General features: G+C 49.9%; 6 protein-coding genes and 1 non-coding gene across 14 annotated transcripts; 4 read left to right on the top strand and 3 right to left on the bottom strand.

Moving 5' to 3' along the window:
- Positions 1 to 18,822: 18,822 nt before the first annotated feature.
- LOC144944121 (uncharacterized) lies at positions 18,823 to 28,534 on the bottom strand. 2 transcript variants are annotated; one of them, XM_078872198.1, is made up of 3 exons: positions 27,784 to 28,534; positions 24,097 to 25,769; positions 18,823 to 22,107 (listed from the first exon to the last, which is right to left on the bottom strand). In XM_078872198.1, the coding sequence occupies exons 2-3, from the start codon at positions 25,693 to 25,695 to the stop codon at positions 21,010 to 21,012; spliced, it is 2,697 nt and encodes an 898-aa protein (XP_078728324.1). In that variant the 5' UTR covers positions 25,696 to 25,769; positions 27,784 to 28,534; the 3' UTR covers positions 18,823 to 21,009. The 2 variants fall into 2 exon arrangements, with proteins under 2 accessions (XP_078728324.1, XP_078728325.1); XM_078872199.1 differs by having other exon boundaries at positions 27,796 to 28,534.
- Positions 28,535 to 34,170: 5,636 nt separating this feature from the next.
- Positions 34,171 to 34,273, bottom strand: LOC144944151 (U6 spliceosomal RNA). Its single transcript, XR_013639567.1, has one exon. It is a non-coding gene; the product is annotated as a U6 spliceosomal RNA (small nuclear RNA).
- Positions 34,274 to 35,435: 1,162 nt separating this feature from the next.
- On the top strand, positions 35,436 to 42,056 carry ACYP2 (acylphosphatase 2). The gene is made up of 4 exons (XM_078872197.1): positions 35,436 to 35,927; positions 39,302 to 39,318; positions 40,199 to 40,308; positions 40,936 to 42,056. Exons 1-4 carry the CDS (start codon positions 35,876 to 35,878, stop codon positions 41,048 to 41,050), a joined length of 294 nt encoding a protein of 97 aa, XP_078728323.1. The 5' UTR covers positions 35,436 to 35,875; the 3' UTR covers positions 41,051 to 42,056.
- Positions 42,057 to 42,375: 319 nt separating this feature from the next.
- Positions 42,376 to 48,165, bottom strand: EIF3K (eukaryotic translation initiation factor 3 subunit K). Of its 2 annotated transcripts, XM_078871865.1 has the most exons (9): positions 48,071 to 48,165; positions 46,709 to 46,807; positions 46,065 to 46,185; positions 45,320 to 45,397; positions 44,648 to 44,708; positions 43,990 to 44,067; positions 43,467 to 43,592; positions 42,778 to 42,805; positions 42,376 to 42,556 (listed from the first exon to the last, which is right to left on the bottom strand). In XM_078871865.1, the coding sequence occupies exons 1-9, from the start codon at positions 48,130 to 48,132 to the stop codon at positions 42,520 to 42,522; spliced, it is 690 nt and encodes a 229-aa protein (XP_078727991.1). In that variant the 5' UTR covers positions 48,133 to 48,165; the 3' UTR covers positions 42,376 to 42,519. The 2 variants fall into 2 exon arrangements, with proteins under 2 accessions (XP_078727991.1, XP_078727992.1); XM_078871866.1 differs by lacking the exon at positions 42,376 to 42,556 and having other exon boundaries at positions 42,774 to 42,805.
- A 2,400-nt stretch (positions 48,166 to 50,565) lies between these two features.
- PNPT1 (polyribonucleotide nucleotidyltransferase 1) lies at positions 50,566 to 72,242 on the top strand. Its single transcript, XM_078871863.1, has 28 exons — positions 50,566 to 50,842; positions 51,489 to 51,549; positions 51,698 to 51,772; positions 52,407 to 52,512; positions 53,078 to 53,127; positions 53,604 to 53,667; positions 54,520 to 54,567; positions 55,232 to 55,345; positions 55,839 to 56,025; positions 56,211 to 56,262; positions 56,849 to 56,906; positions 57,488 to 57,584; positions 58,633 to 58,735; positions 60,801 to 60,871; positions 61,325 to 61,361; positions 62,239 to 62,305; positions 63,122 to 63,211; positions 63,721 to 63,774; positions 64,393 to 64,502; positions 64,960 to 65,031; positions 65,288 to 65,351; positions 65,868 to 65,951; positions 66,560 to 66,643; positions 67,462 to 67,568; positions 68,738 to 68,793; positions 69,508 to 69,586; positions 70,028 to 70,075; positions 70,714 to 72,242. Exons 1-28 carry the CDS (start codon positions 50,604 to 50,606, stop codon positions 70,870 to 70,872), a joined length of 2,436 nt encoding a protein of 811 aa, XP_078727989.1. The 5' UTR covers positions 50,566 to 50,603; the 3' UTR covers positions 70,873 to 72,242.
- Positions 72,243 to 75,285: 3,043 nt separating this feature from the next.
- On the top strand, positions 75,286 to 96,031 carry LOC144943953 (serine/threonine-protein phosphatase 4 regulatory subunit 3-like). 3 transcript variants are annotated; one of them, XM_078871862.1, is made up of 17 exons: positions 75,286 to 75,590; positions 76,262 to 76,317; positions 78,151 to 78,249; positions 78,896 to 79,111; positions 80,953 to 81,201; positions 82,420 to 82,590; positions 84,629 to 84,706; positions 84,845 to 84,961; positions 85,711 to 85,827; positions 86,919 to 87,050; positions 88,143 to 88,242; positions 89,077 to 89,235; positions 90,181 to 90,350; positions 90,978 to 91,123; positions 91,574 to 91,761; positions 92,715 to 93,115; positions 93,677 to 96,031. In XM_078871862.1, the coding sequence occupies exons 1-17, from the start codon at positions 75,452 to 75,454 to the stop codon at positions 93,794 to 93,796; spliced, it is 2,658 nt and encodes an 885-aa protein (XP_078727988.1). In that variant the 5' UTR covers positions 75,286 to 75,451; the 3' UTR covers positions 93,797 to 96,031. The 3 variants fall into 3 exon arrangements, with proteins under 3 accessions (XP_078727988.1, XP_078727987.1, XP_078727986.1); XM_078871861.1 differs by having other exon boundaries at positions 88,140 to 88,242; positions 92,718 to 93,115; XM_078871860.1 differs by having other exon boundaries at positions 88,140 to 88,242.
- A 6,534-nt stretch (positions 96,032 to 102,565) lies between these two features.
- LOC144943952 (girdin-like) lies at positions 102,566 to 176,782 on the top strand. Of its 4 annotated transcripts, none has more exons than XM_078871857.1 (34): positions 102,566 to 103,139; positions 106,238 to 106,338; positions 125,949 to 126,057; positions 137,722 to 137,791; positions 142,998 to 143,056; positions 143,243 to 143,326; positions 145,008 to 145,148; positions 146,082 to 146,284; positions 147,253 to 147,334; positions 148,624 to 148,782; positions 150,227 to 150,373; positions 150,502 to 150,646; positions 151,053 to 151,357; positions 151,793 to 151,930; positions 152,534 to 152,839; positions 153,336 to 153,656; positions 154,854 to 155,219; positions 155,839 to 155,966; positions 157,116 to 157,257; positions 157,850 to 158,035; positions 158,487 to 158,648; positions 159,140 to 159,417; positions 160,085 to 160,228; positions 160,592 to 160,778; positions 162,139 to 162,251; positions 162,861 to 162,953; positions 163,439 to 163,695; positions 164,947 to 165,024; positions 167,224 to 167,628; positions 167,813 to 167,890; positions 170,760 to 170,840; positions 171,197 to 171,408; positions 171,909 to 173,188; positions 176,134 to 176,782. In XM_078871857.1, the coding sequence occupies exons 1-34, from the start codon at positions 103,077 to 103,079 to the stop codon at positions 176,216 to 176,218; spliced, it is 6,708 nt and encodes a 2,235-aa protein (XP_078727983.1). In that variant the 5' UTR covers positions 102,566 to 103,076; the 3' UTR covers positions 176,219 to 176,782. The 4 variants fall into 4 exon arrangements, with proteins under 4 accessions (XP_078727983.1, XP_078727985.1, XP_078727982.1 ...); XM_078871859.1 differs by lacking the exon at positions 170,760 to 170,840 and adding an exon at positions 168,467 to 168,541; XM_078871856.1 differs by having other exon boundaries at positions 152,534 to 152,845.
- Positions 176,783 to 208,237: the final 31,455 nt, after the last annotated feature.

The following is a 208,237-nucleotide window of genomic DNA, read 5'->3' as shown; positions in this document are numbered from 1 at the left end:
CGGGGGTAGAGAGGGGGGGGGGCTGTTCATTAGTGAGGGGCACCCTCCTCGGATCGGTGGTGCCCTGCGGGCCGGGCAAACCCACGCGACCCCGGGGAGCAGATGGCTCCGTGTGTTCCCGGGAGGCGAGATCGCTCAGCGCCGGCGTACAGCCGCGTGACTGACGACTGGTGGATGCTGGATAGAGGCGCCGAGCGAGACACGTGGAGGGACAATGGACGGGGGAAGGGGAGAGGTGGTGGACAGTTTTCCGGGGGTGGAGAGAGAGAGAGAAAACCAATGCGGAGAGACACGGAGAGATCGAGGCATGACGATGATGTCTGTACGTAGCCAACCGTGCTAATGGGAGGTGTGTTGGATATATGCCCCCCTTTTTAATTTTAAAATTATTTTTTTTTTAAGAATTATTCTGCCAACATAGATAATATCGTTTTTTTAATAGACACGGGGCAACGTGAGAACGGACACGCCCCCACACTCCCACAGAGGCCCCCACACACTAACACAGATGTGCGCACACCTCATTTCAAAGGAAAGAGGGCATGAAAGAAGGGTAATCAAGATCATAAAAAAACTCCCCGAATTTCACACAAGAGGAACAAGGGAGGGGGGAATGGTAGCCGGGGGGGTTCTGGAAGAAACATCCGTTCGTAAAGGAAAAAAAACCCTTTTATAAGTACAAAACCAGGCCACGAAATATATAATTATATTCTTAACAAAGGAACAACATTAACAAAAAACACAAACGGGTTTTGAACCATGTTAGACAAACTAGTACAACTTAGCCATGAAGTAAGCAAACAGTATCCATCCTCACTACAATTGAAAATCAGACTACAGTCTGCACCAGAATCGCGACCCATCATTGTTAATTAAATACTGACATTATTTACCTTTATAGAATTTCTACACGGCCGGGCCGAAGCATCGAAGAACAATTATGGCATATATTTCGCTCCAAAACAAAATTCTTAGCCGGGATAGCAGATTAAATAATCACAAGAAGTCAAATAATAAGTACGGAATTAAAGTGAATATCCTAGGAGCTAACGGTGAATAAGGCTCTCAAAATTAACCAAACACAACAACCCCCTGAAAACAACAGCAGCAACACGACCGTCTTTGTCTTTCCGAGAGGATCTCCACACGCAGGCACCAAGCCGGGAAATGACACCAATAAAACTCCCGGGCAATGGCTCAAAGGAAATTAACACGCTCTCAGAAATAAATAAATAAGCGCATGCGCCGGGCGCTTCCACCGTGGAAACAACCGTCTTTGTCTTCCCACAACACGGACAGCAAAAATTGCACACGCAAGGAATAACATCTCCATGAGAGATCGGGTCACGATGAAACATCGGGAACACGGTTTCGGCTTAACTGGGGCATAATGGAATAAGTCGCATTTCAACTTCCAAACCAAAACAACTTAAGCTGTGTGAGACAAAAGATATGATCCCCGAGCGAGGGCGGAAATAATTAAGCTCGCTTAACGCGTAGGTTGTCGCGACAAATATTATTCAGTAACAAAAACATGGATTCGAATATCTCTTTTATATATATAACTCGACGCGAATCATCGGTCTGGCTAATGTATAACTTCGTTGGCGCCGTCACGAGCCCCCCCCCCTTCCAGAACGACAACAGCTGTGTCTTCAGAGCTAATAAACACGGACAAACACGCAAGCGAAACACACGGACGAACACACACACACAGGAAGGTTTTATGACAGACTTTGAACAACTCGGGAAACGGAGGGCATTTTCTCAACATAAGCCGGGGAAAAATCCATTCAACTCACTTCGTCAGGGGCCTGGCCCCCCACCACACATCGCCAGGGCTTCGACTCCACCACAGATCGTCAAGAAGCTTTCGTCATCCAGCATGACGAGAATCGCGAGGTAGCGACGTGCTGCTACAAGCCGAGGTCTGCACCACCTAAGAAGAATTACTACACTGAGCCGCCGAGCTGCGAGTGAAACGGACGGAGATTCCAGCTATCACTCTCGAGCCAACAACTTCAACCCAACGTCAATACCAGCAACGAGCGAAAGCATCGTTCATCGCCAGAGCGACAACCAACGAGAACCGACTCGTCATCCAGCAGTGGAGAGAAAGAGCGAGCCACCGCGCCGTCAGCTACAAGAGCGCGCCACCGCGCCGTCAGCTACGAGAGCGCGCCACCGCGCCGTCAGCTACGAGAGCGCGCCACCGCGCCGTCAGCTACGAGAGCGCGCCACCGCGCCGTCAGCTACGAGAGCGCGCCACCGCGCCGTCAGCTACGAGAGCGCGCCGTCAGCTACGAGAGCGCGCCACCGCGCCGTCAGCTACGAGAGCGCGCCACCGCGCCGTCAGCTACGAGAGCGCGCCACCGCGCCGTCAGCTACGAGAGCGCGCCACCGCGCCGTCAGCTACGAGAGCGCGCCACCGCGCCGTCAGCTACAAGAGCGCGCCACCGCGCCGTCAGCTACGAGAGCGCGCCACCGCGCCGTCAGCTGCGAGAGCGCGCCACCGCGCCGTCAGCTACGAGAGCGCGCCACCGCGCCGTCAGCTACGAGAGCGCGCCACCGCGCCGTCAGCTACGGGAGCGCGCCACCGCGCCGTCAGCTACGGGAGCGCGCCACCGCGCCGTCAGCTACGAGAGCGCGCCACCGCGCCGTCAGCTACGAGAGCGCGCCACCGCGCCGTCAGCTACAAGAGCGCGCCACCGCGCCGTCAGCTACCGAGAGCGCGACACCGCGCCGTCAGCTACAAAGAACGCGCCACCGCGCCGTCAGCTACCGAGGGCCGCCAAGCGCCGCCAAGCGCCGCCGCTCACCTCATCGCGGAGAAAGTGTCAGCTGCCGCTCGCACAGACAACACAGAGGTCGTATCGCTTCCCACATATAGACTCAAGGAAACACAGAGGAAATCTTGTCAAACCGGTTTCTTTGTCAGAGCCTCGCCGAAGAATTAATTAAAACAGAGCCAGATTAGCTCTCCCGCAACACGCCTCACCCACCATTGACTCCAACATTCCGTTAAAAGAATATTATACTTACCGATGAATCTATTGACATATACTTTCGCCTCGGGGATACAATAAGTGCTTTTATTACCGCAAAACGAAATGTGTCATGCTTGTTTCAAACTCGGCCAGTCGCCGATTGTGACCGATACCAAAACAAACTAATGAGATGCCTGGTTGTTAGGAGGGTTTTAGTTATTCAATTTAGTAAATGCATAAGTGTTTATTCATTAATTTTAGTCAATGCCCAATCTCGTAATTGCATAAGAATTTTAGTTATCCATATTAGTCGAATGCACAATATCGAAAATGCATAAGAGTTTTGAGTTATTCAATTTAGTAAATGCATAAGTGTTTATTCATTCATTTTAGTCAATGCTTAATCTCGTAATTGCATAAGAATTTTAGTTATTCATATTAATCGAATGCACGATATCGCAAATGCATAAGTGTTTGGTTATTCATGAATTATTGACGCATGTTTGACCTGCATGATAGAATGTCACGTGCTTGTTAGAATAAAATTGCTTAACACCAACTGTTCGAGTGCTTCTTTCCAAGTCCATGCAAAACCATCTTATTTTTGATAACTGTATCCTGTGATGAGATATGAAAATGGAGACCTAAATATCATAACACACACTAGGATAATCGGTAAACGTTTAATCATTGATCATCGTGTTATCCTGGTTGACATAACTCTGGATAAACGAAGCTGAGCCTAATTACCACAACTGCTCACATTAACATCATCGCAAGCATCCGCATAACTTACTACGATTATCTCAGCGATCATCATAATTTATGCATATAATTACTCACACCATCATAATATATGCATATAATCACATGCACTATCATAATTTATGCATATCATTACTCACACCATCATAAGTTATGCATGTATAATTACACACATTAACATAATTAATGCGATTTGCGCATTTTTCGGAAAATTATTAATTTTTATTATTTTCATCAAAATTTCATAACTCCGACACATACAACATAATGGGGTGGCTCGTCCGGGATCTCTCACAGACAGTGTTTTGCATGGATGAAGGAATGAATCACTTCGTGTTAACCAGAATATCGTGACCAAACATTGCATTGTGATTGTAAACGGGCGTAAAACAAAAAAAACGCCCTCTAAGGTTAAAACCCAGAATAGCAGGTTGAAACAGAGACAGTGGAATTAAGATAATATCGTATCAAACCGATTGCATCCTGTGATAAATGGTGTTAGAGGTACGCACTCTGAATCGGAAAATAACAATAGCTCGAGTCAAACTGACTACACTCTGTGAGATAATTGTTTTATATGCACTCTAAAAGGAATTGTCAAAGTAACTCTTGCCATACCTAAGATGCTAGGATTAGGAATAATTTTTGAATGGGTTACGGGGTACGGGGAACTCGTATTAAAACGTACCGACCAATCTGTTACAAAGCAGTACAGTCAGAGAGACATATGGGAAGGGAGCTGTATCGATAACACGAACACACCTCGGGGGAAACTAATTGACTGGATAAAATGTAAGGAAGGCGAACACGATGCAAAAGCTGCAGAGAAGGCAGGACAGGACTCATGCCTTTTCACACAGGCATACAGACAGGGATGGTGGAATGAAGGAAAATTCGGAATGGAAACAGGAGAGAAATCGTCTCTAATAAACGAGGAAAAATGTCCTCACACCATCGTAAGGGAGGAGAAATCAGGGCTCGCGACACCAGCGAAACTCACAGACGTGGATCCACAGAATAAATATGGAAGTAACATTAAATCACACTCTTGGGTACGTGGACAGAGTCCAGGGACTAATCGCAAAAAAATTATGGATATCGAACAAAAAATCCTTGACAAACAGAAACCTTCACAATTCGAGAGAAGGGATGGAGAGATACATATGCAAACAAAAACATGTGAGATTGACAACTTCACAGATAGAGGGAAGCAAAATGTTAAAGTAAAGTCGACAGGACGTGCTCCACTAAGGGCAGAGGCAAAAACTGAAGGGAAATGGCAACACGAGCGACACGGCACTGGGCGCGCACACAGAAAATGCACACCGCTTAATCACGCCCCACACAGAACAGATAAAAGTGACAGATTGCCTGATGATAACTTGTTTGATGATGACGCTGTCGGCAATCAACTTTCGGAATACCTATTCACCAGGAAAACCCTTAAATTGATGGACAAGGCTCTAATCAGAATTCCCGATTTTGACCCCCACAATAAGACTATGGATATCCACACACATATCGCAACAATAGAAGAGGAGGCAATGATTAGAGGGCTGATGAGACGGGATGAAAAAGCGAGTTTGTTGAAACGGACCTTACATAAAGATTCTATCCCATGGGTAAAGTCACTACCACACAAGGTTAGAAATGATTTTAAACAACTGAGCCTGGCAGTGATTCGGAAGTTTGGAGAATATTCGACACTCACTGAAGGGTTTTATGCTGTAAAATCGATGACCCAGGGCATGGACCAAGATCCACGTGACTACCTCGTACAATTTAAAAGAGCGTATTACGCAGGCGATGTGAATCAATACCACGAAGGAGATAAAATGTTCAAAATTATGTTTTTTGAATCCTTGAGCCCAGAGATTACAGAAAGGGTGAGAATGGTTTTGAATCCAGAAACCGCATCCTTACGCCGCATAGAGAGCAAGGCGTACATGGCATGGTTGTACAGAGCTAAGAATCAGAATTCGGATCCAGAACACAGGGAGAGGGATAAGGAACCCAGCCTCTCAGAGAGGAATAAAAATCACCGAACAGTCCCACAATGCCTAGAAGAGCAAACACACACGCACCTGTGGCAAAATAAACCAGAGAGAGGTTGGCACGAGAATGAGAGCGGCACAAAGCCGAACATTGAGAGGAATCGCAGGAGGGGGAGGTTCAGAACAGAACCATACCAACACCCCATGCCACGACACACACGAGGCCAAAGTTGCACACTAAGATGGCGAGATAACCACCTAGCGGGAAGGTGTTACACAGACCGCGGAGGTATGGATGCGAACATTCAGAGGAATCGCAGGATGGGAGGTCAAACACAATCGATCCAATTCCGACCAATTCCTCCACCGGCTATACCAGGAGGGAATAGAGGAATAACACAGAATGCGGTACAAATACATGATGAACCACCCGCCGAGGTTTTGTTAAACCCCGAGCTCAATGGGAAATACAAGCAGGCTGCAGGTGACAGGGCGGGCAAAAACACGGGCGGTGCTCTTGTGAAAGGCGCGCGGATCGGGTGCGGGGTTGCATTGAGGCGTGATCGGACAGTAGATAACAGACAGCAGAGACAAAGAGAGCACACAGAGACACGCCCTGAGGAGCGCAGGCGTGAGCCTTTGAATGAAAAATATCCAAGGGAAACCAAAATGTACGTGGATCGGAGTGCTAAAATGGAGACAAATGTTCATGACATATCGGGAATGGTGTTAAAATCTAACACACTCGTAAAAACAAAGAGGGCAACATTACGAGGGACAGAATTAAATCGACACACAAACTCGGCAAATGTGCATGTAATCGCAGAGAGAGCGAATGCCACGAACCAAGTGTCAAAGTGGGTTGTGTGCGCGAATTCTGATTATGTACAGCACAATTTTTCACCACACACTCCCACGACGCGAGAGAGTGAGAGAGAAAATTACAAAAACGAACCCGAAAACCGTGATCGAATTATCAAAGTGATAAGTGGTAAACCAGGCAACATGAGGAAGGTAACGCATAAATGCGTTCGAAACCGCTACCTAGCGTTTCCCAGGATTTAACAAAAACAAAGATGAAATTCGTCGGAATTATGATGTATGAGAACCATGTAACTGATGATATCGATGTTTTAACGTGTTGTTAATTTCCTTGCTTAATTCAAATGTAACCATGGTAAGCAAAAACAAAAATGAATATTCGTCGGAATTATGATGTACGAGAACCAATGTAACGCAATATCGATGTTAACGGTTGTTATTTCCTTTGCTAATTCAGATGTAACCAGATTAAGATTGTAATACGTGCACGCGCGTTGTAAGAAATAACCGCCGAGAGTAAGGGCGGCTGATGGGATGCATGACATAAAAAGGGGGCATTACTTTGTTTGAAAATTCGCCAGTGGCCAAATCGACCCCTGATAATTTTCAAAAGGGCGGACTGTTGGATATATGCCCCCCTTTTTAATTTTAAAATTATTTTTTTTTTAAGAATTATTCTGCCAACATAGATAATATCGTTTTTTTAATAGACACGGGGCAACGTGAGAACGGACACGCCCCCACACTCCCACAGAGGCCCCCACACACTAACACAGATGTGCGCACACCTCATTTCAAAGGAAAGAGGGCATGAAAGAAGGGTAATCAAGATCATAAAAAAACTCCCCGAATTTCACACAAGAGGAACAAGGGAGGGGGGAATGGTAGCCGGGGGGGTTCTGGAAGAAACATCCGTTCGTAAAGGAAAAAAAACCCTTTTATAAGTACAAAACCAGGCCACGAAATATATAATTATATTCTTAACAAAGGAACAACATTAACAAAAAACACAAACGGGTTTTGAACCATGTTAGACAAACTAGTACAACTTAGCCATGAAGTAAGCAAACAGTATCCATCCTCACTACAATTGAAAATCAGACTACAGTCTGCACCAGAATCGCGACCCATCATTGTTAATTAAATACTGACATTATTTACCTTTATAGAATTTCTACACGGCCGGGCCGAAGCATCGAAGAACAATTATGGCATATATTTCGCTCCAAAACAAAATTCTTAGCCGGGATAGCAGATTAAATAATCACAAGAAGTCAAATAATAAGTACGGAATTAAAGTGAATATCCTAGGAGCTAACGGTGAATAAGGCTCTCAAAATTAACCAAACACAACAACCCCCTGAAAACAACAGCAGCAACACGACCGTCTTTGTCTTTCCGAGAGGATCTCCACACGCAGGCACCAAGCCGGGAAATGACACCAATAAAACTCCCGGGCAATGGCTCAAAGGAAATTAACACGCTCTCAGAAATAAATAAATAAGCGCATGCGCCGGGCGCTTCCACCGTGGAAACAACCGTCTTTGTCTTCCCACAACACGGACAGCAAAAATTGCACACGCAAGGAATAACATCTCCATGAGAGATCGGGTCACGATGAAACATCGGGAACACGGTTTCGGCTTAACTGGGGCATAATGGAATAAGTCGCATTTCAACTTCCAAACCAAAACAACTTAAGCTGTGTGAGACAAAAGATATGATCCCCGAGCGAGGGCGGAAATAATTAAGCTCGCTTAACGCGTAGGTTGTCGCGACAAATATTATTCAGTAACAAAAACATGGATTCGAATATCTCTTTTATATATATAACTCGACGCGAATCATCGGTCTGGCTAATGTATAACTTCGTTGGCGCCGTCACGAGCCCCCCCCCCTTCCAGAACGACAACAGCTGTGTCTTCAGAGCTAATAAACACGGACAAACACGCAAGCGAAACACACGGACGAACACACACACACAGGAAGGTTTTATGACAGACTTTGAACAACTCGGGAAACGGAGGGCATTTTCTCAACATAAGCCGGGGAAAAATCCATTCAACTCACTTCGTCAGGGGCCTGGCCCCCCACCACACATCGCCAGGGCTTCGACTCCACCACAGATCGTCAAGAAGCTTTCGTCATCCAGCATGACGAGAATCGCGAGGTAGCGACGTGCTGCTACAAGCCGAGGTCTGCACCACCTAAGAAGAATTACTACACTGAGCCGCCGAGCTGCGAGTGAAACGGACGGAGATTCCAGCTATCACTCTCGAGCCAACAACTTCAACCCAACGTCAATACCAGCAACGAGCGAAAGCATCGTTCATCGCCAGAGCGACAACCAACGAGAACCGACTCGTCATCCAGCAGTGGAGAGAAAGAGCGAGCCACCGCGCCGTCAGCTACAAGAGCGCGCCACCGCGCCGTCAGCTACGAGAGCGCGCCACCGCGCCGTCAGCTACGAGAGCGCGCCACCGCGCCGTCAGCTACGAGAGCGCGCCACCGCGCCGTCAGCTACGAGAGCGCGCCACCGCGCCGTCAGCTACGAGAGCGCGCCGTCAGCTACGAGAGCGCGCCACCGCGCCGTCAGCTACGAGAGCGCGCCACCGCGCCGTCAGCTACGAGAGCGCGCCACCGCGCCGTCAGCTACGAGAGCGCGCCACCGCGCCGTCAGCTACGAGAGCGCGCCACCGCGCCGTCAGCTACAAGAGCGCGCCACCGCGCCGTCAGCTACGAGAGCGCGCCACCGCGCCGTCAGCTGCGAGAGCGCGCCACCGCGCCGTCAGCTACGAGAGCGCGCCACCGCGCCGTCAGCTACGAGAGCGCGCCACCGCGCCGTCAGCTACGGGAGCGCGCCACCGCGCCGTCAGCTACGGGAGCGCGCCACCGCGCCGTCAGCTACGAGAGCGCGCCACCGCGCCGTCAGCTACGAGAGCGCGCCACCGCGCCGTCAGCTACAAGAGCGCGCCACCGCGCCGTCAGCTACCGAGAGCGCGACACCGCGCCGTCAGCTACAAAGAACGCGCCACCGCGCCGTCAGCTACCGAGGGCCGCCAAGCGCCGCCAAGCGCCGCCGCTCACCTCATCGCGGAGAAAGTGTCAGCTGCCGCTCGCACAGACAACACAGAGGTCGTATCGCTTCCCACATATAGACTCAAGGAAACACAGAGGAAATCTTGTCAAACCGGTTTCTTTGTCAGAGCCTCGCCGAAGAATTAATTAAAACAGAGCCAGATTAGCTCTCCCGCAACACGCCTCACCCACCATTGACTCCAACATTCCGTTAAAAGAATATTATACTTACCGATGAATCTATTGACATATACTTTCGCCTCGGGGATACAATAAGTGCTTTTATTACCGCAAAACGAAATGTGTCATGCTTGTTTCAAACTCGGCCAGTCGCCGATTGTGACCGATACCAAAACAAACTAATGAGATGCCTGGTTGTTAGGAGGGTTTTAGTTATTCAATTTAGTAAATGCATAAGTGTTTATTCATTAATTTTAGTCAATGCCCAATCTCGTAATTGCATAAGAATTTTAGTTATCCATATTAGTCGAATGCACAATATCGAAAATGCATAAGAGTTTTGAGTTATTCAATTTAGTAAATGCATAAGTGTTTATTCATTCATTTTAGTCAATGCTTAATCTCGTAATTGCATAAGAATTTTAGTTATTCATATTAATCGAATGCACGATATCGCAAATGCATAAGTGTTTGGTTATTCATGAATTATTGACGCATGTTTGACCTGCATGATAGAATGTCACGTGCTTGTTAGAATAAAATTGCTTAACACCAACTGTTCGAGTGCTTCTTTCCAAGTCCATGCAAAACCATCTTATTTTTGATAACTGTATCCTGTGATGAGATATGAAAATGGAGACCTAAATATCATAACACACACTAGGATAATCGGTAAACGTTTAATCATTGATCATCGTGTTATCCTGGTTGACATAACTCTGGATAAACGAAGCTGAGCCTAATTACCACAACTGCTCACATTAACATCATCGCAAGCATCCGCATAACTTACTACGATTATCTCAGCGATCATCATAATTTATGCATATAATTACTCACACCATCATAATATATGCATATAATCACATGCACTATCATAATTTATGCATATCATTACTCACACCATCATAAGTTATGCATGTATAATTACACACATTAACATAATTAATGCGATTTGCGCATTTTTCGGAAAATTATTAATTTTTATTATTTTCATCAAAATTTCATAACTCCGACACATACAACAGGTGCGGGGGAAGGACAACAAACTAATCACAAAAAAGCAGTTCTATATAAATGTGTTTTAAATTTTTGTTTAAATGTAAATAGCTTCCTAATATCGGAAGGAAGAGCGTTCCAGACGACCGCAGAAGCGCGTCTGAAAGCGCGCGATGCAGTGACCGTCTTTGATGATGATGCTGAACGAAAGACGGAGAGAGCCGACTACACCGAGCATCTTCTTGTTTCCACTGATCGTAAAAAAAAAGACGCATATGGGGAGAGGGAGTGTGTTGTGGGGGAGGGATATGTTGGAAAGACGTGATGGGCTGAGGACAGCGGGAAGACAAAAGGAGAGAGGTTGTGTGGAGAGATGAAGAGATGGAGAAGCGAAGGGAGGAGCGGTTGGAGCGAGTGGTGATTGACGCACCGCGTTGAATTGAAGAGGTGCTGGAGAAATGGGTGCTGGAGAGAAGAGGTGAAGTGGGGAGTTTTTTTTTTCATAAACAGCGCCCTATAGACGCCGGGGCGTCTCAGAGCTCTTTGCATCACATCTCATCCCACATATTTTAAAGGGTAACCCACCCCCCTGCGACCAGCGTACAGCTGTCTTTGTGCGCAATTATTAGTTTGCCAGTAAGCGGGCAACGGATTCAGAATCCGAAAATTTGATTCCAGAATATTTACTTATACTGGAGGAACCCGATAAGCTATAAAAGCTCTTTTCCGCAAATTGAACAATTTGCGGGTAATTTTTTTGTTCATTTGGAGTCAGATAGGGAGGAGAGATGGCTGTGATAGAGACGTCATTCACATAGACAGACGAGCAGACGGGGATGTGAGCAGGACAGCCCTAGAGAACTGGACAGAGACGGAGGCGAAAACAGTGAAAGGCAATAAGAGTCGAGCGACAGCAAGTTTAGAGCGTGGGAGAACAAACACATGATGTGCAGTGAGAGTGTGAGGCCTAGAAGCGATACAGAGAGACACACACAGAGACCCAGAGAGAGAAACACACACACGTAGATAGTCATCGGGAGACACAGAGACAAGGGCAGTTACACAGAGACAGAGAGAGAGACACAGAGCGACGAAGATCGATAGATTGATCCGCGGGGACACACATAGCAACACAGGGAGACACACAGTGACACATACAGCGAAAGAGACACACAAACAGACACGGATAGTAGTGACACAGAGAGACATAGAGAGAGACACACAGAGGCGCACATGGCGACACGCAGAGAGACAGAATAAGACAAAAAGGGACACGCGCACAAGAGAGAACGAGAGAGAGACTAACACAGACAGAGAGAAATGATGCCCAAAGCGATCAGCTGCAATCTCAGCGCGTCCAGCAAAGCCGCCAATAAAATCGATGGATCGGTCCCTGGCCTCTACGCGCGAGCAGGAGATCGGAAACACGAGGGGGGCCAGGGGAGAGCAGGGAGAGAGAGAGGGGGAAGGGGTAAGAAGGAGGAGAGCAGAGCGTGACATCGTTTGTGAAGTCTTTCATTTAAACAGGGGGAGGGGGAAGCAAAGCATTGAAAAAAAAAACCGAAATGATGAACGAAGCAAAGTGCCGACTACACCGAGCATCTTCTTGTTTCCTCTGATCGTAAAAAAAAGAGAGGCAGGGGGCCGGGGGAGGTGGGGGCGGAGTTGGGGGGGGGTTGGGGGCTCGGCCACCCAACCCGTGGAGTGCGAGACACGGGGCGCTGTTGCAAACAGGTCAACCCCCACGTTACCATCGATTTATTAAATCATGTTATTTGCTCTCGTATATTCTCCCAATTACGCGGTGACTGTGCCATCGGTGTTCTGTCCCTGAGATGTTGACGACGTTGCCATGGGGGGAACTGTTGCGACTAGCAGTGCACCACCCCGTGGCTCGCGACTGTAATTACACTCTATGAGAATATTCTAGATTTGACGCTTTCGTGACTGCAAGGATTCATATTCTTAGGTTTTTTTCGGTAAAGTCACGTAGGTAAAAAATTAAAATTAATAAAAGTAAAATAGAAATAAAATAAAAATCACGACTTTACTGAAGCAACACAAGCTTCCGTCTTCGGGTGGAACAGTCACAGCACGATAGCTGTATCAAGTGATAGCTGTATCAAGTGATACACTTGATATCAAGTGATACAGCTATCGTGCTGTGACTGTTCCACCTGAAGACGGAAGCTTGTGTTGCTTCCGAAACGTCGTGATTTTTATTTTACTTTTATTAATTTTATTTTTTTACCTACGTGACTTTACCGAAAAAACCTAAGTCTATGAGAATAGGGTTTCCCCCTTTTTTCTGGCAACAAAACAGGTTACATTTCGATTTAAAGCTTTCGTGACTGCAGGGATTCATCTTCTTGGTTCTTTCGGTAAAGTCACGTAGAAGGGAAGTAATAAATTAATAAAAATAAAACATAATAAAATAAAATAATTCTCACTGAGAATTATAAAATAAAACATAATAAAATAAAATAATTCTCACTGAGAATTATTTTATTTTATTATGTTTTATTTTTATTATTTTATTACTTCCCTTCTACGTGACTTTACCGAAAGAACCAAGAAGATAAAACAGGTTACATTTCGATTTAAAGCTTTCGTGACTGCAGGGATTCATATTATTGGTTATTTCGGTAAAGTCACGTAGAAGGGAAATACAAAAATAATACAAATAAAACATTATAAAAATTCTCACGACGTTTCGGCCACAACGCAAGCAGCCGTCTTCAGGTGAAGAACAGAGCTGTCAGAAAGACAGCGTCCTATTTTTATTATTTTATTATTTCCCTTCTACGTGACTTTACCGAAAGAACCAAGAATAACAAAACCGGTGTTAAGATGTTAAAACACCAAACTGAACCCTTTTACAAGGAATCATGTCTACATTAACCACACTACTTGTGATCAGAATACAAACAAAACACATACTCTGTCCACAACACCTGTTTTGTTGCCAGAAAAAATGGGAAAACCTATTTCATATTTTGGTACTGGCAAAGGAGGTCCCATGGTGATGGGACCTCCTTTGCCAGTGTTATTTTTTTTATTGCTTATGCCTAAAAAGTATAGAAAATGGCTATTATTTCCAACAAACTTTGCTTTTGTTTTCATCCGTAGGGGGGGTGGAGGATACAGTGTTGCCCCCTTACGCGCGTGGGTTTTTTTCTGGGTGCTCCGGTTTCCTCCGAACTTGCATACACAATCATGCATTTGTTCAAAAGATATTAACAATATCGAGGACTGCAGAGCTCCGGGCAATTATTGGTAACGTCGGCTCACCGCCTGGTTGCCTTCCAGCTCGTGTCTGTAGTTCCTGCTCAGCTGTTGTGAGATAGAATTGGCACGAACGACGACGTCATATAAAAAAAAAAGCGAAACGTTATATATTGTCGTTATCAGCCATGGCCAATCTACTGCTGGATGAAGGCACCGCGATGTCTCACGAGCCTGTGATATAATTACTATTATAATCTACCCGGAACCAGCACACGTACTGATTCCCTTAGACATCCCTTCGGACGCGTTTCACCAGTCCTTGGCTGCCGTTCCGTCGTTGAACTCTGTTACACTTTGTTACACGGTGCAGAGATGTTAACTAACTAAGCCACGACCTCCTGTATACCTCGCCTGGTATACAGGAGGTCGTGGCTTCGATCCCGACCCCGATGCATGTATACTTGGAGTTCGCGTGTTCTCCCCGTGGTCGCGTGGATTTTCCCTCCGGTTTTGCCCTCCACTTTTATAAACACGCGTCTCGTATAATTTGGCTGCTGCTGTATCCCCACGTATGATGATGTAAGCCAATACGATGAGCTCTCGTGTGTGGCCAGGTCGCCTCTGAAAAAGAGCTAAGAGCTCAGTGGGCTTTTACTTGGCCAAATAAAATAGTTTCGTTCATAGTTTTTGCCGCTGATGATGATAATGCACCTGACCCTGCTGAGAATGTTGATGATATTGACGCCGCTGATGTTCACGCTCCTAACAATGATTATACTGCTGACGCTGCTGCTGCTGCTGATGATGCTGATAATGAACCTGGCCCTGCTGAGAATGTTGATGATACTGACGCCGCTGATGTTTACGCTCCTTACAATGATTATACTGCTGACGCTGCTGCTGCTGATGATAATGCTGATAATGAACCTGGCCCTGCTGAGAATGTTGATGATACTGACGCTGCTGATGTTTAGGCTCCTGACAACAATTATACTGCTGACGCTGCTGCTGCTGATGATAATGCTGATGATGTTGTTTGTGCTGCAATAGGGGATGCGGAGAGGGAGCGTCCCGTGGTCCCGCTGCCATTAAGTCCCCGCCAGGCGAGGCGACGTGTGCGTCACTGGAGCCTGGAGACTCGATAGACATCCGTGGCAGTGGCCGCAGTGGCAAGGGCAGCGAAACCCATTGCTGTACTGTGCTTTATACAGCACTGACCAGCGTGGCGAAGTATGGTCAAACAAACTCCGTAGCAGCGTGGGGAAGCCCTTATTCAGCAGTGGAATAACAAGCCTCGATTTGGGCTGGTGATGACGCCGATATTGTGAATAGCGATTTATATTTCCACCATTGTTATCATGGACAATGAATCCATTGCCATCTGTCACGTCGGTTCTGTATGTAGGGCATGTTGAACTTCTTTCGCACCGTACGTAGCCAACCCTGCTAATCGGAAGTGCAGGACAAAAAAAAATCATAAATAAGTTTTTAATCTAGATGATGATTTAAAAGTGGATAGTTCCAGTGGCTTCCTAATATCGGAAGGAAGAGCGTTCCAGACGGCCGCAGATGCGCATCTGAAAGCGCGCGATGCGGTGACCGCCTTTGTTCGACGGTCAGTCAGAAGAGGCAACAATCCATCCAGCCTGCACCTGCACACGAGCTGGTTTCATCGCTCCATCTCCCGCGGTGGACGTCCTCTCTCTCGGGCGGGCTTCCCTCCTTTAGCTGCCACTCCGTCGTTCGTCTCGACCGCCCGCCATCATCATCAACGTGATGCTTCTGCGGCTACTAACTACGTGGATGAAATTGATGATGATTTTGATGATTTTTCTTGTACGTAAATGTATAATTCAGTGGCAATGCTACTCGCTGCTGATGCTGCTGCTGCTGCAGATGTTGATGTCGTAAAAATGCATCATTCTGCACGCAACGATTAATCGATGAACTCACAATCTCCAGTGACATTTTGATTTAAAGCTTTCGTGACTGCAGGGATTCATCTTCTTGGTTCTTTTGGTAAAGTCATGTAGAAGGGAAAAAACTAAAATTGTTATAAAAAAATAATAAAAATTTTATTTTTATTATTTTATGATTTCCCTTCTACGTGACTTTACCGAAAGAACCAAGAAGATCCAGTGACATTCATACATTTTCCGGTCAATTTATGGACGGAACTTCCGAGAATGTCTAGCGGCTTACGGGAGTCACGTGGGAAAGGTCGGCTCTGAGTGACGTCATAGCCCAATAATCCCAGACTACCTGCCGTGTGCGTTTTAGGCCCACAGGTGAGAGAGCCGCGGGTACAGAGATATGCCCTATTACGTAAGCACGCTTCATTTCACACGTAGGGCTTTCACAACCGAGATTACCATTTCACAATTTCGTTTATTCGGGTGTCAGATCGTTCCAATGTCAATTACTGCAATAACCCTCCACCACCCGACACAGCCTAACGAATCAGTCGTCACGTTCGCAAATATGCCGGTTGATTTAGTTTTTTGTTGTTGTAGCAAACCGGCTTTTTTTGTTATACGAGTGACATTTTAACGATCTGGTACAAAGTTGCAGACTGAACCGGGGGGGGTGGCGGGGTAAATGAAGGTTATGAAAAAAATACCGGTGTGGTTAGATGTCCATACACCAAATGGACAACTGCCACGATCATGATGTGTGGTCAATGCAGACTTGGCGCCTCGCGATAAAGGTGTCAGTTTGGTGTTTGGACATCTTCAACACCTCCCATATTCTTTCCGGAAAGGGGAATAACGCATCTTCTCTTTTCATCATCTTGATATCGGGGTGGGGGGTGGGGGAGAGTCCCATGGATAAATCAGGGTTGCTGAGCCACAGGGCCATTGAACGCCAAACGGCCAGCAATCAACAGCACCTGGGTGAATAACGGAGACGTTTAGGGGCTCTACCGATTGGACAAACGTGGCAGCAGGGGCGTGTCCATGAATTCACAGCACACCTCGTAAAAAGCACCAAAAAGCCGTTTTAGTGATGATAAAATACACTTTCCATAATAGAGGTTTTTTTGGGTTATATCGCGTAAATATAAATGTGTCGTTGAACCCGCCCACCACCCGACACAGCCAATTATTGAGGTTTGTCACGTAAAACAAAGCATGCCAATTCGTTACCAGTACAGCACACCGGTGTGTTGGAGAGTAAATCCACAACATAAAAAATCCGAGTACGACGTTTCGCCAGTAATTACAACCAGCATCATCAGGCGACGGCCAGATTTATGGAAAAATAACACGCGCGTTGTCGACTCGTGAATGCAGTGTGCGGCATGACTTAACCGGTCACGGTTTAACAAATTCCCCACGAGACCCACGTCTAACAAAAGTCGTCTCCGCCTAAACTAACGTTTCAATAAACCTTTCTACTTAAACGCTGCACGCACCGGATGGTTTGGTATAAACACATCCCACATGGCGTGGAGAGCATTCGAATCAGACATGCGCATCTCTATGCAACGTGGAAACCGCGTGAACGAAGACAAAGATCCCCCGTATAGCCTGACCAGGCTGTTGGGGCGAGTGCTGTTAGCGAGCGGCACCTATGAAGGTCGGCACACGAACACGCGTGCGTGCATAAACAAACGAACGAAATGCGACTTAAATAAATGAGTTGGTGATGCTACTGCGTTGGCAGTGCCGTATAAGCACAATTCACAATACAAGAAAACTCAACACATTCGTCAATAACACCGTGACCTTAATGGGAAAAATATATAATAGGCCGGAGGGCGCCTATAATATTTTTACCCCCTTTAAGGCCACGGTGTTATTATCAAATGTGTAGAGTTTTTTGTCTTAAATAGAGAGTCAGCAGCGCTCTTCACGTCAAGCCACGTGTAGTTCACCAATCATCCAGCTCGTACGACGCGTGACGACTTAGATTTGCATTTTGACGGTGAAGAGTTGGTCACTGTGGGGACACGCTTGTCTACACGCACGCGACTTCTATCTTAAATAGAATCCGCTCGCTGTAACATCACATGAGAAGTGTTTACCAACCATCGGGTGCATGCAGCGCGTAATTACTTAACGGAAATGGTCATTGTTGAGACCCACACTGTACGCTAACCCACACGGCTTCTTATTTGGCGATTGTACAGCGCTGGCATTGTGCTATGAAGAAGGACCACTGCACGAAACGTCACTTATTAAATAATGTGCTTTCCCTTTTAAGACGGCAGCGTTGTTGTTCGTTAATTGTGCCTGTGCGCATCTGCCAACGCAGAAGCAGCGGCATAACCGAATAACGAGTTTAGTGGTTTCGTAAAATCGGAGCGAGGACGCGTTTACCAATCATCGGGCCCGTGCGGTGCGTACCGTGAACTCGTTCGTATTCGAAGTCAGAACACTGGGAGGGGGTGGCGAGTCGGATGGCCGTCGTGGTGCGTGGGGGTGGGGTCACACGGGAGGCGAAGTTCGGAATGCGTCGCGCGCTCAGCGAACAGCTCGGATAGAGAAAACAACGGAGGTTACCACCGCGACAAAAATGCACTTGGCGTCGTAACAAATTAACCCGTAAAAACAAAGTTTTTCACTATAAATCCTTTATATGCGTGGCGGCTAGAGTCCTCTCGTCCTCTGGCTTGAGATGGCTGCCACCTATGGGTCAGATGATTGCCTGCCACCATTAAGCAATTGGTAATTAAATATAATGTATTTTTTCCTAAAAAGTGTAAAATTTTGGGAAAAATGTTTCACGAAAATAAATTGTCACGCACAACGAGTCTGTGTGCAAAATGTCAGCTCGATTGGATCACGGGAAGTGGGTTAAAAAACGACCGAAAAATTTGCACGGTCGTAAGCGTGCAAGCAAGCAAGCAAGTGAACTTAATATAAAGGATTTAAAAAGAAAAAGAGACTCGCCGTCTAAATTAATTCCGAAACGTCGTTGCCGACTTACTGCCAATGCAATTGCGATCGGCGACCGCGGGCCGCGCTGTCCAGAGTGAAAGGGGCCGCCCAGCGGCTACTGGGGCAGGCCCCCGTGGCTCCTTCCCGTTGTGGAGGTGGAGGGGGCGGGGGGGGGGGCTCTTTTAAAGCGACGCTGCCCCGGGCTCTAAATTGGGACCTTTGGCACCTATCACCGCAAACCACTCTGGGGGTCCCCCCGTCGCATGGAGTTCGTCGACAGTCGCGCTCAACGTACGCTACAGCCTACGATATGTAAGAGAGGTGGTGTTGTTTTTTGGGTTAGATCACGACAACCAGAACTGTGGCTGTTGCCTGACGAGGTCACTTGTAATTACCAACGAAACGTCACAATTATTGAATTGTAAATGTTTCAGGTTTACTCTCCAACACTCAAACGGTGTGCCGAACTAGTAACTAATTGGCACGTTCTGTTTACGTGGAAAACTTTGCTAATTAGCTGTGTCGGGTGTTGGGCGGGTTTAACGACACGTTTATATTCTGCGCGATCTAACCCAAAAAAATATCCTCTATTATGGATAATATTGGGTCGCCAAAACCTACGACGTGTTAAAGCCTACCATACGTAACATGCAGACAGCTATTAGCTCAGTTCCTTGAGGTGACCAGTTCAATTCCTGGCCGATGTCCACTCGTCATTGTCATCGTAATCATCATCATTATCACTCAGGTCAAGTGGCCTTAAATATGGAGTGTGCAGGCGGTGCAGCTGCACTGAGGCCGGAGGGGGCTCCAGGTAGCATCGTGTTCGGAAGAGGCGGGGAAAATTGGACAGTGGCGAGTCCCATCACAATTTATTTCACCAGGGCCCATGCTCACCACGCGACACCACTGAAACCGAGGGTCGGAAAAATGTGCTACACTGCGCTGCTCAGTCCAAGGAAGTTAGACTGCAGTCCATTTAGCGTGAGCTGTGTGTGTGTTTAGACTGGTCCAGGCGTGGTTGCAGGCCACCCACCCCTCGTGTGCCATGCCGGCCTTCATAAGTGCTCGCTTACAGCACTTGCCCCTATGCTATACGGGGGATCTGAGTTGTGTGTGCGTGTTTAGACTGGTCCAGGCGTGGTTGCTGGCCACCCACCCTGTCGCGTGCCGTGCCGGCCTTCATAGGTGCTCGCCTACAGCACTTGCCCCTATGCTATACGAGGGATCTTTGTCTTTGTTCAATTTCCATCAATGGCCAGTAACGTAGACGCGTGTACATTTTGAGTTGGGTAAGCCGTGTGGCTCTGTAAGTGGGATGCATTCACTCAAATCTCGGTGGATGGTCGAATCAGTCAAATCATCGCCCATCATCATCTCAGGTAGATAAAATAAGTACCAATTTGTGTAAAGTCAGCCAGTGCGGTCATCCTATGCCTCCTGCTATGGCGATGTGGATGTTGCCACGATTGGATCAGAGTTGGCAACAGAATGTTGATGGCGAATGTTTGAATCACGCATCGTTAGTGAGCGTTCCTCCTTTTTGGTCTCATGCTGGAGAATGCTCTATCCCCACCAATGAGCGATATGGCAAACCGACGAAAGAAGGTGCTTTTCCGTTGTGCCGTCAAGGTATGAATCTCCTCAGATCTTAAGCTAAGCGGGGTTCAGCCTGGTTAGTACTCGGATGGGAGACTGCATGGGTGGGTGCTTTCTGGGGCTGTGGAGTGGCCAAGGAGATGGTAGCACAGCGATGGATGATTGAATCCATCCGTGCAGAGCCATCACTGTTTCCCGTGATGTACGTGTGGTGGGTTTTCTCTGCTATACTCCTGCCACGATGCCAAACACTCACTCGTGGAAATCGGCCAAACATCACAACCCTGCAGGAGCCTCCTGAAAACGAGTCTTGAGACTTGGCGAGACTCAGCGAGGCTCTGCCAGGTAAATGTAGGGGCAATGTTACGACTGACACGTTATGGGAGAGAGAGGCTCTCATCCAGCAGTGGGTTGACAACAAAGGGGCTATAAATCACCATTGTGAGTTCTTATCGCAAACATTGCCCCAACGCTTCAAACAGAAGGTACGGGGATCTGCCCCGCTTCTCCGGCCAACCCTTCTGCCACAAAGTCCGACAGCTTCGCCACGTTCTGCTGCTGATGATGATTCTGCTGCTGCTCCTGATACTGCTGGTACCGATGCCGCTGCTGCTCCTGCTGCTGACGTTGCGAATTGGCTGAAAATGTGGACAGCGCCCCGAGTCGGGAACGCGTCCGGCTGGAACGGAAGAGGCTGCCTCCGTTGCAGTCATCGTCGTCGTCTTCGTCGTCGTCTCTGTAGGGGAGGTGGACGAAGCCGCCGTCGCTGCTGGCCTCCTGCTGCGAAGGGCTGCTGCTGCCGCCGCCGCCGCTGCCGCCGTAGGGCTCGACGCGCGTGTTTAGCGAGCTGCTGGTGACGCCGCCGGTGCCACTGCCGCCGCTGCGGTGCACGTACGGGTGGCAGCCGGACACAAGCACGCCGCACGGGCCCGGCTCCGCCGTCGCCGTGTCCGTGTCCGTGGCGCGGCCGCCGCCCCGTCCGCCGCCCATGACGACGTCGTTGCTGGGAAACGTCCTCTCTCCCCTGCAGGAGGAGCTGGGGCCGCACGCCTGGTCCACCAGCTGGCGGCGCGGAGCCCTCGGCGAGAGGATGTATGCCGAGTTGGTGTCACGGTGCGACGACCTCCGCACGCCGATTCTGCCGCCTCCGCCGGCGCCGCCGCGGCCACGGCCACCGCCGCCGACCGCGACTCCAACGGCGTGGCCCTGCAGCCGGGCCTTGGGGCGGCAGCAGCAGCAGAGGCAGCCGAGGGCCACGACGAGACGCAGGCAGCAGGAGACCCTCCTGCGCAGGCCGGGCCCGCTGCGCGAGTACAGGAAGGGGTTGAGCGCCGACTTGAAGAGGGCGAGGGCGGCGCTGCACAACTCGAGGCGGCGGCGCCGCGAGCTCTGCGGCACGGCCGCCTCCTCCTCCCCGAGCGCGAGCGTCGCGCTCAGCGGGGCGCAGCAAACCAGCGCCGAGATGACGATGAGCACGCACGTGACGAGGGCGCGCGAGTCCTTGGAGGAGGAGAGGTTGAGGTGCGCGGTGGCGGCGGCGGGGGGCCTGGCGTGGCGAGCGTGGGTCGCGACCTGGAGCCGAATGAACGCGCAAGTTGAATAGGGAGCGGGAACATCCGGCATTCGCCTTGCCACCCAAGTACTCACATTCACGCAAAATGTGAGTTGCTTGCGAGCGCCCCAATGTGTTGTTTCTCTTCACATTTACCGATTTTATCATCATCATCATCATCATTATCCATTGTTACCGGAGTGTAAAATTGGAGCCTTCACCCGGCCCACTCTGATCAGTGAGAAATTGCGACGAATGCCGTCGTCGATCCGGCGACCGATGCGTCGAAACGCTTTGCGCTGTGGTGAGCAGCAGCTCGAGTGCGAGCATTAGAAAATGCTCGCATTGTAAAATTCTCGCTCACCAGGTGAGAGAGAGCCTGCAACTGAGATTAACCGCTCGCTCTCAGATAAAAAGCGTCTGGCAGGCGACCAGCACCAGTTTGATAAGTACTGGGGAAGGGTGGGAGGGGTGCATTATGGGTTTGGCAGCAAGGTTACTGAGCCGAACTCCCCCCCTCCCCAACACTCCTCACCACCATCCTACTGCCCCGCATTTCCCAGTGAGATTACCTTTAAAAACACATTCTGTGTCCTAATTTACTTTGAAAGGCATATTTAATTCGGAAATCCAAATGATGATGACGACGGTCGCTGAGTTTAACTCACGAGGGATGCGCGTTCCAATCCCCGGTTCGTCTTTAGCCGGCTCTCGCTCACTCTTTCTCGCTTTAGCCGATCCTCTTTGGCTACGGCGTCTCTCTCCAGCGAGCGACGCATTGCTCACCATTCCCGGCAGTAAGCGTCTATTGTACTCGGTGCCGAGTCCGTTATCGTCAGGACGGAGCACGCGGTGACAAAAGTTGACCAAATGTTTGAGCGCACGCTCTTGCCCAGTTGCCCGCTGTGAATTGGCAGTGGAACTTAAGGGGGTCACGTAACACGCATGTTCAGAAAAGTAGATCGCCGTGCGTGGGTTTCACTGCCCAACAAACTAATATTTCGTAGCCGACCAATAGACTGCCATTATCCCAATAAACCACCATTATCCCAATAGGCCACCATTTTCCCAATAGATCGGCATTGTCCCAATAGACCGGCATTGCCCCAATAGACCATCATTGTCTCAATAGACCATCATTGTCCCAATAGACCACCATTTTCCCAATAGACCAGCATTGTCCCAATAGACCACCATTGTCCCAATAGACCATCATTGTCCCAATAGACCACCATTGTCCCAATAGACCATCATTGTCCCAATAGACTAGAATTGTCCCAATAGACCAGCATTATTCCAATAGACCAGCATTGTCCCAATAGACCATCATTGTCCCAATAGACCAGCATTGACCCAATAGACCACCATTGTCCCAATAGACCAGCATTGTCTCAATAGACCATCATTGTCCCAATAGACCACCATTGTCCCAATAGACTATCATTGTCCCAATAGACCGGCATTGTCCCAATAGACCGGCATTGTCCCAATAGGTCGGCATTGTCCCAGTAGGCCGGCATTGTCTCAATAAACCAGCATTGTCCCAATAGACCATCATTGTCCCAATAGACCATCATTGTCCCAATAGACCATCACTGTCCCAATAGACCAGCATTGTCTTAATAGACCATCATTGTCCCAATAGACCATCATTGTCCCAATAGACCAGCACTGTCCCAATAGACCATCATTGACCCAATAGACCATCATTGTCCCAATAGACCAGCATTGTCCCAATAGACCATCATTCTCCCAATAGACCAGCATTGTCTTAATAGACCATCATTGTCCCAATAGGCCATCATTGTCCCAATAGACCGGCATTGTCTCAATAGACCATCATTGTCCCAATAGACCATAATTGTCCCAATAGACCAGCATTGTCTCAATAGACCATCATTGTCCCAATAGGCCATCATTGTCCCAATAGACCGGCATTGTCTCAATAAACCAGCATTGTCCCAATAGGCCAGCATTGCCCCCCAGCTGATGGTGCTGCAGCACTTCACCTGGTTGTTGCTTATGACAAGAGCGTGGGCCTGTGGCTGATGCTGAGAGTGCTGCTGTGGATGTTGAGGCTCCTGCTGCTGATGATGACTCTGTTGCTGCTGCTGCTGATGTTGAGACTGATGCTCCGACCGCTGCTGCTGTTGATTCCGCTGCTGGTGCCGTTGGGACTGCTGCTGATGATTTTGAGACTGATGCTCCGACCGCTGTGGCTGCTGCTGTTGATTCTGATGCTGGTGCTGTTGGGACTGCTGCTGTTGCTGCTCCTGTTGAGATTGCTGCTGCTGCTCAGACTGATGACGTTGAATCACTTGCTGACGGTGGTCATTCTGAAGCTCCTGCTGGTGTTCAAGTTGAGACTGCTGCTGCTGGTGAATCTGAAGCTGCTGCTGCTGGTGGTGACCAGATGGCGCCAGCCCCCGTGGCTGCACGCGTTGCCTGGGCACGTCCACCGTGATGATGGCGCATCGTCGAATTTTGGCCTTGCGCCGCAGCGCGTGTGCAATGAGGCTGTAGGACGCGACCACCAGGGCCAAACAGCCCCCGAACCCCACCGCGTACACCTGCGGCGCCACCTGCGTCCACGCGGCCGACACTGACGCCGTCTCCGCCGCCATCCAGTAGTGGCCCGGGATCGGTTTCGGGGTCGCGGCAGGGGCAGCCGGGCTCGCGCTCGGGTTGACGGTTGGCGTCGAGGCGGCCGCCAACGAGGAGGAGGCGCACAGGCGGACGCGCACGGCTGGTGAGCCGGCCAGGGTGGAGAGCGCGGCCACCGTCAGCGCCAGCGTCCACAGGCCCAGCGAGAGGCAGAGGGCGGTGGGGAGGGACGTCGAGGAGCGGCCCGGCTGGAGGCGGCCCAGTACCAGCCGCAGCCTCTGCACGGCTATGATGGCCACCGTCTGCAGGCTGAGCAGGGGGAGCGCCGAGCCCACGACCGCGAAGGCCAAGCAAAGGGCCGCGGGGTCCTGGACGGCAGCGCCCGCGGCGGCGGTGGCGGCGGCGATGGTGGTCGCCACGGCGGCGGCGGCGACAGCGGCGGCGTCTTTGTTGTTCACGTTCACGATGATGTTGATGTCCTCGTCGTCGCTGCTCTTGTCACGACCGCCGCTGCTGTTGCCGCCGCTGTGGAGGCCGCTGCCGTTGCTGCCACCGCCACTGCCGTCGCCGTGGTTGTAGTTGTTGTAGCCGTTTGTTGTGGTGGTGGCCGCGGTGGCGGCGGTGGCCGTGGCGACGGAGGAGGATTCGTGCTCCTGCAGGAAAAGCACGAAAGCGAAGGTGGGCGCCAGCGCGCACGACACGAGCAGGTCGCAGAGCGCCAGGTTCACCAGCATCAGGTCCAGGCTAGAGCGCGCCTTGCGCAAGGCCGGGTCCAGGAAGGAAGCCAGCACAGCCACGTTGCCGTAGGTGCCCGCGCAGAACAGCAGCGCCAGCAGCACGGAGCACACGCACAGTGTGGCCAGGCACTCCACCTCCACGGCTGTCAGTGGCTCGGCCACGGATGGCCTGGCGCCGGCAGTGGCGGTGGTGGTGTTGTCGCGCATGGTGCTACTGCTGGTGGTGGTGTTGGACCAGGCCGTGGTGGTGGTGCTGTCTTCGTCCATTTATGTAGAGGGGAAGATGGGCCTTGGTGTCGAGTGAAAGGTGGTTGGCGGTGGTGCTGGTAAAACGACGGAGCCTGAGTGGAAATCATAACAATAACATTGGGTAAATATTTCGCCATGAAATGAACTAACTACTACGAGTTCAGCAATTTTTATTTGACCAGGTAAGGCCCACTGAGCGCTATAACTCTTTTTCAGAAGTGACCTGGCTATCACAAATGGTAGCTCAACGAAGTGGCTTATCGCATGGAAATTTACAGCCGCCAAATACTCCAACGTATGTTGATTCTGAAAAACCGGAGCAACCGGAGAAAAATCCACACGATCACCATGGCGAGAACAAGAAAATTCCAAATATACAGGCGTCAGGGTCGGGTTTGAACCCATGACCTCCTGTATACCAGGTGAGGTAAATAACATCTTGCCACCAAGAACCGTCTTCCTCAAGCCACTGCTAGCGGAAGGGCTTCCACGAGAGAGAGAGATACAGCCCCACACTGGCCAAAAGAAGAAAACAATTGGAAGAGACGGGAATACCCACACTCAACCACATGCGACCTTGCCTGCCGATCGACCACCTGTGGTTGTAGACATTTAGAAATGTGCAGCATTGTTTCAACTGCCGCGCCGGGAGACCAAACATGGTAACCTCTGGATTTAAAGTCCAGTGTTACTGACCATTACACCAAGACAGCATCCCCATTAAAATTATCATGATAATAACAATACTATTGTTTTTTGTAAAGCGCGGAAATACTAAAAAAAACACGGTAAGATGCATCACCTGCCCACTTACACCTACACCCAATGATGATTCGATAAATTATCACAATCCAGGGGTCGCCTTTCGATTAAATAAATAATCGATTTTTGGGGGGGGGGGTAAGGGGGGGGGCTCGAATTTGCCAGCCTACTGCTTTGTCTTACTGTGTAACGTATCGGGCACTGGTGTGTTAGCCGCGCCCGGGAATCGAACTTAGGTGGTCGGGTTCATAGCACAGTGCGTGAACCCACCTTTGTTAAGTAAATGCACGGGTGTGTACGATGCTAGCGGTGATTGCGAAGCGGTTGTAAAGATTTGACTACAATAGAGGTGGTGTGAATTCCGGGAAAGGATAGCGAAATTATGTTAATTATCATCATCACCAACATCGAAATCAAAATCATCATCAGCACTCAGTCATTGGTTATACACTGCCAGAAGGCCTCCCCACGGCTTTGCTATTAATCAACGAAATCATCACTATAATCATCTTCAAGAACACCATCAGCAACAGCAGCGGCCACTGCCTCTCCACTGCTGGGTGAATACCTTCACAGGCCGTTGCCACCACCTCCGCCTCCAACACACAGGACCCGTTCAGATATGTATCGCTACTGATGTTAGCCGTGCCAAGGAATCGAACTCGTAGTCACCGGGTTCGTAGCGCAATACGCTAACCACTGCACCACCGCTCCCCACTTTTGTTCTGTTCGCGAGCACACACGAAGCCCGGTAGGTCACACGACGGGGTTCGTGGTGAACGCTACCCCCGGCCGCCTTTGTCTCCCCACTGCTGATGTTTACACACCACATAATATAAGCTCTAGCGGACCTCAGTCGTTAGCGGTTATCGAACTCGGGCCGACGGGTTCGTAGTGCAGTGCCCTAACCACTACACTACCGCTCCCCTTACATATCGGGACACGTACCCACCCACGTACACACACGTATCCGCGCAAAGAGGCATGGGGAGATACACGCTGGGACAGCATTGACAGACGGAGCAGCACATGGATTAGAGGACATACGCCGGGCTAAAGACATCATTCAGACTGTCGCTAGAAGGGATGGTGGGTGGCTTGATGGTCAAGAACGATGACGGAGGAGCAGCCAATGGCTGGAACGCGACGGAGAGGATGTCCGACGAAGCGAGGATGGAGCCAGCAAAGCGGCGCGTCATGCCGACGCTGGGTGCATTTCTACATCGCGGGGGGAGATGGTGGCGGCTTGGGAGAGGGGGGGGGGGGGGTCTACATCCAGCAGTGGATCGACCGTGGCTGATGATAAAGACGACGACGACGACACAGACACACAGAAGCACGTACACGCATACGTACGGCGGCCGTTCCCTCCGATTGTGCTCCTCATTCCCCCAGGGTCGATCGGTTTGGTGGAGAGCCGAGAGCCGAGAGGCTGTGAGCTGCTGGGATGCCAGGGACTGGAAGCTGGCACCCACGAGCAAGGGGAGTTGACAGCGTGGCCCTGCAAGCTGGGAGACGGAGCTGAGATCTGGACGGGGGCGATGGGGAGACCCTGGCCCCAGCCGCTGGACGTATCCTCTGCGCTGCGTTTGCCGTCTCCGCATCCGCTCCCGGTGTCTTCTTCACCCGTGCGTCGCGACGTCTCCCTCCGGATGCGCGTGCATTGACGCCATAGTGATGTATGCGCGTGCGTGCGCGCGCGCACGCGTCTGTGTAGGGGGGGGGTGTATGAGTGTCTGCGCGTGCGTGTAGGTGTTTGTAAGGACGACTCAGCCTCAAATGAGTACCTGGCTCGGTGCGTAAAAACATCGCCACTAGGGAGACAAAGGCGGCTGGGCGTGGTGCTGGCCACCCACCCTCTCGTGTGCCGTTCTGGCCTTCATAGGTGCTCGCTAACAGCACTTGCCCCAACAGTCTGTTCAGGCTATACGGGGGATTTTTGTCTTTGTGTGGGTGTTTGTGGGGGAACAGCAGCGCAGCGGTTAGCGCTACGAACCCGGCAAACACGAGTTCGATTCCGGCTCACGGCCAACACCGGTGACGATTATCTGAACCTGTCCATGGCCTCCCCTAGGTCGACTCAGCCTCAAATGAGTACCTGGTGCGGGGTGTAAACATCGCCACTGGGGAGACAAAGGCGGCCAGGCGTGGTGTTGGCCACCCACCCCCTCGTGTGCCTTGCTGGCCTTCATAGGTGCTCGCTAAGTGCTCTTGCCGCAACATCTTACAGAGGCTACGTGGGGGATCACCTCCTGTCTTCCCTATCACGATAACAACAACATTATTTACAAAATAATGATCACTACATCTTGTATAAAAATCATTGCCATCCTTAAACCGCTCTACCATACTCTCTGACTCACACCTCCTGAGCACTCCTTCAAAACTCTCTCCATCACCACCGCAACCATCACCATCGTACCACACAATCACTAACATCACCACCATCATCATCACCTTCACACCCACCATCACACCATCATTACCATCACATCCATCACCATTATCACGCCGTTGTACCACCATTACCCATCACTACCACACCATCATAGAAGACAAAGATGTCTTCTATAGCCTACAGAGGCTGTTGGGGCAACTGCTATGAGCGAGCACCTATGAAGGCCGGTACGGCGCACGAGGGGGTGGGTGGCCAACACCACGCCTGGCCGCCTTTGTCTCCCCAGTGGCGATGTTTACACACCGCACCAGGTGTTCATTTGAAGCTGAGTCGACCTAGGGGTGGTCCAAGACCGGTTCAGATAATCGTCACAGCATCACCACCACCATCACACCCGTTACCACCACCATCTCACCAATCCACCACCACCATTACCATAACACAATCACGACCATCACCGCCACCATCATCACCATCACCACAACCATCACTACCGTTACCACCATTACCATCATACCATCACCATTACCATCACCACCATCACCGCCACCATCATCACCATCACCACAACCATCACACTCGTTACCACCACCATTACACACATCCACCACCATCATTATCATCACACCATCGTCACCATGACCATCACATCCGTTACCATCCCCATTACCATCACAACCACCATCACACCATCATCACCACAACCATCACACCCGTTACCACCACCATCTCACCAATCCACCACCACCATTACCATAACACAATCACGACCATCACCGCCACCATCATCACCATCACCACAAACATCACACCCGTTACCATCACCATTACACCCATCTACCACCACCATTACCATCACACCATCACCATTATCACCAACACCATTCCCACCATCACACCATCATCACCACAACCATCACACCCGTTACCACCACCATTACCATCACACCACCATCACACCATCATCACCACAACCATCACACCCGTTACCACCACCATTACACCCATCCATCACCACCATCACCACCATCACCGCCACCATCCTCACCATCACCACCATCACACCATCATCACCATGACCATCACACCCGTTATCACCACCATTACATCCATCCACCACCACCATTACCATCCTCACAATCACCGCCACCATCCTCACCACCATCATCACCATGACCATCACACCCATTAGCACCACCATTACATCCATCCACCAACACCATCACCACCATCACCACCATCCTCATCATCACCATCCTCACCATAACCATCATCACCACAACATCACACCCATTAGCACCACCCCTCCACGCGCACAACCTCACCCTGGCCGTTGCCAAGGCGACCGTTGCCATGGACACGCAGGTTGCGTCACCCATCAGAGAGCAGCGGTGGTGATGAGATTGTGGCAAGAATGCACGCTATTTCGTAATGGCAATTATATCATTGTAAATAATAACGCTCATTATTTTATGCGACGGAAACATGAATCCTGTAATTATCACTTTAGTGTGGTGGGGAAAAGGCTGGGCCGAATATTTATCTGCGATCCTAGCGAGGATTGGTGAGAAGCGGTGTGCGGACTGGGGATGCTTTCATCCAGCAGTGGATTGGCCATGGCTGTTGATGATATTCCTGTCGCGCCAACCGGTTGTGTATACTCTTTGGTTTTTTCGTTGAAGTCACGTCGGAAAAAATAAAATAAATGAAAGCAATTAAATTGTTGTTTTCGTTTTTTTATTTTTTTATTTAAAAATAAATGAAAACAAGTAAATTGTTGTTTTCATTTATTTTATTTTTTACCTAGATTAGGAATCCTAGCAGTCACGAAAGCTTCAAATCTGGTTGTGTATACTGTTTGTGTGTGCGTAGTGTAGTGGTTAGCGCGCTTCGCTACGAACCTTGAGTTCCATTCCCGCTCATGGCCAACACCCAGTGACGATTATCTGAACCTGTCCTGGACATCCCCTAGGTCGACTCAGCCTCAAATGAGTAGCTGGTGCGGTGCGTAAACATCGCCACAGGGGAGACAAAGGCGGCCGGACGTGGTGTTGGTCACTCACCCCCTCGTGTGCCGTTCCGGTCTTCATAGGTGCTCGCTAACAGCACTTGCCCCAACAGACTGTTCAGGCTATACGGGGATCTTTGTCTTTTGTTTGTATGCATGTGGGGAGCGGTGGCGCCGTCGTTAGCGCTGCGCAGCGCTACGAACCCGGAGTCCCACGGGTTTGATTCCCGCTCACGACCAATAACGGTGACAAATATTTGAACCGGTTCTGGGCCTCTCCTAGGTCGACTCAGCCTCATATGGGTACCTGGTGCGGAGTGTAAACATCAGCACTGGCCCGGACGTGGAGTTGGCCACCCACCCCTTCTTGAGCCGTTCCGGCCTTAATAGGTGCTCGCTAACAGCACTGAAGACTGCATAGGAGAGACGTCTATTGTATTTTACCTCCGTATGTATTTACAGTACGTCTATTGTTAATGAGCAGAGGTGGGAGCCAAGAAGAACCACAGCCAGAAACGTTGGCCTATCCGACATTGGTATGTCTTAAGGCGGTCTTAGTAACCGATGCGGGGAGGTTATAATTGTTTTATGTTTTAAATATTTATTCTTGTGAATAACTTACGGTTCCTAATTTCAGTGTAGAGTACTGTAATTATATCCTCAATGCGTTTGTGTCCATGAATGAGTTATGTGCACTCGATGCTGTACGTGTATGCACATATAACTAACGGGCACTGAGTCAATAACATTCCACTGTTGGACGAAAGCCGTCCGACGTTGTGTCAATTTGTATGGGGGGGGGGGGGGTGTGTTTGACCATACTTCACCACGCCGGTCAGTGCGGCCTGGTAAAGGGAAAGCGGAGGATACGGGGGGACAGGACTGCTTCAGATGGTGCTAACCCTAGCGCCACCGCTCCGCCTACTGCAAGTGTGCAGTATACAAACCATAATTGCCGTCAATGCAATCCACCAACACGGGACGAGAGTGGCCCGTGTACATTACACTCAGGCAGATGTGGGAGGACGGGATGAGATACAGCGATGGATATTATCAGGTCGCACTCATTTCCACGCCAAGTGCTTGGCCACAAATGAACCACAATTCAGCGCCGATCTCGTCAAGGGGTGGGGGGGCATAAGCCATCGCAGCAGCGACGTTTGGCTCGCCATCTAACGAAGATAGCGGTCACCGCATCGCGCGCTTTCCGATGCACTTGCACGCAGGTACCGCACCGTACGTGGGCAACCGTGCTAACCGGAGGTACGGCCGTCTGGAACGCTCTTGCAATATTAGGAAGCCACCGGGGCCCGTGCACTTTTAAATCTTGATTGAAAACTAATTTCTTAAGAACTGCTTTTTTTGTGTTTGGTTTGCTGCCCTTCGCCCGCACCTCCGATTCGCACGGGTGTCTACGTAGGGTGCGAAAGAGGCTCAACATCATACATACAACGTGAGTTTGACACCTGCGTCTGGGTATCTCTCTCTCTCTCTCAAAATACACGAGCAATTCCAGTCAGTCTCGATTCAGAAAATCATGAAGGCCTCCCCATAGCAAGCCTTTCGTGGTGTTTTTGACCATACTTCACCACGCTGATCCGGGGGAACAATGGCAGGTCCGGCTCTGGCATCACTCACCACTGATGTTCACCGTGCCTGGGAAACACACCTGGATCACCGGGTTTATAGCGCAGTGCGCTAACCGCTGTGCCACCGCTCCACCCTCTTTGATTGGGCTCATAATTAATAAGGCGTGTCAAAGTCGCTGAACCAGCACCGCCGATAGCCTGGGTTTGAGTCTGGGACTTGGCGCGGGATGATACGTCCCAGGGAGGGCAGGAGTGGAGGAGGCGAGTCGTTGAGTCTGCAGCGAGGGAGGAGGGGGGCTCATATTGTCTCAGTTTCATTTATTAGGTATTACCCTGTGAACCATGCGGCTCTTGACTCGGGTGCAACCGCAACAAAACAAAAACATGAACAAGAAACATCTTAAAGTGACTACACGCAAACAGAAAAATCCTGGAAAAAACAGCAAAGTCTTCCAGAAAAAACACCGCATTTCAACACTGTGTGAAAAAATCCCAGTGAGATGCAAGTCAAACAATAACAGCCATAAGACAATGTAGATTAAATTTATCAGGCCAACTCTCTACTACAACAAACAAACATGGCCAGACCAAATCGTCCTCAAAATCACCAAAATAAAGCCACAACAACAATGTAACAGTGATCATAGGAACTGTGATTCAAATCCAACAATAAACGATATACATAACATGTACCACCAAAATATTGGTCAAAAAAATATTGTGCAAAGAGACTGTGCTCGCCTATCTCGGCGGGCACGTGGACACGTGGCGTCGCCATGGAGACTGTTACCATCGACGCATCATCTTGGTACTGAGGGGGGGGGGGGGGCGTCCATTTAATGATGGGCGTTGGCATGGAGATGGCGAGAGAGGCTGAGGAAATCGTGAGGGGGGCTGAGGAGATGGTGAGGGAGGCTGATGAGATGGTGAGGGAGGTGAGGAGATAGTGAGGAAGGTGAGGAGGTGGTGAGGGAGGTGAGGAGATGGTGAGGGAGGTGAGATGGTGAGGGAGGTGAGGAGATGGTGAGGGAGATGAGGAGATGGTGAGGGAGGTGAGGAGATGGTGAGGGAGGTGAGGAGGTGGTGAGGGAGGTGAGGAGGTGGTGAGGGAGGTGTGGAGATGGTGAGGGAGGTGAGGAGGTGGTGAGGGAGGTGAGGAGGTGGTGAGGGAGGTGAGGAGATGGTGAGGGAGGTGAGGAGATGGTGAGGGAGGCTGAGGAGATGGTGAGGGGGGTTGAGAAGATGGTGAGGGAGGTGAGGGGATGGTGAGGGGATGGTGAGGGAAGTGATGAGATGGTGATGGAGGTGAGGAGATGGTGAGGGAGGCTGAGGAGACGGTGAGGGAGGTGAGGAGATCTTGAGAAAGGTCCTGTATAGAGGGAGGCAATAAAACTAGCATCTACCCTAAAGATGCATCATCATCATCACCACCCATATCGTCACCACCTTCTCTTAGGCGTGAGCTCTGCGCCTTGTGCGTAATGCGACCTCTGCTGCTTCTAGAACTCCGGGGTGGGTGCCCATCGCAGAGAGTGAACGTTGTTGCATTTACAAACACTGACTCGACGTACACCAGCGCCTCGTAGCCGAGCTATAAATACTGCAACGCGTAACGTGGCGGAGAGGGAGTGGAGAGGGAGAGGAGGGGAGAGGAGGGGAGACCAGAGATGGATTTGAGAGTGGGAGGGAAGAGAGTGAGAAGAGATGAGTGAGGTTGGAAGAGAAAGAGTGGGCTAGGTGAGAGAGAACACTTCACGAATTTGCGTGTCATTCTTGCGCAGGGGCCATGCTAATCTTCTCTGTATCGTTTCAATTTTAGTATATGTACTGCCGGTGTAGGTGAGAGAGAGAGGGGGGGGGGCAGTGATGGATGAGAGACGGGAGAGGAAGACGCGTGAGAGAGAGTAGAGAGGATGGAGAGATAATATTGTAGGAGAGCGTGGGAAAATAGCAGGGAGAGCGGAGAAGTCAGAACGAGAAATCCGAGAGGGGAGTGGGAGAGGCCAGAGGGGGAGATGTGCAGTGGAGGGGTGAGGCAACAGAGGGAGAGAGATAAAAGGAGATATACGGGAGAGAGAGAGAAGAGAGGGGGAGAGGGAGGTATGAAGACGAGGGCGATGGAGGGAAGAGACAGGGAGTGAGGAGGAGACGAAAAGAGGGAGGGAAAAAATTATAGTAATATTACAAATATTACATAGAAAACATAGGGGGAACATAGGCATGGAGTAGGGAGAGAGGGGGGTTAAAGAGAGAGGGAAGAGGTAAGAAGGAGCAGAGCGTGACATCTTTTGTGAAACATTTCATTTAAAAAGGGGGAGGGGGGCACATAAAGCAAAGCATTGAAAAAGAAACGAAATGATGAACGAAGCAAAGCGTCGACTACACCGAGCATCTTCTTGTTTCCTCTGATCGTAAAAAAAATTGAGAGGGAGGGAGGCGAGAAAGAGAGGGTGGACAGAAAGGGAGGGAAGTAGGCAGAGAGATAGAGGGGGGAGCGTGGAGACGCAAGGAGAGGAGAGGCAACGCGATGAGACGGAGTGGAGAGGAGTGGAGAGACGGGCTGCGTGCAGAACGAGAGAGAGAGAGAGTGAGCGGGAGCGGGGTTACATAAAGCAAAGATTTAAAAAAATACGAAATGATGAACGAAGCAAAGTGCCGACTACACCGAGCATCTTCTTGTTTCCACTGATCGTAAAAAAAGAGACGGAGTGGGAGAGGGAGGGTGGGGAGCGTGGAGACGCAGGGAGAGTCAGAGGCAAAGCGATGGGACGGAGTGGAGAGGAGTGGAGAGACGGAGTGGGAGAGGGAGGGGCGGGAGCGTGGAGACGGAGGGAGAGGAGAGGCAAAGCGATGGGACGGAGTGGAGAGGAGTGGAGAGACGGAGTGGGAGAGGGAGGGGGGAGCGTGGAGACGGAGGGAGAGGAGAGGCAAAGCGATGGGACGGAGTGGAGAGGAGTGGAGAGACGGAGTGGGAGAGGGAGGGGGGAGCGTGGAGACGGAGGGAGAGGAGAGGCAAAGCGATGGGACGGAGTGGAGAGGAGTGGAGAGACGGAGTGGGAGAGGGAGGGGGAGCGTGGAGACGGAGGGAGAGGAGAGGCAAAGCGATGGGACGGAGTGGAGAGGAGTGGAGAGACGGAGTGGGAGAGGGGGGGAAGCGTGGAGACGCAGGAAGAGGAGAGGCAAAGCGATGAGACGGAGTGGAGAGAGAGAGGGAGGGAGAGGGCGCTGCTGGCGCGGGGTGCGTCAACCGTGGCTGGAGACAGAGCGAGAGGGAGAAAACGAGGAGTGCCGCCACTCATCATCATCACCACCATCATCACCCTCCTCTTGTGCCCCTCGTCATCTCCCACATCATCATCAGCTGCTGCTGCTTCGTCGTCGTCGTCATCGTCGTTAGCTCCCCGCTCCTCCCATCGCGCGTCCACACCCACCAGCGCGGATATGAGCAAGCGATTGGTGTCCGTGGATTATGAAGTATTCGGACGGGTTCAAGGTAAAACTGATTATTATTTCGTTGTTGTTGTTGTTGCCACTTGTGCCGAAGAGTTGTGATCGCGTCGATATGATGGCATCGATTAATTTTCCGGGGAATTCTCCCGTGGGATTTCCCTCCTTGCGACAGCCGCCCGTCGGCGGGGGACATCGACCCAGACGCGGACGCGCCTCGAGGGACGAAGCCGTTCGATCCCGGTGTGCACTTTTGCACAGCCACGAGTTTGAGGTTAAATGATAACTTCAATCATTATGATCACGATAATCATCATCATTGTCGTCGTCATTAAAATGAGCTTCAGCAGCATCATCGTCATCGTGAAAAATACAAACCAAGTCATCATCATCATCAAGAACATGATCAGCACACAATTCAGAAACAAACGGTAATTAATTACACCGTGTGGCCTTAAAAGAATAAAACATATATAACAGACGACGTGTCGGGCAATGGCCCTTCATTGCACAAGAGGGCCATTGCCCGAAACGTCTCCAGCTACATATGTTTTTCCTTTTAAGGCCACAGTGTTGTCATTGACGAATGTGTTGAGGTTTTTTTTGTATTAATTCTGCTCGTGCACCGCTGCCCACTCAGCAGTACTGTCGCCGCATCATTGCACGGACATTAACGATCAGCATTTAAAACGCAATCAACCCCAGCAGCAGTGGCATTAAAGCACGCATCTTCTTGGTTCTTTCGGTAAAGTCACGTAGAAGGGAAGTAATACAATAATAAAAATAAAATATTTTATTTTATTATGTTTTATTTTTTATTATTAAAGAACCAAGAAGATGAATCCCTGCAGTCACGAAAGCTTTAAATCGAAATTTAAAGCACGCATGTTTAGCCATGCTAGACCCTGATTAGCTCTCGTCAGATCTCGGAGGCTAAGCTGCATTTCAACCTGGTTAATGCAGTACTGGGATGGGGCAGTGCATGGGAATAATCGCTGTGGTAAGCTTTAGGCTGGTAGGTGTCCTCAAAGGATGGAACCAAGGTAATGTATTTAAATACATCTGTGAGGAGCTTTGGCTGTCACGCCGTCGTGTGCATGGTGGGTCCTCTGGTTTTCGCTCACACGAAGCCAAAACACTCGAAATGAAGATCAATTGTCCAAACATCCCAATGTGGCACGACCCTCTTAATAACGTATCTTGAGACTCGGGTGAAGCCTTCCTGGGTTATTATTCGTTACAGTATGAATCATCATCAACAACAACAGCAGCAGCATGATCGGCATCATCCACAGCGTTGTCATCGTTACCAACATCGCACCTTCAATCGTTCGGGAAAGCCTCACGGTGTCTCAAGACAAATTTTAGGCGGGTCCTTGGTCATCGAGCTCCGCAAGGCCAACATAATTATTTTAAAAAATGAAAACCCATATTTTTATTGTCATACTCTTTGGTTCTTTCGGTAAACCCACGTAGTTATAAAATAAAATAAATCACGACGTTTTGGGCGCAACACAAGCATCCGTCATCAGGTGGGAAAGCATGGTCTGCTGCTGATGCAGATGGGTGTAGCCCAAGGGTCATAAAGAAGTGGCCGGGGCTAGTGATGTTAATGTGGGAAATTAGCATGTTAATGCAAGATAGAAAAGCGGCCTCCTCGACGAGGGCACGGAAGTGGTTATGTTAATGTGAGAGATTAGCATGATGTTAATGTGAGAGATTAGAGGGCACGGAAGTGGCTATGTTAATTTCAGAGATTAGCATGGCGTTAATGTGAGAGATTAGAGGGCACGGAAGTGGCTATGTTAATGTGAGAGATTAGCATGATGTTAATGTGAGAGATTAGAGGGCACGGAAGTGGCTATGTTAATGTGAGAGATTAGCATGATGTTAATGTGAGAGATTAGAGGGCACGGAAGTGGCTATGTTAATGTGAGAGATTAGCATGGCGTTAATGTGAGAAATTAGAGGGCACGGAAGTGGCTATGTTAATGTGAGAGATTAGCATGGCGTTAATGTGAGAAATTATTGTCAAATTTCGTGCCGGAGGGACACGCAATTATCCGGAGAAAAATCCACTCAAAACGAGGGGCCACCACCCCCACCACCACCCCCACCGTCTGCATGGTGACACACGTCTGGGTGCTCATGAACAAGGGAAGAGGGGGGTAGTCGGGGTGGTGGTGGTGGGGGAGTCGAGCTATTTCGGGTTGGTTGGACCTGCCATGGCCCTTAGCCGCGGGGTTTTCTATTTATAAACGGGCCAGTGGCGGTAGTGCTGTTGGTCCAGATCTGTCCAAGCGAGTAGGCGCCTCGTGCAGGGCGTCCATACGAACGTGGAATGTCCACCTCTGGATATGGAGGAAGTGACACGCGGCGTAAGCGAATGATGTGGTGATGCTGCTGCTGCTGTGTTGGCAAGTGATGCGCAGGCAACAAAATCAACACATTTGTCAATAATACTGTGGCCTTAAACGGGAAAACATATATACACCGTAAGCGACGTTTTGGGCAATGGTCCTTCTTAATGGCATATTCAAAATAACCATTATCCGAAGAAAGGCCATTGCACCGCTGGATGAGGGCCTACCCACGCCATACGGGTTGTGGGGGAGAGGGGGGGGTTATTTGCCCATACTTCACCGCGCTGGCCAGTGCGGGTTTTGTAAAGGGCGGGAAGCAATAATATACTGTAGGTGGTAGCACAGAAAGTACGATACAACAATGGATTTTTGTCTCGATGCTCTCTGATTCCCACCACGTAGCCTCCCCCTCCCCCCGCATCAGCCTGGCGCAGTGCACCAGTGGTAGTTTTGTATCTTGTGACTTCTTTCGCACCGTACGTAGCCAATGGCGCGAATCAGAGGTGCGGCATTAGACTCGCACTGTGATTAGGGGCCGTCCATAAATGACGTCACGCGATTTTGGACGATTTTTGGCACCCTCCCCCCTCGTCACACGGCGTCACAAAATTCAGACCCCCCCTCAAATATGACGTCACAAAGCTCTGCCCCCCCCCTCCCCAAAAAAAACATGCTTCAAATCGCTTTAAACTATTGTAATTGTAGTGCGTATTTAATGTGGCGCTGCACTCTGATGTTGTAGGAGAAAACATTTATTATGAAGTATATTTAATTAAGTAGAACGTGTTGTCCATACTTATTTAAAGTTGCGCATTTTGATGTGACGTCACATTTCTCAAACTCCCCCCCCCCTCGTCACACATCGTCACAAATGTCTGACAACCCCCCCCCCCCTATTGGTGCGTGACGTCATTTATGGACGGCCCCTTATATAAGAATCACCGATGATGCTGTCGCGCAGACGTAGCTTGACCTCAGCGAAGATGCGGATTGAACTTCCGCCGCGTGCGTCGATGGGTGCTTGCTGACGTCATTGTGTCTTTGTCTTCCCCGACAGGAGTGTGCTTCAGATCGGTGAGTTGGGTGTTCATCTCTTACTGAGGCCGTAATTATAATATGCTCAAAATGTCCTCCCCCCAATATATTGCTATAATTTTTTTTGCTATGCTTTGTAAAAAAAACAACAATTTGCTAAACCTTGGCCATAATATCTGGACTTGTCTTCATGTAAATTAATGCATAGATTTATGTTTATATGATTGTGGTTATGGTTGTACTTTATTAATCCCTAATCTCTGCCATTACATACAATGAAACAAGAAATGGTAAAAAAAAGTAAAAACAGAGCAATGTAATACAATACACTATTAGACATTATTGTAAAAAATTAATAAAATGTCCATCCCACGTGTTAAGTGATTTTTAAAAATATATTTTATACAGGAAATGAGTTTTCAAATTTAGATATTTTTCTGGGTTGGGACCCCCAGGCACCCTGGAAGATTTGGTCCCCCCCAATGTTGACTCCATGGCTACGGCCTTGTCTCTTACACTCTCACGCGCGTGTGCGGGGGTACGGGGAGCGGTGGCGCGGCGGTTAGCGCTGCGCTACAAACCCGGCGACCCGAGCTCGATTCCTGTTCACGGCTAACACCGGTGGCGAATATCTGAACCGGCGCTGAGCCACATCCTAGGTCAAACATTAAAATGTGTACCTGGTGTAATGGGGTAAACGTCGTCACGAGGGAGACAAAGGCGGCCAGGCGCGGTGCTGGCCACCCCACCCCTTTGCGTACCATGGTCAGCCTTCATAGGTGCTCGCTCACAGCACCTGCCCCAACAGCCTCTATACGGGAGGGGGGATCTTTGTCTGTACAACACGTGTGGTCTCCGCGTCTCCACGTGGCCGGTGTCTCGCCGCACACCCCCCCCCCCCTCCGATGTGCCCGCGCAGTACACGGAGGAGCAGGCGAGGAAGCTTGGCTTGGTGGGGTGGGTGAAGAACACCCCGGCGGGCACCGTGGTGGGACAGGTGCAGGGCCCCGAAGACAAGCTGCAGGCCATGTGAGTTTCGCACCCCCCCCCCCATCGCGAGTGGTTGCAGCCCGTTTGCTGGTAATAATTTGTCGACGAGTATTTATATATTTAAAAATATATTTCTTCGGGAGTACTGGAGGAGAGCGAGAGAGGCGTGGGCTAAGTAGTCACGACCACAACGAGAGAGGTGGTTGTTGTTACTCGATGTGTGAATCAGTGAATGACACCTAGGGCAAACACTCGTTTTTATTGGTGGCCCAGCCGATTATGTTGAACTTCTTTAGCACCGTATGTGGCCCACCGTGCTTATCGGAGGTGCGAGGAAGGCCATTCTAAACACAAAAAAGTAGTTTTAAAGAAATTAGTTTTAAATATAGATTTAAAAGCGTGGTGCGATTATGATTACGGTAATGTTGTCGCGATAATCGTGTTGGTGCTACGTGGTGGTCAGCAGAGGGCAGTGCAGAAAAAATCCATTGTACTGCAGTTCTATGTTCCCGCGTCTACGCTCCCAAGCCTTAACAAACCTGCACTGCCCAGTTGTAGTGAAGAATGGTCTTAATTGCCCTCACGATCAGCAATGACCGTGGATTTGCGTAGAGACTGCGAATTATTTAAAACGACAAAACGTAACGGTGACATGTATCTGTGCAGGAAGAGCTGGCTCAGCAACGTGGGCAGCCCCAGCTGTCACATCAAGCGCGCGGACTTCAGCAACGAGGGGGAAATCACAGCGCAGGACTTCAAGACCTTCACTACGCGCTACTAGACGCCGGCCAGCGAGGAGGGGGGCGTTTGGCGGGGCCGGTGGAAGAGACGTGGAGGGAGAGACGTCTGCAAAGGGGAAGCTGGAGGGCATAGAGGTGGCGAGTTCGGCAAGGGTGAAAGGCCACACGTGGTGTAAACTAAATCGAGGTGTGCAGGGGTGTTGGGCAGACATCTTTCGTGGAAAATAATGACTTGTTGAAATTCTCACGCGGGAAATTCAGTGCAGCCACCCAAGTAGCGAAATTATTAAGAATGCGGGGTATGGAGAGGATTTAAGAAACTTGGACCGTTTCAACTGCCCAGTCGGATGTGGAACGGCAAACTTTTGACTCCAAGTTCAATGTGCCAATTATGACCACCACAGCGATAGTCTTTAAGATTGTCCTCAATGGAAATAAGACATCGCACTCACTCTCTTACGTACGTTCAGTGTTACAACCCATCAACAGGGGTCGTAGTGCTACAATGTCCGTGTACCAGTGGTGTCCTCCAGCCAGGCGGTTGCATTCGTATACAGTCGTTTGGAGCACTCCTTCTGATATTAGGAAGCCACTGGCGCTATGCACTTTAAAAAATAGATTGAAAACACACTTTTCAACTTGTGTATAGTTTGTCCTTCCCACCGCACCTCCGATTAGCACGGTTGGGTATGTACGGTGCGTCCCCCTATGCAACGGTTGGATGTGCGGCAGAATAGCGAATGGTTTTGCTTTCTTTCAGTCTCAATTTACAAACGGCATTGCCCATGTGATGGAAGCGTATGCATGCTTACGTTTGGTAAAAACAAATGTGAAGAGATCGAATTCCAATTTTAACCCCAGGTCTACCTTGTATAATAAAGAGACAGCGTCGTCTCAAAAGGGCTCTCGCCTGGTTAAATGGTTCGAGTGAATGATAATTATTAAGTGCAGCTGCATTCGATGCAGGCAGCTGAGATGCTTAATTATTTATCTCTTTGCGACAGAAACGATGCCAAGCTTGCTTGTTAATAAAAGTGGCTTACACAATGGTGTCAGGTTTCAGGATTGTTGATTTATATAAAAGTTTTCCATTTCAGAATGCAGCATGCGTGAACAATGAGTTATTTTGTCAATTTACTGCTGGATGAAGGCCTCCTACATGTCGTTTCACAGGGTTTGTTTGACCATACTTTTGCCAAGCTGGTCAGCGCGAGTTTGTTGATGGCAGCTGTAGCCAGAAATCCAAACCCAGTTTGGCAGATTCACAGCGCAGTGCGCTAACCCGCGACTAAGCCACCCCATGGATAATTAACCTTCACTAAATCTATCGGCAATTGTAGCTAAAATAAAAACATGTTCAAAAAGCAGCAGAAGACGGTCAAGTTTATTTGTATGAAATGAACACGAAGCTTTTAGCCATCTGAGTGTACAATGCATTGTTTTGTACAAAGTTCTTGCTGATGTGTTTTGGTAGAGCTAAGAATGAACTCTTGAGACGATGGGGATGAGATTACGCTTGAATTCCAACATCATCTGTGATCTCCGATCTATATAAATAACGGCAATTGCATACAACGTTAATTCACTCAAGCAACAGCCATTTGAACAAGCACAAAGTTGGTCCATCGGATAGATGAACGGTAACCACGTTTCAGATGTCGAGATTTAACAAGCTGGGAAAGCAGTTGTGATGTTTTGTTTTATCGGAATGCTTAAATTCCACAGAACTGGGCTTTGAGTCTACATCTGCAGATGTGGTGAGTCTCACTTTATCGAGGCCATGATGCTTGCAACACCTGAAACAAATAAAAAACACACACGCATGCAGTGGCATCATTGCAACGCAGCTTTAGACGTAAAAAGTCTTAACATGTTATGCTTAACCAATGGGATTAGATCCAGTTGTGTGGATATGATCATTAGATGTTAGTGCTGTATATATTTTTTTCCCTTCCAATTTTATGTTCGCTGTGCTATCGGCATGTCATATTTTTTTTATAATAAACTTTAGAGAACAGTCCTGCAAGAAGTCACAGGACTACTTTTTAAGACGCCCCATGATACGTATTTACACGAGAGGTAAACGTTGTATATGCCCTGCAAAGAGCATGTCGCTTTTCATTTTAAAGTTATTTTAGTCAGCCATTCCAAATTGACTGAAAATCAAATATAATGCGAGTTCATTTATTGTGCTGTCATTGGTGACTTGCTGAGACCATCAATACACGACACTTGGGAACCCAGTTTAATCACCATCGACTCAACCCCTGATTTAAATTCCAGACCTCAGCGGTGCTGCCTCAGCATATTTCAGAGTATAAGCCCCCAGAAGCCACCTCCAATTATGTTAGCGTCAACAGGGTCGTGCCTTTATCAGCTAGCCGGATTTCTCTGCCAAACAAGAATCTCTTCTGTGGCTACAGCTGCCGACGTTCAGACATCGCCGTATGAACTCACTCTCAAAGTCGATCTTCTCCACGATGTTCTTGGGCTTCACCGTCTCCTCCTGGTTCGCGATGTAGATGGTCCCTGGCTCTCCCTCGTTCCAGCCATACTTGCTCATCCACACATTGAGTTGGCCGTCTGTGCGAGAGTGTGAGAGTGCACGAGTGTATGTGTGCGCGTGTGGTGGAGCGAGGAGGAGGTGGCGGAGAGAGTCGGCGAGTATGTGAAGTGTGACACGCCCAGATGTGGGTGTACTCTAGCACTCTATTAGCGAGGCTAAGATGCTCGCGGTAGCAGTAGTGGAATGAATATCGTTTGCCGGCCATTTTAAAGCGGCAAGCCTCACGTGGCCGCGGGCCGTATGAAATAAAGTCACGGGCTGCATGCGGCCCATGGTGCCATAGGTTCCATCCACCCCTGCGTTAATTTCTGTCATGAAACATTAAAGAGAATCTCCGCCCATACGGTTCACCACCTGGGTCGACGTGAACAATGAGTCTGAGTAGGGAGACCTCGTGAAAACCTAACCCCGTACCTGTGAGTCCGCCGAGCATGTCCGAGAGCAATCGCTTGCCGATGCGCTGGTACGTGATCCCGACCACATGGCAGATGACTGCAGGACACGCGCAGCGAGACAACAGAGTTCACAAGGACCAGCCGCTGCATGCACCAGCATATCCTGGCTATACGTACCAGAGTTCCAGCGCTTTGGAGGCAAGGGTTGGTGGATCACGCAGATAATCATGAAACCCCTACCCCTACTGGGCCTTGCCATTTCCAGAAGGCATTACAGCGAGCAGATTTTTTTACCCATCTGTGTGGACCTTGATTGTTCCTGTGTGAGACTTCAATGGACACTCTGGTTTCCTCCCACATACCAAACGTGCCCTTCAAAAGGAATTGGCCGAACATCTCAATGCAGGATCCTGTTTAAAGTCTTCAAACTGAACGAGGCTTGGGATTAACAAATGGTGTTATTTATACAATACATATTTCCCTAAGTTACTTACAATGTGTCATCAAGTCACTCCAGACCACATTTCAGTTTATGCTGAAGGCTCTGAGAGCCAAACTGGAGCAACGCAACGACGTTCCTAAGAGTTGCAGGAGAAACATCACAAACCATCCTGAATAGCTGCCTTGTTTAAGTCATCACACAAAGCAGGTGTGTGTCAATGTGTTTTAATACGCACATTTTCTAATGGAGTCTTCAAATCCGGTTATTCCATCAACCAGTGTTTCGTCCAGTTCCGTCTTCGGGGGAACAAGAAGGAAGGCATTTGCGGCACAAATCATGACACACAAACGCAACGTGCAGTATTAATGAGACTGAGAACACGATAGCATCCAATTGCTGGAGAGATAAGTAACTACAGGTGTACCGATGTATCGATTAATATCGACGATTAAACTCAAGAGCCATGAATCTTGCACGTTTTTTTAAAGTTTTTGTTGCAATGTATTCACATGGCAGCTACGTTCAATGCAATGTTAATTATTCTGAATGACAACAAAACATAGGCAGTAAATTGTTCCAATACTCTCATCAGCCATGATCTATGCTCTGCTGGATAAAGGCTGTGACCGCCTCTCAGTCTTGTGATGCAACAATCCATCTCGCGCAGAGGTCGGCAACCAAAATAGCGAGACATTTTTTTTTCGAATTCGGGATAAAATCTGAACATTTCAAGAGCCGCAATGTACGTGAACACAAGACGGTGCTCCTTATCAAATAACGTCCATAAAGAGCCGCATGCGGCCTCTGAAGACAGGTTGCCGACCCCTGAACGAGCGCCTACACGCGAGCCGATTTCATTGCTCACACTGTGTGACACACCCTTGGAGAGCGGTCCACCTCAACTCACCCAGAAGTTCTGAAAGCGGCAGGTCTCCAGGAGCTCTCCAAGAAGCAGGATCCTTCCCAGCTGCTTGTCTTCCAACTGCTTCACCTCGGTCAAGGCTCAATCGTAGCAGCAACGTTTCCATTCATAAGTTGTCCCCAGCTTTATCCCAACTGTCCTAACAGTGTCATGTTATGAGACGAACTCACAGAGAGCTGCACCCTTCGAGTTAGAGAACTGACCATCGAAGCGGATATTCCTGGGTTACCTCAGAGATTGCTTCAAGGTGACCTCTGTTCCACAAAGTAAGAGGCAGGACTTTGACACGCCACCATCGATGTTCGTCGCATGACAGTAAAACAGATATTTTTAATTCTTAGAAATGGAATTTTGTCAAATTAAGTTAAAATGTTTTTTGTGGTTATTGTTAACTGGGTTGAGACCTTCGACCTAACTATCCTTGAGAATCTACTTTATTCACAGGAGGCTGAAACTAGGATTCAAACACAGAACCTCAGCGGTGTTGGCTCAGTGTTTCTGACAAGGTATTAGTACCCCCAGCCACCTGGCCCTCACTGTTAGTACAATTACTATGATATCCAGTATTTTTCAGCTGCCAGTGATAAAAATGTATTCTCACTTGAAGCGAGTCAATGGTCTTAGCCCGGTCACCCAATGTGACGTGCGTCTCTACCGCTTCCATCTCAAACGCGAGCACTGCTCTCCCGTGACGTCAATCCACCCGACACATCCACCTCGACAAGGATACATGGACCTGGTCGATGAGGCACTTGCAGAGCGTAAAGTCGGTGTGCGGAAGGTTGGTGAGTGCCTTCAGCAGGATCTGCGCTGTCACGGACGTCTGGAAGTAGGCCGGGTTGAACTGGTACCTGCAGCGCAAGCGGGCACGCGTGGCGTTGTCACGTTAACCGTACGCACGGTAAATTGGCGGAGCCAAGACGGAGGCTGCCCTCTCTACGCAAGGCTGCCCATTAGTCCAGTTACAGTGATCCATTTCACAGGGGTGAGAAACTTGTTAATTAACATTTGGCACACCATAGAATGAGTGTTTATTTCAGGCATCAAGTGATGAACAGATTCAAGTTAAATTGATTACGCTCATGATGCATGCATCGCATTGTGCAAGAGAATAAATTATTTATAAAGTATGTATGTTATTATATTTTATTAGATTTAAGCAAACTTGGAGTTTTCATGTATTCAAATGAAACATACATTTTAAACAAAACAAACAGGCTTCGAACCCTAACTGCAACCCGTCCCTAGCCCGGCCACTAATCCAAATTATCTAACAAACTCCTAACAGCTCTCCTCCTAGTCCTGACACGAACCCAAACCCTGGGTTACATATATCACACGTCTGTTCACAGTGCAGTGCGAGGAGCTACTCACAGTTTCAGAACCGCCAAGTTAGCCTCCAGGTCGTAGGCGTTCTCCTGCGCCTGTGTCTCCACGTAGCGCTCCAGCGTTCCCAGGTTCTCTGGGTTGTACCTGCCCCAGGAGACACCACACACACACACAAAGATTCACCGTGATGTTTTTTTTGTGGAGTGTTGGGGCAAGTGTTATCAGCGGGCACCTATTAAGAGAACACGGCATGCACAGGCACACCAACCAACGTCATGCACACGAACATGCAAGGTAATTTTGATCAATCCACTGCGGGTTGAGGGCCTCAACACCGTCGTTGTGGTTGAGTAATTGACCAAACGTCATCACGCAGGTCATTGCGGGTTGGTTTAGGCGGGGAGCACAGACGTTGGAATGCGGTACTGTACAACACGTGTCCACGTGAAGAGTGATAATACTTATGGTTTTACTTATCCCAAGGGAATATGGAATTTCCAACGCCGGATCAGGGCTGTAAAATGTAAACGAGTGCCCCCTTGTGTCTAAGTGGAACATAACGGGTGTTAATTTAAGTAATGAATACGTGTACACAGTGTAGCTTTATGCGCATAATCACGTGTGCGCTTGTGATGGTCTCTAACCCAATGCTCGGTATACGTGGTGCTGTGACGTGTGGACATTCCATATAACTATGGCGGGTACCATTCCCTACATAATTACAGTACCACCGCCGATTTCCCAACACGAAAGTGGTGCAACCTCTTCGGACGGCGCCAATTTCACCTACACTCTGATGATCACAGCAATCACCATCGGCCGTTATCAATCCACTGCTGGATGAAGGCCTTCCCAAAGCAGCCATATAACTGCGACGCTCCGTGGAGAAGCTCGCAGCCAAGCACATGCCGAGAAAACGCCGGGCGCGTCATGCCCGACGACACGAAAGCCGAAATCACATCGCGGAGAGATTTGGTTCGGGCGGTGGTTGTACAGGCGGTGGCGTGATAATGGAAACAAAGATGCACCAGTTCACGATCTTCATTGACCCACTGGCGAAGGCCTCGCAGCCACACAACGCGAACACCCCACACGTGTCGCTGCAAAAACGTGCAGAACACCACGCGCAAGAAGCCCGCGCTCCTTTAACGGAGTCCGAATAGCAAACACCAACCCCACACGAACGCGCTCCTGGTGCTCTCTCGTCGCGGCGAGCGCCGCAAGAGGTATGGCTCGCCTGAAACCACGCTGCCGCCATGATAAGGCCACGAGAAGAAGGCCGAATCAAAACCTCGGGGCTCCCACTTCACTCGCAACCCTACGGCGCCGCCGGTCTCTCCACAGCCCCAGCGACTAGGCCCAGCTCTCCCCGTGCGCGTGTCCCCATGGCGGGGACGGCTTACGGACCGGTCGATGCCCCTCAGCAGCACCGTCACGTTGGCACGCATCTGCTCGAAGGCCGCCGCCATGATTGCCCCCCTCCGTCTTCTTCCCCCGCCCCCTCTTCCGGCCCCCGCCCCCCCAAAAGGGGGAGGGGGCTTCCTCCTCTCCCGCTTCCTCTTTCGGCCCCCCCCCCTCTACCCACAGGTTCCAGATTCCCCAACGCGGATAGGCGCGCCCGGCGCCATTCCCCCACCCCCCCGCTGCTCCCTGATTGGCCGACGGCGAGGCGCGCGCGCGAGCGCGATTGATGCCGATGGAGGGAGACGGCCGAAGCCACCAATCGTGCGCCTCGAATGTAACCACCATGGGGGGTGGGGGGGAATGGGTGGGGGAATGATGGGGGGGAATGGGTGGGGGGGAAAGGGTGGGGGGGAATGGGTGGGGGAATGATGGGGGGGAATGGGTGGGGGGGAAAGGGTGGGGGGGAATGGGTGGGGGGAATGGGTGGGGGGAATGGGTGGGGGGCCCACGTGTCTTCTCCAACGCCTATTAACTGTGTATCTCTCTGGCCTCAATGCATTCCTAATCGAATGAGCCAATAATGTGTCCCGCGCGTGACGTCACTCCACACGAGCCCCCTCCGCTCATTAATAATCATGAGCGGGTGACGTCACGCCACATGCCGCATCCCTCCCCAATAATCATGAGGTGGTGACGTCTCTCCATATGCCGCATCCCTCCCCAATAACTATGAGGGGGTGACGTCACTCCACATGCCGCACCCCTCCCCAATAACCATTAGCGGGTGACGTCAATCCACATGAGGCAACAGCGCCCCCTCATTAATAATCACGAGCTGAACAATTTTTCTATTGAATGTTTCAGATTTACTGCAATATACTCCCGTCCTTGGACGGGCACACAAACTAGTTTCCTATAAAAAGCCATTGCCAGGAAAATTTACTTATTTATTTTTCTAAAGCAGCCTTTGTGACAAATGCGTTCAGTTTGTTTCTGTATCTCAGGGAGAGGTCCTCTATAGCATTGGCTCAAGGAAACCGACCTCTGCTGATGAGAAACCACATATCAAAACCGATCCTGAATGTCCTCGCTGTAAAACCATGACTAGGAATCTTGGTTCTGCCGATGAGACGCTCACCGAATGTTGAAACCGGTCCAGAGTTTGCTTGTGTTGAAGCGGTGCTGATGAAATTGTCCATTCCCAGACGGACGTCTGGCTGATGGGATGTGTAATTGCTGATGCGGGGATTCACATATGGGAAGGTTATGCTTTATTTTGATATCTTCATCAAAATACATCACATGGAAAATACCGTAGGAATGGAACATCGCGTTTGCGATCGTGTGCAGAGGTAATTCAAATACTGGTCAGAAAAGTCGATATTCTTGGCTGACGGTCTAAAACATTAATTTGTATGTGGATACCGTAGTGGAGTTCTGCATACATTTTCTTGCACCCACAATGTTCCACAATGCATGTTTTACGTGTATTTTCTTCCATTCAACAGGGCACCATAGTTTATGTGGATTTATCTTGGCAGTAACATCTGGTGATACAACAGCATTTGTTCATACTTGATTTGGAGCTTTCGTGACCGCAGGAATTATTTTTTGTTCCTTTCGGTAAAGTCACGTAGAAAGAAAATAAACGAAACGTCATATTCTATTATTTAATTTAATTTCTTTATACGTGACTTTACCGAAAGAACCAAAAAGCATTTCTATTATTGGTTCTTTCGGTAAAGTCACGTAGAAGGGAAATAATAAAATAATATTAATATAAAACAAAAAAATTCTCACGACGTTTCGACTGCTACACAAGCAATCATCATCAGGTGTGAAATCCACAGCAAGAAAATAAATCATCATCAGGTATGAAATCACACAGCTGATGATGATTGCTTGTGTTGCAGTCGAAACGTCATGAGAATTTTAATTATTTTATATATATTATTTTATTATTTCCCTTCTTCGTGACTTTACCGAAAGAACCAAGAATATGAATCCCTGCAGTCACGAAAGCTTTAAATAAAAATTCTAAAAGTATGTGTTCAACAATCCTGACTCTAAACCCGTGTCGAGCTCGCTCGCTCAAACGAATTCTGTTTGGCGATATTGGTCTGCAAAGTCAATAAATCAGCTGACGGGCTAAAATAAATCCAAGTATAAACACATTTAGAGCGGCGCTATTGACGATATTGAAGAGTGTGGAGTTTCACCCCACGCCTTGGTAGAGCGATACGCTGCCTCTCAATGAGTCAATAGGAAAACCAATTTACTTTGCTGCCCGCTGATTCGAAACACCACCAACTAAACTACCACCCATGACTTCTGAAAATTAGAGCATCAATCGACAACACCAACAACAATAATACATAATTACAAAATCGATCAATAACGCGTTAGTTGCCCCCCAAAAATATTCAAGCATGCTGTTAGAAATTAAAAAAAACGTATTAAGACTCCGAATCAGGTGTGCGGGTGAATAAAAGCCCAGTCCCACGTGGCCCCGCCGGTCCCCCCTTGCCAACCAGCAATGGCCGCGCCCTGTACCCGCCATGCCGCCGCTCTCGCGTTGGGCCTCAGGTCGCTGCTTCTCTGCGCTCGTCGCTACCCCCGCGGGCCCCGTCTCGGCTGGGGCGGCGTGCGGGGCGGCATGGGCCTCGGCGTAGGCCTCAGCTCGGCTCCCGGGTGCAGCCGGCGACGCTGGGCGCACACCAGCGCGTGGAGTGCAAGCGGCGTCAGGGGCCAGGCCGAGGTGGCGCTTGGAACTCGGTTCGTGCTGCTGCTGCTGTGGTCACCGGCTGCTGTCACCGGCTGCTGTCATACCTGCTGCTACTGCTGCTGCTCGTGTTGCTGTTGCTGCTACCCACTGGTGCTGTCGCTGTTTTTGTTGTTACTTCTGCTGCTTGTACTACTACTACCGCTGCTACTACTGCTTCTACCTACCGCTGTTTTCGCATCTCTTGCTCTGTTGATGCTTCTGTTGCTGCTATCTGCTGTTACCTGCATATGCTGCTGCGTGGCTTTCTTGTACTGCTTCTACTCTCGCCGCTTGTGCAGTGGTTCCTGCTATTCTTGCTGCTCCTTGATGGTCCTGTTTTTGTATCTCTCGTTGTACTGCTATTGCTGTAGACATCCCTGTCAAAGCGACCGCTGCTTCTACTATTGATACTGCTTTTCTGTTGCTGCTTCTGTTGGTGCTGTCGTCCCCACTTCTCATTATCCTCACTTCTCATTATCCTTCCCTGTCCTACCATCCTCATTCCTCACTGCACCGCGGCAGTCGAAAATGTGATGTCTCAGATGGAGACCTTTCTGTTGCTGACCAGCAAGCTTCTGTTTGTGATCGGCAGTCGTGCCTTTTGTGTTTTTAATTCAGTCCTATATCAGCGATTTTGTGTGTCATTTCTGGTCACAGGAAGCTTAAGATCTCTACGGGGAAGTTGGCGAGGTTCGCAGATGGATGCGCTATCGTTCAGGTAAAATCTCAGTGTCGCCTCTGACGCCACGAAGAACCGGGCGCGCACAAGAAAATGGCACGGAATGAACTGCGTGCCCAGTAAAGTGACAGTTCTTCTGTTCTCCGCGTGTTGAACGTTGCGTTTCTGTGTTCCCTCTTGCGTGTAGCTCGGGGAAACGGCGGTGATGGTGACGGCTGTCAGCAAGGCCAAGGCGGCCACAGTGCAGTTCATGCCGCTGGTGGTGAGTGTCGTATTCGAATAAATGTACATACTTGTATATAGCCAAATGTGTCAATCCACTACTGGATTGTCATGCGGTTCATGGGGATTATTTGACCATGCTTCACAATGTTGGTCAGGCGCATAGCGTAGGTATTGGAAGCGGAGAAGTATGAAAAATATATATTTGCAGTGCCTTCTGCTGCTTACAATGTAGTAACTGGATTGATAATCTGTTTGCATATACTGTAGTGGTCACCTATCCTATCACAATTCATGCTCAACTCATTAGCTTCTAAGATCTGACAAGATCGAGCACATTGGAGATGGTTTGGCAATCGGCACGCCTCTTCATTATTTGTTCATTATCGACTTGTTTAAAACTCTTGACACAGCAATTGCTTTTAATAATTCCAGTTGAATTCATTTTACAAGCCGAAGCATCGCTTGGCTTTCAAGACTCCATTTCGGAAGGTTCTTGATTGATGATACATTTTTCCGCATTGTGGAGATAGGTATTAGTGTAACAGTGCATTGCTTCAATTATTAAAATCGATCCTTACGCTTGTGACACATGCGTAGAATCATTGATTTACATTCCCCTACCAATGTATAATCTGATTTCATGAACATGAATCTGTTCTTCTGTGGTGCAGGTCGACTACAAGCAGAAGGCCGCGGCTGCTGGGAGAATACCCACAAACCACCTCCGGCGAGAGCTCGGGACCACCGACTTGGAGATCCTGACGAGCCGAGTCATCGGTATGACAGCCAGGCCCAGCACCTTGCTGTGCCAGTCCTCGGTGACCACTGACAGTGGCGACAAGTCATATTGTATATACAGAAACCCTTTTATCTGTTGCTAAACTAGCGGTGATTCCTGTTATTCGTGACACCTATTATCTGCGGGCCCTTATCCTTTCTTCGACTTTTCCCACAAGTCTTAGTGGAACGTCATTCTATTATCCGCGCTTTTAAGAGCGGTAGCGTGAGTGCTCACGTCTACACCTTCCCATAACTGAGGCGAATCGGGGTGACTGCCGCGGGGGGGGGGGGGGGGGGCCGTGCTTCGACGTCGCGGTGTCCGATGTAATACTTGCGGTTTATTTTTAAGGCGTCCGGGGGGGGGGGGGGGGGGGGGACCCACAGAGTGTTGTTATTTTTTTTCCCCCGGGCATATAGTTTGGATACTTTACGGGCCTTTGTCAATCCACTGCTGGATGAAGGCCTCCCCTAAAATAAACAAATCAAACTGGAACGTTATAAGCAAGACCAGTTTGTTACTGTTTTTATTCCTAATTGTGTGTTTGTTATCGCTGTGTTACAGATCGGTCCATCAGGCCTCTCTTCCCGGCTGGATATTTTTACGACACGCAGGTGTGTGCGGAATCGTGGCAGAAAATCTGTCACGTGCACCTTGTGTGCATTCATAGGTGTGACTTCAGTTGTAATTCTGTGACGTCATCTTCAGGGGCTGTTCTTTGACATAGGGTGATGCACTTCTCGCTGCAAGGGTTCCAAGTGGACATGTATTCCTCTTGACTTAAAGCTTTCGTGACTGCAGAAATACATATTCTATGGGTCTTTCGGTAAAGCCACGTAGATAGAAAAATAAAAAAATATCACGACGTTTCGATTGCAACACAAGCAATCATCTTCCGGTGAAAAAATACAGCTGTATTTGTAAAAATCATTTTTCTATCTACGTGGCTTTACCAAAAGACCCATAGAATATGTATTCCTCTCACAACGTGACACCGACGGCACGATTTGAATATAATTGGGAAAAAATTAAGATAGGATATTTTTGGGAACTGTTCCTGCATCGTGCGTCTCCGTTTCCTTCACTTCAGGTTATTTGCAACCTCCTGTCGGTGGACGGGGTTAATGACCCCGAAGTTCTCGCCATCAATGGAGGTAAATCCATCCTCTTGAGATTTACGCTCAAGCCATCCCTTGATTATTCCACAAAGACTATCATTTTTACGAGACGAGAAGGGGTCAAGGTGCTTGTGGCGGAAGGGCCTTTATGAGAGGGAGCCCTTGATAGCCTCTCTAGAATGTATCTTGGCCTACTCTTCAACGCTGGCCAGTCCACTAACTGGAGAGTAAACAATGCTACATTTTACCCAGAAAAAAAAACTCGCCGAGTGCCAAACTCTTGCAAGTGGATTCCGCGTTGACATATCAGGCCAATTTAATTTTGTGAGTGTTTGGCTTCATGTGAGAGGAAACTGGAGTACCTGGAGAAAATATAATCCTGCATAAGAGGAGATGTCATTCAAAGCTGTGCATAGCTCGCTTAAATCCATTGCTCTGCTGTGATTCCATGGCCACCTATTATCATTTGTGTGTTTGTTGATTTAAAAAAATATATTTCTACTCCTTTCAAGTTTTGTTGAAAGTGTTAATGCATTAGCTCGGTCCGTTCGTCAACATCTCTGTAATGGGGGGGGGGGGGGGTGGGCGCCACAACTCGTGTAAATATGATCCAATAATATGATCCAAATGTGACCAAAACTTGTGTATTATTAGAGACTCTTCCTATAGAAAACCACGATCCAGTTGAAGCGTTATCCGAGCTCTGTTGACTTTATGCAGCCTACGAACGTCCTTTTTTCTGCACGCCTGGCGCTACCATTATTAACGCTAATTAAACACTCCCAAGGACAGACGCATGTTGTCATGCTTTAAAGTGTGTGTGCATATGCATGATTTTTCTTCCTCGTTTAACTTATTTACAATCGCTTTTGTCGCTTGGTGTTGCAGCGTCAGCAGCGTTGGCACTCTCTGACATCCCGTGGGACGGACCCGTGGGTAAGTAAACTGGGATCGGTTCAGATCCGTAAAACACTGGGAAGTGGGATTTTTGTGAAAGGCAATGAGTCGCTTGGGTAAAGTTATGGCAGTCGTTACCAGCGGCACAATTACTGCGAGCAGCTTATGGCAATATTTTAGAGCGTTTGCGTAGAGTGGTGGCGTTCTGTCTATCTGCTAAAAACAGAATTGTTTAAAATTTGTTTGAATACCAGTTTAATCCTTTCAAGAAATCCATGTGGACAATAGTCATCATTGTCTGCTGCTGCCTTGTGCCAACTCCGGTATTTCCGTAAGATGTTTGGCCTCTGACCAAATTACCCAGAATGCACCCGATTTCATCAGATCTCAAACGCCCAGGTGGCTTTAACTTGGCTAGTGCTTGGATGGGCAACAACCGTGAACATCGCCTATTAATGTCTGTTGGGGAGGTTACGTTATGGTCATCAGAGGGCAGCGCAGGATTATAAATTGTTGTACTGTACTTCTATGCCCCCACATCTATGCTCCCCGCCTTCAACTCGCCCTGACCAGCGTGGGTGAAGTACGGTCAAATAATCTCCATGACCGGCATAGCATAGCGGGCAGTAGATTGACAACAGAGCACCGCGTGTATAGAGTGAGGCATCTCTACACGTGCTCCCCCATTGCCCCTCCCCCCCAGGTGCGGTGCGCGTGGGCATCGTGAACGGAGACGTGGTCATCAACCCAACGCGGCGTGAGCTGACCCAGAGTTCGCTCAACATGATCGTCACGGGTGGGGTCAGCAGCTCTGTGGGTGAGTCCCTTGCGGCTCGTTGCGTTAGACACCAGCTCAGCGTGGCTCCCTCTGACTCTGCTTAACACTATGTGGCTCAGTGGGATTGGAGTATTTGGCTGCTGCTATACATTTCCACAAGATAAGACACTTTGTTGAGCTGTCATTTGTCGCCAGGTCGCTTCTGAAAAAGAGCTATATAGCTCAGTGGGCCTTACCTGCCGAAATAAAACATCGTTTAGTTTTAGTTTATTGAGCACGTAGGTTTTCATGGCCACCACAACCGCGGTCTTCGGTGCTAGTCCACGTGTTGAGCATTTCTTCTCGCAAGATATTGCCAGGCGCCACAGCTGGGCACCTTCAACTCCCGAAGTTGCCCGTTGTGGGGCATTGGCGAAGAGCACATTTGGATCACCCTGATTGGCTGTGGCTTAGCGTGGCTTCCCGTGGCTCGGCTCAACTCTCGGCTCAACTCTCGGCAACCTCGGGGGTGACTGCGCGTTTCTCGGTGCAGTGATGCTGGAGGCCGCGGCCGAGGACGTCCTGCAGCAAGACCTGTGCCACGCCATCAAGGTCGGCGTGAAGCACACCACGCAGGTGGTGCTCGCCATCCAGCAACTGGCACGACAGCACGGGCGCGCCAAGCGCACGCCGCAGAAGCTGTGGGTCCCCCGCGCCGACATGGTGGAGAGGGCCAGGCAGTGAGTGACGCCTCCATCGTCGCCACTGCTGCCACCACTGCCTCTTTCTCTCTGGCACCATCCGGCTCATTGGCACCGTGGTCGCGATTGCTCATGCTGGGTTTGGCTGCCGGCGCTTCATAATTGCTCGTGCCAGCGTGGCTGTGTTGAGTGCGTTGTTTAATTTAGGTTTTTCCGGATCGCAGGTTGGCATCAAAGGAGGTTTACGCGATATTTACAGACTACACCCACGACAAGGTGAGCGCTATCGTTGTCATGTTATTGATAATACGATATTGATTTTTTTTATTAAGTATCAAAAAAATCATTGTATTGTGTTCAATAATTCTAAAAAGTTATGTGACCGTTAAATATTTTTATTTAATTTTATTAGATTATGACATTAAAGAGTGAGCTAAAGCAAGGTTAAATAACTACCATGGCCCGCAAGGTGTGGGCAGACCCTTAATCAGCAGTGGATTGACAAAAGGGCTTTGCATGGACATGTTATAAAATTAAAATAAAACAATGCATTTCTTTTTTATGTAAACAAAGCATGAACATTAAACATACGTTCCATTTTTAAAAAAGGGCAAAGATTATGCCAAATTATCCAGAACCTCACTACTGGGTTAGATGCATTACATTGATTCAATTAATTAACCCTATATACATGGAAACATTTGCAAACACCCTAAAAGCTGAGTGTAAAATCATCAACCACACCCAACAAGAACTACAACTGACACAGGCAGCCTGAAAACCTGGATCCGGATCCACTCCGCTGGACCGGATTTGGCCGCCGTTTGACGTCGTGACGTGTGCGCGCGCCGGGTTTGTTCAGATCTCGAGAGACGAGGCCGTCAACAAACTCCGCCTGGAGACCGAGGAGCAGCTGCGTGGTGAGAAAACAGTGACGGGAGTCGACGTCACGGTCGCCGTGACGACTGCCGCGCCGACGAAGATGGTTACACCAGCTAACACGGCGGAGGGGGTACCCCCACGGGCCCGCTAGCCAGACGCAGCCTGCAGCTTCGTTTCATGCGGCCCGTGGGACACGCAGACGCATCCTGCTTCGAAACGGCCCAGAGTCGATAATTATCGACTTTTATAATTATAATTATCGAACAATGCAGGCATCTAAGGCGGCACTAATTGGGTGCTAGAAGTGGGAATATTTTCGAGCCGTCCCCCACGCGTGCTTCTAATTTTACCGCACTCACGTTTCTTTCTTAGGGCCGCTGGAAGTATTCATGTGTTCATGTGTAGTCCGGCTCAAGCACATGGTGGGTTACGTTGATTCATTAACTGAGAAACAAGGACAGAGTATCGACCGAGCTGGGTACGTAGCTCGATTGGTGTTGCAATAAGTAAAAACATTTCTCGGTCACTTGAATTATTCCAGCTACAGATGCGTGCTCGCCCAAGGGGCTTTCACCTCCCCGTGTGTTACGTAAGCGTTTTCATTATTTTTTTTTTACAGCGTCGTTCACGGATGCTGAGCATTATGACATCATCGAGGCCTTCAACGTGATCACCAAGGAGGTTTTCCGAGGACTTATTCTCAACGAATACAAGAGGTGACTTGCTGGACTATGGAGTTTTGTTTTTGCATAAAAATCTCATTCATTCATCTGTCCGTTCTGACACCCATTCATGAACCGTCATTAATTCGTCCGTTCTTTCTGTCATTCCTTGCGTGTAATTGTTGTCATTGTAACCGTCACCGTTCGCTCTTGCTCTGCCACCTTCACTTTTACAGATGCACGTGTACTAAACAACAGAAACTTGCCGTGCGAGACGGAAACACGCGTTGAATATAAACCACTCGAAGTACATTCCGTAAAACTAGTTTAACGCAAAAATTAGTCGGAGTATTATCATATGCAATGTGTATTCAAGTAAAATATGGAAAAGCCATATCTATGAAATAACGGAACCGACAATAGATATTTCCTCAGGAGTTTGCCTTGAACCTTCACGAATAAACTGGTTTCCAGCTTAGTTTCAAAGGGATTAAGGGGGGGGGGAGCGGTGATGCAGTAGTTAGCGCACCGATTTGCAAACCCAGCAGCCAGGGTTTGTTTGATTTGAGACCGTGGCTATCGTCAGTGGTGAGTGATATTGTAACTGGTCCTGACCCATACTTTTCCAGCATGGGGAAGTATGGTCAACAGAGGGCTATACAGCTACATACAAGGTTGTACTGCACTTTTTGTACTCCCGTTATCTATCCCTTCCCGCGCTTTCATCAACCCACACGAACCAGCGTGGTGAAGTATGGTCAAATAAACCCCCGTTACCCTCACGGTGTGTTGACGCCTTCATCCAGCAGTGGATTCACACAATGGGCCGTACGTATAGGTTTGCAATACCAACAAAACAATCGGCAGTAAGCGTAGTTTTCCATTTTGAGTCTTGAGACTCGGTCACGACCGTGCAGAAATCATCATTATCATCAACCTCGGTCAGCCCACTGCTGGAGAGAAGGCCTCTCCCAATCCTAATAACTATCATCGAGAGCGGTGGAGTAAGGGTGCACAACGGGCCCGACTGCGTTGCGTTCGGAATGTTTTTTTGTGGCCGGCGCGGGGGCCCCTGACTGACGACGGGTGCCGGGCGGCGCAGGTGCGACGGCCGGGAGCTGTCGGCCCTGCGCGACATCGCGTGCGAGGTCGACCTCTACCGGCCCCTGCACGGCTCGGCGCTGTTCCAGCGTGGCCAGACGCAGGTGCGCGCGCGCGCGCACGCACGCGCCCACGCACACTCTGAATCGGATCAGAATCTTTATTTGTACTGGAGGAATCCGATGAGCTGTAAAGCTCTGTTTTTATGGATGTCCAGTAGGGGGCGAGTCAGAAAGTTGCAACAACAAACAGTACGAACACACGATAGGCGTGCAAAGTATAGGAAACGTAGGCAAATCACACAAACAAAAAACGTTTCATTTTACCAGGTAAGGCTCGCTGAGCTGTTAACTTTTTTTTTCAGAAGCGACCTGGCCACAAATGCTAGCCTAGCTAAATGGATTATTGCGTGGAAATGAATAGTAGCCAAATAATCTAAACACTCGCGTGTCTGTTCCACATACAGACTCAAACAAATATAAAGTTCCCCCCCATAACCTCAACAGACTGCTGCGGAAAGTACTGTTAGCAAGCTCGTAGAAAAAGGGCACGGCGCACGAGGGGGTGGCGTGGGTAACACTACGCCCGGCCGCCATCATCTCCCCAGTGGTGCTGTTTACGCACAGCACCAGGTCCTCATTTAAGGCTGAGTCAACCTAGTTGAGGCCCCAGGACTTGTTCAGATATTCGTCACTGATGTTGGCCTTGAGAGGGAATCTAACTCGGGCCGCCGTGTTCGTAGCTTGGTGCTCTAACCACTACACTATTGCTCCCCACATGGGACACATACAGGGGCGCACTCTTGCAGACAAGCATATGCACTTGTGCACATGTACTCACACACTCGCACAATGCAGACTCCCGCACACACATGCACACTCGCACATAATGCGGCCACGCGTGCACATGAACACACACACGCAGATATCCCCACACGATGCAGATGTACGTACACAAGCACACGTGCACACATTGGAGACTCACGTGTACGTACGCGCACACACACACACGTGCACATATGCCTGTGTGTGCAAAGATACACTTGATATCCTCTCCAGCCCACATTGTTTTATTTGTTCAGTCTGGTTAAATTATTCTGTTTTTTTTATTATGTAACCTGGCAGTGGCAGGTTACATAATAGTCCCGCACATTTTTTAAAGGTCATGAGTTAAAATTCTGGAATGGTGGTTATTGGCTTGGGGCCCCATCACTCCTTTTGGGGGCCCAATCCGTTTGTTGAGTGGCTATGATTTTTTGCCGCCAGTTCAGGGCCGCCGCCACCGCCCCCCCCCCCCCCCCGTGGAGGCGAGCACGGCCCAAATGTTCGTTCGGGCCAGAGGAGGGGGTGGTATGGACGCATTTGGAGTAGAATTCCCACGTCTAATGGGCCATTAACTTTTGTGCAGCAAATTGCTGAGGGTAATTAGCCAGAGTCGCATTTTGTGAATCGGCTGAAACGTTTCTCTGCTGGCAATCCACGTGATTGCTGGTGGTTAATGACGACGCATTGGCCAGTGTGTGAATCGGGCCTGGTGGAGGGGGGGTGGTGGTGGGGGAGGCGTTTCGGTCGTTGTGTGAAGACATGAATCTGATCACCAGAGAGGGGGTTTTAAACAAAAATCATCGTTGTGTTGTCTTGTTGAACTTGTGTATTTTTTTTGTCTTTTTCTTAAACTTATTTTTTATTGCAATTGTGCTGTCCGCCATTCTGTCACGGAGACGAGAAAGCGTCCATTCAGAAGTGTTGCTGAGTGGCATGTCACCTCGTGAATTGGCCCGCGCAAGGAAATATCATAGAGTGACTTCTGGGAGGCCCCTTCAAGTGACTCTTTGTTACCCACAACACTGAGGGGTCGCTGCGATTATCCGCAAGCCCTGCTACGGATAAATGTGCATCGCACGACAGTCAAACGGACACTTAAAAATAATCTGGCATCTTGAATTTAGCCAAAAAAATTGTGAAAAAGTTAATTTCATGTGTGTTTATTTTTACGCAGTAATGTGTGACTGAGCTGAGACCACAAACTCACTACTCTTGACAATATGGTTTAATCACGGGTGGCAGAAGCCAGGATGCTGAACCCAGACTGTCGGTGTTGCCGGCTCGATGTTCTCTCCGCGGAGCCACCTCTCACCCTTCCGTGTGTCGTCGTGCCGACCGCGCGCAGGTCCTGTGCTCGGTGACATTCGACTCCATGGAGTCGGCGCTCAAAACCGACCGCATCGCTGCGCTTGGCAGGTGGGAGATATCGCTGCGAGGTTTGATTCGAGACGGAGACAAAGATCCTCCGTAATAGCCTTAATAAACTGCTGGCAAGTGCTGTTAGCGAGTAGCACCTATGAAGGCCAGAACGGCACACGAGGGGGTGGGTGTCCAGCACCACACCTTTATCTCCCTAGTGGTGATGTTTAAACACTGCACCAGCTAATCATTTGAGGCTGAGTGGACCTGTCACTCGGAGTTCAATTCCTGGCCACGGCTAACATCGGTGGCAAGCAATCTGAACCCGTCCTGGTCCCTGTTACGCTAACCCGCACTGACCAGAGATGGTGAAGTATAGTCGAAAAAACCCCATGGCGGACACAGCGTGGGGGAGGTCTTCATCCAGCCGTGGATTGACAGAGCTGTACATTATTGTTTTTATTCTTATCATCGTTCAATTAAGATGTTGATTTGTCTTTTGTGTTCCAGCGGGGTGAAGGATAGAAACTTCATGCTTCATTACGAGGTGCGTATTCATTTAATTTATACAAAACTGACTGCAATCACTTAACTTGTACAGTTGACCAGACACTTATCTGACGCATGTTCGTACAACTAACCCTACACAACAACAAATCCTGTGGCATTTAAATGCGACTGCATCTCAAGACATGCAGATCCATCCCTTTTGTCAATGGGATCAAAGCAGAATGAGAACAAATCGTCTGGTCTCCCCTGGAGGCACGGATCACCTAAGAAATAGTCAACTTTAAACTAATGGTCAATACGTCTGCCATCATAAACCTGGTGGCATGCAGCCCTGCCACAGTGCTGAGATATTAACTACCTCACCTGGTATCCAGGAAGTCGCGGGTCAATCCCGACCCTGACGACTGCTGTATATTTGGAGTTTGCGTGTTTTCCCCATGGTTGCGTGAATTTTTCTCCGGGTCCTTCAGTCTTTGCCTCCACATTTAGAAACATGCGTTTAAGATTATTTGGCTGCTATAAATTTCCACATTATAAGCCACTTCGTTGAGCTATCATTTGTGGCCAGGTCACTTCTAAAAAAGAGCGAAATTGCTCAGTGGGCCTTACGTGGTAAAATAAAAAATTGTTTAGTTTAGTTTAACATGACCTCAGTCTGTCTGCGTCAATCACTGGGAACATTTTTCAGTACTCGGCACACCGCGTCCAGTGTGCCTCTCGCTATGGCTACGGCTGGTAGACGTGTGTGCCTATTCGGTCTACCAGCCAGCCGGATAATTGTCAGTGGGATAGTAAGCCCTGCTGATATCAATACAAACATTAAGTAGCTCGCTTTAAACGGTTGGCAACGATCGCCACCTTCTGGAGAGAGCTACGTGGCATTTGTTTACGCTTAACCGTGTCTCTCCCGGCAGTTCCCTCCATACGCCACCAACGAGATCGGCCGAGTGAGCGGACTGAACCGGAGAGAGCTGGGCCACGGTGCGCCAACACGGCAGCCACAGTCATACCCGTAGCAGTAACAACTACAACAACAATAGTTAGCAGCCTTAGTAGTATTCATAGCAGCAGTAACAGCAACAGGAGCAACAACAACAGCAGGAGTAACACCAACGTAATAGTAATACCAGCAGTAGTAACAACAGTAGTTGTAGCAATATCGGTAGCAGTATTGTCAAAAGCAATAACAGCAGTTGAAGCAGCAGGAACAGAAGCAAAAGCAGCAGCAGCAGCATTAACAACAGCCATGACAGCAGTAGCAGCAGGAGTAGCAGTTTGCAGCAGTATGGGTGGCAGTAGCAGTAACAACAGCAGTAGTAGGAGCAGTAGCAGTGATGTATGTATCTTGAACCTCTTTCGCACCATACGTAGCCAACCATGCTAATCGGAGGTGCGGGGGAAGGACAACAACACAAAAAGCAGTTCTTAAGAAATTAGTTTTCAAAAAAATAGCAGCAGGAGTATCAGCAGCAGCAGGGGCAGCATTAACAGCAGCAGGGGCAGCATTAACAGTAGCAGTAATAGCAGGAGCAGTAATAGCAATAGTCACAACATCAACCATAACAATGGCAGCAAGTCGTAGCAGTCACAGCAGCAGGAACAGTTGCATCAATGATAGCAACTTCAGCAGTGGGAGCATTAGTAGATGCAACAGCAGCAATAGTAGCAGTCCAGTCATACAGCCACGCCCAGATCTACCACCAGATAAATGCGCACGCACAGAGAGTGCCTTGTGAAATGGCATCGCCATGTGGTGAGGGGGTTGCCCTTTGACCCCGTGCGGCTCGTTGGTTCCAGGCGCGCTGGCGGAGAAGGGCCTGCGGCCCGTCATCCCCAAGGACTTCCCCTTCACCATCCGTGTCACGTCCGACGTGTTGGAATCCAACGGTGAGGGGAGGGCCGCGTGACACGGGCAACCTCCCCACCCCTCCTTCCACCCTGGTGGTCCCTGCCCTAGCGAGAACATGAATGGCCACTTTTTCTCCACTGTCGTTTGTTTCAAAATTAGATTCTAATTTTTTTACCCACGTAAAGGTCTGAGCACGTTTTTATGTCGATAAAAAGCCTTCTACCACCCCACACACGGCCAAGCAAATTGGTTTTGTGAGAGTTTGGTTGCGTATCTAAATCTGCCAACTTTCGTTGTGAGAATTGTTCTTCATGTTACCGGTGTGCACAACCAATAACCATTGGCACGTTGAATGCTTGCAGACGTGGTGATTTAATATTGTTCGGCTATGTCGGGTGGTGGAGGGTCCTATGACTCAAATTTGATCAGATCGTTCGACCTCTGAGCCACCGTCACGCCTCCGTTGTGTCCATTTGTCGACGTTTGTCGACGTTTATTTCTAACGTTCCTCGACGCCCGTTGCTCCTCCTCTGCTTGTCCCGTCCAGGCTCGTCCTCCATGGCGTCCGTGTGCGGAGGAAGTCTCGCTCTGATGGACGCAGGTGAGCTTTGGGATAGGAGAGTTGCCCATCGTCCCCCCTGGTCATTGATGAAACCAGTACCACTTTGTTGGAAGTCGGCAGCGGTCATCCTCCTATGGACACTTGTGCTTGCCTTTAAAAAAATTTAATTTTCACCACTGGCTCAGGAACCGCCAAAGGAGATGAGCGCCACCACTCCTCACTATTTTGAGTTGGCACTGTCAGACTTAACAGTGACCAGTAGATATTTTATTTCGTGTGTAACCATTCACCCCTTGCCTGGCGATTTTTCCCATTTCCATGATTCACGGCTATGATTCGATTCCAGGCAGCATAATTTTTGGCCCATTTTTCAAAAATCTCATTGGCGTCGTCTCTTCACTCAAATGTATCATAACCATATCTTTTCTATATACCATTTGCATAAATTATTGGTAATGGCTTCCCACACCTTACGATTGGGTGGCGTGTAAATCATGAGCATAAGGATCGATAGGTCGCTGCTTGCCGAGTTATTGATTTCCCATATTTTATTTCTTTTTCATTTCGTTTCCCCCATATCGGCATCGCTGTTCCTTGGCCACGTTTTCCCTCGCTTTGGCGCCGTACCGTACCGTGCCTCTTGTCTTGCCACGCCAGGCGTGCCGATCTCTAGCGCTGTGGCGGGCGTGGCCGTGGGTCTGGTGGCGAAGATGGACCCAGAGAATCCGCGGGACATCTCGGACTACCGCCTCCTCACCGACATCCTGGTGAGCCCTGCGCGCTCCCCCCACTGCCCCCCGCCCCGCCCTACCCAACCCTGTGCCCCCTGTCCTCGTGACTCTGTGCCACCCTGTGCCCTCCCGACCCCATCCTTTCAACCTCTTCGGGCCTCCAGATGACGGTGCTTTGTCGCACCTGGTCGCAATTTTCCCGTCAACTCCTGTATGTATGTTGAACTTTTTTTTTTTGTACTTCGCCAGCAACGCTAATCGGAGGTGCGGGGGAAGGTCGACAAACTAAACACAAAAAGCACTTCTAAAGAAATTAGTTTTCAATCTAGATGATTTAAAAGTGCACAGCTGCCCAGTGGCTTCCTAATATTGGAAGGAAGAACATTCCAGATAGTCTCCCGATCAGCTAATTCATCCCTTTCCTTGCCGAATGCTTTCTACACCCATTGATTGCAATGTGGCTGTGTGTGTTGATGGGCGCTGTCACTCGCAGGGCATTGAGGACTACTTTGGGGACATGGACTTCAAGCTCGCGGGAACCAAGAAGGGAATCACGGCCCTGCAGGTGAGACCAGCGCACCTGCTCGACCGCCTGCCCGCACACCTTTACACTCGCCATGCACACTCATTTACCCATACACACACACACACACGATCACCCGAACACACATCCACAAGCATGCACATTTGCCCTATATGTAATATTTGCCCTAAATGTAATCATTGCATATGATTTACAACACGACGTGAGGCCTGAATTTCACTGCATTGTTACATGGCTGCTGTGCATGCCCCCTCTGCTTGTCTATCGCTGTGTTCAGGCTGACATTAAGCTGCCAGGAATACCCTTGAAGGTGGTGATGGAAGCCATCCAGCAAGCCACGGGTGAGGGGGCTAGCCATCCTGTTCGCATGGCAGTTACACCGCCGGCACTCCCACTAGCCTGTCGCCACCCTTCCGGGTTGTGATCGTGATTCATTGCTAACACTGTACTCTCGCATGCGTTTGGTGATGAAAGTATTGCGGTACTGATTTTTCAATCAACCATTTTGTTGTATGTGCACGGCACTTTATCGATGCCTCTTAATCCGCTGTTAGATGGGACTTTCCCATGCTGTGGGGGATATATTGGACCATGTTGGGCAGTGGGGGGTTGGTCAAGGCAGGGAGCATAGAAGTGTAGTGCAACAAAGCCTATAAAAGCTGTACTACATTGTGGTTGCCCATCCAAATACTATCTATGCTCCATCCTGCTAAGCTTCAGAGAATTGTTAAGATCGGGTGCATTCTGGAAGATTTCATCAAAGGCCAATTCCCCTTTATTAAGTTACAAATAAAGCTCGTATCTGTGTGTGTGTGCGTTTTCCCTATGTATTATATATGTACCCATTTGTGGGGCAGTGGCGAAGTCGGAGATTCTGCAAATCATGAACAACACCATCGCCAAGCCCAGGCCCAACCGCAAAGAGAGTGGCCCTGTTGTCGGTAAGGTCCCAGCGTCGGCTGTCAACGTCGCTTAGTGCCACGCAAACCTTTATGTAAATCCGGATTTCAGCCAATTGATTTGCTTCAATAGTCACACGTGTGTGATACGTCACATGATGCGAGCGCGCACGTGGGACTAATGTCCCTGCTGTTAGGGACGGCGCACTGTTTCATGCTCGATAAGTGTTCACTGCTTTGGGATGACGGTAAATGCCTCGGATTGGAATGACCGAGACAGACTGAACATTATCAGGCCATCACGTTGTGCGTCTCCTCCATGCGTCTTCAATCGCCACAGTTAAAAGGTGCCCCTTGTATATTAATTAATGAGTGCCGCAACCTTATGGACCGTTAAAAATAAATGATAATTGTAATAAGTCATTACCCATTATCAGTCAAAGGCTGAATGAGAAGGCCACCCCATACTGTGTCAGTTAGGGAGATTTGACCATACTTCGAGGGGTCAATGTAAGTTGGTCAGGACCGGTTTGCATATTCGCCACAGATATTAATATCGTGCCTGGGAATCAAACTCAGGTTGCTGGGTTCATAGTAAAGTACGCCAACTACTGCACCACTCAAATATTTTACATTAATCTTTGTTTCAGACACAATCCAGGTCCCCTTGTCCAAGAGGTCGAGGTTCGTGGGACCCGGTGGGTACAACCTAAACAGACTGCAGGCCGAGACGGGTGAGTTGCCCCATCTTTAGGGTGGCGCAGTGGCGACACTTGCGCCTCACAGCATGAATAGTCTGGGTTTGATTTCCCACTCAGTTTAGAGGGCACCTCTCTGTATGGAGCTTGTCTCTTCTCCCCCTGTTCACATCCGTTTTCTCTGGGTTTTGTGGTTTCCTCACGTAGCTAAAAAAAAAACTTTGTAAATGCTATTATTGGCCAAACATCCCAGTTCTGAAGAGTTACCGACAAATTACTCAATTTGCATTACACATAGTAACATTGCCTCCTTCTGAAAATAAGTCTTGAGATTCAGATTTTCCTGGGTGAATAAGTGTAATGGTAATCATTTTAAATTACAGATGTTTGTTCAGCCACTGCTGGATAGGGCCCCGCCCACACCGTGTGGGTCGCGGGCAATGTTTGACCTTCCTTCACCACGCTGGCCGATGGGCATTGGTGAAGGTGGGAGGATAGAAGTTCAGTTCATCAATGGATTTTTCTGCATTGGCCTTCGTTGCCCACCATGAGCCTTCACATTTATGTATGTAGAACTTCTTTCTCACCGTACGTAGCCAACCGTGCTAATTGGAGGTGCGGGGGAAGGAACCTTAGTTGCCTACCATGTAAGGCACCCAAGGCTCTTTAACAACCTGCTTGTGCATGGTGGACACCCATCTAAACATGACCCGGGCTAATTCCTGCTTGGCTTCAGAGATCTGACGAACTCGGCGATTCTTTATATCTCCCACATTTTAATGGGAGCTTGGTGAACGAGGCTAAAGCGAGCGGCTGGGGGGTCTCCGTGTCTTGCGCGCGACTGCGTCGAGCAGGCGTCACCATCAGCCAGCTGGACGAGGAGTCGTACTCCGTGTTCGCGCCCACGCCCGACGCCATGAACGAAGCGCGCGAGTTCATCGACAACATCTGCAAGGACGACGTGAGCTCTCGCCGCGTTGGGAACGACGGAATTCTTTGCGGTCGTAAATTTACGGACTTGCCTTGCCATTGGTGCATAACATTGACTTGCCCCCCCCCCCACCCCTGTTGCAATCTTTCAATGGATTGTTGCGATTCGACATTTGGATAATTTCAGAACTTTGTTGTCTTTGGTGTACTATAGCCATGTGACATTTTGTCCCCAATCGCAATTTGATTGTGGCGATTTGACATCAATCGCAATGGTAAATTAAGAACATGCGTTTGCATCGATGTGTAATAGTTGTGACATTTTCCCCTCTCCGTTTTTCGATAAATTGACACAGGCCGCTTATATATATTTCTTTAATTACTGCGATGTTTCTATTTCAGAGCTTGTGGAATCTATTGGCTGCAGGGTTTACAGGACCCAATCGTATATAACCTATACAAATTGCTAAGTAATTGATTCCCGCAATACGGTTCAATGGATCGTGAGTGTCCAGGAAATTGAACTCTAGTGTCGCCGGGTTCATGGCGCAACGTGCCACCCAGTAAACTGTATCGCATTGCATGTAACTCATATCCGGAGGAGTGCTGGTTCGACCAAGGGGTCGGCAATATCTCAAAGAAGAGGAGCCATTTTTTTGTCTTTGCCAAAATAGTTCGAGAGCCGCATCACACGCAGAGCTACTTGTACACAAACACAGCAGCATGTATACAGCATATGACAAACAAATTCTGGCTTAAACAGAATAGGTGATGGAATAAACTGTCTTTCGCTTTTGACCCCCTTAGTTATTCTTTCTCAAAAATGTACATTTTGTCGTCACGAAGACATTCCATCGTGACCCATTCCCTGTCATATTTAATAAATTGCTAATTATCTTTGCATTAAATTATGTTTAAGAATAAAAAAAAACGACTGCCTGCAAGGGTCAGCCAAAGAGCCGCAAGGGGGGGGAGCCATAGAGCCACAGGGAGGCAGCCAATGAGCTGCAAGGGGGGCAGCCAGAGCCGCCGCAGGTTGCCGACCCCTGGCTTATACCGTGGCACAGAAATTGCTTAATGATCGATAACGGTCTCCAGAAACAGACGATGAGCCGTTTGCGACGGTGGAGCGAGGTGCTTGTTTTGTCGCTGCTCGCAGGTCTCGATCTCGTGGCTCACGGTTTGCGATTCCTCCCGCAGCAGGAGCAGCGGCTCGAGTTTGGTGCCGTCTACACGGCAACCATCGCGGAGATCAGGTGCGTTGCTCCCGTGGCCGTGGTCTATGTGGTGTACAGAATCGGCGCTGAATTGAGCGCTAGTTGAACTCTGACTGGATAAAATTAGTTTATTTTGAACGCTCAATTGCTGATCTGCACATTAATAAACAGTTTTGAGTTGGATACATTTTATAGTCAGGTGAGCTCATAACTTTCAAAGAACATTTGGGTCAAACATAGAATTCTCGTAATTGTCTGTTGAAAGGTCAACGATAGCCTTTTACAAAGCCTTAATACATTAATTATTCGCGATAATACTAGTTAAGCATACACATTCAACTTAGTGTTGTGGGAATTTTTTTTAAATTAAGTGTTAAGGTATAGGTGAACGCTATTTAAATTCATAGCAAACAACATACAATGTAATTTGTGTTGGCCAAACATCCCAATGTAGCAGGAACCCTCCTTAAAACGAGTCTTCGGATGGGGTAAATAAGCAAGTTACTATAGTGACCAATTAACAAATGTAATTTTATGTTTAAATTCTGACGTAGAAGGAATAGTTATGAAAATATAAAAGAGTTGGAATATTATTCTATTTTTGAGGTGCATCATGGCAGAAAGAACACTTCCCAAATGTTGTATTTACTCTTGGAACATGACTAAACATCCAGTACGAACATTCGTGCTCGTTTGGCACTGTTTTTCCAATCGTAGCCTGACCATCGCTCTCTTCCACTCTCATCGCCACAGGGATTCCGGTGTGATGGTGAAACTGTACCCCAACATGACTCCCGTGCTTCTGCACAACTCCCAGCTTGACCAGAGACGGGTGCGTTCAGCGATCTTTGCGTACAAATGTATTATTTTTACACCGTTAATATATTTTTTGCATTTTACCAAATGACAAATGGGCGCATTGGGCCAGGTCGATGCGGGGATGGGTGAGTGACGATCAGGGCTTACCAGCTGTGTGGGGATTGCGAGGTGGTCAGAAATTGGCAGTGTCGCGTGTCACTCGCTTGCGTGCATGGATTGTCTTCGCGCACTCCGGTTTCCTCCCACGCAATTCCAATCAACATCACAATGGAGGGCAGGACCAGCCAGAATTAAATAATCGCGAGACCCAGTGAATCTTTGCAGAGCAAATGCAGGTCATTATTATTTACTATTACGAACGTCTTGGACCGTGGCGGGAAGTGAATTGCGGTGCTCGACTTTGTCGGTGAAAGTTGGTGTTATTATTGTGCACTGCGCGTGTGTGTGTGTGCAGATACAGCATCCCAGTGCGCTCAACCTTGAGGTGGGACAGCAGATTCAGGTGAGCCCTGTTCTCCTCTTGTCTTGGCACTCTGGTTTCCTCTGACGTGAAGCCAAACGCTCTTTAATAATTAATTGACCAAACTTCCAGGTGCAGGACCTTCCTGAATAATTTTTTTGAGATTAAGCGAGGATTTAAGGAGACATAAAGGCTCCCACTGTTCTCACCCAGCAGTGTTAATGGGTTCACCACAGTCGATCGGCAGTGTGATGGGGTAAATTGTGGGTACTCCTATTTCTTCAAAGCCCTCAGGCCAGCGTGGAAGAGTCAGCCAAAATACCCTCCAGAGGGATCATCTAGAGCTCCCTATAGACAGGGCCCTTCTGCCATCAATGGCATTTTTTATTTTTTTTATTTCATTTTTTACCTACGTGACTTTACCGAAAGAACTAAGAGTATGAATCCTTGCAGTCACGAAAGCTTCAAATCTAGAAAAATCTAGAATTAAAGACATTGCAGATTTGCACATTTTTATGTTTTAATGAAGCTTCAAACTCATGATGGAGAGCCCTCGACACACAGCCTCGGTGTGTATCTACAAAAGCCGTTGGATTTTTGGGGTTGCGTCTTCTAGTGAGTGCGGCCCTTCCGATGGTCATGCCACCGTAGAACCCTGACCTTGTCTCACATTCCGGCAGGTGAAGTATTTTGGGAGGGACCCAACGGACGGCCGCATGCGTCTCTCACGCAAGGTGCTCATGGCGATGGGCTCCCAAACTCCCGCGAAGACGCTCGGAGACCGCCAGTCCATCTCCATGACCGGAGACAGGCCCCTGGCCATGCAGGCTGACAAGTAGCGCTGCCGAGCCCCTCCCCCCGCACTGCGGTGTTACATCATGGGACTGGTGGCCAAATGTGGTCACAGCAGAATAATTGAAACCTCATGTTGCTCTTCCTTGTCAAACTCATTCGCCTGGAGTCCACTCTTCTCTTGCCGCTGGATATGTGGGCATCAACCTTCGTCCTCGACCGTCTCTGTCAAAAAAATATTCTGCATGAATATCTGATTTCTACAGCAGATTCAGCCTGGAGTAAAAATATTGCTTTTTTCATCGCGCACTTAATGGACTGTTATCCCCAGTCAAGAATGTTGGGACTGCCGGGGTCAGAATGATTGTTTCCTGCCAAGTTGTGATTTATTGGTTGGTTGTGGACTTGCGAAGGTGATTGTAAAACCTGTTGTGGCCTCTGGAATGGTTTTTGAGCTCTGAGGGTGTCCGTTCCTGCACATCAGAATCTTTATTGAGACTGGAGCAATCTGATGAGCTATGAAGCTCTTTTTCACATGTCCAGTATGTCCACATACTTTATTTGGTCAAGAAAATAATATGGGTTAACGTTCTTGTTGCCGGTGGTCGTGTTAGCTTGTCGCTCAGTATTTTAATAAAGAATATACTCTGTACATATATCAACTGAAATTACAAAGGAATGTGAATGAAATTGTTATATATCAACAGCTTGCGGGGTTTGTGTGTATGTGTGTTTATTAAAGATATTGGTTATTTCACGACTTGGATTTGAGGCTGAAAGCTTGTATGTGGTAGTTATGTTTGCGATTCAACTACGTGAGATTTGTGTAGCAGTGTACATTTAATGCTTCCGGTTGAAGCGTTATTGAGTGAACCGCACATTGTTTTATAGTTACTTTGTGCATTTGGATAAATGGTCTTGGTTGCCTCATAAATGGTTTATGTGGCAGTCTTCACTTGTTTGTTGCTGTACGGGAAGAACCAATAAATTAATGTCGCACTTGTTCCCATCTGAACTATAAAATCCGTGAATTTATTTGCACGGTAAGAGATACTCTAATATGTTATAAACTGCACATGGATTTATTAGTTACATAATGTGTACTGATTCGTAATTGTTCATGTACCAAACGTGTCTTTTTAAATGTCACGGTTCAAATCTTTATTGTTAAATTACCACATTGCTAATGTTGCAAATGTTTGTCACGTTTCTGCTGTCAAGGCACATTGGTCTGAAATGTTAACTTGTTTTGGAGATTTCAGTTGTGAAACGGTGTTAGAAATTAGATTAAATCAGGGTGTACCATGGAGCACTGTGGGGGGAGAATTTTGTGTACACTGCTGTTGTGGATGAGGTGTTGTGACATATTTTTTTCAAAAGTGGTCAACACTTGAATAAAACAATTATTCATAATGTTTGCGACATGTTCAGTACAATTGTTGCTATTCTTATCAGTGCTGTATTTTACACATGATGGACCGATTCATCGGGGCATGTCTACTTTAACTGGAAAAATTATGATTTTATCTTGTGTTCAAGCCATCCCAGCTATAATCTGGTTCAAAGTGAGCTCATTGAATGAAAAAAAACCACACTGACCACACAAATAAACCCCAATCACTCAGACCAAGAGGAACACCCAAAACCCATTTCACCCAATATCCCTCGGTCACCGCAAGGGCCACGCTGATGACCAACCTAAACCTCTCCACCCAAATCACACTGACAACCTCAATAATGTTAAGCCACACGGACCACACTGGTCACAGAGAATACCCCAGCCACTCGGTACATCAACCAGCCACAGGAGCTTATAAGCCTGGAACTGGCTAATCCACGAGACTGGCTATATCAAGGGATGTGAGAGATGGAATTCAATATGTTTGATATTTACTACCAGTTTTTTACTTGCTGAAAACGTAGAATCGGCATTATTGCCATGAGAACGTGAGAAACACGCTGAATGAGTGAGGCCCAGATGCATGACTTGTGAACTTTGCCCTGTAATTACACCAGCCAGTCAAGGCCACACTGGTCACCCCAGCCACTTAATGTTTGTCCCATAGAACATCACATGTCTCTCGTCTTCTCTTTCACATCTTTTTTTTTGCAGAAGGGCCGCATTTCCGGACCCTATGAGACGCATTCCAAAATGTACTCGTGGCCACAACGCATGGTGGTAACGCGGTCACTTCGCTCGTGGCTGACTGTGCTGTGGTGTGTGGAGTGTTGAATTTAGAAACGTGGGTGTGTGTGACCGCTCCAGGAGGACCCGTGTCTGCCTCTGCTGCCAGGGAGCAAGTGCAGATATATATTTTTAAATCCTTTATATTAAGTTCACTTGCTTGCGCGCTTACGACCGTGCAAATCTTTCGGTCGTTTTTTAACCCACTTCCCGTGATCCAATCGAGCTGACATTTTGCACACAGACTCGTTGTGCGTGACAATTTCTTTTCGTGAAAAAAATTTCCAAAATTTTCCACTTTATAGGAAAATTTTTTTTTCATATTTAATTTAAAATACCAATGTGATAAAAATGAAACTCTTACTCAAGAAAAACAGAAATGAATAATAAAATAAAACCGATGCCACGCATATAAAGGATTTATAGTGAAAAACTTTGTTTTTACGGGTTAATTTTTGCTGTCTCAAATACAAAAGTTATAAAATCCACTTCTTATTTATCGTGCTTTGTGACATGTTGATTGCGGGCCTGCAGTTTGGCCTCCACGGTTTTCTTGTCTTCGATGATGAATTAAGAAACATTTCCAGGAAGGTGTTTATTTTTGCAACCAGCCTAAGGGATGACATCAGACACTCCAGTCATCTGTGCATCCCATTTAGTTCAGTCACCCAAAGTCACTAAGCCCACACCGTATCCCTCATTCACCCCCAGCCATTTTTGACAACTGCTGAAGGCTTTAAAGTTGTCAAACGAACCTCAAAACGTGGCTAGATGTTGCTTGTTACACCTGAAGTCAACAACACTTGTCAACACAGTATGAAACATAGTAACCTCATACAGAATCCTAAATGCATAGCCATACACACGACGAAATGTGCACGACCTCAGTTTTAGAAATGTGCGGTACCGTATTTGTCACCACGAGTTTGAAAACAAACTTCGTCGTGAGACAAACCCATAAATCTCGCCAAAAAACTCCCTCCCTTCCGTGACCTTTTTAAAATTCCTTCCTTAACATTGTGGTTAACCAACTCCTCTCGAGTTATATATTTCTGTGTTGCCTGCCGGTGTTACTTGAATTGTGCGTGGTTTGAGTGTTGCTCTCCTCCGATGCGTTTGCAATTCAGCGTTTGTAGTGTTTAAGGGTTATTGGCCGTCACTTTGTTTTACACGTACGGTGTGAAAGAAGTGCAACATATAGTGCACACATACACCAAGGTCCTCCCGCGGCTCACCCTTATACAGCAGCTTAAGGTCTGAACATTTCTCACCCACGCGAAAACAAACAAATCACACAGCGACAAAATCTTGAAGTTGGCAATATTGAGGCCCCAATCATTCCCAGTGCAGGGGGGCTCCATTTGCCTACCCCAAACCCCATTTCCCCCCGTTAACCATCCAGTTGTGCCCCCCTTAGCCACCCCATTGTGCCCATCACTGACCACCCCGCCGTGCCCCCCGTTAGCAACCCCGTCGTGCCCCCCCCCCCCCCCGTTGACCAACCCCGTCGTGCACCCCCCCTCCCCCCCGTTGACCAACCCCCCCAACCCCCCCCCCCCCCGTTGACCAACCCCGTCTTGTCCCCCCCCTCCCCCCGTTGACCAACCCCGTCGTGCACCCCCCCTCCCCCCCGTTGACCAACCCCCCCAACCCCGTCGTGCCCCCCCCCCCCCCCGTTGACCAATCCCGTCGTGCCCCCCCCCCCCATTGACCAACCCCGTCGTGCACCTCCCCCCCCCCCCGTTGACCAACCCCGTCGTGCCCACCCCCCCCCCCCCCGTTGACCAACCCCGTCGTGCACCCCCCCATTGACCAACCCCGTCGTGCACCTCCCCCCCCCCCCGTTGACCAACCCCGTCGTGCCCACCCCCCCCCCCCCGTTGACCAACCCCGTCGTGCACCCCCCCATTGACCAACCCCGTCGTGCACCTCCCCCCCCCCCCGTTGACCAACCCCGTCGTGCCCACCCCCCCCCCCCCCGTTGACCAACCCCGTCGTGCACCCCCCCGTTGATCAACCCCGTCGTGCCCCCCCCCCGTTGACCAACCCCATCGTGCCCCCCCCCCGTTGACCAACCCCGTCGTGCCCCCCCTCCCCGTTGACCAACCCCCCCAACCCCGTCGTGCCCCCCCCCCCCCCCCGTTGACCAATCCCGTCGTGCCCCCTACGTCATTGGCCACCAGCGGGCCGGCAGTTTGAATGTCCCGCCAATTCGCCCCTGCCGCCGGGGCCGGGAAACCCCGCGGGGTGGGGGTGGGGGGGGCCGTGATGAAGCGGCCGAGGCCGAGGCGCCAAGATGGCGGCGCGACCGTGGTGAGCGGCCCGGGGTCGTCTTCGTCGTTTTGGCCCTCACGTCTGAGCGCGAACGACGCCGCGAACGATAAGCGGACCGACGACAGCGGTTGCCGTCGCGACGAGCGACGAGACGAGAAGGCGACGCCATGGACACGAGGAGGCGTGTGAAGCTGTACACGCTGAACGAGGACCGGCAGTGGGACGACCGGGGCACGGGCCACGTCTCCTCGAGTTACGTGGAGCGGCTCAAGGGGATGTCCCTGCTCGTTCGCGCTGAATCGGACGGTATTTGTTGTTTTCATTAAAGATTGATTCGTTTTGCGCAGAGTGTTGCTGCTCGCGGGCGAAACATTGTCATTATTTTTTTAAATATCCGAGGTCTTTTGTTAGAATGCGAGAGCCCCCCTCTGCTCTCCTGACGCGGCCGCCGGGAACCCGAGTGAGGGCCTCCCGCGGTGCCGCTAGCCGAGGGTCGGTGTGTGCGTGATAGCGGTAGGCCGCGGGCGGTTTTGTGGAAATATTTTTTATTATTTTCCGTGTTTATCGCGGCGGTGTTGAACAATGTGTAACGTTGCTATGAAAGCCGAGGCTGTGGTGTCTTTGCGGTTTTTGATAATGTCGCAGGAGTTGTAAGCCGTGTGGTGATCGGTCCGTGATTATATTAAGAGTATTGATAACCATTCGTGCTGTATTGTTTCAAAATGCATTGCTGCAAAAGTGTTTACTCATATGGTTGATTGCATAAACCACCTAAATGTTATCGTAGTTTGCCATGTTAATTAGTGTAAGTTGAGAAGGGTTAGGTCACTTAAGGTACCTTATGCAACCGTCCACTGGTCCCCTGGCGTTTGGTGAAATTGTGTAGTCATTTGTGCCGTGTACTACTTACTGCCTTGTTAACTTATTACCATCATTATTGTCCTAATCAACGATCGCCTCATGTTAAATATTTTCAGGTTCCGTGCTTCTAGAGTCCAAGATTCAGCAGGATACGGCTTACCAAAAACAACAGGTGGGAATATGCTGTGTTTTTTGTGTAAAAACCAAAATCAGAGGTAGATGAACGGGTAGGGAGCCCGGTACGTTTCAGTTTATGAGCTGAGTCATTGGCTGTAATAAGTACCTTTTCATCCGTGTACCATCCGATCAAGTATACACGTTTTGTCAAGGCTTACTTTAAATTTCGGGACAATTGTGTTCGCTTGACTGAATTTAGCTGTACCACGAAATTGAGTACATAATGTGCATTAAAAAAAAAAGAGAAGACAATACGAAATTCTATTTTAAACAGTACAATACATTAGCCACCAACAAGTTTTAGTCGGCCTAGAGCTAAAGCAGAGCTTCTTTACCGGCTGTCACACCGTATAAAGTGTATTGATAATAGTCTGGGAATTATGTTTACAAATTGGATGTACAGTATACAGCGTATAAATGCAAGCACATCTCAAGATGCTGTACACAACAGACCACATCGGTGGGTTTTCTTTGTTTTTGTTGTCAGTACTTTAGGGGGGGGTGGGGTGTTTGACATGCTTGCGACATTACCGTGCCTCTTTGCCACCAAAACGAAAGTCGGACTTTGTGCACGACTGCTAAACCTAGTTAGCCCAGCAAGATGGAACTTGTGTCGAGGGGAGGGAGGGGGAAAGAAGTGTTTTTAACGGCCTGAAAAATACCCTGAACAACAACTATGGCTGATTTCAGGAAACACCTCAAATGACATGTAAGTGTTTAGGCTTAAGCATTATAAATGTAATGTAAATATTTTCATTGAAGAGTTTTTATGCCACTGGCTACGAAGTCACATTTTAACTCCCTAGTCAAGTCACACTGCAATGAAATGCATCATGTAATGCTGCATTTAATACAGGTCACATGTAATCCTGGGTTTTATTGAACATTAAACAATGCTCCGTTTATGCCTCTTGTTTTCAAAGATGGCTTGTAAAGGAACTCCATATCTAACAAAAGAACAGTCTAATTTCTCAATACACTACATTAACACTTTTGGGTTAAAAATAAAGGATCATCATGTTTGGCTGTCATCCACATGAAATCACCTCATTCATGGTGGGCAAGTGGCTTCAAATATTTTTTTGTCACTGCTCAGGTTTGGTGGAAGATTGGTAAAACATTTTTTTTGTTGGCTTCCAAGAAATACCTGCCATTCATTTCAGGTTCCAACTTCTACCCTGTTGGTTTCTCATCAGCATAATGTTTCATTTACTTGACTGTCACTGACCATTTCTACTTTTCAAAAAAAGTATTTAGTATTTGTAAATGTTTTCCTTATAGTTACTTAATACTACCCAACATTTTACTTGGTGTGACATTAACAGTTTTTCAGGGATAGAATGTATTTTTTTACAATCTAGAAAATTTAAAGCAGGACCTCTTTTGGTTGGAGACAACGAGTGGCCAAACGATTATGGCATTGAAAATCTATGACGTTGAGGTCCTTTTTAAGGAAGTCGTGGAATAAGCTGTCACCTGCTTGCACATGTGAAGCAAAGCTTAAAATAACCACAGCTTGGAAAGTTTTTCTCTCAAGACAAAATAGATAATGGAATGTCCAGTATTCAGCATGGCCTGACAGTTTGTGTGCTGTTTCTGTCATCTCCATAAATTGTCATGTGTGCCACAAAACAGATATAGATGATAGCACATTCTATTTTGCTGTTTAGTGTGTCAAAACATTTGTATTTGTTGATTTAAGGAAAATAAGATGGAGTTTAGTGAGTTTTTTTTTGCAACATGTTTCCTTGATCAACATACTTAACCAATTTCCGTTGTCTCATTTCCGGTTATATTCGTGATGTTTCGGCGATCTCTGCCACTGTAGGACACGCTCATAGTTTGGTCGGAGGCGGACAACATCGATTTGGCCCTGAGCTTCCAGGAAAAAGCTGGGTGTGACGAGATTTGGGAGAAAATCTGTGAGGTATGACACTGCAAATTAGTAAATGTGTTAAATGTGATGTCTCGAGTTTTTTTATTTGTTTTTTATGTTAATTGTGTGGTTGTTCGAATGTGGGTTTGCAATATTTTTTTAAACTTGCAAGCAGAATGTCCTGCAAAAAATACAAGTGATGATTATCAGTTGCAAATTTATAACGGTAAACAAAACAGTAGCAATTTATTATAATTTTAAATAGTGTACAATCTGGATATAAGCACACCTTTTGGGAGCAAGTCATTGTATGCTTATATACACAGTAGTGTGCTTGTATTATAAGTTTGCCTTTGCCTTCCCTCCCACCAGTTTAATGTAAGGATGTGTTTCTTACCTCATAACCATGTTCACATTAGGTTTGCTTATATCCAGCTTCTATTGCACGAATAATATTAACGCTCAAATATAATGTTTAATTACTCTCCCTAAGTGCAAGTGACATCCACATGAACAGCAATGGTTCTCAGCAAAACGCAATTAAAGTTTCTCAACGGTGCACTGCATACACAGATGTAATGTCTACACCCGCTTGTATATGGGACCCTCGAGAAGGCCCGTCGGGAAGGTCTACGCAGAAGAACTGCCTGGGAAGGCCGACCCGTGGGTCTTGAGCGCCGCATGTCGGCCACCACAGGTTCAAGGCAAGGACCCGTCGGTGGACATCACGCAGGATGTGGGCGAGGAGGAGTCTGAGGAGGAGCGCCTGGAAGATGTTCCGGAGCCTGCTGTGACGTCGGCGTGCGTGGACCTGCCGCCATGCGAGCTGGGCCGGCTGGGCGAGCTCGCTGCGCTCGTTACCTCCATCCTGCCGTCGCCTATACGGCGCGAGCGGCTCGCTACCGCCATTGAGGTGAGGTTTCTCTCTCTGGCACCCGCCCAGCTGCAGCCCTCTGAGTTCCATAGATTAAGGATTTTCTCTTATTAATCTGTCGGTCATGTTGTGAAACGGACGCACGGGTTCAGTTGGACCCAAGATTACCTGATTTAGGGTTTATGAAGACCCAACCTAAATGATCAGTAGCTCTTGTAGATATGTAATGCACCTAATGTGCATGTGTTCTTGGCTGTCTGACATTTTTAAGCTTTGTTGAGAAAGGAAAATATTAAAACCATGCTCTAGCACTCTGTCGTATTGCACTGCCGGCACGGCTTTGGCATTTTATCGAAATGTGTGTTGAAATGATTTTGCACACATCACTAAAATATTACATACTCTTTGGTTCTTTCGGATTATTATGGATTCCTGCAGTCACGAAAGCTTCAAATCAAGATTAAAATATTACAATGATGCGCTTGACTATTAATGAGGCTACAAACTAGTGTTGGACATACATATCAGGTATTTATCTACATGATAATGGTATATTTTGTTTTGAGTTGTGGCTTCATCTAGCATCAAACAAAGTGAGTCTTGATTCAAATGGGTGTTTGGCAGTGCTTATCTCAATTGGTGGACTTTCGTCTGTGGCGGAAATTCCCCATTTCATGGGTGGTCTGTCTGTCCAAAAGACTAGCACTGTCTTTCTTTATTGCTTGTTTATAATTCTAATAATTGGGTTTAGTTTCCCATGGTGGTATACTACCAGTGCTTTAGAAGCAAGATTTGGTGGATAACATAGATTTTTTTTTTTATCTCAAAGGCAATAGCCAGAATATGGCATGACAACTGTGTTTTGTGAATCCTTAGGCGTTGACCCTTAACTGTTGCATGGTCGTATGCCAGAGATTGCTTGGACATGTCATATTCCTCCCACATGCAATACACTCCTTGAAAAGGAATTGCGGCAACTTCCCAATACAGGACCTTCCCAAAATATATGGTTGAATTTCTATGTGGATTTTATGCAAGCATTATAATGTAAATAAATGGTACCTTTGTAATGTATAAGTTTTTTTCAAATGGTATTTAGTTTAGTTTTGATGTTTCTATGTTCTGGCAACACAGTGACCTTCACCCACACTGATAAAAGAGGGTGCTGCTCGAGAAAGATATTTGCATTTGTGGGCCAGTGAGTGTAGTGTGATGACAGTAGAGAGCCCACTTGCCTCTGGCCACGAGGAATATTTTTTAAAGAGCTACCTCATCCTGTGGATCTGCCTTTCTTGAAGGACCTTCCATAGCACCATAATAAGCTGGCATTGGTTAAACCCCTCATTGGCAGGAGGTCCTCGGTTCATTTTGGTCTGGCAAGCACCGCAGGTTTGAGGCCCAGAGCACTGCAGATTGTGGAGGAGACTTGGAAAGGGCTAGATAGCCCGCTCCTGTTGTCTATTGTGCCTTTTCATGGAGCCCAATAATGGGGTGGTGGTTTGGATAAACTCCTTCCTGTACTCTCGATGTCCGACTGAGGGGGATAGCTTTCACATATTACCCAGGTTTGGAAGAGGTCATTTTGGTTGATTGGATCCTTTACATAATTTGGCAGTACTATTGCCAAATCGTGATTGATTGTGAAATGTATGCATGTTTAACTTCTTTCACATCATAATAGTCTCGTTTTCACCACTTGTTCGGTGATTGTAAACGAGATCTGAGCATTACCCAACCAATTTTCCAGACTTTTGACAGTTTGCAGAAGGGACAGTTATGTTCTCTAAGCCATCATCCTGTGGTTACATACAAGGTGGTGATAAATCGGTTGTTATTCATAGCGCTTTACACGAGTTCCCATGTCCATGTCGCCTCCGTAGAAACAAGGCTACGTGAAGAAGCTGCTGGAGCTGTTCAGCGTGTGCGAGGACCTGGAGAACACTGAGGGTCTGCACCACCTGCACGAGATCGTGCGCGGCCTCTTCCTGCTCAACAAGACGCCGCTCTTCGAGGTGATGTTCTCCGACGACTGCATCATGGACGTAGTCGGCTGCCTGGAGTTCGACCCGTCCCTCTCGCACCCACGGAGGCACCGCGAGTTCCTCACCAAGATCGCAAAGTTCAAGGAGGTGCGTGTCCTTGGATCTGCCAAATCGTCTATCGAGCCCCCCCCCCCCACCCCCGTTCTCCATCATCTCCCTGACGATCGCATCGCAGTATTCCCATCTGATTGTTATGCGATAAACATGAAGCTGATGAGTTGCAATAACATAGGCATTGGTCTTGGAGAGTTACGTAACAATTCTACTGTTGTCCACCATAAATTAGATTAATTGTTATGATGCAGTCATGATTTGATTCAAGAATTGATTGTTTTGTCTCGTTTATAATGTCTAGTTTGTATTTGTTAGATTTTTTTCTGTATTGTTTGTGTTTTTTCATTCTTTGTTTTTTTATAACGGTTCTCATTTGTTTTATCTTGTTTCCACCGTTGGCCTATACGTATCATGCCAATTTTTTATGTTGCAGCTTAGCATAAATACAAAATATACATCAAGCGTATATAATTTTCTTACGCATGCGATTTGATGTATGTATTGTAAGCAAAAGAGTACATTTTATCGCTCAACCGGTAACTTGGTTAATGCCTAGTCTTGAATGTAATCCCACACTTTGAAGGTAAGGCGAATGGATAGATAGATATCATGTTATTAAATACCACATGTACGCGATACTCCAAATCGACAGGTGTAGTATTGCATTTCATGTATATAGTTAGTCTTGTTTATACTTTAGTCCCTGTAATGTATGTTGTGTGGTTTATGTAATATGTATTGCATGCGTGTTACAATTCTTTCTCTGCAGCTTTTCCTCCCTTCTCATGTCTGCCCCTTCTCCTCACATCTCAGTAACGCAGAACCCTCCGAGCTATCATGAGGTTCTAGTTAAATGTGTAGTATGCATGTCACTTCACCTACCCACCTCACGATGTGAGGAATTGTCATGCTTAGGGGGTCACAATTCTGAAAAGCATTCTTCTCTTGTGTACGGTCTCATTTGTATTGACAGTCTTGTTGTCTTGTTCCATGTTGCTTGAAGGTAACATGTAATTGTATTAATATGCATAAATAGTAATAATAGCTGCTGACACACCTGATTTAATGCTTGTAGCTTATTTATCGACGAGTCGATTAATTGCCTAATGAGTTGCTATATTCTTATGAAGTGGGTTCTTACAGCCGTGACATTTTTTTGACGATCGAGACGATCGAATACTCTTGTGAGTTCTAAATATTGAACGCGAGTTAACAACGAAAGCCGTTCGTGCCACGTTGTCGCGTGTGCAGGTGATTCCAATCAGGGATCCCGAGTTGAGGCAGAAGATCCACCAGACGTACCGGGTGCAGTACATTCAGGACGTGGTGCTGCCCACCCCTTCCATCTTTGAGGAGAACATGCTCTCCACGCTGAGCTCCTTCATTTTCTTCAACAAGGTGGAGATCGTCGGCATGCTGCAGGTACAATTCGGCATCCTTGCGTCGTGTATCACAATTGATCGTCTTTATTTGTAACGGCACCTTCCGCGGCGCACGTGTAAAATCGCGATCGTTTCAAATGCAAGTACTGTGAGTGTAAGTCTAAATTTGAAGCAACGCTCAATTCGGGAAGCGCACGTAGATCAGCAAATGGGTAATTTCCCTTGCAGCGTACAGGAACCACCTATACCAGGGGTCTGCAACCTTTAAGACATAAAGAGCCACTTGGACCCGTTTCCGAAGGAAAAAATAAACTGGGAGCCGCAAAACCATTGCAACATTTAAAACAAATATAACACTGCATATATTGTTTCTTACCTTATTGCTATATACAGGATCGTGCAGTCAGCTGCCAATCTGAATAAAAAAAGGACTTTTTCACTTAACAATGTAAAATATATTTTTGCAAATTAATAGCTAAATTACCTGGTTAATGGGATTTTTGCTCCTGAACCTCAGTGCACAGTGTCTGCACATCAGGGCTGTAAGACTTCACCTTCATTTTCACACAGGCTTGCAAGCTGTCATCTGTGAGGCGTGATCGATGTTTGTTTTTAATATAGTTCATGTTGGAGAAGACCTGCTCACATACATATGTGGAGCCGAAGATCGACAGGACTCCAAATGCATACTTTTTCATGTTTATATAAGTGTTGGGGGTGGCATTCCATGTTTCGAATACAAGTTTGTCCTGTTTGGGAAGGTTTTCAATATCACTCCATTTATGATTCTGAGCCAGAATGGCCTTCTGACGGGCAACATCCTCAAGAGTAGCGGTCAAGCATTTGAACTTGGACACCCATATATCTTTGTCGGCTATATCGGCCAGTTCCATCTCAAGATCAGGTTGACTTACACCTGCAAATGCAGTCATATTCAATAGGGATGGATCGATCGCCAGGGGAGTGACAGGGAAGGATAATGTCGTTTTTTCCTCTCTGAACTCACAGAATCGTTTCCCAAACGAACTTTGCATTGTGGTGATTGCAGACTTGAAATATTCCAAATTTATCGTATCATGACTTTGTTTGAACTCTCTCAAAGAGGGAAAGTGAGACAGTGTACCTCTCTGTAAATCTTTGACAAACACTGTCAACTTGCGCTCGAATGCCAAAACCTCCTCCAGCATGTGCAGGGCTGTGCCTCCTTTCCCCTGAAGGGTTGTATTTAGCGTGTTTAGATGTGCTGTCATGTCTACCATAAAATGTAATTTTTCCAGCCACTCTGGCTGTTCCAGCTCAGCAAAGGTGAGCTCTTTGCTGCCCAGGAAGGTTTTTACTTCTTCCAAACATGTGACAAAGCAACGGCAACGTTATTGCCTGTCACCGGGCGGGCAGTGTGGAGCGGAGCGGCGACCTGTCAGCAGCGGCAACGCCAGAGCAGGTGTCACAGTGCGCCTCCTCCCCTCGCTAGCATCCGCCCCGGAGCCGCGGTCAAGGTTCAAAAGAGCCGCATGCGGCTCCGGAGCCGCAGGTTGCCGACCCCTGACCTATACGAATGATTGTTTTTTTTATTGCCGATATAGAGCAGCAATTAGATGTTCAAACTGAGGTTGGTTAGCCATTGAATGGTGTCATCCTGAGCATTGTTTGGAGTCCTGGCTTTCCTCCTTTGGGCTTATGTTCAGGGCAGTGTGGTGTTTTGTGTTCCACTTTGTGGTAAAAATCACTGATGGAGCTTTTTGCGTTTCTCGCTCCTCGATAAGGAACTCGTTGCCAGAATCTGTTCTTTATGTTTTTTCACGATGTCCTAATAAAAAAATAATGCTGAAGAATATTAGTTCAGTATTGCGTTTTGAACGCTAAAACTCTCCTACCACTGCCTTTAGAGATATATTTTGGTTTTGTGTTCTGTGTTGTTAATGATGCTTGGATTTTTTGTTACTCGTGTGCTGTGTCAATGTCCAAACTCTTTTAATGCCTTGAGGCACTATGTAAGTCAATGATGATCATCAAGATGATGATTGTGATGTACGATCAAAGTGACAAATACAAATTGATATTCGCGTCACCGTTCGCAGGAGGATGAGAAGTTCCTAACAGAGCTCTTTGCTCAACTCACCGACACTGAGACGGAGGACGACAAGAGACGGGAGCTGGTGAGTTCACCTTTTAAGAACTAACAACTTATTATTGGTTTCCGATTATGATTATTTGTGGTTGTTGTTGCTGACTGGTCATGGATTCGTTTTATATATATATATAACATTGTACGTTTTGTCCGTTTTTTGTAACAGGTTAATTTCCTGAAGGAGTTCTGTGCCTTCTCGCAAACGCTTCAACCACAGAACAGGGACTCGTTTTTTAAGACGTTGGCAAACCTGGGCGTCCTCTCTGCACTGGAAGTCATCTTGGTAAACACGACCGCATTGCAACAGGAGCGCACGGCTTGTCCAACGCCATGGGAACACGGCACTTTATAATGGATTTAAAGAACCAGTTTTCATTCGCTTTTGTGATGAATAGCCCCAAAGTCGATTGAGTGGTCAGATTGCAGTGCACTGGTTAACATTTTGCATTCCCACAGCTGAGCAGTAATTACCAAGTATGCAGTCTAATCTGTTGTGGACATTAAATAACCACAAGACAACTGTTCACTGGTTTTCTATAAATAAAAAGTAACTCCACTTATTTAAATCAATATTTAGCTTTTTATTTGTACAATTGGAGTAAATTACCATTTTACAAAACATAATTTGACTTCTTTAACAAAGGCGATTGGTACTGGGTACTCTGACTTGCGTTTTGTTTTTGCAGTGGCCTTCTGATTTTAACTGTTCATAACTGGACAGTTTTTTCACATACAGCTAATTTTCAATTGAATCCTGTTACCGCATTCCAAAGTGCAATTATTCAACAAAATAGGAAGTACGTAAAAAAGATTTGTCTTCTCGTTTTGGAAAAAAAAATTTTTATCCCATCGATTTTCCAAACAGCTGGTGTGGTGTTAAGCGGCACTTAATTTGAATAAACACGTAAATTGCAAACGAGGCCATAAAAGCGCATGGGACGTTCCGACGCGCTTGTGAATTCCGCACGTGCCCGAGCGGTACTGACTCGTTTGTGTGCATGCATGCGTTGCGACACGGCCGCCGTGCTGCAGGGCTCGGAGGATCCGGACGTTCGGAACGTGGCGACAGACATCTTCTCGTACATCGTGGAGTACAGCCCGTCCATGGTGCGCGAGTTCGTCATGCAGGAGGCGCAGCAGAATGACGACGTGAGTCCATACACGCCGTGTTTTGATCCGGCGATTTTGGGTTTTTGTTTACACGGCTAGCCGTACGTACATCGAGTCGCGTGTCTGAGGATGGGTTTCTATAGATTTTTATCAATTCACTGTTGGATGATGGCCTCGCCCACGCGGTGATGGTCGTGGGGGTTATTTGACCTACTCTTAGTTCTTTCGGTAAAGTCACGTAGGTAAAAAATTATGCAGCTAATCTGGCTGTGACGGTCCCACCTGATGACGGAGACTTGTGTTGCCTCCGAAACGTCGTGATTTTTATTGTTTTATTTTATTATTTTTTACCTACGTAACTTTACCGAAAGAACTACGAGTAGGAATCCTTGCAGTCACGAAAGCTTCAAATCTAGAAAGGTTATTTGACCGTTTGTCATCATCACTGGTCTGTTGGGGTTAATGAAGAGGAGACACCAGGACAAGTTCTGATATCACTGATGTCAGCCTTGACTGGCAATCGAACTTGGGTCGTTGGGGTTCATAGCACAGTGCGCTAAGCACTATGCCACCACTCCAAAATTTGTATTACTTTCCAATAATATGCATGATTAATAATTTACTTACCCACATAGGTCATACGATTTTTCGCTGAAAAAAGTTTATTTATGAAGGGTAACTGTCTAAATTATAGTAACTCACTGAATTATAGTGGGATGAATCATTACATTCCTAACAGATATTGTGCATGACCTACAGGCATGACACTATATATAATACATTTTTGCAAACTATGTGATAGTGTTACATTTATATTAATGAAACAAGACTATACGATTTAAACAGACAAATAAAGAAACGAAATCTTCATTTGAAGCATTCGTGACTGCAGGGACGACCGCTTGTGTTGCGATCGAAACGTCGTGATATATATATATTTTATTATTCTACCTTCGTGACTTTACCGAAAGAACCAAAGAGTAAAGAAACGAAACTGGAATTGAATCCAAACCTCAAAATAGTGACGGCTTGTTGACTCATGAAGGGGCTGGGGAGGGTGGGACGTGAGTAATTGTATCCTTTGCGAGAATCCCCTGACCTGTTTTGCTTGGTGTGTGTGGGTACTTCAGGATATCCTGCTCATTAACCTGCTGATAGAGCAGATGATCTGCGACTCAGACCCGGAGCTGGGTGGCGCCGTGCAGCTCATGGGGCTCCTGAGGGTGCTCGTTGACCCGGAGAACATGATGGCAACGGCCAACGTGAGGGCAGCAACGCCGGCACGCACGACACACGCCGCACACGCCGCATACGGCAAACGTGAAATACAGCATACGCAACGATTTACACAAAACGCTCCGGACGCGGAGCACACCACCATTCGCACCGTGGGCATCCCCCACGCACTCCGCGGGCACATCATACCGTACACACAATAACGCGAGCGTCTGTCCACACCAAACGCTCCACACACCTTCACCACATGCACCACACGTGGAGATCACCGTGCACACTACACACACCGCATACATGGAATTTGCCGTACACGCCTTATGCACCGCACACAACGCAAACGTGGAATGTATATGACACGCTATGTGTAACACACCCGCAGAGTGCACCACAAACACGGAACACGCCCTGCATACACTAACGCCGACACCTTGTTTTCACCACTCCACAAACGGAACGCAGTGCATCGTACACACATTGTGCACCACACACTTACGGCAACACACCAAACATAGACTACACCATGCACACACTTTCACTGCACGTACTACATGCATAGCATGTTCTGTACACACCGCATGTACCCCACAGATGCATATACATGTCCCAGCATTAATCCTAAACGTTTGCTGCTTAAAAATGTATGTATGTGGAACTTCTTTCGCACCGTACATAGCCAACCGTGCATTATCACTTACGGCTAATTGTGTACACATAATGTATATCCATGTATGTAGTAGCAAGCACCCACAAGCTTATTGGGTGATTGTACACGTATGTACGGTATCTTTTTTCAAATACGTTTCCATTCTTTGCTTTTGTAAAGTGCTCTGAGATGTTGCATTTAAGCTTGAAATAAAGCAAAATCTAAATCCTATTTACTTCCATTATCTACGCCACATGTATTTTCTTTTTATCATTGGGCGCTTTAAGCAAAGCTGGATTAACGTACATTTTGCTGAATATTACTGAATTTATTGCTTGCATTTCACTTACAATAGATAAGTAAACAATTGAACTGGTCTTAATCTCGATGCATCAGCATACAGTGGTAGTCTCTTGTGAATACATGATGGGGGAGTTAATGGAACTGGTGGAAATTGTACGTTTTTCTTTAGAAGACGGAGAAAACGGAATTCCTCAGCTTCTTCTACAGGCGATGCATGCACATCCTTTCAGCACCACTGCTTGCCAACACGACAGAGAACAGTCTTTGCAAAGGTGAATAATCAGGAAATCGCAACGCTCATCCACCATCATCATGAAACATCGATCATCAACTGTCATGTATAAGCAGCTGTGACAACAAATATGTTCAATAGCACGTTTCATGTACATTCATTCGTTTAAAAAAAACATACCAGGAACCGTAACTCATCTGTTGGGTGAATGAGGAGAGGGGTCTGCGCAAAACTCTACTGCCGTTTATATATTTCTGTTACAAGACTGTTAATCACTAACTTCGCGTTTTTTTTATTTGTAATCTGGCAATAATTTGAAATCGGTGACCGTTTTAGCCAGTAACATTCAATATTTTTCTCTATCTTTGAAGAACATGAACTGTCTAATTAACATTTAAAACAATTAGTATTGGTGTTTGGAGCCATTGTATATATTGCGAACCAATGGGCTCAAGTCCTCAGTTTTGTTTTTCAAGGAATAAAAGTAGAGGTGGCCAGATGGCTCAAGACATCAGAGAGCTGAGCTGACAACTCCAATGTTTGGTTTGAATCTAGGAAGTTACCTATGGGTAAACCACTATTCTCTAGTATAGTGAGTTGATGTTCCTTGATCGGTCACCACTGACTAAACAAAAAACTAATCGAATTAAATTAGGTTCCGCATGACCAGAGGTCACTTAAAGGGATCTCAGAAGTAGCTCTGTTATATCCGCTTCCATGGGACATTCCTTGACAAGCTATGCGAGATTCCGAATGGATCCTTCGTGTCATGCCACAACACTGAAAGATAAAATTGAGTAAGGAAATTTTTTTTAATGCATAAAATCAACAGCAAACAAAGTAGCCACCGAATAAACGACCGCCCTTGTTTCAGACGACTTCCAAACGGCGCAGCTCCTGGCGCTCATCCTGGAACTGCTAACGTTCTGCGTGGAGCACCACACCTACCACATCAAGAACTACATCCTCACCAAGGACCTCCTGCGCAAAGTGCTCGTGCTGACCACCTCCCGGCATGCCTTCCTCACCCTCAGTGAGTGACAGGGACCGTCACTGCTCTCGTTTTACGTTTGCATATACAATCTCCCACTTTCTGCTTATCAACTAAATTGCAATGATTTCGCTTGTTGGGGCCCAAGGAGGAATGTGATGAATATTCATAATTAATAAGCTATCATTTTTACACCATCTGGTGTCGCGTAGTTTGAAATTGATGTTCATTTTCCGTGTAGCGTTGGTTTATAATCCTATCCAGACTAAGCTCCTAGGCTTGTGCATGAGAACAGCTATTTTTAGAGCATCATTCTTGGCTATTAAACGAAGATGCATCCCATTTAAAAGACTCTCTTAAATGTACCCAATACATAGTTCCTGGGTTGCCTGCAACAATTTGGAAGCTTTGTTAATCAGGAAAAAAGACGAGTTATGAGCAAGCGCCCCACCAAAGTGCGCTGTGGTGACCTCATTGCATTGACATTCAATTGTGTGGGAGTAACATCACTTGTGTTTAAACTCTAGTAATCTTTAACCTTTTGTAATTGTCGACTGAAGTGCATGTGACTTAATGACCTCGAATATGCTTCAGCTTGTCAGACCTCTGAAGCAAAGTGGGTATGAGCCTGAATAGTACTTGAATGGTTGACCACCATGCATGACAGGTGCTATAGGCTCTAGACTGGGGGACTGCTGAAGGCAGTACAGCAGAATCCATTGTTGTACTGTACTTCTATACTCACATCTTCGTCGCCACCTTCAACCTATACCGACCGTCAAGGTAAAGTATTGTCAAATAATCCCCACCACCCATACAGTGTGGGAAGGCCAGCATCCAGCAGTGTATTGTCAAAAAGGGCTGCGCACGTACAAATTGTAAGGTCTAACAGTCGGGAGAAAAACCATGCCATGATGCTGCTGCAGATTTTGAAAGGTGTCCCATCACCATTGTGAGCATCATCACCTGACAACAATCCCTTCCCAGGTGCACTGCGCTTCATGAGGAGGATCGTGGGCATGAAGGACGAGTTCTACAACCGCTACATCCTTCGGGGAAATCTCTTTGAGCCCGTCATCAAGGTGTTCATGAGCAACGGCCCCCGCTACAACCTGCTCAACTCTGCCATCATCGAGATCTTCGAGTTCATCCGAGTGGTGAGAGAGACACGGGCGAAACTATTGTAATTGTGGTTATCGGCGTTATGCACACCTCGGATGAATTATAATTACAATTACAGCAGCATTATTAACCGAAATTATAATTCCACTGTGAATGCAATCTGTTATAAATGACACAGTTACAATAGTAGTTGTTCCCAAATTTCGCGTCATGTCAGGAGGTGAAGATTCTATTTGGAACTGTACTGCTTGCAGTTCGTCGCCCTGTGTCGGAGAACAGACCCGGAAGATGACATCGCAGAGCCTTTTTTTTCTCAAGTCACTTCATTAGACCTCAAACTAAATTTGGGGCACACCTTTTAACAACCTTCAAAGATTATTCTTCAAATTTTCAATTAAACCAAACGTTTGAGTGAGAGCTGGAATAGACCACATTAAGTGGAAAATCTAATTTAATGTGATGAGTTATTTTTGATGGAGTCGAGGTTGACCAGGCCAAAATCGTCAACTCGCAAAAGTTGACAACCTGCTATAATTGCAACCTACGACTTGAAATCTAAATTCATACCCAGGTTCTTGGCAGTTCCGCATCAGTGCTCTGATCCCTGTGCAGCCCAGCTCTGTGTATTGGCTGGCTCTCTAACCTGAAAATTGTGCTGTTAGGAGAACATCAAGTCTCTTACGGTGCACGTGGTGGAGAACTTCTGCAAGGCGCTGGAAGACGTGGACTACGTGCAGACGTTCCGTGCCCTGAAGCTTTGCTATGAGCAGGAGCGCGGGCGGCATACGAGCCAGAAGCTCTCCGGCAGGTGAGCTCGTCGCGATGCGACTGAATTGATTATACGGGATGATTTGTTTGTTTACGTTGTCTGTTGGCAGATGATTGATTTACTGATCCGGCAGGTGTTCGATTAGTAGGCAATACATGCATCTGGTCATGGGTATAAGAATACATTAATTGTGATTTGTGCATAATTGTATACCATTTTTCCCCCTTTGGGCAAATTGCGTGATTGCTCAAGACAAAAATTAGAGACCTTACATACGAGACGAAATATGAAACATTGCAGGCAGGTCAAATGATATATTACAGTTGAGACGGAGCACAGCATGGATCAGATGAAATGGTGAAAATGTAATGCACCCTGCAGACTAGACGGTGCAAAACAGTATAAATGAGACAAAACATCGTTACACGACTCGTTTCATGGTGTTTGATGCATCTCATTTAATTAATTTCACAATCTCTCAATTCAAAGCATCGGAGCATCGATATTCCGCAACGGCGCCGGGGCACGTGACCCTCGCGCTCTGGACGACTCGGACGAGCTGTGGAACGGCGAGGCAGAGAGCGAGGAGGGGGAAGAGGGTGAGGCGGTCGTCCCCCACTCCAAACAGGCGGGGACAGAGCACGACAAAGAGGAGAGCTTAACCGACACCAAAGAAGGTGCCACCGCTGCGCCCGGCTGCCTTTCCCTGCCACGTGTGGCATGCAAGCCTTTGTCGGCCTGTTGCACAGCTGGCCCATTGTCCACTCCTGCCATTGTAGCGTCATGATTTGCATCCATTTCATTATTACCAAACCACATTCGCCTGCTGTGATGTGGATATTAAAGACCCAGTGGTGTAATTCGCAAGCGTCGGCCATTGTGTTTTTCCTACATTAAATGTCAGCACGCACGTCGTAATCCCTCCCCCCTGGCACTTGTCGCTACATGCAGAGAATCCTAAGCTTTTCCTCGAACTCTGTCGGGGTCCTCAGGCAGCCGGCCAAATGAGTTGAAATGTTACATTGGAAAAAGTTACGCAGCAAGTCGTAGCAACCGTCCCACCGAACTCGAGTTAGCCAAGACTCCCTTTCTCAGGAATTCTTAGTTTGAATGGAATTTCAAGGTGGTTGATGTGTACATGAAATGAAATGACTAATTCAATTAATATGGTTCTGTAGTTATTTTTGGCGGCATTCAAAAGGGGCTTGGTTTTCAACGTAAAAATGTGAATGAATCGGCCGTATGCCAGCAAAATGCATTTTGTTAAAAATAAAGCATTAACTTTTGTTGGTTTGGGTAGGTATGAAAGGCAGTCCATAAAACTATGTATTACAACTCTGAAGTTTCAGTAACAAGATATATTTTTTTAACCCTTAAATAATGTCCGTCTTTGTGGAGTTACTCTGGTGTGCTTATACTATATCTGTTATTGTGGCATCACTACATTGCTGCCGACAGGTTTGCAGGTCTTTTAACAATACTTATGCTTAAAGCTCATCCAACACACCATTACCCGCACAACATAGGTACATATCTCTTCGAGATAATCTCCATAAATGTTACATCTTATCATGAATGCAAATTGCCTTTTTGCTTTGTTAGTTACATTTATGTCTCGATGTCCATCCAGCAGAATGCTTAGAAAAAGATACGCTGTTACCTTGCAAAGAGGACGCCGACAGCCCTGAGCCGGAGAGCAAGTCTCCCAAAGGCCGCAACTCCCCCGAGGAGGAGGATGCCCCCATGCCTGAATGCAGCAGTGCCACCGGTGACGACACCACGGCGCACGCCGCGGTCTACACGGACAGCCCCGGGAGTGGCAGTAACAGCAGCGGCAACAGCAGCAGCAGCAGCAACAGCAGCGGCAACAGCAGCGACGGTGGCGGGAGCCCAGAGTCCCCGCTGTCGTGCGCTCACGCCGCGTCGCCCAACGAATCGCTCTCCCCGGACTCAACCACTGGACCCGACGGCGCGAGCGCGGAGGCGATCGGAGGCAGTGTCGGCGTCGCCATCGCCGCCACCGCCACCAAGGCAAGTCGGCCCGCGCGGCGTGCAGACCAAGACAACCCGAGGGTCTCTCTTCGTAATAAACTTCCAGATTGGTTGCTGGCATACGAAATTAGTTTTATTTTCTTATATATATCTTTTTTCAACCAGTTATTCTTCAGTTTGCTTGCTATATTCCTCGTGTGATGAGATGAAGAAGTGCAAGTTGGTGGTCTCGTAGAGAGCTGTGTAACACAAAAAAAGGCATGCTAATGATTCACACTCCTCCCCTCCCCTTCCCACAGCAGTGTGAATTGTCAAGATTTGGGAGTCATGGTTCAATTCAAGAATAGTTTGTTTCGTCTATTTTTGACCATCTTTTTATTGTTTATTGTTTTTTGTACGGTTTTCATTATATAGCTTGTATACATTCTAAATAGTTAATTTTCAAGTACCTTTCTGTGCATGTATAGTGAGCAAAATACATTTCAATGTACGAATTGACCCTTGAATCACCTGCCGCTGTTCACCATTTCCGTTAACGTTTTGCCTCCTCTCGCCCTGCCTCCCCTCCCCCGTTGGTGTCCGACCGTAATCGTGGCGCAGGGAAGTCTCGGGCTCGTGGACTACCCGGATGATGAGGACGAGGAGGACGAGGAGGAAGACGACAAAGAAGGGGAGGCAATGGAAGAATCGGTGGCAAAACGGCCTCGTTTGGAGCCATAACGGCGGTTGCGGCCTGCCGCAACTTTCCACAACCGACAGGAGGCAGGAACTCCAGGATTTAGTGTGCTCGGCAGCATCCAGTGCAAGTGAGATCGACGTTTTAAAGAAATTACAAAAGAAGAAACGAAGAAATAAAGCAAAACAAAAAAAACCTGTCACCTTCCCTACCAGCATCAGCGGAAAAATACACTTTAAATTAAAGAAAACGGAAGGAGGGGCAGGGTGCGTTTGCAGCACTGCAGTCACTTTTTGCATTGACCAGCAGCTGTTCTGTGTTGCAAGTCAAGTGCCAATTTCTGCTTGAAGCGCTGACAAGACAGATCTTGTGTGCGTTTTTTTTTGTGTGCGATGATCTCCGAACACTATACTCAGGGTGATAAGCACGGTTCCTGTGAAGCATGTTTGATGCCAGTCCCAGCTCTTGGTGCGTAGTAAACTTTCTACTCAAATGAAAACTATTCATCTTGCGGATGCGTCACAAGGGTTGCGTATTTAAACAGTGTCCCTTTTAATGACAAAATTCCAAATTGATTTAATTGAAGGATTTAAATGATGGGTGGGGGGGGGGGGTTAGGTTTGGGTAGGGGCAGCTTTTTTATTCACTCACTTTTATTAAATTTTAATGAATTATCCTTCATTTTAAAATACTGTAAAAGTTTAGCCTAAAAACCACTGCTGGCCCTGGTGTCTTGTGTGTTCGGGACCAATTTTACTATTTGTTGTGCAGATTACATGTTAAAATTAGTGATCAGTAGCAGTTGGTTTACTTGACAGACTTTAAAACTTCCTGCCCATTTCTGCAACAAATTTTGGAAACTGTCTCTATCCATTGCATAATGCATAAATCTTTGTGAACCTCATTTAAGAAAAAATGTCGCCAGTTGTGATCTCTCTGAAAGCCCTACAATCAGTCCCTATAATATGTATTTAAAGGAACATTTGAACACTTTTGATATGCATGCCCTGTTGCGCTTGAAGGTCGGTCACAATGCGACTATCTTTTGCCATTTGTCATCGTTTCACAAAACTGGTCTGTCACGATCCAGTTTTGAGAACCCAATCCATGGGAGCCACCTGTTCCCGACGCAGCTTCAAGTGTTTTACCTTCTTTGTTGGCAGTTGAGCGTAAAGTTTTGCTCGTGATTGCCGATCGATGGAATTGGTGCGACTTAGATTGGGTTAGAATTGCATCACATTACCGGTATTTGTAAAGCAAAATTTGAAATAAAGGCTATTTTCAGAGAGACACCAACTTGCAGTCATTTCATTGAGAGACTGATTTTTATTATCAGCTCAAGAGGTGCTATTGACTTATGTTGAATGCGTGATTGCAGTGAATGTCCTAAGACCGGTGAAATGTCACAAACGAGAAAAGCCCGCTGAGAAACTCCCCCAACTAATTTGTCATCAGAATCTTTTACGAACCTGGTTAGGACAAATACATTTTTCTACACATTTATTTTTTAAACTGAAACTGCTGGCTGCACTTGGTCAACTCAATTTTTTACATCCTTACAGAAACAGTGTTTTTAGTATCGACTGTGTCATATGTAATATACAAACCCTTTATTCACACAGTTAAGGCAATCCTTGCAATCAAATCAAACATGAAATGTACAGATCCACAACACTGCAAGTGTTAGGATTATTAATATTATTTTATAAATGTATGTACATTGTACAAAATTGATTGCCTTCAAGTTCTGTTTAAAATGTTTTTTTTTGTCCAAGTTGTGCGGAAAACTTCACCCCAATTGCTCCAATAACCGTCTGTTTTGAGTTGCAAGTCATTTGAGCCCAGTGGTGCATAATGTTCGCTTTTATTTCCAATGCAGATTTTGCCGTTGAGTTCGTGATCAGTCAATATACATCCCAAAAAAAGAAAAAAAATTAGCGGTTTTTTGATTGGTGTGGCTTTGTGTTTTTAATAATACTTTTTTCTACATGTGTTGAACATGCTTGGGACTGAAAAAAAGTAGCTGATTGTTTTAAATTAATTCTATGTAGTTTGTACCAAGAATAACATGTAAAATAACCAGCATACAGTCATAACAATGTATAGTTTATTTCTGCGAGCGTTTAAAAAAAAATGTAGCAGTGCAGTTATTTGTAGAATGAAGTGTTTTGTGTTCACTGTCGCAGTGAAGAAATTTAAAAGAAAGAATTATACGATCGGCTTTTGTCTTGTTTTAAAAATTTCCATTTGCCCATTGCCACAATAAAACTCAAGTTTCAGTCGGTGTTTGTATGGTTTTCATTGAGTCTTGATGGCTTTCAATAAGCCTTTGATAACTTAATTTTGTCAATGATATACCAAGAACAAAGTCCTCTTGGACTGGTGGTGTGGCCATAATGAGTTTTCGTAAGTTTGCGTATTTTTGGACTTCGCGTAATACCGCTGTGCATTGTCGCGGGCAACAAACAACATTCGGTTGAATTTTGAGGTACCGCTCTTTGGCAATGGTGCACAATCGGAAACCATAAACATCTCACCGTCATCGACAAAGCACTGTCTACTTCCGCATCTGCATCACAAAGCTTCAGTTTAAACTCCATGCGTTACCTCCCAGCCCAAACCTCGCCCCCACACTCACCATGCCCCCCCCTCCTTCCCCCACAGCTATATCATTCCTCGTCACAGCCATCTTTTAGACACACTTAAGCGGTTGTGCTTTCGCTGCGTTGACCCCACCTGAAGACAGACGCTTGTGTTGCGCCCGAAACGTCGTGATTTAATTTAGTTTTCATTTATTAATTTTTACCTACGTGACTTTACCGAAAAAACCAAAGAGTATAAAAGCAAGTGAATGAGCTTACCTTTTGAGCACTGACTTGGTTTCTCATACAAGAGATACCCATTTCCAAAAATGTTATCCTGATCCAGTATGATGTATTTATACAGCACTGTTGATAACGAAGGTAGCGAGAGTTTGTCTGTGCCTGTGCGCCACTGCCAATGTGATCTCGGGTTAATTTAGCAATTTCTCTGCTAAATCGGAGTTCCGTGGTGTTGGTGATTGATAAGGCTCAGGAAAAGTTAACACGAGGCCAGGGTTTGGCTGATTAACCCAATGCTAATGTAATACATTGGTCCAAGAGGGCCATTGCTTTATGGCCTTATTGGCATTAACGTATATTGACAGACATTTCTACGATTACTTAAGTTAAATTTCACGTCGGTATTTTCTATTGTCTAGTGAATTAATTGCATCTTCTATGGTTTGCGTTTTCTAATCATGATTTGGACAAACTTATTTTGTATTCTCACCAAGCTTAAGTTAAAACAAGTCAAAAACGATAAGGAACTTTGATGGCAGTATTCGGGTATTTTAATGTTTTCTCATATATATAGTTATGCACTTCATGAATTTACTTGGTGTGGCTTTTCCGGGTCCTGCTTTGTTTTTTTAAAGGTGTTTTCGGACGATTAATGTATTTATATATATGTGGGAGGAAACCCAAGCATCCGGAGAACCCCCATGCACGTGAGGGGACAACGCTCTATCCCCGTACAGATGGAAACAGATAGCGATTAGTCCACTTGCTGTACTGTCTCCTGGCGACCCAGGGTAAGGCACAATGGCGCCCACGGGAAGGGATTTTCACAGAATTTGTGTTAAAAACGAAATATAAAAATTATTCAAGTTCAGGAGTCAATTCATTATACGTCAACGAGGCCATCATCAGACATCACCAACCAACTGCCAATTACCACATCTAAGCAAGGTTGAGCCTGGATAGTGCTTTGGATGAACGTGTTCTCAGGTGTTGTCTGCTGCTGATAGGCTACCTATGTATGTTGAACTTCTTTCGCACCGAAAGTAGCCAACCGTGCTTAATCGGAGGTGCAAAGGGGGAAAGTCAGCAAAGGGGGAAGTGCAGCAGAACCCATTATTATTCGGCCGTAATTAGATGCTCCCGCCTTCTCCAGCCCTCACTGACCTGCGTGATGAAGTATGGTCAACTAACCCCCACGACCCCGCACGTCGTCGGGTGCCACGGTGGCGAGATGTTAACTACCTCGCCTGGTGTCCATAAGTCGTGAGTTCGATCACGACCTTGACGGCCTGTTGTATATTTGGAGTTTGCTTCTCTCTCCCTGTGGTCGCGTGGATTTTACTCCGGGGGTTTCCATCCACGTTTATAACCAGCACGCGTTCAGAGTATTTGGCTGCTTATTCTTAGGTTTTTTTCGGTAAAGTCACGTAGGTAAAAAAATGTAATTAATAAAATTAAAATTAAAATCACGACGTTTCGGAGGCAACACAAGCTTCCGTCTTCAGGTGGAAGCTTGTGTTGCCTCCGAAACGTCGTGATTTTAATTTTAATTTATTAATTTAGATTTTTTACCTACGTGACTTTACCGAAAAAACCTATGAATATGAATCCTTGCAGTCACGAAAGCTTCAAATCTAGAATTATTTGGCTGCTGTCAATTTCCATGCGATGATAAGCCACTTCGTTGAGCTATCATTTGTGATCGCCAGGTGGCTTCTGAAAAATAGTTATAAAGCTCAGAGGGCCTTACCTGGTAAAATAAAAACATCTTCTTGGTTCTTTCGGTAAAGTCACGTAGAAGGGAAATAATAAAATAATAAAAATACAACATAATAAGTAGTGACTAATCCCATATCTGCATTTCCCATAAATATGCTAAATTACTCTTGATATGCAAATTCCTTTGTCAAGGCGCTCTTCCCCCTCCAACCCAGCTTAAATATACGCTGCCAAGCCTTGTGGTGTTTCATTCAGACGCTGTCTTTCCGACAGACCTGTTCTTCACCTGAGGACGGCTGCTTGCGTTGTGACCGAAACGTCGTGAGAATGATTTTATTATGTTTTATTTTTATTATTTTATTATTTCCCTTCTACGTGACTTTACCGAAAGAACCAAGAAGATGAATCTCTGCAGTCACGAAAGCTTTAAATCGAAACGTTTAGTTTTAGTTTAGTTGTGCAAAGGGAGGCCTCTCGTCCAGCGATAGATGCACTAAAGGGCTGGGGTACAGCTGACGACAATAGGCGTTTCGACAAGCAGTTGTTGATGTGTCCGCCAGTGGGCAATGTTGACCATATAACAACATACTTTTTTAAACGTTAAATTTAATATCGTTACCGGACTGTATATGGCCGAAAGGTTTAGTTCTAGAATGAGATCCAAAATATCGAAATAGAAAATCTTAGATTTATGAAAGTTAGACGATTAATTATTTTGTGAAAATAAATAATTCGGCAGAATTTTTTTTTTATGAACCCAACAGCATTCATCAATCACACAGCCTTAAAAGGAATGCATACACAATACAGTAATACATATTATAGACTGATGGAATAATGCGTTTAAAATAAGCCTAATGGTATGTCTGTAAAAGTATTATGATCTACCTACAATTTACAGACACTTGCAATTGACAATTACATGTCCCACTAAATGTGATATATAGTACTGTACTTAAAGTAAAAGCTAATGAAATTTCCAAAGTATACATTTGGGTTCACTGCATTTAAAATAAAGAAAACGCAAAATCAGAAACATTTTAAATCATCCGATCAGCCGATCACGTGACTATGTAAATGATAATGCACCCAATCATCGTCCACGGGGTTGAACGTCTCCCGCTTTCTTAAATCACTAAATAGATGAAACATTCAGCACCAGCATTACGATTTACGTAACAAAATGTAAAATTTACTTTCACACGCTCACCAAGAAGCTGAAAAAACCCACAAAATTATAACAATTTGAAAAGTATTTTAACAAAAAAGTGTTATTCCATTTAAGAAGCTATAATAAAGACCCCAATTGGAACGCTCATTTTTTCTATTTTAGAGTATTACAATATACAGTATTCATATTCTATTCTTGTGTATGATGGCAGCAATGTGTTCATCATAAGCTCTGCACTCCTATCGTTTTGTTGTTGCATTGTTTCTTGTTGTAACTCTCTGACCCGCCCCTTACTGGACATCTGTGAACAAGAGCTTCAATAGCTCGTCGGATTTCTCCAGGATAAATACAGATTCTGAGCTTAATCATAATAAACGTTTTTGGGTTATATCGCGTTATTTTTAAATGTGTCGTAACCCTCCACCACCCAACACGGCCAATCAGCAAAAACGTGTCACGTTGACAAAAGACAAATAGTTCACTACTTTAGCCCACCGGTGTGAGCTTAATGTCAATATCGAGGTCTGCTGGCCACTACGAATGGACTTAAGGAGTTCGTATAGTTTTGATTTGACTCCTCATCCTCCGTTGAAGGAGCCATAGTGTGGTTCATATTTGTTTTGCTGAGTTGTGCACTATTTTTCGATTTAAAGCTTTCGTGACTGCAGGGATTGTGCAATATTCTTGAATGGAATTATATCCTCGTTCTCTGCAATATTTACTTTTTTTGTTGTCTTTGTTTTGTTGTTGTTATACTCACCGCACCACGGATTCTCCCTTGTAAAAATAACCGGGCAACTGGCTAAACGGGATCATCCGTGTAACAAATAAAATAACACGTAGAGTCAGTGGCCCGAGTAAAGACGTTAGCAGCTCAGGGCGGGGGGGGGGGTCAATCGGTCAAGTGCCCCCCAAAATTTGATTTGTCTCGCACGGTGGCACCTAGAGGCTTTATTACAACATCGTGGACTCCTCTTGGCTAATCACGTCGTTACGCTCACGGTCTCGAACATTGCAAACCGCATTTTAAATCATTGTTGTTGTTCTTTTACGCTGTTGTTGAAAACTAATATCATGGTGGTTGTAAAAGGGGGGCCCCAGCTCGTAGCTTTGGCCACGGAAGGGGAGGGAGGGCAAGGCACCCCCTTGCCTGCCCCACGTTAGTCACGCTACTGAATCCAGTAACAACACCAATACCCGCCATTCGCCACGAAGTCACGGTGACGCCTGTGGTGCCAGGCCATGTGCACTTCGAGGCCACGTGAAGTGTCGAAGTCTCGCTGCAGGCAAGGGGGTCACGGGACGGAGACCCAGCAGGCGCCATGGGTTGACCGATCGAGATGACTGACAGATGCGACCAGCTGTAACCCCTCCTACTGTGCCAACTTTGCTGTATTTTATCCGCCCTGCGCTCCGCTCGTCGTTGTGAGCGTTGTTGTTGTTGGAGGGCGACTGCCTTCCAACTGCCCAGTTGTAGTAGCGTCCTTCACAAGACTCCTCAATATAGAGGCCAATCTTGACACTGCTGTCAACCCCTTATCAGTGCCCTACCTTATTACAAACAAATTCAGACCTTATTGGTCACCCCGTGCCCTTATAAATCTCAATTTGCATCCTACCAAGTCCCCATCACAAGGGAAAAATGAAAACAAATAGACCCATTATTCATGCCCGTATTAAAACGGCTGTAAAAGTAAATTTCTCTACAAGTGTAATGACAGGGTGCCACCTGTCGGTCTGAAGGGGTAATCGCGGTTATGGGTATATGACATAATGCCTAATTATGAGGGGGGCGTACCTGGGGTCAAGGTGAAAGGCGGAGTCAGTCGAAGCTCCGGGAACCTGCTTAAAGGTTCTGGAAGGGGGCGTGGCCGGAGGTGGGGCTTGGCCGCGCTGGGGCAGATATAAGGGGGACCGAACCAGAGAGGTTCGGTGCTGTTGCGGGTCCTGGGTCCTGGCTGCGTCGATGCTAGCCATCATCTCTCTTCGTCGTCCGACCACGTAGCCGATCTTCTGCAAGGCTCTCATTGTCGCCGTCGCTGCGCTAATCGGACAGCTGCGTAGTTGGACGCCGACGATGTGGTTGTGTGATAGGGTCGGCGATATGTAGCTGCGTTACGTAAATGTATGGCCCAGTGTGTTCCTAATAAAACACATTTCTGCAAAGAGAGCTGCTAGTAACGTTGGGTTGCTCGGTCAATGGCCAGGGTCAACGGCGGCGTGGTGTATTCCCGCAAATATGGCCGACTGTGAGGGCGGGCACAAGCCGGCGTGCGTAGGTTAAACGTTGAGTTTTATAAGGGCTCCACGGGGTGACCAGCCCCTCCCCACCCAGCCCCACCCCTTCCACCCCCACCCAGCCCCTCCCCACCCTCCCCTCCCCACCCAGCCCCTCCCACCCTCCCCTCTCCACCCAGCCCCACCCCTCCCATTTTTGGATGCACGACGAACGGACACAATAATCCTCTGTGGGCTGGTGTAACCAGGAGGTTCCTACCAGTATAAGAAGCCTTCTACACGACGTGTCTCGGAAGCCGCTCACTGCACAAGAATACGGGTTAAAAACCGTGTGGGTTGACAGGTTTATGGGTTACCAGTCACCGGCAAGTCTACGATACCGTATATTTAAACACACTTATATGGCCCATATAGTATTCATATTACCATCAGCGAGGTGGGTGGGGGTGGTGGTGGGTGGTGGGTGGGAGATGGGGGGGGGTGGTGGATGGGTGGATGGGTGGGTGGGTGGTGGGTGGGAGGTGGGGGGGCGGGGGGGGATGGTGGTGGGGGGGATGGTGGTGGTGGGTGGGTGGTGGGTGGGAGGTGGGGGGGCAGGGGGGGGATGGTGGTGGGGGGTGGTGGTGGTGGGTAGGGGGTGGTGGTAGGTGGGGGGTGGTGGTGGGGGGCGCGGGGGGGGATGGTGGTGGGGGGGATGGTGATGGGGGGGGGGGGTGATGGGGGGGGGGGTGATGGGGGGGGTGGTGATGGGGGGGGATGGTGGTGGGGGGGGGGATGGTGGTGGGCGGGTCTTATACCAACGGGCCACGTCAATCATCTCCGGCGTCACGCCCCCGGGAGCTTCCCACCCACGGGGTCCCCGCTCCGCCCTCTCCCACACCAGCGGTGCCTCCGCGCCTAAGCAACTCGCCCGCGGGCTGCTGGTGTGGTTTGGTTTTGTTCTTCTTCTTGTCGCCTCTCACCCCCTCCCTCCCACCTAAGTCTCGTCGATAACTTAACCTAAATAAATCGCTCGTTCTCCCGCATTCGGCGGTGGCGGTGACGACCTCGCCCACGAAGGCGGGCAGGCTGGGTAGTCGCGCCGGTGGGTTGGTGGGTGGTGATCCGCGCGTTTTCTCATTCGATTCGATGTTAGCGAGAGCGAGACGAGTGATTCAAATGTGAATTTGAATAGCGAACCGCTCGCCCTGGGCCCTCTCCGCCCCCCATTGTGCACCTAACGGTGCCCTCCGCGCTCGGCTCGTTAACGGCCGCGGTGTCAAGAGCCTCGGTCGGACGGTGGTTTAAGATGTGCTGGTGAAGATGACGTTGGTGGTGATGAGTGATATTTGGTAGTTTGTTGTTGGAAGAGAAGAGGAAGAGAGAGAGGGAGCGATGCAGGCCGAGGGTGGAATCTCTGCAATGGAGGAATTCATGGGCACGCCGCTTGCCACATGGGTGAGTAGTAGTGGTGGTGGTTCGTGGCAGCATTTAACTTCACCATCACACGTTTATAATTGTACCCCATGTATGGTTAAGACGTGGAGCACGTGGGTTTAACGCGGTGATGTTTTCACGATACAATCGTCAATGCTATTGTAGTGCGCGTGTGGAGTAGAGGACTGTGCCGGGCATAGACTTGCCATGGACGCGTGTCCTGCTCTCTCTACACCGTAGAGTCGTGTTAACAATCGAAGTTTTAACAGTCGTGTGTACATATATATTCTTTCTATTTTAATGTTTTATAATGTGCGAAAAATGCATCGTAGAGTGACGATTCGTACGGAGCGCTGCGCTGTCGTGCATCAGTTGCCAGGGACGCGTTGCACCGCGCATTATAAACAATATATTGCGAACAAACCATGGGTTATAACCACCGTGTATGTACACATGGTTGTGTAGTGATGTTTGACAAGGTGGCAGCCGTCAGGCTACGTAAAGTGATGTGCCGTGCATCAGTTGCCATGGATACGCCGTACACCGCATCGACACAGTCGTAGTCGTAATCAATTAATAATAATCACGCGTGGTGGTAATAATAATCATCATCGTGTATGCACCAATGTAATGCACAACATCGTGCGATGTCGTGGTGTTGTGTACGAGCCGTTGCTATGACTACGTCAACTGTACAGTACACATACAGTACACGGTACAGTACATAGCACGTGTACAACGAAACGTCGTGAGAATTTTATTGTTTTATTTTTATTATTTTATTATTTCCCTTCTACGTGATTTTACCGAAAGAACCAAGAAGATGAACTCACACATCTTTTCATGACCATCGTGACGATTCTATATCGCGATTTAAAGTAAATGATCGCACTTTAGATGATTTGACCGCAGTGCACTAAACGCAATGATCATTTGTAAACGTGTCATCATTTATACAACTGTCACCCAAAACCGAATACTGTACCCAGTATGTACAGACTCAAGAGTGGCGATCATCCAGCAGTGGATTGGCTTGTACAGTACGGTGCGCACGTGTCAAACGTGTTGCAGCTGCCATGCAATAACAATAGCCGACGTTTCAGGCAATGCCCCCACACCCTCCCGCTCTTCGTGTGTTCTATAAAGACGAGCGATCGCGTGCGACCACATCGTGGTGGTGTTGACGAACGTGTGGTGGTGGTGGTGGGTCGTGGTTTAGTTTTTCGAGTCTTTATTTAGTGTCAACAGCGTGTGACGATGACACGGGTCTCAGACACGTGGCCCTTCACAAATAAAACCGGAACGGAAGAGAAATCCGCAAAGTAAAGTGTATAATGCACAATACAACAAGACGCTGTTTATTTGTAATTACATTCAACGTGTACAGTACTCTGCAATATACATTTCCCCTATACGCTTTTACATACACACAGTATGCATAAGTACTGCATTTTATAATCTGTGTATGAACCCAATATTTGCACAAATGGCTTGCCCGTATACACTATCACGAAATATACAGTTGAATTCACATTTAAGCACGAAAACAACAATTATTCGGTACAATATATTGTAATTCGAATAATATAAAAAAAAATATATGTATGTCATAAATCTGTCGTACTGTGTTACACACTGTTTCTGGATGATGTACAGGAGCTCTGTGCTTGGATCACGTTGCTATGGACACAAACCTTGCGTGCACACTCAGCTGTACACACACCTTGACACACCCTCTGCCGTATACACAGCGCCCCTAACGTATACATAAAGCGTGGAATAACATTCACGTTCAAGACAATCTACTGCTGGTCGAAGGCATCTTCACACTGTGGCAGTCCATGGGGGGGAGGGGGTTACATGACCATACTTCCCCACGCTTGGCCAGTGCTGTTTATTGATAGTGGCACGGGAGGTTTGGGGGCAAAGATCAGATGAGATTTCGATTTAAAACTTTCGTGACTGCAGGGATTCATCTTCTTGGTTCTTTCGGTAAAGTCACGTAGAAGGGAAATAAGAAAATAAGAAAAATGAAACATAAAATAAAAAATAAAAAATCTCAAAAATAAATATAAATATTTAATGTTTCATTTTTTTTCTTTTATTATTTCCCTTCTACGTGACTTTACCGAAAGAACCAAGAAGACCAGATCAGATATTACTTCTCGCCACTGGTGTTAGCCGTAGCCAGGACTCGAACAGGGGTTGGCTTGGTTCAGAGCACGAATGTGATGCATTGTGCATATGCATGTTGCACTTCTTTCGCACCGTACGTAGCCAACCGTGATAATCGTATATAGTGTATATATTTAATTGAATGCCTTACACTGCACACACGTTTTTTTTCATAATCGATGTATGTGTGTGGAAATAAAATTGAAGGTACAGATCCCTTTGTCAATTCACGATTGGATTGAAGCCCTCCATCCCACTGTATGGGTCGTTGATGTTTGACCAGTTCAGAAATCACTCGCCACTGATGTTGACCGTCGCCGAGAATCAAACCGAGATGACCGCGTGCGGGGCGGTGGAGTGTGTTGACCACTGTGCCTCCCCCACCCCTGCCTATTTATTCCATACAAATGTTGCGTGTGGAAATGTACTTGAATATACATCTCTTAATATACTTGGTACGTAATGTCACGCATTAGTTGCTATATCACACAGCCGTATATCATATCAGTCGCTACGGACGCACACGTTGCGTCTCGTAAAATGCAGGTAAACGCATTTTTAGAGCCCTGTTATATTACACGGAAGTGGGCTTGGCAATGCACGGAGCGATCCATTTACAGATACACCACTCAAATAACACGTGCAAAAATGACAGCGAAAAACATTATATTTCCAAGGGTCTAACACGTCTGTCCACCAATGCACTTATTAAATCTCCTAGCTCCGCTCTCCTCTGCAAGACAGACAGGGAGCTCATCGCTTTCATGGTATTCAATCGAGGCTTGCATAGACACTGGTGCGGTGTACAGATACAATGGATAACCCTGCCCCTATTCGTAAAACCCTACACGCCGGCAACAGCAGCCGCGGTGCGGCACTACGCCTCCTAACGGATCCTTTTTTGTTCTGTCCCTTTCGCCACCACTGTTTTTAATGGGAACCAGGTCAGGACGTTCTCCCCAAAAAACGAGGAGGAGGAGGACACGTTGACGGAGTACACCAAGCTGGTGGATGGCGTGTTCCTCAACGACATCATGCAGCAAATGTGAGTCTCATCCCCCCCCCCCACCGTGCTGGAGGCGAGAGAGGCGGCGGGCAGCCAATTGTGTTGGCAACGGCCGTTGCCGGGGTCAGAGGTCACCACCAAGGGGGCACTGCATGGACCCCTGTGCTGGCGGGAGGGCGGAGGGGTGGGGGTGGTTGGCGAGATGGCCCCGCTGGCCGTAAAGATGTACTTAACAGCTCTTAATGGCCGCACCAGGGCAACTCGTTTTATTAGTCGTCTCCAGACCCCGTTCGGCCAGGAGGGATGGAGCCGCAGCGTAAAAGTGAATCCTGGCAAAATCATTGTCCAGCCAGAATGTTTCCCGACACAGTAGCTGCTCGTATGTTTATATTCTTCGTGTACACTACCGTACACCATCATCGTAAAACGAGAATAGATTTTTTTCAATTGAATCGTGACCCTGAATCACGACGGAGAGAATCGTTGCACCCCTCGTAACATTGCACAATGAATAGCATGTTACGTATACATATATATGTTGAATTTCTTTCGCATCCTACGTAACCAACCATGCTAATCCGAGGTGTGGGGGGAAGGACAACAAACTAAACACAAAAAGTAGTTCTCAAGAAATGAGTTTTCAAACTAGATTTAAAAGTGCATAGCTCCAATGGCTTCCTAATATCGGAAGGAAGAGCATTCCAGACGGCCGCAGAAGCGCATCTGAAAGCGCGCAATGGTTGGCCAAAAGCCACTGAGGATGACCGGAGTTTGCTTGATGGTTTATTCCCCTCGAGATGAAATGAAGAGCAACATTGGATTGGAGCCTTCCCATGCCGTGCGGTTCACAGGAGTTATTTGAGCATATTCCACCACGCTAATCAGCGCAGGGTTGTTGAAGGCGGGGAGCACAGACGATGCCCTAAACCGCTTTCAGTGTTGTGTTATGAGTTTATAATCACTCATGCAAACACGTACAGTGCAGTCACAAAATAAATGTGTATCTTTATGGGTTTCTGTTTGGTTAAATAGAGCTCATTACCGTCATCATAGTCATCGTCTCATTCAAAGACACATGATTGAGGAACAGGCTGGAAGTCGCTGAGTCAATTGCGCTGTACGGTTTGACGTGGCGCTGTGCTCAGTAGTTTATGCAAAGCTCATTTTGGCTGTTGACCGTCCCTCGGGCAGTCTCATGTGATCCGTCCAGCGCATGCCGGCCATGAATCCCTGCGTATGTAATAGTTGTGTAATTGTTTGCTCCCATCACGATTTGATGATAGTGATTATCACAATTCAGGTTGACGATTCAATCCAGAGATCAATTGTGATTATTTTACGTTGTTGTGGCCGCCGTTGCTGCTATTGCCGTGCATGTAGAATCTCTCGTGGCCGCAGGGGTCACGCGACCCCATTGACCTACAATGCGTACGAATTGCAAACGATTGTTCGTCAGGAGCGTGATTGGATGCAAGTGTCGCGAGTGTAGAGGATCGATTCTAAGCGATGAATCAACTAATCGATGCGTGCCTAGAATGTAACCAACAGAAGACGCTCTGCACCCCACGCCCTGTCACAATTTAGAAGTGCACACGTGTAAAGTTAGCAACAACAAAAAACGCCCATTGAGTTGGTTGGCAAGTGTCAACTTCATGGGTGTCTGTCATTATACTGATTAACCCACTGGCAAAAAAAAATGGAACAACTGAAAGTTGTTCAAAACAGCATGGAGAAACGCACGATTGGAATTATATTTAGAAGCAGAAAGAGGAACTCATGGATCAGCAGACTAGACAACTCATTGTGATGACTCTTTTGGAAAATTGGCTCGCATGGAACACATCGCAACAAGGGGGGGGGGGGATGATGGCTGATGGATGAGACCGGTGAAAGAAGGAACACACCTGAGAAGATGGTCACCGTGGAAATGGATCGACAGGGATCATATGAGGTGCAGGAGGAGAGAAATCGATCGTGACGGCGTTGGGGGGAGGCATTCATCCATCAGTGGGTAGACCACGATTTGACGGCGATCGTGAATTATTGTTTCCTTTAAAGAAATACCTTGCATTTGCAAAACACGGGTTTACCATGTTACGTAAATGAAGGCAGTTTTGTTGTTGCAGTGAGATACACAATGCCCTGTCGTAACAGCAGTGAGTGGCTGTGGCTACAGCCGCCGAAAAGGTGCGGCTGCTGCCGCCGACAGCTCGCGGTGATGCCGCTTTTACAGCCAAGCGAGCACATAAAGAGACAAGTGTATATGCCCGTTTTGCCCTCGGTTTCAACTATATTCACGACTTGATGGAGGGATTTATCCGGCAGTGGGTAAAACACGGGTCAACCATCAAACGTAAATGAAGGCGGTGTCGTTACAGTTAGATACACAATGCCCTGCCGTAACAAAACATTTATTGAGCTGCTTCGCTCCTCACCACTGACTCCTGGCCGGTGGAGGAAGTGGCAGCAGTGAGTTGCTCTGCCCACAGCCACCGAAAAGGTGCGGCTGCTGCCGCCGACACCTGGCGGTGATGCCGCTTTTACAGGCAAGGTAGCACGTGAAGAGAAGAGTAAACGCCCGTTTTGCCCTCGGTTTTCAGCTATTTTCACGGCCTTCCTTTCTTGAGAGATGTCACCGGTTTACAGGGACAGAAGGAGGAGGGAGAGAGTGAGGGGGAGAGGTGGAAGGAAGGGAGGATGCGGTGGAAAGAGATGTCAGGATCAGTGGATGCCGACCAGAGTAGAGGCACCCAATGTGAATACTGTACGTGGAGAGAGAACATGTGAGCAGCCGACCCCAGGCAATAATGACACGTTTTGGCTTAGAATAAGAATTTACTGTGTGTAACGCCTCGTGCATTGTTGCACCTCATTCCTGTTTTTTTGTGTGTTTAGTTTGTTGTCGTTCCCCTGCACCCTCCGATTAGCAAGGTTAGCTACGTACGGCAGGAATTAAGTTCAACATACGTACCTCGTGTTTTATACCTTTTCACTTTTGTAGGGGGCTCTCACCTGGTTTTAATCAGGTGAACTAATTGTGTTTGTGCAGAATATGGACGGACTGCCACGTACAGTACAGATAGGTGTTTGCTGTGATGCTCTGAATTGTCACAAATTTGTGGGTGGGGGGGGGGTCGTGATTAGATTTGCAAATAGATTTTTTTTGCCCTTGTAGTTGCATGTATAATCTACTGTGGTATGGAGCCTACAGAATTTACCGTGATACGAACGTCCAGGATTTACAAGTGGTGCGAGTCAAAAAATGCATCTTATCAAATGTAGTGTTATGACTATATACAATCTCTAGTCATGTGTCTCCAGTGTTATGCGTCGATTGAATCTGTGTTCTAAATATATAATAACGATGACTTAAAACCTTTTGTCATTCAAATGCTTAGACGAAAGCCTCCCCATGTTGTGTTTGACTATGGGAGTTGTGTGACCATATTTCACTGCACCGATCGGTGTGGGTTAGTGCCCGTACGGTTCAGATATCGCTCCTAACCGACGTGGTGAGTTGTGGCTGGGAATCGAACTCAAGTTGCCGTGTGCTCAGAGCGCTCACCACTGCATCACCTCCGTCCACTATTACTGATATAAATATTCAGAACGTATTGAGGTATAAAAACTGTGAAGACACAGTACGGGTATATAATTGTTATTTATACATGCGGTGATTCATTGCACGTGTCGTAAATAGTGAGGATAAAATGTGACGGCTAAATCGTGGGGTAGTTACATCCATAAGTACTGCACATAACCGGGTATGCGAGTCAGCATTATCCCCGCGAATGCTGGCCGACCAAAAAACTGAGCAAAATTGCCTTTATTTTCACATCCCATCCTGGAAGCCGCAAGCCGTGTTACTTATCGTAAGTCGTAAACGTGCACCGCTTTGTGTTTTATAGGCACAGCGTTTGTGTGAAGAGTGATGCATGGCCGTCCGTACACGTTTTGAACGTCGTATCAAGACGTGATGCATTAGAAAGGCTCGATAACTCTGCCGGGGTACCGTTTGCAAACCCGCGGGGTGGTGGTGGTGGGGGTTTTTTTATCAGCTGACAGGCAGCACAGGAAAAGCTGACGGATGATAATGGGAGTGAGGTGGGGGCAGGGAGGGGGCGGCCTGCCAGGTGAACGCACTTGGCACGCGGCCGAGGCCGGTCCGCAGTGGCGGAGGTGGGGCGAGAGCCGTTTTTGTGGCAGCAAGCGCTGGCTGTGACATCATCCGGCTTGTGCAGTGCGCACATCCACAAACGGGGTCGCAGGTGTATGGCAGCTAATAGCGCAATGGTGGTGACTCATGCTAGCCACAGCCGTGGTATAGAGCGGTGGGTAAATAATTTATAAATGTGTGTGTGTAGATACAGCTGTTTAGTCAATCCCCTGCTGGTGGTCCACGGGCCCGAGCAGATGCAGTATTTCACTCCTGTCGGTACCGCTTGGGGTGGGTTTTGACAGCCCGCCACGCTCTCCTATCTTGTCTTCTGTCATGTACGGTACGTAGCAAGTACCAGGAAAAACGCCCTCCCCCCCCCCGCGTAACAACCATTGGGTTGTCGCCGTGGCGCACGCCGCAAAGCATGCCGAGTTTGGCGGGCGGGCAGGTGGCGGGGGGAAGAGGTGGTGGAGAGGTTCTGCAAAAATAATTATCAGAGAAAAATCGGGATGTAATCTTCTGCAGCTTTACGTGCATGCCGGCAAGGGGCGGGGGCGGTGGGGGTCTTGTATAAATCGTTTCCGCCGCCCCCCTTATAACATTTTCCGCCGCCGTCTGCAAAAGCGCGGAGTCGGTGCCGTCGGTTTGTTTTCGTTTGGCGAGCGCCCGGGATGTAAGCCAATCCTCGGGCCATACGCGATCAGCAGATGGCTCGGGGAGCTGGGCTCAGTGGGCCTGGTGGTGCCCTTTGTCTTGTGTTTTTGGGCCACGGCAGGGCCGGAGATATCACGTTGCTCGCGGCCTCGTGCACTCTCGCCCGCACGATCGCCCGTTTTACCCGTGACCCGCCGCACGACGATGCCGTGTCGTTAGTCTCGGAGGGTCATTACTGATGAGTTTAACATCGATCGTGTGGTCCATCATAACAACAACTATAATAATAACAATGGAAATTAATTTACAGCCACCGGATGAAGCCATCCCCATGCTGTGTTGGTCGTGAGGGTTGTTTCAACACTGTTTACCCATATTTCACTGCACCGGTCAGAACGAGCCGGTGAAAAATTTAGCGCCATGGACCGGTTCGGATATCACTCACCACTGACGTTCTATAGCTGTGGCCGGGAATCAAACTCAGGTCGTCATGTTCCGAACGCGAGCTCGCTCACGACTGCATCACCGCTTGCCCGGTTCACCTTTGAGAATGCGTTACATAAAAAACATTAGATGTTGTACCGGAGGAGAAAGAAGGTGAAGCCTAATGTGCCCTCTTCTAAAATCACGAAAAGTTGATGAAGCTCATTATCTGGGGATCAACATTTTAATCTGCTCTTGCTTAGGAGAGGTTTGGGGGGGTGGGTGGGCTTGGAGTAAAAGTGCCCTGTGTACACCTTCATAAAATGTCCGTAATGTTTAACAATTCCTTCGGTTGTAAGACGATCAGACCCACTGTAGCAATCTGCATTGAAAACGGCGTGAAAGGAAAAACGGGCGTTAATTAAATTATTCAAGGATGTGAAGTCATCGCCTTACACTCTACGGGACCGAGGTTCTGGAGGCGTCTACAATTTCAGTAGTGGCACTGTTGTATGTTTTTTTAACTGGATAGCACTTAGATCAATGCATGTTTGGTGACTTTGTCACAACAATTATAATACTGCCTCTGTTTAACCAGGAAGGCCTCACTGAGCCTCAAGATACTTACTCAGGAGGGTCCCGCTTTTGGGATGCGTGGCCGATTGCAATTAGAGTATTTTTTATTATACGAAAGGAGAAAATGCTAACTCTGCACGAAGAAGGCATACATTTACCACGTAGGTTTCTGCCGTTGTGCGCTCTGGCTCTCTCACCGCGTGTTGTTTGGAACGACACGTTTCGCTCCGCGTCCTGAGAACTCCTTCGGTAACTGAAATGTGTGGAGCGAAACCGCGGGACACTGTTGCCAAACAACGTGCGGCACAGCCCAAATACACATCGGAGAGTTGTGCAGCAGCTTAAACCTACTTGCTATACTTTCTCCAACGGGCATTCCATTGCTGTGCAAGCCTGCCCCTAGGCCACTGGAATAGACATGCCACTTAGCCATTACTTAATCATATTGGCACAAGGGAGTGGAAACAAATAAGAAAATGTGCAGCGTACACCTACGGGCTATCTGCCCATGGATTGCGATGATGATGACTTATCCATTAACAGGCCAGTTTCCTCCAGTGACTCGGTTGTTACTGGCGGACGTCCCCATCTACTTCTGTTGCACATTAGAGAGAGTTTGAAAACGAAGAACGGTCGTTGGCCCACTGGAATTTTTTTGGTGAAAATGATAAATTACAGCCGTGGCGGCTGCCGAGAATTTGGATGTCGTAACGTTCCAAAGTGTGTGCGCAACTGCCAGTGAATGCATTTTTATCGCCCCTTCTTGTCGGACTTTTCTCCAGGTTCTCCTTCCGATATTAGAAAGTCACTGGACCTATGCACTTTTAAATCTATATTGAAAACTCATTTCTTTGGAACTGCATTTTGTGTTTCGTTTGTTGTCCTTCCCCCCCCCGCACCTCCGATTAGCACCTCCGATTAGCACGGTTGGTTACGTATGGTGCGAAAGAAATGCAACGTATATACGTACACGTCACATGTTATTCATTGTACAATGTTACTAGGGGTGCAACGATTCGCCCCGTCGCGATTCGGGGTCACGATCAAATTTTTCTAAATCTATTCTCGTTTTACGATGATGGTGTACGGTAGAGCCCCTAGTGTACACGCAGAATATAAACATACGAGTCGCTACTGTGTCGGGAAAAATTCTGGCAGGACAATGGTTTTGCCAAGATTCACTTTTACGCTGCGATTTAGCAGTTGGCTACGTACGGTGCGAAATAAGTTCAACATACTTGCATACATACAACACACGTGCAAAACACTCATTAATGGAATAGCCCAAACACGTGGCCATGCAGGACCCTGCTGGAAAAGTCTGGAAATTCGGCGAGGTTTTTGAGCACAAGTAAATGGCATATAGATGTATGTGTATCGACTTAGTGGCTATGAGATTTCAGTACAGCAAGTGGCTTTGTTATAAACCCATCTGTGTGGACTCATGAGTATCATCACCTCACTTGTGTGGATCTTTTTTGGGTTTCTTCAGTTTCCTTGCGCATACAAAACAGAAACCGCTCCTCCCAAAGGAATGAATTGGCCAGATATTTAAATACAGGACCATCTTGAAAGGGCGCCTTGAGACTCGGAGAGCCTTGTCTTGGGAAATACATACCATTGCCATAATATTATTATTATTACTACATCTCAGGATTGCAAGAGATGGCAACAGCTTCGGAGAGGCCTTCGTCCAGAAGTGGATTTACCATGATTTACGGCATACACACCAACGGTGTGCATTTTCAGTCGGGGATTACACAATGTCCTGTACGTGTGGATAATCGTTTGTGCGTTCGCTGTGTTTACTGCAGTGTGGCTGAGCCCCATTGTCTCGAAATTCTTTGGTGTCAAGAGCGGCACGTTTTAAAGTTTTATGAATTCTCAACTTTGGGCACATCCCCTTTCTGGCCGCGTCGTCGCTGAGCGCTAGGAATGCAAATCACATCGGCACGAAACACCCCGTGGCTCAAACCTGGAGCGATTTGCCTTTGGTATTTTGATAGAAGGTTTTTCTCTGGCTTGCTTGATTTTTTTTTGCTTGTTGGCAGAAGTCCTCCGAGAGAGGTCGTTATATCCATGGAAATGTGGAATTTCAAACGCGCGGCCGTTGGGGGGGGGGGGGGTCCTCTGCCAACATGTTCAAGTCGTTTTTTGTTTCTTTTGCGAGACAGAGAGCGGGAAACGTTGGTTAAAGTTTATTAATGGCCACCCGTCTTTTGTTACGGATGCGTCACCAGCAATAATGTAAATCGGTTAACGACGCGATGAAGAAGAGCGTTTGTTTGCACTGATTTACCGCATGCTGCCATTTAAAATCGCGGTGGTGGTGACGGTGGTGGTGACTGCTTTCACAGAGCGAGAGCCATAGATTTTACGTGTGCCCGCCGTTCAGCGAAGGTCCGGTTGCTTTTAACGTCACTGTGAGCCTCTCTCTTGTCCAGGCGCTCAGCTCCCGGCCCGACCCCGGCAGGGCTCCCGTCATGCTTGGGCAGTGACATCACTGCGTGGTGCATAGGTAGTCACGGGGTGGGGGGGGGAACGCGATGCGCGTGGCGAAGTATAATGAGTTTAACAGCCTCGTGACCGCCGGAGAGAACGACCGAATGGCAAGCAACTGCGCTCTCGCTGTCTTTGGCCAAGCGTGCGTGCCAACATGTCCGCGCTTGCTCTTGACACCGCAAACCAACGCTGCGAACGTTTTGCGAGTGTGAGGCTTAGCTGTAATTGACACAAATATGGCATTTGTCCCACTCGTGTGGAGTCTGACTTCCTGGTCCTCTGTCTACACTCAGTTCTGCACACGGCGATCATGTATGTATGTATGTTGAACTTCTTTTGCACTGTACATAGCCAACCGTGCTCATCGGAGGTACGGCGGAAGGACAATAAACTAAACACCAAAAGCAGTTCTTTAGAAATGAGGTTTGAATCATCTCCATGTCCTCTACATCCTGGCTCACCGGAAGGAACCATCCATGTATGTCTAGGCCTGCCTCTTGGTCTCCACTCATGTACTTCCATGTTCATCAACTTTCTTGATTCGATGTGGCTTTCCTCTTATTACCACATGTCCTAGCCATCTGAATGGAGAGGGGGATGGTTGTCATCTGGTAGGCAGCCAGCGATAAAACTACCATTATACTATGATTACTGATTCAATCATGTATAGTGTGATACAGTGCGATCTGGATTGATATGGCATCGCATCTAAAAGCAAACACATCTCAATGCGTTGTGTAGAATTGAAGGGGGCATGCATGTCGTGGGGAAAGGAGGAATGTTTATTTGATAGAGAGACAGTCATAGGCAGAGGTTAATCGGAAAGTGTTGTGTCTTGACTTCAGAATCGGAGTATTTCTTTATAGTGGAGGAATCCGAAGAGCTATGAAGCCCCTTTTCACAGATGTCACAAGGAGTCCACGGCATGGACGGGTCCGTGGGAGTGAATCGCGGGGGAAAAGGAGTGACCTCCCACTAAGCAAAGGCATCTGCTGGAGCAGAGAGCACGTAAAAATATGCCACAAGCAGAAATTATGAAGTGGGCTAATGTTTGTAGTAATGGCCCTTCTACAGAGCAGAGTTAAAGCTGGGCGACCTCAGGAAAAAAATCTTTACTACTCTTTGTTACCCCTATAGATGTGTGATATTTCCCTGTGTTTTTGTTCTATAACATGCACTGCAGCAGAAAATCCTGCCCACACATTTTCTGGCAGAGTTATTTTATTATTTGTGTGTGGAATATGAAACCTAAAAATAGAAAGCGGGCACTTTTTGCAAATGCACCCTTGCAAATCGGCACCGCTGGAGCGTGCTGCACTCTGGCAGCCACGGATCTGGAAGATAATCGCAGCCCCCCATCTCTGATTAGCAGGGTTGGCTACGTATGGCGCGAAAGAAATTCAACGTACATGCATACAACAAGTCTTTGCCTGGGGCTCCGCGAACTTCAAAAACCACAGAGAGAAACAAAATCCGTAGACGGTCCGGCCATCCTCTTTTGAATATCTGGGGGGACCCAATAATGATACCAACAACAATAAAACAAAATTCCGTGGCATGCGATGATTTACCTGTCAGCCGGGGAACTGTGTTATGAAGGTCTCCATGGGTAATTGAGCTCAACATCATGGCTGGCGTTTCATTTTCAGCACCCGATGGGATCGGAAGCTTTTGTTCGCCATGGCGACGGCGTGGCATGCGCAAATTGCCATTCTCAAGCGTTGGCTGATGGCGTAATTGCAGTGGGCGACATGACTGGAGAGCAGCTGGGCCACATTGTCAAGCCGCGTTTTGTACGCCCACCGAGCGGAACGAAGGAGCAGGGCAGTGTGTTTTAATTAAAGAAGTGCGGGGCTCTGAGACCGCTGGAGCGCAATTCACGTGAGGTAAATATTATTAATAATAATGGTGGTGGTAATGACAGCAGCAATGTTGTCATTGCTGTGCAGCCAGGGCCATCCATAGGTGGGTGCGGGGCCAGGAACAAATAACACCGTGTGGGTCCCCCGACGCCTTCCACATAAACCGGAAGTATTACATCTGACACCGTGACATCAAAGCATGGGGCCCCCCAAAGCGCGGGGCCCGGGGAAGTCACCCCGATTCGCCGCACCCTGGGGACAGCTCTGCGTGCAGCGTTGTCGCGCGGCTGTGCTGTCGTGAGACATGGTGGACACCTTTGTGAAGTGGCAATGGAACAAAAACTGGCTGGTGGAGAAATGTGGACTCTATGTAATTGCTCGCTATCTCCACTGCTGGTGGAAGGGTCTCCGCTAGAGGGAGCTATCTGGAGCCACTCTCGAGAGGGTAGTTTGACCCTCACTTCCACGCTGAATAACTGCTGTGGTGTCCTTGTGTATATTGTTAGGTGGACAGAGGTGGAGGAGGGGGGGTGGTAAGGATGGGGGTGGTGAGCAGGGAGATGACAACACTTTTTGGGACACCGTAATGAGACGAGAGGGCTCGGCTAAGCAGGGCATCACCAGTGAGATTGAGGGCAAGAGAACAGCGGAGAGGGAGACGGAAGAAGGGAGCGTCTAGATAAAGTTTTGAAGCGGTTCGGTTCACAAGGCCGCACCGTGCGCGCTCGCATTACAGGAAATAAGGGATGGGAAGAGATGGAGACGAGACACTTGTCGGCCCCCCGGTTCGGGGACCACGCGTGGCGGAGGAGAGATGTGGCAAATGAGAGCGGCAAGCGCACGGTCGGGTCGACGTGCCGACGATTGGGAGGTTTGGCGCCGACGTTGGGCGGCGGCGCCGCGAGTTCGTTCGGGTGTTGCCCTCCTGAAGGTGCCGTCCTCCAGAGAGGACGTTAGATTGTAGAAGGCGACGCGTGACACAACGACCGCTCAACCAGGCGGTGTCCCGGGGCCTGTCTTGTCAGACGCCGAGTTTGAAGCCCCCGTTAATGAGAAACCGAACATGGCACTCACATTGAGGGGTGCCCTGTCGGTGTTATTTGCGGTGGCGTCGTATGAAAAAGTGTTGATTGAATAAAAAAACGCCACTCACGCGGGGTGGGTGGGGGAAGTATGGTCAAACAAATCCCCCCCTAAAGCCTTAATCCAGCAGCAGTTTGACAGAGGGGCTGTAAGTTATTGTAACGGAAAGATACAGAATTTATTGTTTAAACCCACATGCAATGTAACTGGTATTGGTCAAACATCCCTACGCTAATAGGGTAACCTAATTGGGATTGCACTCAGCTACTTCGCCCGCAACTGGTAGAACTTGGTAGGACCCTTCTGACAGAGAGCCTTGAGACCCAGTGATGCATTCCCGGGTAAACGAGCGTCGTAGTAATAACAACAGTCGGGCGACGTTTTGGATAATGGCCCTTTGTGAGAGCAGGGAGAGAAGGGACAGAGAGATTGCCTGACTTTACAGTTGATGATCGTACTTTATACCGTGGGACCCTCTCTCTCTCTCCTGGCAGCGATGCCACCGTGCCGTTTGCCGCGTTATTGTTTGGGGTTTCGCCTTGTCTTAACGGAGGCACGCTTCCCTTACGCTCGTTGGCGAGTCTACCGCACCGGCTCGTGAGCGTGCGTGTGTGCTACGCCAATCGATCGTTCGCTCGCATCCTTTATTCACGGCCAGGTGACGTCCCTTCGAGGATTTTGTATCCCGGCTCTGTAAGAGACACGCCCGAGCTGCGTGACACAGCAGGGCACGGTCATCGCAGTATCGGTTGCGGTATTCATTTTCGCAGGGACCAGTGGCGATAAGGAATGCATTAGTGAGTCAGTAGTCAGGATAAATGCTGCTGCTGCTGGTGCTGATTATAATAATAGCACACAGCTCGTAATGACGATGAATGCTGATAATAATATTTAACGCAAAAAGATTGAAGCATTAAGTGCCTTATTCTGGTTCTCGGCAGCATTTATTATTTTTTTCACCACAGTGAACATCTCGGTCCTTAACGAAAAAAAAAACACGCACGCAATGCAACCGGTATTGGCCAAGCATCCCCAAACGCCGAAACACTACCTGCAATTTACCCAAATTAGGATAAAGCGCAACAGCTCCATCGCCCTCCTAACTGCGAATACTTGGCAGGACCCTCCTGCAAAAAAAGTCTCTTGAGGCTTTTCATGTTTAAACATGCGGAAGCGTCACAATAGAAAAAAAAAATCAAACCTCGTCATGCGTTCTAATGGACGCAGAGCTGTGATTCACGCCGAGGTGGCAAGCGTAGCTCGGGATGATGTGGTAGCGCCGCTTGAGAGGCGGCGGCGGGGAGGGGGGGGGTGCGCAGGGCGGCTCTGCAGGCCTGGTGTTTCAAAATGCTGTTGTGCTCCTTCACCCAATTAATCGAGAATGGACCCACGATGTCGACGTTTGCGCATCTGCTGGCTGCGGGGGTTTCATTAATTATATCATACTTCCACGGTCACTCGCAGGACAGGCTCCACATTAGACCTAATTAAAACTGACCCGCCGCGCTGCAGACGGATGGCCCCAATTAGCCGTGGCCGCCACGGGTTAGAGGTTGCAGCCCGGAGAAGCGGGGAGGTTGTAAAACCATGAGCCCAGAACAGATATTTGATTTGTGGCCAATAATAGTGGGTCACGTGATAACCATTTGATACGAGTGGGATGTCAAGGAATTCACTCATATTAGCCATATAAAAACGTCGGTACGACTAAAGATGGTACTAATTTTTGGCTTTGGTCAATGGGCTATTGTCAGTCACTCGCGTTGCAGCATGTTCTGAAACTTGGAGCCAGATTCCAACGTTGGACAAAACGTCTGAAAATCGTCACCTTGGCGAATAACCACAGCCGTTGGTGATGGAGACATCGGCGCAATTTATCCAAAAATTGGGAAGAAAATGGACATTCACCAACACGCGAATCGGGGCACGAAAGCAGCACTGCAAAAACAATGGATAATGATTATGATGATTTTAATACAATTTATTTACATCGAAGAGCCTCACTGGGTCTCAAGATACATTTTCAGGAAGTTCCTGCATTGGAATGCGTGGCCAGTACCACCGGTGAATGTCTGGGACGTGAGAGGCAAACCGAAGAAACCGGACAAAAAAACCCTCACCACGTCAATGCGGGGCCGACAACTATTGCTGCCATCTCCCGGCCACCTCGCAACATATGGCAATCCCTGGTGGTCACCCATCCGAGTACTAATCCAGCTCAGCCCTGCTCAGCTTCCAAGATTGGGCGCATTTAGAGTGATTTGGTCAGAGGCTTGACTCCTGTGAGCCACTCGTTTCACCCGAATCCCCTCCCGCGCGGTGACTTACGACAAACCCTATCGATTTCATCGACCTGACAGCACGGGCGGCGATATTCGGGTGCACTCCGGCTGAACGAGCACTCGGAGATGTGATTCACGCCGAGGTTGCAAGCGCAGCTCAGAGGTGCGGAAGCACTGCTTGGGAGGCAGCGGCGGGGAGGGGTGCAGGGGGCGTCCGTGCAGGCCTGGTGTTTCAAAGCGTGCCTGTGCGCACCCAATAAAGAGTTCCATTATTGTGGTCGGCACTGGAGCCAGTGGGAGTCGTGCCTATGATCTCCGTGGGGCTCCCCGGGGCAGAGCAAGCGGTGTGACACACAATACGGCCGGCCCCACAAAGCCGCGGCTTGTCCGACGCGACCGCCGGATTCGAGGCATGGCGTTATTAATTTAACCGATTTAGCAGCGGTGGAAGGTTTTATAAACGGGCCTTATCCTTTGAGATGGGGGGGGGGCTTGAAAGAGTTGTGATTGTCTGCCTCCCAGAATACCCACATCTCCTGCTGTCACCCTGCCTCCCTCCTCCCCCCCTCAACTGCAGTTTTATCTGTAATCGGTCAGGACGTTGGCATTTGAAGCGTCGTCTGGGCATCGATTGCCGAATATTACGTTCGTGGTGTTCTCTGCCAGCGGCGGTTTTCTAATCATTCCACCCCAAGTCGTTGCCGGGAAACGATGACCGCTGCGCTGGATGCTGCTGTGCTTCGAGACAACAACATCATATTTCGCATCGATTTTATTTCCGGGCGTCTGCAGCCGGTAAGCTCCTCTCAATTCGCTAATGAGGAGGAGCAGCAGCAATCAAGCGAGTGAGTGAGTGAGCGAGCGAGCGGGCGAGGGGAGAGCAGCAGACTAGCTGCCCGTTCCCCACCACCCCCCTCCCCTTCAGCAAAACTGCAGAGGTTTGCAAAGTCTGGTCCCAGCGAAGAAGCCCGCGGTGCATCCTCCTTCGTCTGTCCCGGCGTGGTGCGGATTTTTCTCGCTTGCGGCTCAAACCTATTTTCTCTCGCGAGCAGCACTACTCCATCACATTTCCTGTAACTCGGGGCACCGCTATAAATAGATGCTCGCTGTTGTGCCCCCGAGGTGTGGGAGAGATCTTCGGAGGAAGGATGCGTCACGTCGGATTATCGGAGAGGCATCTCGCTCGCTACAAGTGCGTCGCACGTTGGAGGTGCCGCGCCCCGACTCGAGCGATATCTGTACGGGGTGGCAGCACCACAGCCACTGCCACCCCCCGCCATCTCATGCCCAATTTGTGCAGTTTGTTTTGTGGAGATCCCGGCTTGGCTCTGCAGGGACGAATGTCTGCTGGGGCGTGTAATGGAGTGCGTGCGTACAGTGCCGCCTGTCTTGTGGTTGCTGCACTGCCGTAGACACGTGATGCAAGGATGGGGCTGTAGTCTCTCCTGAGCGTAGAGAAAGTGTGGTGCTGTTGCTGCTCTCAAATGCCGAGGTTTAAGTGGCACCGCGTTTGCTAGTTAACGCTGACGCAGCTCCGCGCTTCCGAGGAGCCGTGTTCAATTCCCTGTCACGGTAGTTGATAAGAGACAAGAGGCCTCATGTCATCATTCCCCGCACCAGAGTCCATACCAACCATCCCTACTCCACTGATGACGATGCATTCGTCGGTGAATATAATTGTTTCATCCCGTTATTTACGCATCGAATCGTGTGTGAAAGAGTCAATGCGTGTTGACGTACGTTGCACACAGTGGGCTTACGTGACCCCCCGAAGCCGCGATGGAGCCGACCGCACGTCCACTGCAGTGTTAAGTAAAGAATAGATTCTGGAATCGGATCGCCACGGTTGACTAATCAGAGTTTTTCGTGATTGGGGGTGGTGGGGGGGGGATCAGAGTTAGACCGTCACGCCCCCTACTTTACGTACACGTATATCCAGAGATTTAAAAAATGCGAATGCTGCTGCAAGTCCACTGCATGCAAGTCACCTATACATAAAGCAGTCTCCCTCCTTAACCGCCTTCCATTCCTCTCTTAAAGCCTCACATCTTCTCTATTGCCCGTTTTCTTCCCTCCCCTCGCCCCTCCACTCCTCCCCGTCTCTCCCCTACCCTTTCGTGATCCCCAGAAGCACCCCTCTATCGCTGTCACTCATTCCTCAATCCTCACACTCCTCTGCCATCTAAATTATTCTTTTCTGCCACCGTCTTTCAAACTATGCCAAGCGCCTTGAGTGAAGGCGCTCTATAAATATATAATATTACATTAGATTGTTGGATTGCTTGCAGACAGCGAGGTAAAGTGTTGGTGCACGTCTTACTTCCTACCTCTATTTCTGGCCGGTGTGGAAAAGTAAACGCTGAGTGGCACCCACAGAGGGAAGTCTTGGTGTGGAGCGGAGTGGAACAAATACGAACTCTGTGTGCCCCAGCTGACCTTTCTTTTTTTTCCACTTGGTTATGTGGTGCCACAGTGGCGAGATGTTAACTACCTCGCCTGGTTTACAGGAAGTCGAGGTTTTGATCCCGACCCTGACGCCTGCTGTACATTTGGAATTTTCACGTCTCTCTCTCCCCCTGGCTGCGTGGATTTTTCTCCGGGCCTTCCGGTTATTCCCTCCATATTTAGAAAAATGGTTTTAGAGTATTTGGCTGCCATAAATTTCCATGTGATGATAAGCAACTGAGTTTAGTTATCATTTGTGGGTAGGTAGCTTCTGAAAAAGAGTTGTATAGCTCAGTGGGCCTGACCTGGTAAATAGAAAAAATTGTGAATAGTTCAAATAGTTTTGTAGTTTACGTATGTATTGTTAATTTTCACGAAGAATTTGAGTGCCGCAGAAAGTGTAGAGCCTCCTTCGCCTCCTCTTCTCCACCACTGCATGCACTGTGCCGCATTCTGTGCGAGGAAGGGTGTAGGATTACACGCATTCGACCAGACTGATATTAATCGACCTTTTCAATTGACCGCATCCTCCGGCTCAGCCATTCGTGGTTGCTAATTCATCTTAATTCTAGAAATGCTCTCCCATTAGATTATCACGTAAAGTGTGCACGCACTGTATGCCTCTCGACGTACGTGCAAAAGAGATTGCGATTTGAGATTAATTTCCGTTGCTAACATCGCTCCCTCTTTAAGCAAAACCTTTGCGAGCGAAATTCTAAACGCTCGCTTGCAATCCACCCCTACCAATTTTATTAACTTTATTGCGATTGTTGGCGACTGCCACGGCCGCCACGATGCTGTGCGGGTGTTACCCCCGGCGATTGTGGAGACCCTGGGCTCAATTACCAAGCCAGTCGCTGCCACCGGCACCCGCCACGAGCAGGGCTTCCCGCCCGGGTGGAGGTGTGGCGGTGATGACGGCGGCGAGGGAAAATGTAGATGTACAAGATTGCGTATCGGGGAGCGCACGCGGAGTTGGCGGTGGCTAATCGGGGATGGCACAAGCACGCACTGCCTTCCTTCCCTCCCCCATTCTGCCGTTAAGTTCCATGTGCCTCTATTTCCTGGGTGGCCCGCAGTCACGATGCCCAGTATGCGGGCACGAGGGGCGTAACGACTCGTCGATTCATGCTTTGAAATTGGGGTGGCAGCGCAGGAGAAACAATTGTGCATCCCAGTAATAAGATCCTGGGTTTGATTCCTGACTTGGGCACCACTGTATATGTTCTCCCCTTGTTCTGCATGGGTTTCCTCTGGGTTCTCATGGTCTTTTCCCATATCCAAAGAAACAACCAAAGATACAATGTAACTAGCATTTGCCAAACATCCCAATGCTGAAACATTACCTGCAAATTACTAAATTGGGATCACACACATCAGCATCGCCCCCTCCTGCAAACATTTGGCAGGCTCCTGCTGGAAAAGTCTTCGGCATCAGGTTTTCCTGGGTAAACAAGCACAATAATAATAAAATGAACCCTTGCTATTCGTGCGTTGAATAGTGCATGTAAGAATTGATTATTTTCATGATATAGGGTCGCGATACGATTCAAGAATCAATATTTCACATACGCTGTCCGCGCTCATGCCACGCATTTCAGAATCGGAATTTACAGACGCGTTTTTTTTACTACTACCACCTCTTTTCTAGGTTAATTTGCAGATTTCCGTAAATTCTTATGTCTTTTCCAAAATATGTGGCCAGTCTTTTGGAGTCGGCCCAAATTCCCTGTGGAGGGGCTCTCTCCAACTCCCTCTCGCGGAGGCCCCGGCCTCCAGTTAATGGCGCGAGCAGGAAATTATCAAAAAAAATGTTTAGACTCGTGCGCAGATGATACCACGCACGAAGAGAAATCCGTCACATGACTGGCCCGTGCCTCGTCAAAATGTGATAAGTAACCTTGATCCTTCGCCGTGTATCGATAAGTACAATTTTGAATGTGCAGTTTTATTGAGGGACTACCGTGTGTTGTCTTGCTGTGGTCTGGGACTGTTGTTGTTGTTGTTTTGCTGCCTTGCCCAACTTTGCCTTTATTGTAGAAAAATTGGCAAGAATTTATTAACTTTTGAAATTTTTACTTGTATACTCGATTAAGTTTTAAAAATGTATTTATTATTAGTGACTTGCTTACCTTTCCCATATTTTGCACCCATATCAGTTTTTGTATTGTTGTTGTAACTTTCTGACCCGCCCCTACTGGGTATCTGTGGAAAGAGCTTCATAGCTCATCGGATTTCTCCAGTATAAATAAAAATTCTGATTCTCGTCGTCATCGCCGCCGATCGCAGCGATCGCTGTGATGATGATGACGACTACGATTATGATGATGGCGATGTTGGTTATTACTGAGCGCGACGGTGCTGGCAGCAAATAGCGGTGCCAGGAAATCTCACCGAGACGCAGGCACCCCTCGGCGCAATCATCCCGGGGGGATTCAGCGTCTCGGCCACTACGCCGGGAAACTTAAACATTTGCCGCAGACGCCTCATCCCCAGAGGGATGGCTTGTGGGGTCAGGAGGGGCCGCCCGGCACAGCTGTGTGCTGAGTTCACGGTTCCCCAAATTGACGGTGGCCTCCACGCATTTCACCGCAATAGCAGAAGCGTTACGTTTTTATGCGCGTTATGGAATATTATTATTACTAGCTTGTGTGCCCGTCCAAGGACGGGTGAATATTGCAGTAAATGGGAAATATTCAATAGAAAAATTGTTCAGCTCGTGATTATTAATGGGAGGGCGGGGTTGCCCCATGTGGAGTGACGTCACCCGTTAATGGTTATTGTGGAGGGGTGCGGCATGTGGAGTGACGTCACCCGCTCATGATTATTAATGAGGGGAGAGGTGCGGTACGTGGAGTGCGCGACCTTCTTGTGCGTTAGTGTAAATTTCCAGGCGGGCATGAATATTAATAAAAGGGGGGGGGGGGGGGGCTCTTTTGCAGTGACGTCATTCACGGATATAGCACTGTGCTGCGTATATTTATTTTTTACAGTCACTTTCTGTAAAGAAACGTCATATTTGAAGCGACTTTGCATAATAAATTATTTAAATCAGCTCGACCTTCCGATACGTTCGTGTAAAAATCCACCCACTCTTGAATATTAATGAGGGGGGGGGTGGGCCTCGTGGAGTGACGTCACACGCGGGACACACACAAATTCTTGGCTTATTTTAGTAGTAATTATCGGTAGGTCAAATATTTTCAAATCGCCCCCATCCACCCCACTCCCCCATGCTCTTGAAAGCTGAGTTAAGCAGGCTTGAGCCTGGATAGTCTTTGGATGGGTGACCGCAGCGCACACCAACTTGCCATATGTCGCTGTGGGGTGGGGGGGGATTGTGGTAGGGCAGGAAATTCCGTTGTTGTACAGCACTTTGTATGCTTCTATGTTCCCTGCCTCCACTAGCCCACATACCGTAATTACCCTTAAATTCTAAACTGCATTTGCACAGCTGTTTATAAACGTCTGTGCGTGTGTGTAATATGCACATGTCACGTGTGCCTCTGTGTGCTTTGTATGGAGCGTGTGGGGAGGCCCTCATCCAGCAGTGGATCAACAATTGGCCATACGCGTGGATGGATGATTGTGTCGCCAGTGCTGTAATGCGACGGTCCTGTTGTCACTTCCCCGCCCCCCCATCCCCCCTCATTTTCGCGACAGAGACCCGAGGCCGGACGACCACCGCGTGAACGCGAACGTGAACGGCGACGTGAACGTTCGGATTGAGAACCTCGGTGTCCTCGTTCGTCACATCAAGGCTTACTACCAGGTGAAGGAGCTTTCCCCAGTATTGCCGGGCGACAGCGTACACTGTATTTTAATAGGGCGTGCGATGATTAGAAGCTTTCGCGACCAAATTGCTCGGGACGTACCCCGGTCTCATCGGATGTCAAAAGCTAAAAGCTGGGTTGAGTAGGGATGGTGCTTGTGGAGTGACATCGCTGGATGTCAACAGGCTGTGGGTTCAGTACCGGCCCTAGAGGGGCACGGCGTGCGGTGTAGCGACATCGCCGGATACCACAATTGTGTCGGTATAGTACCGGCCTTAGAGGGGCCCAGTGTGCGCTGAATAATAGCGCTAGATGGCACCACGCTTTAAGTGCAGTGCCGACCCTACAGGACAGGGTGTGTGGGTGCCGACCGAAGGATGAGGTTGTGTGAGGCCATGGCACTCTGGTTGACCCGGGAGGACACGTGACCTGTTAAGTTGACAAAGGGGCCCCAAGAGGGAGCTAGGGGTGTCACGTGATTGCGACCCAGATCCTTCCCGAGGATTCTGGAAGGTGGTCGTGGTCAAGGGCGGAGCCGGCCATGCCACAGAGAATATAAGTCGGGTCCTGAGAGGGACCAGGGTTGTTGTTCATCCTGGAAGAAACGTTCTCCGTTCAACGAGTCTCCAACACGTGGACCCGGGCCGAAGTCATTGGTCCCGGTCCGTAGTCGCAGTTACGTTGTAACTAGTGTCGTTAGCCGGGTGGTCACCACCTTAGGTTGTTAATCTGTTAAGGGGAAGTTACCCCGTGTTCTGGAACTGAATAAATGTGTTGCCTCCAAGTCTACGTTTGGCGACTAAGTGGAACCCATTACACTTGCATGGGCAACCATCGTGCGTAAAAGCAAGGTGTTGCAGGCTGCAGCAGAGAGCAGTGCGGCAAACATCCATTGTTGTATCGTACTGTCCTCCAACGTCTATGCGCCTTCCTTCACCACCTCCACGCCGAGCGGGTGGTTAAATGTGGTCAAATTTAGATCTTGTCTAGCGGTGGATTGACAGAGGTCCTTACGTGTACGTTACAGTGACGTATCAACCCTGGTGAAGGCCTTGAGCCAATGTAGAGATAATCTTCCACATCACAGAATATCATGGCTCACCCATTCCCATTGGCATCAGCTGTAAATGTTGTTTTTACTGCAGTGTTTATTGGGGAGCGGTATTCCGTAACCGTTTTGGACCCTGTGTCTTTCCTTGGCCTGGACCCATTAACAGGAGTTTTACTACAAGCTTTACATTTCTGTGCAGTGAAATCTGCATCCAATTAATCCGATTAACCGTGCCGCACACACGCGCGTCGCACCAAACAGCAAAACTCGAGACGGCATCTGAAGGCTTAGCGGAAGACGAGTTCTCGTGACTCCATCGTTTGAGAAAATAAGAAGAAAGGAGTGTCTAAATCAATTGCCAGGCTTGGCCGAAAAGAGCCTCGCTGTTTAATTTGTTACTCAGTTTCCTGGGGCAGGCCATTGAAATGCAGAGTGCGAACCAAAGGAGTACAAATAACAAACGCTGAGCAAACCGAAATAGCTGGCGTGAATGGGCGATGGCTTTAACGCTCACTGGAAGCGCGTTCTGTTCATCGTTGGAGCATTTGATGCACTTGAAGACATCGGCTCGTAACTCTGGAGGTCATTCAAGGTGTCTCTGGGTCATTAACCACGCGTGTTCCGTCAGATGCAGGGATCGACTCGACGTTGTCATCAAAACTCTGCACGTAAATCGACAACGGCGGCCAATTTGGGTGCATAAGTTAGGTTGCGTGCAGAGAAACGGTGGTCAATGTTCTAAAATCCCCCCGCATTTGTCCCCCGGACAGTATAAATGTATACACCCCAGTCGATCAGCAGGTCGCGTGCATTGAGATAAAATGTACGTACCCACCTCTTCCAAGACCGCCTGGCCAGCATGGAAGAGTAGACCAAATACCCTCTAGAGTGGCTCTTTAGAGCGGCTCTCTAGAGCTCTCCCCTGACTCGAAGCCCTTCCACCCACACGCAGTGGAGCGGTATAAAATTTCACGGCTGCACACTTCACCGCCACCTTTTTTTAACGAGAAGCAACTGTCCAATGCCTTTGTCCCCCCCATGGGGGAGAGAGGGAGAATCCCCCAGAGAGCGGTGGTTGCTACGGGGGTTTTGCGGCGGGGCGGAAGCCATCGCTTGACAGCGAGCCTCGCCGCGCTCTGGAGCTAACGGCCAGCATCGCCAGCGGAACCGTTTTTCAGACTCGATCCAAAAAAACGCCGTTGGTTGTGGGTAAATTTTGCTCCCTTTGTGTGGGTGCGGTTTTTAACGGGTAGGCTTTCGCGACCAATAACATCCATAATAGAGGTTTTTTTGGGTTAGATCGCGTCGGTTATTTGTAAGTAAAAAAATATAAATATTTACGCGATCTATCCCAAAAAACCCTATACTATGCGTTTTTATGGGGTTTTTTTTACTTACAAATAACCAACACCATCTTTTTGTTTGAACGGACGGTTCTTGGGAACTGTACGACGATGAAATCTAAATCTCACTGTTGACGGTAACGGAGAAGAACCCGCTCGGAAACGCGTTCCCGGGAGCGTCGGCGTTTTATAAATGCGAGTTCTGTTTTTGGGGGAAAAAAAATCTGCAGTTTGTTTTTACCAAACTGGGTCTTCGTCCGTCGGGTCTACAGTTTCCTTTTTAATCACGAGACCTGGTAACGGAGAAGCTACCCTCGTCGTTGAAAGGCGTGCCCCACTTTTGTCGTAAACGGTACCAAGAATTCCTCTAGCGTGTTGTGTCCGTCGGGCTCCGCCGGAGCCGCTGACAAACACGGGCGGCGAATCGCGGTGGTTTTCTAAGTGCTCTGATTTCACGCTTCCCCACCCCGCTCCTCATGGAGCCCTCGCTCGGGGAGATGTGTTTGAACAAGCAGAGGCCACCGCCACTCTGCGCTCAAAACTCGATCCAAAACGCGATCGCTCATGTGACGTTGTTCCAGTCGTTGTTGTTAGGGGTGGGCGGTGGGGGAGGTAGGAGTGCGTGGCTACCGATTATTTTGACTTAACGCAACACGTATTTTCCTCACTCCAGCAACCAGAACTTATTTTTGCGAATTATGCAGTCAACCTCTGCTCAATGGGCGGTCACTCCTTCTCTGCTGCTGCCGCCTCCAGTCTCGGAATTCCTTTTCCCCCTGTTGTCTGTGCTGCCGACTGCCTGCCCCTGTTTAAGTCCAGGCTGAAGGCCTTCTTCTTCTCTGCATAGGAATTTTTCTCATCTGTGAAGCATCTTCCATTCCACTTTAGCACACATCTAGGAGATTTTGTGATATCCAAGACCAAAGCACCCTGAATGTGCCATCATATGTCAAAATATAACCAGGGGTTGTTCCCGGTTCGTACTTGGATGGGAGACCGCCTGCATATACCAGGTATCATAAGGGGGAAGGAGGTGACAGTAAGGCAATGGAACCCAGGAAATGCGCGTACATTCAAGGGAACAGCTGTTAACAATTCCCCCGTCACTGGTGTTATAAAGCGCATAATAGTTTATCGATGCGTCTGTTAAAATTGATTCCTATGTGCACGGCAACACGCATTGCACCTTGCCTGTAAGTTGGGGTTATTTCCAACATGTGGAGATCACGCAAACCGTTCCTATTCGATGAACGAGTCAACGCGACAAAGATCAAACCAGAAACAAGAACGCAACCCCGACTCGCGACGATTCATAACACGCTAAGCAGCAACCTACTCTGTTGCTGTCCAGCCATTTGCTGGACAGTGTGCGTGAGAATGTCTCACGCACACACAAGATTGATTCCCACACCTTGTGCCGTACGTGTATATCGGCCCCGACTGAACTTTCTTGGCCTCATTAGGCGAGCCAAAGGGAGCGAAATCTGATTTCTGGGCTTTTTCTTTTCTTTTTGCGAGCACCCTTTATCTTATCCAGATGATCTGCTTTGTTGAGGCAGACAGCAGCACCCATTGTGTTCGTCTGGATTGCGTTCTCCCTCCGGTCTCCCTAACCCAATTTAGCGAGCGTCCGGGCGAGGGTCCGGGCGAGGGTCCGGGCGAGTATCGAGCAAACGCCGCCCCCCCCCCCACTCGGTTTATTATTTTGTACAGCGATCACTGCCGCCATGACCCCGGCAGTCCCAGGGCCTACAGTAAAAACAACAGCGAGCAGAAATGTACACGCTTAGGATCACACACTAGTGTTTGCCGGAGAGGGCGACTCTTGATCCGATGCTCGGAGGAGGGTTGGGGGGGTAACACTTGTGTGTGTACAGCGTGCCTCTAAAGACCTTTTGATGGCAAGGTTTTCATAGCAAAACCCTTTCATTCGCCCCTCTTCTCTTCTCAAACCCTTGTTCACTTTTGACGAGCAAATGCTGCCCTTTAGTCTCCAACTCGAAAGAAGAAAGATGGGAGGAGGAATGAAAGAGGACAAAAAATCAGTCGTTGAACAATCCGAAACACACACACATTCAACAAAATCCTTGAGCGTTTCCTGTAAGTGCTAATTACGATGGACAGCTGGCGCGGCGTGCTGACTGACGTGCTGTCGGACAGGAAAGAAACCAGGGTTGTGGAATAGTTCGAAAATAAAATTCCTGGGAGCTGCTGGAGGTGATTGGCATGAGCGACACGCTGCTCACTCACAGCCAGATGGCTGCTTGTAGACTGCTCACTGGCTGCTCACTGGCTGCTCACAAGCTGAAGTTCTCGTTTGTATGAACCCCACTGGGCTTTGAGTCTCGGAGCAACAGGAGTGTAAACGTGTTTGCACGTCGTGATGAAACGAAATCGCCATGTTTCACACTGAGCCCTTTGTCAAAAGCTGGCCGGGGCGGTGTTTGGGGGCAAAACGCCCGATTTTCAGTCGGAAGGTCGTGGGTTCAAATACAGGTCATGGTGCGGGGGGGGGAGGTCGACCCACCGCGCCATCATGTCTCTTAAAATAACAATAATTTACGTCTCTCTGTCAACCAACTGCTGGATGAAGGCCTCCCCATGCTGTGTCATTCGTGATGGGCAGTGACAGGGTTGGTGAAGAGGTTGGAAAGGTGGCCAGAAATTAGATCGGATATAACTTGCTGCTGATTTTAGCCATGGACTGGAATTGATCTCGTGTCTACGAGGTGTATAAAGTGAGCACTGCCCTGTGTCGCTTGGAAGACAAGCAGTGGCTTGCGCTGAGGAAAAAACCTGGCAGTTTCCCTTCTTTTAACGCAAAGGCCTCGGGAATTTAGTTGTTCACACAGGAGATACATTCTGCACACACAGGAAAATGATGCTCAATGTGCCGAGCGCGACAAAACAGTCGTATTGTGCGAGGGGCGGCATGAATTATTAACGACAGTATTGATGATGAGGTATGCTCGTTAAATAATTCATCAGCGGAGCGGTGTCTTTGACGATTCCGATGCTCAGTTCCGCCCCCTACCCCCCCCCACCCAGTTACGATCGATCGGTGCGACGTTGCCGTGTGCTTTTGTCTTAATTGAGAGGCATCCTGCGGTAATTAATTATCCCCCTGTGCGATTGTGCTGTCGCTCACGAAGAGCCGCACCTGAAGAAAGCCATTTGGCCGAAACATCGCGATCTTCCCCGTCTTAGCAGTTGCCGTAAAAATAAATACCTTGCGGTATGTTCAGTGAACCTGTTATTCATTGTGCGCGCTTACGGGGGCTTTAACGGCCGCCCTGCGTCACGATTCAATAACCCGAATAGTTTATACGCGTACCCAATGTCGGTACAGCACGTCCGGCATCGCGGTGCCGGTATCGGGGGAAACCTGCTCATCGTCGCCAGTGCTGGTTTTGTGCATGTTGGATAGTGTGCCCTTGCGTATCGCCCAGCACCGCTGCGCTGGCTACACCTGTATACCGGCCTGCGTGTGTGCGTGCGCACGTGTGTGTGTGCGTGCGTGTTTGTGTGTTTTGAAACTGAATCACGCGCGTGGTGTTATGGTTTTCCGCTTGCTCTCCCCGTGGGCCGTTGCCAAGCAGTGCGGAGCATGGTTTGCGACTCTCGCAACAAAGCGCCACGACAATCGGGGGGGTGGGGTCGCGTTTGGGGTCGCGTTTGGGGTCACAGGCTTGCGTGTCTCACCGGCCTCGCCCGTCCCATCGCAGCGGCGGCCTCTCCTCCGGAGCGAAGGCCCCGTGAGGGTCATTGGATGCCCGCCGTGGAGGATCGCGGGCCTCGTGCCTTTGTGGGGTGCTGCGGCGGCGAGATGTTAATCAGCACTCTTGGTATACAGGAGGTGGTGGGTTCCAATCCGACCCTTGACGCTTTCTGTATATTTTGAGTTTGCGTGTTCTCTCCGTGGTCGTGTGGATTTTTCTCCGGGTCCTCTGGTTTTTCCCTCCACATTTAGAAGACGCGTTTAGGAGTATTTTGGCTGCTATAAACTTCCACGTGATAAGCCACTTAATTGAGCTCTTATTTGTGGCCAGGTCGCTTCTGACAAAGAGCTTTATAGCTCAGTGGGCCTTACTTGGTAAAATTAAAAAAATAGTAAGTAGTTTTTATAGGTTAATCTTCCCAGCGCGGCGGTCCCTTAATAAACACGCAGAACAATCACGCGATTCTGGAGCCCGCAGAGACCATATAAGTAATACTAGTAATACTAAAACACTATTTTGTTTAGCAGCCGCATACTGGGCATTCCATTTAAGAGAAACGTTTCATGGCTTAGTGAAGCCACTGAGGTTTGTTTACCTTTAATAATTATAATAGCGCTTTCTTTCTGCCGGAGAGGCTCGCCCGAGTGTAGAGTGCCCGAGACTCACAATAATACCTGGGCTGTGTTTTGCTTGCAACAGCACCTTGGACAAATTCTCTTTTCATTCCAGCGCTGAGCACGAGGGGGCTTGTGCCGCCAGCGTTTTGATAACCTCTCTGGCAAAACCAGCAGCATCATTGCCGTACGCATAACTGTTCGACGAATTGCCATATTTCAGGCCGATAATGATGTTCATGTTATTTTTTCCCCTTTCTCTTACATGCGTCATTTATAGTGTTAGGAATCAATAGAATTTGCAGTGGTACAAACGTACATCTGTCCATTTGGTGAATCCACTGCTGGATAAGGGCCCTACCCTACCGTGCCGTGCAGGTCTCATGGGTTCTTTGACCTTCACTGGTCGGCGTGGGTTGGTGAAGGGGAGGGAATAGCAGGATCGGTTCTGATAGAGCTCGCCACTAATGTTATAGCCGCGGCTGACAATCAAACTTTGGTGGCCGGGTTGACGGCGCAGTTTTGGCTCGCCATTGTGCCACACCGTTCCACCCCTTTATTTTAATAGAGGCGACGTTTCAGTGTCTGAACGGGTCTATATATCTAATCTGCTGGTTATTTAAAGGATATTACTATTTATTACTCTTTGACTATACTTCACCACGCTGGTCAGCACTCGTTGGAGGAGGGGAGCTGTCAGCTGTCAGCTGTGGCCGAAGTTAGTGGCAGCCGCAGCTGACGCTAGGGGACCAGGTTTGTGGCATTCCGCTATGGGTCTGGTCAGAGGGATTCTTAGCGGAATGCGCAAACCACTGCGCCACCGCTCTAAGCCGCAGCGAATCATGCCTCTCCAAACGGCAGGACCCTCCCGATGAACCGTCCTGACTCATTAAAATAACGAGCCGCGACGGCACCCATCTTATGTGGCCCACCTTATCCGTGCCGAGTTGAACTTGGCCGCCACGCGGAGGAGGAGGCCTTGAGAGCCACACCCACCGCGCCCAGCCGGGAGGTTAAACATCACCCATCTCCCTGCACCTCCCAAACAGAACATGTGGGAGGCAGCCATGCTTGTTACTGTTTACAGAGTTGTGTAGTTGTTTGCGTATGCCTGTGTGAATTGATTGTGTGGAGCGGGCAATGCATTGTGCTACACGACCCGGTGAACCGAGTTCGATTCCCGCTCACGGCCAACACCAGTGACGATTATCTGAACCGGTCCCGGGCCTCCCCTAGTTCGACTCAGCCTCAAATGAGTACCTGGTGCGGTGGGTAAATGTCGCCACTAATGAGACAAAGGCGGCCGGGCATGGTGTTGGCCACCCACTCCCTCGTGTGCCATGCCGGCTTTCATAGGTGCTCGCTAACGACACTTGTCCCAACAGTCTGTTCAGGCTTTACGGGAGATCTTTGTCTTTGTGTGAATTGATTGTGTGGAGCGGGCAGTGCATTGTGCTACACGACCCAGTGACCAGAGTTCGAGACGCGGCCACGGATAACCTTGGTGACGAGTGGTATCCGGGACACGTCCTGGAACTTCCCCAGGTCAACTCTGCTTAGGGGAAGAGTGGGGTGTCCGCGCGTGATGCTGGCCTCACCACCTCCTTGTGCTCTGTCAAAGTGATTAGCATCTCAAAAACGAGTGTTGAGGTGGTATTGGTGCTCATCTGTTCACAGTCCTGAGCCAGCGGTAGAAAATCCACATTGCTGTGGTGAGGCCGAGTCTATCCTAATGGCAACCGCTATTGACTTCCCCACACAAAGTGGAATGTATTTTACCGACCCTAGAGTGATAATGGTTTGACGTCGATAACCCCCAGCCAGGATTTGAAATCAAAATGTTTCTGGGATTGTGCACTCCCGGCTGGCGACTTGTGTTCTGTGCCAGCTTTAATAGGAGCTTGCCCCACAGCACTTATCCTGGCAATGTTAGCGGCTGCATGGGAGACTTATGTTTTTGTGTGTAAGGGTATCTTTGGGAGCGGTAGTGCAGCGGTTAGCACGCTCCGCTACGAAACTGGCGACCCGAGCACAAATCCCGTTCATGGCCGTGGGCCTCCCTGAGGGTCGACACAGCCTCTCATGAGCACATACCTGGTGCGGTGTGTAAACATCGCCACTAGGGAGACAAAGGTGGCTGGCCGTGGTGTTGGCCACCCACCCCCTCGTGTGCCATGTCGGTCTTCATAGGTGCTCGCTAACAACACTCGCCCCAACAGGTCTGTTAAGGTTTAATGGAGGCTCTTTATATGTTGTCCTGTAGCCTAGTGTTTAGCGCACTACGCTACGAATCTGGTTATCCGAGTTCGATTCCTGGTGAATATTTGAACCGGTCCTGTGCCTCCCCTAGGTTGACTCGGCCTCAAATGACTACCTGGTGTGGTGCGTAAACACGAGCACTCGGACACGTTCTTGGCTGCCACGTAAACATTCTTGACCATTGATCACCGATCCTTCTCGCGACACCGCTTCCTGTTGTCGAGCGCTGATAATGAATCACCGCGCGCGGTTGGCCATCGCTCGGACCCCCGCTCTACAAACAAACAAGGACAGCACTCTGTCGGAAATGTCGGTGGTCTGACACACGGGTGGTGCAGGAAATGGCCCAGACCAGGGAGGAAGATTTAAAAAAAAACATTAATTCAAAAGAAGCATAGTTACAGAAAGGCTCGGAGATCGCGCTGCCCCTTTGTGTGGCCGCTTGTCAACAAGCATCGCAGCAAGGGGAGACCGGAGTTGCATTCCTCTCGGTGGAATCTCTCTCCTCCTCCTCGCCGCCATGCCACTGGCTACCCGCCCGTTCTCCGGATTAGCCTCCCCTCCCAGGATCACAGGCACAGAGCAACGCTAATCCAGGAGCTGTGTGAGCGAGCAAGCCCAGCGAGCTGGTGCGGTGTCCCCAGCGTCACAGATGATTAGCTCTGGAAATGAGGGGTGTTATGATTGCCTCACCACCCCATCCGCCCGATTCCATCAATTGTTGCGATTCGGTTCAGGAAGAAAAGATGTTCCCCAAAGTGGCTGTGGATGGTCACGCTTCGAGTGGCTGCAGGGGTGGCATCAGGCCATGACATAAATTGTAAACAAATCTACCAAAACGTCGATTCTTACTCGATTCAACGCGTGTATCTCGTGAGCTTAAGCATCGATATGAATCGAGGTGTCCCTGCTGTGAGCGTTTCCTTTGTCACTGATATTTGGCATCACAACATGAGAAAATTCTTTCATCCATGCCACATGTACCAACACATAGCTTGTGCTGGCATTTGTCAATCCACTGCTAGAGGACCTCTCCATACATTACGGTCCATGGGGAGTTGCATGACCATAGTTCACCACCCCGGTCGGTGCGGGTTGGTGAAGGCAGGGTACATAGAAGTACAGTGCAACAGCGGATTTCGCTTCACTACTCCCTGCTGCCCGTAACGTAGCCCCACAGCATGGGGCTCGCCGAGTCCATCCCTGAGTTTTAATTTGTCTTGGCAGTTTTTTTTTTTCAACACTCGTGTGAACAGGACAATTAACTCGAGCGCTGCCGCCACGGCATTCCTGTGCAGCTATAAATATCGCGGGGGCGCCCAGAGCTCTCAAAAGCCTGGTCTTTTGGCTGCGCGCTCGGCCCTGAAGCTTGCTCGGAGCCCCGGCAGCAACGACGGGGGAAACAATCGGCCCGAAAGAAACGGATGACGGGGAGAGTGAGAAGTAATGAAGGAACCGCGGTCGCGGCGCTTGTGGCTGAAGGAGGTGACCTTTGGTAGAGGGGGGCGATCGCAGAGCTCTTCATCTCACTACTTGCCGAGTCTTTACAGTGGACTAGAGGTGGAACTACTTTATATACACCCCCTGCCACATAGCGATGTGATGAATTGTTCTGATTCCGGGTAGTGATTCAATGAAAGAATCGGTTTTTTTTTTCCCCCGACCAAGAACTGCATCAAGATCGAGATGTGTTTCTTTCCAAAGCCATTCATTGATGCTGCCACCACCGCCACTGCCACCGCACCTCGTCGCCAACGCTCCCTACCCTCCACCAGATAACCGCAGCTGCTGCAAAGTAGACGTACGACGACCTCCAAGATCTGCCCTGACAGTATCCCACCATCCGATTTCATTTCTTCTTCTTCTTCTTCGTCTCTGGATTTGTGGAGACAATGATTCCGGTGACCGATTACCCCACGATAAAGCATGGCAGGAGAGCCCAACTGAGTTTCCAGTCTGAGATATCCGTATTGCGTGTGCGAGCGTTCGGTAGCGGGAGACGTTGAGAGAAACAACTGTGCTTTCTGTTTTACGAGTGTTACGTGTGAATGGTAGCGCCTCTAGTGGTCGCAGGGGTCACGTGAACCTGGTGCGCAACATACGAATTGAAAAACTATCGAGACATGCGATTTGATGCACGTGTCGTGAGAGTGAGAGTCGATATTCGTCAGTGAGTTGTTGATTCGTTAGACACACTACAGTTTGCTGCTCATCCAGTCTTACAGTTATTTATACTGCAATTAAATTACATTATTCACCCCACGATAGATATATCCGTATACATTTGTATCACTAATTACAGTGTTTATGCTTGGGCGGTGCAATGGCGAGCGAACTAAGCTTTGAACTTGGCAACCAGAATTTGCTTCCCGGCCACGGCTAACATCGGTGGCAAGTGAGGTCCGAACCATTCCTCGGTCCCCCACCCACCCACCTGCCTTCACCAGCCTGCCATTGTGACCATCTTGGGTTGAAGTATGACCAACGTGGCATGTCGAGGATTTCGTCCAGCAGGTGGATTAACATATGTCTGTAGTAACGTAATACCATACAAAGTAACGCGACGTTTTTGGGGCGGGGGTGGGGGAGTATTTTTAAGCGCCGAGCGTGCCACCCGTGGGTTGATGCCCGCGGATGCCCTTTGACCCCCTTGTTGCTGTGTGTGTTTTTTTTGCAGGACACCCTGCAGCAGCTGATAATCATGATGCCACCCCACGTGCTGACCCTGGCTCGCGACCCCTTCTCCGGTACGGCCTCTGCTGCTCGCCCACCGTCCCACTCCATACATGTGCACGCGCGACCCTTTTGCTCAATCCACTGCTGGACGTATGTATGCATGTTGGACTTCTTTCGCAAGTAGCCAACCACGCCAATCGGAAGTGAATGCGGGCCTCCCTCCAACCCATTCCGTGCGGCTCGTTATTTGAGGATATTTCATCACGTTGCCCGTTTTCGGGTTGGTGAAGGCGCGGTACATAGAAGTGCAGTACAACAGTGGATTTTGCTACACTGCTCTCTGTTGCCCCAAAATGTGTTTTTCAGTTCTCATAAATGTAAACAGTATATCCATCATTTAAAACATTCTCAAGTTAGTAGAAATTGGTTAGAGATGTGGACTGATAAAGTCAATAAAGATTTAACAAAAAAAAACAGATTTCCTTGATATAAATTACAACAGGAACACTATGAAGATGGCGTTAAATGTGGCGGCGGGTGCACGCCTGTTCCAGCTCGCTCGCGTGCAAATCTAATTTTAATGTTAAGAGCAGAAGCCGTAAAAAAACTGTCGCAAATATTTAATCGTTTAAAACCCCACGGCGCCGTAAACTACACCATATGGTTTCGCCTCTCTGTGCAGTCGGCGTTAGGGTGTTCTCTCCGCTCGTTGGCATTGTGGTTTTCTGCGGCCACTCTACCAACGTGAAAAAATATTTCAGAGGGAACTATCCAAATATTTCAAACGGGCAAAGGAACCCAGGACTCCCTGGGTAAATGGATAATTGCAATAGAAGTCGAGTGTATCATATTCCCGCGCGCTCTCCCTCTCTCTGCGACACATTTCCGCGGCTTTTGAAATCTGAACGGCGACAGAGGGGGCTGGGGGCAGTGGTGGGATCCTCATGTGATTTGGATCCCTGGGGCCGCTATTGAACGTCGGGCCACCGGCGTGGCGGTAGCCGCAGAGATAAAAAAAAATATAAAAATCCAGCACCTCGAGCCGTCCGTGCGCCGGCGTGACCTTCACGCGAGTGGCTGCGCGTCTGTAGCCCCACTCCCCCCCCCCCCCCAACTGCCCCACATTTCTCCGTTTAACCCTTTTCTGGCAGCGAGGCCCGGTTGCCACGGGGGCCTTGAGAGGCATCGATCACGCGGCCGCTGGGTTGCAAGGTAACCTCTGTCAGTGGGTTGATTGAAGATGGAAGATCAATGCTGCTGAATAGAGAGAGACTGGTCTCTCGGTTGTCTTTGTCACGACGAAAGACTCGGCCATGGCTCGCTGATTAGCGTGCGACGATGCACCGTTTCGTCTATTTAAGAGGATTGCCTATGTTCGCAATACTCACGTTTAATCGGGCCCGTGAGAATTGACTATTTACAAAGGGTGGAATTTGGACGATCGTGCCATGTTTAAAAGCAGACAGGGGAACAACAAGAATGATTACAAACGATATAGGGAAAAAATCAAGAGAATAATTATTCAGTTGTTGAATTGCTTTGCTGCTCTGAATCGTGAGGGTGGGGGGAATTGTTACCTGCTTTGACTCACAGATGAGTCCTTATGAAGGCAAAACATTCTGTCTCCCCTGTGCAGTGAACCACCTATTATCCTTAGCTGGAAAGTGTGTCGGCCTAAAAAAAAATCACTAATGCAGTCTTCAGAAATCGGAATCGGAATATTTATTTATACTGGGGGAATCCAACCAGCCATAAAGCTATTTTTCAACGAATGTCCAGGTCGGGGCAGGTCAGAACGTTACTACAATAAACGGGACAAAAACACGATAGGAGTATAGAAAAGGTAAACAAATCACTTGGTAAAAATATTTCCAAATTAAACTAAACAATTTTTTTTCTGATCAGGTAAAGCCCACTAAGCTATTAGCTTATTTTTCAGAAGCCCAAATGATAACTCAACAAAGTGGCTTATCATGTGGACATTAATAGCAGCAAAATAATCTAAAAGAATGTTTCTAAATTGCTGTCAAAAGATTGTACTTTTTTCCCGCACTTTCTAGGCAAGGAATGGTTATTGCATCAATTCAATGTTTGTCTCATTTAAACCGGGCAGCAAAGGGTCTGCATTTGACCGCTACAGCACACAGTCAAATGACCGAATTAAACTCAAATCAGTGCTCGTGAGCAGAGCTCAGCAAATCCCAAAGTGCTTTTTAAATTTAATTTTGTTTTCGATGTCGGCAGCAGCGGAAGGCGGCGTGGCAGAACGGCCGCCTGCCCGCCCGCCCGTCCGCCCGCCATATTTAATCCTGCACGTGCCTGCCGACCTTTAGCAACAGATGGCACGGCGGTCAATATTCGCCATCGTGCGGACGAATATTGCGATCAAGAAATCCCTTTCGTAGGACGCGTAAATGAGCGATGCTTTTTGTGACGTGCGACAAAGCATGCCTTTTATTTAACGGCACGACGTAGTTTTCCAACAATTCACACTTAACCAGTTTTTATTTTTTTGCCGCTGCAATTGCACCATGGTAACGAACGACCCTAATATCGTTGGCGGTGCGGTTGCTCGTGTTTATGATAAGTGCACGGGGATGGGGCGTCAAATTAAGCCAAACAGCTGGGCTGTAACGCACAACCTGAGACCACTGAAATTAATTTTCTTGCGCCACCAGCTAGAGCGGTGGTGCATTGGTTAGCGCACTGTGCTATGAAACCAGTAACCCGTGTGCTCGCTTAAACAAATGCTGTTTGATAATATTGATCTGGAAAGTGGGTAGGCTGGTGGAATAAAACGTATTTATACCTGGAGACGGCACTGAGTCCTGCTCATATTTGTTTTTACATCTGTGCGGTATTTGTCGTAGAGAACAAAAATCACGTTGTTTGTTAGGAAAAGTAAGTGGGCTTGAGCAGGACACGTCACGTGAAGAGATCATCGCCGGTGGTCGAGACTAATTTCAGAGTGGAAGTCAAAGGAGTGAGACGCTCAAGTGAACGTTGACCGGAGAGATGGAGTCCGCTTGGGCGAAGGAGCTTAGCTGTGTTATTTGCATTGCAAGACTAAGAGAGGAGATGGTGACGGCCTTCATCCAGTCTTGGATAGATCATAGATTATTATTATGACGATGATGAGTATTTATCACAGAACTCTTCTCATAATTCATTTATATTCTAAGGCCGCACTCCTTACACACAAAGTGCTTGCCACAAGTGAACCACAATACCATTCTGATCTCGTCAAGGAGCATAAACCATCATGCCAACTCTGGTCATCCTCGCAGCAGCTTTTTGCTGGCCATCAAACAAAGATGGTCACTGCATCGTGCACTTTCAGATGCCCTCCTGCGGCCGTCTGGAATGCTCATCCCTCCAATATTAGGAAGACACTGGATCTCGGCACTTTTAAATCTAGATTGCAAATTTATTTCTTGAACTGCTTTTTGTGTTTAGTTTGTTGTCCTTCCCCCACACCTCCGATTAGCACGGGGTTGGATACGTACTGTGCGAAAGAAGTTTGACATACATAATTATGGTCTCTCTTCCAGAATCCTAAAAATTACTTGACAAATGAATCATATTACGGAAATGAACGCAGTTGTATTGAATTGTTGCAGATCTGGCTCGTTTTCAAAGAGGCGTTCGCCCCGCGCTCGCCCTGTCCTCGCTCGGTCGCCATCAAGCGGGCGGACGGCTCTGCTGCTTGCGCCTTGTGTGCGCCCGAGCACTTTCCGAAAGTGGTTCCGTCATGTCGCATTTCGCTCATCGGCTAATGTAGGCCATTTTCCAGACACGACTGCCGCAGTGACCGCACCCATCACCGCCATCGCCGCTGCTGCTGCCGTTGTCGTGCGTTTTAATCCGGCTCGGCACGCCAGAGCGGTGGCGCGAGTTCGCGTGAGAGCCGCGTTTGCCGACAGGGAGAGAGACAGAGGGAGAGAGAGAGAATCGCCGTCCTCTGCAGATATGCAGATTTGCTCGAATGCAATGAAGCAATGGTCCTTGCAAAATTCATCTCCGAAGCAGGATGATAACGAATGAGCAAATTAAAAACCGTCGGGGTGGAGAGGCCGTGGTGTAGGAATTATCGCTATGACGAAGCCGCCAACCCGAGTTTGATTCCCAGCCACAGCTGACGTCAGTGACAAATGATGTTGTACCCTGGGTTGTTAATGAGAAACAAAACTAATTAATTGTTTGCTCAAGTCCATCATTATGACACCGTACTGCTGTCACGTGCGCACATTTTAATACAACGTCATCGCGGTGATATCACAAGATTTGTATAATGGCATGTCTGACTTAATTTATACATTTTTTTAGCCAATGAGGTTTTACAGATTTCTAAAGCCTCATTTGTATCTCCTAAACAGCCCTCTATTTCGTGGGTTGCTTCTTCGGTTTGCATGAAATCTGTAAGAGCGCTGTGTGTGTGTGTGACCTATTAGTCGTCGAGCGGTTTTCAACACGACGAGCGGACTCGAGTGAAGCCTGGCCCCGAGAAGGAGGGGGCAGCGTTCACTCATCACAGGGGTTGTCCCAATTTCCGAGGCCGTGTTGACAGCGCAAATGCCCGAAAGGAGGTGGGGGGGGTGGGAGGGGTGTGGGGCGGGGGGGATCCTCAGACCTACTTTCCCAGCGCAATTCACCCCCTGACCTTGTTTCATCCGCCTACGATCGTCAACAGTCTGTCTGCCCCGTTCCATCGTAGATATTGATTTTCAGAAACAGATGCTGGTCCACCTGTCAAACCTGTATGCTTCTAATGGTGAGTCGATTCACCGCCGATCAATGCATTTGTATTCCCAATAAGCTCCACAATACTCCCATTGAATTGTGTGCGAGAGAATGCAAGCGTGGCACGTGCAGCGGGATCATGTGACCCTTGCAGACACGGGAGGTCACCACATTCAGCGCAGTGTCTCGATAGAGAATCAGTTCTGGAATTCGAATCGCCACCATGAATCGTGACAATGTACTTGTGGAATTGCTGATGCTTGGGCATTCGTGGGGCGGGGACGTGGGGTTAGAGTTGAAATGTCACACCCCCTTACTCGCCAGACACGCGCCGAGTCGCACGTGTGAGAAGCTACGTTTGTCGATTCGTATGAACCGTGTGTGACGTCATCTCGTCCATGCAAGCTTGAAGGCTAACATCATTAATGTCGCTTAAATAACTCCCGTGGTGGGGGGCGGGAACGCGTCGTTGTCGGATGTCGTGAAGAGAATCCGTCCGCGTGCATGATTTTTATTCCTCGTGCTTTTCTTCTTCAGAGAAGAGCATTCTGGAGCTGAAGAAGTTGCTGCTGCTCATTCTGGGCTGCGCTGTGCAGGTGAGGAACTGGCGTGCGCCGCCCATGCCGTACGCTCTCAGTCGCGATCGTCCCTTCCACGATTTTCTTTCAACAAACTCTCGCGGATCAAATCGGGCCGCATCGCGGTTCGGAGGCTTGATGTGTTGTTGTTTTGTCGTTGACGTGCTGTTATTGACGTGTCGTTGACGTGTCGTTCGTATGAAGTGTGAGAAAAAGGAGAAGCACATCGAGAAAATCAAGGAACTAGACATCAACACCCAGGCGGCGATCGTCGCGCACATCAAAGAGGTGAGAATGCACGCTGCAGACTATTCCTTTCCGGATTATTCCGTTCGTGGCAGACATTGACAATAATGATCAATCAATCTTTATTGATTGATTTACAACAATAATAATAATTTACGGCCCTTTACAATCCCCTCCTGAACGAAGGCCTCGCCCACACCGTATCACGCTTGGGAGGTTGTTTGACCATACTTCACCTTGCTGGTCAATGGCGGGTTGGTGAAGGGACTGACCAGGACCTTAAATTCAAACAACACTCACCACCGATGCCAGCCGTGGCCAGGAATAAAACTCATGTCCTCTCGGCTTACTTGCGTATTGCGCTAACCACATTTTTTGTGAGCTTAAGAATCGATACGAATCGTTGAATTGTTGCACCGGATGGGTGTTGTGGTGTAGACCGGGCCACGCACCACCACTTCTCTCCACCCCCCTCCCCTCTTTTTCCCTCTCTGCGTTTATTCGTCCTCGGGCTGCACTTAGCGCGACGATGACGGGGCCCCGTAATTGCCTCCTCGGCCCTCCGCTGACTCGAGGGCACTTTCAGGGTTTATTTTTTTTAGTTCTAATGCCGGTTGTCCGCCTCGTGCGGCACAAAGCTTGGCGCGCCGCTTTCCACGGTGGGTTTTTTTTCTACCTCCTCCTTCCTCCCTTGGCGTGGCGCTGCGGTAAATGTCGGAAAAATGCCGACGGTGCCTGAGCATGGCGCCCCCGGCGCTTGCATTATGCATGCGGCCGAGCCCTCGCGGTTTTTCCTTGCCATTGTTTGTTTCATTCGTTAACCTAACAACAACAATATTAATTAATAATAATAAAATGCGACGGCCCTTTGGCAATGCACTATTGGATGAATGCCTTCTCATGCCGCGTTGGCCGTGTGGGTTTGTTTTGACCATACTTCACCACGATAATTATTCCGATATCGATCACTATTGATGTTTGCCGTGGCTGAGAATCGCAGTCTGGTGGCCGGGCCACCTTTGTCTTCCCTGTGCTGATGGCTAAACACCATACCACTTACTCATTTGAGGCCGAGTCGACCTAAGGGAGGCCCAGGACAAGTTCAGATATTCGCCACTGAACAGGAATAGAACACTGGTCCGCTGGATCCGTAGAGCAGAGCACTAACCACTGCAGCACTGCTCCCCACATACAATGAAGACAAAGATCCCCCATATAGCCTTAAGAGACTTTTAGGGAAAGTGCTGTTAGCGAGCACCTATGAAGGCCGCCACAGCACACGATGGGGTAGGTGGCCAGCACCGCATCCGGCCGCCTTTGTCTCCCTATTGGCAATGTTTTCACATCGCACAAGGTACTCATTTGAGGCTGAGTCAGCCTAGGGGAGGCCCAGGACCGGTTCAGATAACCATCATTGGTGTTGGCCTTGAGCGGGAATCGAACTCTGGTCGCCAGGTTCGTAGTGCAGCGCGCTAATCGCTACACCACCGCTGCCTACATACCAATACCCGTCATACGCAACTAAGTGACGGTGACGTCACCACGGCGCCTGTGCCCGGCCAGGCCCCACATACACACACATACAAAGACAAAGAACCCCCATATAGCCTGACACAGACTGTTGGGGCAAGTGCTGTTAGCGAACACCTTCACACACACACACACACGTGCGCACACCAACACGTGTGTGGGGGGGGGGGTGGGTGATCTTCCGCCACCACAGGTCACGCAGAGCCAGGAGAACATCCTGGACATGCAGTGGATGCATGTGACGGAGGTGGTACCCGAGGATCTGTACGCGCTGACGCACGGCATGGTCTACAACCTGCGCCGGCTCGTCGACGAGCGCGACAAGTTCTCGCAGGTGATGCGTTGTTGGGGGGGCTGGGGGGGGGGGGGGGCGCGGAGAGGAGGGGGGGGCTAGTGCTGGGGCATGGAGGGGGGTGAGCCGGAGAGGAGCCAACTGAGATACGGAGTTCACGGGATCACTGTTCAGGTCATTTCTTTGGAGCTGCCTTTTGTGTTTAGTTTGTTGTCCTTTCCCGCACCCCCGATTTGCACGGTTGGCTATGTACGGTGCAAAAGAAGTTCAACAAAGTACATATATACATGTCTTATTATTATTGTTTTGTAATTGAGGTTCTAAATTGAAAACTCAATTCTTTACAACTGCTTTTTGTGTTTAGTTTGTTGCCTTTTCCCGCACCTCCAACTCACACGATTGGCTACATGCGGTGCCAAAGACGTCTAACATACATACACACGTATATGCATGCAGGTGAAAGGTCAAGACCAATTGTGAATTCTGACGGTAGGTGTGTAACGAACTTTTAATGAAAAGCGATCGTAACAGTCGCGACGTGTGCGTCAAGTTGCACGTGTTCGGATCACCAATCACGATTTGTGCGTGTTATACTCGATGCAAATATTATCTTTAAGGGAATGGAGTTGGTGCATCAGAGGAATACAAATTATCCAAAACAAAGAATACATTCTCCAACCAAGTAATGAATCCGAATCGTTCGATGCAAGTGAATCATTGCCTGCCTATTAAATGTCATCTACACCGCAGGCCTGCAAGTTGTGAGCGACTGACACCCCTAAAACTATTTCTAATTCAAATGTTCACGGAAAGGCCCTCCCAGCTCCGATATTTCATTTAAAAACGGATATAAATTTCCACTATCGGCCGCCAGCATTGTCCACTTCTCCACGCTCCAATCCGACCGCTTTTCCATCAACCAAATGACCGGCGCCTTTTAACTTCGGGGCTGTCCGCCGATGCCTCTCCTCTCAGATGACCGTGGAGCTGGCCCAAGAGCGAGACCACCTCCAGCAGCAGCTGCAGCACGGGAAGCTGGAGACGTCTTCACCCAGCGGGCCGGAGCGGGCTCCCTCGCCGTCGGCCCACGTCCGCCTGTCGCCCATCGACAACCGGCAGCACCTCGCGGTGGAGCTCGCCGACACCAAGGCCAAGTGCCGGCGCGTCCGCCAGGAGCTGTGAGTGGAGATGGCCAGGGGCCTGGAGCGGCTCGCCCCAACGCCTGTTCCCCTGTTCCATCAAATGCTTCCCCTTCTCGGTGTACAATACAGTGCAACGTCGCGTATCCGAACAGCCGCATAGCCTGATTTCTCTTTTGCTTCATTGCTGTCACTTTATGTTTCATATGCTTTGCTTTTGTCATTTATGGTGACACCACAATTTATGTATGTACGTATGTTGAACGTTTTTCACACCGTACGTAGCCAACAATGCTGACTTCTCACCTGGTTAAACAAAATAAACTTGAAGCTACCCATCCTGTCCAATTAATCACGCACACCCAGTGCAGTATTTGTGCATCGTGCAACCTTCATTTGAAATGATGACAGTTACACCAGGCATTACAATTGGTGTCTAAATTAATTAGCTGAGTGGCTATCCACAACGCCGCTCAAAGGATTTCCGAGTGGCAGTTTTGAGTATTCTCCTTGTCTGTGCGGGGTTTCTCCAAGCACTCTGGTGTTTTTCTACACATGGACATACACAATGAAAGAGCTAATAGCAGATTGTTGAATGCACATAATCTATTTTTGTGATCGGAGAAGATTGCAAGATGAGTAAAGGAGCCAACGGTTGCTTTTAACTCTTAGATCAAAGTTTGGGAAATTACTACCCTCAGTTACTAAGCCCTATTATGAAAGCTCAGGCTGCATACGCTTTGTAATGAGGGTATATTTAGCATCTAGAGGCACGAGTGTCTCGCGATGCTTGGGTCGAGGTGAGATTGCGTGCCAAAATAAATGTCGCTTATTTAATCCGGACGGATTTGCCGTCATTGATGGGTTAAGTGTTCTCATTTTCGCCCGCAATTACAGATTTTGCAATTCAGTTTTTTTTCAGTTGTTTGTAACGATCTGCACGTCTTTTTTAAAGTTACGTTTTTATTACCTTGCGAATTTTAACACGTCGCTGTCGTTGCTTTCAGGGAGGAAAGGACAGAGCAGCTTACCGACTGCAGACACGAGCTTCAGCAAATGGACCTGGAGCTGAAGAGGTTACGGCAGGAGGTCAGTGACTTCCGGGGCAGCCTCATCTGACGCTGAGTAGCGGAGAGTTCGCAGGCAGTCGGTCACCCCGGTAAAGCCACAGCCGACTGCGTAATTTAGCTAACGTAGCTTTAGAAGAATAGGCACTCACCTTGGGTCGCCATTCCTAATACAGACTCACTGTCCCATCGGATTAGTAAATGGTAGTGAAGCAAGGAGGTTGCTGACATATCTTTAGGGTGCCACAATGGGGAGATGTTAACTACCTCACCTGGAAAACAGGAGGTTGTGGGTTCGATCCCGACCCTGACTCTTGTATATTTGGAGTTTGCATGTTCTCCCCGTGGTCGCGTGGATTTTTATCCGGATACTCCGGTTTTTCCCTCCACATTTAGAATGGACACGCATTTGGGAGTATTTTGGCTTTTAGAAATTCCACGCGATAAGCCACTTCGTTGAGCTATAATTTGTGAAGGCCAGGTCGCTTCTGAAAAAGAGTTATATAAATCAGTGGGTTTTGCCTGGTAAAATACAAAGTTTAGTTTAGTTGGTATGGATTTTTGGCTGTTATTCCCATGTACATGTGGGTTTCCTCCAGGGGCAGAAAGCCTGGTCAAACATCTGAAGTGATCACAAGCGAGAGGCTTTGTGTCCCCCTGCTCAAATGGGTGTGGGGGAGTTGCTAACCTCCGTTGGCAGCCCTGAGCCGGTGTTGACAATTCCACATGCTAATAAAGGTGACCAGTCTCTCCTCGTAGAACAAAACCAATGCTGACTTTTTGCGAATAAGAGTCTTAAAGTCAAGACAGGTTCCGGGTTGTTTTTGTTTACGATTAAACAAATGGTGGGTCCAGAAGGCTGGTGCACTGATGTGTGTTTTTATGGGAAGAGACAGATCCGTGTGTGTGTGTTTATTTATTGATATGAGCATTGATGGTTACATTTTACCTTGCCAAGGTGTGGGGCTTGGACCCTATAATGAATCCCGTGGCATCCTTTGGGGGGCCGTGTCCGAATCGCTGATTTAATTCGAAGGCATTCCAGGTGGGGTTGCCACCTCTGAGGAACAATGAACTGGGTCATATCAAGCAAAGAGGGATACCTTAAAATACCAGCATATAAATGCGTTGTCTTGAGCAGTGCAATATTGTTGTTGTTATTATTATTGAGCAAGTGACGAAAACCTGGACTTTTAATATCCTGGGAAGAAAAAAATATCGGGGAATACCAGGCCAAGGCGGCAACCCTCATCACAGGGCACGCGCGCGCAGTTGGTGACGCGCGAACCGCCTCTGCTCGTGCTCGCGCAGAACCTGCTGCTGGTGCCGGAGGCGCGGGCGGCGCGGACGTACCGCGACGAGCTGGACGCCATGCGAGAGCGTGCGGGCCGCGTGGAGCGGCTCGAGAGCGAGGTGGGGCGCTACAAGGAGCGCCTCCACGACGTCGACTTCTACCGCGCGCGCGCCGAGGTGAGGCCTACCGGCGGTGGCGGAACGGCAACCAGCGGCGGGAGGGCGGCCCGCGCTCGGAAAGAGGGGATTGTCCGGAGGGTGGAGAGGGCTTGCGCCAGACAGTTACCTCGACCAGACAGCCAGACACGAGGCCCAACGCGTGGCTCTCACCTTTAACAGACTGGACAAGCAAATCCTAGGCCTGCCCATAACCCTAATTGTCCGAGATGAACCTGATCCTTGCCCTACCCATAGGCAGAAAATCACAAACTAATCGGACACTATACTATCCATAAACATAACCACACTGGCTAACCAGACCCTAGCTTTTCGCGTAACCGTAACGACAACTAGCCAACCAGACACGAACCCTATCTGTGACCCTTACCATAACCACGCTAGATGAGCATATCCTTGCCCTACCCCGAACTCGACCGCATTAGCCAACCAGGCCGCAGTTCTAAACCAAAACTTAATCACACAGGCTACGCAGATGCTTGATCTGCCCTTAACTATAGCGTCATAAACCAACCAGGCCCAAGCTCAAAACCAATACCACACGGGCCAAACAGACCCTCACATTAATTATCGTACTCCTGCCCTATAAGCTTGTAAAATAGAATTTCTTTGTTCAACGTTGGCCTCTTTACACACCCCCATATTCCATGATCTACTATTTGTGGAAGTGTTATCCTTAGGCTAATGGATAATGGAAAGTACTAAGCAGAACAAACAAGACACCCACGACAGGCAGTGCAGAGCACACAAAAGGTAATTTGCTCCAATAGTTTCGTAGCCCCCCCCCCCACTTGGTGCCAGCCAATCGGATTGCAGCGTGGAACACAGCTGGGAATAACAAATAAAGCAATTTGGCAGCAGCTCTTGGACATAAATTAAACAACATTCAGAAAGTATATAGAGGTGAACGTTAAGAGGTGCTGCTCCGCAAATTCTTGGCTCCCACCGCTGCTGGTGGAAGGTCCCTCCACTAGAGGGAGCTCTAGAGCAGAAATGTCCCATGCTGGCAGAGGTCGCAACCGGGTACCCGATACCCGTACCCTACCTGATACCCGGCTACCCGTACCCGGCCGGGTACGGGTACCCGTTTGCGACCCTGGTGCGGCCGGGTACGGGTACGGGTAGGCCGTGAGTCACCGGTGAGTAACCGTTTGTCACTCATTTCGGGTAGGGTACGGGTACGGGTACCCGTTTGCGACCCTGGTGTGGCCGGGTACGGGTAAGGAATCAAAACCCGTTTGCGACCTCTGCATGCTGGTCAGGTGTCTTGGAAGTTGACAACTTGTATACGTGGTGTATATTTATGTTTGCACGTTGAACTTCTTTCGCACCATACGTGGCCGACCGTGCTAACCGGAGGTGCGGGGTGAATATGAAATGTGGCACCTAACCCTAACTCTAAACTCCCCCCCCCCATGCCGCTCACAACCGCGCTCACGAACAGGAGCTGCGCGAAGACAACGGGGTGCTGCTGGAGACGAAGGCGATGCTCGAGGACCAGCTGGAGGTGGCGCACTCGCGCTGCGACAAGCTGCACGAGCTGGAGAAGGAGAACTTGCAGCTGCACTCCAAGATTCACGACCTGGAGATGGTAAGGGCTGTCGACGCGACAGACCACGTGCGCGCGAAGATTCGCGGGAATGTTTTTTTTTTGGGGGGGGGCGGCAAGGATGTGCGTAAAATAACGAGCGGCCGCCGTTGTCGCCGCGGTGGGGTGAGGAACGGGACGCGGACAGGACGAGGCTGGAAGAGCTGGTGGAGGAGAACCTGACGCTGGAGATGGCGCAGAAGCAGAGCATGAACGAGTCGGCGCACCTCGGCTGGGAGCTCGAGCAGCTGAGCAAGACGGCTGACCTCGGCGACAGTGAGTGTCGCGATTGCGCGACGGCGAGCGACTGGACGAGAAGCGCGCCGTATGTCCTGCGGTTCAAACGGCAGCCGTTGCGTCGCTGTTCGTGGCACAACGTCTGATTCCCAGCCACGGTCAACATCGGTGGCGAACAACTGGAACCGGTCCTGGGCTGCCCCAAGGGCGACTCGGTGTCAGATGAGTAACTGGTTGCGGTGGTGTGTAAAACATCAGCACTTGGGAGACAAAGGCAGCCTGGCGTGGTGTAGCCGTTAATAGGTGTTACTCGCTCACAGCACTTGCCCCAACAACAGTGTGTTAAGGCTATACGGGGGGATCTTTATCATTGTATTTGGCTGTGTGTGTGTACGTTTGCACCGCTCACCCCCACTCCCCATCTCGTGCCCCCCGCCGCCCCCAGACGGACGGCGGCAGTCGGTGAGCACGGAGGTGAGCGAGGCGACGTCAAGCCGCGTGCTGCGCTTGGAGAAGGAGAACCGCAGCCTCATGCAGACCGTGCAGGAGCTGCGCGAAGCTGCGACGGCAGCGGCGGCGGCAGCGGCAGCCACAGTAACCAACGCAACCACCGCAACCGCCAGCAACAGCAGCAGCAAGAACACCGCCGCTTCTGGCGCGGCCAGGATCCCCCCACGGCTGCCGCCCAAGCCGGTCGAGGTGGTGCGGTTGCGCGAGCTGGAGGTGAACAATCGGCAGCTGAACGACAAGGTGGGCGCGGTGCACAGATGCGTGCACGCACGGGCGGAGACGCATGTACACACGCGGGTCGGGCGACGGAGAGATGCTGTCGTCACCGTTGAGGGGTGTGTGTTACCAATCAGCGGCGGGCTCTACGAGAGACCAAAGGACGTTGGATATAAAACCTCAAATTAATACAATCGATTAATTCATTGTATTAATACATTCACCACCTTATGATATCAAAACGGATCAAAAACGGAACACGAAATTTCAGGTAAAATCAAAAAGAGTTTTTATGTTATGATTATGACCTCGAATTCTAAAAAAACGGCCTAAACGTATCGTTTAGCCGGGTTCCCCCCCCCGCCCTCCACTGTTGGCGACAGCGGCACAGTTTTCACAAAAAGTCTTCATGGGTAAAAGAAAATTTGCCCTAAACATCGTGTGTGTGTGCGGCGCCAGGTGGAGCAGCTGCAGGCGGAACTCCAGAGCGAGCGAAGAAGCCTCAAGGACATGGAGAGTCTGAGCAACGAGCTCCTGCGCGACAAGGAGCACCTGGAGGGGAGCATGCGGACCGTGCACGACAACTGCAGGAAGCAGGTGTGCGGTGGCTACGCGCACCACAAATCCAGAATGCGCCGAGCTGCGAGTTGGCCTGGAGATTGCAGTGCACCAAATTGTTTTCATGAACCCATCTTTTCGGAGCTTTGGAGTGTCATTTTTCCAGTGGGGTGTCTCAAGTTTTTATTCGTGGATTGTTCAAGTTTCTAATCTCACGCACGAAAAAAAACAACTTTAAAATAAAATTGGCTTAACAATCCCCACGCTGCACTCTCCTGAAAACACACTACGATACTCGGTGAGACTTTCCTGGATAAATCACCGACCTTCATGTAACATCCTCTGACCGAATTCCGCAGAACGTGCCCGATCTCATCAAGTCTCGGAGCTAAGCAGAGTTGAGCCTCGGATAGTGCTTGGAGAGGCGACCGCCTCGCATAAAGCCGGCATTCTCGGCCATCCTTCTGCGTCGGCAGCAGAGTGGATTGGATTGACAAAATAGCCATTTAAACGATAAAGAAAAAGACATACAACACACATTAAAAGAGTAGAAACTGAAAATCCCATCGGCGCCATTTCCGCCACCACTAGGCTGCTCGGCCCGACCGCACCTCCATTAACAGCGCCCGTGACCGCGTGCAGATGAAGGCGCTGGAGCAAGAGAAAGAGAAGCTGATGCGGCTCGTAGAGAAAGACGCCGACGACGCTGGCAGCCCCGTGGCAGTAGCGCCGGCGGAGCCGGGGGGGGCACGGCTGGCGCGGCTCGAGGCGGAGCGGCGCGAGCAGGCGGAGCGGGCGGACGGCGCCGAGCGGGAGGTGCGGCGGCTGCTGCGCGAGCACAGCCAGCTGCAGCGTCGCGGCGCCGGCAGTGCGGAGAGGCTCGCCGCGCTCCAGCAGGCGCACTCCGCCCTCGAGGAGGACAGCCGCAAGCTCCGGAAGACGCTGGAGGTCGGGGCAAGCGTCGGTCGCGCGCATGGGCATGCGTACTCGACACGCCGGCCGATACTTGCAATTATATCGCGCTCACGAGCACTTTCGGGGTGGGGCGTCGGTGCCGTGGTTCGCAGCTCTTGCTCGGAACCCTACGAACCCTAAAGCCTCGTGTGCGTAGGAAGCACTTGAAGGAATCTCGAAAGTAGTTCTGTGATATCACCTTTCGCAGGCTGTTCGATGGCACAGGGTGCTGTTCCACTGCTTTACGTTCAGTTCTATCAATTACAGCGAGGTGGGAGCTGGACGTCCTGTCCTAGATAAGTGTTCCAAACTTGGCCGCGTGCGTGCTCTACACAGCAGTTGTAATTGTAGGCCAGCACGCAGGCCCTGGTGACTGAGAGGTATATCGGGGGGGGGGGGGGGGGCGATCGATGCCACTGGTAGAGGATTATCTCAGTTGGAAAGCGCTAACGACGTGCGCTCGCTCGTGCTGGCACGCGCTCCCACGCAGGGGCTGCAGGGCGTGCGCTCGCAGCTCGAGGGCCTGGAGAAGGACAACGCGCAGCTGGACGAGGAGAACGCCGCCCTGCGCCACACCGTCGAGTCGCTCAAGTCGGCCGAGGCGCGGCTGGTGCAGGCCGAGCGTGACAACCGCGACCTGGAGCAGGAGAAGGAGACGCTGCGGCGCTCGCTCGAGGGCCTGCGCACTGCCGGGCGCAAGGCCGAGCGGCTCGAGGCCAGCGTGCAGGCCCTCGAGACGGAGAGCCAGCGCACCCAGCGGGCGCTGGAGGCCGCCAGCAAGAAGGCCGCGCAGACGGAGTGCGAGCTGCAAGTGCGTGCGTGCGGGCGATCGCGGGAGACGGATCGGAGAGTGCTTGCCATTATCGCCAGGGGGATCACTGGAATAGTTGGTGGGGTGAAGGGGGGGTAAGCGAGTGACTGGGGAGAATCGGTGAGAGCTGCATTGTTTATGAACCCGTGAAGCCTATCTAGTATGGTGAGGTCGAAACTGGGTGCTGTAAACATACTCTTTGGTTCTTTCGGTAAAGTCACGTAGGTATAAAATAAATTTAGTTATGACGTTTTGATTGCAACACAAGCAATCATCATCAGATGTGAAAACCACAGCAAGAAATATTTTTTGCTGAAGTGGGAGAGCGAGTTGCTGTGGTAAGAGGTTATAACCTCCTGCAGTCACGAAAACTTCAAGTCTAGATAGGGTGCTGTAAACGGAGATAAAGGTGGCTGGGCATGCAAATATGACTTATCCTTCACGGAGTAGCCAGCACTGGTATAAACATGGGCATTTTCGTTCTTTTCTATCATGTGTATCAACAGGTGCTTGTACACACACATGTCCACGTACACTTGCACCACACTCTCGTTTGGCCTCCCCTCCCCCCCTCTCTGTCCAATGCGTTGGCGTGTGCAGCAGTAGTTGCTTGCGCACAACCACGTCCACGCCGTCGGCGTGTACCACGTCGTGCATTCGTTTGGCCCCGCCCCCCATCCCCCTCCCGAGGCGTTCTACGTGACACGTCGTGCCGTCTTTGAGCCCCGCCCCCCTCCCTCCCGATACGTTCCATTCATTGGCTACCACATTCCGATGAGCTCCGCCCCCCTCTCCTCCCCCCTCAACTTGCTTTTAAGGGATTACATCTTGAATCATTGCCTCACTTGATGCAGCAAATCTGGCTGTGACGGTCCCACCTGATGACGGAGACTTGTGTTGCCTCCGAAACGTCGTGATTTTTATTTTATTTTACTTTCATTAATTTTAATGTTTTACCTACGTGACTTTACCGAAAAAACCTAAGAATATGAATCCTTGCAGTCACGAAAGCTTCAAATCTAGAACTTCACGGAGTACCTGGTGGGAAAGCTGCCCTGGCCACACCGGCCCGTCATGCATCTGCACTGTCCTGCCTAGGCCCGCAGAGTAAAAACAACGATGCTTAACTCAACCAGATTAGCTATGTAGCCCTTGCGCGACGGGTCAGGTGACGCTGCCGTGGCTGTGCCGGCACAGGAGATGGAGCTGGAGAACCAGTCGCTGCAGCGCAGCGTGGAGGAGCTGCGCATGTCGGCGCGCCGGCTGGAGGTGGCGGAGCAGGCGGCTCGCTCGCTGGAGGCCGAAGTGGCACAGATCGAGAAGGAGCGCAAGCAGCTGAAGAAGGAGGTGTGGCGGCTGCGCCAGCAGGCGGAGGTGCGCGAGGCCGTGGCGGAGGAGGCGGCGGCACGCATCGCGGAGCTGGAGGTCGACGGGCGCTCGCTGTCGCGCGAAGTGGCGCGGCTCTCGGAGTCCTGCGCCCGCCTGCGCGACGCCGAGCGGGACAGCAAGGAGCTCCTCAAGGAGGTCACCATCGGCAAGAAGACGCTGGCGACGCTCCGAGAGGTCGGGCCGACGCGCCGGCGGCGTGTTTTGGCTTCGTCGCATTTGAATCTAAGTTGCGGGGAGGGCGTTAAAAAGCTTGTTTTGATGTTTGACTCCAGTCGGGCAATCGGGAGTCGTGGCATGAGATGAAAAATCCATACCGAACTCTCTTGGAAGTCGATATCGCAGAACTATTTCTGAGATTACTTCAATTGGCCTCGTTGATATTTAGTTTGCTTATCTAATTTGTGATATTCTCCATAATCATGCTAACTCTTATGTTGTGTTATATATTTTTTTTATACTTGGGGATGATGCATTTTTCCTCTTTGGCCTACGATAGGGATGTTCACATAGCAGTCAAACCAATTTTTTTTTATATTCCCAGACCTGGAGGGTTTATCATATCGATACGTCTCAGAGCCAGATTTTTGACACGTAGTGATTTTTTTTGCGTGCAGTCATTCATCGGATGGGCTGAGGCCATCGGCCCAATTCACCGGTATAATCACGGTGGTGGCTAAATACGGGATTCACACCCAGGATTTTGATAAATCGATTGGTTGCAGCCCATGTTTGGAATACACCGAGCATCCTGGGGTTCTTGTACGAGTTCCGGGTTGGTGCGTGCGGCGCGCAGGACCTGGTGACCGAGAAGCTGCAGGGCCAGCAGCTGAGCAATGAGCTGGACAAGCTGAGCAACGAGCTGGAGAAGATAGGCCTCAACAAGGAGCGGCTGCTACAGGACGCGCACAGCAACGACGATACGTAAGGCACACGCGCCACCGCTCCCCCATTGGCTCCTGTGCGTACCTCCACCATCAACAGCCGCACCTACGCCAACGCTGCTGCCCACCTATGTACGCTCGCACACCACCATATGCGCCAGCACAAGCTTACATGCACCATCCACTACAGCGCCTACTCAACAACATTCGCCACTAAATGGCGGTGACGTCACCACGACGCTTGTGCCAGGCTATGTGCACCTTGCGGCCACGTGAAGTGTCGAACGCCCGCTGGCAGGAGGTCACGGGGCAGACCCAGGTGCCACAGGTCGCCTACTCAAACACCGCTCACGCCAGCACTGACAATAACAGCACCACCACCTACAACACCTATACCACCACAAGCATCGAGGTGGCGCCGTGGTGGAGATATGTTAACTACCTCGCCTGGTATGCAGAAGGTCGTGGGTTCGATCCTGACCCTAACGCCTGCTGTATATTTGGAGTTTGCATGTTCTTGCCGTGATCATGTGGATTTTTCTCCGGTTTTCCCTCCACATTTAGAAACACGCATTTAGAAACACGCAGTATTTGACAGCTATACATTTCCACACGATAAGCCACTTTGTTGAGCTATCATTTGTTGCCAGGTTGCTTCTGAAAAAGCTTTTTAGCTCAGTGGGCCTTAGCTGGTAAAATAAAAATAGTTTTAACAACCTCCCCTCCTAGGACCATCTACAACCAACATTGTCTCCTACATACACCACCTTGAACAGCATGAACTCCGTCACCCACATTGAGAAAGTGAGTGATCACCCTTGTTCAACAAATAAATTTGACTTGAGCTCCATCGTATCAACACCACCACCAGCAACAGAACCTCCACTATCAACGGCACCGCCACCACCACGACCATCACCACTTCCGCCACCTGCAACCAAATCAGCCCGATTGCGCCCGATCTCTTTGCATCTCGGAAGTTCAAAGCAGGTCGACGCATGGTTCGTACCTCAATCGGAGACTCGGGCAGTAGGATTGGCTTGCACGGGTTTGTCGGGAGACGTCGGCGCACCGATGGAAAGTCAAATGCGTTCGTGCAGAGCTCCGAGCGTTTGTTTGCCGCCGTCGCGGTGCGAGCTCTTAACGGTCCCCTCCCGTGGTCGCGTCGGTCGCGGTGACCGCTGAGCAGGAAGTACAAGATCCTGGAGTCGAGGATCGAGTCGACGCTCAAGAAGACGCTGGAGCTGCGGGAGGAGAAGATCTCGGCGCTGGAGTCGCGCCTCGAGGAGTCCTCCAACCTCAACCAGCAGCTGCGGCAGGAGCTCAAAACGGTTTGTGGAGCACGGCGCCTTGTCCTTCGATCCGCCCCCCCCCCCCTAACTTTTTGTGTCATTTTGAATAAAAAAGAAAGTTATTACGAGTAACGAAAACCAGTTGCAGAGATATTTGCTTGTGGTGAACCGTTGCTGCTGAATGAATGCGCTACCCCCAGTAGGCTCTATAGCTGATGGGTCATGTAAAACATTTTTTTTGTGTTTTTGGTTTTATGTGGAGGTACAGATATGGCAGGGAGGTGTATTGCTTTCTTATTTATCTTGTTTATTATATTCCCCACAGCGACACTTTTCTTCAGGTTGTACAACGGTCATTTAAGGGCAAGTGAGGATTGTTACTCACGTATTTGAAGTTGAGATTAAAACCCGAAAGGTAGGGGGAGTGGACTTTGTGACTCCTCCGACCCAGAACCCGGCGGCCGGCGAAGGCCGGTTCAGCGGGGCCCTCCGCTTGCCTTCGGGATTAGGTGACGTCACCACCGTCCGGGCGTGAGAGACACCGTCGGCAGGCAGGCGCACGCGCGAGCTTACGGAGAGGAGGAGCGGATGCGAGTTGCGTTGACGTGCCCGCGTTGTGGCTCCCAACCAGGTGAAGAAGAACTACGAGGCTCTGAAGCAGCGGGAGGAGGAGGAGCGGAAAAGCGGCGGCGGCGTCAGTCCCCTGCCGGGCCGGCGCGCCGACGCGCTCGCCGTGAGCCAGACGCAGAGCGAGTCGCGCGAAGCCACACGGGAGCTGCTGCGCGTCAAGGACCGGCTCATCGAGATCGAGAGGAACGTACGTCCGTGCTCTCTCTCTCTCTCGCGCCGCTAAAGATGTCGCGCGGAGCGAGATGTTCCGTTAAAGGGTGCTGTGGCACGGTGGCAGTGAGGCCTACGAATGACGTGTTCTGGGATGGAAGCGTGACCCCCGATCCGTAACGGCGCGTCGAGAGTCGCCGTGGTGGGCGAATCGTCGCATGCCGCGATTACTCCCTCTCCTTTGGAGAGACTGAACTTTCCATAGTAATGTGGAATTTCGACGTCTGGCTCAGGTGCAGCCAACGGATTCAAGTGCTGCCCAAAGCTCGCTTGAGCTTGCAAGATCTTTAACGTGACTTTGACTGTAGTTATAATAATAATTATTATAATAATCGTGATTTTTGTTAATTTGCTACACGATGAACGATGAATCCTGTGACACAAACTTTTTTAAGACTGCTGCCCCACCTCCCCCCCTGCCCCCACAGAATGCGACGCTACAGGCAGAAAAGCAGGCACTGAAGGCGCAGTACAAGCAGCTGGAGTCACAGAACAACCACCTGCAGACGCAGATCCTGGCTCTGCAGAAGCAGGCCGTGTCGCTGCAGGAGCACAACACCGCGCTGCAGACGCAGAACGCCAAGCTGCAGGCAATGCTCGCACCCCAATCACAGCCCATCGCACAACCACATCCACACAGAGAGCTATGTTTACTGTTCAGGAGAGTGCTGTTAGGGAGCACCTATAAAGGCTGTCGCGGCACACAAGGAGGTGTTGTGACCAGCCCGCCCGCCTTTGTTTCCCCATTGCCAATGTGTGTTTAGACATGGAGGAGGCCCAGGACCTGTTGAGATGTTGCTCTGATATCACTCATCACTGATGATAGCCATGGCCTGGAACCGAACCGAACCCAGGTCGCCAGGTTCACAGCGCAATGCGCCAATCACTGCATTGTTCCCCAACAGCATCAGCTTCCGTGCTGCCAATTATTTTTTTCCATAGACAAGCAACACACTCCATAATGCACGCGTACGCCCGACGTTTCCCAGCTCGTGTCCTATATCTGCTGACCACTTGCGCATCGCCGCCCCCCCACCCCACCCCGTCGTCCTCATACTGTCCCCGTCTCCCGCCGTCGCAGGTCGAGAACTCGGCCGTAAGCTCGCAGAGCGCCTCACTCATGGCGCAGAACGCGTCGCAGCAGGGCCAGCAGGCGGCGCTGGAGGCCGAGGCGGAAGAGCTGGCACGCTCACGCGAGGAGCTGCACGCCACCTACGAGGCGCTGAGCCGCGACCACGAGCGCCTCGTGGGCCTGCACGAGCGCCAGGCCGCCGACTACGAGGCGCTCATCGGCAAGCACGGCCACCTCAAGAGCGCGCACCGCGCCACGGAGCTGCAGCACAAGGAGCTGGAGGACAGGTACCGCTGGCGTCCATCCCCTCGACGGCGCCGTCGGGGACGCCCCACGGCGCCTGTCATGGGCAGGCGTTGCGGGATTAAAGTCGGGGTCGTGCAAACTTTGTAGCCCACAGGGCGGGCCGGAAGCGGCCTGGCTTTGGCCGACGGTCAAGTACCGGCGGGGGGGGGTCACACGAACGCGGGGCCATCGACAAGGCCGGCTGTCCCACCAAGCGACGTCACTCTGGCTTACGCAACGTCTAAGCTTCCATTTGACAATTTTTGGTCCAAGGAGAGCCGGGAGATATTCTCACAGTGGCCCGAGCTCAAAAAAGGTTGCACGCGCCCCAGGTTTTTAATCTTAAAGTACGACGGGGCAGCGACTGCTTGTCCTTCAAGTCTAACTGAACTCTGGTCAATCGATCTTGGATAAAAAATGTGTTTGGTAAGACGTGAGTTTGACGAACACGCTGCTTGTGCTGCCCTTTAAATCTGTCGGACGGGAGGAATGGTGGTGAGGGATGGGGGTGAGGGATGTGGGTGAGGGATGGGGGTGAGGGATGGGGATGGGGGTGAGGGATGGGGGTGAGGGATGGGGGTGAGGGATGGGGGTGAGGGAGGAGGGCCGAGGAGGGTGCTGAGCATAGGTTGAGTGAGCCATTCGTTCTTCATGTGCACGGTGCCGCAGGTACAACACGCTGCTGAAGCAGAAGGTGCAGCTGCAGGAGCTGGAGGGCGTGCTGCGTGCCGAGCAGGACAAGCTGGCGCAGGATGCCAGCAAGTACGAGTCCATCGCCAGCGACTACCACCGCCTGCGCGACGAGAACGACAGGTGCAGGCAGCTCGAGCCGCGACACGTCGCTAGCCACTAATCGACACGCGACACGTCTGCGTGCGCCAGTGTGTGTGTACGCCAGTGTGTGTGTGCGCCAGTGTGTGTGTGCGCCAGTGTGTGTGTGCGCGGTAGTGCTTGCCGAGCAGAGGGGCGGCGACGTAACACCCCGCGTCGTGGTGGCACAGCGGGGAGTTCAGGTGGTGCTCGTCTGCCAGTCGTCTCGGTCGGCGAACTCGCGGCGTTGTCAGTTAGCCGACCGAGACGACTGGCAGCGAGCCCTTCCCCACTTCTCGCGGTCTCAGAGCACGCCCAGCCCCGGCACGGGCGCCCTCGCTGACTCGGCGTCCGCCCACCCCGCAGGCTGAACCTGACCTACAGCCACCTCATGAAGGAGCACGAGGGGCTCCAGGTGGATTACAAGGCGACAAAGAGCCAACTCAACGGGAGCCGCCTGGAGCAGGCACGCCTCGAGGCCGAGTACTCGGAGCTTCGCGAACACTGCCAGCAGCTGGACGTCACCTCGGCTAAGCTGAGCAACCAGTGCGAGGTGCGGGCCCCCCCCGCACCCCACCCCCTCTCCACTCCACAAAGATCCCCCCCCCCCCTTTATATAGCCTTTAGAAACGTATTGCTACAGGATACTGCTGCATCTAAGCTGGACCCCGAAGAGTGACCAACGTAGACGTAAGAAAAAGGTGGCACACTTTTTGGACACGCGTGTAGGATGGACAACAACAGGACCTAAAGGAGAATGGCTTGGGGACGACGTAAGAGATTTGTGCTAGAAAGATGTTACACTACTCGAGCATATTGGCGCAAGACGAAGGAAAGTGGAAACAAATGACGAAATGTGCAGTGGACACCTGCGGGCTGTCTACCCATGGATCGTGATGACGATGATGATTTTGATAGCCGTTGGGGCAAGTGCTGTTGGCAAGCACATACGAAAGGCCCATTGTGGACAGAACTACGCCTGGCCTCCTTTATCTCCCCACCGGTGGTGACGTTTACACACTGCACGGGGTACTAATTTCAGGCTGAGCCAACCTAGGGGAATCCCAGGATCGGTTCATATATTCGTCACCGATGTAGGCCGCGAGTGTGGGATTCGAACTCGAGTTTTTACGGGTTCGGAGCCAAAGTAAGAAGAGACGGCTGTCATTGTCATTCTCCTCTCACCATCCTGTACTCGGATGCCACCTCAGAGCACCGATGGGGTCTGTGTTCTCACTGCATGTGCCTGTGCCCGTGCACGGTTATCAAACCAAGCCGTGTGCTTTCAATCAGGCCGATCCAGGAGGCCGGTCATGGAAACTGACCTTGACGTCACACGCCAAGTTCACAATCCCAGCCATGGATTTTTTTTTTTATCAAATGCGAGCCCCGTTACAGCCCGTCGCGCAGCTCTCAAATCCAAAGAACCATCCCGACGCAACTGAGCCGTATGTCGCGGTTGGGGAGGGGGTACAAAGAGGGGGAGGGGGGGACCCGCTGTTCCAACTAAGCGAGGACATCACGTTGTGGGAGAGATGAAAGCCGTGGGTATTGTTAAAAACGGAAGGGCATTTTTTTAATGTGAACTTTTAGCCATGCCTTACTTTGCTGGTTCTGTGCTGATATGTGAATTGGAGGGGGGAAGCCTAGGACCGGTTTGGATAAATACTCGCCACTGATGTTAGCCATGGCCAGGAATCAAACTTGGGTTGCCAGGTTCACCATGCGATGCAATAACAATTGCAGCACCGTTCCACCCATGGAAAATAAAATATTCTTCCGCGTGAGATTTCATAAATCTTGTCACGAGCATAAACAAACCAATTGTGTACCGATGACTTGATGCGTCATCACATGCTCTCTTCCGCCAAGGCCAAAGGAGGAGGTCACCGTCTCTGTGTTTGCGTGTGCAGCTTCTATCGCAGCTCAAGGGCAACCTGGAGGAGGAGAACCGGCACCTCCTGGACCAAATCCATCGGCTCATGGAGAGCAAGGAGCAGTACCACTCTGAGCAGATGCAGTACATGTACGTTGCTAAAACACTGGCCCTGCGCGTTTTGCAGGGGTTCCCCTTGGCTTAGCCCGTTGACGTTAAGGTACAGGGGTGGCTCAACCTGTCGAAGCTGGTACCGCTGAAATCCTGGGTTCTAATCCAAGCAGCCGTCTGCAATTTAATGGAGTTCTCAAGCGTAGTGAATTAATTGTCTCAGCCCGGTCACCAGTGATCGCACGAAAGAAACCCATCGGATTAAATTTGGCTCCGGACTTAATTGGACTACGCTTCAGCTTTGAGAATTCATATATTAGTTTGACTGTTGGACTACGATCATTACCCTCGGTGGCAGAGTGAGTGAGAAAGTGCTGCCCCCTCTACTGCTGTATTGAATAGAGGTCAATTGAAGGGATCTCAGAAGTAGCTCTGTGGTATCTGCTTCCGTGGGCCGTTTCCAACCACAAATGGGGCTGTGCTCGAGATCTAAATAGATTCTCCGTCTCACGGCGTATATTTTTAAAGAACATTGTGACTTTTGACCTCTCGCGGTCATTGGACGGCAATGTTTGCACAGGGCACATAGAACGGGGAGGGGAGTGGACAGTACACGGTATTCGGGATCACGTGCCACTTGTGCCGCAGAGACAAACTGAACGAGCTGCGGAGGCAAAAGGAGAGGCTGGAAGAGAAGATCATGGACCAGTACCGCTTCTACAGCCTCTCGCCGCCGCGACGGTACGGCAGGGCTCAGCGCGGCCGCTACAGACGCCCTAGCGCACACGCACCACACGGTCGGTGCCGCACCCAAACTATATAGGACAGCCAGATGTAACCCAGCGGTATCGAGGCGCCGCCAGTTGAAACCTAGCAGCATCTAATCCTGTACGGCTGACTGCTGGTGAGCGCCGGAAGAGCGAAACCAGTCCAGAGTTTCCGTTGTTGAAGCAAATACGACGTGGTGAGTAGCAGAAGGCAGTGTGGCAAAATAAAATTGTTGTTCCTATGCTCATGTCTATGCTGTCCGCCTTCACCAAACCGCACTGACCGGCGTGATCGGGTCTCGTCAAATAGTCCTCGTCGCGAGCGCGGGAATCGATTTGAATCGATTTGACCGTTACATCTTTAACTTCTTGAGACCCTGCCTCGCAGTGAGCCTCGCGCCTGGCTCAAAAACCGTCCCTAGGCCACGTGGTCATCAATCCCCGTTATCTCTCTGCTAGGAAAAGCAACTGGATCGCGGCGAAGATGAAGAAGCTAATCCGGCCGAAGAAGGAGGGCGGTGGCGGCGTCGGCACCGGCACCGGCGCCGGCAGCAGCACGACCGTGGGTCGGGAGCAGCTGCGCTGCAGTGTGGAGGGGGCGCTGGGCGACGGCCTCCCCGGGGACAGCCAGGACAGCTCGTCCGTCGGCTCCAACTCGCTGGACGAGATCGGAGCTCACGGCACCCACGCCGTCACCGTCACCCGCAAGAGCAGCAGTGAGTGGCTCCGCCGGGCGGGCGAGGCGCCGGGGCGGGTGGACAAGAGGGCAAGCGGGGCACCGTGTAGCAATATCAGAGTTCCGAGCTGTTGTGAGACTTTTTTTTTTACCCCGTAGGATTTGGACCCGGGATCAATATACTATATTTATTTGAACCCTGGTGAACAATTCCTATTCAAGCAATGCGACTCCCCTCCACCCTGCCCGTGGTCAGAATCAGGGTTATCATTCGGATTAAAGAGGTTAGCCTACCTACCATGGGACTGCGTTAAAATAATAGAAAATATTATGACCCCAGCATTAGAATACTATCTCACACCGTCTCCGGGTATTGATGCCGAGCTAATGTTCTCAACCCTTGCTTGTGCCGTATGGATGTTCCGGCACACGGGCACGTGAGTCACCGTCCGGCAAACGGCCCCGGCCGCGCCCATCGCCAGGGAAGGCAACGGTTCACCAGCTGCGCCGTTAAGATCGACTCGTAGCTTCGCATGATGTTCGGTGCCTAACGGTGCGTCGATTCGTCAATCAAAATCGATTCTTGCACTTGCAAAACATCCGTGCGCTGACGGTATTCCAATATTTGCAAAATGTATATCGCTCGTGCCATGCCTATAAAATGCATCCATCAAGTCATGCATACAGGAAACGATTATTTTCAGTTGATATATATTTATACCACTACATACGAATATGCACGTATGTATGTTGAACTTTTTTCGCACTCTACGTAGCCAACCGTGCTCATAGGAGGTGCGAAATATAAATTCTATACATGCCAACGTAAATATTCTGCGTGCACCACAAGACCGAAGAGCATACATTTGCCAATCTGATCGCGACGATCTGTGGGATCGTGGAAGGTGGTGGAGGGAATCGCTCCGTCGCCTCGTTTGCAGGTCACCATCTCCCTCTCGTTTTTAAACATCGAAGGATTTCTGAGCGCTCTCTGTCTCCCTCTCTCGCGGCTTTGCTCTCTCGCCGGGCCGGAGGCCACACCGCGCTGGGTCGGCACGGCACCCCTCGGCTAAACTCCGCGCCGCACCCCCCCCACCCCACTGTGGTGCTCTCGTTGTCGGTACCCCACCACACCCCCTCGCCACCTTCTCCAAAGTTTGACCTCTCTCTCCACCTCTCTGCCTTCCTGCCTACCTTCCCCACCACCTCGCGGCTCCACCGCCTCCCGCCCACTCCTCCCCTCCCCCCGCACCCCCCCTCCCGGTGTCCACGTTGCGTCCCTCGCGCGCAGCGAGCACGCTCAAACGGCTGCTGCGGAGCAGAGCCAAGGACAGGGACGAGCGGAAGGCGTTGCACCGGCGATCCATGTGTAAGGCGCTCCACCACCCCCCCTCCCCCCCCGCCCTCCCACCTGCTGCGTCGGGCTACCTCCCCCAGCATGACCCTGCAAGCAGCTTCCATACTAACAGCCCGAGCCCTTGCCGCCCGTCATCTCGCCCCGTGCGTCTCGCCTGCGACCAACTCGAACTCCCCCCCCCCACCCCGCGCTGCTCGGCGCACTGTGATGGACTCTGTGTACGTGAAGCGGGCTACGCGCTGCGCTTGCGAAACCTCTTCGTGCGTTTGTCTTGACGGATGTGTGGGAGCCCGTGGTTTTGTTGTCGTCGTTGTCTGCCTTGCGATTAACATTTAAAAATTTTTTTAACGCAGCGCGACCGTCGTCCTTCGTTGGCTTGCATCCCCTTTCCGTTGCGGCTTTTTCTTTTTGGGTTTTGTCGGCGAGGTGAAGTAAATGGTTGACCCTAACGCTCCAGTTCCCTCCTCCCAGACGATAAAATACCCAGTGGAAAAATTGGCCAAACGTGTACCTCAGCAGGACCCTCCTCAAAAAAGGAGTCCCTGAGACTCGGCAAAGCTTTCCCCGGGTAAATAACGGGCGACTCCCTTGGAACCTCATTTGCCAGTAACAAAATATGATAATTGTTTTTTTACCCTTTTATCTGGCAACAAGATAGATAACGGGGGACTCTTCATACCAATCCTCCGTTGTGTTCCCGGCTTGTACCGCGTAATTGGATGCTTAACGTTTCTTCAGGCCCTGATGCGCTCCGGGTTTAGCAGTTGAGGGTTTAGCTCTTAAACGTCAGACGCCGTGCCGAACAACACGGGCGTGCAAACCGAAAACCACGGTGGAGAAGCCGAGCAGCTCAAACGCGCAAAAAAACATCCAGCAAATAAGACTCTTTAACGTCCTTATTAGCGTTCCGGATGCCTTCCTTTCCAGAGACACGGGTACGGCCGCGGCGTCCTCGCGTCTAACAACACCGACGTGCCGCCCCGACAGCTGCACGCCGAACGCCCTTTAACCCCCCCCCCCCACCACGACCCAGCATGATTATGGCAGCGATGCCGTGCGACCCCGGCGCATGCTTGGCATGAGACTGCATGCACACGATGGGAGAAGGAGGAGGATGGAGAGGAGGGAGGGAGGAGCGAATGATGTAGGCGCACGCCCCCCCTCCCCCGGGGGCTCGGGCTGCCTGCTGCGCTTCGATTAATCAGCCGTCACGTCGCAGTAACCCGCGCCGCGCACACCGCCGCTTTTGTCTCCGTGGTAATCGTGTTTTTGTTACTTGAACGGGGGTGTCGTAGGGGGGCCCCGTAACTAACAGGGGTGGGGGGCAGGGAGAAGGGGGGGCGGGGGGGGGCGACACCAGCCAATCCAATTCTGAGTGACGCCCGGGGGGGATTTGTAAATTACAGGCACAGCTCATTTACCGTTTTCAATTAACAAATCGCTGATGTGGCGAAAAGTCATAACACCGCATTCATTTTCCTGTCGTTTGAATGGCTGGTTCAGCGAATGGAATCTATATCTCGTCTACTACGTAGATTTTTTTTTTTACGTACGAGTTTTATATTAGGGACGTAATGTAACCATTTGCCGATTAATATGGAATCTTGCTCTCATCCTGTACACTGGCAAAAAAACAACAACGAATGCATTTGTGGGGTAAAGTTTTTATCCGGGAGTCGTTACAGTTCATCAAGTTACAAGGGGTGATTTATTGCATTCCCACTTAAAATATCGGTTATGTAGCCTGCTTCAAATCGTACTAGCTCTCTTTCTCTAGTGGATCACAGCGAGCATCTTTTTATGCCACTGGTATTTGTGTAACACGATTGGACACAGGCCGTTTTTTTTACGCGCGTTGGCATGCGCATCACCACCGGCTGCTTGCGTGTAAACAACTGCCCGGGACCAGGATCCCCCTGCTCCGACTTAAGACCCTGGCCCCCGCCCCCGCCCCCCCCGCATTTAAACATGAGGGCGGGCAGCGCATCGCAAACGCCGAGCGATGCCGGCACACCGCCGAGAGTGCGTCTCTCTCTGCGGCGGTCACGGACGTCGCCGACGTTGCCGGCGCCTTCGCACTGGCGCCATCGCTCCGGCGCAGCCCGGCAAGGCGTCCGAACTGCAACCTCGTTTCTTAACCTCTCTCCACCTTATTCACCCCCCCCCCCCCCACCTCGTTTCGCCGTGTTTCCCGACCCCCGACTCGCTCAGCGATGAACGACCTGGTCCAGAGCATCGGCTACTCGCTCTCAAAACTGGGTGGCGTCAGCGGCGACGGCGGTGGTGGTGGCGGCGGTGGCGGCGGTGGCGGCGGTGTCAGCGGTGGTGGTGGTGGTGGTGGCGGCAGCGGCGGCGTCGTTAACATTTCCAGCAGCTCCAAGACCCTGGAAAGGCAGCAGCAGCAGCCGGCAGGATTGATGCAACAACAGAAGCAGCAGCAGCAGCAACGTGCAGGCAGCATGGACGCGCTGGACGGGCCGGACGAGGGCCTCTCTCGGCACCGCCGGCGCGACCTCGGCTGCATGGCCTTCTCCACGTCAGCCGTCAACATGGTGGCCAGCACCTCCACGCCGAGCCTTCTCCTTGCGCGCCGCCGCCCAAAGGGGAAGATGCCAGGTGGGTGGGGGGGGGCAAACGTGTAAATCACAATGCGCACTCATTGTGACTCATATATATATATATACGTGTGCGTTAACCCCATCGCGCACTTAGCGTGGCACAGCTTGTGTTTGTGGTTTATAAAACCCCTTGTGGAGCGTGCGTCCCTTGGCTTGTGTTGCGTTTGTCTTTTTTTTATCAGTGAGTTCGTCGTGCGAGGATTCGGCGTTGCCCAGTCCCCAGGAGCTGCATTCGTCCACACCAATGTCCAGCGCGACATGTACGTAGCCAACCGTGCGAATCGACCCCGGGCCATGCGTCGAGTACACCCACGAGTGGAGTACCCATCATGTTACATGAGGTTTTCACTAAATGCCAGCTCTGAGAATTAAAAATCTCGCTTTGACTGTCATACAACAAAGTTTCTCTCCGTAGCAGGGCGAGTGGGAAAGTGCTGCCGCTGGTGTACATACGAGGTCACTTGAAGAGATTTCAGAAGAAGTTTCGTGATATCCCCTGCCATTGACCGTTCAGTAACACGGGACGAGACTCCTCTGTGCGAGTTCCGAGCGGATTAATTTTGTGATGTTACGCCGAAGGCACGATTGGGATAAAACTAGAGGAAAAGACACACAAAAAAAGCCACTCTCGTTATTGATCTCGGTCAACAAGAGTTTGTTCCTGGAATATTCTTGTAATGATAACGCATCAATATCACAATCTATTGCCGTACAACTCGAGCCGTCCCGCCCGCCGGAGCCACCGAGTGATTAAAACCCGTGAGCCCCGACCCCAGCGAACGCGACCGTTTGTGATGTGTGCCGCCTCCGTCACGTCTCCTCCACGAACCCGCCAGACGGCGGAGCGTGGGAGATGGAACCCGCGGGGGACGCGGGGGCCTCCGTGTGCGTCGCACCGTGCCACTCCTGCTGTAAGTGCAGCGCTGGCATCGCTGCGGGGGGGGGGGGTGGGGGGCGTCCCGCCCGCTCCCAGCCACCCCCCCATCCTCTCCCCCCACCCCCCATGCAGCCGCCTTTCGCGCTTCCTCTGCGCTTTCCAACGCTTTTGCCCAAATGCGCCATCGCCTCGTTTGTTTTTTGCGGTTTGTGTTTGTTTTCATTTCCAGGGCTCTTGACCGGCACCCGACGCCGCCGATCGAAGTGCACTGCCCAGTGATCGTTTGGGTTCGGTGGTTTAATCCGGCCGTGCGGGTCGTGCCCCAACTTTGCGCGTGGGCCACAGCAGACACTGGGTTCTGTTGGGGGTGGCCGAGACTGTGGTGTACTGGAATTACAGGAAACATTAACGGAATGCATGAGCTCAGTGTGCACGAGTACGCATTACACAAAGTAATCAAATCTCCCCACTTAACAGTTAATGCCGCCTGATAACAGAAAGAGCCCCAATCGGCTGGCGTATCGGTCAACGCGTCCGCTCCAACGAAGGGCGATTTCCACAGCGATGTCTGCGCATGGCATGAAGCGGACTGCGCTGTTCCTTGATACTGGTCCGACAAGGATTAGCGGTTCCACTGGAGCCGTTCCGCGCAGGTGGCCCCGGCGAGCGGAGGATCTGCTGTGGGCCCGTCCACGACTGTGTGTGGTGCTGCGCTCTTTGAGCCGCGGCGTGCGACAAAGGCAGCTTGACTCGAATGGAAGGGGGAAACGTTACTCGGCTTTATCGTGGAGGGTCCGCGCCGAGGTTGCGAAGTTGTTGGACTTTAGTTTCCCGCCATGTCGCCACACCGATATTCAGGGGTACGCTAATGAGGAACAGAAAGGTTTACAAATCGCGGTCAAGTGCGTCATCGAAAGCACTCTAGCGACACATCGCTACATGGACATTGTATGGCATAGCTGGGCCTTCAAGTCCCACATAAGGCAGGTCTGTGAAAACAGATCCAGGTCGAGGATCGCCGCTGCTGTGGGAATTTGCAGGAACGACCTGGGGGTGCCCTCGGCTGATGTGCTACGATCTGCCACCTTCTCGCTGATCTTAACTCGGTGGCAGTCGTTGGACTCCAGGATGGGCCCCGGGAGCTCGTGAACAAAACTGCTGGATGCACAATTAAATAACGCACTGCACCATCACAACCGGGACGCTGAAACCAACAACAATCTCCTGGTTCCCTGATCTGGCGAACATTCTGCCACCAAATATCCGTGAAGACATCGCCCAAACTGCAAGGGGCGTTTACACATTTTCTTGCCAACAACAACCAACCTACCCATCAACCAAGGCCTCGACAGTGTACCTTGATACTGACTCAAGTTCCGACGAGTCTCCACCTAGTCCAACCAGATCCCAAAGAACGCTGGAAAAACGCGAACGTCCAGAATAAATACCTTATCCGGAACCCAAACATCATCGCACCTCCTGGCTTTCACATTCCTCCTCGAAGACAACCGGTGCCACCATCGGCCGCATCGGAACATCAACAGGCCGATGCGCACATCTCCTTCATGAGTGGGAAAATTAAAGATACGGCCACAGGAGTGCGACTGTGGCTATGCAACCCCAAACTATGGACCCAGACAGGAAACCACTGTAGTCTGCGCTCCTTCAACGGAGGAGGAACGGCAACGCTGCACACACTCTCTCGTGAAGCCCGGTCACGGCTAGCAGACCTTGACGCCGGCACTTGGCTCCTGAACATATTGCTGCCCTGTGCAAGAATAGAAGACTTATTTTCTTATTCGAAAAAACTTCAAGCGCTAATGTCGCTCGGCCTGAGGCACGCACACACAGCCTTGGCACACATCTGCAAGGCAAGAGCTGTCAGTCTTTTTTTTGGGCTTGTGTCTTTTAAATCACAGAGATTGATTCACCCACCCGATTCGCTGTTGTTGGCGCGTCTCTGGACGATCGGGTGCCCGCCTTCCATCTCCGTTTGGGCCGAAAGCATGGCTTGAGGCTGCTTGATGCTACACAGGTGTCCAACTCATGCATTCCCAGTTTTGTTTCATTCCTGCGTGATGTGTTCCCCATTCCCCTTTCCCTCCTCCCTTCTACCTCCCCTCCTCCCCGACCCGGTTGTAACTTCACCTGCCTTCCCGCTCGCCCGCCCGCCTGTCCGCTCGCTCGCCCGCCCGCCCGCTCGCCCGCCCGCTCGCCCGCCTTCCCTCCATCAACGCCCTTCCCACCCCAAGCCTCCGGATCTTCAAGCATAGACGGCAACCGCCGGGACAGTAGCAATAGCAATAACAACGCCAGCACGCGGGCCAGCAGAGGTAATGCCTCTCACCTTCTTCCCTGTGCCCCCACGCCCCCCCACCCATTCCCAGCGTCCGCTTGCCTCTTCATTTGTTGCGTAAATGAAAGTCGGCTACTGCTTTGCCGCGGCAGCGGCGTTCTCTCGTTGTTTGATCTCATAGTTAAAAACCACATGGCCGTCCGCCATTGTGACTGCACTCCGAGTCACGCAATTCTTTCTCTTCGATAAAACTGGCCATATGTTTCTCGATGCGGAGGGCCCTCCCGATCGACAATAAGCAATGGTATTAATACGACTATTATTATTTGTAAAGGCTTCGCATCTACAGCGAGCCAGGGGCCTAACGGTGCAACGTGCGGCGCGGTTCGGCAGTTAATGGCGCGCCGGACAGCCCGGCGAGCGAGGAGCCGGTGTCTCCCAGGACGCCGGGGACCCCGGCGCCGCCCATTTCCACGCAGGTGGCGCCCTCGGCGCCGCCTGTGCCCGGCTTGCGGCAGAAGCCAGGGATCGGGTCGCCGGGCAGCGAGCTCATGACCCTCGAGCAGTTCCTGGAGGAGAGCAACCGCCTGTCGCCGACGTGCCTGGTACGTACGGCACCACCCTGCACGCCACCGCCGGCAACGTGATCGCGTGCTCGCTGCTCGCGCACGTGTGTGTGTAGTAGTAATGTGTACGCACTGCGCTATGAACCCAGCTGCTTGCGTTCACTTCAATTCTCAGCCACGGCTGTCATCAGCAGCGGCGAGCGATATCGGAGTGATATCTGAACTGACACGGCATGGGGAGGCTTTCTTCCAGCCAGAGAATGACTTAAAGGCCGAATTCAAGCCAAAAAGGGCATGCCAAATTGAGGCGGTCAGAATGGTACACATCCCTTGGTCTTTGACACAAATCCCAGGCCTGCAAATGAGCATCACCCCGTAGCACAATTGAGCAGCAGTGCTCCATTAATATGGTGACCCGCATCTCGCGGTCCGCTCAGGCAGGTTGTGCTTACGAGCTTGCCGTGACGACGCAGACTCCTACCACCTCCTCATCCTCCAACATGACCCTCCGCCCCCGCGTTCCCCCCGGTATCTCCCAGCGCAAGGTCGTCAGCGAGGAGAACATCCTGGACGGGCGGGAGGAGCGGCCGGCGACGGGCGAGGCGCAGGACCGGCGACATCAGCGCGAGCGCGTCGGCTTCGCCGCCCGGGACGGCGTCCGCCCACCCAGACCCGGGCAGTACGTGCGGCCCAGCCCCCGCAACGGCAGCGCCGCGGACGGCGTCAGCGGCGACGCGTCGGGACCGGGTCTCGACGGCCAGCGCCGGGCGCTGTCTGTGGCCGAGCGGCTCGACCGGCTGCAGCAGCAGCAGCCGCGATTGTCGGATCCCGACGGGTACCTGCACGGGAGCAGCACGCTGCCACGCAAGGGGCTCTCCCTCCGGGACCGCCCGCCGCTCGCCGACGACCGGGGGGCCTCGCCGGCACGCGCCGGCTGCCGTGGCGAGGACGCCGGGACCCCCGGCGGGGCCGTGGCATCGCCGCCGCCGCATCCCGGCTTGTCGGCCGGCGGGGTGGCGCGCTCGCCCTCGTGCAGCGTGCAGGAGCTGATGCAGCACGACCGGCGGCGACCCGTGTCGGTGGACGTCTTGCCCGTCGGCGACAAGGCGCCCTGCGCAACCGCCGCCCCGCCGTGTTCACAGAATTCCCAGCTTGCCGCAGAGCGGGAGGCAGCGGCGGTGGAGGCGGTGACGGCGGTGACGGCAGTGACGGCAACGACGGCAACGGCGACGGCGGTGCGCGTGCATCAGCAAGAGACGCACCCTCGACTGGAGCGGCCGCAGTCGTTTAAAGTCACGGCCGCGACGGCGAAGTCGTTAACGCCCGAGTACCCCTGCCGGCCGGTCGACACACGCCGCTTCTCGTTCGCCCCGGCTAAGGAGGAGGGTGGTGGTGGCGGCGGCGGCGGCGGCGGCAGCGGCGCCACAGCCCGGTGGTGCGTACCGGGGACAGGGGGCAGCGTCAGGAAATCGGCTACGGCCACGCAGATCGGATCGCCGCCGGGCAGCGGCGCGGCGAAGGAGATTGTGGTGACGCAGGTGCAGCTGTCGGTGGCGCCGCCATCGGGCAGCCTCATCCGGCTGCAGCGGCCCGCGCCGAGACCCAGCGACATCGCCATGGTGACGCCGGTGGTGGCGGTGGGGCCGGCATCGGGGTCGCAGGACGACGCTGAGCAACAACAGCAGCAGGCGGTGGCGCCGGTCGCCATGACGGGCACGGACACGGCGGACGCTGGCGCCGTTACGCCGCCACCGCCCAAGGACGGCGCTCAGACGCCGCCCCAGGCCACCTCCACCCCAACGGACAAGCAGACCGTGTGGTACGAGTACGGCTGCGTGTGAAGGGTGGGGGGCGGCGGGCAAGAAGATTTTAGGAGGTGGGGGGGCGGCAGTGGTGGGGATGCCTGAAACTTAACTCGACTTTCCTAGAGCCTGCCCACCACCACCACCACCACCATCCCGCCTCCTGAAATCACGCCTTCCCAGCACGATGCGATTGAGCAGAGCGAAACGTTTTGTTTACTCTGGTCCGCTCGTGTTTTTCCAAAGCCGGAGGGAGGAGAGGCGCCCGTGGCTGGATTGACTTCACCGAGGGATCGCGGTGCATTCCCGTCGGTCCCTTGCAGGACAAACCTGATGGACAACCCAGATGAATCAAACCCCTTTGCATGAGAATTCACAAACCCCCACCACCCCCTGCTTACACTACAGACGGACGGGCAGCAGCAGCACGGCAGTCGGGGAAGACTGGCGACGGACGGCAAGAGGAACCCTTCATCTCGTTCTGAATCGCGACCTATATCTTTGCGGCGTTGCGTTCTTTTGCTAGTTAAAGTTTTGCCTTTCCTTGACTTTCGTATTTTTTTCGTCTTTATCCGTGGCCATCACCAAAATGTAGAGCGTTGTATTGAAGAGAACGATGGGAGTCAAAATTTTAAACCAAGGATCTTGTTTTTGTGTCACGTAGGTTGTAGCCGCGAGTGTAAAGAATGCAAAGCAATAATGTGTGTACGACAGGGAGGGGCGCGAGGGATTTTACCCCCGGACGTTAGCGCCTCCGTGTCCGTAGTTTACAAGCAACGCGTGATTGTAAAGGGAGAGCATTGCTTAACGCTTCCAATCATCAGTCGTTTCGTTTCCGAGCGCGGTCGTTTAAATCGTCTTCAACTGGAGGAGTCTCGCGACCAAGTTTTAGGAGGTGCAACCGCACCTATTAAATCGAGCAACGTTCCATTTCATTGAGACCTATCAACTCGTGAGAGATCACAACCTTACCCCATCATCGAGCCCTGTTTGTTGACCATCACCCTCCATTCACTTGAATGGATATCCGATGGTTAAATGAAACCACCGTCAACTTTCGTACACGTCCATTTCATTCAAGCAGTCGCCATTCGCTCGAACTGAGCCTCCTTCAGCTACGTCACCCACGCGGCAGTGGGACACTGCTTGTCAAACGCACAGAAGCTCATCGGGAACCTGCGTTGCGTGTTGTGGTGGCGGCAGTGAAATGATGCGGCGGACGGCCAATGCATCGCTTGGTAGATCTCTGCATGGGCGCGGCGATTCTTTCACATACCTGTCAATCCCTTATCAGTGCCTAGCTTATTACAGACCAAGTCAAAACCTTATTGGTCACCCCGTGCCCCTTATAAATCTCAACGTTAATCCTACAAAGTCCCATCACGAGGGAGAAACACAAACAAATAGACACTTTTCAAAATAATTTTTGCCCGTATTGAGAAACGGCTGTACGCCGTGTGAACTTTCAAACTCAATTTCCCTGTACAAGAATACGGGTAAACCGTATGGGTTGACAGGTATGCTTTCGCGAGACCAAATATGAAGCGGTAACTGTCCTGGGGGAGGGCGAAGGGGGGAAGCCCTTCACCGAGCAGCGGTTAGAGATTTCGACGATGACTATTCTCAATGGTACTATTGCACGTCGCTCGTCGCCCTTACTCTTGCGGACTCAAATTAGCCGACGACGAGTTCACGCGTCGTCAGCTAATCGCCCGCGGCGCCGTGCGCTCAACAGGTCGCGTAAAGCCCCCCCTCGGCCCACCGTAGGCGCTCCTCGCCGCGCGAGGTCTCCGCCGCCGGCCGCGAGGCCCCTTGGTGTAGTTCGCCGCCTCGTGCGTAACGGTGGGAAGTCTTGAGACTGGGCTGTCGTTTTAATTGGGCCCCTTTTTATCGACGGTAGTTTTTAAGTTTTTTTTTAGTTAGCTCGTTTTCATTGTTATTTTTCGTAGAGTTTTTCGTTGGGTAGCCTGTAACACGTTATTTAATTAACGTCAGATTTTTATTTAAAGACTTCATTCAGTCGGAACGGAGCCCTGAATTTTATACGAATATATATGCGAGACTCCTTTTATCTGTGATAGGCGGGCAAATGTGGGAGAACGGAGGTCAGAGATAAGAGAGGATTTGCACGAAAGAAAGAGGGTGGTGGATATAAACGAGGTTCACATTTTATTTGCTGCAATCTACACTACACGATGAAGGTGACGATCGGGGACTCGGCTCGCAGAGAAATTATTCCACAAGGACTCCCATGTGTTTTCGGGTTGCACCGCAAGCTCCGGTTCAGGAAGAATCTCCCGGCACGTGGCGCGAAACGTCGGAACTTTGTGCCGAACAACGCGCGGTACGCCCCAAATACGCGTCGGGGGAGGTGTTGGGGGGAGGTGTTGGGCGCAGCCGCGAACACCGACGCAGCGGCGATGAACTCCACAGTCGGTTGTCGTTGGTGAGTCGTCTGCGGAGGTCTCCGGCCAGGAGAGCCTCGCTCAATCTCAAGGCTTTTCTCAGGAGGGTTCTGCATTTAGGTGTTTGGCAAATGTCTTTACCGAGTAGTTTTTTTTCTTCTATTCGCTAAGTTGAGGGAAAACCACGACAGTGCCCGGAGAAAACCCACACGTATGAGGCAATGACGCCTTTTGTAAAACAATTGTACGAATTCTTCGTGAACAGCCTACTTTTGCCGTACTCCATTGCCTTCCGCAGGGGCCAGCCTGTCACCCCTTGCGCGGGTTGTGGGGTTTACGCGTCGCACACAACGAAGTGCGCACACAACGAAGTGCGCATACATCTGCGCGATTCACCAAACCGCTGCCTCCAGGTCACTTGCGATTGCGATTCATAATCGTGGGCACCACTACCACCCTCCCCCCTTCCCCAGTGGGCGCATCGTGTTTGGCATCGGCGTCGGTGCTCGGAATGAAATGAGGTTCCTCACCCCCTGTCCATGTTTCCCTCTTCGTAGCCTCCTGGCGCCTTGGTGCAGGTGCACCGCCTGCGCACTCGATCGCTCCGCCACCCGGCCGCCGCCGCCAAACTCCACAATCTGAATACGACTTAAGCGAGCCGTTCATGATGAATCTTGGTTTTATGCAGCCGACAACGCTTCCACGAGTTGCCTCTCAACCCGGGTTTAACAGCTCTCTTGTTACTGCGTGTCCTTGCACTATGTAAGTTACCAACCGTGGGTTTTTTTAATCTATGGAATTCGGTTTTTTTACTACTATAATACTCCGTGTTGCCTGTCTGTCTGCAGCAGCAGAATCGACCTAACCTCCGTGTCCCATCACTTCCGTGCGACGTGACGTCGGCTGTCAGACACCCCCGCGTGTCACAAAGCTGTGTTTTTCTCAAATTCGACACCGTGGTTTTTTTTACTGACGTTTTTTTTTTCTACAAACTCCGCCTTTGTTTAACAATTTAAGTTATATTTGACGTTCACTTTCTTGAGACTGCTTTCCCAGCTGTTTTGAGATCGTAGCAATACGTATTCCACCCTGTGCTTTCTCACAGATAATTGACCGTCTTGCCTGATGTCGATGTTTAAAGTTGTACGTCAGCGTGTCGTGTCATTATCATTGCTGTTATTATTATTAAAAAGAGGCCGAGTCTGGATGTTACGGAGTTTTCTTCTCGCATCATCATAACAACAACAGCGGTGGACGGTCACCACACACATGGCACACTCCAGTACAGTAATATTCTCTAACAGTAACTCATACTGACACAATACCAACGGTGTGTGGTCAGCGTGGAAGAGTAGACCAAGCCCCCCCCCCCCCCCCCTAAGAGATGCCTCTCGTCGGGAAGCCCATCCGCCAGCTGTGGTTGTCGGCAAGAAATTGCAGGGCTGCCACCGCGACCTCTGACCCAACGGGTACCGCGCAAATACCCACAGCGCAACCACACGATGCACCCCTACGGCGTGTGTCGGTTCACGGAACGTCGATCGCAGCACGCGGAAGCGAAACGTCGGACAACGGAAACGCATCGGAGAGCCGCTACGCCCCCCCCACCACCACCGTGCACAGAAGAAGTGCCCCGTGCACGTGGGAGGAAACCCGGGGCCCGCACGCCAAAGTCCGCGCACAGAACGGGTTCACGAACGTGTACTAAGACAACAGCAACAACAACACGAACCCGTTCTGTGCGCGCCTGAAGTCCCCTGGCCAAACCTCGCAGCCCAAATCTCCGCGCAGCTCCTGCCAACGCTTAGCGACCTCGCACGTCATTGCGGATGACAGGCGTGCGGTTAGGGGCCATCCATTTAGTGCGTACGCATGGAGGGGGGTAATCCAAATGCGTATGCTTGGGGGGTGGGGGTCTACTGACAATGTACGTACGCATAGGAAACGGCGGGGGGGGGGTGAAGCCTCGATAATAATTTGTCGACATTGGCCTTCAAATGAGTTAGATAGTCCGGCGGTGGACTATCTGTTTGCTTAAACACGTGAATATTATGAATCCTTGCTCATTTCTGCGTGGATTAAATATCGGCCGTTCTATAGGACTCGGAGGGGGGGGTCAAGCAAACGTACGCGGGGGGGGTAGGGGTCAAGTTTTGACACATTTTTGCGTACCGACTAAATGGACGGCCCCTTATGAGAAGACGCTGTTGCATCACGCCGGGATGTTGGTAGCAGCAGGCGCCAGCCAAGTCCGTGCCACGGGGGGGCGCTCTCCCGCCAGCATTCGGCCGCCTCTTCATCCCCATCTTCTCTTCCTTACGTTGGCCCACTTATCAAGTTCAAGCTTCGCATGTCATTTGTTTAGCCAGGTGAGAACTGGTCACGGGTCCAGGATGGTCCTTTACAATGAGTGACCTCTGTTCAATCAACATGAAAAACGCGTGGGTGCACAGAAACCAACAAAGATCCCCCCCGTCTCACCTTAACATAATAACTATGAAGGCCGACAGTACACAAGGTGGCCATCACCATGCTCGACCGCCTTTGTCTCCCCAGTGGCGATGTTTACACACCAGGTTCTCATTTGAGGCTGAGTCGACCTAGGGGAGGCCCAGGACCGGTTCAGGTAAATCGTCACCGGTGTTGTGCCGCGAGAGCGGGAATCGAACTCGGGGCTGCCGGGTTCGTAGCGCGGCACGCGAACCGCTCCCCCACGTGGACTAAGACAACAGCAACAACAACAAACCCACGCCGCAACCATTGTCGTCGTACCCAGACGCCGTAACAACGATGAACAGAGGAGCACAATCGACCGAGATCGGAGAGGGGCGCTTACACCAACTTGCACAACACCGCCCGCGGAACATCCCAGCGGCGTCCGGAGAAAGGAAAAAGAAATCCGCTGCACACCGAGATGGGCAGCGATACCCATCAAAGAGGCGAGCACGCAGACGGGCAATTTGAACGGCCCTTCATATGATCCATATGGCGGAAACCCGGGGTACCAAATAATATAAAATGACCGAGCCATCTTCTTGGTTCTTTCGGTAAAGTCACGTAAAATGGAAATAATACAAATAAAACGTAATCAAATAATTCTCACGACGTTTCGGCCACAACGCAAGCAGCCATCCTCAGGTGAAGAACAGGTCTGTCGGAAAGACAAGAACAGGTCTGTCGGAAAGACAGACAGACCTGTTCTTCACCTGAGGACGGCTGCTTGCGTTGTGGCCGAAACGTCGTGAGAATTATTTTATGTTTTATTTTTATTATTTTATTATTTCCCTTATACGTGACTTTACCTAAAGAATCAAGAAGATGAATCCCTGCAGTCACGAAAGCTTTAAATCAAAATATGACCGAGCCAATTGTTTTATTTCTGGGAAACTTTTTGGGAGTACTTCACTCCGCGACTGGGGTACCAATCAATCTGAAATCAGTGCCACTCCGCGAGGACGATTGCGCCGAAACCCTGAACGCTCGCGGTACGCACCGTAGTGGTGCATCGTGTACAGCTCGTCGAGATGAGTCGATTGCCGCATCGCCGACCATCGACAGACTAAAAATGACTGCATCACGGACATTATGCGAGAGCCGGGTGCTATGGAACCCCGGGGTGCTGGCATAGGCGGTGTTTGGCTTCGATATGGATTTGGGCGAGTGGGCAGGGGTTCGCTTTGTCCCTCGCGTAAGGAATCACGGATGAAACAATTGTATTTATTTATTTTAGCTGAATTAATACCGTGTCAACCCATACGGTTTTTACCCCGTGTTCTTGTACAGGGAGAGTTAGTTTTTTCAGGTCCATACGGCGTACAGCCGTTTCAATACGGGCAAAACTATCATTGCCTGTTTGTGTTTCTCCCTTGTGATGGGACTTTGTAGGTTGAACGGTGATATTTATAAGGGCACGGAGTGACCAATGAGGTCTGAATTGCTCTGTAATCAGGGGTTGGCAGGTATGTTGATAGTAAACCACAAAAATAATGAGAATAGAGGTGCCCAGTTTGGGCGGGGGCATTGTACCACCGCAACTTTATTCCCAATACCCTGCTGTTTGGATTTCAGTTCCGAGTTTTAAATATGCCCGGTGGCGTGCAGAACGAGTGGCGAGTTTACACTGAACCCAATCCTGGGACCCCTCTACCCCACGCACCAATCCGCACGAAGCAGCTGCGGTGAAGTATGGTCAAAGCAACCTGATGTGGGGGAAGCCTTCATCCAGCACTGGGCTGACAAAGAGGGCTCTCAATTAAACTATACTAACTAGTTCGTTTTTTTTTTACCAGGTAAGGCCCACAGAGCTATTTTTCAGAAGCGAGCTGGCTATCACAAATGATAGCTCAACGAGTTGGCTTATCATCACGTGGAAATTGATCGCAGCCAAATACTCTGAGCGCATTTTGGTTATAAATTTGGAGGGAAAAACCGGAGGACCCGGAGAAAAATCCACGCGACCACGTGGAGAGAGAGAGAGACACCGCAAACTCAAAATATACAGCAGGCGTCAGGGTCGGGAACGAACCCACGACCGCTTGTATACCAGACAAGGTAGTAAACACCTCGCAACTCTATTACATTATTAAGCGGGGAGAGAACTAAGCACGAACCCCCACCCCCCTGGAGGCTAGGCCCTCCTTTTATCTGAAACATTTGGATGTAAACCCACGAATTCATCCCAGCGCCGCCGCGTGACTCAACCCAGCGGCACGGGGCCAGAGCAGCTCCCTAAACCCCTCGCTCCACTGCCCCCTCACCCAGCCCCTCCCCCAGCTCCTCTACCCCCCACCCATCTCACAGCTGCCCCCCCCTCTCACCCCGTCCTCACATCCTCCTCCTCCTCTCGCTGTGGGTTTTGCTGCACTGCGGTTCAGTAGAGCGGAAGAGAGGGAGAAGGGGAGGGAGTTGTGGGAGATGATGATGATGGAGCGAGAGGGAGTTGGGAGGTAGAGAGAAAGTAGAGAGTGGGAGGGAGGGAGCGAGCGAGAGGGAGGGAGAAGGGGAGGGAGTTGTGGGAGATGATGATGATGGAGCGAGAGGGAGTTGGGAGGTAGAGAGAAAGTAGAGAGTGGGAGGGAGGGAGCGAGCGAGAGGGAGGGAGAAGGCACGGGATCAACATCAGCCCCTGCACCCCGATGAGACATCAGCAGTTGCTGCCACATCCTCTGCAGCGGCAGCAGCGGCAGGCTCTTGCTGCAATGCAGCTGATTTGCCGATGCACCCCAGACGTCCGTTGTCGCGCCCTCTGCACCAATGCCCCGTCACTCGGGTTGGATTTCATTTAATTCATCGGCCAGGCTGCCCCCTGAAGCCGTCCCCACTGGCGCAGCGACCTATATGCACGAACGACACCGAAGGTCGCCGATCGGCTCACCAGGCCACAGGACAAACGAAGTGTTGATTAAAGCGCACGCAAATTGTCCGCGTGCGTCTGTGAACCTCCCCGCCTGAGTCTACGGGCCTCCGTGCGAGTCTGCGGGACTCTGTCTAAGTCTGCGAACCTCCCCGTGTGACCGAGCCTCTTATCTCAAAGCCATGGGGCCGCAATGGTTAACGCCGTTGCCACGATTTGAGAAGTTGGCACGGCTCCTGATGTCCATGCAGCCGTTGACCGGGTTCGCTCACAACCTCGCGACACGTACAGAGACAGAGATTGGTTTGTTGTCGATCAAACTCCCCGCCATGCAAGAGACAGAGCGTGCTTTGTGGTGGCTGAGGCGGCGGCGGTGGTGCTGGTGCTTCCAGTTAGTGTGGGGATTGTTGTTGTTGTTCGTGAAACAACGAATGTTTGGGGAGAGCGGTGGCGCAATGGTTAGCGCAATGCGCTGCCAGAGTTCGATAGCCGCCCACGGCGACATTTCAGTGGCGAGGGATATCTGAACCGGTCCTGTGGGCTTCCTCTCCTCCCCTGTGTCACCAGCCCCGCAATGACCGGCGTGGTGAAGTATGATCGAACACCACCCCATGAGCGACGCGGCGTGGGAATGCCTTCGTACAGCAGTGGATATTGACAAAGAGCTGAATTTCATTCAACTCCCGTTTGTTCAAATAATTTTGGTGCGTGTAATTATAAACGATTAGACGGATATGCAGTATCCTGATGTCCCTGTAACACGCGACAGTAATTAGAAACAACAACAGAGCGTTCTGACAGTCACCGAGAGGAAAGAGAGGCGTGGACGTTTCGGACAATTGGCCTTCTTCAGGAATCATTTATTGCCGCGTTTCCACAAACTCCAGTCCTGGAAAGCGGAGTGCGCGCGTGATGTCAAACCTGCAGCCACGTGACAGATCTTCATTACTCTTTTGCTCACTCCCGTCAATGAGTTTAATACTAAATTGGTGTCTGTTCTATTGTTACCACTACGCTTGTTTAATCATAATTCAAATTTAGAATGCGCATTCCATCCTAGGCTCGCAAGAAAGCCTCACTGAGTCTCAAGACTCTTTCTCAGGAGGGTCTTGCCAACTTTTCGCAGTTGGGTATAATGATGATGCTATGTGTGCTGTACACGCCCATCCACCCCCCACACTTCATGCGGTCGATGTATCGCTCCAGAAAAAATTGCGTATAAAGCGAAACCGCACGAGGAGACGGCTGCCTGCCGGATAGCGCGTGCACGGTACGCACACGCAGAGTGCTGTCCCACGTCCGACCGCATCGCCGCATATGAGTGAATTCAAACGCATATACCGAAACCTGTAATTCCAATTTGTGTTTTCAGCATTGGGGCTGTTTGGCCAATACCGGTTACATTGCATGGAGGGTGTGCGATTTGTAGCTTTGGGATAAATCCGAAGAAACCCCACAGAGAACAGGGGGAGAACATACAAACGGCACAACAGCAAGGCGCACGAGCCTGGAATCGAACCCGTGTCACCCCCTACTCCATCACCACCACCGCCACCCCACGGCACTTTCACGAGTGTCCCACCCCACCGTTGATCTTCCTCGTGCCAGCGTGCGCTCCCTCGTCAATCGCGTCGTCCTCTCGTCAAGAGCAGGGATTGTGTCAATCACAGCTCGCGGGATTTGGTGAGGAGCAGGCAGTGCAGTTCCGGCTCGGAATGTTGTATTTTGGACTGGAGGAATCCGATGAGCTATAAAGCTCTTTTTCGCAGACGTCCAGTGGTCCCATGGGTCGCGCTCGTCACACACAAAGTGCTCGGCCACAAATGAGCCACAACACCTCGCCGATCTCGTTAAGGAGCATCAACCGTCATCGCGCGAACTCCGCTCATCCCCGCAGCGGCAGCGGATTTTGCCTCGCCGTCGAACAAAGACGGTGGCCACAGCATCGCGCGCTTTCAGGTGCGCTTCTGCGGCCGTCTGGAAAGCTCTTCCGTCCGATATTAGGAAGCCAACTGGAGCTACGCACTTTTAAATCTAGATTTACAAATAATTTCTTTAGAACTGCTTTTTGTGTGTGTGTGTAGTTTGGTGTAATTCGTCCGTACCTCCGATTAAGCACGGCTGGCTGCGTACGGTGCGAAAGAAGTTCAACGTACTGTACTTACATAATCAACGGCGCCACGCAACTCTCTCTCTATAGGCGGCACCCAGTAAAGGAATTCGTTTGAGAGAGATAGCTGCGAGAGATAAAGGAGAGACATGAGAGAGAGAGACACACAGAGAGGGGGAGGGGGGCAGAGCAGAACGCTCGATAGAAAAACACAACAGGAACAACAGAAACAAAAGATCGAATCAAGGTGTCTCAGCGCCTCTTTTCCCCTCTCCTTGCAGAGGGTTCTCTGGAACGCCGCTGTGAGTCGGCGATTAATCGTCGGGGTCAAGGTCAGGGTCAGAGCCAACGGATTCGCTCTTGGTCGTTGCGTGAGCACACGGTAGCAGGGTTACCCATAACGCAATGATGTCCACAACATTTGATAACTTTTGCCTTCAATGGCAACGAGGTGGTGGGAAGTAATCCGCACACCGCGCACGGTAAAAGATCCGCGCAACCTGCCTGCGTACAATCAGCCCACGGGGTAATCGAGAGCGTTTCGCCGTCGTTGGTAAATACCTCCACCGTGGAGATGGAGCAATGAAATCTGTCCATGGTGCGGGTGCTGAGTGGATGACTGCATCACACTGTCGTGAGAGGTGGTGGCTTGTCGGGGGGGAGGTCTTCATCCAGCAGTAGATATAACACAGCTGACGACGGTGATGACAATACAGGCTGTCATTAATAATTATACACGACTGTATATATATATTATTTGATTGTTTTAGAAAATTTTCTTGGTTCTTTCGGTAAAGTCACGTAGAAGGGAAATAATAAAATAATAAAAATAAAACATAATAAAATAATTCTCACGACGTATCGGCCACAACGCAAGCAGCCGTCCTCAGGTGAAGAAAGTCTACGTGACTTTACCAAAAGAACCAAGAAGATGAATCCCTGCAGTCACGAAAGCTTTAAATCGAAATTGTTTTAGAAAAGTAAATTTTTCGGCCAGGCAGGGTTGGGTGTGTAGATGGGATTTGTGGTCACAATTCACGCAGCCGCCGCGGCTGCTGTCAGAAACCGCCGCCGCTGGTGTCGGGTATTGAACGCGGTCGACCCCACGTCAGGGGTCAGGGATTGCTGGTGGGTGAGGGGGGTGGTGGTGGTGGTGGTGGTAGGGGTAGGGGCTGTATCCTAATAAGGGTGGAGCTGTGAGATGAGACGCGGCCAGACATTGCGGCACGGCTTCACATTTATCTGCGGACTCGCCGACGCTGTTGTTGGCGCACTGCACAAACTGTGCCCGGCCAACCGAGTTCGATTCCTGGCACTCAGCACCTATGAAGGCCGTATCGCCAACAAGCACTTGCCCCAACAATATGTTAAGGCTATAACGGGTAGATTTTTTTTGTCTTTGTGTGCCTTAAAATAAATTCGAGATGTTGTGTGTAAACATTGGCATTGGGGGAGACAAAGGTGGCCGCGTGTGGTTCTGGCCACACCACCCCCTCGTGTGCCGTACCGGCCTTAATAGGTGCTCGCTAACAGCACTTGCCACAACTGTCTGTATGTATGGGGATACACGTGTGTGGGTGTGGGTGTCTGTGTCGCATTGTGCGACACAGACACGCCCCAACATTGTGGACACATCGAGTAGGTGATGTCATTCAAACTCTGTCAAGTTTTTTGGTAAAATTACGTAATCGCGTTGCGATTTGATCTTCGTGCTAATTTCCCCCTCCACATTTAGAAACACGCGTTTAGAGCATTTGGCTGTTATAAATTTCCACATGACAAGCCACTTCGTCGAGCTATCATTTGTGAGCAGGTTGCTTCTGAAAAAGAGCTAAATAGCTCAGTGGGCCTCACCTGGTAAAATTAAAATAGCTTAGTTTAGTTTTAGTATCATAAAAATGCTATTTGTAACTCGCACAATATTTCACAAACATCAATGATCGTGACCCTGAGGAGCCAATCTCAATGATGACGGTGATGATGATGGAGGTGGTAATGATGGAGGTGGTGGTAATGATGGAGGTGGTTGGTGATGATGACATTGGTGGTGATGATGACGGTGATGGAGGTGATGATGATGGCGTTGGTGATGATGGTGATGATGGTGGTGGAGATGATGATGGTGATGATAGAAAGGCACGGGTGAAAGCACTGTAACTTCACTCGGTCTCGTGGTAACGTAATTAGATTAACATTTTAATTAATGCTGCTGGATCCTTAGGTCAATCATGGCCACGTGTGAGCCCAGGTCCCCTTGCCACCGTCATGGCAATGAACTTTAAACACAATTTAAGGAAAAACACAACATTTAAAGAACGAATCTTTGAAAATTCCGTTCAGAGGGCATGTACACAAAGACAAATATCCCCCTATAGCCTTGACTATGCTGTTGGGGCAAGTGCTGTCAGCGAGCACCTATGAAGGCCGGAACGGTACACGAGGGGATTGGATGACCAGCGCCTCGCCTTTGTCTCCCCAGTGGCGATGTTTACACACCGTACCAGGTACTCATTTGAGGCCGAGTCGACCTATGGGAGGGCCCAGAACCTTACACGTGTGTACACACATGTGTACATGTGGGTTTTGGTGACACACCAATAATAATAATAATATTAACTGGGTCATTAATCATAGGGCCGGACCACGCGTCCCGTGTTTGTTTACTATTATTAACCCACACACACGCGCGCTGCCTCGTCACGACCATGTTGGAGTGGGGGTGGAGGAGATGCAAAGTCCAGCGAAGGGAGGATAAATATAGAGGCTCAGGGAGGCTGCAAGGACGTGGTGCGCATAGGTGGCGGGCGGTGGGGGGGGCAATAGGTGGAAACACGTGTATCACGTGATTTTCGGCGTGAAGTTCTACGTGTCGCTTCACGTGCTGCGAGTTACTCCACGAGCTGAAATGAGCGATTTCAATTTTCTTCCACGATTTGTATTGTACGGCACTACCCCCTATTCACGTCTCCCCCTGTTTACGTCGTTTCGCAGATACGTCGTCACTTTAATAATAGCTATTACTACTACCAGCTGTTTTGCGTCGCCTCAACCCACACACACGTCGCTGACGGCATCGTCCGTGTCCTTTTCTCGTTACCCGTCGCCTCTCAGCCTTCGCCTCCACCACCGCCGCCACCACCGTACTACCATGTAAGTCGCTTTGCATTTTACGTCGTTTCGACGATATTCGTCGTCGTGGCACCTTCCAGGAAGGCATCCCCCGACGTGCACCGGGGTACTGCTGCGCCGTGCAGCGTCGCCACCGATTCTCACTCAGGTCAGCCGATGGTGTTTTGCCTTTGACGATTTCGTCCGGGAGGAAGGCGGAGTACCCGGAGAAAACCCATCGCCACCGTTCATACGTAGGGACGGGGGGAGGGTGCGAAGCGTCGGACATCGTGGCGAACGGCACGCGGTGCATTCATAAAACACATCGGGGCGCCGTACCGCGTAACCGCGAACAGAGAATTGAAGTCGGGCAGTGGAAGTGTTCACTCGCACACGCCACGATGTTCCTGACCGACCTGTGCTCGATTCCCGACCACCGCTAACGTCAGCGGTGAGTGCCATCTGATAGTCCCCATTCAGCTCCGATTAGCGCGGTTGGCTACGTACGGTGCGAAAGAAGCTCAACATACACACACTGCGTTTAGACAGCCTCCCTCCCCTCTCCATTCAATATCTTTCACCAGGACCAATGCCAACCACCCTACGCCACTGCCATCGTTACCCATGCACACATCACGTGGGTGGGTATACAGACGGGGCCGGAGCGTGCACTCATAACAAATAAGAATACTCTCCGGGTCTCCTTGTCCGCCTGTGTCTGCTCCCTCCTATGTAATGTGTTTTCTTTTACTACGACAACTGTTGCATCTGCACCCAGCCCTTCTCGCAGTCCTACGGCCTCCGACGGGTAGCTCATAACTGCACGCAGACCTCTCCGTCTTCTGCCACCGAGCACACGGCCTCCTCCAGCGCCCACTGCTCCCTGAAGGCGGCACGGCGTAGGTCAGCCGCGCCGCATGGCGGAACTCCAGCCCACACACCCTGGCTCCGACCAGAGCGCGGAAGATGCCCAGGCCCTCTTCTTGTCTCTGTGTCTCGCCGCATCTCTGAGGGCCCCTTTGCTGGTGCACACGAAAGCCACAGGCCGTGGTGGTTGGTGGTGCCGCTCCCTGCGATTGGGATCTCGAGGAGGAGAGATCGGGGGCAGTGAAGGAAGAGGAACGGAGAGAGAGCGTGACGGTGGGACCGGGAGGAGAGGGAGAGATGAAGAGAGAGAGAGATGGAGGGGTGATGAAAAGAGAAAAGGGAGGAGATAAGAGAGAGAGCGAGGGGAGTATTGTAGGAAGGAGAGGTGTGTGGAGGAAAAATGTAGCGACCATCGCAGGGAGGAGTTACCCATTGGAGGCCGGAGGACTGCGAGAAGGGCTGGGTGCAGATGCAGCACTTGTCGTAGTAAAGAAATATTACATAGAAAACAGGGGGAACAGAGACAGAGTAGGGAGAGAGGGGGTAGAGGGGGGGTAGAGAGAAAGGAAAGCGGTAAGAAGGAGAAAAGAAGAGCGTGAAATCTTTTGAGAAATCTTTCATTTTAAAAAGGGGAGGTACATAAAGCAAAACATTGAAAAAAAAACGAAATGATGAACGAAGCAAAGTGGCGACTACACCGAGCATCTTCTTGTTGCCTCTGATCGTAAAAAAGAAAAAGAGAGAGGGGGGAGAGGAGTGATGGAGAGAAGAAAGGGGAGAGAGGGTTGGGGGGAAGGAGGAGGGATGGAGGGAGGAGAGGGGAGAGAGGAAGGGTGGGGGGGGATGGAGGGAGGAGAGAGCGCGAGTCTCGTGCGGCAGGTTCTGGCTGAGCTGCAGGGGAATCGGAGCCGCGTTCGCGCACTCCCCTAGATAGACGCGAGGGCTGCCGGCACCTTGAAGACTGCGGCAGCGACGGCTGCAACGGCAGTGAAAGCGGAGAGCACGAGCCCTCTGCGCGCGTGCGTGTGCGCGTGTGTGCGCGCGTAATTGAGGTAGTGTAGCGGTTAGCGCGCTGCACTACGAACCTGGCGATGCGGGTTCGATTCCCCGCTCACGGCCAACACCAGTGACGATTACCTGAACCGGTCCTGGGCCTCCCCTAGGTCGACTCAGCTTAAAATGAGTACCTAGTGCGATGTGTAAACATCGTCACTAGGGAGACAAAGGCGACCGGGCGTGGTGTTGGCCACTCACCTCCTCGTGTGCCGTGCCGGCCTTTATAGGTGCTCGCTAACAGCACTTGCCCCCACAATCTGTTAAGGCTACACGGGGGATCTTTGTCTTTGTTTGCGTATGTGATGATGGGGAGCGGTAGTGCAGTGGTTAGCGCACTGAGCGACGAGCACGGCCACCAAAGTTCGATTCCAACTCGCGGAAAAAAATCAGCGGCGATATTCCGAACCGATCCGAGGCCTCCACCGTTGGTTACCCAACTTCAGTGTGAAAACCTGGTAGAGTTTGTAATCATCGGCACTGGAGAGACAAAGGCGGCCGGGGGACGGCTTTGGCCACATCACTGACCTCGTGCGCAGCGCTGTTCTTCATAGCTCACAAAAAACACATCAATTGTCTGTGTGTTAGTATGCACTGTATGTTGGACTTCTTTCGCACCGTACGTAGCAAACTGTGCTCATCGGTGGTGCGGGGGAAAGTCAACACAGGCAAGGCTGATGAGTCAGGTGGAAGCCTTCTCGAACCTGCTTTCCCTCTGTCTTTTTCAAGAGAGAGAGAGAGCGATATTAATTGAATTACTTTCATTTCTGAGTGGGTCATTACGCGAGCACTTGATGTGAGCGATGGGAAGTCATGAGCCAGATTAACTTAAAGAATAATGGTAGGAGGCTGTTAGGTGTTTTTTTGTGTGTGAGTGCAGCCAATGGATCCGAGCAAGAACATCTGCTGGGCTATGCGGCGGTGTGAAGGCAAAAGTGATTCCCACATCCTTGACACCAGGATCTAGAAGTCAAACTGAGCTGTCGACCGACTTGCCATCTGTGACATGTGCCTGCTGTTCTTCCACTGCGGAGGTGGACATCAAAGTTTGATCCCAATCGTACTAGCCACGGCAGTCTGGCCTCGATTAGCTTTTGAAAGTTGTGAGGATTTGATCGTTTGCAGCTGGGGTTGGCACCTGCCCCCCCCCTCATCCCCATCCTCCTGAGGCCAAGGATAAATTCGGTGAGGTTCAGGGGGGACACTGGCTCTTGCAGCTGCCGTGGCTGGACTAGATGCCCCGTCTAGACCTCCCCAGAAGCCCTGGCCGACGGAGGTGGTAAGGTGCCCCAGCTGTCTTCTTGGTTCTTTCGGTAAAGTCACGTAGAAGGGAAGTAATAAAATAATAAAAATAAAACATAATAAAATAATTCTCACGACGTTTCGGCCACAACGCAAGCAGCCGTCCTCAGGTGAAGACCAGGTCTGTCGGGGAGACTGCAGTCACGAAAGCTTTAAATCGAAAAGTGCCCCAGCTGATTGAGAGAAAGCGGCAGGTTCACTCTCACCGAACCAAAGTATCTCGTGGCCCGAGAATGAGGAAGGAGCCTTCACTCAGGAGGTTTGGTGGACACGCGCTGCTGAAAAGGCGACTGCCCTCCAGGAAGATAATTGGAGGTCAGACAAGCGACGCTCACAACAATGAACAAGAGCACCTGGGTGGATAAAACACACGGCGAGTTGGCACCTTGGGCAGGTTGGTGGATCTGTCGTATCGGCGAGTCAACCGATAGCACCTGGGTCTCTCCCGTGGTGTGGGTGAGCGGAGGTTGTTGGGTGAGTGAGTGACTTTGTAATGGAGCCAGGGTTATGGTATGGTGAGTGGAGGTGGTTGGGTGAGGGACGGGGGTGGGGGTGTGAGGAGGCCGTGGGGTGGTGGGTGAGTGGAGATGGTTAGGTGAGGGACGGGGTGAGCAAGTGGTGTGGCGATGGGGGAGTAGTCGAGAGGCGGGCTGCTACGCTGATAACAACAAACACCCAACGCGCATACAAAACAACGATCTCCCGTGTAGCCATTTAACAGACTGTTGGGGAAAGTTGTTGTTCGCGAGCACCTATTAAGGCCGGAACGGCGCTCCTTGGAATGGTGTGGCCAGGACCACGCCCTGCCGCTTTTGTCTTCCCAGCGCCGACGTATACACACACATACACCACACACACACACCACACACACACCACACACCCACACACACACACCACACACACCACACACCCACACACCACACACACACACCAACACACACCACACACCCACCCACACACACACACCACACACCACACACACACCACACACACACCACACCAAGTACTATTTTTTTACGGCTGAGTCGACCTAAAGGGCGAGACCCAGAACCGGGTCTGATGTCAGTCGTGTGATCGGGAATCGACCTACGGGTCGCCAGATTCGCCGCGCAGTGCGCTAACCACTGCGCCACCGCTCCCCCCCCCAGCCAACCCACACACACCCACACACACACAAGGCCGCAGCACACAACCCCCCGGTTAACTCAATCGGTTGGCAAGGAGACACCGCCCGCAAACAACCAAACAAGACGGCATCGCTTTACCGCGAGGGATCGATAACCCGGGGAGGGAGGGGAGCGGTGGGAGGGGTAGGGGGAGAAGACATGCCAGGCCGGCACTCCAGTGTGAGAGTGTGTGGGTGAGTGTGAGAGTGTGTGGGTGAGTGTGAGAGTGTGTGGGTGAGTGAGTGTGAGAGTGTGTGGGTGAGTGTGTGGGTGAGTGTGTGGGTGAGTGTGAGAGTGTGTGGGTGAGTGTGTGGGTGAGTGTGAGAGTGTGCGGGTGAGTGAGTGTGTGGGTGAGTGTGAGAGTGTGTGGGTGTGAGAGTGTGTGGGTGAGTGTGTGGGTGAGTGTGAGAGTGTGTGGGTGAGTGTGTGGGTGAGTGTGTGGGTGAGTGTGAGAGTGTGTGGGTGAGTGTGAGAGTGTGTGGGTGAGTGTGTGGGTGAGTGTGAGAGTGTGTGGGTGAGTGTGAGAGTGTGTGGGTGAGTGTGTGGGTGAGTGTGTGGGTGAGTGTGAGAGTGTGTGGGTGAGTGTGAGAGTGTGTGGGTGAGTGTGAGAGTGTGCGGGTGAGTGTGTGGGTGAGTGTGAGAGTGTGCGGGTGAGTGTTAGAGTGTGTGGGTGAGTGTGAGAGTGTGTGGGTGAGTGTGTGGGTGAGTGTGAGAGTGTGCGGGTGAGTGTTAGAGTGTGTGGGTGAGTGTGAGAGTGTGTGGGTGAGTGTGTGGGTGAGTGTGAGAGTGTGCGGGTGAGTGTGTGGGTGAGTGTGAGAGTGTGCGGGTGAGTGTTAGAGTGTGTGGGTGAGTGTGAGAGTGTGTGGGTGAGTGTGTGGGTGAGTGTGAGAGTGTGCGGGTGAGTGTTAGAGTGTGTGGGTGAGTGTGAGATTGTGTGGGTGAGTGTGTGGGTGAGTGTGAGAGTGTGCGGGTGAGTGTGTGGGTGAGTGTGAGGGTGAGAGTGTGTGGGTGAGTGTGAGAGTGTGTGGGTGAGTGTGTGGGTGAGTGTGAGAGTGTGTGGGTGAGTGTGAGAGTGTGTGGGTGAGTGAGTGTGAGAGTGTGTGTGTGAGTGTGTGTGGGTGAGTGAGTATGTGTGAGAGTGTGTGGGTGAGTGTGAGAGTGTGTGGGTGAGTGTGAGAGTGTGTGGGTGAGTGAGTGTGACAGTGTGTGGGTGAGTGTGTGGGTGAGTGTGTGGGTGAGTGTGAGAGTGTGTGGGTGAGTGAGTGTGAGAGTGTGTGTGAGAGTATGAGAGTGTGTGGGTGAGTGTGATAGTGTGAGTGTGAGAGTGTGTGGGTGAGTGTGAGAGTGTGTGGGTGAGAGTGAGAGTGTGTGAGTGAGTGTGAGTGTGTGGGTCAGTGTGAGAGTGTGTGGGTGAGGGAGTGTGAGAGTGTGTAGGTGAGTGTGAGAGTGTGTGAGAGAGAGTTGAGAGGGTGAGTGTGTGCGAGAGTTTGTAGGTGAGTGTGAAAGTGTGCGAGTGTATGGGTGAGTGTGAGGGTGTGGGTGTGAGTGTGTGGGTGAGTGTGAGGGTGTGGGTGTGAGAGTGTGTGGGTGAGTGTGAGTGGGTGAGTGTGTGGGTGTGGGTGTGTGGTGAGTGTAAGAGTGTGAAAGTGTGTGAGTGTGTGGGTGTGGGTGTGAGTGTGTGGGTGAGTGTGTGTGGGTGAGTGTGTGGGTGAGTGTGAGAGTGTGTGGGTGAGTGTGAGAGTGTGTGGGTGAGTGTGAGGGTGTGGGTGTGAGTGTGTGGTGAGTGTAACAGTGTGAGAGTGTGTGTGAGTGTATGGGTGAGTGTGAGGGTGTCGTTGTGAGTGAGTGGTGAGTGTAAGAGTGTGTGAATGTTCACTGGATGCGTATGCATAGCCCGAGCAGACTGTTGGGGCTAGTGCTGTTAGCGAGCACCTATCAACGCCGGCGAGGCACACGAGGGGGTGGGTGGCCAGAACCACGCCCGGCCGCCTTTGTCTCCCCAGTGGCGATGTTTACACACCGAAGCAGGTACACATTTGAGGCCGAGTCGACCCAGAGGAGGTCCAGAACCGGTTCAGATAATCAGCAGCAACAGCCACCAACACCACCTCCTCCAGATCGAGACTCCATCAGCAGCAGCAGCACCTCCGATGAGCACGCTTGACTACGCACGGTGCGAAAGAAGTTCAACATGCGGTACATACATACAGCACTACCAACATCACCACCCACTCACGACTCCACCACCATCACGACCCCCACCACCACCAACCACCACCAACCACCATCATCACCAAAGACAAAGATCCCCCGTATAGCCTTACGAGATTTTAGGGGCAAGTGCTGTTAGCGAGCAGCACCTACGAAAGCCAGCACGGCACACGAGAGGGTGGGTAACCAGCACTACGCCCGGCCGCCTTTGTCTCCCCAGTGGCGATGTTTACACACCGCAACAGGTACTCATTTGAGGCCGAGTCGACCTAGGGGAGGTCCAGGACCGGTTCAGATAATCGTCACTGGTGTTTCCGTGAGCGGGAATCGAAGTCGGGTCGCCAGGTTCGTAGCGCAGCGCGTTAATCGCGACACTACTGCACCACCATCATCATCACCACCACCACTACCAACACCAGCACTAACCATCATCATCACCACCATCATCATCACCACCATCATCATCACCACCAGCAGCACCACCAGCAGCAGCACCACCACCAGCACCACCACCACCAGCCACCACCAACACCACCACCACCACAAGCCACCACCACTACCAACACCACACCACCAGCACCACCACCACCAGCCACCACCAACACCACCATCACCACAAGCCACCACCACTACCAACACCACCACCAGCAGCACCACCACTACCACCACCAGCACCACCACCACAGAACACTTCCCTTGGTCAATGACCACTCGTGCGCGCACGTGTTTAAAGCGACCATCAAGCCCCCCCCCCCTCGAGAGCACCCACACGCAGCTGCCGCCTCGTCTTGTGCACACTGATGGGCGCGAGTGCTGTTAGCGAGCACCTATTAAGGCGATACACCACATAGGACCGCCTTTGCCGATCGCATAATTTTTTTTTATCCCCCGACAATGATTTTATTGTTATAAATCGGCTTCCAAACTGGTAATCTCAAAGCGCTGTACTCTACATCAGATGTAAAACAATTTAGATATGTATATATATTCATAATACACTTACTAACGCACCAGTAATAACTCAATCACAGCAGGTATTCACGTAAGGCTGAGTCGACCTAGAGGAGGCACAGAACCGGTGAAGATGTATTTCGCCAGGCACGTCACCAACATTACTTACACACACACACAGATATAACACACACACATGTTACACACACACACATAGAGCACACACGCATGTTACACATAGATGAGAAAGTACTCACCGGCTTTTACACCATTGGAACCTCATTTGCCAGTAAAAATATGATCATTTGTTTCAATTATATTATATAATGTTTCTAAACCACGGTGCCATTGTGGCAATCAAGATCTTCCTTTCTCGTAAGTTGATGGTCACCATCGGTCATACTTTGACCATGTGCGCCTTTTGGCGTCATCTGGTCCAACACCATGTGAGACTAGGCTCTAAGGAAAGCTGTCTTGGATGTGGACCAATCAACTTCAAGGACAGTGCACATTATCAGAGTTATGTTTTTTGTTTGCATTATGACTGCAGGTATTGTGGTCTATGTAAACATGACTCCTTGTAAAAAAAGGTGTCAGTTTTGTTGCCAGATAGAAGGGTAAAAAACCAATTATCATACCCACCGGCTGTTGAGGCAAGTACTGTTGGATTAGCGTGCACCTAAGAAGGCCGCTCCGGTGGTAACATCAACAGTACGCGTTAACATACCACACACACACAGATAGAACACGCACGCATGTTTACACACACACACACACGTCACTTACAAATAGTACACACAAACACCCACACATACACGCGTCACTTAGTACATTATACCCACCTCCGGTTAGCAAGGTCGGCTACGTACGGCGCGAAAGAAGTTCTAGGTACCTCTTAACACCCACAGATAACACGCTCACATTTATAGTATACAAATGTCACACACACACACATATATATAACACACTCACAGCACACTGATACTATACACATGTCACAGAGTACGTATACACACACTCATAACATACACTGATACGATACACATGTCACACACAGTACACATGTAGTGTTCAACACGGAGGCACACACACACTGTGGACTGGGAGGCAAAACTTTTATTTAACAACTTCCCTAGCGGGTAACACTCAACGTAACTCGGGTTCTATAGTAGGTGATGTGGCTCACTATGCGAGTAGCGAGTTAACTCGAGACGAAGACCCGGAGAAGACGAGACGCAGGACCCCGACTTGATTCAACAGATGAGCCAACAACGCTCTCCGACTGCCCCTTGATCCTCCTGGGCGTGGCCTAGCTCCGCCTTCGGCCACGCCCCCTTCGAGACCTTTCCCGAAGGATCTCGAACGAGCATCACGTGCCCCACTCGGGCTACCACGTCCATCCTTGCCCTGTCTCTCTCAGGCCATCACCAGGACTATGCCCCCCTAATGCTGGCTGACACGCCGCACTTACTCTGGTGCTGGAGAGAGGCTCCAGACGCACAGTTGCACTCCTGTAACAGTAGCTGGCGCGAACACCCTAGTGACACCATTTATATCACTACATCACCCCCCCACCCCTTTCTAAAAACACAGCCGTCCTGGCTGATCACTATACCCTAAATAACAACAGCGACAACCAACAACAAAAAAATAAGCCTCCCAAAATTTTCTGTGTAACAATAACCAAAAACTCAATGACAACAAAGCAAGCAGCAACCATCGCCCAGACAATATGTACATCTACGGAGGAGCACCCAAAAAAATGCCCACAACACATGACTAACACAACACCAGACAATGTACACCACCCAACACCAACCGGCAGCATAATCTGGCTCGTGTGTGTGTGTGTGTGATCGTGTGTGTATGTGTGTGTGTCGTGTGTGCGATCTCCAATGGCGTAGGGATAAATAAGACGGTGGGGAAGAAGGTCCAATGGGTGCGACCTCTCCCGGAAATAAGAACAAATGGGAGAAGCAGGAGTGGGTGACGGCTGCTCCACTCTCCCCAATCCACGTCCGGTCGGTGCTAGGTCTTGCTGTATTCAGCGCGGCATCCTCTTGCGACTTAAGCCGGCATCCTATTGCGACTTGAGCCGGCAGGCCACACTCAGAGCCGACGACGGGGCGCTCCTAGGCGGAGTGAAGCTCTCCCTCCGCAGACATACATTTTGGCGGAAAACGCGTTTTTGGCGGGAAGCGCAATTTTGGCGGGAACCCGTCTCGCCGGGCCGCGAATGGCGGCCGCTCGCACCGTGTTTCTTGGGTTTCCCGCACGCACGGGAACAGTAGCGGCGGAGCCGTCTCCCCGCGGCCCCGGCACACCGACTTATTCGACTGGCTCCTCCAGCTCGGAGCTCGGTGAGCAGCGCAGCTGCCGATAACAAAATTAATCAAAATAAAAAAAGTCGTGGAGACGTAGCTTCCCACCCGCTGTAAGCCACCATGCAGTGGGTAACCAGGCTGCAAACCCCCGGGGCCGTCTGGAGAATCTCCCCTTGCCGTCCTCCTCCATCGAAAACGTCTTTGTAAGTATCGCTATCCTAGCCTATTTCCTAACTAGTTACCACTTCTGACTCCAGTTGTAGTGTTCAACACGGAGGCACACACTCTGGACTGGGAGGCAACACTTTTATTTAACAACTTCCCTAACGGGTAACTCGGGTTCTATAGTAGGTGATATGGATAACTTTGTGAGTAGAGAGTTAACGCTAGACGAAGACCCGGAGACGACGAGACGCGGGGCTCAGGCTTGATTCCACAGACGAGCCCAGAACACTCCCGGGACTGCCCCTTGATGCTCCTGGGCATGGCCTCGCTCCGCCTTTGGCCACGCCCCCTTCGAGATCTTTCCCGAAGGATCTCGACCGAGCATCACGTGCCCCACTCGGGCTACCACGTGCTCCCTTGCCTTCTCTCAGGCCATCACCAGGACTATGCCCCCTAGCGCTGGCTGACACACCGTACTTACTCTGATGCTGGAGAGAGGCTCCAGATGCACAGTTGCACTCCTGTAACTGTAGCTGGCGCGAACACCCTAGTGACACCATTTATGTCACTACACACACAAATAGTAAACACTGATACGACAAGGCAGCAGACATCATGCTGCTCGCAGCAGACATCGCGGCTATCGCGATTTTCACCTGAAGACGATGGCTTGTGTTGCTATCGAAACGTCGTGATTTTTTAAAATTTCTACCTACGTGACTTTACCGAAAGAACCAATGAGTGACGACACACATGTCACACATAGTACACTTATACACACAGATAACACACTGATATACACGTGTCACACACAGTACATACACACAAATAACTCTCACGCTGATACGATACGCATGTCACACACAGTACACGTGAACACTCACAACACCCCACCCCCACAGATAAAACACACACGCGCATTTCACACACACACAAATGTCACTTACAAATAGTACGCACACGCAAACACCCACACACGTCACTTGCAGAGTACATATACGGTAATTCTAGATTTGAAGCTTTCGTGACTGCAAGGATTCATACTCTTAGGTTTTTTCGGTAAAGTCACGTAGGTAAAAAATAATAATAATAAAAAAATGAAAATAAATAAATTAAATCACGACCTTTCTGAGGCAACACAAGCTTCCTTCATCAGGTGTAAAAAGGCACAGCAAAATAACGTTATTTTGCTGTGCCTCCGAAACGTCGTAATTTAATTGATTTATTTTCATTTATTCTTATTTTAATTGTATTCTTTTATTATTATTATTTTACCTACGTGACTTTACCGAAAAAGTTTAAGAGTACATATACGGTACCCACCTCCGATTACCACGGTTGGCTACGTGCGGTGCGAAAGAAGATCAGCATACACACACCCACATATAACACACACGTCACTCACAAAGAGTGCAAAGATAAAGATACCCCGCATAGCTTCAACATGTTAGGTGGCCCAAGTGCTGTTAGCGATCACCTATTGAAGACTGGCACGGCACACGAGGGGGTGGGTGGCCAGCAACCACGCCCGGCCGCCTTTGTCTCCCCAGTGGCGATGTTTTTCACACACCGCACCAGGTACTCATTTGAGGCTGAGTCGACCTAGGGGAGACCCGGGACCGGTTCAGATAATCGTCACTGGGTGTTGGCCGTGAGCGTGAATCGAACTCGGGTGGTCAGGTTCGTAGCATACCGCGCTAACCGTTGCACCAGCGCTCCCCATAAAGAGCACAAGACAAAGATCCCCCATATAGCTGGGAACAGACTGTTGGGGCAAGTGCTGTTAAGGAGTAGCACCTATGAAGGCCGGCACTGTGGCACACACGAGTAGGTGGGTGGCAAGCACCACGCCCGCGCACACAAACAGACAACACAATCACACAGATCGTCACTCACAAAGAGCACACACGTGCACCCGCACAGATACCACACTCACGTCACACGAGGAATCTGAGTCTGACAACTTCCTCACCTCTTATCATCCCCTAATCACTCCCTTCCTCTTCCTTTCTCACACTTCTCCCCATTCCTGTGTGGTGGGGACAGGGGGTAAGGGGGGTCTGTGTGGACCTTGAGTGGTAGTCCTTAGGCCAACACGAAAATGAGCCTCGCTTAAGTTGAGAGGAGCACGAGGACGAATCGCGAATTCCCCCGCGGCGTTTAGAATAACATAGCCCAGCAGCAGGTGCACACAAAAGACAAAGATCCCCCGTATAGCCTTGATCAACTCGGCCTCAATTGAATACCTGGTGTAGCGGTGTGTAAACATCGCCACTGGGGAGACGAAAGCGGGCGGGTTTGGTTCTGGCCACCCACTCCATCGTGTGCCGTGCCTGACTTCACAGGTGCTCGCTAACAACACTTGCCCCAACAGTCTGTGAAGGCTACACGGGGGATTTTTGTATTTTGTCTTTGTGGTCGTGGTGCAGTGGGTTCGCGCAATTCGCTCCACACCCAGTGAACATTCACACAAAGACAAAGATCCCCCGTATAGCCTTAACAGACTGTTGGGGCAAGTTCTGTTAGCGAGCACCAATGATGGCCGGTACGACACACGAGGGGGTGGGTGGCCAGCACCACGCCCAACCGCCTTTGTCTCCCCCAGTGGCGATGTATTTCACACACCGCACCAGGTGCTAATTTGAGGCTGAGTCGACCTAGGGGAGACCCAGGACCGGTTCAGATAATCGTCACTGGTGTGTTGGCCGTGAGCACAAATCGAACTCGGGTCGCCAGGTTCGTAGCATACCGCGCTAACCGCTGCACCACCGCTCCCAAGGTGCACCACACGCCAGAGGTCGCAACCGGGTACCCGATACCCGTACCCTACCCGATACCCGGCTACCCGTACCCGGCCGGGTACGGGTAGCCGTTTGCGACCCTGGTGCGGCCGGGTACGGGTAGGCCGTGAGTCACTGGTGAGTAACCGTTTGTCACTCATTTCGGGTAGGGTACGGGTAGGGAACGGGTACCCGTACCCGGGTACGGGTACCCATTTGCGACCCTGGTGCGGCCGGGTACGGGTAAGGAATCAAAACCCGTTTGCGACCTCTGCCACACGCACACACGAGTTCATCTGCAGCAGCAGCAGCAGCCCCGTGTCAATACAATCACGGACGGCCGCCCCCCCCACGCGCGCCCGGGTCGTGTCCGGTTAATTTGGTCATAACTTCGGGGCCGTCCATAAATGACGTCACGCACCTAGGGGGGGTGGGGGTGGTCAGACATGTGTGACGATGTGTGACGTGGGAACGGGGGGTGTTGAGAAATGTGACGTCACATCAAAATGTGCAACTTTAAATAAATATAGACAACACGTTATACTTAATTAAATATACTTTTTAATAAATGTTTTCTCCTACAACATCAGCGTGCAGCGGCACATTAAATACGTACTACCATGACAATAGTTTAAAGCGATTTAAAGCAGGTTTTATTTTTTGGGGAGGGGGGGGGCAGAGCTTTGTGACGTCATATTTGAGGGGGTCTGAATTTTTGTGACGCCATGTGACTAGGGGGGGGGGGTCAAAAATCGTCCAAAATCGCATGACGTCATTTATGGACGGCCCCTTGACCACGCCGCTCAATGCGCTGTTGGTCAAAGCCTCGGACAATCATTATAATTATTAGGGTAGGTTGCCTGCGTACGGTGCGAAAGAAGTTCAACGTACGTACCGTAGATACGTTGAAACAGAAACACCCCACATCGCACCACACGCGCGGGTCTTCCTTACACCGTGCACAACTCCGAGATGGAGGATGTGGAACCTCAAAGTGGATCGGAAGCAACCTGTTGAAAGGGTAAACACCTATTACTATATTTCGCCACTGGTAAAGGAGGTCTCAATACTTTGATAGTGCGCTGTTTTTGAGTTGTACGCCTTTTGGCGTCATCTGGTCCAACACCAATGGAGACTAGGCTCTAAGAAAAGCTGTCTCGGGTGCATATCATTATCATCAGAGTTGTTTCTTTTTTGTTTGAATTTTGACTGCTTGTGTTGTGATTATTGCAAACATGATCCCTTGTATAAAGGTGTCAGTTTTGTACCAGTTGAAAGGTTAAACCCTATTACTATATTTTGCCACTGGTAAAGGAGATCTCATAGTGTTAAACCTGCAGGTAGACCGTGTCCGTAGGTGTAGATGGCACTGGGTTACGCCTAACGCGCGACCACTTTTAGTTTGAGATAAAAGTTTGTTTACTTTTAGTTTGTCGGTTAAAAAACTAAATTCGCTTCACTGGCCGCAGACTTTGTTTCTGACAATCGTGCATGTTGGGTTCTAGATTTGAAGCTTTCGTGACTGCAAGGATTCATATTTGTAGGTTTTTTCGGTAAAGTCACGTAGGTAAAAGAATAATTAAATTTAAAATTAATAAAAGTAAAATAAAAAGAATATAATATAATATTTTTTCTTTTACTTTTATTAATTTAAAAAAAAATTTACCTACGTGACTTTACCGAAAAAACCTAAGAATAAGAACGTGCATGTTGGGGTTTACATGGCCGCGCTTCAGAGGAGTGCGGGAGACATAAACGTGTCAACCCACACACGGGTTTTTAACCCGAATTCTTGTACAGGGAAATTGAGTTTTCAGGTCCGTACGACGTATACAGCCGTTTCAATACGGGCAAAACTAAAAATTCACACGACAGCATCAGCATGCAAGGTCACAAACAGTAAGTAGCACGATAAGTAGCATCATTGACACCAATTATCAAAATGAATGCATAAACCAGTTATTGTTTCGTAACATAATGTGTGTCTCATATTCTTCGTTCTTTCCGTAAAGTCACGTAGAAGGGAAATAATAAAATAATAATAAATATTAAACAATAAAATTCTCACGACGTTTCGACTGCAACACAAGAAATCATCATCAGGTGTGAAATCCACAAATTTTCTTGCTGTGGATTTCACACCTGATGATGATTGCCCGTGTTGCAGTCGAAACGTCGTGAGAATTTTATTGTTTTATTTTTTTATTTTTTTATTTCCCTTATACGTGACTTTATGGAAAGAACCACGAATATGAATCCCTGCAGTCACGAAAGCTTTAAATCAAAATATAATGTGTCTCTATCTGTTTGTGTTTCTCCCTTGTGATGGGACTTTGTAGAATGAACGTTGAGATTTATTAAGGGGCACGGGGGTCTGTAATAAGGTATAGGGGTTGACAGGTATGGCGACCGTCGACGTGGAACCATAGTAATACAGTACAACAATAGCGACGTTTCCGTGCCGCCACTCTTTGTTGTCCAGCACACAGCGTGGGACGGGGCGGCCAGGAATGCGCCCGGACTCGTTCGACTCGGAAAGCCAAGCAGGGGCGTTGTTGAGCCTAGACAATTTTGATTTAAAATAATAACATTGTTGTATCTATTTGCGACCTTTGTTGTTGTTGTTGCCAGCGCTGTATATCGATAGTAACGCAGAGGGGGGGAAACGGGTCCTATCGATGTATTGTACTGTCACTGCACATAACCCGAGCGATGTAATGCGTTGGCGTTTGCATTGTCCTTGTGATGTTCGCCTTTTGGCGTCCTTTGGTCAACACAGAAATCTTTTTTTTTACAAGTATTTAAATTTTCTTGCTGTGGTTTTCACACCTGATGATTACTTGTGTTGCAATCAAAACGTCGTGAGAATTTAATAGTTTTATTTTTATTATTTTATTATTTCCCTTCGACGTGACTTTACCGAAATAATCAAGAATAACTTTTTTAAATCTTTTTTTTTAGAATGACGGAGAGGAGAAACATATCGACGTTTCGGCCGACAGGCCTTCTCAAGGAAATGTTGAGGTGGTGGCGCACGTCTGCAACCCAGCACTGGGGACGCAGCGGGCCACACGAAAAAGTGTTTTTTGCCAAACCTCCTTCCCGTGGTGGGGGGGGGGGGTCGAGGAGGTGCCATAACCTCCTGGCTCACTAATATCACCCGTCCCATCTGTGCGGGATACAGTGTTGCCCCCTCGCACACGGGGGGGGGGGTTGGTATGAGTGTCGCTAAACACTCATAATGAAATGACCGAAGATATCTTAGTAAACAAAACAAACAACGTACAATGCAGGACCCTCTTGGAGACCGATGGTTATACACGGGACGATAACGGTGACCTGTATCTGATAACTTGGGCTTCATTTCAGCCAGGCCTCTAAGGGGTCAGCGACCCCGAAAAAAACACACGTCCGCACCCAGCACACCACATGCACAACACCTCTCACCGTGGCCGGTGGGCGATACGATAGCGTCAGCCATGCACCACGGCAGCAACCCTCGTTTAAGTGGCGCAAATGAATGAGATTGGAGTAACGCGACACGCGAAGATAACTCCGTTAGGGTACTGCACGCGGTGCACGTTACAGAATTGATTATATCGCACGTGGGTGTTGCGTTGTGCCTTTACTGCAGCGTGGGGACGCACCACCGTAGTTCTAATCATCATAGCCACTTCGTGTGCGATTAATCCATCGTGCTATGCACCATCATCATCAGCAGCAGTGGCGGCAAGCCACGGTCAAACCAACAGTTCCGTCGAAATCTTTCACGGTTCTGCGAATGCGCCGCGGTGGCGAGATGTTAACTCTCTCGCTAGGTATACAGGAGGTCGTGGGTTCGACCCCAATCCTGAAGTCTGTATATTTGGAGTTTGCGTGTTCTCCCAGTGGTCGTGTGAATTTTCTCTGGATCCTCCGGTTTTTCTTTTACCCCACATTTAGAATCAACGTGCGTTTATACTACTTGGCCGCTATACATGTCCACGTTATGGTAAACTGCTTCGTTGAGAGTAATTTCTGATAGCCCGGTCGCTTCTGAAAAGAATAGCTATATATAGCTCAGTGGACCTTACCTGGTGAACTAAAATATAGTTTAGTTTTATATTTAGACGATGTTCCAATACACCCAGCAGCACCTCTGGAGCATGACCTGTTTTTCACGTCCGCACATTGAGTAGAGGGGATAGGACACAGATAATTGTACCCTTCCCGTGTTGAGCCACCAAATGGAGAGCGTCACAATTTGTCGCCGCATACACTAAGTGGCGGGAGGGGGGGTGTAGGTATCAGCACTGGGGAGACAAAGACGGCCGGGCGTGGTGCTGGCCACGCACTCCCTCGTGTGCTGTGCTGGCTATCATGGTTGGCTACGTACGGTGTGAAAGAGTCCAACATACATAATGAACATAATATTAACACAATATATTAATACATCGATGTAAATAATATAACAATCGTATATTGTCAATTTCGTAGAATAAATCATCACCACCAAGATGATCAACCATAACGTGCGTCATCATAGTCATCTAACTTCACATATAAGTGTCATCAATAACAACAGCCGCATCATTAACCATCATCCCTCCATCGTTGTTGTCACCACCACCAACCATCATTATCATCATCACCGTCACCAAAATCGGCACCACCACCATCATTATCATCAGCGCCATCATGACCACCAACATCACTAACCATCATCAAAAGCGACATCAAAGACAAAGATCCCCCGTATAGCCTTAACAGACTGGTGGGTGGTGGGGCAAGTGCTGTTAACGAGCACCTATGAAGGCTGGAATCGTACACGAGGGGGTGGGTGGCCAGCACCACGCCCCACCGCCTTTGTCTCCCTAGTGACGATATTTACACACCGCACCAGGTACTCATTTTAGGCTGAGTCGACATAGGGGAGGCCCAGGAACAGGTTCAAATAATCGTCACCGGTGTCGGCTTCTGTGAGCGCGAATCGACGTCGGGTGAACAGGTTCGTAGCGCAGCAGCTCGCTAACCACTTGCACCACCGCTCCCCTCTATCATCACTTTCAGCACCACCACCATCATCATCAGCACCATGACCGCAGCCCGGATCTCCTCTCCCCCCCTCCAGCGTGATGCAGCTCAGCGCCGGGACGTCATTGGTATTGTACATTATGTAATCCCGAGCACAGTAAAGTGCCCCGAAACATTCCCCGGGCGAGCATATGAATGTAATTTTTTTTAAATACCGTATTCTATGGATTACGAGAGCCTTCGGAAAGTAAGACGTACCCCCAAATGTGTGCCCGTTGTCAATATAGTTATACAAATACGGTCATATACACACACACACCGACCTATTGGATTATAAGACGCGCCTTCAAAGCTTGCGCTCTAAAATACAGGCAGGGAGGAGGGTTGGATGCGTCTTATAATCAATATAATAGGTAATTGTTGTTATAGACCACATAAACCAAGCAATATTAACAGATATCCCTGGACACCATTGAAAAGATTTTCCGGCTAAAAATATCCATAAATACATAACATAAGTGGAAGAAATTTGAGAGGCAGTTGATTCCAAACTCCCCACATATGCACCACAAAATCTCCAACACACTTGTTAAATATTGTAACTCTCCACTCTCTCTTGATAATATGTGACGCCAACGCTTTCACAATATTCGGTCACCTGTTGAGAAAAAAGTCAGAAGGCTATTAAGCAATCAGCGGGGTACGTAATTGAACGCGTTCACGAGCATATATCAAAACCGCGTGAGTGCCTTGCGTGTTCAGTGAACTGATGTGACCATCTTTGGGCCAATGTGCTTCAAGGCAACACGTGATACACTAATCACGGATGAGTGATGATTAGCCAAGGCATGTTTGGAACGCGTCTGAGAGTACGTCCACGGAGGAGATGGAAGCAGGTGATGACAGTTTGAGAAAGCCTTCATCCAGCAGTGGATTGACCATGGCTGATGGTAGTGAACAGTGTACTGTATATGGGTAAATCTATTTACTAATTCATTCAATGGGGGGGGGGGGGGTTGTCAATGTTATGGATGAAGACCTTCACACACCGTGTCAGCTTTGGAAGTTGTTTGGCCATACTTCACCCACGGTGGTCAGGTTTGGTGAAGTTGTGCAAGGTGCCTGCAGAAACAGTTCCGCTTTCACTCGCCACTGATGTATGTAGTCAGGAATTGAAGAAATGTAGCTGGGCGTTATGGTAAAGTGCGCAAACCAATGTGCCACCGCTCCCTCAATATGAGTAAACATGTATGTCAACTATCAGAATCTAAATTTTGATTTAAAGTTTTCGTGACTGCAGGGATTCATATTCTTGGTTCTTTCGATAAAGTCACGTAGAAGGGAAACAATAAAATAAGAAAAATATATTTTATATATATTTTTATTAATAATAAAATAATATTTTTTTTTATTGTTTCCCTTCTACGTGACTTTACCGAAACAACCAAGAATATCAGAATCTAGTTCGTGGACCAGTATCTGAATGCTGTAGAGGACATCTAAATCAACTTCAGCCTCCCGTATATCACGAGACTTCTGTGTGACCACCACCACTATGAATACCTCCCCGTGTCCCTGCCCCACAGCATTCGCTCACTCTGTGTTTAGTTTGCTGCCCTTCCCCCGCACCTCCAATTATCACGGTTGGCTACGTACGGTGCGACAAAAATTCAACATAAGTTCAACATACTAATAGAGAACGACTCTGAAGCGCGATGGAGAACCACAGACAATCAGCGAAGGCAGCAGCCGCGCTGTGATGTGCAGGCGCTCAGGTCTGCGGTCCTCTATACATTAAGGTGCTATCGGCCAAATCAGTAGTGCACGCATGTGGGAGAAAACCTGGAGAATCAGAAAACGCACGCGTGCGAAGGAGCAACACGCTATCCCATACAGATGGAACAGGTGGGGTCCACATTTTCTGTGTGTGCACTGCTTTGTGGCAAGCCAGGGTTATAGCACCTTGACGCCCGCGGGGAGTTTGAAAACGTTTGTGTGATCCTCCAGCCCTCGTTGCCTCAACAGTGCTGGATTACAGACGTGTCACAGCCACCCGGCTAATAGAGATACAGTGTGAACACAATTCTCGTTCAACAAGCTCGCTAAACAATTACGGACGCCGCAGAAAGAAAAAAAACACATTAGACAGCATGCCGGGGGCAATTATTGAAAGTGGATTGGGATCAAAGTGAGGATTTACTCAATTGGGAATACATGTACACAAACGCAACCTTTGCTAGTGATTGCAAAAACTTAGCAGGACCCTCCTGAACAAAGAGGCTCGGTCAGACTCTCCTCGGTAAGCAAACGTAATCATGCATAATACAGAGGCAGACCAGAGCAGGTTGCCGTCTATATGAAAACGGAACTTGTTCGTGAAAAGTAACAGCAATTATTACCTGAAGAGAGGGGCGTTCTCTGTGCAAATTACCTGGTGTGCCATTTCAATCAGAAACAGACGAAACGAAATAAGACTTGAAATGTCCACAAAGCAGAACGGGGAGACGCATGTTTAAAATTAGACTGCTAGGCAGAAAGAGGAACGTTTAGATTGGAGCGGAAAAGAATATATTAGAGACACTGTCATAAGAGGAAGTAGGATTGGGACAGGATATGTCGAGAGAAGGAACGATGACCGTGGCAAAGTGCTCACAAGGCAGTCCCACCACGGAGATGGAGCGATGGGATCAGCTCATGTGCCGATAGCTTGATGGGACTGGTTGTATCCCCAAAATTGTGAATTATCGACGGATTGCGTAGGCGTTTATCCAGCAGTGGATTTAGCCATGGCTGCTGATGATGACGTTACACACAGGGCACACAAGCATGCAATATGGTCTCGTGTCCCATTCAGTCCATGGCCTATATATACAGATGTAGTGGTGGTGTTGACGCGCGCCGACTGTGACAGTGATGGATCACGGGGCGGCACGGGGTGCGGGGTTGGGCACGCGTTGTGGGCGTGGTGTGGACGCGCGCGCCGGGAGTGACGGATGACGGGGCGGCGCGGCGTGGGTGGTGAGGCACGCTGAGATGTGGGAAAACAGGATCGTAGCCAGCGCCCAGTGATTGGTCAAATAGGATGGGTGCTCTCAGCGACGTCCGCAGGTGGGGTATAAAGGGGGACGCGCGAGAGCACTCGGGGTGGTTAACCAGTTGAAGATCGAAGACGGAGTTGAAGACATAGTGCCCCGAGACCCCTAGTCCCGCTGTCCTTGTGGGGACCGGGGCCCTGTGTGGCTCGGAGGCGAGACTGTGGGACCCGTGGTCCGACGCCCACGTGGGTCGGGACTGGGGGACCCACAGTCGAGACGGACACCCCGGCAGGGTGTGTCCAGAGTAGCTCAGTGGGCGTTAGTCGCCAGAGTAGCTAAGTGGGTGTTGGTCACCCGAGTAGCTCAGTGGGCGTTAGTCGCCAGAGTAGCTAAGTGGGTGTTGGTCACCCGAGTAGCTCAGTGGGCGTTAGTCGCCAGAGTAGCTAAGTGGGTGTTGGTCACCCGAGTAGCTCAGTGGGCGTTAGTCGCCAGAGTAGCTAAGTGGGTGTTGGTCACCCGAGTAGCTCAGTGGGCGTTAGTCGCCAGAGTAGCTAAGTGGGTGTTGGTCACCCGAGTAGCTTAGTGGGCGTTAGTCGCCAGAGTAGCTAAGTGGGTGTTGGTCACCCGAGTAGCTCAGTGGGCGTTAGTCGCCAGAGTAGCTAAGTGGGTGTTGGTCACCCGAGTAGCTGAGTGGGTGTTTGTCACCCGAGATACTACAGTGGGTGTTAGTCACCTGTGAAACGAAGTTGGTGAAATAAAGAGTGTGCTCCCCGTGAAGTCGTCTCCCGCCGAGTTACTACATTACAACTGGCGTCAGAAGTAAACCTGTCTTCAAGAAGAATGGATACTAGGAAGACTACCCGTACCCACGAGCGAGATCGGGAAGACGACGGCGTACCGGAGACACCAACCTCGGGAGGAGAGGACGAGGAGTTGCCGCCGATGCAGCACTTCGCGGCGATGGCCGACGCTCAGCTCGCCTCCGACACCAGCCTACAGGACGCACACTCCCGCCTGGCGGAGTTGCTGCTCGCCGCCGCTGCAGTTTTGGCGGAGATCTCCGTTCCAACGGGCGGAGGGACGGCTGCGGGGTTGGAGGAGGCGGCGCGGCTGGAGGGTTCCCGCCAGAAGGCGCTTCGCGCCAAAAGTTTTGAAGTTGGCGCCGTTTTTGAGGGACCGCCATTGTTTGGCGGGAAGCGGGGACACCACGTGGCCGGAGATCT

Source organism: Lampetra fluviatilis, chromosome 33, assembly GCF_964198595.1.
Source record: "Lampetra fluviatilis chromosome 33, kcLamFluv1.1, whole genome shotgun sequence".
NCBI lineage: Eukaryota > Metazoa > Chordata > Hyperoartia > Petromyzontiformes > Petromyzontidae > Lampetra > Lampetra fluviatilis.
This window is presented reverse-complemented; position numbering and strand designations above follow the sequence as displayed.

Excerpts from the sequence above, each read along its gene's own strand:
- EIF3K (XM_078871865.1), bottom strand. The coding sequence starts at position 48,132 with ATGGCGGCGGCCTTCGAGCAGATGCGTGCCAACGTGACGGTGCTGCTG. Across the intron at positions 45,398-46,064 it reads GCCTCATCGACCAGGTCCAT|CAGTTGGAAGACAAGCAGCT; the intron begins GTATCCTTGTCG and ends ACCGAGGTGAAG. Across the intron at positions 43,593-43,989 it reads CATGCTCGGCGGACTCACAG|ACGGCCAACTCAATGTGTGG; the intron begins GTACGGGGTTAG and ends ACTCTCGCACAG.
- LOC144943952 (XM_078871856.1), top strand. The coding sequence starts at position 103,077 with ATGCAGGCCGAGGGTGGAATCTCTGCAATGGAGGAATTCATGGGCACG. Across the intron at positions 167,629-167,812 it reads CCCAAAGGGGAAGATGCCAG|TGAGTTCGTCGTGCGAGGAT; the intron begins GTGGGTGGGGGG and ends TTTTTTTATCAG. Across the intron at positions 171,409-171,908 it reads GCCTGTCGCCGACGTGCCTG|CGCAAGGTCGTCAGCGAGGA; the intron begins GTACGTACGGCA and ends GGTATCTCCCAG.
- ACYP2 (XM_078872197.1), top strand. The coding sequence starts at position 35,876 with ATGAGCAAGCGATTGGTGTCCGTGGATTATGAAGTATTCGGACGGGTT. Across the intron at positions 40,309-40,935 it reads GAAGACAAGCTGCAGGCCAT|GAAGAGCTGGCTCAGCAACG; the intron begins GTGAGTTTCGCA and ends GTATCTGTGCAG.
- LOC144944121 (XM_078872198.1), bottom strand. The coding sequence starts at position 25,695 with ATGGACGAAGACAGCACCACCACCACGGCCTGGTCCAACACCACCACC. Across the intron at positions 22,108-24,096 it reads TTGTCATAAGCAACAACCAG|GTCGCGACCCACGCTCGCCA; the intron begins GTGAAGTGCTGC and ends ATTCGGCTCCAG.
- PNPT1 (XM_078871863.1), top strand. The coding sequence starts at position 50,604 with ATGGCCGCGCCCTGTACCCGCCATGCCGCCGCTCTCGCGTTGGGCCTC. Across the intron at positions 56,907-57,487 it reads GACCGAGGAGCAGCTGCGTG|CGTCGTTCACGGATGCTGAG; the intron begins GTGAGAAAACAG and ends TTTTTTTTACAG. Across the intron at positions 62,306-63,121 it reads CCGGAGAGAGCTGGGCCACG|GCGCGCTGGCGGAGAAGGGC; the intron begins GTGCGCCAACAC and ends CGTTGGTTCCAG.
- LOC144943953 (XM_078871860.1), top strand. The coding sequence starts at position 75,452 with ATGGACACGAGGAGGCGTGTGAAGCTGTACACGCTGAACGAGGACCGG. Across the intron at positions 78,250-78,895 it reads TTTGGGAGAAAATCTGTGAG|GTTCAAGGCAAGGACCCGTC; the intron begins GTATGACACTGC and ends CGGCCACCACAG. Across the intron at positions 88,243-89,076 it reads AGAGAACAGTCTTTGCAAAG|ACGACTTCCAAACGGCGCAG; the intron begins GTGAATAATCAG and ends CCCTTGTTTCAG.